This window comes from Crocodylus siamensis, chromosome 11, assembly GCF_052110815.1.
Source record: "Crocodylus siamensis isolate JL-2025a chromosome 11, ASM5211081v1, whole genome shotgun sequence".
In the NCBI taxonomy this organism is placed as follows: Eukaryota; Metazoa; Chordata; order Crocodylia; family Crocodylidae; genus Crocodylus; species Crocodylus siamensis.
The window spans coordinates 47,694,639-47,943,548 of record NC_143405.1 but is presented as its reverse complement, the minus strand read 5'-3'; the positions used below and the strand labels follow the sequence as shown (position 1 = coordinate 47,943,548).

Here is a 248,910-nt window from a genome sequence, read left to right as displayed (position 1 = left end):
GTGCTTGAAGAGCTGGCCATGAGAGTGATTCTGTCACCATATGCCAACAACATGATCCTCACTGTCCAGGATGTGGGTGACCTGGTGCATCTGGAGACCTGCAGATCCATATACTCAGCTGCCTCCTCTGCCCGGGTCAACTGGGTCAAGAGCTCTGGTCTGACAGTGAGTGACAGGTGGCAGGTGAGCTTGCTCCCACCTGCGCTCCAATACATCCAATGGAGTGTGGCCTCACTCCTCCATCTGGAGAACTGACACAAGCTGGAGGTCAGGGTGTTTGAGCAGCTGCAGGCATGGGCAGGACTGTTACAGTGTCTCTCCCTTCATGGGAGAACACTAATCATCAACCAGCTAATCCTGTTCATGCTCTGGCATCATTTCAACACCCTGGCCATGCCCCCAGATCTCCTGGCCAGTCTCCAGAGATGGGCACTGGGTTTCTTCTGGCTGGGACATCACTGGTTCTTTGCAGGTGTCCTGAGACTCCCCATGCAGGAGGACATGAATGGCCTGGTCTGCCTCTGCAACCAGGTCCACACCTTCTGCCTTCAGGCCTTGCAGAGGCTCCTATACAGTGCAAGTAGTCAGGCAATGTAGTGCCTGATCGGCTGTGCTTTCCTCCACTGTCTCTGAGGGTACTGGTGTGACTGACAGCTCTTCTCCCTGTGAGATCTCCCCAAGCAGGATCTGGAGGAGCTGCCAGACTTCTACTAGTACCTTCTTAGGGCCTGGAGGTTGTTGTTCTGGGTCCCCAGACACAGTAACCCAGGGCGTTGACCTCCTCACCAAGACCCTGCTGAAAAACCTTCAGCTGATGGTGCTGGTGACAGAGGTGCCCTAGGTGCACTGGAGGGTGGTTCTGGCCAACATCACTCTTATTGGAGACCTTGGGTGGGGCTGGGTTTGCTCAGTTGGGCCCAGTTCTGTTCAATGTCTTCCTCAATGACCTGGAAGATGGCATAGAGTGCACCCTCAGCAAATATGCAGATGACATCGAGCTCTGGGGAGTAGTAGGTATGCTGGAGGGTAGGGCTAGGATTCAGAGTGAAATAGACAAATTGGAGGATTGAGCCAAAAGGAATCTCATGAGGTTCAGCAAGGACAAGTGCAAAATCCTGCACTTAGGACAGAACAATCCCGTGCACTAGTATAGGCTGGGGGCTGACTGGATGGGCAGCAGCTCTGCAGAAAAGGATCTGCAGGTTACAGTGAACAATAAGCTGAATATGAGTCAGCAATGTGCCCTAGCTGCCAAGAAGGCTAATAGCATACTGGTCTGCATTGGTAGGTGTATTGCCAGTAGGTCAAGGGAAATGATTATTCCCCTCTATTCAGCACTGGTGAGGCCACATCTGGAGTACTGTGTTCAGTTTTGAGCTCCCCACCACAGAAAGGATTCACAGATGTTTGGGTCGGAAGGGACGTCAGCAGATCATCGAGTCTGACCCTCTGCCCTGGGCAGGAAAGAGTGCTGGGTTCAGATGACCCTAGCCAGGTGCATGTCTAGCCTCCTCTTAAAGACCCCCAAAGTATAGGAGAGCACCATCTCCCTTGGAAGCCCATTCCAGATCCTGGCAACCCTTACTGTAAAGTTTTTCCTGATGTCTAACCTAAATCTGCTGTCCTGCATGTAGATAAATTGGAGAGAGTCTAGTGGAGGGTGACAAAAAATGGTGAGAGGGCTGGGGGACATGATTTATGAGGAAAGACTGGGGGAACTAGGCTTATTTAATCTAGAGAAGGGGAGACTGAGAGAAGACTTAATAGCAGTCTTCAACTACCTGAAGCGGGGTTTGAAAGAGGATGGACCTAAGCTATTCTCAGTGATGGCAGAAGACAGAACAAGAAGCAACAGTCTCAAGTTGCAGCAAGGGAAGTTTAGGTTAGATATTAGGAAGAATTTTCTCACTAGGAGGGTGATAAAACACTGGAATGGGTTACCCAGTGAGGTGGTGGAAGCTCCATCTTTGGGGGTTCTCATACCCCAGCTAGACAAAGCTTTGGCTGGAATGATTTAGTTGGGGCTGGTCCTGCTTGAGCAGGGGGTTGGACTAGATGACCTGAGGTCCCTTCCAACCCTAACTTTCTATGATTCTACCTCTTCCACTGTGTCAGGCAGGGGAGGGCAGATCCTTCTGCGCTGGCCCGGTGCATAGAGCGGCCCACACTGTGCGCTCCCTTTTGCTTATTCCAGGAGGTAAAGGCTGCACTACCACCCGCTGCCTTCACCTGTATTGACAGATCCTGTATGAGGACAGTCCCCATCCACCAGTATCCCCCAGCACTCTGGAGCTAGTTTTGGGACACTGCCTCAGCAGACTCCATGACACTCCCCACCCAACCATTGTAGCAGTCTGGGGCATATCAAGCCAGTCCACCTCCAAACAACTCACTGCTGCCAGCTCTACATGGTCATGCTGTGCTCAATCCATCATCCTGTCCTCACGTCCTGCCCTGACAAGTGGTGGGACACCCTAGGTGATGGCACGAACAGAGCTGAGGGTCCTCAGTGGACAAGTCTGTATTCTATCTTGATTCCACAAATCACCAGGGATCTCAGCTGGCAGCTTCTCTATGGAGCCATCACTATGGGCATGTATTTGGTGCGCTTTACAGACACCCCTGACACCTGCCCCTTTTGCCTGCAGAGGGAGACCGGGGCGCATGCCTACCTCAAGTGTGCCAGGTTGCAGCCCCTCCTCCGCCTCCTTTAGAACCTCCTGCTGAGGTTCTGGCTGCACTTCTCCCTGCACATTTTTTGTTACGTACTCTGTGCCCACGGGCCCACTAAGCTCTGGGATATCTTGGTCAACTTCCTCCTGGCTCTGGCCAAGCTGGCCATATACAAGACCAAGAAGGAGGCTCTGGCTGGGGGAAACCTGAGTGAGTGTAGGGCTGTCTTCCTGTCACTCCTCTGCTTACATCTCTTGGCAGTTTCACTGGTTGGCATCCACAGGCTTCCTTGACTAATTCAGGGGGCAGTGGGCACTGGTAGGGCTGCTCTGCTTGGTGTCCCCTTCCGGATCCCTTGTTATTAACCTATAAACTCACTCCCCTTCTTGTTGTTTTTATTTGCCCCAAGAAATTAGTTTATCAGTGGCCTCCCTCATTAAGGGATCCTTATAATTTCATAGTTGTTAGGGGCTGAAAGGGACCTTGCAGATCATCGGGTCCACCCCCCACTGCACATGGACAGGAAGGTGGGCGTCAAGACATTTTTTGAAGGTTGCCAGGATGGATGACTACTACTTCTGGGGGAAGCCTGTTCCAAACCCTGGACGCTTGACTTGTAAAGAAGCTTTTCCTTATGTTGAGCCTGCAGCGCTCTTCAATCAGTTTATGCCCATTATTTCTTGTCCTCCCCTGGGAAGCGTTGGTGAATAGATGCTCCGCCAAACCTTGATGTATGCCCCTGATATACTTACAGGCTGCAACCAAGTCCCCTCTGAGTCTTCTGTTCTCCAGGCTGAACAATCCCAAGTCCCTCAGCTTCTCCTCATATGTCTTGTTCTCCAGGCCTCTAATCATGCATGTGGCCTTCCTCTGGACTCTCTTGAGCTTCTCCGCATCCTTCTTGAAGTGTGGCATCCAGAACTGGACACAGTACTCCAGTTGTGGTGTTGCCACGGCCAAGTAGAGTGGGAGATTAACATCCTTTGCCTTGCTCGAGATGCCTTGGTGGATGCATGCCAGTGTTTGGTTAGCTCTGCCAGCTACGGCATCGCACTGATGGCCATGAACGCTGTGGGCCCCTGGAAGCTAGTGGAACATGGTGAGCTCTTGCAGGCGGTGGCAGTGTGTTGGTGGCTCATGCTCTTTTTGTTGTCAGTCATGACACCCAGGTTTTATCAGTTATGCACTGCAGAGCCTGTAAGTGTGTTGTGGGTTATTTCTCCCCAGATGGAGCACTTTACATTTCTCTGTATTAAGTGACATCAGGTTGAGGTCTGCCCACTTCATAAGCCTGTGCATGTTGGCCTATATTGTCAGCCTGTCTTTGAGTGTGAAAATGCTCCCCCCATAGCTTGGTGTCATCAGCGAACTTTGCCAGATTGCTTGTAATACCTGAATCCAAATGGTTAATGAACATATTGAAGAGCCCTGGTCCAACTACTGACCTGTGAGGGATGCCATTAGTTACCCTCCACCAAGATGACTCAGTTCTGTCAATCAATAACCTTTGGGTCCTACCACAGAACCAGTTACCTAGCCACAAGGCTGTGAAGTAGTCGAGCCTCAAGGCCACATTTTCTCAATTTGACCATGAGGACATTGTGGGAGGCCAGGTCAAAGGCCTTTTTGAAGTCCAAGTATATTACATCAATCTCATTTCCCTTATCCAGGAGGCGAGTAACCTGATTGTAGAAGGAAATGAGACTGGTCTGGCACAACCTGCCTGTAATGAAGCCATGTTGTCTATCCTTCAGAATACTACCTTTAGTTAGCCTGTGTGTGATGGCCTGTGTGTGATGGTTTCTTTGATGATTATCTCTAGGATTTACCTGGGATTGAGGTCAAAGTGGTTGGCCTGTAGTTTCCTGGGTCCTCCCTTTTCCCTTTCTTAAAGATAGGTAGCAAACTAGCTTTTTTCCAGTCTGCTGGACCCCCTCCTGAGCTCCAGGAGTCTTCAAATAACATCTCCATTGGTCATGTGATGATGTTGACCAGTTCTTTTAGCAATCTTAGGTGTAGTTCATCCAGTCCTGTTGACTTACAGATATTTAGCCTTTGTAGGTGCTCCCCGAGAAGATCTATGTCAACTATGGGAGAGTAGTCACCCCCACCCTGGTCACCCTGTATCCTGTCAAGCAGACTAATACTCTTGGACTGGTGGAATACTGATGTGAAGTATTCAGAAGTTTGGTTTTGTCCTGAGTGTTGGTTAACAGCCATCCCATTTCATTTATCAGGGGCACTATGCTTCCCTTGTTCCTTGTGTGACTTCCTACATATCTAAAGTCTTACAGTTTTTCATGATGGGTTAGCCCATGACCCTATGGCACATCAAATAGGCCTTTGTCACACAGTGGCAGAGAGTGGATGCTGAAAGAGAGAGTCAATTGAGGATGACCAGGTTTCCCCCTTCCCCTTGATTCAGAGGCTGTATCCCTAACTCCTGTTCCCAATAGCTAGAGATGCTCCTTTCCTCCAAGAATTTGTCCAGTCCCTGTTCAAATCCCCAGTTCATTCTCCTTTTCAGCATCCACTCTCTACCGCTGTGGGCGCATCTACACAAGATGCCACGTCACCGTAGCTTGTCATCGTGTTGGCAGGTGTGAACCATAACGTTGACGCTACTGTGCAGTAGGGTTGGAAAAGACCTGTGTGCTACCAGGACTGCTCAGTAATGGTGGTTACTGAGCAGTCATTTACTGAGCAGTCATTTAGTACTTGCTAAAGTACTAACTTGCTAAAGCAAGTACTAAATGACTGTGCAGTAACAACTGTGCAGTGGGGTGCACATGTAGATGCGCCATGTGTGACACAGACCAATTTACTTGTCATATACTTGTGCCATAAGCCTTCTCTATTCTGGCTGTAGCTAGCAGGTAATATGGGTCACTGATTTTTCTTTTCTCCCCCAGTAATTACCCTACATCTTTAGTGGGGTATTTAAAGACTTGATCTGGGGATGGCTAACAAAATCCTGGGTTCTTATGCAGGTTCTAGAACTTACTTTTTAAAAAAAGAAAACATTTTGCAGGTGTTTAATGCAGTCATTAAGTGTTTGGGTTACTACTCAGATTATGTTTAAAATGCTAGAAAGTGGAAACCTTTAAACTATAGAGTGCTTTGTTTGTTTAAGATATTATCACATTGGCAAAGGTAATGTTTTACATAAATAGTTAGCTGTGTTAGTCTGAAGAGGGGCATAGATTTCATTAGTCCATGAGGTGCAAATCTATGCTGCTTTTGCTTTACGTAAAAAAATCAGTATGACAGGTTGGAAGATCCTACCTGGTAACTATAGCAGTAATTCCATTGCAGTTTTTCCCGCTCTTTCCAAATATACTTGTAAAACTATAGAAATGATTTTTTAGGCGAGGGAAGACAGAGATGTGCCCACATTTATGGGAAAGGTGAGTAAAATGTTTAATTTACAGTACTATGGAGCCTCCAGTTGGGTAATTTCTGATCTCTTTCTGCTTATAGTAATATTTTTGGGTATAAATGCCATCCAATAAGGAACAGACCTGGTTTGTGACTATTTCTGTTGAGTCATTCTACCTGTTTATTTTTACATAATCCAGTTAAAAACTATAAGCATCTGCCTATGAAATGTATTAAATATATCATTTATGCATATTCTAAGGCTCTCTTTGTATATGTAGATTTACACTTAACTAAGAATTACTACTGAATCTATCTAAAGGTAAGGTATCCTTTAAGTAATAAGAAAAAGCATGCATACTCTCAAATTCTGTGTAAGCCTGAAAGAACATATCTGTCATATAATAGAGGCTGCTAATCTCTATGAAACAGGAGAAACTGAGCAGTTTTACATAAGATATGAAGCTTTCACTATGCAACAAACAAATATACAACTTTGATTTATTTCTCCAGTGCATTGGAACTGACGCAAAGGTTGTGAGCAGCTCTGCTCCTGTTTCAAGGATCTTCCAGTTCTGAAAAGGCAATTATCAAGGTTTGAATGTTGAAGACTATATAAATAGCACAAGGTCAAGGCAATGGGTGGTTTTCATCTTAGTGAGTGGGACAACAGAAAGAACCAAGGGATGAGCTGTATGGCCTTTGTCAACTTTAACAAAAATCTGCCCTGCCAGGTTTTGCAGGTTTGGCATCCCTTCTGAAACTGCAGCAAGGGGTAGCTAAATTCATCCACACCTGTCAATCTTTACATATTTATTTGTGGTGGACCACAAGGGCAGGGAAGCTGGGAGTGATCATCCTTAATCATTTTAATATGACCAGAGGGTGGATAGCAATGTTCCACATCTCAAGATCTGCAAGTGAAGGCCTTTACAGATGTTTTGTAAACATTAACTGAGAGCTCACGGAGGAACTTTAGGTTGGAGATTAGGAAGACCTTCCTTAACATGAAGATAGTTAAGCACTGGGACAGGCCACCTAGGAGAGGTTGTGGAATCTCCGCGCCTGGAATTGTCAAGAGCAGGTTAGACTGGGATGGTTTAGTCGGGGATAATTCTGCAGGGGGATGGACTAGATGCCCTCATGAGGGCCCTTCCAGCCCTACTTTCTTATGTTCCTAATTCAGCTTCCCAAATCTCTAACAAAGTAGGAATTGTCCCTCTTTCAGACCATGGGGAAATTGTGGCAAAGACAGACTAAATGTTTCAACTAGGGTGGAAGTAGAACACAAGAATTTTGGCTACCAGGACTCTCCTCTGTTTGGTAGGTAAAAGCTTCACGCTGTGATGAGAATGTTTTCAGTGATCCACTGTAGTAAGTTTATTACGTAAAAGAAACGCTTCGTGGCTTTCCTAGATATAGTAGCATTTGGCCTGAGGAAATTGTACAAAGATTTGGTTAAGCACACAGTAGTTACTTCACCCTTTGCCCAGGTGAGTGTGACATCATTCCAGAGGTCTGCTTGTCCATAAATTGAAAATGGTTTGACTTGTTTCATTGTGTTGGTTATTTTGTTCAACATTGCATGTTACTTGTTTTGAGTGTTTTTGTCCTGAGTTTGCTCTTTTTCAAAATGGAAGCCATTTATTAAGGGTGGGAGAGACCCCCTTGCCCTGTCAGACCACACAGGATTATCTTGTATGTTTCCCAGATGCAGCAGAGCAGAAGTGGAACCATATTCAAGTTATAAGACTGAACTTAAGCAACTTAAGGGATCTACTATAATTGAAGTCTGATGTGAATTAGCATGTGGCATTAGGAGACATCAGCATAATACTGAACTTGAACTTAACATGATTCTCTTGACCTTGGTTGGCCAAAGCATTTATTCTGAGAGAATACATCCACCCTGGATGGTAAGTATGAGTTGCTGACCTCCTTCTTCTGCACCAGTATTGTTTCTTAAAAGAACTTGAGTTGTCCTTGAGACCTTAACTGGTCCTCTCACATTTTAGATGCTTTGAGCATAATCCAATATTTCACTAGCCATTTAACCAGAAAAATAATACCTGCTGTTAACATAGTCTGAGCTGTTATTCCCCAGGTTTAATCAACTCGTTTTACCAACGTTTCTCTTGCCCCCCTCCTCGAGGTCTCCTCTTTGGCACAGACGTCATGTGATACCTGAAGTGGGAGCTAGAGATTTGCAAGCTGTTTTCCTAGACTAAACGTTTGAGGTTACAGGACATGGCCTAGTTTCACATAAGCTTTCAAATTTCAGTGGGACATGCTGAATCCTGAAACTGTCAAACAGTGTATTATTTTTGGAGAGAGCGTGAGTGTGTGTGTGTGTGAGTGTGTGAATGACCTTTACATTTTTACCTTACCCCAGAAGTCTGACTTCCTGCCCTCAGTCCCAGGAGTCTTTGAGAGCTTTAGCAATTAAAACGATTTTTTTCTGAAGCAAGAATTGAGTACAAAAGAAAAATGAAAATGGAAGGAGAATAGTAGATTCAGGTAAAGGGGACAAAAAGAGTTTATACTATTTTATTGGGGGTTTTATGATGTGTGTAAATGAATCTGGGAAATCCTAGCTGCCAAATTTGGAAATATCAGGAGCACAGAGTCATTTTTTTTCTCCATCAAGGAACTGATAGAGGTGACCCTTGGAGTACCCAGATAGGTGGACTGGAACTTGCCTCAGTCCTTCATCAAAGGAAGTGATTTGCAACCTTCTTAGACTTGAGGCACCCCTCAGAAAATGCCAGCTCTTAGTTTTCACTCTTTTTTGACTACAGAAAAATAATAGAGCGGTTTTTCTTGTTGTAATGAACTCAGAAACTACTTGAAATCTCCGGGCTTATCTTATGAATCAGGTCTGCATACCTAACAGTGATAACATTGTGTGGTACCTTGTAGCATCCTTGAAAGGATTTCAAGGCACCCCAATCATCCTTCTCACAGTTCACCAGGTTTCATGTCTTTAGGGTCTGTGAGATCAGAAAGATGCTCATTTTTCAAACATAAAAGCAGTGCACTGTTTAAATCATAATCCTTCTGTCTACATGGAGGGCCTCATAGCACTGGAACCTAGTGGACAGATTCTTTGGATGAGTCCCCATGAGAGGGAACATGTTTCCCTGGGGACAAAGAGCAGCGGCACAATATGTACTTCTGCTACTTTTCCTTTACTAGCCTGTGTGAAGTGGCTAGTATTTGCTTCGGATTCGGATTCAGATTCGGCCGATTTGGGGAACAGTGATTCGATTCGGCCGGATCAGTCAGGCCAGGCCCATCCCTCGCCTCTCTCCCAGCCCAGCAATGGCTGCCCCAGGTCCCAGCACTTGTTTTAAAAAAAAACCCTGACTCAGCGGGTGCTGCCGGTTGGGGGGCAACTCTCACTGCCCCACGCTGCATGGGGGCTCTGCACAATCCCACTGACTCCTCCTCGCACCCCCAACCCCCCCACGGGTGCCCTGACTGGGCCAGCTCCAGCCCTTTAAGAAAAAGAAAAAAAATGAGAAAACCCCTAGACTCACCGCTCCTGCCAGCGGGGGGCGATCTCTGCTGCCCCCCATTGCCCCACGCCACGGCCCATATGAGCCTCTGAAGCCCTGAGGCTGCTGCAGGAGCATTGAGTCCCAGGAATTTTCTTCCTTTTTTTTTCTTAAAGAGCCAGAACTGGCCTGGGTAGGGCACCCGTGGGGGGCTGGGGGAGGGAGGGGGAGAGTCAGGGGGCTCATGCAGAGCCCCCCCATGCAGTGTGGGGCAGTGAGGGGCAGCAGAGATTGCCTTGAAGCACCCAGTGAGCACTGGGGCTTTTTTTTAAAGTACCGAGCTGGGATGGGGGGGAGTTGGGGGGGCTGGTAGGTGTCCCCCTGTGGTCCCCTCTCCCCTCCACCAGCCCCCCCTCCCCCGCCTCTAGTACTTACCAGTTCGGAGTCAGTTGTAGCTCCCTGTTGCAGCCACTGGGGACTATCTGAATCATCGAAGCTCTCTGAATCTATTCCAAAGATTTGGAGAGCTTTGAATCGATTCGTACTTTTAAACTGGTCCCCTGATTCAATTTATATTTGGAGATTTGGTCACCGAACTGGGCTGAATCTCCTCTGAATTGAATCACCACCCGAAGCTTTGCACAGCCCTATTACGCAGTGTACCTGTGTGCTCTGATGCATGGCACATTGCTGGGGTGGGGGGGGAAGGGGAGGCTTACCTGGGCTTCTGGAGGCCTTGGGGGCTGCAACTGCAGTGATCCGGCAGGGAGGAGCCTGGCTGGCAGCCGGAGTGTGGTTTCAGCTGGCCAGGCTCAGATTTCAGGCAGCATGTGCTACTGCCACATGCACTGCCCTGTTTTTTTTAGGTGAGGGTTTTTTTGACACTGGGATCTCCTGCACCATGTCAAAAAATCCCCTGCACTGCAAATTAGCAGCTCAGGGAATGCCTGCATGTGCGGTGCCACAGATGGGTTTGCAGCACGGCATACTACACGTTCCTACTTGTCTGGATGCACCCTTTGAGGCTGGACCTTGTGTTCATGTGCTCTGAGGAGCTTAGCATCACTGTGGTCATTCTAATGTCATGCCTGTTAAGACAACCTACATTGCTGATATGAGAAACAAAGCAAGAGAGAGAGAAACGTTAACCCTTCCCCCCTCTCCTTCCCAAATATAGAGAATTTCAAGCCACTGTCATACATGTCAGGGGAGTAAAAAAAGAGCTCAAATTTCTGTTTTACAGGCCAACTTTAAGAACCATGGAAAAAAGGCATATTTGTTGCCTATTAAATTAGACATTAACTTCACAGAACTCTTACCATTAATGCAGAAATGAATAATACAGTATATTTATTCTTGGAATGGTAGACTTAAAGGATCCCATCATCCAAACCTTTGCACAGATGTGGAATTAATTGTTCTTAAACCACCCTGGGCAGATGTCTATCTGGTCTCTTGTGTATTACTGCACATGGACTTGGAATACAATTGATATTATGTCTCTTACAGAAAATCTACAGGGGGAAAAACCCTTAAAACATAGAGAATAGTACTTTATTGTATAAAGCCAATTTACAGAAGTATGGATTGTCCTTGACAAGTAGTCCTAAAGTTGACTGATTTATTCAGTCTGTTGCTGGCTTTCATCATGTGAAATATTAGCATACTTCTGGTTTCTAGTGATTCACTTATACTGAATCTGCAGACACATTTGTGTACCTTTTGTTATCTTAAATATATAGGTCCTGTACGCCTTCTTACACCAGTGATAAATGCATCCCTTTCCTTTGGTAGACTGTATTTCAGATGCTCATCCACCCTTTTTCTTTTGACTGTAGAACTTTGTTTTAATTTGTGAAGTTCTCCACAGAGTACTTCTAACCATTGCTTAGTTCTTGACTGTTTACAGACATTTAACCAGTTAAGTAAGATGCACTTTTTGCGGCACAGTGCCCTTCCCTTTTGCCCTTTTGCCAGTGACCTTTTTCAAGAATTTCACAAGTCAGACCAAAAGGAATCTTGCAATTATGGAACCCCAAACCTGACCAACTTCTTTGTACCTAGATACAAAGCCTGTGTAAAGGTTTTTTTTCTTTTTAAAACACATTTGTTCCATATACTTTTCTCTAAATAAAATGAAATGGTATTAGCCCCATTTCTCATATACTTTTTTCAGTTAGAGGTTCCTTATACATACATGCTGTTGATGGATATGGAAAATCCTAGAAGCACAAATGTGTGCAGTTCAGAATGCAGGAGCAGCCCTAGAATAACAAATTAACATGGATGTGATGAAAGAAAACAATTTCAACTAGGAAAAAACTTCAGCAGCCCAGGGATTATTATAAATCATTCACTGGAGGCTTTTGTAATTGATACTCTTGACTTCCCTTCTGTGCCTTTATGTGTTTTTTTTTCTTTTTTTTCTGATGAGTTTGCACTGTCATAGCCTTCCTCCTGGTTTTGTGGTTTCTAAAACACAATAGACCTTTCTTCACACTTCATTCACAAGGGTATTTCAGGTTAGAGCACATATGCACAGTTAGATGGAAGCTAATGGTGCAGGCAAGATCTTAGTTTGGAGTAATCTAGTAGAGTTGCCTAAAAAAGTTGTTCTCCCTTCCCTGGTAATAAGATGATGTTATTAAACATATAAATTCAGAGAAGTGTTCCAAGAACTCAAATAGACATGGTGCTATGTGTTGGACACACATAGATTCATAGATTATAAGGCCAAAATGGACCGTGGAAGATCATTGGGTCCAGCCCCCTGAACCAAGCAAGAAAGACAACTGGGGTTAGGTGACCCAAGCAAGGTGACCATCCAGTCTCCTCTTGAAGATTTCCAGGGTAGGTGATTGCACCACCTCTGGAGGAAGCTTATTCCACAGTCTGGACACCCTAACTGTGAAGAAATGTTTCCTAATGTTGAGTTTGTAGTCATTACTCCTGGTTTTCCCCTCAGGTGCCCTGGTGAACAGTTGTTCACTGAGCATTTGATGTAGTGGTAAGCTGCTACCAGGTCCCCTCTCAGCCTTCTTTTCCTCAGGCTGAAGAGTACCAGATCTCTCAGCCTTTCCTCATATAGCTTGCTTTTTAAGACTCTGATCATATAGGTCATGAACGCCTGGTGCCTCCTGAGGCTGCGGGGCATGGTAACTGCCCACAGACGGCGATGGTGGCAGTGGTAGTGTGATGGCAGTGAGTGGGGACTGCCTGCAGGTGGTTGCAGTGATGTTGGCGGTGAGGGCAGGCCAAGTGGGCACTACCCTGGCAGCGTCAGGGGAGTTGCGAGCACGAAGTGGCGATTGGCGACTGCCCACAGATGTGGCTGGCAGCGTTGGGGCGGGGGGTGACCGACAACCACCCACATATGCCGCTGGCAGCGTCAGCCAATCTCGGGGTGCATGGCCAAGCTCAGGGCCAATCTCCCTATGCATCACCAATGATATGGGTGGGTCTTCTTTGTATTCTCTCAAGCATGTCCACATCCTTGTTTAAGTGCGGTGCCCAGACCTGGACGCAGTACTCCAGCTGCAGTCTCAGCAGTGCTGAGTACAGCGGAAGAATCACCTCTTTGGTTTTGCTGGAGATGCATCCATTGATGAATGCCAGAGTATTATTTGCCCTCCTGGCTACAGCATTGCACTGTTGGTTCACATTTATACTGTGGTCTATTGTTACCCCCAGGACCGTTTCATTTGTGGTCCTAGTCAGTTTGATGCTGCCAAGCCTGTAGGTGTGTTGGGGGTTGTTCCTCCTGAGGTGAAGCACTTCACGTTTCTTGATGTGTTGAATGTCAACAGGTTCTGATCCACCCAACTTGCCAGCCTGTCTAGGTCCACCTGTCTGTAGCCTATCTTCAAGCATGACCACACTTCCCCATAACTTGGTGTCATCCACGAACTTGGCCAGTGAGCTCTTCACCCCCATATCCAAATTGTTAATAAAGATGTTGAAAAGTACTGGACTGAGCACCAACTCCAGATCGAGTTCCTCCTCCTGGTTTGGTGGTCTGTAGTGTAGTATACACCTACAGTAAAGGGACAGTCTTTGTCCTAAAGGGCTAATATTCCAAAGCCAGAACAGATGAAGAGCTGGGCGGGGTCAGCTGAACATGTAAGTAAATAAACATAGTGAATATAGATGAATCCTGAATCTTTTGTTTGGGTTGGTTTCTTCACCATACACATGTACCGTTTGCTGATCTTAAATCCATTGTTTTTCCTGGCATACCCATAATGTCCCCTTATATGTGTATGGTGTTATGGGCACGTAAATGAATGTGTGCTTTTGTACGTTACTGAGCATACGTGTGTGTCAACGTAGTACAAGTTTTGTATGGATTGTGGGTAGTGTATATGGAGAGAGGCAAAGATTTCCTAGGGTGAATATCTTTTATTGGACCAACTGCATAGTTGGGAAAGAGTTAGACAAGCTTTCAAATTCAGCACATTCATCTTCAGGTCTTGATGAAAACTGTCTTGCTTGCAAAAGCTCATTTAACTCTATCCCAAACCAGGCATTTGGTCAACTCAAAGGCATCACCCACAGAAATCCTTGCCTTTCGTAATTCCTGGACTGTCCTGGCTAGGCCCTCACTGGAACGCTACAAGGTACAGGGAGAGAGCCTGCAGTTATCTGCAGCACGAGCCCTCCCGTCCACACATGGCCCAGAGCAGTCTCCCGGTGAGCTACTCCCAGGCCCTTAGCTGTGCGCGACTGTGTTCTCCCTGGGGCCGGGCCTTCTGTTGTCCTCTGCACGGCTGAGCCTGCTGCTGGCTGCTCCGGGTGCGGCTCTGGCCAGGGCTTTGCTGCCTGGGGAGCCTGCCTGTGCGTTTCCCCCCTCCCAGGTGTGTGTCCCCTCCCCTGCCCCCGCTAGATGTGTATGTGTGTGTTTTCTGCTTCCCAGGTGTGTTTGCATGTTTTCTACTTCTCTGGTGTGTCCCCCCCCCTTTGTGTGTGCTCCCCCCTTCCTTGTGTGTATATTTCCCCCCTAGGTGTGTATGTGTGTGTTTTCTGGTTCCCAGGTGTATATGCGTGTTTTCTACTTCTCTGGTGTGTCCCTCCCTCCCAAGTGTGTGCGTGTTCTGCCCTCCCTGTGTGTTTCCCTCCCAAGTGTGCGCGCGTGTGTGCGCGTTTCCCCCTCCCACGTCTGTCTGTGTGTTTTGTGCTTCTCCGGTGTGTGCGTGTGTCTCCCGCACACCCGTTGCTGGGCGTGTGCGTTTCCCTCCCAGGTGTGTGGGGGGCCCCGCCGGCGCGGGCCGCAGGGAGGCCGGAACGGCGGTGCGGGACGCGCGTTGCAGCCGGGCGCGGCGGCGCACGGACCGGGCGGACCGGGGGCGGGGCGCCGATGGCGGTGGCCGAGGAGCCGGGGCCGGGGCCGAGGCGGCTGAACGTGAATGTGGGCGTCCTGGGCCACATCGACAGCGGCAAGACGGCGCTGGCCCGAGCGCTCAGCACCGCCGGCTCCACCGCCGCCTTCGACCGTGCGCCGCAGAGCCGCGCCCGCGGCATCACCCTGGACCTGGGCTTCTCGTGCCTCTGCACCGCGCTGCCGCCGCGCCTCGGCCCCGGGCAGCTGCAGTTCACGCTGGTGGACTGCCCGGGCCACGCCTCCCTCATCCGGACCATCATCGGCGGTGAGGGCCCGTCCCTGTCACCGCGGGGGTGCGGGGCGCGGGGGGCGCGAGCGACACGAGCCCCCCCCCGGAGCCGGGACAGTGGCACGGGCGGACACAGGTGCAGTAGGCACGATGCAGAGACAAACGGGCAGACACGGGCGTGGACACACAGGCATAGACACGGATGCGGAGGCACAGACAGACATACAGGCATAGATGTGGATGCAGAGACAGAGGGACAGACACACAGGGGTAGACATGCAGAGACAGGTGGACACACAGGCATAGACAAATGCAGAGGTGTAGACACGGATGCAGAGATGCAGACAGACAAACACACTGATGCAGACACAGACGTGGACACGGCAGCAGCACAGGCACGTGAGACAGACAGACGCGCACACAGACATGCCTGGTGCCGGATGAAGCTCCAGTGTAGATCCAGCCTCCTTGGAGTCAGGAGCGCTAGTTCTCCTGCGGTGGGTTGGGAAAAGACCTGTGTAACTGCAGGGGGCAGGTGGATGTGCACCTTGTAGACTAACTGAATGGGAGATGGATGGCACGAGCGTTTGAGAGCCTGAGCTCTTTTCCCCTGGTGCTGAAAGACGTGCACAGAGCAACGTAGAAAGCAGAGTGGACTCCATGTAACAGCAGCCAGGAATGGGCCCACATTGGGGATGCCTTTACTGGTACCAGAATAAGTACAGTGGGGACTGGACCAAAAAAAGGGACTATGCCTTTGCTGGTCAATGAGAGGAACAACCTCCCTAAGCTTTTCACACCTTGTTAAGGCTTACCTTGCTTCTGAGAGCCCCTTACTCTTCTAATTGCAACTTTGACATTGACAGGGCTCTGTCAGCCTGGGCTGCTTTAGAAGCCTTGAAGTCATTTCCCACTTGACTCAGGTACAGGGAGAATGGCTGGGTTACAGTGTAGACATTGGAGCTGAAGAGTTCCTAGGGGCTGAAGTGGTTTAGGCAAGTAACTGACCTGAGTTTGTTACAATGTAAGTAAATAGGGGAAAGATTTGGACTAGCATCTTGCTGTTCAGCTGAGCAAATCATACCCTTTACCTGTATAAGTATAAATGCAGTACATTATGCCAGTAATATTTGACCTGTAAAATGCTCCTCATGCAGATGAGGCTCTATTGGCAAAGCTGTGCTTTAGTTTGTGCCTGTGGTTGATGGTTGTATTTTACTGGTACAGTCTATTTTAGAAAAAGTGCAATTTTGCCTGTATGCCTGTGGACAGTAGGAGCTTCTGATGACAAAGTCACATTGCTGAAGGTTCACATGTCTTCCCTTCAACAGGCTAGCTCAGTTAGGAGAGCTCTACAGAGTAGACTTGGCATAAGACTTGTACTGGTGTCAAAAAATCGCACCCTAACTAATATAGTAATGCTAATACACAAGTTGCTTGTAGACCGTATCTGTCCCTCCAGGGTAGGTTCAGAGTTAGTGGCTGGAGAGGTAGGTTTGCTAATTTTTAAAGCATGTATATATATATTTAAAAAAATCTTTGTTGCTAAAAGGGGCAGTGGGTTCCTTCTTTGTATATTTCACAGCTCTACATTTTTAATCAGATTTCTCAGATTTAATCAGATTTTCTTAGAATTTCCTTAATTTAAAAGGCTACAGGTTGGTTGTCCTGATAAGGAGCTCAAATGTACACTTGTTAGAAATTCAGATGCACAATTCCTTTCCTACTGAGACCCATGTCAAACTATAGATTTGGAAGCACTGTATATATTTCAGTGACACTTCATTTTGTTACCTCTTTGTGTAAGAAGATGGTTGAAGGTGAATCTGACTTATTTCTGCTGCATGTTTTAAATCAATTCACATTGGCCTGGGGGGAAAAATAACTTCCACTTCCTGAAAGGCACTTCAATCTGCTTGTAGAATAAGGCTCTTTCTTGCTGTAAAACAGGTGATTGAATCTTGCTCCATTGAAATCTTTCTTGGCAAACCTAACAGCTTCTGTATTTGCACATTTTTATGTCCAAAACAAAATGTTTTGTATTACTTAATACAGGTGGTAACATCAGAAAACTTCATGGTAACTTTTCCATGTACAGTTTTTCGGGGAACGAGCTTCAGGATAGAAGCTGAGCAAAGGCTGGGAAAGCCTGTTGGAAGGAAATTTGATTTAGGGAAGTTGAGTTTTTGACTTCTCTTTGGGTATGAACTCTCAATAAAAGGACTTTGAGATCATCTCCTTGGTAGGGTGAAAGCATGATGAAGACTGCTTTGTTTGGGGTCATGTGTTTGAAATTCCTCAGTGTCCAGGTTGCTTTAAATAGTCTTCAGTATGTGCTGGAGAGAGGGCTTTTTTTGAGTTTAGATGGTACTAATTTTCACAAATATTGTTTAGAAGTTATAGCATTTTTTATAACCATGTTGCTCCTTTGTTAATATTTATAAGTACTAGTATAAATAAACCTTCCCTGTTTTGTGTTCTCTAGAGAGAGAGTTACATGCAGCTAAAGTTGGAGACTTAGCTAAAGTTAATCTGGTGTTTTGTGAGAGACAATACTTCTGACAGTAACTGGCACAAGAGACGTGTTCAGGATTGAGAAGTTATGCAAGTGAGTGGCAATGGTAACATAAGAAAGGACTCTTTTAAATGCAAAAAATGCTTATATTTCTGGGCCATACATCACCAAAAAGTGTACTGTTTCTTGACTAGGAGTTTCAAAATAAGCAGCAGCAGGTCTAACTTCCTTCAGAACAACGGGGTTGGTGCTCGTTAGTGCTTATACACAGAGACCTTCTTTAGAATTGGTTCATTCCCTGTGCCTTTTCTTTCCTGAGGCTGACTTTGGAGATTACCCACCAGCTCGTTTCATATATTCATGAGAAAAGTACCTTTTGTGTAGATAGCTTTACTACTTGCTGGTGATGCCTCTGATGTCTATGGCTTTGAGTCCTCCTTTGTAGAATAACAAATGCTTCTTGCTTTAGTTCCCTGGCAATTTGGAGCAACTGTTCTGTTGCTCAGCAATTACAGGGAGAGGATGACCATGTGCTGCATTTCAGAAATCTGTGGGTTGCAGTTAGCCTTCAAACTGTGCTTTGTTTCACAGCAGATGTGATTGGTCATTTATACAGACACCCGTGTAAGTTATTTTTCAAGACCAATATTTATTCTGGTAGATGGGATGCTTTTCTTGGAGATGTCTGTGTAGAAGACTGCATTTGGATTTAAGTCTGTAAGAAACCACCAAGATCTGGCAGGGCCAAACTTTCCATTGAGCTGTTCACTCATAAGCAAGACCTAGGTGGGTGCTAGGGGAAAATCTGGCTTTCATCCACTCTGTGGTGTTGAGTAGATAACGGGTGGAACATGATTTATCATCAGTACCAGAGAGTTCTCATTTGCTGCTTTTCTTTTAGCTTTACAAAGGAATTTGGATTGTTTGGTCCCAGCTGTCAATATTATCTGAATATAACAATTAAACTTTCATTGCTCACTGAACATGAAGTATAAAAAAAATCTGAAGAGTAAGAGAGGATGAGGGTTGTGGACAGTGGATTAAACAGCACAGTGGAGATTGTTTCCTGTAAAAATAATGCTTTATTTATAATTGTTCAGACACATGTATAAAGTGAGCTCGATCAATTCAGTTCTGATTGTAATTCTACCCAAAGACTGGTTCTTGTTTTAGTAGAACACTGAGACCAGATTAGCATGACCTTCTACAGCATTTTCATATCAGGAAACGTACAGAATGGAAAAGGCAAAATTACAGAAATAGAATACTGCGGTAATAGAATATTGCAATTAAAGAAATACAAAGTAATGAAAAGTGAAGGAGGAGAGTACTTTTCAATTGTCTCTGACACTGCACTAAAAATTCTTGATTTGGGTTGCAGAGTAAAGCTTTGATACTACAGTCTGATCTGTGGATGTCCCTTAGTCTCATTTGCGTTCAACATGATTGGAGCTTAAGTGAAATATAATCTAATTAGTTCTCTGTATTAGAAATGGTTCAGTTCTTGGATACTGGTATTGCTTACTCTTCTGCCTTTCCAAAACCATAAGTCTGACCTCCAAATCAGAAGCTTAAAAAAAAAAGAAGATTATTTTGATCCTGTTTCTACATTTTGAACCTCTAGATTTCAAATTTTCAGGATTTTCTTTGCAACCACGAAGGCTAGTAACATCTGCCTGTTTTTCTTTTTTAAGTGAAGCCTGTGATTCTCTTGTAATCACAGCACTCCAGGAGCCAGGATTTCCAATACAGTGTCAAGTATTATGAAACTTAGCATCTCCTATTCAGGATTCCATGGCAAAAAGTACTTTGGGTGCTGTATGAGATGGCATAGACTTTAAAAATGAACTCTTTCCTTAGAATCAGGAAGGAAGAGATATGTCAAATTTAAAAACAAATATTCTTTTATGTACATCAAACAGAACAGGTAAAATCTGTGATCTGTAAAATAGGTATGATTAATGGTAAATCACTTAGTGATCCCCAGAAAACCTTAGTGGTTTTATATATACATGCACGGTGTTATTTGTGGTAGTATTTAAACCTCTATTTGAAGGCTTTTCCAGGGTGGTGGTTACTTTTTAAAGAGCTAAATGAAACAGTGTCCCCCTTCATATCAGACTGGTACTAGCTAACTGTCCTTAAGGGATTTCCCATAGCTGTGTCTTGTTGTTATGCTGGACAGCATGTGACCTTGCAATACTTTTCCTGGCAACACCAAAGAAGCCTCACCGGAGAGGAAAGTTTCAAGTCTAAATGAACGCAGAATGTTTGAGCAGTAACCAAATGGAATGGAAAATGGAAGTCATATTTCATTTTGTGTGGTTGCATTTTTCTTCTTATAAAGCTTGCCCTTGAGAAGAGAACATATCAAGTGTTAAATCAAAATAATTTTTTTACCTACATGCTAGGAATAGAGAATGTTACAGGCAGCTCTACCTATGATGTTGTCTTAAGGTTTTAGCCCAGAAGGTTATATTCAAGGTTGGAATGAGAATGACTGACAGTAGACTTGTTAATATATTACTTTTTAGGTCTTAGTTGCATTTTACACCGCATCACTTTCAGTTTGTTCTTGGACTCTCAAACCCAGTGGTTTGACCTAGCAGTGAAGTATCGAAACAGACTGGGAATCTCTATGCTTCCATGCATTTCCCTGGCTTTTACTAGTGCAGCACTGCTTCAACTTGCTAATTTTGTGGGGAGGGTAACTGAGGAAGGCCATAAAACAATAGTCTGAGGATGTGAGGAAGAGGGGTCAGTTGTAGTAATAAGGTTATACTGTAACATTACACTGTAATGCATGTACTTCATTGTGGGATGATATACATGTATATACAACATCAGCGTCTTTGACATGCTGTTTATGGGTGCCATCATTAAGTGTGCAATGCTTCCCCTGTGTTTCATCACATGGCCTTATAAAATAGAGAAGGGACATAAGTGATGTGCTGGTCAGGATTCTCTCAGGCAGGACCATCGGGGGGGGCGTGAATCGGGGTGACTGCCCTGGGTGCCATGCTTTGGGGGGCCCCGCAGAGCTGGGTGGAGCGGCTGCAGTGACTCTGTGCTGCCGCTGGCTTCATGTCCGGCTGCTTGGCACCCCCTGCTGCTGAATCCACTGCTGGGTTTCTCACATCCAGGGGCAGGGCCCCACACAGGCTGATTTGCCCTGGGCCCTGCACCTTGCTTGAGTCATCTCTGCCCACGGGCTCCAGTATTTCAGGTTCCCTTTAAATTGTTGCTCAGCATAGGATGGCTGCTACAGTTACCTCTACAGCCAGTGTACAGCTCTTACTTTTGTGAATAGTACAAGAACATTGTTCAAGTTCTTTTCTGGTTATGAGAGACTATGATATGTAATTCCATATTTTTCCTTGTGGCAAGGTGGCCAATCATATAACCAAGGCCGTTAGTTGCTGTTTGGCTTGATAATGGTAAAGATGCTTGAAAATGGTCTCCCAGTTATGTAGGGCTGTAAGCATAGATGTAATTTGCTGAAAAAAGAATTTCGTTTGGAGGATGTATTCTTAAGTTTTGTCACAAACAGCAAGATGGTCATCAGCAGATTGCATAAGTGAATTGCCATCTCATGTGGCTGAATAATTTTCTGTAATCTAAAATGTTGCTTGTTTCTGTTTGCAGTTGCAACTTCTCTTTCCCTGCTAGCATCACAAAGAGCCAAAGGCCCTATCTGGGATTGAAGCAGAAATGGTAATTCTAGGAGTAATACATTCCCCCTTGCCCAACTGTGTACTGAAGTGCAATATCACTTGATAGACATGAGTGGTGGTGTCAGAAATGTTCTTTGGATATTGGTACAAGTTTAGGCTAGTGTTTTGGTTGAGGGATTTTAATCCATCTGGGCTAGTCTGTGTGCTGCTGCTTGTTTTGAGCTTCTCTTTAGGTACTGAGCCTTATGAATTTCAGTGAAGGTGGAATTATCCTTGTCTAAGGAATAGGGCATTTGTTCTTCATAGGCCTAGACATCCAGTAGGGTCCTGAATGGTTTCTTGACTGAGTTCAGCAGTAGGGGAAGCCTGCAGAGAGGTTTTACAAGTTAATCTTCCAGGAGAAACTCAATCCTCATATTTCATGTTAAGCCCACTCTGCGTAGCAAAGTAGTTTAACCAGTAGCAGATTTCTGACTTGCTGATGGTTAATTTCATGCCCTCCAAAGGGTCAGTGCACGAGTACAGAGGTACATGATTACCTCATCCTGGTCACCCGCCCTCCCCACACACGCAGTAAGGGATATTGTACTGTTTGTTTTAGGTAAGCTGTTTTCAGATGCCCTTTATGTGCTTGACTTTGAGTGAGCTGAGCTGGGTTCTCAAAGAATATTTGAAAAAATGGATTTTGCCTATAAAGTTCAAAGGACAGGGTAGTCTTATCAAGCTTTAATTGGAAAGCTACTGCTTGACCCTGGTTGTCTAAACCTGTGGGGAACTTTCAACAAACTTGTTGAGTTGTAATCCTTATGCCTGTCTGAACCTTTGACCTTTTTACTTCATAACCAGAGCTTCATTGTCACCTTTTGTCCCTACAGTTCCTTTAAAAGAAAGCTGCCTGGCCAGTGTCTGTTTCCACTTTGCTGCTATGTTCACTTAAGGAAGGGTAATTCATACCTGATACATTGAAAGGGCCAAGACTTCTGAACTTGCACAAGGACTCGGGGAAGGGAAATGAGCAGAGGGAAAGCATGTCTTGCTGATGCATATGACTAGTGAACACGTGGTTGGGAGATCAAGGGAAATGCGAGCTCAGTACCAAAGTTCACATTTGGTCGGAGATAGATCATTTGTAAGACTCTGGTGGCAGCACTTTGTCGGTAGAAAATATTTGCTGCATTTGTTCAAAAACATAATGGATATTTTTGGACTCAGGTATGTAGAATCTGTTAGCCTAGCACAATTGATATGAGCATTTACCAGCTTTTGTACAAAACCTACTTGTCTTCCCTTTTTATGAAGATGATAATGTTGATATTTTTATTTACCCTTGATGAGTGAACACATAGGGTTTTACAAGGCTGCTCTTCCCCAAGATTTGACCTTCAGCCCTGCTAATGCCTTCATTTGGTCACCTAACTGGAAGGATGCAGTGGGACTGCAGATATAGTCCAAGTAGGGTGACCATATTATTATGAAGGAAATCTGGGATGGGAGTACCATCTCTTCCCCTCCCCCCCATCTCCATCTGTTCCCCGTCCCCTGCCCCCTGACCCCATGGCTTCCAGGAGCCCTGATGTTGGGGCAGGGCAGAACAGCATGGAGACCCATGGCTGGGTTTCAACCCCTGTGCACAGAGGCTGGACCTGGTTGGGAGCAGCCGCCATCCTACCCTCTACTAGCTTGTGATGCGTGGCCACACAGCACTCCCTCACACCCCCCGCCACTGGTAGCTGCTTGGGGCCACCACACATAGCCTGGACCTTGGCAGTAGCTGCAGTGGCAGGGCATGAGGCTTTTGGTGGTGGGCTCACCCCCATGCAGGCCTGAACCCTGGCTTCCGCTCCCGCCCCTGGCCTGCCTCCTGGCCAGTCCGTGCCACAAGCAGGAGGAGTAGGGCCCAGCCCACCTCCAGTCTCCAGCTGCTGCTCAGGAGGAACTGGGCTGGGCATGGCACATGTGGCTGGGATGGCACCACTAATCCAGGGTTTCATAGTTTCATAGTTTGTAGTTTGGCCTATACATCCAGTAGGGTCCTGAATGATTTCTTGACTGAGTTCAGCAGTAGGAGAAGCCTGCAGAGAGGTTTTACAAGTTAATCTTCCAGGAGAAACTCAATCTTCATATTTCATGTTAAGCCCACTCTGCGTAGCAAAGTAGTTTAACCAGTAGCAGATTTTTGCCTTGATTTTAGGTAACTGGCACAGATGGCCTATGAGATCCAGGACTGTCCTGGCCAGACCGGGGCATATGTTCATCCTGCCAGGAAGGGTGTAGATAATGCCAATGAAGCATCCTAGGAGAACTTTATCCAGTTGCATGTCCTTAAGATGATGGTGTCTGGAACAACTGGGCTTCAGTGTGAGTCCTGTTGGGTGTGGGGAATGGATGGGAGTGGGTATCCTTTTGGGAGCCCTACAGCCTGGTTATTAATGCAAAAAGGATCCTCAATTTTTTTTTTAATACAGCCCAAATGTATATGTGTTAGACTTATACCTATAAAGTATGTTGGATTGTCATCTGTCTCCTTGCATACATTGTTATCCATTCACCATGGGTTTTTTAAACTTTAACCCATTGGGGAGCGATCCTTAGTTGTAACCCTCTGTTGATTGTATTGTATTGGGATGAGATATTTGAATACTGGCTCATTAAGATCCAGATGCTGGACAGGGAGACTGGATCTGAGTAGCTCTTGTAAAAGTTGCTTCTAAAGAACATCTCAAACGTCATTTGAATTTATAATACAATCTTCTGGATGCAGGTCAGTTGGCCCAATGGTAGAGTTCTCACACTGCCACATAGGGAGGCTTACACTTTTTTCTAGACCTCTTGTCCTGGCCGGAGTGAAAAATGTGAGAGGAGTGTGTTTTTCTTCAGGGAAAGAGTACCTACCTTTGCTTAATAGTTATCATTCTCATCAGTTGTGTTGGGGAGCTCAGGAAGGACCCCTGGCCACCAGCAGGAGTTGAGGAAGCCTGCTGTAATAAGGAAGGCTTGGATGCCATTAGCAGATGTTAAAATGCAGAAGAGCTAGGACTCCTGGTCTCAGGAGAGAGAACTTACGTGTTCTGAACTGATTGATACTTTGGAACTACTTTGTTACATCAGGGGTGGCCAACCTGTAGCATGAGTGTCAAAATTGGCACAGGCAGCTTCTGTGGCAGATCAGAGCAGGGGCAGGCAGCACAGCAGCAGATGGGGCAGAAAGCAGAGAAGATTAGGCAGGGAGTGCAGGGCAGGAAGGAGAAAGTGGAGGGGGAAATTGGGCATGGAGTAAGAATAGGGACCCGAAAGCAGATTGAGCAAAGAAGATTGGAGTGGCGCTTGGGGAGGTTGTAGGCTATTTTATGGCACGCCTGTCAGAAAGGTTTGTACCCTGTGTTAAATGAAGAGGTTTCAGCATTTCTTCATTGAAGATATTGTCTAAAGCACCTGTTGAAGTTCTTATATTTGCCGTGCTTATAAATGGCTTACATGGGCAGTATAGTTGTACTCCAATTATTCTCTGTCTAGTAAACACTTCTAATATTATTGCCTTAAAGTTTTTAAACTAAATTACTTCCCGCCCCTTCAAACTGAAATTTACAGTTTTAAAAAATGATTTCAACATGTTCTACTAGTATGTAATATTTGCACAAGAAAGTGTAGGAACAACTGTATTGACTTTTCAAGTGAAACAGCTAAATGTTTGCTTGTTGAGAGTACATGTTGCTGCAGGTCAAGAGAAGACAGTTGGTATAAAAAGTTCCTGCTGTTAAAAAAAAAAGCAACCTTTTCTACTGGACTTTATGGTGCACAAGAGGGCAGTGTTTGCTTACTATGTAGGATCTTTATGATAAATGTATAGGGTAGAAGGTCAGCCTGGAGGGAGTGACCTCAGTTTGAAACAAAACAAAATGAAGTGTAGACCCAGAATTCAAACTGGGCCCCCTATCCCACTCCAAAGCAAATTCATTTGTGCTTTGCTTTTAAGGAAGAACTGTTTCTGTTTTGATGTCCTCAACTTTGTGGTGTTTGTAATTTAGGCAAAAATAAAAGATTTTCAGTTGAAAGCCACATGTGAGTAGGAGGACTCTCCCCAACCCTTGTGGAAGGGGTCAAATGTTGTATAGGTTTTTTTTCCATTTATGTAAGGATTATCCGATTTAGCTTGTAAAGCAATTAGAGATGTGGGAACCATGGTACACAATATTAATACACACACCTGTGTATTTTACCTTAAGGTCATCTAACAAATGAGCAAAAGCAAGGAAATTGCATGGTGTTAGTCTTAAGTCTGTTCAAACTCCTTCTGTATTGCCTAAGGATTGTATTGTGAGGCCTTTGTTAGAGGGGGATAGTGGAAAACTTGAAGGCAATTCATCTAGTTTCTAATATGGAGTTTTCCTTTTTTTCATTTGTGTCATAACTGGAGTGTTTGAGAATAAATATTATTGTCTTTTTATTTCAGGTTAATGTAGTTTGTTAACGAACTGGCCAATTTGGTGTGCAGTCTGGTATGAGGAAGTCTTTGTGCTTTTCCCCCTCCGTTTCTTGGTTTAGAGCTGACAGGTTTTCCTACTAGGAGCTACAGATTCAACAAGGCCATTGACTTCGTCAGTTAAGTTGAAAGTAGTTGTAAGAACATATAGAGAAGATTTTTTTCCTTACCTTTTATGGGATAGAAGAAGAGATGTGAAAAAGCAAGATTTTTGGAGCTATGCTGAGTAATTGCTAGCTTTTCTAGTTTTTGTTGAAAACTGAGAAGTCTGACTTCCTTTGTAGTGCTCATTTATTTATACTGTTCATCTTGGTTTTGAGAGCATCATTAACATTATGCTTTAATTCTCCCTTCATCTCTATGTGTAAATTATAAAAAAAAGTGTGGGTTTGCTCCACTATTGTCCTTTGGCTTACATTCAGCTTTGCTTCTACTAATTCAAGGCAACATGTGCACAAAGTTTGGGAGGACATGTTGCCTATATGCAACAAACTATGTTAGTTCATACTTCATTACTTTACACACATGTACAACGGCTTCTCAGGAGACATTTAATAACCAGACACTGCAGACTTGCTAATTCTGGTGTTTGATCATTCTTGCTATTGATCTAAAAACAAAATTTCTTTTGTTCCAGCATGCTGTGTATTAGCATTCACTGAATAATGACATAACCTCTCACCCTTTCTTCTTGCTGCTTATTATCTGAAAGTAGTTTATGAACTGTTTGGGGGTAGTGATCAAATCTTCTATCTGTCTTTTGGTGCTTTTTACCTAAGGCCTCATTACATTAGTAATTGTCTTATTAAAAGCTTGTTACTATCCTGAAATCTATTAATAAAATCTCAGTTCATTGTACAGTCTGAAGGATTTTTATAACTAAAACAATTGTAGTCAAAACAAAGTGATTTTTTAACACATGATTTTTGGTCATGATGGATGTGGCCTCACCTGCTAAGTGGCACAATTTAGCACAGAGGTAGTTAGCTGTGTTAGCATCTGATGATGTAGGCTGTTACTTACAACAGCTCATGCCTCTGAATTGATTAGTCTCTAAGGTACCACTTTGCCCTACCTTCTGCCTGACAGTTCATAGAGGTTTCCTACTCATTGCTGCAGATTACATACAAGTTCCACTGCATTCATAAATACAAAACCTATAGCTTGGTTTAGAAAGTACCTTCTGAATAGTAGCTGCTTGATACAGTCAAATGTTATATGATGTAGAACTTTACATAAAACTAGAGCTTTGCAAAGCTTTGGGTGCCGATTTGATTTGGAGGAGATTTGGCCCAATTGAGTGGCCAAATCTCTGAATCGAATCAGGAGACTAATTAAAAAGCCTGAATCGATTAGGAGAGCTTCAGAGATTCGGGCAGTCCCTGCTTGCTGCTTCAGAGATTCGGGCAGTCCCTGCTTGCTGCCGCAGGGAGCTGGACCCGGACTCCATGCTGGTAAGTAGGGGGCAGGAGGAGTGGGGAGGGGACCATGGGCAGACCCCTGCCCACTCCCCCAGTCCCTCCTATGGCTGCCTCACCTGGCCCAGCTCTTGGTTGTTTAAAAAAAGCCCCCACTCACCGGGTGCTGCCCTGTGGGAGGGTGGGGAGTGATCCCCACTGCCCCACGCTGCATGCGGGGCTCTGCCATGAACCCCCAGCCCCCTTATTGCTGCTTTAATAAATATTCTTTATTAAAAAAAAACCAGACAAACTCTGACTCGCCAGCTGCTGCAGCAGTCTTGGGGCTTCTGGGGGCTCATGGAAGAGCCCCCCATGCAGCATGGGAAAGTGGGAGGCAGCAGGGATCACCCCTCTGCCTGGCAAGGAGCCGGTGAGTTGGGACTTTTTTAAAAGATCCGGGAGCTAGGGCAGGCGGGGCAGCCATGGTGGGGCTGGGAGAGTGGGTGGGGGTTGGGGGACTTGTGGCAGAGCTCCCCACGCAGGGGGGCAGTGCAGATTGCCCTCTTCCCCCCACCCCCCGGCCTGGCAAGAGCTGGTGAGTTCAGAGCTTTTTTTTTTTTTTTTTAAATAAGAGCTGGGGCTGGGAGAGCGGGCAGCGGATGAGGCCTGTCCAATTTGGAGATTTGGACAATTCGGCAGCAGCCAAATCTCCTAATTAGATTTGGCCTAATCGATTCGGAACAGTGATTTGAATCACTGGATTGAATTACTGTTCCCCGAATCGGCCAAATCTGAATCCAAAACAAATACTAGCCACTTTGCACAGGCCTACATAACCCCCCCCCATTTTTTAATTAAAGAGTATGACTTGTTTAATTTGGTGAATATGTGGGCTTAGTTTCCTAAAAGTATTTCTTCTTTCCACCTGTTTTCTATGTGCGTTACACTTACATATGTTCTTGGATGACATGTCTGCTTGACAAAAATTACAGGTGGCAAAAGACTGGAGCATCATGTTACATAAGATGTGCAGCATGTCTTCCAAAACATTATCCAACAAAGAAAACAAACTCAAACGCCAAATTTCCATTGGGTTGAAGCCTGTAAGTAGAATAAAAAGTTGTTTCTGTGTGTGGCAGCTAGTTGTTTTCTATCTGGGAACCCTAAGGCAGGCCTGGCAAGCTGAAGAGTAAGGACAGATGTTCCCCAGCAGTAATTTCCAGCTGGATTCTTGAATGCATTGTGTACTGTGGGTCACAGCTCATAATGGAACAAAATTGAGTGAGAATTCCTGCAAAGAAAGGCTTGAACAGCCCATAGGATAGATATGATGGCAAAGATACTGTGCATTCTGTGAGGAAAATATTTTCAGCGCTATCTGTAAAATTCAGATTAAATAGTCATTCTGAAGTGCTCCTTTTAAACAGTTTGCTTCCATAAGCATTGCAGGCAGAGTAAATACCAATAATTCTTATTTCCCATCTTCTTATCAGTTCTTCTACCAAAATGTTCTTGTGCAGTCTATCTAATCTCTTCAAGCGAACATCAAATGATTAGTGTCGGCTCCCAATTTGAATTATGATCTGTTTCAAACCTAAGCTGATTATTTCTGCATTCGATTGTAATTATCAGTATTACCAGCACTCGGGATGGTTGTGACCAGACAGAGAAATATATATGTATGAATAAGACAATAAGAAGAATGGGTAAATTGTGGAGGAAAACCGACAGAAGGAAAATTTCAAAACAGTGCTCTTGAGACTACCAGTCATGTTTTGGGGTGGAGAGTGGTTGGAAGCTGGGGGTGCAGGGGGAGGGAAGGGTGGAATAGGCATCAGATATGGGATGCCTAGGTTTTATTCTTCGTTAGTGCAATGTGTCCCTCAATTGTCTTGTTCTGAGAGATGAGTTTCATTATGTTTCCTGAGGTTCACATCTCGACATGATGAAAGAAATGTCTTGTAACCTTCCTAAAGACTCACTTCTTCCAGTTTCTTAAATGACAGGCATTACAGATCAAAGACCACTTCTATTTTATAACTTACATGGTGCCCAGCATATGGTTGGGAGTTAGAGTCATAATACTTGGTACATTGCCTGCTTGGTGTCCTGCTGGCACTCCTCAGAAAATGAGGAATTTACCTCCAGTTGCTTGCTCAAAATTTCACCTGCTCTGATTACTTTGAAATGTGGTGTGTACCAGCTGGTCCTATTTCAATAATGAAATTATTCTTGCAATTATAAGATGTGAACAGCACTTGCAGAACTTTGGGGCTGAGAAGCTGTAGAAATGTAGACGATTAGTGTTGGTAAAACAATCCAATTTAAATAAAAGATGGGTGGGTGGGGGGAATGACTTTTTGTCCCGGACACTTATTCATGCGTCAAATCTACTTTTGTTAAGTCAAGTCCTCCCCTTCTTCCCTTCCTTCTTCTGCAGGCAGCATTATTGCACTGAAGAAGAAAGTTTCTAAAGTATGCAAAAGCTGCATTTCAAAGAAAGAAACAAAATTATTGTGTTTTTTTTTCCCCTTTTTTTTGCAATCAAGACGAGAAGGGGAGGAGGGAAAATAGATTCCTTGTATTTGGCCGTGCTGCTCAATGGAAGACAAAGCCCAGTCTCTCTTGCTGACTAATGTCATCATCGAGATTTTTTTTTTTCCCACAGAGCAATTTTGTCTTCATTGAGAGCCCCACAGCCATTGGCAAGTCCATGGCCCTAGATTAAATCTCATGCTTGGGTGAAATTCTAATGACTGTAATTGTTTCCTCTTTTCAAGTCTGTGGACCCTTCATCAAAGACTGGTGCGGAAATTATGCATTTATGTTGTAAAAAGGGAGGTCAAGATTACCTGAACCTGTGGCTGACTTGGGGGGATTCTCTGTGGTGTTCTGGCAGTGGTTATCCATCCTGACATTCTAGTACGCGAAATGATTTAAAGTGTGGCTTTGGAAAAAAATGAAATATATAAAAGGATAGTGGCATGCCTCAGTCGGCTATGGGGTTTATATCCGACTGCTGTGCTGTGTAACCCACTACTGGGTTATTAAGATCACTCAGTAGGGGAGGGCAGTGGTAGAGGTGCTGACAGTCGCAGGCTGAGCAGGATTGAAGGAAGACGCAAATGGATGTGGAATGGGACAGGTTTACTCGCAGAAATCTCCATGCTTGCTGGAGGTACTCAGTGTCATCAAGGATTGTGCTAGAGGAGCAGTCGAAGGAGAGGATATAAAACTTTGCATGTTTGCTGTTTTGAATAGATATATTAATAATCCAGCATAACTGATACAGAAACCTCTGATGTAGAGCATAATATTTAAACAATAGTCAGAAATCTATCATTTGGGTTCCCACAGCAGCAATTTTTATTCCCTATGGTAACAGAGCACTATTTTAAAGTACTAATTAGCCCAGACCTTAGAGTCTATAGGAATTGGGCCTACTTAATATCTTACAGGGAGCATCCTCAGCGTTGCTGCATTTCGTCTTTAACGTATGAGTATAGTTGGTTCAAGTTACAGTTGTTGTAGGTACTGTATATTTTGGCAATTTCTGACTTTTGGGTATTTAGAAGACATAAAGTAGGATCAACTTTTTGTATTGAATTTCTTGGGTTTCTTTTGTCCTGGTGAGGTTAAAATATCTATTCCATATTAAAATAAATAGATGATTCACATTTATTTTATACTGTGATATGAGAGTCAGTCAGTTTGCATTTTCCAGCCTTATTACATGTTCGGTTTGCTGAAATCATCTGCATGTAAGTGTACAAGTCTTGATATACTCACTTAGCTACATTGAAAATGTCCTGAAAAAATGACACAGTATGCTGTATACATTTTTTTTTTCAAGTTTTATTATTTGCAAAGTATTTCTTAAACACAGAAGGGGATTTTGCTTCAGATTCACGTTGATGAGTGAAGGCAAAAACAGCTAACTGTTGATGTCTAACATTTTGTATTTAAATTGGTATATAGACTTGAATAAGAGACCTGATTTTTTCAGTGATACTGAGCCACCAGCTTCTTGCATTGACGTAACCAGGGGTGGCGAGTGCTCAACACTGCTAAACGTAACTTGACTTATTTAGCTGACTATCATTAGGTCCACAAGTTGGAAAACCGTGTGTCTTAAAGGACATGTTTCTGATTTCCTCAGCATGACCCCTTCCCCATGGTCAAAAATATCTGAAAACAATTCTTAAAGCACGTGAAATGCATCTCTCCCAAATGTAATCTCAGTCAGTGTTTATACTAGGAGGCAAAAAGCCTTCTAAAGCAGTAATGGTGCATGTGTGCATATATATAACCTGAGTATCTGTGTAACTGAATTATTGCTAATGCTAAACATTCAATAATAATGACTTGGGCATTTTTTAAATGCAATTTAGGCTCTTACTTGCCTTCTAACTTATGCAACAGTCTGGTATACTGGGGTCACACTTTCATGTTCTTATTTGCAACTGTGAAGTCCAGAAACTTGCTTTTATATATTTTTCAAATGAATGCTGGTTCTCATCTACTCACACAATTCCAAAAGTAAACACTAATAATTAGCATCCTTATGATATGATGGTTGTAGTTGGCAACACTTTAACCTTCTCTCTATCTGCTATATATTGTAATATCTTTGCTGTCTTTCCAAATTATCATTTAATTAGAGTCTTTCTTGGAGAAGAACTTACTATCTCATGTTTCTGCAAAGTGTACAAGTGGGCATTATAAAATAATAAATAATCTTAGCCAAATAAAATTGTACTAGATTCTACAAACCAGGGAGGAGGGAGAAAAGTTTTGGCTGAGAATAATAGAGACTTCAGCCCAAAGAACAACTTATTCCAAAAAAGCTGTCAGCATTGGGAAACCCAGTTGTATATTGAAGCTGCCATCTCTGGCTCTAAGTGGCTTATTACAACACAATAGTCATCTTATCAGAGTGAGATGAAGACTATAATAATACACAGGGTCAAATGAGTTTTTTTCTTTTACTGAATGTACCATCACCCTACATCAAGATTGTGAACCCTCAGGAGGTATATTTCCAGCATGGAACATTTTATTATTCTAAAGATACAACCACCAGTGTGTGTATGTGTGTGCGTGTGTGTGGAGGAAAGATGGGATGTTAATGTTTCTTTTTACAATTGCCTATTTTCAGAAGTGTAGTTCTTGACCATAAAAAAAACAAACAAGCAATTTTGGCAAGTAATATATGTGAAGTGTGATTTCCCCCCCGCCCCCACCTCCTAAAATATAACCCCTCATGTCTACCTGTTCCCCATCCCTGCTCAGTAAAGCAAACTAGCTCTTGCTTGCTTTTCAAGAATCACTGTTTTCTTGAAATTTAGGCAATTTCCAGTGAAAAGTTACTTTGACTACTAACAAGCCCCCACCCTTTACCTTTGGACCCTCAAAAACTGGGAAAACCATAAAGGTTGTAAAAAAAACAGTGTGACATTCTTTTTTCCAAATAAGACCATCCCTTGAAAAATTACTGATTATAATTTTTGGTACACTGCTTTTTAGATTTATATGGTGACCTTAAAGAAAGGAAAAGAGTTGTAGTGAAGGGTTGGCATTTGTCCATAATATGGTGTTGTTGTTTTTGAATTATTGAAAAAGAGAAGAAGAAAATGTAGAACTGCTATAAAGCAGCTGTTACATGTACCCTAGATCTTTATTTAATAACAGCATCTCAGTATCTGCTGATCTGCTGTCAGTGGGTGTCCACGCAGTAAGTTAACAACTTTTAGGGCTCCTAAGCGCATAGAGCCTCAGTTTCAACTCCCTTTGTCTTGGTGCTTTTCTTTTTGAGGGTGACTATGCTATTTCTGCTAGTTCTGTTTAGAGTGAGGAAACTGCTTTTGATCTAGTCCCTACAAAGCGTCCCATGTGCGCACTTGCTGCTTCCAAAAACAGACAAAACGCGTTCTGTGAATGAGAAACATGAGATGCTGTGTTGGGTAGGAGGTGAGGGTGGTGGCTGGTGTTTGCAAAACTACTTGAAGTAAATTCTAGGGGTCAAATGCAGAGCATGGTACCCGCCTGCTAGAAAAAAAGCGGCCAGGGTCAGTTCAGCTGAAACAGCACAATGATAAGGGTGTGTCATGTAAATATGGAGTGTTGTACGTTCACCAGTCTGGTGAAATCCCTTAAGCTGTTCAAGTAGAATTTAGATGGCTAATGTTGCTTTACCCCAGATCAGAAAAATAACCAAGGGGGTAGTTGTCCAAAAGTAAATAAATTGGGGAAAGCATCTGTTTTGCTGCTGTATGGAGATGGTTTGTTTATTTTGAAATATTTTAAATGTCTGAGCTGTAACCTCTCTCTCCCTCTCTCATGCACTCCCCTAATTCTCAGCTACAAAAAACTAAGCTTAAACAACTCTCTTTTTCTGTGAGATTATATGCTCGTTACTTTTAAAATGTGATCAGTGCTTTTCAGCGTATCTTAATGAAGCATTTGAAGCTAGGGGAAGTTGTTGGATTTTTGAATTTGGCTCATGCTTAGCAATGTCAGCAGATCTTCTTGTCTGAAATCTGTTATTTTCCAAGAACATTGAAATAAGTGGGAGCAGAGAGGTAATTGCTTCAGCAGTAGGTTTTTAAAATCAGTCTCCCTTGTTGTTTGGAGGGAACTGTAACCAGAGCGGACTCATTCTAGACGTTCTTGAAAATCTATCGTTCTACGATCTATGTCTGAACTTTTGGCTTTCGTCAACTGAATGCTCTGGGTACCACTACATGTTTCATACCTAGTGCTAGGAAACTATATGGCAAGTGGATCCTGAAGGTTGTTGTCACAGGATATATTTCTATTTCCATGATGCTGGCAATTACATGTATTAATTATTTTTATTTTTTGGAGGAGAAGGCATTGAGGAAGAAAGAACAGTATCTATTTAATGGGTGTGGGCGTGTAAAAGCATGCAAGATGCAGTGACAGCATTCAGTGTTGCGTGGAGCAAGGGGCTGTCTATGGCGGAGAGTGGAGTAGACACTTGCAGGTTGTGAGATACAGTGTGCCTGTGGGGTTATATGCTTGTGGGGTTAGCTAAAATCCCACCATAAGCTTGTTTGTACTTTCTCACATTTTAAATAGCCAAGTTGCTTATCCATGTTGGAGTTTGTGTGGTTGATTTCATTTTGCTTTTTATTAATATGTTCTTTGCCTGCCTGATGTGAGCATGGAGGAGGTGGCTTTCTGTTACTATCTTTTCTCAGAAGTGGAAATTCCAAAGCTTTCATTTTGCTAATAAAAGTTTTCTACAATCTCTCTTCTCAGACGTCCTAGGGGAGGGCTGTGATTTAGTTTCACATGGGCCAGCAGAACCTCTAATGTGGGCCACTGAAGAGAAAAAATGATTCTTCACATCCTGTGTCTGCCTTTTTGTGAGGCTCTTTTTGCCAAGCTTCCAAGAATATTATTTTTTAAAAACAAGTCTATTACCAAACTGGCTTATGGAAGGGTTTGTTTTTTAATCTTTTCTGAAAAAAATGCATTTTGTTTAGCAGGAGCCTGGCAGGATAAAAGTAATACAAACAAACAAAAACCTTTCGACCTTTTACTAACTCCACTGGAAAATTTGAAATTTAGTTAATTTATGTGATTCTTGCCTAATTTGTTTACTTCCATTTGCCTTGGACCTTTTCACTAGGCTGGTCAGTGAAGGTAGTTTCACTTTCTGTGTCTAGACTGCTTCATTTTTGGTTTCTCCCTAAGCTATCAACAGGCATTTGTTTCTATCGGTGGAAACTTCAGAGACGTTTGCACTAGTAGAAATCTTTCCGGGAGATGGAGCATACCAGCATTCAGCTTGCAGCCACCCCCTCTCCCTTGCTCTCTGCACCTTTCTGAGGTGAGTGATCTCAGGATGGGAAGGTGCGGGGAGCAGTGGCTGCCCCATTTCTCCCAGTCCATTGAAAGAGTGGAGCAGCTGAGAGAAACTTCCCATACCTTCCTTAGACTGGGGTCTGGGGAATGGGTAGGGAGCAGCTTCCTGCAGTCTAGGAGGAAGAGCGGGAGCAATAGTGCTCAGTTTGGGGAAGACACAGGCAGCAGTGGTAGCTGCTCTCCTCCTGGACCCTGTGCAGGGGAAAGGAAAGGAGGAGAGGAGTAGGCCAAAGCCCTCACACATTTCCCAGACTGGGTATCCTGATCTGGGGAGTGGGCAGAGAGGAGCGAGTAACTGTTCCTCCGCTCTGCTTCCAGTCTCAGAGTAGGGGGAATAGAGATGCAAAGCCTCCACACCGGGTACTCTTGTGTGAGGAGCTGGCAGGGAGCAGATGGCAGCTGCTCCTCTCTTCCTCTCCTGGTCTGTAGCAGGGGTGGGGGCAGTAGCCTCCTACAGCTCCTCCTTACCGGGGTGAACCTGGTCTTGGGAAGGCATGGAAGTCTTTCACTGCAGCTCTACTCTGCCTAGTCCTGGGAAGGGGTTAAGCCAGGGAAAGTGTAAAAATGATCATTCACCTGGGAGTTATCTCTCTTGTTGAAGTTAGGTTATTTTTCTTCTGAAATTGCCATTTTTGTGCCCGGAGAAAAAACTGTACACTTGTGGTTTCTCCCAGGAGAGTGGTGATTCTAGTAGAACAGGAATGGCTACTTGTGGCCCTTATCCGGTCTGTACTTCCTTGTTCTGTGTATAACACTCCTGAGAAACCTCTCCCGACTCGTGGACTGATGAAGAGTGCGGTGCCAGTCCATGGGCTGGATCCCATGTGTGAAGTCAGGATACCAGCATGACCCCACATGCTGGATCTGGTCACAAAGTAACCATGTAATGATGGGATTTGGCACATGGTGTCATGTAATCCATCCTATGGTGCTCCTTATGGGTGTGGAAACTTGGTGACAGGGGAGCAGTGGTGGTGTTAATTGCTTCCAGAGCCATAGCAATTAATGCCGCTACCACTCTCTGGGTGCCAAATTTCCAGGCCCATGGGGCACCTCGTAGACCAGACTTGGCCTGCAGACCAGAGACTGAACACCACTGTTGTATCATTTCTTCAGACCTAAAGAACCTGCCTTAACTTAATGTTTCAACTTTCCGTTTGTGGAAACATTTTGGGTTTTGCAAAAGTTTTTTTTTTTTTTTTTTTACCTCCTTTTAAGTTTGGGGTCCATGCTAAGCTGTCAGCATCCCTCTAACATATCCCTGGTATAGCTCTATTGCTTTTTGATTGTCACATGGTTATTCTCCAACTCATTGCTCATTGACTCCATCGCTTGGTGGTATGATCATTAGACATTTCAGCCTTTTTCCTGTACTCACTGGAGGTGAAATTCATATTCCATGACAGTTCTCCTCTCTGTTGTCCTATAATTTTAGATTTTCAGGCCACAAAACTTGTTTCATTTAGAATCTCAGTTCTCTACGGACTTTCCTGTCTTTTCAAAACAGGAGAATATGAACCAAAATATGATTAAATAAGGAAAAAAAGGACTGTTAAGCAAGGAAATATGAAACTTACTGCCAGGAGAAACTGTCTGAAAGGTGTTTTTTAAATGAAGTATGTAACTTCTAGAAGTTTCTAGTTTAATTCTGACCCTTGTTCATGTCTATACACCACATAGTAAACCTTTCCCCTTCATATTCACCTGAGGAATTGTGGTTGGAGTTATTTTGAGGTTTTTTTGCTCAATTGCTAGAGGCTTCACTTCCAATTCTGATATTTAACCTTCCCAGACAGATGCTAGTGTCTGAATACATGCACACTTGCTGCATTCTTCATGGCTGGCTGTGACTAAATGTTTTGAAACTTCCTGATGCTTTTTTTTAATATTATCCAGTTTTAAATATTGTAGCTCTACATTTAAAATACAGGACGGAACAAGTGCTATTTGTTTGTACTCGTTATTTTCCCACTCATCTAGGACTTAGTTTGTCTACTTACTGTGTTTTCCCATCAAACGACTTGAGCAAAATTCCTGCATTCCTGCGAGCCAATCACATGTGCTTGGCACAACAACGTGTGCTGTGAGCAGACTTTGTTTTCTGTCATTTTTTTCCAACTCCCTGGGGATGTTGCCAGCCTCTGTTTTAGTGCCCAAATTTAGATTTGGGGGAGGAGAAGCAGCCCTTGATAATAAAATGAAAGTACAACTTGGAGGAGACAGTGGTGGGGGGGAGAGATGAAAGTGCTGAAGTAATTTCTTCTCTCAAAGATCTTTCTTTGTCAAAGTCACAATTCTGACCTTGCTGAGGGTTTTGATCTTGATTGATATAATTCATGGCCAATAGGCAACGCTGCTCACCAAAAGAGTGGACTTCCACAAACTGCAACTTTTTCATGTCAAACATTGTTTCTCATACAGACACTTCAATATGGCCTTGAAGTAACTCTCTCTGATTTTGTTTAAAGTTGCTCAGCCATATGCTGTAGAACTGAAATGGGAGAAAACCCAGTAGAGTTTCCTAGAAATTACTCTCAAAACTTACAGAATTTGTCAAAAGCTTTTTAACTGTACAATAAGATTATGGAGTCTGGGTATGATCAGCTACTAACTTTTATAGGAGGGCTCAAATTGCTGTATAGAAACATTGTTTTCCTTCAGTCTCTGGGATTTTTCCATAAAGGATGCGTATAGAGAGTTGCCCTCCCTTTTTTTTTTCTTGCTGATGGACTTTCCTACATTCACCCTTCAAGGTTTGTACTTCCTAGCATGTAAAGCTGGAAGCAAAAGGTTAGGCTGACAATGTCTGTGATCAAAATGTTTTCATCCTCCTAGGAGGAAATTAGTATAAAAGTCGCCTGTGAGCTCTTTAGAGCTGGGGCCACCTTATTTTTCCATTTATCTGTCAAGTGCTCTGCCTGTTTACTGCTCTGTTATATACGTATGTATTTTTAAGGCCCTTTCTTGTCCCCTCCCTTCCCCTTATCCAGTCATGTTTCACAGAAACTCATGTAGGTATGAGCTACAGGGATAAGGCATTAAGCAGTAAGTACCTTGTGCCAGGGCTTTTATTTTCTGCGAAGTTATCCATGAAGCTAGTTTCATCGGTGATGTTGCATAAATAGTAATAAGATGTCCTGGGTGATTGTGGCTCTGTGCATTGAGCAGGGATTGCCTAGGAATCTTTCTGAGAACTTCTGGAAGTTCAGTTATTTTCTTTGATTTTTTTTTTTTTTTTATCCCATAGCCAAACTGCCATACCATTAAGACCTTATTTTTTTAACACTTTAATTCTTAGAAACGTATGCTTGTTTTAGTCCCCTTGGGTACAGAAAGCTATTTATCCCTTCTTCGTATGAATAACATTTAAATATTGATTTTTATGCAGTGTTGCACTCCGCATTGTCACCTTTGTCAAGCTACCACATATAGTGTTAAATATAAATCCTAAACCCTCTTAATACAGCATCAGTTATAATATTAACAATTGTTGCAATACAGTTTTATTCAGCAATTAAACTCTGCCTTAATTTCCTTCATTGCAGTGAACCTTGCCTTTTTCATTGCAGTGGGTTTTTATTAATTATATGGACACTGTGTTAATGCGAAATGTAAATATTGTACAATCTGTGTTATCGGGATTGCTTGGGGAGGTCAATAATTTAGATAGCGTGTCCTGCATGATATGGGTTGACTTGTCCTAAAGCCCTGGGATCTGAGAGCTAAATGACTTTTGACCCTTTTGGACTGGTCTGAAGTAAGACATGTTCCTCATGAGGCAGTCCTCATCAGCAAAAGTTTTAAATAAAAATAAATACAGTGTCAAAACTCCTTATATTCCCCTTGCAGAAAGATGAAATAGTGCCACGTGTTTTATAATAGTTTCCTTGTATAATGTTTTCTGGCACAATATTATGCATCTTAAGTGACAAAATATGTAGAATGATGATTAATGTTATGATTTCATAAATGGTTTGAACAGGATCTTGTGAATGCCACAGTCATAGAATTAAAGAACTCAGTTTGGGTCATGAATATACTAATTCAATATACTAACAATTATTATTATTGTTAGTATATTGAATGAGATTTCTAGCCTTTTGAGCTTGTGAAGAAAACTTAACAAAAATGGACGGAGTTTAAACCACAGTTTTGGTGTCCTGCTCAGTTTATACATGGGCAACCTGAAACAATGGCTGAGAGCGTGCAAAACCACTCTTGGTAGCGGTGTGTAGCTTAACTCTGTAAAACTTAACCAAAGCAATTTAAACAGCAACAAGAACTGTTTTGTTCCTAATTATTTTAGCAGAAGTTTTTAGCTAATGTGCTCTTCCAGTGGTTAATACTGTTGGGGGCAGGAAAATATGTAGGCAGGTTGCTTGATAGGTCAAAGCAAAAGAAATTCAAGCCCTAAAGAAAAATTCTCCATTGTCTTGGTTTAGTGACAGAGTGCTAGAAAGTACATCTTCTTAAGGCTAGTAGTCTCAGTCTCCATGACTTGAGATCAGTTGATTGGTTTATCTGAGATAACTGCATCTCTTCTCATTGCAAAATACTACAGCTGTATGACAGCAGTGATACCTGAACTGGAGTTTGGTGTGAAAGAAACGGGGTACTTGAAGGGTACCCCTTGATAGTCTGATGCCAGCTGTATTTATTGGTGCTTATTAGGCCTGTGGAAAGCGGCAAGTATTCACTTCAGATTTGGATTCAGCCAATTCAGAGGGATAGTGATTCGATTCAGTGATTTGAATTGCTGTCCTGATTCGATTCAGCTGAATTGGATTAGAAGATTTGGTGCCCTTTCGGAGATTCAGCCATAGACTAAACAGGCAGCAGTCCTTAAGAATGCTGGACACTGCTGCCTCCAGCTGGTAAGTCTGTTGTGGGTGGAGGGGAGATCAACACCCCCACAGTGAGGGAGGGGCTAGGACAAGCTACCCAGCAGGGGTGGGAAGGCACAGGCAGAGCTGTCTCTAGGGGTGTGCGGGGCCTAGGGAATATCAGCTTGTGCAGGGCCCGGGATGGGGGGGGTTGGCGAGAAGATGGAGCCGGCAGCATGTGACGGCCATGGCAGGGGCCTGTGTGCGACGGTCCGTGGGGCCCCCCGAAGCATGGACCCTGAAGCAGTTGCCCCAATTTGGCCTCCCGAAGGACGGCCCTGTGTGTGGGACGCGGGGGGGGGGGGGGGGGTTCCTGCCACTGCACGCTGCCGGTGGTCCGGGAGGACATGGGAGCAGGCATGTGCCCCTGAATCTGCATAGGGCAGGCTGGGCTGGGCTGCACTCCGGACGGGTAGTGGAAGGCTCTGGGAGCTATGCTGTCTTGCTGCTTGTCCACACTCCCCTTGCCTCCCAGACAAGCTGCAGCTTTCACCCCAGCTGGGCAGCCAGTGGCAGGGTATGGTGGTGGGCACATGTACCTGGATCAGGCCTGGCCCAGTAGTAAGGGCTATGGGAAATTTTAGGATGGCTGCAGCCCCCCCTATAGCCCCCAATCTACTTCACTCTGGGGGGCAGGAGGAGCCAGGGCTGTGCAGGAGTGGCTGTGGGTGGGGCTAACCACCCTGAGCACAGCCCTGGCTCCACCCGCCCTGCAGAGCGCAGCCCGGTGGTGGGAGGCTGGGGCTAACCTTCCAGAGTGCAGCGTGGCCCAGCCTGCCCCACACAGATCTGGGGGCACATGCCTGTTTCTATGCCTTCCTAGACCAGCAGTGCCCAGTGGCGGGAGCCCCCATCCCTGAGTCCTGTGCTCCCCCACCCCAGCTGCGCAGCTTGTCCCAGCCCCAATCCCTCCCTCACTGTGGGAGCATTAATCTGTCCCTCCCACCCATGCTCCTTCCCTTCCCCTTGCACCCACCACCAGAGACTTACTAGCTGGAGGCAGCTGTGTCCAGTATCCCTGAGGACTTTTGCCTGTTTAGTCTATTGCCGAATCTCCAAATTGGGCTGAATCTTTTCGGAATGGATTTGGAGACTTCTGATTCAATTCGGAGCTTTTAATTTGGTCTCCTGATTTGATTTGGATTCGGAGATTCGGCTGCTGAATTGAGCCAAATCTCCTTGGAATCAAATTGGATAGCAACGCTTCGCACAGCCCTAGTGCTTATATGCAACTCATACAGGCCAGGTACAGATAGTCAAAGCCCAAGGTTGAATCAGTTCAGTCTTTGCAGATTAGTCTATGATGCACAGATTAAATTGAAACAGAAGTGAACAGACATTTACCTTTGATTCAGGAAATGCAGTCACATGCCTACAGTGGATCAGGCCAGAAGCCAGGGGGTGCTAGAGCACGACTCTCTGGCTGTGTGTTCACTTTCTCTTTCTGTTGCCCGGGAGGTCAGCAGAGGTCTCAGTCAGCCAGCCCTCACTGTTCCAGCCCAGCCCAGCGCAGGGCTGCAAAGCATGCTGGGATGCTGGGGGACTGTGATTTAACTTGAACCAGGAAGTGGCCTGGGACAGAAGTTTCATGAACTGGTTTGACCCAAGCCAGTTAAGTCTGATACTGCATTCAGCCAGGGTTATCTTAAACCAGTTTCAGCCATTTTGAAACTGGTTTATGTGCACTGAGCTTATCTTCAGTTGCAGGTTTAAATCAGTGTCTGATTACTTAAACCAGTTTATGTGTAACTTCTGTCCCTAGCCACAAAGTTCTGTGGCATGATGACTGACTGAAGGTTTCATGAAACTGAAAACAATTCCAAATTGATGTTTCACCTGAATTGAACACCAAAGCAAACGATACAAAATACCACACAACTAATTGCTTTAGTTTTCATATTGAATTAAGTGTATAAAACTGTTGCTATATTTGAGGTTACAGGAATGAGTGAATTTGAGGTTTTTTTGGTGGTAATTGTGTCAAAATTCGGGTTTTTTATATTGCAGAGTACGCAAGGTGCTGAGTGCTGTATAGATCCTCCTTTAAAGAACTTGCTGTAATATTTTGGTTTTTATCTTTCTTATTTTTATTTATTTATTTTTGCCCTGACCTAGCTGCTTGCAAACTGATAGTGGTTGTTTATGCTAGAATCTTCTGGCGAAGAATAGATGTGGAGTGATAAGTAAATATATAAGTTAAAATTATCCTGCTCTTGCAGAGTTGCCTTCACCAGCCTTCTCCTTTTTGTCTCTTCCACTTGTTTTATTTTTCCAACTCAGTTAGGTTTGGTCTTCCCTTGGCTGAGATAAATTTGATTTAGTACCTTCTCTAGTCTTAACATTACATCCACATGGTTCAAGATTGAGCATATACTTAGATCTGCAGGCTTCACATAGTATCTTTCCATAAGGAACGTGTGGGTGGCTCAGTCCGCAGATTAAGCTGCTGTTGTGGCTCTTGAGCAAAGACCAAGTGTTCCTGCAGTGGAAGCTGTTGACCCTTTGTACTGGAGCCTGACAGTATCTGCCTTGCAGACTAACTCCTGCAGCCATTACTTGGAATGCGTGTCTAATATGTTCCACTTGGACCTTCAGTCTTGTTCCGTAATGTTACATTTAATTGGCTGTTTCTAAACTTTTATGTCCAATTTGGTTGTACAAGGTAAATTACCACCCTCTTCATATTCTCTTAAGAGAAAGAAGTAAGAATCCCCACTCCCAATCTTCTATTACGTTGTTCTTGAACTTTTTTATATATAGGAGTGCTAGGTATGATATTGAGTTTAGGAACTGACCTCTCCTCCAGGATTTTTTTTTTAACCTCTTGTGGATTGTCTGTTTTGACCTTTTCATTATTTTGGAACATCAAACCAACCTCTGAATTTCAGATTTGTTTGAGAAAGAATTACTTTTTTGGCCTGTGAAATTTCCCTGAATCTATCTAATTGTCACCCATGTCCGTTGTGTGTGTTTTGGATCTCCCCACACTTCCTTCAAACATGCTTTATTTCATACTTGCATAATTTAGTTTCACAGGGCTATTACACTGTCACTAGCGTCTTTGTGATGCTTGAAGTTTTATCCCCAGGCCTTTTGAAATTTAATTTTTGTATTAATATTACTCTGGCTTTAGCTTAAGAGTGTAAATATTATTTAATTATATTTAGCATGGGAGTAAGCAATGTTTCCATTTTCTTATTGCACACACATGACCTTCTGGATAGAGACCATAGTATCAGTCCGATTCATTTTTATTACTCAAGAACATCTTCATGTTTGCTTTTGAGGTGGCTAATTGATAATTAGGAAAGTGTACTCATTGCTGAAATGGCTAATCTTGGGCTAGGATAAAATGATAGCCTTTGTCATTATACGGACATCACTAGAGGCTGCATTTTTGTGCTGGGGCCATAGTATAGTTTTGGCTTGGGCGTTCAACTGCAGTACAGTGATGAGTCTCTTGTTCATACTTGGTTTGCATAAAATAAAACAAAGCCTGCGTTTATCCTGTATACCAGGCTCGTGGGCTCACGTTGCGGGTTTTCCTTCCTTGTCCCTTTCTGACATGGACTGTTTTTTCTTCACCCAACACATAGTAACTCTACAGAGGATTTTTAATCTAAACAAGACTCCAGTGGCTGATGGTCCACCAGGGTTGCTCCAACAAAGGAAGGGCGATAGGCTTTCTCATAGCCGGCGGATTCCAGATCTGACACTCCTGGCCAGACTGCCACGTATTGTGGCCACTGAACCTGCCCCTGCACAGCATGCCTGCCTCGAGCAGATGACTACGTTCCATAGACTCCGGGAGCGTGCTCTCCCTCCCCTGTGTTTCAGGCATCCCCAAAAAGTTAAGACTGAGAGTCTTATGGTTTTGGATGAAAGGGCTTGTTGTCTCATTAAATTATTGCCTTCCCTACTGTATGAAAAGTGACACTGGCAGGTTAATAAAAGTAATATATTTAAAAACAACTCACTCCATTTTATTAAATCTTAAATTGATCAGGTGGGGGGAATTTTTAGAATCCAATTTATTTGATGATATGTGCTTGCTTGTTTTTTGTGCCACAATTGGACCATGGAAGTCGACTGGCCAGTTGCTGGACACCAGGAAACTAAATTAAACCCACCAAAATATTTTCTTTGAGATAAATCGTGAACATATATCTATTTTTGGATATTTCACAACTTCTTTACAAAAAAATGTTTTGGACCTTTAAAAGAATTTTATGTAATATGACTGGATTTTAAATGGACAGGAAGATGGTTCTGCATTTAAATTATGTGAGAACAAGATTTATGAAGCCTAGACCAAGATAAATGTTTCTCCAAGCTTTCTTTATATTCTGCTGAAATGTTTTGAAAACCAACTGTTTGTGCTCTCCCTGCAGTTCTTGAAACCCACACATGCCATGCCTGTGAAGTTGGAAGAGGAAGTGATTGTAAGCAGAAGTAATATTAATTTAATTACATATCAGTACCTAAGATAAGGGAAATGCAAATAATAAGCAGGGCATAAATATTGGCAAGCAAAAGAAGATTAAAAACAATTCTTTCACTTTTTAAAAAAAGTTTAATGTGTCATTAATAGTTTACATGTAGAAATGTATTTACAGCACATTTAATTTGATGGCATTCTTTTTAATAGACTGGTGCTGTGTTCAGACTGAAATGACATTGCATTTAACCGTATTGTTTAGTATGCATTTGTCACAATTTTAAGAAATCAGTAATAGGTTAATAAGTGTATGTATTCATGAGTAAATTCAATAAGTGTTATAATACACACAAATATCTGCACCTTTATGTATAAATACATTATATGTTTCATCTAAAGGGAGCCTTCAGAGCTGTCTTCATTTGTGTGTGTGTTGGGGGGTTGTTAAAATCAGGATTTAGCCCTTCTTTAAGAGGTTTTCCAACTTAATGATGGTGGGGGTAATTTTGTTGATTTCTACCTGACTGCATCATTAAACATTACAAGAGGGGAAATTAGGGCATTGGGTTGGTGTCTTTTTTTTTTGTAAATCTTATTTTTTGATGGAGAGGCAGTTCTGTCGCCAGCCAGTCCAGCATGCGTAGACTCTCCCCCCCACCATAAAACAATGAGCACATTCAGGCACAACTCGTGTTTTCAGTTATTAAAAAACGGAGCCGTCTGTCTCTGCCTGTGACTTTAATCTTTAAGCCTTTATTCCCTGTACCCCACCCCCTCTTTCTTCCCCCAACCTTTTGTTTGTGAAGTGCAGAGCTATAGGATACGTGGGCCCGGAGTTTCTGAATGTATCATACATTCCCCTGGCAATTACAGATGTTTATAACCCTGACTGATGTTATTTCAGTGTTGTGGATGGTGGGGAGAAATGAAGAGAACACTTTTTTTCTCTTTGCCTCTAGCAGTCACTTTGGCTTTTTAAAATTCTTCTTTTTTACATAAACTCTTAATTATTTTTCGTCTTTTAAAATCCAGTTCTATTGCCCTCTGATCAGAAAGATCTGAGCGCTATGTGTGGATCCTTCAATGGTCTCTCCCAACTGTTCCTTGGGGACAACATATTTCATGTGGTTTTAAAAAGATGTGTAGTAGTGGGCTTTAATACAAAGCAGGGCTTCCCAATCTGGGGACTGTGACCTGGGGCTGGTCTGTTCCAAAGACGTATTGGGCAGGCTGTGATTTCTGTGTTAGCACTTAAGAGTTGAGTTGAATGAAACTTCATATTTCCAACTTTCAGATGGGAACTAGGTCCTCTCTATAGAGAAAAGTTTGGAAATCTTTTGTATACAAGAGTTTTGCCCTGGTGATTAGCTTATAAAATATTCTTAAGAGAATTCATATTTGACAGGCCAGGGCAAATACTCCTTGTAGCTTTGTGTGAGATCTGAATTCACTTTCTGGTTCCTGTTTTCTGAACGCTGAACTCATGCAAGTTGCAAATGCTGCAGGGTTAATGTTTTTGAAACCACGTCTGGGTGGAGAAGACGATCCCCAACAGCAGATCCTTTAACTTAATAGATTACATGGATGTGTTTCCCTGGGATCTCCATCCACTTCACAGGGGGAAGGGATCATTGGTCTTGAAAGGGTTCACGGTGTATAGAAGGGAGCAAAAATAAGACTCCAAGAGAGACCTGGAGCCAACTTTTAGCGTTCTTGTAAACTTACTCTTCCAGGTACGTTTTGCAACATGTACCACTTGCTTTGGTAGTTAAGTAAGGAGTAACACACCTTCATGTGGTATTCTTTCCTTTGTTGTAGCTGATGCAATGACACAAGTTATAATTCCGTAGGTTGAACTTTTGAGGAGGCAGGGGCAGAGTGAATGCAAAGTGACATATTTCTACTGCAGCTGCTCATTTGCTTGTTCATCTTTTTGGTCATGCAGCACTTTGCGCCATTCAGCATATATTGAGGACTTGAGAAGTAGCTAATACCAAAGCTGTAAGGAGAGTGTTTTTGTCATTTAATATACAAGTCCCTTGAAAACTTAGGTTTTAAAAAGATTTTTGCTTTATAATGTTTAATCACGTAGTTCTCTTAAGCACCCAGAGGGAGGCAATAGATACTGTGTAATACTGCAGGTCACCTAAACAGGTTCATCAGTTTTTAGGCATCATATGTTTCTCTTCATCTTAAGATATTTTGGAGCTTATGTTCTGAAATATTTAATATGGTCAAGTCTTCTGGGAGGTGCGTACTGTGTTGTGTGTTGAAGTCAATTGCTCAGGTACTGACCTGATGATACTGTGACGAAACAACTTAAAATCTGCTTGAAAACTTCACAAAAGTTTGTGCAAAAATTAACAGAAAATGCATGAAATTTGGTTGCGAATGGTGCTGTGTCCTACATTTGTTCCTAAGTGTAAAACAGGTGTTTGTGCTTTCCTCTCCCAGAGTTTAGATAGAAGAACTGCAGAGATAAATAACAGGAGGCTTGAATGTACATGTATGTACACAAACAGATCTTGGATTGAGGAAGGCCTCTCTTGTATTTCCATTGTTCATGAAAAATATGATGTTAAGTAGAAACAGCCAGAATTACACCTGGCTGGCAGAAACATCTAACTGTTGGTTTGAGAGACTATGTGCAAACATCCTAGCTTTTCAGCCCATATCCTGCTTTGTAGTTTCTAGAAAATGACTAGAAGCTATATTAAGATTGATGGGCCAACTTTTTCACTTAGCTTAAGTGTCTCCCCATTCCTTCTCTGTTTCTTTTAATTATCAATCATACAGAGCTTCAAGTTAATTTTACTTTGGGTTGAAGCCTTAAAACCCTGTCTCGTTAGCATGGTAAACTTTTGACAGCCAAACGGATACTTTAGAGGTTTTTATGGTTGTAAATGTATGCTGGTGTCTTATCACTTCCCGTCGTATGCTGTTGTGTGGTATCCACGACATTAGTACCAGAGCACTTCAGAAACTTTAAGTTACCTTAACAACATCTCTGTGACATAGGGAGGTATTATCCCCACTTTACATGGAGTTAGCTAAGTCTAGAAATTAGGCAGCTGAACCAAGGTTATACAGAAAATCTGTAGCACTGCTAGGAATTAAAGCATAATCTCAGGTACTCCAGTCTAATATCTTAACAGCAAAATGAACCATTCTTTCCCAGGTATGTCCTGACACTAGTCAAATAATAATTTACTCTTTTTCTCTCTCTGTGCCCAGAGAAAGAAGGCATAACTCTGATATCAATCAAGACCATAAAGTTTCTTAAATGTAGTCTTTTCCAATCTGTTTGCATTTGAGAAATAATTTATTTTTGGTTAGCTGTTTAAGGCCCAAGCTAAAATGCTTGGTGTGCCTACTTTTTTTTGAAGCAGTGTACAGAAACATTTGGCTTTGATACCAAAACCAAATACCTCCTAACTTGAAAACTAAAGTTTGAACTAATCAGTTATCTTTCTGACTATTCAAGAAGCCATTCAGAGTGTCATAGGAGAATTTTGGGACCCAGGTTTTGGAGAGAAGGGGCAAGACAAAGATGGAGAGTGCCTGTGTGTGGTTGTGTTTTTTGTTTTGTTTGTTTGTTTTTTTAATTCATTGTAACCTTGATTCAACATCATTGTGACTATAAAACTCTTCAATGCCTTGTGCAGCTGATCACTTTGTTCATAAGGCAGGCTTCTGGATTAGAAAAAAATTCCCTTCAAGTGAGGAGGAAAAGGTGCATTTATTGTCATTCCCACCCCTCTTTGAGTAGCAATTCACCTTCCCAGAGAATCTGGCAACCATGTCCATGTGTTTAATGGAAACCTAGAAATTGTAGATAGATACGAGTTGGTTTGTTTTTATCAGTCTGGTACCTAAAATCCCTAGTTAGTTACTGGCCACGACCTTGGTGTGCTAGGCACCGTACAAGCATAAAACGAGGAACTATTCCCTGCTCCATTGAGCTATCAGTGTAAGTAGCTGTTACAATTAATCTTACCTTAAAGAATGTGGAATTGATCGTTTTGCTTGGGCTTTGGTTGTTATAGGTACAAATGTCTTGATTTCCACCCCCCGCTTCCTAGAGCATCTTGCATCCCAATTGTCACACATTCTTTCCTGACATTCTATTCAAAATTTGCTTTCCTTAATTTCATTCATAGTCGTATGTCCCTATGTAACACTTTGCACAACTTACCTCCTGCTTTCCTTAATGTCTACACTTCAGAGTATATATGAGGAGATTGAAAAAGTTAGTGTTTGCCATTCATGTCTGCTTGCATATTTTTTTTTGGCTCTGAGCCTAGAGAAAAACGATGGAATCTCAAAGATCACTGTGTAGGTTCTTACTGATCTTTATATACCTCACTATGATGATCGTTGCTTAATTAAGTTATGTGAAGTGAAGTTTTCCTTGTAAGTGAAACTTTTATACCTAAAATCAGTTCTGTGCTTTTGCTTTAATTCTGTCCAATTTGTCTCTCTCTGGTGGTATTGAGGTGCCCATAACCATAAACATAAGTGTAGACAAGGCCGCTTTACCCTGAAAAATAGATTGTCCTCTTTTTGTCATATGACCTGAAGCCTCTGCTTTTCACATACCATGATCTCAGTGACAGCTTTTGCTGCTGGATTCCATTGCAAGATCTCATCTACTTTGCCATCCAATAATATACATAGGATTTTTCAGTCATTACAGGACAGACTAGCAATTCATTCATTCTGTCTCTGGTAATGACCAGTGGTAGATGCTTCAAAGGATGGTAGGCACAAGAAACCTCTTAGAACAAACAGCTGAATAAATACATAAATAAAATGCAGCTGGAAAATAACCAATCATATTAATTTCTTTCTAACACCCATCAGTTTATGTTTGGCTAATGTGCTGAAGTATGAGTGTGATTGCAGAACTTCATCCATTCAAATGAACATAACTGTGGATATCTAATCTGAGAATCCTTCTAAGCTAGTGCCCTTGATAAAGGCTACCACCGGTGAATTCCATTGGTTAATTGTGTTGCATAAAAAATATTGCCTTAAATGCTTTAAATTTGTTTCTTTTCAGTTTCATTGATTGCCTCATGTTTTGCTAACAGGAATGCTTTATTGACCTTCTCTCTACCACGCACTGTTTTATATGCCTATGCCTTTAGCATTGTCCCTCTCATTATCTCCCTCTGTAAATTAAACACTCTGATTCTTTTCCTATAAAAACATTCTGGACTTTCTAGTCATCTTTGTTTCCTGTTTCTTAAACCATTTTTATTGCTATCCTAGCTCTTCATCAGAATGACCAGGTCTGAGCACCATATTCTAATATTCCATTGGTTATAGAGTCCAATGGTATAAAAGTGGTGCATTCAAAATTTTCTAACCTGACTGTCACATAACCTAGTATTTTCTTCACTTTTTTGACTGTTACTAAAACCGTGAGTGGACATTTTCATTGGACTTTACATAAAGACAGCTAAGTCTTTTAACAAAGACACTAAACTTAGAAATCAGAAAGATGCAGATAGTTCAGACTACCTCTTCCGTCACTTCTTGACAGTGCTGACCTTCTTCCATCGTCACCTTACCCATTTTTTTAGCTTTGTTAGGGTCTGCTGAAGTTCCTCAAAGCTTCTCTGATGACTAATTTTTTCCTTCGCAAGGTATGCCACCTCATTATTTACTACATTTTCCAGATAACTACATAAAAATTATATAACAGCAAAAAATAGCGCATAAGTCTACCCTGACCTAAAATTATATTGGTGGAAATAAATGTCTTTTTAAATCACTCCCTCATAATATGTCACTCGACAACTGGAGCAGAGGAGAAAAGAAGCTATTAGAGAGCGACAAGTTAAAAAACATCCCATTAGCTAAGAAGTGCTTCTTTCATAGCTGTGCATATTACTGTTTACTTTGTCATCTGTACAAGAACCGATAAGCAAAAAGCAATTGTCTTTGATTTCTATTCTGTTTAGGTCAAAATTGTGGTTTGCACTGTTAGCAGAATTCACGGGTGTTACCAGGTATTGCCTGACAAAGGTTGCGATGAGAGTGCTTCTGCTATGGCCCCATTCCATTAGAAAACAAGATGTAGGAAGAAATTCTTTGTTAACTAAATAGGGAAGAGCAGACCCAAGCAAAAGAGATTTTCAGTTGTTTAAGAAAGTATTGTAAACACTGGGATATAAGCAAATTAAGATGAACAGATAGTTTAAGATAATTTGTTGGTTCCTGACTTAACTTCTGTGCAAAATAACATTTAATTTTCAAGTTGTTTTATGTCAAAACCCTTTCCAAGTTAGTCACATAGGGTCAGGGCCTGAGCATACAGTCCATAGGTTGGAGTGTTTTGTTTGATAAGGACTGTAAGATTTGGCCCAAAGAACAGAATTCCCATGGAAATGAATAATATTTTGCTATGCCTTATTTTTGACAGTGTTGAGAGAGAAGCATTGGATTGTTTATCATTTTTGATAAAGCTGCACAGACAGCAGACATAACTTGAAAAATATTGAGTTTTCTTTGCTTTTGACAAGCATGCAAGGTTGTTCTCAAGGACTCTTGAATCTGAGCATTTGTACAAATATCCCATTTCCTTTTATTCAGAGTATTTGGTTTGTGTTACTAGAAAATTAGTGCCTCCTGTTCTTTGAGTCCTATTGATTAGAATGTCTTGTGTAATTTTAGGATTTTTGTGGTGTTCTGTTTTTCCTTTTAATTCACTGTTATAATTCTATTTTTGTGGGGACCACCACTTATTCTCTTCTTTGCTCTGAGAAAACTAAGACAGGATTCCTATACAACTTGCAATGCACCAGCCAAGGCACTAAAACTATGAACAAAACTGGGGAGAAAACTGGAGAATTGTTATGGGACTAGGGAATGAAATGTGCTACAGACAGTCTATATAGATCTGCCTTGATTTATCTTATCCAGCCTCACCTCCCTGCTCTTTCAAAACAGAATTTGAACTGCTTGCTGCTTCCACATATATTAAGTTTGTTCGGAGGTTTTTGGCATGCTGGTTTGGGGGCAGCTGTTGGCGGTGCCTCCTATATGGTGGAATTTTTTCCTGTTGCTTTTAAATTGAACTGTGACCCGCTCTGAATCCTTCAACCTCTCTTTTTATCCAGAAAAAAAGTCTAATTGTATCCTGAGCTCATTTATATGACTTGCCTCTATGTCCATACTTGGCAGCTTATTCCATATGCTAATTCCACCCTTTCCATGAAAGAATTCCAGTGAGCGTATGCTTAGATTTCATTCATTTTTTAGATGGCGACTTCTTTTCAAGAGCCCTTACTGAGCTGAACAGTTTCTCTGGTTTTCCTTCATCAGACTCCATAATTTTTCAACATCTGTTTGTGACTCATTAATTTCTTCAAATGAACATAATGGCAGCTGCCCGAGTCTTGCCATTTAGCTTTGCAATTGGCACTTCTTTTCTCTAGCATAAATTGCATCCTTTTTACAGAAAGACTCCTATCCCTGTGATAGGGAGGTGAAATAACAATAGAGTAGCATTACAATAAAAAGGGAAAGAAACCACTAGCTTGCAGAATGTAAACAGAAGAGATGGTAACTTCTGTGATTTAAATAACATTTTCTCTTTCTCTTTGCATTTTTGTTGGACCTTGAGAATGCTCATATTTCTTCCTTTTACTCTTCCCTCTGTGCTGGCACCTAGACTTTGAAACTGAGCCCTCTAGGAGATAAGGGTTTTTTTAAAATATAAAATAAATGTAATCCTTGGAAGATCCTTGGATATCAGGATGATGGAAGTCATGTAAGTACTTAGGCAGGCCTCTGTGCATGGTGCTTCTTCTCGTTAGGAGAGATCAGTTCCAGGAATTCTTGCTAATCACCATGGCTGGGATAACAGTCTGGGTCTGAATGCTCCTCTGAGTGACAGTAGTCACTGGGGCTTCAACGGTGATGTCCAGAGAGAAGTCAAGCATTTGGTTTAACTTTAGTCCTTTGTTACAGGGCTAACTGCACTTTTTCCCCTCCTGGTTTCTCTGGGTTCATCCCCCTCTGTTGTCGGATCTGCTTTTCTTCCTCGCTTTAACTTGGGCCAAGTTCAGACACGAGCAATTCTTCCATTTTGAAATCTGACCAGTGGCATGCTGTGATGACACGGTTTTTCTTAACCAGAGTTCTGGATGTGTCATGGAAGGAAGAAAGAATTTAGAGAAAAAGGGTTTTAAAAAATCTGAAGATCTGTGTGTGAAGGCTTACCATCCGTCATGGTAATTTAGGAAGGCCAGACCTCTTCAGACATCCCTAGAGAATTGCCTGCGTCTCAGTCTGGTTACTCTGAACCACAGCCTCCTGTCGTCAGAATCAGGGACCCTTTTTAAACTCCATCCAAGTTCTTTTGGTCTCTTGTATCCCTAGGCCTTTTCCTGTTTTAGTATTGTCCTTTAAAAGTCCTAGATTGTTGGTGGAATAGTGATGTAACTTGAGCCAGTCTTTCCTTTCCTGCTTGTTTTTCTTGCTGCCTATTAAGCTAAACTAAATAAATATGTATTTAGATTTAACATCATAGTAACCAGATCAATACCCATTTCCAAATCTATCCCACCCAGACCATCATGGACTGATCATCAGAGCTACTTCCAACTGGTCAGCCATTGTCACTGAGAGCCATGTGCAGTTAATCCTCCTCTGTGGACTTCACCATATGGCCTAGTTAATGCAGACACTTCAGGCTTAGACAGTGAGACTCCAGTTCTGAGCTTCAAACCTGTAACTAGGCTCCAAATTAGTAACAGGGTTTGTGTGCCCCTTAATTACCTTTTGGGCCTGAATTCTTTCAAAGGCAAGCTGTCTGCGTCTCAAAGTTGCTTACTGTGACAAGACCATTCTAGGTTTGAAGTTACCTATCAAAACTGTAAAATGATCATACACAGACTGTATTCAACTACTTCTCAAATCTTGCAAGCGATTTTGCAAAAGCAGTACCAGCCGCTCTTGAGATGTACTCCCAACCTTGTAGGCATCTGCTCCTTCCAGAAAACAGCCCCCACCTACCCAGCTTGCTCACATTTATGGTGTGCACAGTTAAATTATGATTGATAACTGTAGAGTGAGAGAGATGGGGCAAGAGCAAAGCCTTTTTAGAGCAGCACTATACACTGTAAAACATGTGACATCCTAAACTATCCACAGGTTGGTACCTCTTGTGTGATGTGTGAAACCTTTTGTGAAATAATACATGTACAACCCTGAGGAGCACTCTCACTGCTGGTGAGTAGATCATCTCTTCACTAGCCATCAGCCGATTGCTTGTAGTTCTTCTAGGCAGAAGCATAAACACCTCTTCCTCTGCCTATTTCTCATGTGTTTTGGCTACTAGGAAGCTTTTGACATGGAGTAAAGCAGCAGAAATAGGTCTCAGAATAAATCTGGATTGTGGGGCTTGGTACTTTACTTTGGAGGGTGGGTTTAAGTCTCTATATTAGAAGTCAGCTCTTGTACCAAGCAGTTTCTCTCTGTTGACCAGGAACAGTTGGGTGTATTTATGTTTTTATAAGCTGTGTATGCCTGTGTAGAGAAATATGGTGCATCCTTTGGCTTTCTGGTCCATTGCCAACATGACCATCAGTCTTGCAACACTGGTGCTTTTGGCAGTCTAGAAACATTATGTAAATCAAATTTGGAGTATAAGGCTGTCATGCAGTTCCCTGCATGTACTTCCAACTGCTGAAACCATCCATCTGGAGCAGCATGCCTGGAAACGACTGGCGGGATACTTGAACTTTGGTGAGAGTTCCTGTCCTTTTCAAAGTGTTGTCTAATCAAAGCTCTGGCATCCGTTTTGATAAATGATTTGCATTGCTTTACAGAGGGTTTCTTCATGTGTAATTTATGCACACCAGCGCCCCCTCCCCCTCCTGTTAGTGTTGGATTTTGAAAGAGCCCATATCCTGTAGAACATCTCTCTCACCCACCCTCCCAGCTCCCTCAAGGTACCTACCAAAATCCTGTATAGCTTGTAGCATCTCCCAAGGTGTTACTGTATAGGAAAGCAGAGAATAATTTAGTTGTTTCTGAATATGAATTCTTACCAAAAAAAAGGGGGTGGGGGGAGTGGGGAGAGGTATGGTAGGGAGAAGTTTAATACTCACTGCATGAAATAGACAATATTTCCTGAAACAGGAGACACTAACCTCAAAGAATTTAAAATAAAACATCCATTTTATTATTTTTTTAAAGGGGGACTAGGAAAGAAAAAAAAAGTCTTTTTATCCAAAGTGCAGATGAAATTGATTAAACCTTAAAAACTCGCCTCAGTCCACCCGGTTTATTAATTGAAGAATTTCCTCTTCCCCAGAATGGGAAGTGCACATTAAAACAGAGCTTTGCCCCTGAGTAGCAATGATAACTTGAGAACGGTACATTTTCTACAATCCTATTTTCTCTTCTGCGCTAGAGGAAATCCTAACATGGTAAAAAGCATAATAAAAAAAAAAGTATGTTTAAGGAAGTCCTCTTTCATTTCCTTGTAAAGCATGAAATCAAATTATAGCCCATGGCCCACAATTATTTTATTTCTACATTTCAAATTCCATTTTCTGCTTCCTTTCACTGCCTGTGAACAGGACTTGTACTGTTTGTGCAAAGTCAGCTAAAAAGATTACCACAAACAGAAACAGGACACAGTAGCATAAAGAAGCAAGGAGTCAGAATCCCATGCTTATGTTCAGTGCTCGGGTGGCATGCAAAACCTCTTCACTAATTCACACTGGAACCCAACCCTATTTCCCTTTTCCTTCACTAGTGCAGATTTTACTGTATTTAGAGCCAAGACAACCTCACTTTTACATTGATAATGATTGGGTGGGGGGGCGGGGAATCTCTTGATCTGATGCAATTCTAAGCCCTGGTTGCCCAAAAAATGCCCTTTAATTTTCTTGTTCTGTATTTGATAGGAAAGAAATAGCATATTTTCTTCAAAAGAAAATGGAATTTGGTTTTGCCTTCCAGCCCTGCTAAAACTGCAAGTCAGATTAGTGTCTATAAAAGTGGTTCTCAACCTGTTTAGACTCGAAGCACTCCTCATCTGACTTGGATAGGCACCCCCTAGGTGCCCCTCTTATTTTTCACTCCTTTTTTACTACAGAAAAATAATAGAGCAATTTCTATGATGCAAAGAATTCAGAAAGACCACAACAGGGCAGGATTATATTAACACTGTAGTTTCCTATTTGAAATCCTGGGTTTATCTTGTGAACCTGGTTTTCACACCTAACAGTGCTAACATTGGGTGGCACCCCATGGCATCCTTGAAAGGATCGCAGTGCACCTCAGGGTGATGCGACACCCTGGTTGAGAATCACTAGTTTAGAGTTTATAATTTAATTGTTCTGAAGATGTGTACTCTGTACTTAAGACAATGACAGCAGGCTCTTGGAACTGACTTAGGAAGATGAGAGAGATTTCTGGACTTACCCCTGCCCTTTCTTGCCTCTTGTAAGTTACAGTACAACTGAAATGTACTTTCTTTAGTTCCTGTTTCTGCAGTTAGCTATGAATGGGTGAAAAACTATACTTGTACAAAGCCCCCTTGACTTCTTTGGAGGCTCCTTAGTTTACCAACATGCAACAGGTTGCCTGGTCAGGGCCCTAATTGCTGAATTTGTTTATACGTAGCTCTGTAATAACCTTGGATGAGCCAGGATTGGAATTGGCTCATAGGAGATGGGGATTCCCTCCTTGTTGTGATAGGATATGTTTTCTGCACATTAAAGAATGCACACCTATATTAGATTGGGCCACGTCTTCACAAAACATTCTACCCAAAGTCGTGCACAAGAAACTTGGGATGACTTCTACTGTAGCACCTTAATTTAGGAGTGCAAAGCAATACTATCCAGAAATTGTAGGGACTGGACTTCAGCCTTGTGCTTTGTTGTGGTGCATAAAATCAGCTATTTATTGCCTTGTTATAGAAGTGTTGAACTCACAATCCTGTGTATCAATTATTTAAAATCTTATTAGCTTTCAGTGTGTTTTTGTGGGGTTGAGTTCTGCTGGTATCAAGGGGAAGCAACAATTATTTCTCTTTCTACTTTTGTTACTTGGAGCATACAGAATTTTGGATAAGGCCTCCTTTTCATTATAGGGGAAAAATCCAAAGACACAAGTTGGTAGAAATGCAGGAAGAGTGGAAGTCAGTTGTTTTTAAGATTCCTTATTGCTCTAAAAAATAATAAAACTCAATGCAGATATTTTGGGAACATCAATATCCTTTTCAAGGTACATTGCATTTTTGGCTTTCTAACCTTGATGCTGTGTCTCAAGAGCCAGACTGGGTATCAGCAGAGAGTAGTCACTGTCTGATATAGGCTTAAGCACATCTTCCAACAGCTCAGCTAGTGGAAACTTTATTTTGGCTTGCTTAGTAATGCTGCTCTCTTCAGATCATAAAATGCTTGGTTAAGTTGCTGACATGGTATAAAACCTTAAATAAGAATCCTAGGTTGGATAGTAGATAAACTGCGTAAATAAGTGACATGATCAGATGATGGAGGAAGCTCACTGGTGAAGTTGATTTTTGGCACCAGCTAAACAAATGCATGTTCCTAACATTAGGGCTTTGTTAGGCTAGTCTTCAATTGTGCTATCCATGCCAATTAGATTGACCAGGACTTAGCCTACAGCAGCTTGGCAGGGTGCATTCTTGAAATTAATTACTAAAGAAGCTCAGTTGTGGTTAGATGGAGTATCCCAAGTCACACAAGCGCGATGACATACTTTTAGTAATAAGGCCAAGTAAACAAAGCATCTGTAATCATACAGAGGCTAGAAAATTAAAACAAGAACAACCAGCAGTCTTATTGAAGTAGGCAAGAGAGGTCACTGTTTCTTGATTTAATAGATGGTCACCATCCTGATTTTTTCCTCCCCAAAGGCAAGATTTCATAGATTTCATAGACATTAGGGCTGGAATGGACCTTGGAAGATCATTGAGTTCAGCCCCCTGCCATAGGGGCAGGAAGTCCCCTGGGGTCACAGGATCCCAGCAAGATAAACGTTCAATTGACTCTTAAAGGAATTCAGAGTAAGTGCTTGCACCACCTCTGGTGGCAGTCTGTTCCAGGTCTTGGGGGCTCAGACTGTAAAGAAGTTCTTTCTTATTGTTACAGGATCTTTCAATAGTCGGGCTTACAGCAGATCATGCTCTGCAATGTTATAGGTGGTCAGGCTCAACTTTATTAACGAGGTGCAAAACAAAACAGAATCAATGGTGTTGTGTCCACCAGTGAGCACACACTCACCACGTCTCACGCGCCCTAGCGACACGTGAGACTGCTGTTGTGTTCTGGCGAGATGTTTCCGGGGTTGGTCGCCGGGATCAGGCGGGTCTGGTGTCCTCCCCTCCGGCTGGCTGGGCCGAAGGTTGCTCCGAGTTCGAACCGATCCATGAGTACGTTCCGTCGGGCGCGCAAAGACCCCAAAGTTCGTAGTGCAATGTCTTTTATACCCTCAGTGATGCAGGGCGGTCTAATCGCGTGTGGCACTTCTTCATTGGCTCGGAGCGGTGACTGTCACATTACTGACAGACCCTGGACTTTCCCTTGAGCAACCCGGTGTGGAAAATCCCAACCGCATGTTTCTTCTATACTGCAGCCCTAGAGTCTCTTATTCACTTAGCACCTGTTACATAAACACTATGCAAACCTCTAGCTGGCGTATGCGAACATGACCACCTATTACAAAAGGTTATAACACATAACAAATGCAAAATGATTACAACACTTATGTCCAGCCTGAAATGGTCTTGGAGAAGTTTGTGACTGTTTGACCTTGTCATCCCATGGGGTACTCTGGTGAACAGGCATTCACTGAGCTCCCGATGTACACCCCTTATATACTTGTAGGCAGCCACCAGGTCCCCCCGAGCCTGCGCTTTTCCAGACTGAAGGGTCCAGTAGCTCTCAGCCTCTCATCATAAGGCCTATTCTCTTGCCCTCTGATCATGCTCATGGCTCTCCTCTGGACTCTCTCAAGCTTCTCCACATCCCTTTTAAACTGTGAAGCCCAGAACTGGATACAGTACTCCAGCTGTGTCCTCACCAAGGCTGAGTACAGCAGGAGGTTGACATCCTGGGATTTGCTAGAGAAGCATCTATGGATGCAAGCCAGAGTTTTGCTTGCTTTGCTGGCTGCACCATCACATTCGTGGCTCATATTCATCTTGTGGTCAATCATGACCCCCAAGTTCGTTTTGGCTGTGGTACTAGCAAGTGTAGCACTGCTGAGCCTATAAGCATGCTGCGGGTTTTTCTTCCCAAGGTGGAGTACCTTACATTTTTTGGAGTTGAAGGCCATCAGGTTTTCATCTGCCCATTTTTTAAGCCTGTCAAGGTTGGCCTGGATCACCATACTGTCCTTGCTTGTGGATGCTTTACCCCAAAGTTTGGTGTCATCAGCGAACTTGGCCAGTCCACTTCTGACACCAATGTCCACATCATTAATGAAGATGTTGAAAAGGCTACGCCCAAGGATGGACCCTTGGGGGATCCCACACCACAGTGATTGACTTCTGTCCGACCTTGAAGCCAATTCTCCAGCCGGTGGACTGTGGTGTAGCCGAGTCCGCGTTTGGCCAGTTTTTCAATAAGACGATCGTGGGATACCAGATTGAAAGCTTTTTTAAAGTTGAGATATATGATGTCAATCTCTTCTCCCTTGTCCCAGTGATATGTCTCCTGGTTGTAGAAGGAGATGAGATTGGTCGGGCAAGTTCTACCCACAACAAACCTGTGCTGGCTATCCCTCAAGAAGTTGCCTTCAGCCAGTTCATTAAGAATGGTCTCTTTGATGATTTTCTCGAAGATCTTCCCAGAGGTGGAGGTCAGGCTGATGGGCCTGTAGTTCCCCGGGTCTACTTTTCTCCCTTTCTTGAAGGTAGGCACTACATTGGTTTCTTCCAATCCTCAGGCACTTCACCTGAGTGCCATGAGTTCTTGAAGATCTGTGCCAGTGGCCGAGCTATGATGCTTGCCAGCTCCTTAAGTACCCTGGGATGTAAGCTGTCTGGGCCAGCTGACTTGATGTCCAGCCTCTCAAGGTGTTCCTTCACATGGTCAACATTGATGATGAGTAACAGTTCTCCCTCGCCCTGGCCGTCCCATACCGTATTGAGCCGTGAGGGCTGGTGAAAAACCGATGCAAAGTACCTGTTGAGCAGGTCAGCTTTTTCCTGGGTGTCAGTTGTCAGTTAACCCATACGGTTTAGCAGGGGTCCAGTGTTACCCTTGCTTTTCCTCCGGCTCCCCACATATGTAAAAAAAGGACTTTTTATTGTCCTTGATATGTGTATCCAGTTGGAGTTCAGTCGCAGCCTTGGCTTTCCTGGTTCACTCCCCACAGGTCCGGACCAGTGCAGAGTACTCCTCCTTTAGTGTGGATCCAGCCTTCCATCCTTTATAAACGTTTCTTTTTAGATGCAGGAGGTCCACTAGTTCCCTGCAGAGCCAAGGGGGCTGCTCTGCCCTTTTGCTGCCTTTCCTCCAAGGTAGGATAGACGCTGCTTGTGCTTTCAGGATCACTCCCTTGAGGAGCAACCACTCTTCCTGAACTCCCCTCCCCTTTGGGTCATGGTCCCTTGGGGCCTTGCCAGCAAGTCTCCTGAGCGTGTCAAAGTCAGCTTTCCTGAAGTCAAGGACTTCTGCTTTGCTGACTGACTTGCCTGCTTTACAGCTCATGGTCACTGTCTCCCAGCTTCCCTTCTATTGTTCGGTCACTGATTAAGTCATACCCTGTTGCCAGTACCAGGTTCAGCAGTGCTTTGCCTCTCATCAGTCCATAGACTTCTTGAGTCAGAGCTCATCCATGCACATGAGGAAGCTTTGCGAACATTTGGATGTGGCCGAGTATGCTCACTGGAATGCATTATTTATACTGTTACTCTATTGCCCACTTCTTGAGAGGATCTCTTCCTTGCCCTCCCCACTTCCCCATTTGGATATCCACTTTCCTTATGGTTCCTGCTTGCAACAGGGTTATCTTCCCAGGCAAGTCTCTGCCTCTGGCCTTCCCCTGTCTTTGGGCAGTCTGCCCACTCCACTTTCCTGCCATGTCTTGATGAAAATAAAGTTCAGCTGTTATTTGAACAGGAGACTACCTTTTGTATGCCCTGATGACTAGGGCCGTAAGTGCACACTCCGACCATCCCTGCGTGTGCCCCATGCCTCACAGATGTTCCACTGTGTGTTCCCTCTCTGGCCTAGCAAACTGGGCACATGGTTGTAGCTCTACCACACTATCCAGGAGGCGTGCCATCCCTCTCTCACTGGGGTCCCATTCACTTCATCGACTCTCACCCGGCCTCTTGCGTGCTGCCTTCTCTCCTGGGCCACATTCATAACACCTGGCTTCTCTGGCTTCAGGCTTGTCTCAATGCCTCGGTCAGCCCCAGCTCAGTTTGCCAGGTATCTCCCACTGCCCTCATCTGAATGTTTGTTGAGTGACTGTATCTGATAGCCTACTTCGCTCCTGGCCCCTCGCTGGGCCTCCATGCCCCCACTGGACCTCTTCCCTCTTCACTATGCCCCTATCTCTCAGGGCCTCTCTGTCTGTTGCCCCTCTATCTCAGGGCCTCTCCTTGTGCCCCCAGGTTTTACTCTGCTGCCTGGGCATGGCTCCAGGTCCATCTTCTGGTCTGGACTCTGCCCCAGGGCTCCTAACTAGCCTGGGCTCCCCCTGCTCTGCTGGAACCACCAGGGATATGGGGCTGGGGTTTAAGGTGCCCCTTCCTGCCTTTCACCGGGGCATTTCCTGAGGGCTTCCATACCACTAGGAGTCCCATCAGGCCACCCTTCCCCAGCAGGGTGCAGTTTCATGTCTCACCCAAGACAACGGGAGCCTCTACCTCCTCATAGCCCCTTCCCTTACCTCCAGGTCCCTGAACAGAAGCTCAGTTGGCTGATGTTGCTGCTAGGGCTGTGCAAAGCTTCAGTAGCTGATTCAGTTTGGAGGAGATTTGGTCCAATTCACGGACCGAATCTCCAAATCAAATCAGGGGTTTAAGTAAAAGCTCTGAATTCATTTGAAGAATCCGAGTCTATTTGGAAAGCTTTGGAAAAGATTTGGAGATGCGGCAATAGACTAAACAGGCAGCTGACAACTGCCTCCAGCTGGTAAGTCTGTTGGGGTTGGGGTTGGGGGAGGGAGGAGGGAAGAGGCATGAGGGAGGGAGGAATTGGGGCTGGGACTGGGACTGGTGGGGGGGCGTGGCAGTGCTGGGATTGGCAGCTCTGCCTTGCCCGGGAGGGGCGGGATGCGGGTGTAGCTTGCTCCAGGCGAAAGGGGCAGCAGGGCATAGCCCCTGCTCCCAGCTCTGCCACACTCGCATCCTGTGCCCTGCACACTGGCTGGCAAGAGGCAACAGGGCAGAGCTCCTGCTCCCAGCACTGATGCAGGCATGGCAGTGACCTGTTTTGCTTGTTCATTACTCTAGTTTCTGTATGACCTAAGGCTACATGTCCATCATTTATATGTGTCAAGCTGCCTTTGACCTTTTCACTCAAGCTAAATTTACTTTGACTGCAGATCCTTCTAGTTGCTGGTTCTCTACTTATGTCACAGCAGAAACTACATCTTTAGGCACTGCCTAAAATGTTACATGTAAGCCTCAACCCTCTGGCCTAGACCTCTGCTAAGCATGTGTACTACAGACTCCAGACAATGGCAGTTATAAATTATCAACTCTCTGCCAGCTATTCACTGTACAGCACTTTTCAAAGTTTTAAAGCAACTTTACATTGCCAAGGATGCTTTGGACTTGAGTATTTTAAAGTAAGGGGTGAGTTGATGTTATTATATTCACGTAAGGGATGGTTTAGATCATTTCTCACTTAAAGAACATCTCTAAATTTTCATTCTCCTGTCAATTTCCTGATAATGATAAATTCTGCTGCCTTCCAGTTTGGCCGGCTGTTTGCTATTTTTCTGTCTTGTACTTTGTTGCTAGTCTTGTTCCTTTTCCCATCTCTGGCTGTCATCCGGAGACTTTGTTCACCTTTTATCATCTTTTATTGTCATTTTTTGACTTAGTAGGTTTCTATTGCTTTACTTTGTTCCCCTTGGTTTGGTTTGTTATCTTGCAATTTAATTCCCATCTCTCTCCACCTCTTCCACTTCTTCAAATGAAACTAGTTTCTGTTTCATTTTCTTGTTGCAGACCCATGTCTCTGGGCTGTATGTCATCCCCAGAAGGGTACTGGTAGTTGACCTTCCATTTTCAGGCTAAGTGGGAAATTATATTTCAGGAATCCCTTTTTTTTTCTTTATATCTTTCTGAATAAGCTCCAACACCTCTCTTTCATGCATGAAATAGCAGATAGAAGGCTGCAGCGTAGTTGTTTTTCTAGAATGCGTCTTTTTGATTGCTTATTCTTTAATTTTAAACTAGTTCAGCCTGACCCCTGAAACTGTCCCTAAGAGAGATGTTATATACCATAGTTCTTTGAATCTAATACAAGGATCCCCTCCTGCCCCTTTCAGTATGGGGGGAGGGGGAGGCATGTATCTTGGATTTTAGTACCAGCCTGGAGAAGGCATTGGCTGTGGCTCTGGCCCCAACCCAGGCCCAGGGCCTTTGTGTTCACTGTGCTTCCTTATATGTGGATCTGTCCTCTGCATGTATCTCTGCTTCCTTTGGATTCATCTGCTTGCCTTTGTGGTTTGGAGGAACTCTCTCATCTCTCTAAGATCGCTTCTCTTATGTGTATTGGACAATATCCTTTGATAAGCTGAAGCAGCTCAGCAACTATTTATTCTCTTTTTTCCACAGAGTCACTGTGGAAGATGTTTTCTGAATAAATTGTGCAGGTTCTCTTGTGAAATATCATCACCTTGTTTTACTTTTTGTTTCTGATCTCCCTGCTGCTATGGCAATGATGTTTTCATACTTGAATTACACGTCTACTCCAAGTAAGGTTTTATTCTTAGTATACTTATTTGACTTCATCCAAACTTTATTTACCTTATTACTTAAATCCTGGGATATGGTAGAAAAGTCCATGTAAATAATATTCTTGTTGACAGAAATTCAGCCTTGTGGAGAGTTGGTTGTTTTGTACCTTGGAGGCTAATTGGTTCTCAGGTTTTTATTACTTGTATGGTATACTAGAGAAGGACATCTCAGTTTTTATATATGATTTGGAGTTCTACTTATTTTTGCTATAAATTAACTGAGAAATCTTACTGGTCATCTTGTCCTGTGTTTCCCATATTACTGTTTTGCTAAATATCTCACTATGATGAAGGACCACAAGGAGTGAATGGAACCCTCTGCAGAATGAAACCAAACTGAGAAGTAGGCAGAGGAGTAATATGGGTTTGGAAAGGATGCTAGGATGTATTGAGAAGAACTTTTGCAGAGTGGTCTAGAGGTGGGAAAGTTGAAGATCTACTATATTTCATTATTTACACTACAACAGTGCTCATGGGTACCCTCTGCTTTAGGAATCAGTGTTATGGGCTGTGCAAACTCACGAGACATGCAGAAGGTAGGGTAGCACTTAGAGACTAACTGGTTCAGAGAGGCATGAGATTTCGTAGGCAACAGCTGCCTCATCAGCTGCTACAAAAACATAGCTCATATCAAGAAGAGATTGCTTTGTAAGAAAGGATGCTGCAATTGCTTCATCCTCCCCTTTATGTTGTAATTGCAGCAAAACTTTCTGCTTGCCATTCAGTTTAGATACTCTGCTAGGATGTGTTCACTGTCTTCCGATTACTGCATGCAATGAATATGTCATTCATTATTAGCTGAGACCAGTTAGCATGCAGAGCAGGGAAAAAGTAAGAAGTACTGCATAGATCATGAAGAAAATCCACACCAAAGAACTCTCTTCCTTTATGTCTAAGGTATGTCTGTTCTCAGTTCTCCTAGATATTGCAGCCTATGGTATGTCAAACTAGCTGCTGTTCTAAGGAGGCCAGACTCCTGTCTTGGTTACTCTATATGGTGTAACTGAGGTTAGAACTTGGGTGATGTGCGCCTTGTTGAAAACTGCTTGCCATACCATGGCAGTCACAATAGGTGACATAAATCATACACCACAACCATTATTTTGATAGTTATATGACTTAACAGTCTCATTATTAGCTGTCATTATATTTCACTTAATGAATTCCCATTCATTTTAACAGGCATCAGCTGTGTAGCAAGAGTTACTATGCAATAAAGCTTAGTAGAAAACATTAGTGTCATATTACTGTTATATAAAAACCCCCTGCTTCACAAACTTACAAATGTAATATTATAATTCTTTCAACTAGAATATTTCCCTCCACTTAAAGTATGGAGTTACTCAGGTCTAACAACCCATAGACTTCTTGTATTTATTTTTTTAACTAAACCATTTTTATATAAGGTTCATTATCATCAAGCCCAATTCTTTTTCCTGAACAAAACATTTTTTTCCCATTGTATTTAAAAAAAAAAAAAAAAAGGAAAAATTTAAAAAATTGCTGCCATAAACATAGAATATGTGTTTGGAGGAACAGTACAAGTTTGTCTTGCGCAGTTTTTGAAGTGATTGGTAAAATTCCTGCAGGAGCTTCACTACTGTAATAAAGCCCCAGCTGTAGCTTTAAAGGATTCTGCATTCCCTCTTCCAAAATAAAAAGCATTGATAGATTGAAAATAGTAATTTATAACTGTTAATTTTCCTGCTCCGGTTCCCACCCACTCACTCACCCAGGCACTCCATCTCAGAATGATTTTCTATCTGGGGTTCATGGGAATTCTTAACAGGGCTGGCTGTTTCCATGTGATGCTATTGTAAAGATTAAACAAAAAAAAGGGGCACAGGGAGGAAAAGAACAATCACATTAATTTCTTCTCATCAGAAGTTTTGGTCAAGTGTTAGCAGCATTGAAAACAGAAGTTCTGGTTTTGGTAAATAATGACCCTGGTTTGGTCACTTAAGTTTCTTTTAGAATTTTTTTTATTTTATTCCCTCTTCCCCCAAGATATTTTTTTAAAGGCATTGCAGCTGTCTGCTAATTCAGTTTTAGACCTTTTAATGTTTCCAGTTAATCTTGACAATATTAAGGTCTGTTGCACATGGCATTCTAACATTTCATTTCAAAGATTTCTTTGGACGCTGTTTTAGAGTAGTGTAACTGATGCTCATCTTCGGTTTGCTCATCAGCTGTGTCAGTAGTCTAGCCAGAATGAGATAGAAAGGGCCTGAATATGGGCAGTGCAATGCCCAGAGCTCTCTAGTCATCAGAAGATCTGTTTAAATAAAAACAGTTCTGAAAGCTTCACTTTAAAATATTCAGGACTTGTAGAACCCAATAGAAACTGAAGAAAAAAAGCAAGGCCCTGTGCTCTTTAGATGCAGTTAAATTAAATGTGAGTGACATCCCTCATTGAAGGAAAGGGGATGTGGGAAACTGCCTGTATTTGTTCAGCTGTTACTGAAATCTACTGTACAGGTTTTAATTAGAGATAAATGACAACACATTATGGTATTAAACCAATCTTTGGAAAGTGTATGCATTGGGAGATTTTAAAACTTGTTTTAAGATACTTAGATTTGATGGAAGTGTCTAACTTCTATGCCTAGACTTAAAATCTGGTAGAAGAGGAGAAAGGTCTCTCTTCAGTTGAAAAAGCTTTAGATATTTCTTTTCTTAGTCATTTTGTCCTGTCATTGTCCTGTTGGCTTTACCCTGGTTCAAGTTGAGACTAGTTCAGCAAGACTTAATTTTCTTCTTTATTTAGTAGCATCCTTTTAAATAAGTCCCGTTCTGCAAAGTGTTTCTGTTATTTTGATTCTGTCTTCAAACCAACCAAGAGCCATAGATTCCAACCCATTGAAGATACTGAAAGTAACCCATGCAGGGATTAAATGTAGTTTCAGTATTATGCTCTTGCATTGTATAAAGGGAATTCAGGTTCTGAAAGCTGGCCCATTCTGTGTGTGTCAGTTCAATTATACTGTATTGGTTTGTCTCTACAGCAGCATGAAATGCCTACCCTGGTTGTCCTTTGTGGTATAGGACCAGGGGGTAATCAGTAGGCCTGTGTGAAGCGGCTAGCATTTGCTTTGGGTTCGGCCAGTTTGGGAGACCGTGATTTGATTTGGTGATTTCAAATCATAGTCCCAAATCGATTCAGCTGAATTTGATTCGGACATTCAGCCACAGCCGAATCAGCTGAATTTCCCCGTCAGTGGCAGCCCTGCCTGGACCCAGCTCCCAGCTATTTGGAAAAAAAAAGCCTGGCACTTACCGGCAATCCCTGCTGCCCCATGCTGTGTGGGGGGCTCTGTCATGAGCCCCCTTCTCCTGGCCCAAACTCCCAACTCTTAAAAAAAAAAAAAAAAAAAAAAAAGCCTCCATAAGTCCCAATGACCACTGCAGCAGCTAGTGAGTGTGGGGCTTTTTTTTTTCTTTCTTCTTAAAGAGCTGGGAGCTGGGGCAGGGCAGCCATGGAGAGAGCTGGAAGAGTGGTTGGGGGCCAGGGGGGCACTCATGGGAGCTGGGGGAGCAGGCAGGGGATGGGGCCTGGCAGGGGTCCCCCCATGGTTCCCTCTCCCACCCCCTACTTAGCGGCACAGAGTTCGGGTTCAGCTCTCTGTGGCAGCAATCGGGGACTGCCCGAATCTCTGAAGCTCTCCGAATCTTTTCCGAATCTATTCGGACCTTTTAATTGGTCTCCTGATTTGATTTGGATTCAGAGAGTCAGCCGCCGAATCAGGCTGAATATCCTCAAAATCAAATCAGCACCCCCTGCAGAGCATGGGACAGTGGGGGGCAGCAGGGATCACCCCCTCCTGCCTGGCACCCGTGTGGCAGGTGTCCCATGGCACAGGTGCAGCAGGGATTGGCAGGGCATTTGTGCATTGTGTGCTGTCTGGGAGCTGGGGCCGGTGGGGCTGAGTGGTGCCAGGCTCTGGCTGAGTGCTGGAGTCACCCCAGCTCCCAGACAGCGTGTGGTGTCCTGCCAAGCTGCGCTGTACCTGTGCGATGTGACTGCTGTTGTGCAGGTGCCAAGTGGAAGGGAGGGGCATCCCCAGTGTCCCCACTGCTGCGTGGTGTGTGGGGGGGCTCTGCCACAAGCCCTTAGAGGCCCTGATCCCTGCTGCTGCAGCCGGTGAGTACAGGGCTTTTTTTAAGTGCCTAGAGACTGGGAATGGCTTTTTCCATGGCTCCTTCAGCTGTGCCTACCTCTGCCCCAGTGTGGGGAGCCACAGGAGAAGCCCTCATGGCTGCCCTGCCTTGCCCCATCCCACACCAGGCCTCAGCCTCCCAGCACTTTAAAAGGAGGGCTGCTCTTCCCGGGGGCGCTTCTGAAACATCCGAAACATTTACAAAAAGTTTTGGATGGTTCGTTTTCATTTCAGAGATGTTTCTGAACCTTCCGTTTCATTTTGGATTCGGTGTTTGGGGTGCTGAAATGGGCCGAAACACCTCCAAAACAAAATGACTGCCAAAATTTCGCACAGCCCTAGTAATCAGCATACATTTCACTGTAGCCTATTCATCTGGTTGTGTTGTGTTACCAAACTAGTTGAGACCCATATGCCTTAGGTTTATGCTGTGGTGAAGATCACTTATGCTTTTTCCAAGTTCTTAATGTGAAGCTCTCAATACAGAGCATTAGCTAAACTTTAATAATACCATCAGATTTCTTCGTATAGGCTCAGTTTTGTTCCATGGCAACTTAAATTTCCCTAAGTCTTCAAGTGACACTGAACAAAGCCATGTGTTAGATTTTCACGTTGCCCATGCATTTTTATTTATACATACAACATCTATTTATAATGTATACAAATAAGGTTTAGATATATAAAATATGCAAAGTTGTTTTTGTTTTTATTTTTAGAAAAATATTCTGGAAAGGTAGTCTCTAGTCCTATAATGCTGACCTAATGCTGATTCTGAATTCTCCAGGTGCCCAGATTATTGATTTGATGATGCTTGTAATAGATGTGACAAAAGGGATGCAGACTCAGTCAGCAGAGTGCTTGGTGATTGGACAAATTGCTTGCCAGAAGATGGTAGTAGTTCTGAACAAAATAGATCTCCTTCCAGAGGGGAAGAGACAGGCTGCCATTGAGAAGATGACCAAGAAAATGCAAAAGACCTTGGAAAATACAAAGTAAGTTACCAGATATGTACTTTCATTGTAACAGTTGTTACGCTATGCTTCCCCACCCCTTAACAAACACTCCCAAAGTCTTCAGGGCTGGTCTTTATTAGACTGGACACAGGCACAAAGAGATCATTCACATGAATGACTAGAAAGAGGTAGAGATATTACAAAAATACAAATACAGCCTTAAATTTTGACCCAAGTCAGATTTGCTTGAGTGATTTTTTTTTTTTTTTTTTTTTTTTGATGCCTAACTTAAGATGCCTCCGTAGATGCATGTTTTTTAAGGAGTGGGCACGTGGCCGCCCAGCACTGACCACAGCCAGTTAACAAGTTTTAAATATTCCAATCTTTGTCTACATTAGGTGCTAACTGATGTTAAAAATATTATTGTGTGGTAGCCCAGGGGTGGACAAGTGCTATGGGCAGCCTCTAAGTGTGGCAAGCAGCAGATTTGAGGAAGGGACAGACAGCACAGTGGGTAGATCGGGCAGGGAGCAGAAAACAGAGCAGCACTCAGAGGGTAAGGGGCTAATTTGTGGTGTGCCTGCCAGAAAGGTTAGCCACCACTGTGTTAGCTAATGCATTTAGTAAATGCAGCTCACTTACTTAGTATATGTGAGGCCTTTTGCATTCTACGCTGGATGATGTTGTTACATTTTCCAGCTTTCATTGTAGCCGTTAAGGAACTCAAGGTAGCTGCTTTTTTTCTTTTTTAAGTGTAATGTTATATGATATGAATGACTAAAAAATAAGTTTAGTTAATTGTTTTATTAATTCAGCTCGTATCAAATAAATTCATGGTCCACTGTAAGAGGAGACTTTTTCTTTAGCTTATGGGTTTATCACTGACTGCCATATGGAAGCCTTGTCAGGTGCAAAGAATGGGAAAAGAATAAAACGATGGACATCATATAAGGGAGAATATGGAATTTCTGTTTGGAAATTGTATTTGGAATTGGGGTGGTCCATCTGGTACAATAAAAATAATCTGTTGAATTAAGTAATGCCTGTAAGTGGAAAGAGACCCTTAAATATGAATGCGGTTCTTGTGTAAGGCCAAAAGATATTTTATCGGGACAGAAACTGAAGCACAAATGGGTGAAGCATTTTGCCCAAGGTCATGCTGCAGAAGGAATTCTGATTCATAGTTATCCAACTGGTAAATCAAGCCTTGTTCGCAAGAGTGCCATGTAGGATCACAAGTAGATTGGACATATGAAAGTGAGGTTTTTCATAGTGCAAGAGGAGCATAAAGCACCTCATGTTTAACTTATTTTGATGGCAGGATGGTGTCCTTGTTCAGCTAAACAATCTAGAAATCTTACTGTGTTTTATCAGCTTCTCTATTTGTCTGTGGCTTGTTTCCTTTTGATCAGTACAGCACAGAGGTCACTGCCAGAGGAGGCAAACTTCTTACTATGTATTTAGTGGAGAGACAAAATTCTACAACTTTCAACTCTCCTTCATGGTTGTTGATTGAAGGCAAACAAATATAAAGCCACTCTTTTTCCCCTGTCATGTAGGGTTATAAACTCCTGCCCCACTTCTTTTAACAGACACCTGCAGCTTGATCTGAGAACACTTAAATGCTTTAAATTCCTGTGTCCCTGCCTGAGAGGGTTTTTTTCATAGTTCTACCTTTGCTCGCTTCCATTTGCAGTTAACACAGTGAGACTGCGAAAACTGAGGAACAACCTTAACGTGAAGTTAAAATTTTTACCTCATGGTTTTCCTATCATTATATTTTATTACTTACTGCTAAGGTTGTACATATGTTATCCTTAAACAGAAATGAAAATTATATTTCAGTTTTTGCTTATTTCACTCATTTCTGAAAATAAATTTATACTCAGTGCAGATCAGTAAAATTTGAGAAATTAATGGTTTTTATTAATTTGGCTTTTATCTTCACAAGCTAATGAAATGCTAGCAAAGTGACATAATAAACCTTTATTTTATTCAATCTGAACTAAGGTTGTTACTGCTGTCTTAGTGGTTGCAGATTAAGTCCAAGAGTTTAAGGCAAATACAGGGAACATAACCTTTCTTGTGACATATTATAAAACAAGGGTGTCAAACTCCATCTGGCTCCAGAGGCTGGGTGAGTGTTACTGGGCTGGTTTGTGGCCTGGACTGAAATGATACCCCATGCAGCATCCGCAGTGTTGGGTTCAGAACTGCACTGCACGCACAGCACGTGCTGGCCTAAGGGTTTGCTGTGCGTGTGGCATGCAGGGCCAACCTGGGGCATATGTTGCTCACTGTGTAGGCTGGACCTGGCGCTGCAGGCAGAACCAGGGGTCGGTCCAGGACACTGCATGCAGCCCACACCTTGAACACCCTGTGCCATGTGCAGCACTCTGTCTAGTAGGGGTGTGCAAAGCGGGCCTTATTCAATTCAGATTTGGCCCGAATCAGGGACAGTGATTCAATTAGTTGATTCAGATCACTGTCCCTCATTCGATTCAGCCAAATCTGAATCTGAATATTCGATGCTGATTTGGACATAGACACAGCTTAAAAGCTTTTTCTACATACATTGAGGCATGGCTCATGATTGCTGCGATGCTGAGGTGCATGGGGCATCCCACAGGAGTGCAGGGGGGCCCTCCACATACTCTTAGCGGTGAGCCCGGAAGTGGAAAGGACATACTTTCAGGTCTGCTGGGGAGTGTTCTGGGGGGCCATGGAAGGATCCTGCCCCCCACTGACCCAGGATGCACAAGTCACCGAGCCGGAGGGCCATGGTGGGGCCCCCCAGCATGCTCCCTGGTGGACTCGGGAGCCCTTTGCGCTTCTGTGGGATGCTCTGTGCACCCCAGCATCATAGCATTCACAAGCTTCTGCTACCTAGAGGTATGTAGCAAAAACATTTAAAGCTGCACCTCCATCCGAATTGCCAAATCTCTCCAAATCAATTTGGAGTGTTCGGATTTGATTTGGAGAGATTAAAGGGTTCTCTGATTCGATTCGGATTCAGAGATTCGGCCACCAAATCAGGCTGAATCTCCATCGAAGCTCTGCACAGTCTTACTGTCTTGCCCGTGTGTGCCTCATGCTGGCTGTACATGCACAGTGAGCCCTGGAGCCAGTGTGTGGTTCTGGACTAGCTGCATTTGCTGCACACAATACAGGAGATCAGTCTGGGGTACATGCTTCATGTTGTGTCCTGCTGGATCTGCACTGCAGTTCAGGTACGGTCCCAGAGCTAGCACATACAGGCTAAGTATAGACAGTCAAAAAGCGAGAGGCTGAATTGATTCAGTCATTGCAGGTTAGTCTAAGAAGAGATTGAACTGATTAGCAAATGAATGCACATTCACTTTTGCTTCAGAAGTTGAGCGGGCAGTAACATGCTGGTGCCCTGCCCACTCTGTTGCCCGTCATTGACAAGTCACATCCCACCTCCAGCCCTGCTGCTGCCCCTCACTCTGGACCCACTGACTCCAGCCCTGCCAGTGCCCCTCATTCCCTGCCCTGCCAGTGTCCCTCATTCCCAACCTGCTACCCAGGCCAAGCAGCTCTTGCATTGTGCACTTGCTCTCTTTCTCTATCTCTTGCATGCGTGCCAGAGCCAATACAGGCAGCAGATGATCCCCAACAGCCAATCGGCTTGCCTGCTGCTCTCATCCTGGAGCAGCCAGACCTGGACAGAAGAAAGCCTGGACACTTCCTCTTATTTTAAAAACCCACCCAGATGCAACACAGGGGTCCAAAAAAGAGGACATGTCCAGGAAAATCCAGACATATGGTAACCCTGACCTATAGTGAGTGGCTTGAGTTAGAAGCATGCTTGCCAGCCACTGCCAAAGGGGAGGGAAGAGGGAAAGCCCTCCAAGACTTTCCTCCCCTCCCTGCTGGCATGGAGGGGGGCATGGCCAGGTTCTGTTGGGGTGGGGGGGAGTGGCATCAAATTCATAAAACTTGAACAAGAATGGTTCTTTCTCTGTAAAACTGTAAGTAACTGTAAACACAGCATGGGCTGTGTGTTCACTTCCTCTTCCAGCTGCCCCTGAGGTCTCTGGGATTTGCAGTTCAGAATCAGAACAAGGAAGACTGTGCAGGGTTGCTCATCACTACTTCTACCTGCTTCCAGGTGCCTCTGGGATTTGTAGTCCCAGGGTTGCCTAGGGTGGTGTGGGGAGACAGTGAGCCGTCCCTCACTGCTCCAGCTAGGGAGCAGAGGGGCAGAGCCAGCCCTGCTCTCTGAAGCAGACAGCACAGCCCAGCCCAGCCCAGCCCAGCCCAAGGCTGAAAAGCATGCTGGGGGACTCTGATTTAACTTAAACCAGGAAGGGGTTTGGGACAGAAGTTTAATAAACCAGTTTGACCTAAATCAGTTAAGTCTGATACTACATTCAACCAGGTTTATCTTAAATCAGTTTCAGCCATTTTGAAACTGGTTTATGTGCACTGAGCTTCTGTTCTGTTACAGGTTTAAACCAGTTTCTGATCACTTAAACTGATTTATGTGTAATTTCTGTCCCTAGCTACAGTGTGTGTCTAGGGGAAAAGCGGGGAGGCACGACTTGTGTCTGAGGTCAGTCCAGTGACCTAGGGACTGATTCATATGGCTCCATAGGTCCTATGTTTGACACTCCTGTTATAAAACATTCAACCACCTAACCATGAAAACGTTGGTTATGGGCAGATCTGTATTCATAAATCTGAATTTATAAATTTGGAAGGAAACTAGAATCTTTTCACAGGTGCTTCCTCACCCTAAATTCACATGCTGTTTTAACTCACTCTTCCCTTGATAGCCTAGGAACACACATAACCCTTTTAAACCCTTTTAGTGTACTGTGGGAGTCAGCTGACTATGTCAAACTGAGAGAGCAGTGAGTTCTAGTTATGATGATATCCTCACTGCAAATGTCCAGATTGCAGCCCCCTGCTGTTTTAAAGCAGCATCCTCTCAGTTCTAATGCGCCAGCTGATTTCAACGGCTGTGGTTCCACCTGCCGAGAGGTGGTTTGTCTTAATATTTCTAAAGGAAGCTGTTTGAACTGTGAATTCCAGAATGGCCATTTACCAGATGTCTGTATTGCCTACCTGCAGAAAAAATGTATATTTGGATGTTTGTGCCGTGCTTTTTGAAGTTTTTAAAATGATCACTGTCCTGGGGTTGACCTAAAGTGCCAGCCCCACTGTAACGCAGACATGCTTTCTGTCTTGACAGCTGCTTTCCTACTCTCAACTCTGAATGATGAAGCAGAGGCGATTGAAGCTGGTTTTGCATTTCAAAGTTACTTTTATATATGAGGAACCTGCTAAAACCATTTGGCAGTTTGCCTTAAGCCTCACATGCTTGTGCATGGTCGTGGGGGAAAGCGAAGGATTTTGGGCCCTTTCCATGCTAGGGGTGGAAACCTTTTACAGCAACCAAATTAAAAATGCATTTGCTAGCATGGTTACATCTGCAGTTGCAGAGTGGACAGAGCTTTAGACCTGGGCAGCATATTACAGCTACTGTCAGGTAACTTAACAGCAATCCAGGTTCCTTGGTCAACTAGCCTTTATTTTTGTCTGGCAGAGATTGATGTAGTTTGTAGTAAGTCGTATGTGTTAGAGAAGCAGCTGGCAACCTTTCAGAACCACAGGCTGGAACAAGCGGGCTCGGCTCTGAGGTGGGTCAGCGTTCTGATCCGCCTGTGGTTTCTCTCCACTCCTCAGCAGCCTCTAGCCCTGGTGCAGCTCCTTGCCATCTGGCCCTAGCACAGGCACAGGTGAAGCGCCCCACTGCCAGAAGACTGCTGAAGTCCCCCCTGCTCCCCTTTGGCAGTCTGCATTTGGCCATATGTTGCTGACCACTGTATTAGAGGAAGGCAGTTACATCTGGGCCTCATTATACTCAAATACTTCCAAAAGTAGCACGTGTCACCTCTAGCTTGTCAGTTATATGGGAGACCTGGGAAGGGGACGTGACACCTGTTTCAGTATTGTTTATTTGTTAAAATATGTTGCCCCAAAATGTTGGGAAATTCAGTTATTTTTATGCAAAAGCTAGAATTCTTACTGCATGTTTTTCTCATTTGTGTCTATGGAAGACTCCACTTTATGGCACATGAGCAAAAAAAATGCTATTTATATTGGATTACTGTTTGATCATTACATAAGTTCCCTCTACAGAAGTTATCATTCTGTCTTTATCAATGCACTATTTTCTCTAGTTCTTGCCCTATTGTGATTGAAAATCTAAAAATTAGTTAGAAGACAGTAGGGAGAGGGGTGAAAATCACTGACTTTGGCCCATGTATGTTATATAGTAAATTGAATACTTACGAAAACTGAGCACCTAAATGTTTTTTCTCTCTCCTGCTTTTATTGTCATGTTTTGCTAACCCTTGTAATGCTGGAGGTGTGGGTTGTTTGTTTTAGAGACTCTAGTTTCTTTTTAAAAGTTTGAAAGAGTAGTCATAACTGAGTTGTTAGCTCAGAAAGCCAGTTGTTTGTATCTCACAAAGCATAGCGTTCAAAATTAGGTAATGATTGAAAGACTTCTCTACAATAGAGGACTGAAGAACATAATTGGTCCAAAGGAAGCATTACACTGAGGGGGTGAATTGGGAAGTAAACTCAAAATTTTGCCTACTTCAGTTAGCAAAAGATGTTCATTAGACAGATATTATCAACATTTGGAGTCAGAGTTCATATTCCCTGATATAAGATGAAGCAGAGTTCACTTAAGATTTCAGGCTCTCTGCGCATTCAGATGGGCATTGCTTCACTTCACTGTCTTAACTTTGCTTCACATTTTGAAGCTTCTTGCAACCATGTCATTGAGGAGGGTTGTTTTTTTTAATGAAAATTTAGAACCCAGAGCACAATATGCCAGTCTCCAGGAAGAAAAGGGGCTAACTCGCATAGCCATCACAGAGCAGCCCAATTTGTCTCCTGCTTAAAACTGGTCTAACAGAAATCTTATTTTTTTACTGCCTAACCAAATAAGACAGTTGGACAATAAGTTTTAAAGCTTTAGTAAATTCAAAGGCACTAGTAATACAGTCCCAGAAGAAAATGCCCATAATTAACTATCGCTGAGCTAGATAAATCAATAGCCAGGGCAATTTCCTCATCTCTTTTGACAGATGAAGCTTTTGTTATTTTCCCTTTCTTGCATGTGCAAGGGACTTGAAGTCTCATGATGGGATTATTTTTCTCTTTCAGGTTCCATGGGTGTCCTATTGTTGCGGTGGCAGCTAAACCAGGTGGACCAGAAGCCCCAGAGACTGTGAATCCACTAGGTGTTTCTGAATTAATTGAGGTACATGCCATAAAAAAGAAGGGCATTGTAGTATACTTCTTGAAGTCTGTTAGTGTTTTCTGTAATACCATTTAATTCTAATGTACTCATGTATTCATGTGGGAGTTTGAAGGAATCCTATTCTGTGCCTCACATTCTCTTGGAATCCATTCTAATTAAATGGACAAGTCAGGGCTCTGAGGCCTCAGAATTGACTTGTACCATCCTCTGTCTTAGTGCTTATGAACAACCACTTGCTAACAAGCAGCCACTGAACAAGTGCCTGGATTATTATAATAAATTAAATTAAAACATTTGCTAGATCTGTGGAAACTGTCTTTTTATAATTTCCTGAAAAGTGAAATTTGGAAGATCATGAGGTTGTCAAGTCAAGCATTTAAAAATCAGAAAGTCTGGGCAGCGTAGTTTAGCCTCTGCTAGCACATGTATTATGAAGCAGTTTTCAGTTGTACAATCACATGCTGTTTTTTCCAAAAGTCTCTTCCTCACTAGGTGCAGAGGATGCATGGTACCTAGTTAATGAGAAGCTAGTCAATGTTTGTTTTAGTCTCATTATTCATTTGGGTCCCCTTGCTTTATTTACCTCATGCTATTTAAAGTCGGTTCAGAGAATGATTTGTGTCTGACTCCTTTATGGAACTAATCATTATTGCATCTTGAAGGTTCTCTGTTGTTGGAAGCCCATTTCAAGCTGCTTGGGATCTGATTTTTCAATAGGAAAGCAGGGTAGATTTACACCTTATAGACTAACCATAGTAGATAGTGACATACAGGAAAAGCTATGTTAACCGGCACTTTATTAGCTGGAAAACTCTATTAACCGGCATCCAAGAGACGCAGCAAAAGCAAAACCAGAAGTACCACTTTCGGGTTTCGCTGCCGCGAGCAGAGTTTTTCTTTGCCATTTCTTCAACACATGGCCCAGGGCAAAGCAGCCTGCTCAGGGCCCCCCTCCTCGTCCCCCAGCACACTGACGCCAGGGGGTGCACCAGATGGTGCACATTTGATTAACTGGAATATTTGATTAAGCGGCATCCCCCATTCCCAGGGGATGCTGAATAACAGAGCTTTTACTGTATATAGCTCAAGCTTTTGTGAACTGAAGCTCCACTGGGGTTATGCAATTCTTCCAGTTGAAACTGAATGCTCACCACCTCCGCTAATCACACCACAGGGTATCCATCTGGGCACTCTGAAAGTTGGGAATAATCAGGGATTGTCTGAAAAGTTTGCCTTAGGTGACTTGTCTATGCAAAACAGGCCATATTCAATTCAGATTTGGCCCGAACTGGGGGCAGTGATTCAATCTATTGATTCAGATCACTGTCCCTGATTTGATTCAGCAGAATCTGAAGATTCAATGCTGATTCAGAGAATCAGCAATTCAGCCATAGACACAGCTTTAAATGTTTTCTCTACATACCTTGAGGTACCAGGTGTGGCTCATGAATGTTGTGATGCTGGGGTAGATGGAGCATCCCACAGGAGTGCAGGGGGAGGCCCCCCCACATGTTCAGCGGTAGACCCAAAGTAGTCCGGATTTACTTCTGGTCCACTTCTGGGTCTGCCGGGGAGCGCTGGGGGCCCCTCCACACCCCCTCCGGCTCGGCGATTTGGCTGTGGGGGGACCTCCGAGACCCAGGAGGCATCAGTCACCAAGCTGGGGGCGGGCCCCTAGCGTGCTCCCCAGTGGACCCAGAAGTGGACCGGAAGTACTTCTGGTCCACTTCCTGGTCTGCTGCTGAGCGTGCTGGGGACCCCTCCTTGTTCCTATGGGATGCTTCATCTGCCCCAGCATCACAGTGTTCACGAGCCACCTGGTACCTGGAGGTATGTAACAAAACTAAACTAAACTAAACTAAACAAACATTTAAAGCTGTGTTTATGTCCAAATTGCCAAACGTTTCTGAATTGGAGGGTTTTGATTTGATTCAGAGAGAGTAAAAGGTCTCCTGATTGCGATTTGGATTTGGAGATTCAGCCACTGAATTGGGTCGAATCTCCACCAAACTGAATCAGGTCTTCACACAGCCCTGTTGTGTAGCAGCACTTAGTTACGCTGTGGCAAAAACCGGGATAGACTCAGGTTTCTTTTGGGGGAGCGTTTAACTGATTTAACCATGTTCTTTTGTGTAATCATCTACCTTGTTCATTACACAACTTCCACTCCCTGCATAAAATGAAGAAGACTTCTGCAGACAATTCTGCTTTGCTGCACAGCTGTGATTTATTCCCAGGACAGACCCTTCCTGGCAAGAATTGTGCAAAAGAGCAAAAGGTGTACTCCTGACAGACAAGCCACTTCCATAGTATTAAAAAGATTGTTGGTAAAGGACACACCATGTTACAAACCAAACTGCATTATTTGGGCATAATTGCTGCTCAGGGAAGTCCTACTAGTATTGGAAAAGCAGGCAAATGCTATTCCAGCTATTGGCCTATCCTCCATTCTTTCACTTGAGCAACTCAGTCATGACCGGCCATCCCTGTCTTCGTAACCGTTTATAAGCAGGTACTAACAGCAGCTCCTGTGATGGGGACAAAGATCAAAGAATTCTTTTCTCTTTGGACTTGAGACAACATTTGAACCAGTTCACCTGAACTAATACTAGCTAGGTGGCCACAGGCAACAGTAATTAATGTCTTCTCTCCTTTCTGATAGATATATGTTTTAACTACTTCGCTTGTTTGCAATGCAGTGAAATTTTAGTCATGGTAAAATCTTAACCGGATCTGGATGACGATGTTACTTTTGAGAGACAGCTATTTTTATCCTTTAAAAAAATGTTAATGTAAATCTTAAAGTCTGATTTGAAATCTTGCCTATTGGCAGTTTGATATTTCTTCCTGGATAGAAACAGGGATGGGTTTTCTTGAGCATTTAAAAATCTTTCAAGAAGTCACTGTTCTTGAAATCAGAGAAGCGAGAATAGTAAAGTGCAGCATAAAATTGCACTGTTTTGTTTTTTTAGTGTATGAGAGCAAGATTTTTTTTATTCATCCTCTCTTGCTTCACTGTTTATACTGAGTTTGCAGCAACTTTATCTCAACCCAGTTTTGCTAACCAAGCTGAACGTGCAGCTCAAAATCTTTCTAAGGCAGAAAATCAAACCCATCCTGCTGCAAAGTGTACCTCCTCTCTATAATGTGCCCAGTTAATTTGACACTGGTCTGTTCCAAGCTTGTCCGGGGACTCCTTAAATCAGTAAAACTGCAAGCTACTTGAATCTATCCTTGGTTTTCCACTCCTTCATTCCTGTCATGACATTTCACCCATACATGGTGCTGCTTTTGTCTGTCTTTCAGGTCCTGAAGTCTCAGGCTTACCTGCCATCAAGAGATCCCTCTGGACCCTTCCTTATGGCAGTTGATCACTGTTTCTCTATCAAGGGTCAAGGCACAGTGATGACAGGGACTATTCTTACTGGCTCTGTTAGCCTAGGTGATAATGTGGAGATTCCTGCCCTGAAGGTGAGTGTCTCATTTCCACCCTTCCCCATCCCCCAGCTCCACAACAGAGAGGGGGACGAATGGACAACTCTCAGTAAGGGAAAAGTAGCTGACCATTAGCCAGAAGTCAATGCTGGACAGTATATTTTCAGAAGATTTATTCTTTTTACAGTAGTGAAAGAACAGTGTACAATTCAGATTTCACAACTGAATATGAACTGCTATATCTGAAAGAAATTGCATTTGGATTAGAGATCATCCAAAAAATTTACTGGTGCCAGAAAATTGAGAATAATTCTGGATAAATACATTTGAGAATTCCATCATGTGATTTTGGACAATATGTAAAATACCCAAAATACAAAATGCATTGAATAACTTGAACATTATTTTATCAGCTTTATTTGGAGAGGTAGGTAATAGGGAAGTTTGTTATGAGATTTTGGGGTCACAGGCAGAAAGAGGGTGTCAGAGGGACTAGAGGAGAGTGGCTCTTGAACCAACAGGGTGAGATATTGGGGAGAAATGAAATGGGCTAAGCTCTGGATAAGCAGTGCAGGGAGGCAGAAGACAAACCACTTTGCATTTAGCAATGTCTCTCTCTGGGTTCTGAAGCAGCTGACTAGGGTTAATTAATCTTTTTACTAGCTTGCATCAGTAACGCTCCATGGAGGCAAAGCATGACTTTTCTCTGTCTTGTCTGGTGATGGTCACAGTTACTACTCTGCTGATACTACCCTCAGGAGGTGCTGGTGCTAAGTGTTGGTATTCATTCCCATTTTACAGGTAAGGGAGCTGAGGCACAGAGAAAGGAAATCTGTGTGTATTGCACTTATTCACTCTTGCTTGCCCCATGTCAGACTAGGCTAGGATACCTATAAAAGGTCAAACCTTTCTCAGGCCTACAAGGTAATAGAGGAAGCACATTTCACAACACACTGAGGTTTGTGACTCTTACTGACCTTTATTTGCCCTGACCCTATGGTAACTGAGATTGACAGCCGGTGCCCACTGGGCATATAGGGACATTGCAAACCAGCTGCTTTTTAAATTTAAGGAACCCTCTCACCAAATAAAGTGGCATCACTTTCCAGTTCTACTAATGGACTTCGACATCTCTGACCGCTTGAACCTGCACAAAGGAGGGACACAGCAATTAAAAATAAACAGTGACATTCTCAAACGCCCAAGCTTGCTCTGATTGAGGCCAAGCGCACCAGCAGTGCATGGATTCCTTTACGCTCTTGCCTATGTAAATTGCCATCTGGGGTTGATTATCTGTACGGCAAAGAGAAAAATTGTGTGCGTGCGTGTGTGTGTGTGTTTGGCAAAAAGCTTTGACACAGCAAACAGTTCTCTAGCCAGGCAATTTAGTACCATTTGTTCGATAACACTCGCAATCTACCTTGAAGAGCATGAATTTAGGATTTCTGCCATGAAAACACAACATAGGCAGAATTCTCATGATCCCTTGGGATGACTCCACTGGTGGTTAGATCACCACCCTCTTGTGGTTTCTTAACTAGAGCAGTTTACCGGATGTGACATTTCTACTCCTATCCTAACAAGAAAAAACCCCTCCAAGTTTCAGGGGCTGAGGTTTTTATTTGCAATATCCATTCACTTCAGGAGGATGATTATGTAGTAAAATAAAATGTTGGACATATTGTTTAAGTATACTTTACTATAAGGATTTGCCTGAAGCCAAAAAGGGCCATTAAAAATCCCTGTATCACTTTGTAAAAGCACTTTACAATTTATTAATTGACGAGAACATGGTTATCATGGACTTCATTACCTATCTAGGACAACTGAGGGATGGTTTAGTGTTCTTTGGGGTCAAAGTAAGTAGTGGACCCAACAAAGAATCCAGGTCTCCTGATTCTCATTTGTGGATTTCGGACCAATGCTGTTTCCAGCACCATTAGTACTTACGTTATGCATTTATTTGTACCATCTCTTCCACTTTGCCCTCCTCAGTAGGAAGAGCTGAATAATATATATTTCATTACAACCTTTTCAATACTGGCACCAATAACTGAATATGTCACTTTAATGGTATCCATTCAGTCTCTTCCCCTATGGACTCTCATGCTGTTTCTCTCTTTATCTGGTTCTGGTGCCTTCACTGGTTATATCAGTATGAAGGTCTTGTCTCACTAGAGGAAACTCCTCAGTGGCTTCAGCCTCTCCTTTGACACTCACTCATTCCATATTGTAGGAACTGAAAATATTGCCCACAGCAGTAAAATGTTAACAACCTGAGGGACAACCAGGTTACGGTCCCTCCCTGATGTCTGCATAGGTGAGATAGGGCAATCCCTGCATAGAAGAATGAATGGATGTTGATTCAGCACAAATTTCAGAAATGGACACAGTCCTGGGCAGAACACTTTAGTCTCCTTGGATGTTCCTTCACTGAACTTGGAGCAGCTGTCCTTAAATGACAAGAACTTTAAAAACCCACCTGAAGGCAAAATTGCAAAGCAAGACATCCTCTACAGGCTGGATTGCATTAATCATAGTCTCAACAGGTACTGTACTTATCCATTACCATTTGCTAACTCCAGTGTCCCTCAAGGTGTTAACTGTTTTGTTCTTCTCAGTTCTTCTCTTCCTGTCAACTCACTCTTTACCTCTTTTAGCAGCATCCACTCCCCCTGTCCTTTCCCCTTCTGTATAACACCCTCTCTTTCTGCCAGCCCTTTTATAGTGTCTGACAAAGTAGGTTGTTGCCTATGAGAGCTCATGCGTCTCCAAGTTAATATCTAAGGCCCTTTCCCTTTGGCAGGAAGGTCATTCTCAGGATGAAGCTTGCAGATGAGGACTTTGCATTTAACAGGCACTGGTAGCAAATTTTGATATACAGACTGCTGCAACTGTGCAAAGCTTTATCAATAAGGTGCCAGTGCAGTACAGAGACTAAATTGAACTATGTTGGCTAAAGGCAAGTTGTTTTCCAAAGCTTTCTTAGGAAGCTCTGAGTGCTACTGAAACCATTTCCAGGGTCATCACCATTTACCACTGCAGTAACTGATGTTTTTCAGGGTGTTTAAGGCTGTGTACACACTTAATGACCCATCCTCCATTCTTGCTGCTGTGGAACTCCAGTATCATGAGCTCTTTGGTAGGCAAAGGAATTGGCTGGACCCAGAGAGTGACAGTCGATGGAACTGAGTCAACATGGCACATGGTGACCTGTGGTGTCCCCCAGGGTTCAGTACTTGGACCAGTATTCTTTAATATATTCATAAATGATCTGGATTCAGGTGTCAGAAGCAGACTGGCTAAGTTTGCAGATGACACCAAATTATGGGGAAGTGTGGCCACGCTGAAGGATAGGGTGGCAATTCAGGCCAACCTGGACAGGCTTGCAAGGTGGGTGGATCAAAACCTGATGACTTTCAACACATGACATTCATGCTCCTGCTTTACTCAGTTTTGGTGAGGCTGCAGCTGGAGTTACTACATCCAATTCTGGGCTCTGCAATTTAGAAAGGATGTGGAGAAGCTTGATAGAGTCTAGAGGAGAGCCACGTGCATGATTAGTGGTCAAGAGAACAGGTCTTATGAGGAGAGTCTGAGAGGCATGGGACTTTTCAGCTTGGAGAAGTGAAGGCTTAGGGGTGACTTGGAAGCAGCTTATAAATATATAAGGGGTGTGTATCAGGAACTGGAAGAATGTCTGTTCACCAGGGCACCCCAAGGGAAGACAAGGTCTAATGGTCACAAACTGCTAGAAGACCATTTTACACTGGACATAAGGAAAAGCTTCTTTACCAGCCAAGCCTCCAGAGTCTGGAATAGACTCCCCACAGAAGTGGTGCAAGCACCTACTCTGGATAGCTTTAAGAAATGCTTGAAAGCTTATCTTGTTGGGGTGATCTGACTACACCTGACTTCTAGCCCCTTGGACAGGGGACTGGACTTGATGATCTCACAAGGTCCCTTCCAGCCACAATGTCTATGAAATCTGTGAAATCTATGGTATACAGCTCAGACACACTTATGCTATTGGTTCTCTGCATGAGATCATGGAAGTAGCATGTTGTCTCTCCCTAATGGAGACTACTGCCTCTAAAGACCTTCCAGCTGACCACATTAATTGTGCAGCTCCCACACTCTCACTAAATCCTTCAAAGAAATATGGTTACTGTAAAGGTGTGTTACTTGAAGCAGTACAAGGAAACTTGAAACATAAAGAAAGGCAACCAAAAGTTAAGGGCACAATGGGGTGGGAGAGTTGTGTTAAATAACTCCTTCTAGATATAAATAGTGAGAACTGCTTTAGCTAAAAATGCTGGGGAAGGGAAATACACCTAGCCTCCTCTTGTAATAAATGCCAGCACTCACCAAAGTACTGCATGGGGTGGGGCAGGCAGAGAGAATTTGGAGGTAGCTGATATATGATCATATATGTATATGATCATGCAAGTACATTCCATAACATAAAATGTATGCACAAGGAGACATAACTAAGCTTGTAAAGGAAGCCTTAAGTCTTGCGCCGCTTTCTGTATTTTGAGTGTTTGGCTTTGCAACCTTAATATTGTTGCTTTAATCTCTCCCCCTAATTGCTTACAGCCCTAAGAGAATCTTTGTTTTCTTTCATTTTGAAAATGAAAATTTTAATAGAAAATAATTATTTGTATAAAAAGAAACATTAAATGCATTAATGAAAAAATTAGTTCCACCATTCGTATTTAAAGGGCAGGTAAAGCTTTCTTAAACGTGTATTGGGTATAGAATCTGCTTGGTTGTTTTTAAGGAGCATAAGGCTGGAAAGGATCTCCTGCATCAGATTCCTGTCCTCTGCCAGCCTGGGCAACTATGCAATACAATTCCATTTGTAATCTTATCAACCTCCATTTTAAACTAATTAGTTTATTTGCACCGGCTCATTCTTTGGGAAGGCTGCTGTAACAGCCTCACTCTGATGCTTAGAAACCATCTGAGTTCCAGTCTGAATTTTTGTTTGCTTCCCTGTAACTTATCATTATAATGATTTCTTGTTTTGATATAAATTTCAGTCAACCTTATGTTTTTAAATTGAGATGCTATGGACAGGAAGAGGTTAATTTAGGAAATGCGAAGAAAACATTTTAGTGAAGCAAACGCAGTAGATGAATAAAATTACTTTCTGATGAGCAACATATAGGTTATTTAATTAAAAAAAATTAAATCTCAAATCATCAACTCATAATATTGCAAACACATTTAGAATTAAATATTTGTATTTCATATTCTTTAATTACCTGCTGCTGTATGTGTTAGGGTTTTATTTCTCTCTTTTCTCGGCCCTTTGACTCTCCACAGGAAAAATTTGTTCACATCAGCCTATGCGTTTCTTCCATTACACGTGCTGGTGGGATTACTTACAAAAGTCAAACGTACTACATTTGGTCTATGATGGAGAAGAATTACTTTTAATGCTTTGGATGCCTTTGATTGTTTGAGGTGAAAAGGAGTCAAGAATGCTAGCTTTTGTGGTTAGGTAATGGATTAAGGGCCTTCTCCAAAGCCTGTGAAATGGAATTTGGATCTGGCACTAGACTTTTCAAATCTCTTTGGCCTGATCTTTCAAAAAGGTTGAGGACCCACAAATCCTGTTCAAGTCCATAGGAACAGCAGACATTGAGCTCTTTTAAAAATCTATTCCCTTTTGTTTTCAAACGTATTTGTAATATTTTTGTAACTGATTTTGAATCTTAATCTCAGTATTTCAGTTCATTTTTTAAGCTTTGAAATGTTTGCCATTCCTATCGTATCCCTTGTAACTTTTGAAAGAATTATTTCAAGTTAATGCTTTGGACTTGGAAACAGACACAGGAAAACATGTCTGTTTTAGCCTGTTCTGTGTGCGATCTATTGATAAAACACTTCACATCACTTGCGGAACCAGTTAGGTTGGGAGAAGGATCAGGGCTGTGAATTTTAGGGTTAGTTTATTCAGGACCAGGGATAAGACACAGAAGTAGGGGAGCTGCATATGTATAAATATGTTTTTTATTTTTTCCTTTTGGTTAGAAAAGACGGGAAGCAAGCCAGTGGGAGAGCAGCCAAGTTGAGCACTGCTAATACAAACCATACATTACATCTCTGGAGTTTGTATGTCTAATGTGATCTTTGGAGGAGGAAAGGTGGCCTGGTCAGTGCTTCTTAATTAACTCTTCAGATACTAAATCAGTAAACTGATTTGCAGGTTTCTTAACAGATAAATGTTTTTGCACCCCATATCAAGCCATAAGCTCCTCCTCTAACCCTTGGCTAGACAAAATTAGTGAGGAGGCATGTGATTTTTTTTTTTTTTCTTACTTTTCTGTTCCTGATCACATCATGAAGATCAGTGCCTCATTTCTGCCATATTTTTTCTACTTGGAATATCTTTAGCTAAGTATTCAAGAATTATGGATATGTGTGTAGGTATAACCAACCTGAAAAGAGGAGCCTAAGATTGGTTTACATGCTACTTCTGTTTTGTTTTGGATTATCTGCATATCAGTCGGCTGAAGTTGCTTCTTTAGTCCATTTAACACACAGTAAAGATAGTCTTTGCAGTTAAGGAGTACAGGGAATTATAGTTGCCTCTGGCATTCGAAGAACTGGAATCATATTCCAATTGAAAGTGAAGTATGAGTCATTTCTATGTAATTTTTAATTGGTAAAGGTAGATTGTGCCAGACTAGGTTGACAGTTTTTTGTAAGGGAACCATTTCTTAAGGAGGGGATAACCAGTTGGTTGTGCTGAAAGGGTACTAGTTGGGCTGGAGAAAGGCTACTGGTAGAGTTCAAAGATTGGTTTGATCAATGCTTAATATTTTTCTTTATATTGAATATTAAAATACTAATATTTTTCTTTATTGACCTAGGCATAAAAAATAGGTGTGTGCTGATGACCCAAATTTGAAAGCAGCACCACAGAGGATAATTGGAATATCATACAGAAGGAGGAAAATGACCTTGAAGACTAGAGTAATAGAAACAGAATGGAATATAATAGTACATTAAATTAGAGAGCCTAATAACAGGAGTTAACTGACCAGAGGATGGCTATGAGCTATTAGCATCCCAAGATGTAGAATCCCTGGTAAGATATTTCCAGCAGCAGTAGGGAAGTCTCAGTTCTGTTGGTACAAGGCACTTGTGTGAACTTACCTGGAATATTGCATGCAATTTTGATTAGTTATGTTCAAGAAAGATGCATTCAGCACAGCTCAGAGAAGGACTGGTAGGATGATCAGAGAAATGGAGAGTCTGTCTTATGAGAGGAGAGTAAAGTTGATTGGCAAGTGAAAGCTCCAAGGGGATTGCTGTCTGTAAATACATCAAGGGGTTAACACCAGGAAGAAGGAAATATCTAATGCTGAATCAAGATTCAATGGGTATAAGCTGGCCATTGTCAAATATCATCTAGAAAACAAAAATAGTTTTCTAACCATTAGTGTAGTGATGCTCTGGACTAGCCTTTCAAGGAAGACAAAATCCACACTAGGTTTCTGATGGAACTTGGTTGGTTTGTGAAAGAAACTACATGGTGTGGTTATCTTTGATTGCAAGAAACAGGGATCCAGGAGGGCCCTTCCAGACTAATGTTCCTGCTTTTCTGTGCAAATGAACCCAGCAAACAAATAAAAACAATTTGACAGTTTGTTGTGCTAGGCTAGGGAGAAGTTAAGTAGGTGCATAGACAGTATGATGAGCCTGAATTAAAAACCCGGTGTAAATAATGTTTCATATTAATACTGAGGTGCCAAGGTAAGTGTGTGTGAGCAAGGTGGCCCTAGGGACATGAAAAGTGACACAGTGTCATCTGAAATATACCTGGCTCTGCTAATGTTGCCTGGTTGTGGAATCTGCAGCTACGTTGGTAGGTGAGTAACATACAGAACTTTCTGTTGAGGTTGAAATGGACCTTCCATCTCCAATTGCTTAGGATCTGTCATCAAAGATTTCAAATGGCTATTTTTTTTGAAGTGTCAGTATCATCTCTGTGTCAGATATCACTGGTTAACACCATCCAGCATGCTTCTTACCCCTTGGCAAAAGTATATATTGAGTCCCTTAGTTGCTCCAAGGAACCCAAATTAATCTATTTGTTTTTCCCCCCATTTGTGAGAGGAGGTGAACCTGTCATTTTGGGATATGACCAAGTGGTATTTTCTCTTGACTGAAGAATCTAGAATCCAATGTTTGATTGCAGCCATGTTAATTATCAATTCTTGGGCAGTGTTAAAATAGCAGCAGGCTTTCTATTGCTATGCTTTCTATTTACGGTAACTTTTTGCAGGAAAGAATGGCTGTTTCCTGTTTGCAGAACATGTTTGCTTAAGCATTGCTCCTGCCAGTTCAGTTCATTAGCCTTTTTTATATTATAAAAAAAAATATATATATATATATATATATTTGCTTTCCAGAGGTTGTTTTTGATCTGTTTTTTATTTATCAGGTAGAATTGTTCCCAATACAATCCAATTGAAAGCAGACCCACATGCACATAAACACATCATTTGAGCAGGAATCCTACTGGAATGGTTGAATGGTTATTGGAAAGGTAACCTCATATATGGTGAATGTATCTTTCACAGTACATTCTTTCTGTAGATGTAACATTAATACAAATGGGCTTAGTAGGGCAATGAGCGACTATCATGTTTTTAATATTAAAAGCTAAAAGGCTGGGAGGCATTGGCAAAATTTCAGTAACCAAAATGAGAGAAGGGAATGTCACTTTTTGTTCTTCTTTGGTCATCCATGTACAGTAAAATCCTTCATTTGATTAGGGTTTTAAAAAGCAAAGCAATTCAAAAAGCATTGTGCTGACTAAGCTGTGACCAGCATAAGATAAAGTTCCTCTCGGATCTGGGTGTTAATTAAAGGGAAAAAAGGATCTAGTTTCTAAATATTGAAGCTGCTACTCAACTCAGCCAAATTCTTCAAGATTAACTTCTGAATTTCACTGTAAGAGTGGACAGTACAGATTTGTGAATTTTGAACGAATCCAAAATGATTGTTACCAGAATACTTGCTTCATAAGTATCTTTTAAACAGTGTATGAAGTTTTTGGTAAAATGTTGAACCGTGTGCCACTAATACATATTTTCTTCTGTGCCATGTATCTTTTGTTATTTTATGCTCACATTTTATTACTATGCAAATTTGCATGAGGAGTGACTTTGCTTGTTAAGAGTTTGTATGCTTGTCGTATGCCTGTTAGAGCCCAATGTATTACTGACGAGTATTGTCAGAACAAAATGCAAGATTCATCTCTTCACCAGAGCGTTCCCATGATACTCTATTCATAATTATTAATTCCCTTGTTTGGTGAAGGAAAGGAAGAAACTGTACTAGACAAAGGTTATGTTTAGAGTACCTGTTGAAATAATGTAATTACGTGAGCTACCCAGGAGCATTGTGATGAGCCTAGGTTTTTCAACTGACTTACTGAAATGAAAACTACAAAATCCCAAGCACTTCACAATCACAAAACTTGGCACAAAAATGTGAGTCATGAAATACAGTTGATTTTTTTTTTTTCTTTACTCCTTTAAGAAACTGTTGCCACATGGTAAAAAGTTTTCTGCCTTAGGTGGTCCAATAGCTGTCACAAAGGGAAGACCATTTAAACTACTTTCTTTTGTTATATAGGTGCACGTGTAAATTGGAAGACTTGAAATTAGGCAGGCCTTTGATTTTAAGTTAGACTTACTGATGGACCTATACAGGCTCCTTTCAAAATACAGGGCACCAGAATTTTGCTATCTTCTGAATACATTCTCTGCAAAAGAATAGTGTAATAAACCTCTCAGATGTCTGAGCTCAGAATGGTGAAAGTCAGCAATGGGGGCAGATTAATAATTTGTAAAACAAGTTCTTGTTTGCAAGTATGTATCAAGATAATTTTCTAATGGGGATGACTGATGTAGGAAATGATATAGAAGTAGGGTTGTCCCAAAACAAACTTTCCATGAGGCACTAGAACCCCTTACATTCTTTTGCTTTGATGCCTGATATTCCTTTAACCACTTCACTGCTACCTCTTCACTCCAGTGGCCGTGTTGCTGTTACCATATATTTTATTCGTTCAATTTTGATATTCCATAGAGATTGAATGTGTGACATACCTAGTACACTGAGCAATCCTGGATGTGGTTCTTTGCCAAATGTTCATTACGGTCAATGCCTCTTTACACCAGCACTTGGGTAAGAGAAATAGCTGCCTACCAACAACATTTCTTTCAGAGTTTTTTTCCCTGTTGGTAGTCAGGTGACGTTCCCTGTAACAGCAGCAGCCAGTTTGGAACGTCATAACACGAGGGCATTGACATGTTACTGCTAATTGGCACTGCCATATTCATACACGAGAGGAATTACCATAGGTAACTGATAGCTTGGGAAAAGAGAATCTACTCTTACAAGCCCATCAGACTTTATTTTAAAGAGAAGGTTGAAGGAGTGGTTTTATTTCAATTGATGAAATTGGTTCTTTTTGTAGAGAATAATAGACAATAAATATGCATCTTCAGGGCACAAGGAATTTGCATATGTTCCACAAGGTGAAACCTTGGGAATGAGGAAAAAGAAATGCTATTCTATGTTGTCAAGACAAAAATAAATCACAGTTGGCTTCATGAAACCACAATCCTGTCCATGTAAGGCAGGAGCATTTAACTTAATCTAAATACATAGGAGGGTCAAGTCTTCATAGCATAATATAATAAATATAACCCCTTACTTTGGTGACTGTCCTGTAGTGTGGCATAGGACAGGATCCCTGGGAGGTAGCACCTAAATTAGATCCATTTGCATTTGTATATACCCGTGTCTAATGCCAGCTTTCTCGCTGAGGTGGTGCCAAATATATTATAAAAATGTTAAAAATTTAGCTTAGCTTGAGCCTTCAAACTAGCATGCCACTCCAGGGTTAGCAGAAACTGCTTAGACCAAAAGAAACATTATTGACTGGACTCCAGATGTCCAATTAGTATTCCATTCTATTTTAGTTAAGTTCCTGCTAGAATGAAATTAATTTGCCCTGGAGATGAGGACTTCTGATTGTATTGTTGGTAGCAGCAGATAAATATGGACAAATATATTGGATATAACAATACTTTCCTGGTGCCAGACTAGTGGCTTGTTAGTAACATGCTGAGCTAAATCTTAAGGTACTGGATGGCAGTAAAACCACCTATAATAAAATCCTAACTCCATTGAAGTCACTAGGTTTGTCATGGATTTTACCCAAATGTATGTAATATTGCTTCGCATTAGAAATGCCTAAGATATTGGTATTTTGGAATCATTTTTTGTCTATCTTTTGCAGAGCTTTTATTACAGGAAACCTCTTTTTTATCCCTTATTTAGAAGGATTTTTCTTTTTGACTAAATATGGACATAAGATGCTGCACAAACCATACTAAAGTTCAGCATAATTTATTGCTGTTTGTTTATGAAATAAACAATGCCAAAATGACTTTTATGGCCTTAAACAATTGTTCCTCTATTGTATTTGGTAGGGACTGAGAATATCCAAGTCTATAAATTATGAAGTCCTATGTGACTTGCCTGTTTCCTCAATGAAGCTGGCACTTAAAAATCTCAGTGATATTTTAGAATAACAGATCAGTAACTCAAATTCTAATTTTTTAAAAGTTTAAAAATTGATTCCGATCTTAATATTTTTTCAAATTTGTTTTAGAGGTTTGTTTTTTTTTACTTCCAAAACTGTCCCCTTCCCCCTTTTGTTTTCTACCCTCCCTCTTTCAGATTATTGGATCTGAGCGATGTTTGGAAAGAACTTCTACAGATACAGCTCCACTTGACATGGTTATTTTGAAGCAGGCAGTTATATGCAATTATAACTTTTGACCTACCCAGATGTTTTGAGCATGTTGCACCACGAACTTAAAATCCTTTCTCCAGATGTGATGACAAACTGCATAAAAGCAATCCAGTATGAGATCACAAGAGCTCTTTGCCCATTTTAAGAAAGACTTTGGAAAACAAAGCTCCATTAAAAAAGTCTTTGTATAAAGGTAGTATTTACAATGTTATAAGCCACTTAGAGCTCAAGGTGCCAGGTACAGGCATTACACTTTTACTAGTGTAAGTGATTGCAAACCAGTCTATACCCTTAACAGAACAGAAGTTTGGCATGTGTACACTGGTTTAAAAATGGTGAAACCCAGTCTAAGATTTGCCCCCTATCCCCTCTCGCACCAAAAGGCAAATGTGTGTTCTGCTTGCTACCAATCTAAACTATGCTGCTTACAGAAAACCATGCAGCTTAGATTGATTCTGCCTCAGGCCTCTTGAAAGGCTGTACCTAGCCCAAATGAGAATATGGGAATGTCTTTGTGATAGGCTTTGTGATAACCATTCTTGAGTTCCATTTATTCTTCATGTGCCATAATAATAACCTGCAGAGGACCACACTTTCTATTTGATGTGTTTTAAAAAAATGAGAATAATCCTATCAAAATTCAGTCATATGGTCTCCTGTGACATTTTATGTTTTAAAATAGGGATGCCAGTGTCTCATTTGCAGAGAAAACATAAAGGAAGATGGTGGCTTTATGATTAAACACACAAGTGAAAATACAGATGGGTTCTATTCATGTTCCTGCCATGAGCTTCATATTTGAGCGCAGCTAATGCACTTGATCTTCCTGTGCTTCCATTCCTCGCACTAGAATGAGGATGATCCTAATCCCGTGGGACAAGGTGGCGTGTAGTTAAGTTCTTCCGTTTCAGTAAGATGTTTCAGATTTGTAGGCGACAAGTGCTATGAAAGACCCAAATACTTGTTGGTTTTTAATTTTTTTTTAAAGAGGAGAGAGATGCTAGTTAGAACCGACTAAAAAGGAAAGAAGATGAAAAAGAAAAATGAGCTTGAGGCGGGGAAGGGGTTGTAGTTGTACTACTCAAAAGAGGAAGTCTTGGGTCATTGAACATGCACATTTACTTAGTCCATAGATTTGTGCCCAGAAATATTGTATAAAATCTACCATGAATATCTAGAACATGTAATAGCTAATTTAATACCACTTTTGGACCCCCAATTTTAAAATTCTCTGACATTTTAACTATCTGCATTTATTATTGCGTTGTTGCTTTTAATGTTGCGTTCGGAAATCAGTCTCCCTTACAGCTATGATTCTTTCCTATTTGTTCTGCAATGAAGTTTTAATCCTCTGTTTGTCATTTGGTTGGTGTCAAAACAGCTATAATGTCATAAACCTTTGATTTTTTTTCTTTTACTTTGGTGCAGGATTAGGCAGACTTTGACGGAGATGCTGCAGTGATGCTATAGAAATAATTTTTGTAATTGTACATGAAGCTTTCAAACATACGTTTGGTTTTTTAATGCATTTTCTTACCTAAAAAAAATTGCATTAAAAATTATTTGATTTATGTTCCAGAGTGATTTATCTTGTAAAATTTTCCCAAGTGTCAAAATCCCATTAGATCCAGAAAGAAATTATGTTGGAAATTTTTTCCAGCTGAATTTTTTCATAAATGTTTTTCTGAACCCATTTGATCTCAAAGCATTTATGCCCATAGATACTGGAGGTGTGTCCCATTAAAGAAAAATAAGATTGTTATAATTTCTTCCCATTGCTTCCTTAAATGACCATAGGAATCTCTGTGCAGATTCACACCCGCCTCTTCTATTGCATGTTTTATTTTAATTTTTTCAACTATAAATTCCCAATCTTCAGGTTCCTATATTTGAAAGGCAGACCATAGACTCTTGCAAGTTTTTGGAGGGATTTTTAGAAAATTAGTATCCAATATTTTTGTATTTGTTCCAGAAACTAAAATATACACCTCTACTAATTTTTCTTATTAGAAGTTTTACAAATTTTTAGTTCCTCAAAGCTCTAACCACTTTTACATATGGCTAAAAAAAATGAGTGAACTTTAACGGTGAGATTAGATGCTGTTTAATTTTGGCCTGAAAATAAAGGCTCTATTCAGCAACAAATCAACTTCACTAACCAAAAAAGCAAAAAAAGAAAAAGGAAAACAAAAACAAAACCCCCCAAATTCCCCTAACAGAACAAAAACAAACTTTCAAAAACTGTTTCCTGTACCGTGGTGTCCATTATTTAGGACTTCAGCAACTTGATGCAGAAAAGATTCATGATGTTTGTTGAATAATCTTTTTTTCTTAGCAATTTCAGCATAAGAAAATGTTGTTTGTATGCATATCCTGCATTTATTATCAACAAAGATGAGAATGGGGATGTGCTCTTCAGAGTGTGCAGACTTATGGCACAGAAAGCATTACAATCTGTGGTCAGAATTTTGTATACATAAATTTAGCCTTCAGAATGGAAGTGGCCTGATTTTTCGGAGTTGCTAGTAGCTTCCCACTTCTGTTTATGTCACCAGGGCCGTTAGTGCTTAGTAATTAGGTACCTGAGGCCACTGTTATTTCATAATGGTTTTGGTTGTCACATTTTACAGCTCCCAAGTTAAAAAATCTTGGTCTGTAATTTACTTAAGTTCCGTTTTTTGTATTAACTGTAAAAACTCTTCACAAACCTTCCATTTCAAATTTGTGAAAGCGCCTAAAAATAGAGTTTGGGTAAAAGCTTCTCCCTTGTTACCTTTAAAGGGCACATTAAATCTTTTTCTCATGTGTAATTTTTCCGTGGAAATACTATCTAGTTTGAGTTCATAACACTCTGATAATGATCAGAATTCTGTGGTAATGAAAAATATATTGCAGTGCTGGAACAGACAAATATTAGGGCTTTTCAAACCCCAAAGCAATTTTTACTACTCCTTTCTTCATAAATATGGTAAATTTTAGTTTTCAAGAAGCAGGGGGGTTAAGAAAAAAGGATAAAGCGGAAACCAGCATAGGCAAATATCTCTGTTGAGCCTTCAGAATCTGTGGCTGTCTTTATTATGCCACTCACTAGCTCACTACTGATAATTTGTCTTGACTTGTGAAGTGAGTCTGTGAAATGGAACCAGTCAAACACCAGTTACATAAACCAGCCTTCGATAGCCTTCGAAGTGTGGCTCATTAACCCGCTGTTCATTGCTAAGCTCCCTCCCTCCCTCGCAGAACACTTTTGTTATTGCTTTAAACCATTTTTCTTGACATGATTATTAGACCGCATGCTTGGCATGTTGTTTAACTTTTCAAACCTCACTTATAAAAATGTGGAAGATTTAAAAAAAAAAAAAAAGTTGGTGTTCCAAAAGCTATGTAGGCTTTCAGCCCTCGTCAATTATTTCTTAATATTAAAAGTCAGCAGATGGAGCCAAAGACTTGTAGAAAAAGTGCTTGTGCTGAATATATATTAAACCACAAAACCCACTAAGTTGAACTAAGAGTGTTAGCACTGAAATGAATAAGAGCAAGGATATTCAAATGGGATGCTAAACCCTATTCTGGCACCCTCAAATCCACACTACTGGTCCCATGCGGATCACACACAGGATCAGTAGTGTGGATTTAACACCCACTAATTTCTTAGAGATCCCTAGAAAAATGTTGGGAAAAGGTAAATGGAAGAGAAAAGAAAAGAAGTTGGAATGGGAATCCTGAATTTTTGTACTGTTATTTGTTCAAAATAGAACATGACAAAATGAAATACCGGCATTGGATTTAAATCTGTGTTTTTTGCTATAACTGCAATTCCCGTTGTATCAGAAACTGGAGATTTTGGAACAATCATATTTGTGCACGCGCCAAACAGAGTTGTCAGAATCTGTGCTTCGTGGGTTCCCTTCAAATCCCTACTGCTCTGTTTACATTGTTCTTAGCAGACTTGTTATGGTGCTTTAGTGGGGTGCTCCATCTTCCTGTGAAGAAAGAGACCCTGGCTATTGCTGTAGTCAGCACATCAGAGTGAATGGTCTAAGTGAGCTTTTTACCAACTCTGCTGTGATTAAAAGTTAACCCCTCTGGGTTTTAGAAGAGGAAAATTGGTTCATTTTAAAAACAGGAGAAAATAGAAAAAGGTGATTATTTTTCCAACCATGCATAGTTTACACTAGTTTTAATCAAATTAAAAAATGTTTAGTAATATCTTCCTTTTGCAGGAAGAAGACTGGTGTCGCAGTGGTTATTCTCCCCCCTCCCCTTTTGGATAGAATAGTTTATGTCTATATGGACAGAAGAGGGAAGATTCCATAGCTGTCTTGCCTATCAGTAAGAGTAGAAAATGAGAACTTGTGACTAATGGCAGCTCTTTAAGTTAATTAAACTGCTGGCCAAGTTTTGTTTTATTTTTTTTTTAAGTTTCCCCCCCTCCTTTAAATCCTGCAAGGAATTCAGTATGCACAATAATTCTTTTTTTCTTCCCACGTCTTGTAACCCTGGCAGTGCTTGATGTTAGATCTCTGAGCGCTTTGGGTTTTTTGGGAGGGGTTTCTCTTTGTTTTGTTTTTTTAAGCATCTGACTACTTGCAGTGGCTTTGAAGACTTGAGTTGCTGGCCAGGTGGGAGCCATTGTTGTTGCTTAGAATCGATTTAAAATGATTTTGGAGGTTTAATGCACAGATGAGAAGATACCGAGATTTGTTTATGCAGAGTTCTAGGGGGAAAAGGGGGTGAAGTTATTGTATAGAGATGGAAACATTTGAGGAACTTGAGGCAGGAGAAGAACGGAACACAAAACTTGTATGGACATTTATTTGGGCTGTGGTAGCACTGTGGATAGAAGATGAATGTCTGTCTTTATGTACATTTTGGGGGACTGGATATGGTTTTGAATGTTAAATCTGTTTATAGGTTGGATTCATTAATACATACAGTTTAAAAAAGTTTTGATGGTAGAAGTACAATAATAAAACACTCTTAGGTTACAAGCATCTTGTCACAATGGAAGACATCTTTTTGATTATATAGTTTTTAAATTGTTTCAGCCAATAAAATAAGCTATATCAGCAAAAATATTTCTATGTTAATGTACTTGTATCGACACTAGAGAATTCATATGTTGCAGTAGCAGCATCAGCAACAAAAGTGTCATGCTTTTATCCATGTCAAAGAGATCCTGATGCAAACCTGGATCACAGCTTAATATTTTTTCGACAATTTAATGATTTTCTAGCTGCACACTCATTCCTGAATTTTCTCGTGCATCTCCAATCATTTACATGATTCTTAGTGACGCTAACAAGTCAGTAAAATTGTTTTTTATTTCAAGCCATTTGAGATGCATCTAGACATACAAGGACATAGAACTGGAACGGGTATTCTGTTCTGTGCTGTTGCAGGCAACAGTGTCATGCCAGCCATCGCAATGGCATTGTGATGCCATTGCCACACTTTAATTGCAAATAGCAGTAGTAATAATGTTTCCCAAAATCTAGACAATGTAATTTCGTGCAACCCTGAGACCCAGTCATTTTGTTGCTGCATAAGAAAGCTACTTTTGGATGTAAAACTTGACTTTAACTTTGGCTTGCACTGACATGAACACCAGCATTCATTATGGAAACCACCCTCAAAGGATAGAACAAATGCTGTTTTGGTTGTTGAGGAGGGGAATGCTTCAGTTAATAAGGAACAGTTGAGAGATATGATGGCCACTGCAGCAGGGTCTGTTATGTGTAGCTACTACAAGATGTGTACCAATACACATAGTATATGTGTCCTATAATGTTAAAAATTTCAATTGCTTACTGTTGCCTTTGCCCTTTTAAATGTCAGTTTTAATGTTTTGTTTCTTTTCCTTCCCTATTATTCACCATGATCAAATCTAGTTGGTGATTTTTAGTTTTGTTTGGCATTTTTGGTAGGTTATCTACCCTTGTAGCCAGATTTTGTTTTGTCAGACATTTTCTTAATTTTTAAATAAAAATCCACATAGAATTACAGGATATGTAATGTACCAGATGATATCAAGAGAGTGATCAATTTTGCATCATTGTTTAAAATGTATACTCTAATCCATATATCCAGGAAGGGAGAGGAACTATTTAGGGCTGCAAAAGCTTGTTACAATGGGATAACAGTGAAAAACTTTCTGACACCGAGTTTTTCTTACCATGGGGTAGTATCTTAAAAGATATAATGAGAACTCCATCACTTGGGTTTTTAAATTACACTGAATAAAAGTCCTACAAAAATGTAGCAGGGTTTTTGGTTGTAGCTGTGTTGGTCTAAGACCATAGGCAAGCAAGGTCCTTTGGATAGATGTGTTATCTTTGATTAGACCAATTGTGTAGTTGGAACAAAGCTCTTTGCAGGCTTTTGGCCACAAGTACCCTTCTTCAGGCATAGAGAGACTGGTGTTGTTCCTTGGAGATATCAAAACAGCAGCAGAGTCTCCCTATGCCTGAAGAAGGGTACTTGTGCCCGAAAGCTTGCAAAGAATTTTGTTCCAACTACTCAGTTGGTCTAATAAAAGACATCACATCTACCCAAAGAACTGTGCCTGCCTACAAAGATGTATGTACTTTGTAAGGAACCTTTGCGTAAGGAACCTTTCTGTGGGCTGTATCAGAAGTCTCCTTTGGGCACATGATGTATTTCTGTGGTCTGTTTGGATTTTGCATATTCTCTGTTTTCATTTGAAAAGGAAAAGTTTCTAGCTCTCAAGGTTGTGAGGGTGTAACTGATGCAGTGTTATACTGTGACTTTGCAGACAGCCCAAGACCGTGTTTCTGGGAGATGAGAATTTTCCCACCAACAGTCTCTTTGGAATGTTAACTCAAAAACCTCATTACAGCACTTTAAATATCGCCATTGTCTGTTTGAATACACATGTTTTTATTAGATGGAATGGGGAAGGGAAGGGATGTGAATAGGAAGTGGGAAGGAAAGATGTGCAGAGGGAAGAACAGAAGAGGTTTAAAGAGATAAGAAAGAGGGAGAGAAATAACAAGAATCGATTTGTCTGTCTTATGATGAGGCACTGAACAGATAACTCAGATATTTTAGTTACTGCATAAACTGCCATTAAAGCTCTGCATAATGCTGGCTTACATAACAAGCTCCATTTTGTAGGCTCCCCTCTGCTGACGCTTCCAATCTTTTCCATCTGTGATCTTTGCACAATGACTATTATGCCTCTTTCTCGGTAGTCATGTATGTATGATGTGACCTCCCTGAAACCATTTGCAAGGCTGCCGCCCTGACCACAATTGAAGTCCCTCTTAAAAATCCTCATTTTGTATATGTACAGATTGGTTTGTTTATACAGTACAGCTACATTGTTCACCATTTCTCCCCCCTCTCCTAACCTCTGTCTACTTATTTATCCTTAGAATGTGAGCTTGGCAGAGTAGAGACTATCCGTGAGGTCCTGGAAAGCACCTAGCAGGTAGTAGGTGCAATTGTAAATGACAAAACCAATTTCACTCCATGTTAAGGTCCTATAATACCCTACACATTTCTGTAAACCTTGCATTAACATCACCGGGAGTTCCATTGTGAAGTTAGGAATCCTGAACGTATACAAAGGGTCCACAGACCCTTTTCAGAATGGGATCAGGCCTCTTTTGCAGAAAGAAATTCACTCTGCCTGTACTCAAAGGCTTAGTAGGTATTTTCCTATCCTGATTTCTGCTATACAATCAGATATCTCTTATAGTTTAATCCTGAATACTCCCTGTCCACATCATGGTAAAAATAAAATGCAGCAATAGCTAAAAAGGTAAAAGAAGGATTTCTGTTGTAATTTAAAGTGTTTAGCCTGTATTGGAAAATAGAGTTGATTTGTCTATTAAATAAGAAGACAACTTGCTTTCTTGTAAAGGTACAAAAAGTACTGAAGCAGGTCAGTGAAAGTTCTGACCTGTTTGTCTCTTCGTTAGATGGAGGCTTAAAAAATTAAATCAGCAGTATTACAACAAAAGAGAGGGTGAGAATAGGGAAGTTCATTTGATGGCATTTTTGAGGGGTAAGCACATAAAGGATACATAAAAGTGAATACTTTGGAGCTGCACTTCTAGCATTTGAATGTTGTTCCTGGAATGCACAGAATGTAACACAAGTGCCATGTAGGAGACTGCTTTGATTTATAAAACAAATGATATATGTTAGTTTTTAAAACCAGACAGGTCTTCCTCAGCTAATTAACAGATTTTCCATCTTGTGTACACACAAAAGTTGCAGTGTTGCTTTGAGTTAGTGTAAATGCTTTTTTTTTTTGGGGAGGGGGCTCACAAGTTAATCAAAAAGACCTATGCAAACAACTCAGAGAATTTTTTTTCCAAGCAAGTCACTACAGTTACAGAGTCTGACATTGTTAGGTGAACCTTTATGATCTCATAGACTACTGCATGTTCCTGTGCGCTAGACCCTTCTTAATAAAAGTGTGGGGCATGGGATACACAAATTCAGAGCAGCTGTCACAGCTGAGCTGCAGTGCAGTTTTGTCAAGACCCTCTGAACTTTTTATTTTGGGCTAATCCCATTTAGTGTGATCAATATATGGACCTCCAGCTCCTAGGTCTGTTAATTAGGTGTCAGGTGTTGGGTCCGTTGGTGTCAAGCTGTAAAATACAAACACAGAAGAGACAATAACTGATGAAGTGAAGGATTTATTGTCTGATGTAGAGAAGCCATCATTGTGAAAAGTTCCTTTCCTATCCTGAGAAGTCCCTAGCGAATTCTAGTAGCTCGTGTTTATCTCAGTGACGTACACATGCGGCAAAATGAAAATGTCTTGCAAAAATGTAATTTAAAACATCCGTGTGTCTGACTTGCTGCATTGTGTAAAAGAGCTAACTCTACCAATATAATCTGTGCTCGAGTATCCACTTGTCCAACTTCTAGAATATAATTAAAATTACGTTTATGGCAAGAGCAGTAACTAGTCTCTGAGCTTTTCCAGAAGAAAAGAGATGGTACCTAACTTTCTAATCTTTCTTGTTAGATTTTTTTTAAGCTACCTTTATTCTGATTTGTGTTTAATACTGTTGCATATTGAGAAATCTGTTATGGGGGATTAAAAAAAACATAGAAACCTTTGAGGTAGGGAAGAAGGCTTGGAAGCATAGGAACCACTCCCTCCTCCCCTCCCCCTCACCGTTAGTTCTTCATCATCAATGGGAAGAGTAAATATGTAGAGCGATATTTCAGCTTTTTGTACATTTTTGGTGCCTTTATTTCAGTTCTCCAGTGACAGAAAGTGCTGGGGAGTGGTGAATAGTTTGTTTCATCCCCTTTGAAGAAAAAGTTAAATTTATAATCCCAGATCAGACCTTACCTATAACTCATGCAACTCATCCTGTTAACTGTTTTAATATATGGCACCACTATTTCATTAAACAACATCCAGGAATAATTAGTTCAGCAACAATGCCTCGGAACAAAAGCCCTTGATTTCGTTTAACTTTATAAGTTGTTCTCTTTTGATCTGCAAGAACACATCTGGGGCCTTTAGGAAAGCAGAAAGAAAAATATTAAATGTTTAGTGAGGGTTTTGAAGCACAAGTAACCCTTTGGTACCAGGATGTAACTTTTAGGCAAAAAAGTGTGAATTTTGTATTTTTGAAGCTGTTGCCTGCTGCCCTCTCTATAGCGTATGTCATTTTTGGTAGCAGAAGAATGTTATATTTTGGATTCCAGCAATTCACAACATTTATAAAATGTTGTTTTTTCCCCCCACCCTTTTCTTTTCATCCAGTGGCTCTTTCCTTCCCCTACCAACTCCCCTCCCTCCCTTCTTCCCTCTCCCAGTTGAGAGCATTAATGCAAAATCACTACTGTAAACCTGGCTCCCTTTTTTCACCAGGTGTGAGCGCATGGCAAATTATTTTTGTTGCTGTGTCAAACTTTGCTCCATACTTCTGTGTGCATTTAACAGTTTATGATTTGCTGAGATGGTAAGGGATAAATCTATTTGTTCTTTATTCTAGACTTTGCTGCCCAGATTTTCAGTGGCAAATTTACATCCCTCTGCCTTGTATGATCTTCTCATTGTAAACAGGGCTGCTGACTCAGATTAGAAATTTGCTTTCCTATCCAATTCTTTAAAATTTGCCTCTTTAAAAAAATACATAGAAATGAAGAGCTGTAAAATGAGATTTTGTATACCACTTGTTCCGACTTCCGTAAACCATAAAGGTTTATTGCAAAGAGCAAACAAGCCCATGAATAGCTGTAGATGCCTTTCTCCTCCACCTTCTCTGTACATGAAGTCAGTTAAGAGGTAGCATTTGTTGTAGTTAGAATTAGTACAAACAACACGGCAGACAGAACCATATCATTTGATTTGTACTGTTGCCTTGCGTACATGGTTATGTACATTTGGTTATGTGCTCTGTGCTGTTTATATTTTAAGTATTATATTTGACTGCATACAAATCACCACAGGTAAATATTGGCAGTTGTAGTAACTGATGAAGTCGACATGATGTCTAATTATTCAGCACATTTATTTCTTGATATTATTTAAAAAAAATAAATGATGGCTTTCACAAGCAAGTTTATTTTAATGAAAGAACAGAGGGATTTTGCCTATGAAAAGAAATGAACTCAGGCACTTTGTACCTTTTTTCCCTCCTTTGACCTGTCAAAATAGAAGTGAAAAGACCTAAAAATATTATTTTTCATTACAGGTTTTATTTTTAAATGCAGCTTTATGTTCACTCTGTGTTTATTTTCCTTAGTGAGCCTTTAACTCCAAGGTTATGACCTAATAATGACCTCCTCTCTCCACTCTCAATTGCTTCTGATCTGATCCATTAAGTAAAAAGAAATAACCTAACAGAAGGGTAACCAGATCACTGCTTACCACACCAAGGAAACAGGCAGACTTTGGGATGCTCTTCTTTAATCTCTCTATCCACACAGCCCTCATTTTAATTTGCAAAATTGAACCCAGATCGAGAGCAGTAAAGCCTGAATACGGTAAATATTCATGCCTCAGTGATCTAGAGTGGCTCCATTACATTTCAGAGATTGGGAGAATTACCTTTTGGATTATGTATATTCATGGGCTGATTTTTATTTGAGATATAATATTACTCACATTGGGCTACATGTCACACATTCTACCAAAACCAGCTTTCTTACAAAGCTCCAAATGTTGCTTACACATAAAAGTTTAACTTTTTTAGCCTATGGTTTCTCCTCTTTTATGCTTTTTTAAAGATTTATAGTAAACAAATATCCCCCTTAAATAAGGGGGAAAAAATCTCAGTGGTAGTTCTATAAACCCTTCAACCCTGAGTTTACTATGATGTTTTCTTTTGCTTGTGACTTTGAAGTCCTCAGATAAAAGTTTTATTATTGTTCTAAAACTAAATCTATCTGGAAAAAAAAAAATTTTTGTTTGTCATTGGGGGAACAAAATTCCAGGTAGTCTTCTTCCACCCTCTCCCTCCGACACACATTTTTTACCTCTGTCTCTCCTGGTGTTGTGTTGGTTTTCTTTTATTGGTGGGGAGGACCTGCTTTTTTTTTTTTACTTAATTCCTTGAAAACCTGCTTTGATAAGTCAAGGTTGTTTAATTGCTTGTCTGTAATGCCTCTAATAGGTATGGCACATGGCGGGCGCTGCTTATTTCACTGATTTAAGTACAATGATGTTATATACATTCCTTTAAAATGTGTCTTACTTTTGTAACAATGGACTATAGGTACTACAAAGAGTGCTGCCTATAACAGAGATTATGCTACATTTCCTATAATAATACTCTGTTTTCAGGTGCTTATACATTTGCCAAACTTAATCCATTCAGGCTGAAATTCTCTACTCTGGCTCTTTTCCTTTGTCTGTTATATAAAGAAATATGAAATAATTTTTTTCACTGCCATTTCAGCTGCAGTAGTTTAAACATTTTTTTCAAACATATTAAGGAAAGGTGGTTTTGTTTTTCTTATGCTAAAATTACTCTTGCAGCTCTCATTGAGGAATTTTAGGACCTCCATGCTGTGGGACAGTGATTTGGAACATGCCTTTTGCCATCCATGTGAAAATCTGGCCAGATTTGACTGGCTTATAAGACGGAAAATGTCTCAACATATACATGAGCAGCACCTGGGTTGGACCAGTAATTTTTCTTGCAAGTTTTTGTCTGTGCTGAATGTGTTCCAGCTCTTCCCAGCCCTTGCCCACTGGCTAGAAGGTGCATGTGCTGCCCCCATAGAGCAATGAAACTGGTTTTTCCGTGGGGCTGAACAGGATGTTCTGCACTTTCACTCCAGCCTCTCTTTCAGTGGTTCCAGTTCTCTTAGTGCTCATCCTGCTGGTTTTGAGGCAGCTGGGAGGAGGAAGAAACAGGCTGTGAGGGTTTGAATGTAGGGAGTGAAGAGGAGTGGAAGTGTGGAGCAGAAGCAGGAGTTTACACTGTGGGGACGGGAGTATTGGAGCAAGGTACAAATTAGGGGCAGAAGATAGGTGGGGAGATGTGTCAGGGACAGGTGTCAGCTGGGGGAACACCAGCAGGTTTGGGCCTGGGGAAGAAGGCATGAGTTGAAAAGGAAAGGGGAAGAAGTGACCATTAGGAAAAACTCTGCTACAGCATTTGAAGTGGAACCCACTCCTACATATCAACACTTCTCTTGCTATAACAAATAAATGTGAAACCTGCTGACAAAGTATGTTCCCATCTCCTTTTGTGGAAAGTCTGCAAGCTATTAAAATAAGAGCCTACTACTAGTTTCTCAGTTGGCTCAAGTGACAGTATACTGTACTGTGGATTTAAAAACTACAACCCCCCCTTAACCCATGTAGGAGGCTAGGGGAATTTAGGATGGCAATGGTCTCTGCTTATTTTGAGCAACTCTGTGCCCTTTTGCAATGGTTCAGCAGGCTAATACTTTAGGCTTGGTTTCCCCCACAAAGAGATTACATTTAAATGACATTGCAATCTTTTAATGTTAATCACTTGTTCTTAGGAAATGGCTGAATTAAGATTTTCAGGGCAGCCTTTATTTTCTATATGTATGCATGACACAGCCATTGATTGCATAAGCATATACATTTTTTAGAACAGGATTCCTGTATTATTCAGGGTGCATAATGGACTGTGCTCCAAGGAAATAATTAAGGTCATGTTGTGTTCAGGATTCCTGCCTTGTTTGTTATGGAAATTGGAAGGTTATGTAGTAGGTGACGTAGGGGACCTTGGGAAGAGAGAACAATACAGCATGTTTAAAGTAATTAAATGCCTCCCTGAAAAAAGTGGCATCTGTCGCTGTTTTTGCGACACAGTTTGTAAGTGGGGTTCAGAAAGTTGTATGAATCAGACTTTTCACAGGTGACCATTATTGTGTGCTCCTCCCCAGCGTGAGGTATCTGTGGTCTAGATTGCAGAAGTGCTGAGCTGGAAGCCTGTTGTGACTATGCAAAACCCTAGAAAGCAGTACGTACTCTGTAAAATCAGGCTTTGGAAACTGAGCATCCAAAATAATTTGACACTTCTGACAACCTGGTTTTAACTTGTGCCTCAGTTCCTTATGTGTTAGAACAGGAAAATGATGTCACCTCTCATCACAAAGGTGTTCTGAAGTTTTGTTCATTAACATTAATAGAGAATTAAGGTTATAGAGAATTAAAAATAGAAAACCTTGTGAAGAAATGTAATTTGGTGTTCAGTGCAGAGAATGGATAGCATACAATAAATGATATAAGGAATCTCATCTTGAACCATGAGAATAAGAAGAAATAAGGGACAGCTATTCATGTATTAAGCAATGTCCACATTGGGCCCTGAATAAGAGAAGGATTTTGTTTTAAAAATAGTACAAGGACCAGGTATGTTAAGGTTGTGTCATGATGTCTCTGCAGAAAAGGTGATTTGAGGTTATGTGGACAGTCTTAATTCTGATGTTTTCAGTTTTTAGATGCTTGTCTTTGCAATCTTTATGTTCTTTTAATGCAGCATTCATGTAATGAAAGAATTATACTTGTGTAATGATAGGAATGTAGTATTGTGATTGCAGGTGTGAATACCTAATTTAAATAAAACATGTGCATAATATATACATTAGCATATACATAAGTGTACATAATACACACACACATTAATTAACATTACAGCATGAAAGTAGAGTAGCCTGAGGGTAGAGTCAGGGTCCCACCTTCACATACTGTGTGCCTAGCAGATTCAGGATGTGGTGAGAGTAATCAGGGAGTTTAGCTGACTCCCATCCTGTGCTGGGGGGTGGTCTATCAAGTGTACAGGTGGCTGTTAGTCTTTGAAACTCCTAATCAAAGGAGGAGAGTTCTCTAAAAGATATAGCACTATAGGCATGCAATTACATTGGCAGCACCATGATCATGTGGTGACACTTCTGTACAGGTATCTATTTGCGTAAAAGCCAGGAGGGGTTGGGGGGGAATTAGCGACAAATTAATTCTCCATCCTACTCCATGTACCCTGGGCATCTGCAACACAGTAAGTGTTATCAAACCACATAATCCTACTCCCATTAGTACAGTCAGAATGGCTTCAAGATATTTGAGACCTTTCTCTTTTGCAGCAGACCCAAACTTTGACATTGTTTTGACATTGTCTATTGGAGTTTTGACATTGTCTATTGGAAAAGACATTACTCTGTGATTTAAGTAGTGGGCAAGAGGTTATTATCACATGGTTGCTGTACTAAGAACAGAGCTGCCAACTGGCAGTTCCATCACAAGTAGCATGCTTCTCTTCAATCATTCATCATACAATCTGTTAGGTTTTTGATTTTGTTTGTTTCTCGCTCTGAAAAAGGAAAACTTCTAGCCCTCACTGTCATGGAGTGAAAACTCAAATGTGAACTGCCAGAGGTTTAAAGACTAATAGAAAAGAAAGGAAAAAAGAATTTGTGGTTTTTATTCAGATGTGTTTTTGGGGAGGCCTGGGTCATGATTTTGGAGTGACTGGTGTTGGCTATGCTGTGGACACCTGGTTTAATCATAATTTGGGCATCTGCGGAAATCTCCTTTGCTATTCATAAATTTATCATCCCCGACTCATAAGAGAAGAAACTTGCATACTTAGAGAAAAGGATGTTGAGAATGAACTGGTAAAATGTAGGTGCAATCTCAGATTTGGATTAGAGATTAAATTATTTTGGAGTACTGGGGATTAGACAGGGTTTCACAGGAAAATAGAATTGCCAAAGCAGATAAGTCAGCATTGTGTGGGGCGTTGCATGTCCACCAGTGACCCGTACCTGATACTACAAAGGACAGGGCTGGAATTCCTGCAATTTATTGTTACGGCACACCTTGCCCATAAAAGAAATGTCCTAATTTCTGTCAGTTGGTGGTTGGTTCATGCTCTAAAACAGGAACATTTTTATTTATTACAAAATGCTAATGTGTGCTCAGCTAATGTGATGGTGGATGTTCTCCATTTTTGTTTTTAATCAGCCTTTTCAGGTTGTGGTCTCTAACCACTTGGGTTAGAGGCAGGCCAAGTAGATACTAAGACTCAGCTGCCACCACTTCATCCCACAGTAGCAAGCGGAGACCAACCGCCACCAAATCCCCATTTCTTTGGGCTGAATCAAATGGCGCCATGGACCAGATCCAGCCTGCGGGCTTGTTCTGAATAACCGCTGCTCTTTTAATCTTTGGAACCTTTAGCATTTGGGGTCACATAGTCCCATGGTATAATTATCTATTTATTTTTTTAAAAGCATTTTCTTTTTCAGCCATTCACCATTTTCACCCCATTGAATACAGCATGTATATTCAGTTCATGGAACCTAGACTAAGTTTGTGAAAGCTGCTGCTCATGGGGTCCAACATCAGTTTTATTTAAGAAGAATTTCATGGTTTGCTACTGGGGGAAGGTGCGGGGGGGCTGCATCCCATTCCTTCTGAAAGAGGCAGGGAAAGCGTGTTTTGATAGAGGAAGGCGAGCCTTGCTGCAGTCCTTTCCTTCAGCCACACTCAGACTCCTGTGCTGGGGGGTGTCAGGCTCCTTCAGAGGCTCGAGTTTTGAACTTAACACCCAATGGAGAAATATAGTGCAGATTAGGCCTCCCAAAATTGTGAGTTTGGGTTGTCTACAAACTCAAGTAGATAATTTAATTTCAGATGCCTCTACTTTTCTTTGAAACAGTGAGGGCTAGACTCTCTCTCTCTCTCTCTCTCTCTGTCTTTTTAATGAAAACTCAGATTTCAACATAATCACATGGCTCCGGGAGTTGATGCCCAAGGCATAGCCTGAAATCCTGGACTGCTATATTTCTTAGGGGTTTTTTTAACTCTTGTGTTTCAGGTATGCTTCCCCCTTCTGCGTTATTACAAGTATGTATGATTTCACTACCTTCTGTGATTCTGTCCTGTGTTTCTGGAGGATGGTGGGAGCTATCTCTCTTGCATCAGAAAGATGCACTCTAAACACTGGAAAGCAGCAGGGCACTTAGGTTTGTATCGAAAGAAGCTAAGAGCTGGGGCATGTGAAACACTGATAGCTTAATGAAAATTGGATAAATAAAGGAAAAGAAGCTCTACATATCAGGGGAAAAAGTCATTAGTGGATTTTTTTTGTATCCTGTTTCTTATTAGTCTCTGTAGTTAAACTGCTTTGAAAATCTTAGTGGGTTTTTCCTTTGGTCTTCAAATAACAGGTTCTTTTCTTATATTGAATACATTTGTTTATCTTAAGGGCTGAACAGTTTGGTTGCTTTTAATTTTTCTTTGACTTGCATTTTTTTATCTGCATGTGAACACATGCGCCTTCCCCCAGTGTCCTCTTCCTTCTCACCCCTCTACAAACCTCTATATAATGCCTTAGGAACGTTAATGCAATCATCCAAATAAAAAAATAATGAAAATTCCTGTTTTGTAAGGCACATATAATTTCAGTGCATAACTGCTGATTTACAAAGTGAGAGATGCAGTCAGTCCCTCTGTGCCACTATTTAGAAGCCGAATGTGCGTGACCTTATGAGCTGGGTTGGTAGTAACAATTTTATAATGATATCCATGCTGATGTATATTGTTTGTATGCAGTGAAGGTGATCCATAAAGTTACATCCAATATTGTTCACAATCTCCATGTTTCTAAACATCTAGAATCTAGAGGAAAGATTAAAGTAACTTCCAGTTATTAGAGTTATTGCACACTGTCCTTGCCTCCATGCATCTTCTTTTCTCTACTGCAGTGAACAAGGTGCGGCTGAAATTATTTAATACTAAAACCTGCTTTTCTACAGAGGTTCACAATTGGGACTAAAAAAAAAACCCTAACCCAGCAACAAATGCAATCCCAAACAAGCCCCAGTGATATAGCCATAAATGCATTGCTGTTCCACGTACAGACATCCATTGTTCAGGGGAAAATGGTCTAAATGCAAGGTACAGTTACATTGATAGAAGGAGAGGCTAGGTGATCTAATTAATAGATCTTTCCTATTATATTTAGTGTGACCATGAAGCCCAAGAAAAATATGCCAAAGTTTAAACTTGTATTATAACTTTTGGAAATCCCCAACATGTAGAAATTGGGTTGGGTATGTGTAAGGGAAACAAAATCCCACACTTAGTGCCAGATTTATCCTTTTCAGTGTTTTCCAGGTTTGTATTTTAAGGCCCAGACAAAACAGAGAGATGAATTTTATCCATGCATTAAACTGTCTGAACAGAACTGTTTAGGGTATTTCAAACCATGGAAGAATGTCTCTGTCAGTCCTGGTCAGAGTAAAATGGAACAAAATACTGTACTGATATTCATGGTCTGCCCAGAAAACAGGAAAGTAATGATTTAAAGCTCCTTTGACTCCTGTTATTTGAGCCAGTGGATGCAGATCAGCTCACTGATTCACTTTTCTGCCAGGTTCCCTGTCTGACCTTTTGAATGAGATGTAATTCTAGTTTAGTTTTCCCTGTGACCTCATCCGCACAACCAACTGGCGCCATTTTCTTTTTGTCAGACTTTAATCCCCATGTGGTTTGTCATTGCACTCTTGGAGCAGAACTGACAAGGAGAATGCTTTGTTCAGTTAAGGTACTGTGCTCTGTAGTCCATTTGTAATTAGCCCCCCTTCCAAGAGAAATTTTTAAGAGGTACTAGGAGGAACATGGTTTTAGGCATTCAGTTACTTACCATTGTCTTAGCTGTTGCACTTAGACACACAAGCAGTAACCTTATGCATGGGAGTTGATACCAAATGTTCAGAAAGAAAATGTACAGGTAAGAATCAGATACATTGAGAAGTGGAGTGGCTTAAACCAGCTGCAGATTTGCTCCATGTCCCAGTCTCTCTGCATGAAATACTAATTTTTAGGCCTGTGCAAAGCAGCAAATATTTGCTTCAGATTTGCCAATTCGGAGGGACAGTGATTCAATTCAGTGATTTGAATCACTGTCCCGTTCAATTTGACCAGTTCAGATTTGGTGATTTGGCGCCAGTTCAGAGATTCGGCCATAGACTATGCAGGCAGTCCTCGACGACACTGGACACAGCTGCCTCTAGCTGGTAAATCTGTCGTGGGCAGAGGGGGAAGGGAAGGGGCATGGGGGGCAGATCAACACCCCCAGAGCGAGGGAGGGATTGGGGCTGGGGCTGGGACAACCTGCCCAGCCAGGGCAGGGCAGGGGGGTGGCTCCCGCTGCTGTGCAACACAAGTCCAGGAGCTGCTCGTCTGATGGCTCCTCTGGCAGCTACGGGCAGGTGGTGGAAAGTGCTGGGAGCAAGGGCTATACCCTCCTGCTGCTCCCCCAGCCAGGGTGGGAGGGTGCAGGATGGAGCCACTGTGCCGCCTCCAGACAAGTGACACACAGCGGCGGGAGCCAGCCCAGCCTCCCTGTGCCTCCTAGATGAGCCATGACAGGGCCTGGGGTGGGGGAAAACGTATGCTCCCGGATTGGAGCGTGCTGGGCGGTGGGGGCTGTGGGGAATTTTAGGGGGGCTTAGCCTCCATAGCCTCCACTCTGCCACCTGCCCTGGCCCGGTCTGGGAGCACATTCTCCCCTCTGCCCCCTCCCGCCATGCCATGTTGTGGCTTGTATGGGAGGCTAGGCCGACTCCTGCCACTGCACGCTGCTTGTCTCTGTCCTGCACCCCTTGCCCTGGCTGGGTGAGCGGTGGAAGGGCATAACCCCCGCTCCCAGTGCCTTCTGCCACCTGCCCAGAGTGCAGCCTGGCCCAGTCCACCCTGCACAAATCCAGGGGCACACGCCTGCTCCCATGTCCTCTCAGACTGGCAGTGGGAGCCTCCAGATGAGCAAGCTCCTGGACCAGCAGCATGTAGTGGTGGGAACCCCCCCCTGCTTCCTGAGTCCTGTGCCTCCCCACCCTGGCTGGGCATTTTGTGCCAGCCCTAGCCTCTATCCCTCCCTCACTGTGGGGGTGTTGATCTGCTCCCCATGCCCCTTCCCTCCCCACTCCGCCCACCACAACAGACTTACCAGCTCGAGGCAGCAGTGTCCAGCATAATCAAGGACTACTTGTATAGTCTATGGCTGAATCTCTCCGAATTGATTTGGAGGCTTGCGATTCCATTTGGACCTTTTAATGTGTCTCCCAATTTCATTCGGATTTGAAGATTTGGCTGCCAAATCGGCCAGAATCTCCTCCAAATTGCATCGGCTACTAAAGCTTCACACAGCCCTACTAATATTCTAGTAGGTCATCAGTGTTACAGGGTGGTGTTCTGATCTCCTGGCCAGCCAGCTGTATTCAGATATCAGCCTCAGCTGGGAAGGAATCAGGTAGTTTCTATAAGGGGTTGCAGGAGTACAGCTGGGGGAGCTCCAAAAGGGAGGTTGTGTCCTGTAGCAGATCCTGGAGCAAATTCAGGTGCAAAAGAAAAGCCCTCTGTGCCCCTGCAGCCTGTTTTAGTTAAGGGGATAGTTTTGTTTTGTGTTGCTCTGAGTTTTGTGTTTGAGTTGATCAGCTGCCCTGAGGGAAGGGCTAGAAAGAAACTTTGGCAGGGAAATGGATTTTCCTGGGCTGGTAAGGAAGCCCACTAGCCTACAATCAGTACTTCCATTATAGCACAGAAACCAGAGAAGAGGAGCAACACCAAGTGAATTCCTGGGAGTCGGACTGTTAAAACTTCATGCAACACTTTGAAAAAATACCCCTTTGTGTGCAATCTAATGCAGGGTTTCTCAGCAATTGCAGTGACTGGTTACAGTGAAAAAGTAACATGTATTTGTAGCTTCTTTTTAACAGAAGGTAGCATTTGGAAACATGGAGGAGTCAGTATCATGTTACCGTATATCTCACAACAGATCGCAGTTTGAGAAATGCTGATCTAATGGAAAATATTTTGAAAGTGTTAAGTCACATAAAATAGCAATTTAAAAAACACCCTCCTCATGTCATTTTTCTGAATGTGCCAGGCATTTTAATTTTAATGTTGAATTGAAGAGTGAAATATGTGTACTTTGCATATATTGAGTGTGTTATATGTTTTAAATGAAGCATTTTGCATGAGATTCCAGATACATGAGAAAAGTGAAGAATAGCATCATGAAAAAAATTGCTATTTGCATGTATAAATGCATATTTTATAAACCTCAGATTAGGAGACTTGCATATAAAATGAGTGTGTTTGCTATATGTAATATGTTTTATATAATACATAAAAGAAGTTTTAATCTATGTTTGATATGATTATATGTGTATATGCATATGTGTATATATGTATAAAATTCACACATACATATATTTAATACACACATACATAAGATCTACACAGATGCACCACATACCAATTTTCTTTTCAAATCATGATGATTTTATTCTTCATTTTTCATAAATATCTGGAATCTTATGCAAAATGCTTTTAGTGATGAATTTGTAAGTGAATATTACAAAGAATGACAAGGACTTTTTATATAACATTTTTTCAATGCCCTTTTTAAATACTTAAGTTTTTTTACAAGGAAAGTAGGATATAAGAGCCTGAATATTCATCATAAAACAAAGAAGAAAATTCCTTTGTATTGTTGCCCTATTCAGGGCTGAAATTGTGTAGTTATGTGATATGATTCTTTTACAAGCTTCAATTGCCATTTTGTATTGAGGAACATAGGAATGATAGGAATAGGAGAATATCAAGTTGACTCACTTCAGTCCATTTGCTCAGCTAAGGTTCTAAAACATGATATAGGCTTATTGGCAGTACTACCACCTCTTAGAAAATGCAGATTTTTTTCTTGTAGGTGGTATGGTGTGGTAACCTGAGGCACCATTTTTTAAATTCTGCTCATTGTTCTGAAGCACCTACATCTTCAAACCTTTTTCTTTTAATACATGCAGTAAGTATATTCATTGTTGCCTCCCTTCACACCATAGCCTGTCCTCTGCAACTATGCTGCAAATGTACCTTTGATGAGAAGCAGTGGGGGTCAGGGGGGCTCGAGGGGTGTAAGGTAAGAGGTGAGAATTAGGGCACAGACACTGTAGGGCCCCTGTTCGACTCAAATGGTAATCTTGTGGCTACGCCAGATGAGAGCGCCAAAATTTTTAACAAGTTCTTTGCCTCTGTTTTCTTGGGCAAGGACCAGGACAGTTCTCCCACCACAGTTAGGAGCAGTCTTGGGGATAGCACTGCCAGGCCTCAGGTCTGTGCAGAAGTAGTTAGGGATCTTCTGGAAGGACTGGATGTTTTTAAATCTGTGGGCCCTGATGCCCTCCACCCATGGGTGTTGAGAGAGCTGGCAGGGGTCATTGCTGTGCCCTTGGCCCGGCTGTATGAGTGATTGTGGTCCACAGGCCAGGTGCCTGGAGTTTGGAAGCTAGCTAATGTGGTCTCCATTTATAAGAAAGGGAGAAAGGAGGACCCAGGAAACTATAGGCCCATAAGCTTCACATCAGTCTTGGGGAAAATCCTTGAAAAAATTATCAAGGATCACATCTGCGAGGGGCCAGCAGGGGAGATCATCCCGAGGGGAAATCAGCATGGATTCATCAAAGGAACATCCTGCCAGACCAACCTGATGGCCTTTTATGACCAGGTAACTAAATCCCTGGATGATGGTATCACTGTGGACATAGTCTTTCTGGACTTTAAGAAGGTCTTTGATACTGTCTGTCACCCCATTCTTATTAATACATTGAGCAACTGTGGCATTGATGCCTACACAGTTGGATGGGTCAAAAATTGGCTGATGGGGCGCACCCAGAGAGTGGTGGTGGATGGGTTGTACTCGACCTGGCGGGATGTGAATAGTGGGGTCCCCCAGGGCTCAGTCCTGGGGCCTACAGTGTTCAACATCTTCATCAGCGATGAGGGGGTGGAAAACATGTTGTCCAAGTTTGCCGATGACACCAAGATGTGGGAAGAGGTAGGCACACTCGAAGAGAGAGAGAGGCTGCAATTAGATTTAGACAGACTACAGAAGTGGGCAGATGGTAATAGGATGAGCTTCAACATAGACAAATGCAGGGTGCTGCACCTGGGGTGAAGGAACCCACAGCATACATACGAGCTGGGGAGCTCCCCCGTTGAGAGCCCAGAAGCGGAACGGGATCTTGGAGTCATTATTGATCATTATTGGAGTCATTATTGACTCCAAGATGAACATGAGCTGCCAATGCCAGACTGCAGCCAGCAAAGCCAACCGCACCTTGTTGTGCATCCAAAGTTGCATCTCAAGCCGGTCCAGAGAGGTGATATTCCCCCTCTACGTGACATTGGTTCGGCCTCAATTGGAGTACTGCATCCAGTTCTGGGCACCGCACTTTAGGAAGGATGTGGCCTGCCTTGAGAGGGTTCAGAGGAGGGCCACCCACTTGGTTGGAGGGCAACAGGGCAGGCCCTATGAGGAGAGGCTGAGGGACCTGAACATGTTCAGCCTGAGCAAATGGAGGCTGAGGGGGGATTTGGTGGCTGCCTGCAAACTTGCTAGGGAGATCAGCAGCAAATAGGAAGGGTCCTATTCCCCCCAGCAGCACCTGGGGTGACAAGGAACAATGGCCAGAAGATGCTGGAGAATAGGTTCAGGTTAGAGATTAGGAGGCACTATTTCACTGTTCGGGTGGCTAGGATCTGGAACCAACTTCCTAGGGAAGTGGTCCTCGCTCCTACCTTGGGTAAATTCAGAGAGGTTGGATGAACACCTGTCTGGGATCATGTGATCCCAGCGTGTGCTCCAGCCAGTGGCAGGGGGTTAGACTAGATGATCTATTTAGGTCCCTTCTGACCCTTAACTACTATGAAACTATGACATAAACCGGGAGTTAGGGGTAAGTTGGGTGAAATGTCTGTTTGCTAGATCATTGCAACCCAGCTGGGTACATAACACTTTCTGAGCTTCTTGGTTAAAAGGAAGCTGTACAACTTGTGTCTGAAAATGTTTGAAACCAAAAGCCTAGGTACAATATAATGTGGATTCTGACATCATTGCTGACAGCAGTTAAGGTCACACCAAACTTCTATTTTCAGCTTCACTTTGCTGCTTAATGATTCTTTCTTATACTTATAGCCCTGGTGTCCTTTCCTCTTCATATCCTGTGGTGTATAGTGAAATAAACAGGTATCGCTGTGACATTTGATTTTGAAAGGGTTGCAACAATAACTTGTCCTACTCTGGGGGGGAAAAGAGACTGTTTATTTTGTTTTTTGGTAAGAAGCCAGAGATCCAGTGCACGCAGCAACTTTAATCACGGTGAAGTTAACGCTTGGCTTTTTCTGGTATGTGTAGAAATAGGGTTGGAGTATGAGTATTTTCAAATAGCTTGGGTAGCCACTAGCTTCCCCCCCCCCCTTTTTCTTCCTTGTTTAAAAAGGCAGAGCAATCAGAATGATTCTCTTTACCCACTCTTCATTGACCTGTACAAAAAGGGTCCTTATTTCCCAGCAGCTGAAGATTTTAGTCCAGATGAAACGAAGGTCAGATGACTTTGTTTTTTTCCCCTTTATTCTGATCTGAGATTCTGTGGTCGTCTTTTCTCTTTCTCTCTCTCTTCTTCATGAGTTGTTTTTCCATCTTCTCTGCAGTGCACTCCATACCCTCTACTTCATACAGCACTTTCCAATAGCAGTAATGAATTACAAAGATCACCAGACAAGATTAGCTTCAGGTCTGAAGTTGAACTTTAAACACTGCCTATGGAGTAGGACTTGACAGAACTGAGCAGTTCACTTCCCTGCATGGACTGATGAGGTTTGAAGCTGGGGGTGTTTCTGTTCTCTCTTTACTTTTATACTTCCCTTCAGTCTGCGAGCATTGGCAGTTTACTCACTTGGAAAAAGAAAGACCTATTTATATAGAGCATGGGAAAACCTTTATCAATTCTAGTAGTGGCATGACAAACACTTTGTGCCTTAGTTTCTAGGTGTTGGAATAGTTTTGCTTGTGTCTGTGCACTAATAGGAGCTCTGGAAGATTTTTGCTCTTGGAAGGTTTACAAGTTTTATTTAGTATACTCTTACAATAAGATGGTTGGTCACATTGTTAGAATGTGGGCCCTCGCAAAGTGATTTTAGGCAGCAACATAATGTTCTACTTTTCTGCACCCTGGTAGGGTGCCATCAGCATGACATGTTTGCATGTAAAGAAATTTAAGTGTGTGATATTTGGCAGTAGAAGGAAAGAAGACATGTTGTAAGACCCTTGCAAATGTAATTATTCATTTAAAAATGCAGCATGTACAAATCCTTAAGTAAGCATCTTGCTTTTGTACCAGAGAGGGAATATGGACATCTAAACTGCTTAGGCTAGTACAATACGAATATATTGCTCAGCTTTGGAATTATTGCCTTATATAACTAAGACAGATGTGTTGTGTCAGGCACTGTATCTGTAGTAGCTATATATACATATATAAAAGAGGAATCAGTCCCTAGCCCAAGGAACTTGTCTGAGCAGGCCAGACAAAAGGGGTATTGTTCTCATTGAACAGACAGAAGCCAAGGCAGAAATGACAGGGATTTTCGGATGTCCAGCAAATTCAACCATCCCATCATTTAGAATGAATATAAATGATTTCCCATTTGCTCTGAAAATTTCAACATAATTGATTTGCCCAAGGTAATATGGCAAATCTGAGACAAAAGAAGGAATAGAACCCAAATCTGCTCAGTTCCATTCTTACAGTTTCATCACAAATCTGTCCTTCGTCACTATTAGTATGCATCAATTTCTTAGTCCCAGGAGCAGAGAGAAGATAATGAAGTAGGCAGATGGAAGAAAGTATTTGTTGAAGTGCTGCAACAGTTGAGCCCTGATTCAGGAACGCAACTGTAACTATGATAAAGAAGTGATAATTACATGTATATCAAGAATAGCGTAGCAGCATTTGGCTCAAAACAGGTGAATGCTGGCATCTCTGTTAGTAGCACTATGAAAGAGAGGAAAGTGGGGAGAGAGAAGCAATAGATCCTGAGAAAGGAGACCTTCTTTACCAGCTTAGATGTTCACATTAATTATACAGTCTATTATATATTGAAGGTAGAAGCTCCTGGCTAAACACCTTCAAGTCAGAGTACCCTTCAGCTTTGGAAGAGTTCATATTGTCATCCAAACTTCTGAAGCTTTAGCCCTTCTCTAACATGCCCAGGATAAAATATCTGATAGCTTTTAAGTATGTTGAGATGCAGGATAGAGGGTATTATCTAAGAAATAAATGCTCTTTATACATTATTGTACTGCCTGAGTAAACCCTTTGTGCCAAGCTTGGAGGGCTTCTTTGCAAAGAATAGATTGATTTTTTTCCCCCCCCCATATATACTGGAGGGAAGTTTGAGAGAGACAAATATAGACATACAGACGCACACACATACACCCACGTGCTCCCTTAGTTAATGCCTACTCTAGAGAAAATATCTTCTTAAAGGATGGTTTTGAAGAACAAAAAGAAAAGCCAAAATGAAACCTTATTAAGCTAAACTGGTTTCGTCTGATCAAGCTGAACCAAGACTGATCTTTAAAAGCTTATTTCATTCTTTTCGCCCTTTTTAGAACTTTTTGAATTGAAATAACTGATGCATTTGTAAGCTTATTAATGTCAAACTTCAGATAGGGTGTTTTTCTACCCCCTCCTATTTACATTTTCTTAAGCAGCTGAGAAAATGCCAGATAAATTGTACCTGTAATTTGCTGAGCATTGCCCATCACTGAAGAGTAATAACAACATGCTAGATACCTTTTACAACATGCTATATATGGGAACACTGTGGACACAAAATTACTTGTAAATAAGCACAAAAATCTTGTAAGGGTGATTATGTGGATTGCGCCCCCCTCCCCCCAGCATAATATTTGGAATTTCTTAGGTTATGGAGTGTTTGCTCTTCCAGACATCTTCATTGAGCTTGAGTGGCTAATGGTGCCCTTGTTTATATGATCCATTAATGATTTGGAGTTATGGCTAATGACTAGACTTTAAATGAAATCTGCCAAATTACTTCAGGACGTTCATTGCTGCCAATCAAAGATCATTAGAACCAGAAAAAATGCTCCCCTAAGATGGAGGTGGCAGTGGTTAAATTGTTCTTGTCATGTCAGTAAAAGATACTGTAACTGATACCCAAGGCTAAATGACATATGAATGGATGGGGCATCTTTTCAGTTCCAGGGCAAATCTTCAGTTAGCATGGAAGCTAAAAGTTATATGATATCATCAGTTAAATAAAGGATATGGCAGATCACCTGGAACACATTGTTGATAAAACTAGTTTTACCCCTTTATTTTTTCCAAAGGCTTCCAGTGAGTCTTCACTTGCGAGCACTAAATCCTACTATCCTTGCAGGGCTAACTTGAAGAACACAAACAAACGTTGTGTTTGCCCTGGGATGAACCATTTCATCTTGGAACAAAGGGCAGTTGTTCAGACATCCATGTGTGTTATCCCTGGGATAAATCCTAAAAGAGGTTCACAGGATAAGAAGTACTAACAGTTTATCCCAGGACATGGCAAAGTGCATTTGAACAGTTATCCTGGGATTGCGTCATTGAATTAAAACCTTGATTAAAAAACTAGTGTATGTGTATGTGCTAATCTCTGGATATTTCGCTTCTAGTACAAACACAGGGAAAACTTGTCTAGAGACAAATGCAATGTCTGGTCATAGCTTAAATGACTCTTACCTATACATATATTTATGGAAGAGGCTCTTCTCTGTAGGTACAGCAAATCATTCAGTCTTTGCTGTATGCAACAAAATATTTTACTGCAGTCTTTTCCTGTAATATTTCAGACAGGACTTTTGCAAAAAAGTGTGAACAATTTAAAAGTATCAACATATTTATTTATAAGTGTACTAATGCTTGTGTAAATGCATATACAAGTAAAATGCAGTATAATAAAGTATGGACTTGATGGTTTTTGAGCAATAGTTGCTTGAATGCTTGGTATATGAGAGAAAGTCAGCACAAAGACTAGCAGTAAAAAATCCTAGAAGGTCAGCCAGGGCTTTTTTCCCATTTCTGGCTTATTATGAACTTGAGTCAAACTACTTAACTTCTCTGCTTCTTCAGTCTTTTCCATCTTTCAGTGGGTATCATAAAACTTACCTCACACAGGGCTGTGAAAACTGAAGAATCTGGAATAAAGCACACTGATAGACTTGGACAAAAGTTGCTGCAATGGCCTCTGTTACTCCTATTTATGTGCTGACCAGCTTGCTTTGAAAGTGAGGTTGTGGATATGTTATAATTCAGACATGAAAGAGATTCCATTCAAACTACAGTGTTTGTTTAAAGAGGCCTATCTTGAAGTGCTGTCCATACATGTTGTTAAGAGTTCTCAAGCAAATTGAGAACTCCTTACCTGTACTAACACAAGTATACAGATTAATTCATAAAGTAAATATAGATATCATATTTACTTGAATATAAGACAAGGTTCCCCTCCCCGCGACATTGGCATAGGGAAGGAAAAAACCCTAGTCTTATAATCACATACAACACAATCTCACTAAATACGTTGCCTATCTTTAAACTGCCGCCAAAAGCAGCATATACTCAGTGATAAAAACCAACTCTGAAGTTGATTAAATGCAGCCAGCACTGAGGACAACTATAAAACACACGGACCAAAAATGCAAGTAGGGGTGCATCAATAATTTATTGGCCCAATACTGATGGCCAATGATTAACCAGCCATATCAGCTCCTACTGATCCAATTGCTGATATGCAGTCTGGCAGCATGGAGAGCAGCATCCAGCTAGTAAGTCTGTTGGTGGGGGAGGGGCATGGTTGAAGCAGATGGAGGAGGGAGTGGGGAGGGACAGATGCTGCCCAGCCGGGGTGGAGTGTGGGATGGTCTGTGGCTCATCTGGGGGATGGGGGGAAGGTTCCCACTGCTGCATACACCCCTGGGGAGGCACAGGGGGCATGTGCCCCCCCCAATTTGTGTGGGGCAAGGGTGCGCTCCATGCTTGGGTCTGGGGCTGCTGCAGCCTCTTCCTGGAGGCGGCACTCAGGCCGGGCGGGGTAGGGTGAATGGTGGTGGTGCTGGGAGGGGGGGCTACAGTGAATTATGGGGTGTCTCTAGCCCCCCCATAACCCCTCCTGCCATGACCTGCCCCTCCTCGCCCAAGTGCAGCTGCCAGGAAGAGGCTCCGGAACCCCCAGCCCACAGCGGCAGTCCTTCCTTGCCCTGCACACAGATCGGGGGGGCAGATGCCCCCCATGCCTTCCCCAGGGGTGCATGGCAAGAGCCACCCCCCTTGATGCCACCAGTTCCATCCTATTCCCTTCCCCAGCTGGGCTGCCCCTTACTCAGCCCCAGCCCCACTCCCACCCCCTCCTTCACCATGGGGGCCTCAATCTACCACATACCTATTTCCCCCCAAGAGACTTACCAGCCAGATTGTGCTTTCCAAGCTGTCAGGCTGCATTCCTGGCCATGTGCATGCTGCAGCTGCACACAAACGTGTGGCATTTATCAGCAACATTTATTGGCTGCATCAGCCAGATAAAGCCGATTGCCGATAATGTCAATTTTCCTTTTATTAGTGCCGTTATGATACGGACCGTTGTATCAGTGCACCTCTACATTCAAGGGTAGGTTAGTGCGGCCCACCTGAATGAGACATATGGTAGTGTCCATTAAGCACAGTCCCCCTCACTGCCAACTCTCTTCCAAGTCATGGTGAGCCACGATGGTTCACCAGGAATCCCTTTGTCAGCCCCTCTCTCAACCTGGTATATACAATTAGGTGAAGGTGAAGCTGGACCAGGTTGCCCTGCACCACTAATGCATATAAATTTTTGGAACATCCCAGGACTTGACAAGATCACTCTGTTGCGGTCATGAGTCATCTAATTAGCACATAGATCCTTTGTGGGGGGGTGTCTGGATTACACATGCATAGTGAGCGCTCCTGAGATACGGGGTGATGGTGGCTTGAAATACTTTTGACTGTGGGGGGACCCAGCCCAAAGAATTATGTGGTAAATGCCAAGCCTTTGGCTTTGGACTAATATCATGCATAGTTTGTACTCTATATAAGTAGGTGCCAAAGTGCTGCTCAAAAGTGTGTTTATGGAGTACCTGTGCTAAAAATTGCAGCAGTTTAAAAAAAAGATAATGTGCATCAAGTCTGGGTAAAATAAATGAATGGGTGTTATATGCAAATTGCTACAGCCATGTTTAATTTCAAGCTTATTGTTTCCAAATTTGCTCCTTAGTTCCATTTGCTTAGGGAGAGTAGGATCTGACAGTAAAGAGAGAGGGAAGAGGCTGTCAGGGGAAAAAGTTGGGGGGGAGGCAGAGAGTAAAGGGCTAACCAATCTATTTTCCCTGCTGTGGCGGTGGGGGGGGACAAATTCAAGGCAAACCTCCAATAATTGTAACAAATTCATAAATTTGCCATATATAGACTCTAATTATTGGGGGGTTGTCTTATAATCAGGGTAGTCTTCTATTCAAGTAAATATGGTAATATGCTCCAATTATTTGTATCGTAGCGCTTAGCAAGATCTTTTTGTGGTCAGCACTTCTAAAATTACAGAGTAAGAGAAGGTAATATAAGCTCAATTATTCCAGGGCTGTAAAAGATCATTGCAAAGAAGAGTTGGGAGGGAAAGGCAGGAAAATGAAATGAGCATTAGGGCATGCAGTTACTCTCTAGTGTGCTGTTACACAACTCGGCCATTTGAATGGTACCACTTTTTAAAATAAAAAATAGGCATATTGGTAAGGTGACCATTTGTTCCAGTTTGGCCAGGACACTGCAAGATTCCATAGCCCAGTCCTGGCCAGTTGGTCAGAAGTCCTGAGCTGGAGTCTGGTGGGGAGGTGAAGTGGCATGGTGCACCAGGCAGGTGGCTGGGCAGGTATCACTGCTTCTGTGTGGGAGCAAGGACATATCATGTGCTGGTGGGGTGGTGCCTGTTCCAGCCTTACCGGTGCACCATGCTTCTCCGCCTCCTCGCCAGACTTCAGCCAAGGTCTTTTGACCAGTTGGCCAGGACCAGGCTACAGAATCCTGGAGTGTCCCACCCAAACTGGGGTATATGGTCAGCTTACATGCAGGTTATGTACCTACTTATAAGTTATACGTAGGTGTACAACCAAACTTTAATCTATTTGCTGATTTTTCTCATTAAATATCACAGAAGTGATGCAATTAAGACCTGGTAATATTAGTTTAGAAGACAAGTAAAATTCACTGAGGGGTTCACACTAGAATGGCTTATATACCATGTTAGGAATATATTCTTATTAGGGCTCTTGTACACGAGATGGGGGTTTAGTCCCCTAAATTAAATGGTGAATTTTTAATTGTGGTGATCAAAACTCCCCCATTTCAATTTAGAGCAGTAGTCACCAAGATCTCAGAGCCTCTTGTGGTAGATTTTGGAGTCGATCCGAGGCTGGGGAGGGGGACTGAGTGCCCGCATGTATGCATGCATGTGCCCCAGCCCATCAGGTCAGTCCATGGAGGAGGTAAAGGGTGGGGGTTAGATCAAGGTCCCCATGGTGAGGGACAGTGCCACAGAGGCAGAAGCAGGGGTAAGTTGAATGGGGCCCTGGCTGGATGGGACTTACCTCCTGGGGATGTGCATCCCCACACAATTTTTTCTCCCTCTGCATCCACGTGTCCACCCCTTCCCCCCCCCCCCATAGACTTACCTGATGGGTGGGGGGGAAGGGAGTGGTGGCAGCGCATGGTAAATCTTGGGTTGCTTTTAAATGCCGAAGGAGATCTCCTACTGAAAAAGGTTGGAGACCACTGATTTAGAGGCTTCCATCACTGTTACGGCAAGGGGCCCGATCTTTTTTTCTGGTGGAGTCTGCCCGCATTTCCTGTGGCTGGTGGGCAAGCTTCTGGAGGGCTGAGGAGCCCCTAAGTTGCCCAGGTAGGCAGGTAGGAGACAGTTTCTGCCCCAGCTTGGGCTTGGGGAACAGTTGAATTAGGCTGGGTGATGCCTCCAAGCTGGGCCAGCACCTGCCAACTAGCTGCCTGCCCAGGTGACTGCAGAGGGCACCGCCACTGTGGAGGGAAGGACCCAGGTCCTCCCGCATCTCGGGGCCTGCCAGCAGATCGCTCCCTGGCTGCGGAAGAGGCAGGCAGGCTCCATGGGGGAAAAAAAAAGGATTGGGCCCCTCGCTGCTTTTTTGGGTTTTCTTTTTCTGGCGGAGCCTGCCTCTACAAGCTGCCGGTGGGCTGAGTACCCCAAATCCAAGCTAGGGCAGCAGCTGCCCCTTAGCAGCCTACCTGAATGGCCCCAGGAGGTGGCACCATCACAGGAGAAATGACTGGAGCCTCCCTCAGCTCTGGGGCTGCTGAGCCTGTTGGCAGTTCACCCCCTGGCGATGGGAGATGTGGGCAGGGTCCAGGGGAAACAAAAAAAAAGATTGGGCTTCTCCCTGCTTCTGCCTTCAGCCCACTTCTCCTGTGGGGGTTGGGGGTGAGCTGTTAAAAGGCTGAAACGTTACAAATAGCTACTTTGCAAACTAAATGCTATGCAGGTATGGTTTAGTTTGCAATGTTGCAAACATTTAAATTGCAAAAAAAAACCCCCTTATATGTGTACAGTGTGAAGCAATTAAACTGCAAAAATGGGCAATTTTCATCACGTGTACAGGTGCCCAATGTGTTTATTTCCCACTTTTCAAAACTTTGGGTCATCTTTAGCATGTGAATCTTTGGGAGAGCATGATAATGGAGCATAATACAGGATGTGTTGATGCTTTTTCCATTTATCTAAATAAGATAATTCATTGCTTATATTTATTTCTTTTGCTTCTTTCCAAACAGGTGTCAAAGAAAGTCAAGTCTATGCAGATGTTCCATACTCCCGTGACTTATGCCATGCAGGGGGACAGGGTAGGCATCTGTGTGACCCAGTTTGATCCCAAGCTGCTAGAACGGGGCCTCATCTGTACTCCAGAATCTCTCCAGACCATACATGCTGCCATTATCTCCCTGAAGAAAATTCAGTATTTTCGAGGTGCGCTGCAGACCAAAGCCAAGTTTCATATCACAGTTGGTCATGAAACAGTTATGGGACGAGTAATGTTCTTCAGCCCAGCCCCTGCTGACTTCAACAAAGAGCCCCTGGACAATGCTTTTGATTTTGAAAAAGATTACCTTTATCAAGAAGAATATTTGACCAAGGATTCAAAGGCTTCTGATGAAAACAAGGATAATGACCAGACAGGAGAGCAGCTCCCGAAGCAACAGTGGGCCTTAGTGGAGTTTGAAAAACCAGTCACTTGTCCTCGACTCTGTCTTGTAATTGGGTCAAAACTGGATACTGATATTCATGCAAACACCTGCAGGCTGGCATTCCATGGGGTACTGCTTCAAGGCCTAGAAGATAAAAACTATACAGAGATTTTCCTTCCAAAGCTGAAAGTGTATAAACTGAAGCACAAAGAAGGTCAAGTGGAAAGGGTAAGCTCTATTTCTTACCACTTTAGTGGCAAAAAGAAACACTTCTCTTTGTGATTCTTGCTTTAGGTCACAACAGTGCTGAAGAATTTGCACCTAAATTGTGCTCCTTTCTGATTTCCATTTAAAAAATGTTTTTGCCCTTTAAAAGCTTGAATGTAGTGATGTGATGTTTCCCACCTGAGTTTGTAGACAGCTGGACAGCTTTCATTTGAGATGTCTCAGTGGGAGGTTTAGTTAGATATGTAACTGTATTAACAATTTCACCACAGAGTGTTTTAACATCTAGTTAATATATTTCTTCTACAAGCTCAAACTACTTCTCACATGTTCCCCAGTGCCCTGGCTGTCTTCTGCCGGGCTGACCAAAACTCTGGTTTCCTTCTGGCTTGTATGCTACAGCTATTCTGTAGTTTCAGTGCAAAGTTCTGGAGCAGTTTACAAATGGAATAAATAAAGGCTGAGAGACTATTAGGCATTAATTACAGGTCACGCACATGACGTGTTAAAGCACTTCAGAGTACATATAAAACCAGTCCATCTTGGAAGACCATATGGTGTCTTCTGCAGGAGTAATGATATGCTCTGGCTAGATTTAGGCGTGGTAATTAGGTTCTGCCTATTTTTACTGTCCCTTCAGCAGTGTCTGTTTTGTTATATTTCTGCTATTTGTTTACTTATCTCTTACTGTCCTATCTCACTGGTGGCTGCATTTCCATAATGGGTGGACATTCATCTGCATATACATAGTACACTTTGGAGTGTTTCATAATGAAAAATATTTCAGAAAAGTAATTATATATATTTTAATTTGTTAAACTTAAATGAGAACAATGTTGATGTAAATTATTAATGCATGCATGCAGAGTACTGGAAAACATGTAAAAGTGATATATAATTGTTCAGCATTATTATATTATTAATTTATACTCCAGTAAAGAGTTATTAATTTTTGTTCTAATCCACAAAGCTGATCATTCCAACAAAATCTGCAACAGTTTGTTTCACTTCTCTCAATAACTTGGTAGTATTGGGGGGGTGTTGAACATGAATACACTTCCTCATTTTTGTATAAAGAACTAAATGCTTTTCAAAATACAGAGTCAAAGTACATTTTGTGGTGCAAATTTCTTTACAGTTTATTGTTTGAAGATTTCAGAGTAAACAAGTAATGGGTCTGGCAGGCATAGGTATGAATTTGTGAGGTTCTTTTCTAAAGTACTGACTGTCAATTACATCTAAAAAAGTAACGAACGTTCCTAATCTGTACCTGCCCTTCCCCTTTCTCTGTAATGTATCCAGTACTTCTCTTCATCTTGTAGAGTTTGTTCCTCTTGCTTTCCCAGTGCAGGCTACTTCTCCCCCCATGCCTTCACTGCTACGTCTGGAGGGCCAAACCAGTGCCTGTAGGTGATTCAGGGGTGTAGGTTGTAGCCATGTTGGTCTAAGGACATAGGCAGACAAGGTTCTTTGGGTGAAGCCGATATCTTTTATTAGACCAACTTAAATAGTTGGAAAACAATTTTTAAGCACGTTTTTGGGTTCAAAAACCCTTTGTCAGGCTAAGGAAAAATTTCAGCAGTTGGTGTGTGCTCTTCCTGGATGGAACGAAGAATAAAGAAGCCAGAGTCCGGGCTGGTCTGCATGCAGTCAGTCAGTCAGGGCAGTCAGTGAAGATGGAGATTGAGGAGTCAATGGGTGAGAGACAGGCTGGGTGGGAGGAGAGAAGGGGGATGAATAGTGAAGTGGTACCTGGGGAGTCAGATGTCAGGCAGGTTATAATGTGTCATAAATCCAATGTCTATATTTAGTCCATGATTTTTAGCATCCAGCAGGTTGATGAAGTGGAGTTCATAGGCTCATCTTTGGGAGGTGTTGTGTAAGTTTCCTTTGAGGATCAGGACTGAGAGACTGGGGAGAGAGTGGTTTTCTTCTGAGAAATGTGCCTCTACAGGTAATTGGGTATTCCTGTCTCTGATAGATTTCCAGTTTGCATTCATTCTGGTGTGCAGTTGTTGTTCGGTCTCTCCTACGTATGTTCCATCAGGGCATTTGGTGCATTGGATGAGAGATACTACATTTCTGGAGGTGCAGCTGTAAGATCCGGGAATGCTGATGGCTCTGTTGTGGGGTGTAGCAATTGTGGGGGTGGTGGAGATGTGTTGGCAGGTTTTGCATTTCTTGTCATGGCATGCTCTGGATCCATTTGGTGTGTTCTGGGCTTGAGGAATTTTGCTTCTGGTGATGAGGTTAGTGAGGTTCGGTGCTTGTTTGAAGGCTAGGATGGGTGGCTCTGGGAAGATCTCTTTAAGAACAGGGTCTCTTTCTAGTACGGGTTGCAACTGTTTGAAGATTTTCTGTACAGGTTCAAGGGAGGAGTGGTATGTTGTAACCAGCGGTATGCAATTTGTAGGGGGGTTTCTTCTGTACTGCAGCAGTTCTTCACGTGGTATCCAAGTTGATCATTCAGACGTGCAATCTATCTCTCTGGAGAAGTGCCCTTGTTGGGTAAAAGCCTTTTTAAGATTGGTGAGGTGGCAATCCCGGGTATTCTCTTCAGTGCAAATTCGGTGGTATCTGAGGGCTTGGCTGTATGTCAGAGCTTTTTTGGTGTGTTTAGGGTGATTGCTGGTTCTGTACAGATATGTATGTTGATCTGTGGGTTTCTTGTATAACGTGGTCCGTATTTTATCATTCTGAATACTGATCATCGTGTCTAAAAAGGAGATGCTGGTGCTGGAGTACTCTAGAGAAAGTCAGGTGGAGGGATGGTGATTGTTGAATTTCTGATGGAACTCAATCAGAGATTGCAGGTTTTCAGTCCAAACGATGAAGATGTCATCGGTGACATCCTAAGTATAGCAAGGGTTTGATGGTGTAGTTCTTGAGGAAGTCTTCTTCCAGGTGGCTTATAAAAAGGTTGGCGTGCTGTGGGGCCATTTTGGTGCCCATAGCTGTTCCCATAGTCTAGAGGAAGTGTTGGTTATTAAAAGTGAAATTGTTGTGTGTGAGGATGAAGTGTATAAGGTCAGTAATATCTTTGGGTCTGTATTTTGAGTTGTAATCTTGTTCCTGTAGATATGTGAGGCAGGCTTGAATGCCGTCCTGGTGTGGGATATAGGTATAAAGGCTGGTAACATCCATGGTGGCTAGGACGGTGTTGCTGGGAGGGTGGTCTATGTTTTTAAGTTTCCGTAGAAAGTCTGTAGTGCCTTGGACAAAACTTGCTCTGGGGGGCCCAGCGGTTTTAGGATTGATTCAATGAAACCTCATATTTCTTCAGTTAGGGTCCCATAGTTGGATATGATAGGTCTGCCAGGGTTCCCTTGTTTGTGGATTTTAGGGAGCATGTAAAAAGTCTCTGTGTTAGGTAGTTGGGGGATCAAGGTCTGTAGTTTTTCTTGTAGTCCCGATGGAATGTGATGGTATTGTTGAGTTTCTTGGTGAAAAGGGGAGTAGGATCTTTTTGTAGTTCTTTGTAGTAGGTGGTGTCAGAGAGCTGTCTGTTGGCTTCCTTTAAGGAGTCTTCATGGTTTAGGATGACTATGGCTCCTTCTTTATCTGGTGGGTTTATTACTATCTGGTGGTTAGATCTTAGAGATCCTATGGCCTTTTTCTCTGGTAGCGAGAGGTTGTTATGGTGACGTGTGTTGTTGATTATTTCATTATTTCATTGTTCTCCTTCTCCTGGATACTAAAAATCGTGGACTAAATATAGATTAGATTTATGATGCATTATAACCTGCCTGACATCTGACTTCCCAGGTACTTCTCCACTATTCATCCCGCTTCTCTCCCCATCACCTGTCTCTCACCCATTGACTCCTCAGTCTACATCTTCACTGACTGCCTATCCTGCATGCAGACCAGCCCGGCCTCTGGCTTCTTTACTCTTCATTCCATCCAAGAAGAGCACACACCAACTGCAGAGACTTCCTCAGCCTGACGAAGGGTTTTTGAACCCAAAAGCTTGCTTAAAAATTGTTTTCCAACTATTTAAGTTGGTCTAATAAAAGATACCAGATTCACCCAAAGAACCTTGTCTGTAGGTGATTCAAGTTTTTACATGTCAAATTGAAGGCCCTGTCAAAGGGCCTGGTTTTCAGAGGAGGGTTACTCAGCAGTTTCTGCATATCAAGCCTTTTTAAGGTTGATGCAGAAGCCCTAGTGGCTTTTTAAGTGTAGCTAAAAGGTTTACGTGTATTTTTCTTCCTTGAAATAGTTGATCTGTCTTGCCTTTAGTTAATGGTGGTGCTGAATCAAAGCAGTGTGTGCAGGGCATCCCACCCTTCAGGCTTTGGGGAAGCTTGAATCTGGATACATTTCAGTATGAGCTGTACACTTTAATACAAGTTTTCCTGCTTTGCTGTGTTCCATTTACCCTATTGAGCCTCAGGATTGCCCCGTCTCAATCCTGTCACACTTTATAGAGCTTCAGTTGAGATACAGCTCTTCTACCTAATCCAGGTATTCACCTCTAGAGAAACCTGGCTTGGCTGTTTGTTAGCTTTCTTCTTAACTGTGGGCATTAGGTGGGCTACTGTGAATGAAAGTTGCTGTGACATCGGTGAGGCCCACATAGCCTTTTTTTTGTTTTGTGTGGGTTTATTTCTAAACTACAATGATGTGGCTTCATATTAATGTTCTCTGGTCAGCTTATTAATGTTTTCCCTTGTATTAAATTGGGAACTCTGAGCACTTTGGTAAATAGGTTGAAAGGTTTTGTTATGTTCACTTTATCTCCTGTGAGCTTGTTTTGCAGTTTCTAACAGTGGTCTTAAAATATTTGTGTTTATATTTATTATTTTTCCCCCATCAGTTGTCAGATTGTAGCCTGTTATTATCCAGCTGACTCTGCGCATGCTTGAGTAATACCAGTCCGTTACTCTGATGCTTTTTTCCTCGTCTGGAAATTTAAAAAAAATATTTGGCCAGTATTGCAATATTTTTATCCTAATGTCTTTAGAGTAAATCTTTAGCAGAGTTGCTTGTACCTTTTAAACACTTATGGTAGGAAGAAGTATCATTTATTTCTTTCTCCGACTGTCACAAAAACCGTTCTAACCACGGGCTTCTCCTTACTGCCACTGACCGGTGCTTTGAGTGTCACTCTCAAATCCTCACTCTGCGGTGGTGAGTCAGCCCTTTCCTGCTAACTTCTGGTGCATTCAGGAGCATTCAGAGTTAGTGTTTTCTGCTCCAGTCATGCTAAGAACGATACAACAGACAGTATTAGGAGAACACAGACTCATAATTTAAATTGAGAGAGGTACATGGGGGTGTAGCAAGGTCGGTGGGAAGGTGCCAGATATGATGAGTCTTCTGGGAAAGTACCATAAGCTTTATTGAGGGAGCTACAATAAAAGGCTTGCTTTCAGTAAGTGGAGAGCAGCAGGAACAATTGGGTGGTACAGTGACTTTTTTTAGTACACAAAGTCTCTAATAGAAATTTTGAATCAGATGGTCCCACCCTGCTATTGATGGATGGCTAGAGATTAGGATCGTTGAATTTAGGGTGTCTATTCTTGGCACCAATACAGGAAAATTAAAATCTCTCTGCTAATCAAGGAAAGTTGTGGCTTCCCCCCACCAACCCCTTCACTCCCCTGGGGAGGCACTAAGAATAATAATTAAAAGAACGCATTTTACCTTTATGAAGTGAACTTTTTCTCCAGAGAATACTGTCAGGGAAAATCTGTTTCATAACTTCCTGAAGGGCTGGGAATGAGAGCGGGTGGCTGGGGGTGTGTAATGTTTGCCTTCCCAGTTTCAGTAGGGGGTGGGCACACACTCCCTCTGACTAGACCGTCATGGGACTCTGTAGTAGCCGTTTATAAACCTTTGCACTCGTCTGATCTGATGTGGGCTCTTCCAGGCCCCTGCTTTCTGCTGCAATTAAAGTAAATTCCCCTGCAGTTTAGCAGCTGGTTCACCCTGGAGAAATCAGACGTTTATGGACTGGCTTTTTGTTTCTGGTCTGATTAATTTCCAAGCACTTATGAAACGGGCAGAATTGTAAGTTCCATTAAGTCTCCAGCAGAATAATAAAAAGCCTTTGGATGAAAGAATGGTGTCTTCTCGGAGCTCTTAAGCTCCCAGATCAGGTGTGGTGACCCAGCTGCTTCACAAGGGAGCCAGATCATCAAACTGGAGGAATACCACAAAGCACACAGCCCCAGCCCCCCAGAAAGGGTCTGTTACAGTTAACATCTGTATGCATCTCCTCCTTGAAATGCTGAAATAATCTTTTCCCTGGCTCTTCCTATCTGCTTGGGTAATGATGAATGCTGCACGTAAACTCAGTTACTACACAACTTGTGCCATCCTGCTTATCGTAGCTTAAGGAGTGTGTGAACCATAATAAGCTATTTTCTATCTGAGCTGAGTGAACCCACACGGAGTTTTGTACCTGTTTGAGTTTAATAGTTTAGAAATGACTCAAATACAAGAGTGCAGCTTTCTCCTGCCAGAAAGTCCAAGAGATGGGAGACCTGTTGTGAAGGAAGTTTTCTCAGTTGCTGTCAGCAGTGTCCTTTTCCTTCAGGATCATTTGCAAGGATGGCTGATGACCAGGGATCTTGGTTTTCTCTCTTTAAAAGTCCCAAATCCTCTGATAAAAACCTCAAAATCTGTGTTTTTCCACAGTTAAAATGAAACACAACTACCTAGGTGTCAATTGAACACAATGTTTTATTGATATGTTTACAATTTTAAAGCAGTTTGGGAGCCTACCAATGCCTCGATCATTTATAATGAAATCATTTTAAACACCTATATCTTTTGGCATTTGGTTTTGGATTTTTTTAATCATAGAAAATCAGAGCTCCCTCTGCCCCCTTTGTTCACCAGGATACGGTTCCAGCTGCGGCTGTGTTCCCTCCTGCTTTGTAGTGCTGAGCAGCCTTGATATGCCTGGTTCCTGCCCATGCATTGCCCCTCACTCTCAAGCCACCCCAGCCCTGCCCCTCACTCCCAACCTGCAGCCCCTTAGCCCTATCAATGCCCCTCACTCCCACCCAACCCACAGCCCTCCACACCCCGGGCCCTGCTTGTGCCCCTCACTCCTGACCTGCAGCCCCTTGGCCCTGCCAGTGCCCCTCACTCCCAACCTGCAGCCCCATGGCAAACAGAAAACCCAGATCCCTGATGATGACTCTTCTGCTGGAGGGTTTTCTGTTGGCACATGATTTTTAGCTCCCAGGCGGTACTTTCAGACAGAGACAACTCCAGCAGGGAAAGGAGCTGGGCTGACAACCGCAGCAGCAAAAGTGAGTTATGGTAATAAATACTGCATCTCATACCAATGGCACTGGTGTAGGAGGAGATGCAGGAACTGTAATGAAGAAGCAGGGGATGAAACATTGCTTTCAGTGCTATCTTGAGAAGGGATTTTTACCTTTGTATCTGATTCTATACTTTTCACAACCCAGTGGTAACCAGAAGCAAATAGAATATTATGCACGAGCAAGGATTTACTTGGTAGGATCAAACAACCAGTCCCCTGAGCCAGATATCATTGAAGCGTCAAAACAGGCAGTGACTAGGGCTGTGCAAAGATTCGGTCGCTGATTTGATTCGGCAGCCAACTCTCTGAATTGAATCAGGAGACCCTTTAATCTCTCCAAATCAAATCTGAATGCTCCGAATTGATTCGGAGAGATTCAGAAAGTTTTGGTGATTCGGACATAGACACAGCTTTAAATGGAGCATCTATGAATCCCACAGGAGCACAGCGGGATTTCTGGTCCACTTCTGGTTCTGCCAGGGAGTGCGCAGGGGGGACCCCCGCATCTCCCCTGGCTCGGTGACTGGTGCCTCCTGGGTCTGGGGAGGCACCAGGGGTTCCCCTGCAGCCAATCGCTGAGCCGGGTGGGGAACCGGGGGGCCCCCCAGCCACGCAGTGGCGGACCCTGAAATGGACCAGAAGTACTTCTAGTCCACTTCTGGGTTCACTGCTGAGCACACGGGGGGTCCCCCCACACTCCTGTGAGACGCTTCATCCACCTCACCATCGTTCATGAGCCGTGCCTGGTACCTCGAGGTGCCCATTTGAATCAATGAATCGAATCACTGTCCCCAATTCAGGCCGAATCCGAATCGAATACATCCTGTTTCGCACACCCCTGGCAGCGACCATTTTCAGAGACTTGATACTTGTGGTGCCAGCCCCTTTTCTCGTAGCCATCTGCATGGCTTTCAACATGAGGAAGAAGGCTTGCATTCATCCTTGCAACCCTTTTGCAAGTTAGGGAGGTAGTAAACTTGTTTTGCATATGAGGAAATGGAGGGATAGTCAGATAACATGTTTTGCTCTGCCTCACCCAGTGTGTCAATGACAGAACCAAGACGAGAACCCAACAGATTCCCATTTGACTACTGAGATTATAGCAAGGCAGTTTGACTAGTGGTTTGTCAGTTTTGCTGACAGCTTTTGGCTTGCTGTGATAACCATGACATGGCGAGACTGACAAGCTGTGCAATGAGCCCCTGTGCTGGAATACTTTTCTATTAAGATTTTGCCCTCTAAATGGCATTCTGGTCTAATTCCAGTCTGATGCATGAAAGCAGTTCCTCACTCTTGGGATAAAGCTCTTACAGTTGTTGCTGTACTTGTCCTTTGGCTTTTGTGGATGCAGGAGCCCACTGCAGAGTTTCAAGTGAAAGGTGAACAGTAGAGGCGCATTGTGGTTTCCTGCAGAACTCAGATATGCCGCCTGTTCTGAAAATGTGTGCCCAAGCAGGATGTATCCTGGGGTGGCTGCTGCGCCCATTGTTGGAGGATGCTCATAAATCAGTAATTCTGTGTTGGAAATAGAAGGTAGAGGATTTTTTCCCCCCTCACTTGCAAAGGAGAACTACACCTCTTCCTGTTTCAGACTTGTTTAGACAGAATAAACATGTACCTCACCGGAGATTTGTTGCCTAGAGTAGCCATAATATCACGCGCTATAGGATGAGAGTGGACTTGCCTTCCTTAAACAGACTCTCAATCTGCTGAATGGTTATACAGATGTAGCTAAACAAGCAAGATGCCATGAGGTAAACTAGGTTGCAAATTTATAGCAAATTGGTTATTCCCAAGTGCGCACTCTTACATCAAGGTGAACGCAGTGTGGTTGAGAGGATGAGCTACCTTGCATTTACTGCAGGGTGAAAACAAGCAGATGCTGGCTGTAGATTTCTACCCTATCTTACTTCATGGTAGCTTTGTAGGTAAAAATTCAGAAGAAGAGTTCATTTTCTTTAGTGTTCATTTCCTATACTCTCTGAGCTTGATCTTGACTGTGCATGTCCTTTAGACTTGCTGCATTGACTTCTTGCAGCCCTGCCTTCAACATTTGTAGTAGTGGAAGATCCCAGGGTTATCTGAGTCTGTGCCAGGCTTGCACTGGACTGATTTACAGCTAGTGGCCTTCATTAGCATGTTCATGTTGCTGGGGGCCTAGGGCATCATCTAGGTAGCATAGTCAGCCTCCGGAAGCCCCTGGTTGCTTCACAGCTTTTTCTGGATGTTTGAGTGTGGATGTGTTGAAAAACATTCCCAACTCAAGCATTGTGCCTGTGGGCCTTAAGAATGAAAGTGGAGCAGAAGATAAAAGTATTGTCAGAACTCCACCAAAAATGCGGAGTCTCTTGTTGGGGGTCTGGTTGGAAGAGAAGCATGCCATTTCCTAACAGCTCCCCCCTGCAAAGCAGTAGTGATACAAAGCAGCCACACCGGAGCCCACACAACATATTCTAATTTTCTGAGTAGACAAAAAGGATGCAGACATGTCCTTAAAATGAGACGTGAGTTTCTGAAAGGTTCCTTCATTCATCCCTCATTTAGCATCTCCTCCTGGCTTTTCCAAGGAGAGACTGTCAGATGTTGTAGAGATGGGTAACTAGTACAAAGCCTGGGAAAAGGTCAAAAGATGTATGCACCCACCGTTCACTGATCACTGACATGGTATAATATATGAGATGACAAAGTGTCTTCTATAAGGAATTTGTGTCCTTGACCTGATGTTTTAAAACTAAAACATCAAGCAAATAGCAGCGTTCTAATTTAAACTTTGTGATTATTGTTTCATACAAAGTGCCTCATGTAATGTAATTGCCAGTGGCTATTTCAAGTTTTACAGTACTTTAGCTACTTGTTTCTACAGGCAGCCTGCTGATGTACAAAGAAATGAATGTAAAGGAAGAAGAATGAACTTATGTGCGAGTGAATAGGGGAAACAGTTACTGCTGCTCACTCAGACCTGATGTTCAGGGTACTGGAATATTTGACTTTGTTTGGAGATGCCATTGGGTAGTATGGAAAGCAGGTACTGGAGTATTTTGGTTTAGGATGAATGGAATATGGTAAGAGAGTACACTCACATGATACCATTTTCAGTGATATCTGTTCTGGATCTCTTCTCCTCACCACCAGAACGAGCAATTCCTGGAGTCCTGTCAATGCATTGGACATAGAGGATTGTTGTCCTGGTGACTTGCTAGTGACCAGAAGCGAATGATAAATCCGTGATCATCCACAGTATTCTATATGGGATCAGAGCACTAATCCCCATCAAGGATTTTCTTCTTTTAGAATTATGAATTATCTGCTGAATTATTTGAATTACCTTATGAATTATCTTTTGCTTGCAAGCAGTGGTGCTGCCAGGATGGATAAAAAGCAAAATCTTTGGGGATACCTGCTTTCAAGCAAGTTATATTTGTAATTAAGAATCTATCATGCAGCTAATTCCCATCATGCAGTATTTTTCTATTGCAGTGTAGTTGACCAATTGGTTCATAGGCCAATGAGCGCATCAGTCTAGCAGTGACGCTTTCAGGAGACTAAATCTAGGTGACTAATATGGCATGAAGGTTGGGTACAAACAGAGCGAGTTACAAGAACAAACTGTATAGTGATCACTGTGGGTGGGTGATATCTGCAGGCTTTGGCAATGACCTGAGCCATCTGCAGAACCTTGTGTGACTCTTCTTGGAGAAACTGGTGGATGTCACTCCATCCAGTGTAAACATGTAGACGCCACAATTAATGTTTCAGCTGCTTTGAAGTCTGAACATGAGTTTGTTTGGTTCTGCTTGGTTGCTAGTGGTATGCTAAATACAGTAATAATGCAGAGGTAAAGCCAATCAAGTGAATAAAAGTGCAGGGTTTGTTCTTTGAGTGAAATGTACAGGAAAGTAGACATAGACATCTAAAAGGCGCTCTTACTTATTGGCTTTTTTTCTGGTTTTGGACAGGAGAGTAGAGGTAACGTACATTGAAAGTCCATGTCTGATCAATGCCAAGGAAGAAAACGATGGCAGTGATCCCGAGTGACACATACAGAACATGGATTCACACAGTCTTGCCAAAATTGTCATAAAATGTTTAGCAGTCCAGGCACAACATCTGCTCACATTCTTTTAGGAAAACTGATATTGTATGCGCTTAATAGAGATGACAGAAATTACTGACTCCAGATGACTGGGCAATAGAATTACTCAAGGTTTGAGTAACACCTACAGTTGGCTTTTATATTATTAAATTTTAAATACGGGCATACTTTTGCATCTTCCAAGTGTATAGGCAGCTGGTTTTGATTTTTCTGAGGTTGTGTAAGAGTCATCTACGAGGCTAATTGGTTTGTCAGCAAAACAACCATTGCACCATTTTATTTGTGTGAAAGAAAAACAATTATTTAGGTTGCAAAATCAAGCACTTGAAATGCCAGATTTACAGTTGTCGGTGCAACATTTAACTCCACTTGTCTGGGCCTCCATCACGTTCACTTAATACAACAGGGGTTCTGTGATCTTGTGAGCACTGTCACGGGGCATGTTCAGTGAACTAGAATTAAGGTTGTGTTGGTGATCTGAAAGAACAAGGCTTATTTATTCTGGAGAACAGAAGAGTGAAGTGAGTATTTGATTTCAGTCTTCACATACCCAAAGGGAGATTCATAAAGAGGATGGAGATAGACTTTCCTCTGTGGCTGTAGGGGACAGGACTGGGAACAATGGCCTCACGCTGCAACAGAGGTATGTTGGGTTGGAGATTAGAAAGGACTTTCTGAGGGTGGCCAGGCTTTGGAGCAGGCTACTAGAGAAGGTGCAGAATCTCCATCCTCAGACATTTTTAATAGCAGGTTAGACGGATGCTTGACTTGAGATGGTTGAGTCAGGGATGATCCTGCCTTGAGCAGGGGGCTGGACTAGACCTCATGAGGTCCAACCCTGCTTTCCCAGGATGTCACGTTTCTTAGTGTCTGAACACACAATCCTTTCTTCCCTAAAATCATGACAGGGTACAAGGGCACTGCAAGGGGTAACTATATCCTAAGTTTCCCCTCTTGACCAAGTGCACAAAGGAAGAAATATTAAGTTTCTGTTTGGAAGGCAGTGGTCTATGAAGACTGGGCTCCAAACTAAAAGCTTTTGGCATGAGGTGAATCCCAAGCTGAGAGCTTTATTTCCTTTTTTGCTTCGGTAAACTTATTTTTGTGTCCTTTTTCAAAATGTTCACTTCTGAGGAAAAGACCTTGCTGAGTCATTGCCCCTTTTTACTGAGTCTTTCCAGTTCATAATAACAAATCAAAAATCAGAACCGTTGTCTTGAGGCAAAAACATAGGCCCCGGAGCTGGCAAAATGGAAGGATGTATTTCACCCACCCCATCCTATGACCAGTGCAGGAATGATTTCCTGCAGTTTCTGTGTGTGTTGATGTTTTAAAAGGGAAAAGGATGGGGATCTGGAGCATCATTTCCATCCCCTCTGAGACAGAGGCTTGGGAAGATGCTCTGAATTTTTTTTCTAGACAAACCTGACTTACTAAACGAGATTAAATGGTGTATAAAGCAAGCTTCCTATAAAATAGCAAATGTACTGTAATGAGAACTCTGTCTGCTTTTAGTGTCCCTTACGTACTGTTTTGTTTCTCCTTTCTCTTTTCACCTGTCATGATCCATTCTCTTAATATCTCAGTAGTCTGTCTTCAGTCTTGCTCTGTAACTCTCAGACTCATTTTCTGTTTCTTCATGTTTAACCTTTATTTTCCCCCCATTTATTTCTACTTTAAAGCTTCATTATCTCAGGCTAAATCAGAAAAGAAAATACCTTTCTCCTTCTCTGTGTTTAACCTCAGTGTTTTCACTTTCTCGTTCCCATCTTTTCCTCCCATTATCCTCATTTCTCCTTCCAGTTCCCTTTGTTCTTTCTGCAGTTCTTTCTGTCCAGCACCCCACATTTCTTTGGGTGGAGTAACAGCATGGCTTGTTTCTGTCCTCCAAGCGTGCCTAAAGAGAGTTCTTGAGGTTTGTGGTTTTAAGGTTTAATGTTTTAAGGTTACAGTGAATTTGTTCGTGTCACCCTAAAATAGAGGGTGATTCGACAGGCTTGACAGTATAGTTGCTAATGTAATTCCCCTCTTGAGAGGAGTCCTGCAATTATTTTTCCTTGGAGTTACGCGATAGGTTTGCAGTGAATGCCAGCACACACATTAGTCCCACTGTTGCAAACATAATACCGTAATGTAAGTGTTATTCAAATCAAGGGGATTTCGGGTTTTTGGTTTACTGTTGATGTCTCAGTATTAGAGAAAGCGTGTGTGTGTGTGTGTGTTTGTGAGGCACGCATACTTCACCTATGGCAATAAAGTATGTTTACTTTTTTCCTGCAAACACAAAAGCCAGATGGGAGGGGATATTTCATAAAACCGAAGCTATTGTGTCCTCTTGGTCTAAGCCATAAAACAAGAGTAACACAGACATTCCCTTTGAACTCAAAATCCCTTTCTAAGCTGCTGCTCTAACCTAAGTGAGAGAGGCAGAATACACCAGCCAGAAACGTTTCTGTTCTGGTTCCCCCCACCTTTTTTTTTTTTTTTTCCTTTTCTTTTCCTTTTTTTAAAGTCCTTAAGTGAGTTTGATGCTGCACTTCTGCCCATAAATTTAAAAAAATATTATCGTAATGTAGGTCAGTGAACTGAAACGCCACTGTACACCATGGGGGATTAAAGTTGGAGGGGCACCCCTCTCCAACTCCCACTAGGTCATATGACAATATAAACAAGAAATGCAAGGAGCCTTCAGCTTTTTCGTACCCTAATCCTTTGTTTATGCAGCACTTAAACTGACTTTTGGGGTCGTCTCTGTCTGGCATTAAAGCCCTAAAGCTTTTTGAAGTTTCCCTGAAGTTAATAAAATTAGTCTGCCCTCATTGGTAGGCCCCTTGCTGCTGCTTCAGAACAGGCTACATATCTCTTACTGTCTTTGTGTCATTTGGCTTTTTAAGTTAATAATATTTTTTAACAAAAAAAGAGAGAAGTAGCAAGATCTCCCAAAAGGCTATTCAGCTAATAGGCAAAGTGATTGCCATAGTAGATGTTCTGAGAACTCGAAGGGGATTAACGTGAAGTCCAGTGATTGGAGCTAAATTGCTGGTAAAGTAATTGGAAGTGTTGAGTTTCAGTGGGAGAGAACATGCACTTCTGTAGTTTCTTAAACGGAAAAGCAAGCTAAAGTGAAGACTTAATTTTTTTTTATTGTTTACAAAAAATATTCAAGTTTAGAAAAAAGACTGCTCCTTTCTCCAAATGCACATATTTTACTGCACAGACCGATCAGCTGTCTTTTCACGCTCTCTCTCGAGGGCATCTTCTTTTAAGTCCGTCTTCTTCAAGGATAAATGGATAGAAGGTTGGTTTCTCGTGATCTCAGTCTAATGGTTAGTGTGACGGACTAAACTGGGGCATTAGGGTTCTAGTCCAAACTCTGCCACTTGATCCCAGCTATACCTAAATTACCATGTTTGTAAAATGAGGATATGACTTCCCTGTTGTGCAGACATGTTGTGGTACTCACTTTTATAAAGTGCTTTTGGGAACATCTGATGAAAGATTGGCTGTCTGCCAAGTTTTCTGCCAAGTTTTATTGATAACCAGAAGAGTGGCAGTTTTATTACAAAATATTGCTCAGCTCTTTAAAGGGCATACCGATAGAGTCCTTTCCCTACAATGCTTTTGGTCTCACAATCCAAACTTGCAAACTTATCTTTTCTCAAATGCTAGCAAGAAGTCTAGATTTACTTTTAAAGGATAAGTATATTTCATGAAAATTGCCTTTAAATGAGTGCTGAGCACTGAAAATGGTGAGTGATTCTTTCTGGTATACATATATAGGTTATCACTGAGTTCACTCAAACAGAACCTGTACGTGGTGCATCTAACACTTGTTCCGAGACCGACATTACTCGGAGTTGCTCTGACAGCCTTGCCAGTGAGGCAAAACTGAACCAAGCTAACATAATGTTCACATGATAATTCAGTTAATTAAATTAAAGATATCTTTGAACCACTCAGCACAATTCAGTCATCAAGTGTTTAAAAGCAGTCTTTCCTTTCTCTTTGAAGGCAACTACAGGTGGTATATGGAGGCCTCCATATCTGGGCATGAGACAGATTTTCTGTATTCAAAATCCAAGACTGTGAAGCAACTAGAGACCTTAATTATGATCACCAGGGTGGATAAAAATCAATGATTTTTGAATATATATATATATATATATATATATATATATATATATAAGAAATCAGACATTTTTATTTAAAGCAGATTTTTTTTTATTTAATTGTATCTCTTATTTTTTAAGATGCTTTAAAAAATAAACCCATATAGATTTCATAGACGTTAGGGCTCGGGAGATCATCGAGTCCAGCCCCCTGCCCAAAGGGCAGGAAGTCAGCTGGGGTCATAGGATCCCAGCAAGATAAGCATCCAATTTACTCTTGAAGGTGTTCAATGTAGGTGCTTGAACCACCTCCGACGGCAGGCTGTTCCAGACCTTGGGGGCTTGGACAGTAAAGAAATTCTTCCTTATGTCCAGCCTGAAACGGTCTTGCAGGAGTTTGTGACCGTTCGACCTCGTCATCCCTTGATGCGCTCTGGTGAACAGACGTTCCCCCAGATCCTGGTGGTCACCCCTGATAAACTTATAGGTGGCCATCAGATCACCCCTGAGCCTGTGCTTTGCCAGGCTAAAGAGTCCCATGGCTCTCAGCCTGTCATCGTAAGATCTGTTTTCCTGACCTCTGATCATGCGCGTGGCTCTCCTCTGGACTCTCTCCAGCTTCTCCACATCCTTTTTGAATTGTGGAGCCCAAAACTGGACGCAGTACTCCAGCTGCAGCCTCACCAAGGCTGAGTACAAGGGGAGAATGACGTCCCGGGATTTGCTCGAGAAGCATCTATGGATGCACGCCAGCATTTTGGTTGCTTTACTAGCCGCAGTATCGCATTACAGGCTCATGTTCATCTTGTGGTCAATGATGACCCCCAAGTCTCTTTCTTCAGTAGTGCTAACCAACGTATATAAAGATAGTTTTAATTTAAGATATGTTAAAGCTCAAAGGATATCATCATGGAATAGGGATTATAACTTCTAATTATATACTACTTGAGACAATACAGTCATGTAACCTTTTTAGAAAAGTTGTATAAATAGGTCACAACAGGCCATGGACTGTATTAGGGCCTCAATCTTATGGAGTTCCCAGAGGCTTCTCTATAGATTAGTAGATTAAAGAAAACCACGATACCCAATGGGACTTAGTGCTCAGTCTAGAAGAGCCCTTTAAGCATCTCTGTGATGCTTAGTTTCAGTTCTCAAACTGTAGGTTTGTGTCTCCAGAGATCACATCCTTTTTAACAGCAGTATATGGAGATGAGATAACAGATCTGATTACGTACCCATTAGCCTTATTGTCTGTGCAAGTTTGTGTACACAAAATCAAGCCTTTACCTCTGTTTAAAGTACAACGTTTCAAGAAGTTAAATGTATAGAGGATTGGTGGGGATGGAGTAGATCTGGGCAAGGAGTCGTCTGGAGATAGATGCAAGGAGGGAGGGGCAGTAGAAACAAAAAAGAAACATTTTGAGCACAATATTCCAGAAGTCTTGAGGGATACATTTCTGAGTATAACTTCTCCATTGATTTGAAATCTAGTGAGGGAATGAAATTGTAGAAGGGAAAACCTATAAAGGCAGCAGGTTTGCAAGCCGTAAGAGAGATCAAAGATGAGAAGAAATATAGAAGAAAGTGAAAAAGCCCCAAGCTAATAACATATGGTTGCAACATTCATTTGATGTCCTCCTAATACAACGTGGCAAAAATAGCCCCCAAATATTCATGATTAATCTACTGAATTGGAGGTAGTTTACCTCCCAATGACTTCACAAGTATCTGCTTCAATTAGCTTTGGTGAATGAAATAACCAAATCATAATTCAATTTTCTGATATAGCTGAAAAATTAACTTGAAAAAATATCAAAATAAATCACTCCTTTAAAATGTATAGTGTGTAACTTCTAAAAATGAAACCTACAGCTATCTCTGAGTTGTGAAAAATATGTATTAAGGTTATATTAAACAACAAGAATGCATTCTTTGTAGAAAACAATGATTAAATCGAGGCTTACTGACCAGTGATTTAAATCATGATTAAGTCATGCTTTAAATCTATTTGATTTAAATAAAATCCACCCTGATGATCACCTTTGAATGAACCTTTTTAACTAATATTTTACTACACTACTGTGATCCAGTGCTTTTATATTCCATTTCAGACTGAGGGTTACAGTAGTGAAGAATTGTGGATTTTTTCCCTGGGGCTGGAAATTATTTTGATCTTGCTGAGGTTTGAACAATTGCAGACTTAGTTTGTGGAGTATTAAGAAACATTAAGAATTAAAATAGAGAGATGCGTATTAACCTCTGCCCCCCATTGGAAAAAAAAACAAGAAAAAGAACATGGAAGCTTATGATCTCTCAGTAGTCTCTGAGTATGTCCATGTCCATGGAAGAGAAGTCTCTAGGAAACAATCAGTTTGCAAATAATGGGCCATCAAGAAGACGGGGCGCCTAAGGTGGGGGTACGTCGAGTGCCTTACCATCCATCTTACGTGGGGCCCCTCCCCTCAACTCGCCTGCTACGATTTGGTGTTAATGAATGAAAGGAGGGGTTCAGTGGAGATCCTCTTCCTGGGGACCCCAGGGACAGTGGTACTCACAGTCTTGATGCGCTGTTCCGTGGGGCTCTGCCTCCCCTACACCCTGCCCACTCACCAACTGATGGTGCAGCCTGTGTGGTTCTGCTGCATCCTGTAGACCCCTCTCTCCAGGGGACGAACATTGGCCTGGGTACTGGTGCACTAGCTCGGCTGTCATGACAGCGCTTTAGCTTTGAGTGCTGGTGAGTGAGATACTCGCTTGCTGGCATCTTCCTTGCCGCCTCTGGGTGGGATGCCTCTAATGGTCTGCCGTAATGTAGGCAGCTAGACAGAGAGAAAGCAAGGGGGTGAACTGGCTTCTCTCTGTCTGCCTTGCCCAGAGACTTTGCTCCGCCAGCTCTAGATGCCGGCATTGAGCCGGCTGCAACTCTCCTGTTTCTGCACTGGAGCCTCACCACACCTGGTGTGCTCCACGCCAGCATGCTCCCTCTCTCTCCCCCTGCTGGGTTCCAGTGGGGCTTTTAAATCTTCCCGCGGCAGCGGCTCTGGCCGCCATGATTGGTTTAGCTCTTCCCCGCCCTGGGAACAGCTGATTAAACAGCCGGCATAACACCAGCTTGTGCAGTCGTGGCCGTGGCTCCTGCCCCGGCTGTGCTCCCAGAGGTAAGTTTCCACGGTGGGGGGTCTGTTTGTGGGGCTTGGGTCTGTGGGGTCTGTCCCATCCCCTTTAAAAGCCTGTGGAGGCTTCTTGCCACCACAACCATAATGCAGGGGATCATTAAATTATGAACAGAGAGAGCATCCAGAATAAGTTGAGTCCTTCAAGCTATGTTTTTTATGTAGATCTGATCTCTCTCTGAAACACCCAGTTGGAATGAAATTACTTTTAAGGTTCAGTGAAGAAATAGTTGCTGAATCTAGTTGAGTTTCTGTAGCAATGAAGAAACAAAGCAGTACTCTCTTTATTTCTTCCCACAACCAAAGGCACTTGTTAATGCAGCGAGGTACAGTAACACAAGGGGTTAGCAGCATACAAAGATATTCACACCTTGGGGATTAGGCTCACTTGGCTGCACCTTGTGCTTTGTAATGCCTTAGGGAGGGTTGTTTATCTTACCTTGCCCACCAAGCTTGCTGCCTCTCGTGCCTGATCGCTTAATTAAGAATCCAGCCTTCGAATGGTTCTTCCCACTGTGTTATAGACCTTGAAATTAAAAATTCTGTACAGCAGTTCTGAGAGTTTTGGTTTAACAAATCTGTGTGCATGTTGAGAAGAATTTTTAACGGGTAACTGAGTAATTCTATCCACCTGTTTGATTGAAACCCCAGTGGGGTGAGTGCAGAATTGATGCTGAGAAAGTAGAGTCTCTGTCTAAGTGATAATGTTTTCTGGTGCGTAGGGTAAGTGATGGAATAAATGCTTTTATTTCTGGGTTCTCTTTCACCTTTCATGGAGAGATTTCAATGCTTTTAACAGTTTATAAGTAATTAATCCTCAGAGTACGTTTCTGAGGGGCATGTGGGTATTCTCCCTGTTTTATAACAGGGAGTCTGAAGCACAGATATATTAAATGATTTACTCAAATTCCTTTGCACTTTTAGGTTAAAACTAGGATTAGAACTCAGCAGGTCCTGGTAACGAGTCCTCAGCTTGCTTGGAATATGTAGTAATACATAGTGTTATAGATGAGAATATGCAACTTGTAAGCCAAATGGCCTTCCCAGATTCATGCTGATGTAAGTTTTTTGTAGTGCACCAAACCACAGCATGTTTTATCTATGTTCTTTTTCCTTGTCAAACAAGCTAGACTCACATGTGTGCCTTTCTTTTGCAGGTGATAGATGATTACAGTGTGATCGGTCGTTCGCTGTTTAAAAAGGAAACCAACATCCAGATTTTTGTGGGACTGAAAGTCAAGCTATCTACAGGAGAGGATGGCATAATAGAGGGTGGCTTTGGGCAGAGTGGTAAATTTAAAATCCGAATCCCAGGTAAGCACTCATCTTTTTAGTCCGTCCTGGTGTATGTAAAGCATAGAGGATCTCTCAGTAATGCAGAGGCAAACTTTACCTGTAGTTTTCACAAATACAACCAATTACTAGGGGTGCACGAACAGAGTTTTTGGGGGCCGATACTGATAGCCAATATTTAAGGAGGCATATTGGCTGATACTGATCTGATACAGCTACCATCAGGTGGTAAGTCCAGTATGGTGGGAGAGGCATGGCGGGGCAGATCAATTCTCCCCATGGTGAGGGAGGGGACAGGGGCAGGTGCTGGCGCTACCCAGCTGGGGAGGGGAGTGGGATGGGGGGAGGGGGTGGGCGTGAGCCAATGGATCTTCACGACGCAGGGTGGGCGGCAGCTGCAGTATGGAGCTGGAGCTGGAGCTGGTGCTGCGCCGGGGCTGTTCTCAGTGGGGGCTGGGCTCGGAGTGGGCTCCAGCAGTGCAGGGAGGAGGCTGCAGCCATCCCAGATTTTGCCACTGCTCTGTTCTCAGCCCTGCGCTGCCACCCGGCACAGCCCCAGCTGAACACCCCACCTCCACCAAAGTGCTGGGAAAAGCCAGGGCTGCACCAGGCAGCAGCACAAGGCTGGGTGTGGAGCTGCAGCAAACTTTTAGGGTGGCTGCAGCCTCCTCCCAGCACCACTGGAGTGCTCTCTGAGCCCAGCCCTCAGCAAGAAAAGCCCCACTCATCACCGGCTCTGGCTTTGGCTCCACCCCATAGCTGCAGCCTGCCTCACACCACGCAGATCTTGGGGTTGACGCCCCCTTGCCCCTGTCCTCCTGGGGTGCAAGCAGCCCCCACCCCACCAGCCGTGGTTCCGGCCTGTGCCTCCCCACCCTGCCCTGGCTGGGCAGAGCCTACCCCTCCCTCACGGCAGGGGGCATTGATCTACCCCCCGCACCTGTTCCCTTCCCTCTCCAACTTACCAGTTCGAGGTAGCTCTCCATGCTGCTGGTTCTACTCTGTGCTGCGCTGCGGCTGCATGCAGCATGGGCATTTATCAGCCAAGTTATTGGCCCCATCGGGCCAATATCCGATATAGACTATTTTCTTTATAACGGTACCGATTTGATATTGGACCAATCCATCAGTGCACCACTACCAGCTATTGCATACTGGGTTTGTTAATTGATTAGAGTTTTTTCACCCCAGTGGATTGTACCTCCTGTAATTAAGTGTGGGTGGCTATTACATAATAGACCCCTATGGGGTACAATAACGAAATGCATGTTTTAAAATCCCTTCCACTATGTTGTCCATGGAAGGCCTGCTATATTTTGGGTGGGTTTTTTGGAGACCTCTTCTTGCTATAGCTATGCAGTTTTCAAGGTCAGTGAAATGGAATTAAAACAAAGATGCATTCATTTTTACTTATAGCTATGCATACCTTTCTTTCACTTCGCTCCACACGCTATTGTTGTGTTGTAGTACTACTGCTGTAATTCCTACCCTTATGACCCTCTACGTTGAAACAGGAACTGCAAGCATTTTGATGACTTGATTGTACGGATCTTGAATTTCACTGGATCATCTGTAACTGCTGTTGTATCTTCTGGTTTTGTTGCATTATATGGCTCAATAGTTTTTGTCTTTGGTGAATCATAGCAAAAATTTCCCTGCCTTCTTAATTAGTAGGACTTTGGCTAGTGGGAAGTATGCTTTATTACTGTTTATTTAACATTAGCATTGTTCTTTTTCTCCTTTCATTGGGTAATACTAGATTCTTAGCACAATGACAGACATTGTTATGGGTCAGAATGACAATAATAAATTTTGCATTTAAAATAAAAACAAGAATAGTACTTTACATTTCTATTACCTTCAACTGAAAGATCAAATTGAAGGTGAAGACATTACCAGTAATACTTCTCCCAGTGAAGTAGGTATTCTTACCTCTGTAATACAAATGGGGAAACTCAGGCAGGAAATGAAGTAATTTTGCACCAAGACATTGCAAGTGATTGACAGTTGTTGCAGGAGAAAAAAAAGTAGTCTCTTGACTCCCGAGTCCCTTACTCAAAATTATTCAGCATCCTATTCTACATATGGTAAGACAGGGGTGGGCAATTATTTTGGCTGGAGGGCAGATTAATGAGTTTCAGTAAGCTGTTAAGGGCTGCAAGGGTAGCCCCGCCCCTTGACAGGTAGGTACCCTGCTTCCTAGTTGCCATATTGGGCTTGGAAGTCCCGCCCCTAACCCCTGAACTTTGCCACCAGAAATCCTTCCCCTTGTCCTCAGCAGTACTCCTTTTGTGAGGGGAGAGGGTTTGCCATCTTGGGACAGGAAAAAATCCAGTCATATACTAGAAGTCAAACATCTGCTATAACATATTCTAATTTTATTTCAAAAAATATTTTTATCTTGATTTGTGTTTGTGTAGTGTGTATAGAGGTAAATTCATAATAGGTTAAATAGTCCTACTCTTGTATATTGTGTATGGGTGGGGGTTGGGGGGGCGAGGGTGTGTTTATGGTGGGGTGTGAGAAAGTGTGGCTGTGTGGGGGGGTGTAGGGTATGTTGAGGGTGTGGGTGTGTGTACATGTGGGAGGGTTGGGGGGAGGTGGACGGTGTCAGTGTGTGTGGGGTTTGTGGGGTGTGAGGCAGGGTGGGGGGTGTAGGGACCCCCCCACATGCCCTGCCCAGCTGATGGTAGCTGTAGCAGGCAGTGGGCCCTTGGGGTGCTCATAGCTCACGCAGGCACAGCCACTCTGTGACGCACAGCTCCAGCCAGTTCCAGGACCTGCATGTGGTGGCAAGGAGGGGAGCCAGGCTGGCGCGCCAATGTTACACAGGGCTCATGTGCAACATGCCACTGTTGGGGAAGCCCCGCACGATGGAGCCGGCTGTCTTTCCCGCTTCGTGCCACCAGAGCTCACGGGACTCTGCTGGAAGTGACACTGCTTCCCAGCAGAGCCCCATGAGCTGCATGTGGAGGCAGGGAGCAGGGAAGGCAGGTGGCTCCATTGTGCAGGCCTTTCCCTGGGTGGGGCATGAGTTCCCAGAGCTGCATGCAAGTCCCATGCAATAGAGGTGGTCTGGTCTGACTCTGCTCTTTGCTGCCCAGCTGCAGCTTCCCTATCTGGTGCCCAGAGCAAGCGCTGCAGCAGGCACAAAGAGGAGCTGTTGGAGGCCAGGGAAGCCAAGAAGTTCCCCCGGCAGCTGCAGCAATGGCAGCAGAGGCCTCTCCTGGAAGCTGTGCATGCTGGCTGAGGCCAGAGCCGGGACCCTCCCACGCAGGAGGGTGGGAATGAAGAGTGCGGGCTGGGTTGGGTACAATTAATTGTTGGGCACCTATTGGCCAGATGAAGCTGCCTGGTGGGCCGAATCCAGCCGGTGGGCCATATTTTGCCTGCCCCTGTACTAAGGCCTTGTTCAGTGTAGCTGCTGTTAGTTTAGCTCATGAGGGGCTCTTTCCTTTGGCTCCCCTGATAAAGTGGGTGATTAGACAAAAAAGGTTCCCAATTTGTTCTAGCTGTGGAAATATATTGAACGTGGACACCATTTATGTTTAGCCAGCAGATGGCCTATTATACGGATGAGGCTGGGACTACAGGTGGCAGGCACAGTAGACTTTAAAAACTTATTGACCATGGGGGCCAATGCATTTATTTTTCCCTTTTCTGGATCTGAAACACTACTTGAAGCAAATAATCTCAGTGCTGACAAAAATAGTTCACTCTTCATAGGAGATGAAAGAACATGTGAAGGGATTTTGTGGTTAAGAGCTCTGGATGAAAAGCAGAGTAAAATATTCTTGAAAAATACTTCTCCTATGCCTGGCTCAGACAACCTGCTTTTGGATGAGAAGAATGAGTCCAGTACTTGACCTCCTTGGTGAAAAGGCTGATGGTGTTGGGAACTTGGTGACTGTTTATCATGGAACAAGTGTTGATTATTTATATTAATGTTGTGCTTCCCAACACTCAGTGTGGACTGGAGATCACTGACAGGCTGTGTGGGAACAGAAGACTGTCCCTGCCCCAAAGTATTTATGATCTAAAAAAGGCAATCGAACAATGGTGGTTACTTTTTTGGTCAAATTCGTATGAAAGAACTGGGTCCCCTGTGGAACAGGATGAGAGCCTAGATGTCCCCTCTGCCCTCTTTTAGGAGATTAGCAACTGGACCTCTGATGGGCTAGCCTTTTCTCCCCGCTTCTGTAGCCAGATTGGAAGGGTAGGAATTTTATGGTGTATTAACAAAGTTCTCAGTTCTGAACATAGGAAGAAATAATCTCTACTCCAAGGTGCTCACAGTCTAATCTTGCTGACATCATCTGATCAGTCTACAGTGTAGAGAAACCTCTCTGTTACTTCCATTGTGGCTGTGTGGGCAGATCACATTAGGCTTTAGTATCTTTGTAAAAGAACACAGAATAGTTACTTGCTTTTTCTTCAGCTTTGTGACCCAAAAGAGCAAGGCAAACTTTTAAGATCTGGAAAAAAAAAACCATGTTTATTAGAAAATAAATGCAAGATTTGATGCTTTTACATAACTCTGGTCCTTTAAGAGTTACTAAGATTTCTGCATGGGGGGAGGGCTAATGGATATGATGCTGTTTAAGTCAACTACAGTTCACATTCCATTGTTAGGTCAGTGTTTCTTTTTTAATGTGTCTGCATCCTGTTTGTGGGTTTTTTTAAGGGTTTTTTTTAATTTTTATTAAATTTAACAGGTCAGAGTCTTCTTTCCTCTCCCCCACAACTTCTAGCCTTGTTTCCCTTGTATATATTCTTACATATATTCTATCCCCTGTAGATGCCTTCCATGAAGATATAGTTTTAACCTTTTTGAACTACTTTAGTTTTTTGAGGATTCTTTAACAATGACATCTGGAGAGACAAATCAGCAAATTGAAAACTGCTTCAACATGATGTGTATAACAGATTATTTCAAGCCAATTTGAACTTCAAGAACGTATATATTAGTTAGGTAGTTAATTGTATGACAGTTTGGGGGTAGTTTTTGTTGTTTTCAAGGATACATTTTTAAACAGCTCTACTGTAGGGTTAAAGATTGAGAGAGGTGGGGTAGTTAGGGTTTACTAGATTGACTCTATACGTAAGATGTGGGACATCTTGGAACTGGGAGAAGTAGGGTGCATCTTCTATTTCTGAGTCTGCCACTGCATGTGTGAAATGGTGGCCCAGACACTGCCCTTCTTTGTGCCTCAGTTTCCCCCCCCCTCTGTAAAATGGAAATAATAATCACCTACTAGGATCTATGGATTAATATTGTTATACAAGTACAGAGGATTGATTTTTCTTCCTCTAGGTAAGACTCCACTTAGAGTACGATATGTAATTTTGAGTTTCTCTGTCCCAGAAAGATGTGAGCAAACTGGAAGGCATTCAGAAAAGTGCATCAAAAAATGATTAAGAAGTTGGAAGGATTGATTTACAAGGCAAAGAAGATTAAAAGAGATGCATGTAACTTGGCTAAACAATATTTAAGTGGGAGGCACAATTACCTACAAGTATTTGAAGAGCATAATGGCGAAGATTCATTTCTAGTGGTGCAAGGAACCAGGGCTAAATGTAATTGTTTGAAATGGAGCAAGGGAAAATGTAGTTAGACTCTCAGGGAAGGTACTTTGCAAGGATTTATTAGACTGTGGAATCACCTCTGCAGATGAAGACATTCTATTTCTGGTTTACTCCTATGTTTCATAGTTTCATAGTTTGTAGGGCTGAAAGGGACCTGAGCAGATCATCAAGTTGGACCCCCTGCCATGGCAAGACAGAGCACTGGGTCAAACGACCTGAGCAAGGTGTTGTCTAGCCTTGTCCTAAAGATCCCCAGGGTGGGAGCCAGCACCACTTCGCTTGTAAGTTGGTTCCAGATCCTGGCCACCCTGATGTGAAATAGTACCTCCTGATGTCTAATCTGAATTTACCCTCTGCCAGCTTGTGACTGTTATTTCTAGTCACTCCTGGCAGTGCTCAGGGGAACAAGGACTTCCCCAATGCCTGCTGGTCCCCCCCTGACTAGTTTGTAATAGGCCATTAGATGCCCCCTCAGCCTTCTCTTGTGGAGGCTGAACAGGTTCAGGTCCCATAGCCTCTCCTCGTAGGGCCTGCCCTGCTGTCCCCTGATCATGTGGGTGGTCCTCCTCTGGACCTTCTCCATGTTGTCCACATCCCTCTTGAAGTGCGGCGCCCAGAACTGGATGCAGTACTCCAGCTGCGGCCTCACCATAGTCGCTTAGAGGGGGAGGATCACCTCCCTGGACCTGCTTGAGATGCGTCTGTGAATGCATGACAAGGTGTGGTTGGCTTTTCTGACTGCATCCCCACACTGCTGGCCCATGTTCATCATGGCATCGATGATGACTCCAAGATCCTTTTCTTCCCCTGCACTGATGAGAAGGGAGTTCCCCAGCCTGTAGGTATGGTGCTGGTCTTCCTCCCCAGGTGCAGCACCTTGCACTTGTCAGTGTTGAATCCCATCCTATTCTTGTCTGCCCACCCCTGTAACCTGTTTAGGTCCTATTGCAGCCTATTCCTTCCTTCTAATGTGCCCACGTCCCCCCACATCTTAGTGTCATCAGCAAATTGGAACAGGGTGCTTTTTACCCCCTTGTCCAAGTCACTGATGAAGATGTTGAACAGTGCAGGCCCGAGGACCAAGCCCTGGGGGACCCCACTGCCCACGTCCCTCCAGGTCGAAAGTGACCCGTCCACCACCACTCTCTGGGTATGGCCCTCCAGCCAGTTGGCGACTCATTTGACTGTGTAGGTGTCGACACCACAGTCTCCCAGTTTTTTAATGAGAATGGGGTGAGAGACAGTGTAGAAGGCCTTCCTAAACTCCAGAAAGACTATGTCCACTGCTACCCCTGCATCTAAGGATTTGGTGACCTGGTCATAGAAGGCTACCAGTTTGGTCTGACAGGACCTGCCACTAATGAACCTGTGTTGGTTGCCCCTAAGCATAATCTCCCCTGCTGGCCCCTCGTGGATATGTGCCAGGATAATTCTCTCAAACAATTTACCCAGGATCGAGCTAAGACTAACTGGCTTATAGTTCCCCGGGTCCTCCTCCTTCCCTTTTTTGAATATGGGAACCACGTTGGCCCTCTTCCAGTCCTCTGGCAGAACAGACCAAATAGTTGCACGTGCCTCTGAAAGGGAAAAAAAACCCAACAGTGTTGTGGGACATAGGGAAAAGATCTTTCTTTTTTTCTCGCTGATTTTGCTTATTATATCAAAGCAATTTTTCCTCCCAGTTGACAAACTAACCCTCCCTCCACCTGTAGACTATATGTGAAGGCATCTTGAGGGGAAAAAAAAGATGCACTTGCTGACGGATTTGTTATTTTGCAGGATGGATTGTGCAGGAAGTAAATATGGTTCTTTAACAGTAGGTGATGTTGTGGAGCTTGTTAGTGAACAGTCATGTTTCCAGACTGTTGTCCTGTATGTCATGCAAGTATTTAAAAGCTGTGGCAGATATGGTGCTTTTCTGTAAGATACACTCTGTAAGGTTCTCAAGAGTAAACCAAAAACTGAAATTTTCCCCAAAGTATTTTGTAGGACAGGAAGTGTGTGTGAATTTGTACTGAAGAGTGTTTTCTTAAGAAGGTGACACATGGCAGCTGTTCTGACAGGGGACAGAAATGCTACACTATATTTAGGGAAAGGTAATAAAGAAAGTAAAAAAAAAATACTATATCCTTTTTAAACCCAAGATCAAATGTAGGGAAGTTCCAAATATATAGTAGAGTGTCTTAGTCTAACAAAATGCCCTCAAATCTTTAATGGCCTTGTGGTCCTTTTCTCTGGTGATTTCAACAGTGCGCATAGCACCAATAAGCAACTTGAAGGAAAGTTCCTGTGAACCACTTCATTAACTCTTTTCAGCATTGTGACTTTTCCTTGGAGGTCTCTCATCTAAGTAGATAGTTTGAGAACTCCTGACCTGAGTTGGCATGGCTCAGCTCATGCATCAATAGATTTGCTGTCAATGTGTGCATGCTATCAGTTCTGGAAATGATTGTAGTGCATTTAACAGTCGTAAAATTGGTGGCTCTTTTAATCTAATTTGCACACTCTTACTATCTCAGTCATGTTCATTCTTGTTTCTCTGACTCAGCCTTAATCAGCTGGTTGTTAGGCAAGGATTTGTCTTTTCTGTTGCACTGAGGCATGTTTGACTGCAGTTTTTTTCCTTCTTTTTTTGAGCTCACTACAGTAGAAATTGCTCTACATGAGCATAGTTGAAAAGCTACGTTCTTTTTCACTATGAAAGAAGCAGTGCATGTCCAACAAATTCATGACAGTTCAACACGCTCCTCCGAGTCAGGTGCATTTGAATATATGAAATGCCTACTTTTCATAGGAAGACACAAATGAGCAAATGGAAATCCAGTCCTTTCCCATTTGTATTGTACCAATCCAGGGTGTTGTGTTACCCTTTTCTAAGCTGGAGACAGAAACAGAGTAGCTTGGGAGTATGCCCTGTTTCACAGGTGCACCTTTCTTTTATCTTTTCTTTTCTAAGAGATAGTACTACCACATTTCAAGCAGGGTTTAACCATCACAGGTGATGATGAAATTATAGGTTTAACTTGCATCCACTTTGTGGTGTGCTGGCCTGTGCACACCCTTTAACTGAGAGGACAAAACTTGCTCATAGAAGAAATTGATAAACTAAACAGTAGCAAATCACCAGGACCTGATGGCATTATCTTAGGTTCCTGAAGAAGCCAAGTTAAAGATGGCTGAATTCCTATTGCAGATGGTCAATTTCTGGTTTAGAAATTGGCTTAAAAAGACTGAGTATAAATGGCCAGTTTTTGGGATGGAAAGAATTAAACAGACTGGTGCTGTTTAACATACTCACAAATTATCTGTAAAAGGGGGTGAGCAGCAAGGTGGCCAGATTTGAAAATGACACCATTATTCAAAGTGGTAAAGACCAGGGTGGACTGTGAGAACTTCAGCAGGATCTGGCACGACTGAGCAAATAGGCAACTAAATGGTAGATGAAATTCCACGTAGATAAGTATAAAGTGATGCATATGGGCAAAAATAGACCAAACTATACCCACACTATGATGGGCTCTACGTTAGTTGTTACCACACAGGGAAAATATGTGGGCGTCATTGTGGACAGTTAGCTAAAAACATCAGCTCAGTTCTCAGCAGCCATCAAAAAGATAAAGAAAATGTTAGGAATGATTAAGAAGGGAACTGTAAACAAAACAAAGTATCATTATGCCCCTTATGTAAATTCATGGCACATCCACATCTTAAATAATGTTTCTAGTTTTGGTCTCCACATCTCAAAAAGGATATAGAAGAACTAGAGAAAGTACAGAGAAGAGCAACAAGGATAATTAATGGTATGGAGAGGCTGTCATATGAGGAGAGACTAAGTAGGCTAGGCCTATTCAGTTTAGAAAAGAGATACTTGAGGAAAAACATAAGGGTTTACAAAATACTAAATGGCGATGAGAAAGTGAATAGGGATTTAGTATTTACTACCTTTCTGAATACAAGAACTTGGGGTCACAAAATTAAACTAATAGGTAGTAATTTTAAAACTAACAAAAGGAAGTTCTTTTTCATGCCGGGTGTTATTGAAGTGTGGCACTCATTGCCACAAGGTGCTGTGGAAGCCGACAGTTTAGCCAGATTCAAAAAAAGGAATGGACGCATTCTTACAGGAAAGGTGCATCAGTAGCTATTGAGCATGGGAGTCAGAGGTACAGCCTCTAAATCAGAATTTCATAGATCCCAAGTCCTGGAGGCTGCAAATGGGAGAGCAACAATGGAAAAAACCCTGGTCATACCCTTTTCATGATCCCTTTTTTAGCACCCACTCTGCCACTTTGTCCCGGGAAGATGGTCTGACCCAGTAAATGGCAGTTCTTATGTTTTTAGAGTGTTGTATGGGAAACTGCTGTATTAGGCTGTGGAAGAATGGTAAGGCCTAGCTGTTGCTCTTTGTCTAGACATCAGAGACCTTATGTCTGTAAAACTAGATGTTGCAGGAGTCTTAATACCGATTTGTCCTTGTCTCTTGTACCAGAAGAATTCCATCTTCCCACTATGGAACTTCTGCTCCCATCTCTGACACCAAATGTACCATATATCTCATTCATTTCATGGACCTCATGTTGAGTTAGAAAATACCCTCTAATGGAGTAAGTCACTGATGCGAGTGAGAACTATGGCTGAGCAACCCTGTTCTATGTAATTTCATTTCCACTTAAATAATGTGGGTTTGAAAATTGGACTCAGATCAGTTGTTTGGCATTCTGCCTTAGGAGACGAGGGGAAGGGAGCGAGCAGTTGTAGAATCCTAGATGGACTGGAGTTATGCAAAGGTAGAAAAATACTAATGGAAAAATAGGCTATGAACCGTACACATTGTTCCAAGATCCCAAGAGTAAACCTAGCTCTGCTTACTTGAACAATCCTGAACTGCCTTTCAGAAATCTCCCCACTCCTGCACACCATTATATAGCTGGCACCTGTGGACTGTTTGCAATCCGTTGTATTGGTGATTAGGTAATTTTTAAACAACTAGCTTTGAAATATTAGCTTTTGATAATAGATGGCAAGGGTGTCATTATAATCCACAGGGCAGAAAGATCAGCCTCTGACGACATTAGCAGGAGTGGAGTTTCCTACATCAGGCTAAGAACATATACAGTGTGTAAAGAGTCACTTACCAGTCCACACTCAGTTTTCATGGGGATCCTGCCACTTAAAATCCTGTAGTTGTGTTGTAGTAAAATAGGATAATCTTCCCCTCTTAGGCCAAATGGTATTATAGGCACTCTTTATGTCCATGCCTTCCCATTCTGGCTGCCCTTTATTAATAGAAAATAAAAAAGTGCTGGCTGTGAGGGCCCAGTGAATTGCCATCCCTGTCAGTATCAGGTGAGGCTGAGTAGGATTTTAGTTGAAAGGAGAACACAAAAGCCCAAGGGCAAAGAAAATGTGTGTAGTTGCATTTTACTTAAAAGCTGGAGATTAGCTCTGCTTATTCTTTCACAGTTTCTCTTCCCTAACCCTCTAAAACAAACAAAACCTAAAATCCTTAAGGGGTACTTCAAGCATAAATCTCCTTCTTTCCTCTTTGTGGAAGTTGGCTAATGTAGTATGGACAGAGGCTGGGAGAGGATTGTTGCCAGGGAAGCATCACTTCCCTTTATGATCCTCTCTTGAGCGGATTAGACTGTGTAGCAATATAAAAGTCATGTTGACCATGTAGGAGCTGGAAGTCTGGATTGCATTTATATGGAGAAGTTGCCCACAAGGATTCTAGCCTACCTTGTAATAGTTGGTACCTCTTAAGCCTAAACTGACCTTTGCACAGCCAAATATCTCCGGATATTGGAGACCTGTTCTTACCTGAGCCAAAGCCAAGATTTATGCACATTTCTCTTGATTGAACACAGAAGTTGATTAACTGTTAATTTATTAACTGATGCTCCTTCCTTTGGGGGAGGATGTCGGATGATCTTGCCTCTCGAAAGTGATGGCTGAAGTGCAGTAGCCTCTTTCTGAACTTAGAGCAGTGATTCTCAAGTCTGTGGTGCTATGAGATCTTTTAAGAGTGCCCCGCAGTGCTGTGCAATATTAGCACTATTCACTTTGTAAGCACCTAAAGGATTCACAAGATAAACCCAAAGATTGCAAATAGGAATCCAGAGCATCAGAAACAGTCTGACCTGTTGTGGTTTTTCTGCTTCCTCTGCGACAGAGGAATTGTTCTATTATTTTTTCATAGTCAAAAAGCAACTGCTAGCAAAGACCTGGCATTTTTTAAGGGTACCTCGAGTCTAAGAAGGAGTGCCTTGAGTCTAAAAAGTTTGAGAACTGCTGACCTAGAGCCTGGAAGAGAAATGCATTGATTTTTTTTGTTAAAGAACTTGATAGGCAGCCAGGTGATCAGTGCAAGCTGAAGTGCATAGCCAGGCTTTGGGAGACACCAGGTCTACTATTCCAGTATCAGATTGTCATTAGAACATGCATTTAAAACCCTGCTGTTATATGAATGACTCAAAACTGAGAGTGGAAATGTATGGTACCTGGTGACATATATGATTTACTGAATGCTTGTCTGTGCTTCTGAACAAAGGGCTAACACCTGAGCTCCTTTTTAGACTCTCTGACAAGGTCACAGGTAAACTATTGGGGTATGAGTTCTGCCAGGCTGGCTGCTCTTCCTTCAAATGGAGATGCATGTTTTTGAATATGTATAAGGAATCAAATGAAACCAGCCCCTTTTTATTTCTGCATGAAAGGAATTCCTGACAACCTTGTGTCATCCACTCCCAAGAAAAGCATTTGACAAGATTGCCTTCTCACAAGGCAGAGTTAACCAGTCTGGAGATTTCCTCCCACTGGTGGTCCTAGGTCACCTTGTGTAAATCTAGTCTCTTTTCTCTACTCACCCTGAATACCAGTTGCAGTCATTGCACTCGGTTTGGAGTTAGCAAGATGGGTGGTCTGCGGTAAACATGTCGTTGCTCCAGGACCAACCGTTAGGTGGTGCTGAAGAGCAGCACACGCTGAACCCTTCTCCCCAGGTGAACAAAAGTCTGTTAATTCCTCCCAGTGCAGACACACATGTCCTCAGCCTCAAACCCAGTTTTAATTATGGGCTTTGTTGGTGTTAGTGTCCGTGCTCATACTGTTTATATTGCTTCTACTTTGTATGCATTTCTTTGGGAGCAGGGAATGTGTTTCTTCTGCATTTGGAAAGGAATGAGTATATTTTAGGCATTGCCTCAATCTAAATAATATTAGGTTAAAAAAAACCCTGCATTAAAAGAATGCAAGGATTGCCAAGTCAGGCACTCAGAAGTTAAGAAAACCCAGAATCAAGAATTTGCCAAAGCAAAGTTAATTAACCCCTGTTTTGCATGTGCATTATGACACAGCCTTCAATAACATCACACCTTTTCGGTAAAGAAAAAAAAATCAATGCAGAGGTTGGATAGTGCTAGTTGTTCATCATTTTTGTTTTATCCCCATTATTCCACGTGGGTACAGCTATATTGCCAAAGTAGCAAAAGCCTGAAACATGTCATGCTGACCCAGGAATTGCAACATTGCCACATTATTGTGCTTCTGTGTGTTGACCACGAAGCTTTCTTGAAAAGCAGAACCTATTAGCCTGCGTGCAGCACTGTGGTAATACAGGTGTACTGCATCCAGCTCAGCAGCTTGTATTCACAGAGCCAGGATGGCTGATCTCTGCTTGATGCCTTCTACCATAGAGACTTGCATGGCTCCAGGTCCTACTGACTGCACCCTATTCAAATAGCTGAGAATGCAGAATCATTTAGTTTGTGGAGCTTGCTGTGCCATTCACTGCTGTAGTGACGAGGTGCTTCACAAATACTTATTTTTATACCATTCCTAAGAGTTGGTGGCTTTGCATACCCAAAAAGGATGGGATGCACCTGAGGGTGCTGAGGGAGTTGGCCAATGTGATTGCAGAGCACATGGATGCTCTGTGGATTCAGGGAGGCCAGTGGATGTGGTATACTTTGACTTTAGCAAGGCTTTTCATATGGTCTCCCACAACATTCTTGCAGGCAAGCTGAGGAAGTACAGGTTGGATGAAGGGACTGTAAGGTGGATAGGAAATGGGCTGGATCATTGGGCTCAGAGGAGAGTAGGCAATGGCTTGATGTCTAGTTGGCAGCTAGTATCAAGTGGAGTGCCCCAGGGGTCGTTCCTTGGACCAGTTTTGTTCAATATCTTCATCAGTGACCTGGAAGATGGTATAGAGTGCACCCTCAGTAAGTCTGCAGATGACACCAAGCTGGGGGGAGTAGTTAATACTCTGGAGGGTAGGGGTAAGGTTAGGGTTCAGAGAGACCTGGACAAATTGAAGGATTGGACCAAAAGAAATCTCATGAGTTTCAGTAAGGGTAAGTGCAAAGTCCTGCACTTAGGGCAGAACAATCCCATGCACCAGTACAGGCTAGGAGCTGACTGGCTGGGCAGCAGCTCTGCAGAAAAGGACCTGGGGGTTACAGCGAACAATAAGCTGAATATGAGCCAGCAGTGGGCCCTTGTTGCCAAGAAGGCTAACGGCATCCTGAGCTGCAGTGATAGGTGTGTTGTCAACAGATTTGAGGGAAGTGATTATTCCCCTCTATTCAGCACTGGTGAGGCCACATCTGGAGTGCTGTGTTCAGTTTTGGGGCCCCCACTACAGAAAGGATGTGGACAAATCGGAGAGAGTCCGGTGGAAGGCAACAAAAATGGTTTGGGGCTGGGGAACATGACTTGTGAGAAGAGGCTGAGGGAACTGGGTGTACTTAGTCTGCAGAAGGGAAGACTGAGAGGGGATTTAATAGCAGCCTTCAACTACCTGAAGGGTTATTTCAAAGAGGATGGAACTGGACTGTTCTCAGTGGTGACAGATGACAGAACAAGGAGCAATGGTCTCAAGTTGCAGCAAGGGAAGTTTAGGTTAGATACTAGGAAAAACCTTCTCACTGCAAGGGTAGTGAAACACTGGAACAGGTTACCCGGAGAGTGCATGTACAGGTGTGGATTCTCCATCCTTGGAGGTTTTTAAGATCCAACCAGACAAAGGCTTGGCTGGGGTAATCTATTTGGGAGTGGTCCTGTTTTGAGCAGGGGGTTGGACTAGATGACCTTCTGAGGTCCCTTCCAACCCTAATTTTCTACGTCTGTGAATGCAGATAATGGCTAATTGGTGTAAGTGACTTGCCGTGTTTCATATAGGAGTTTTGTGGTAGAGGCAGGCAGAGAATCCAGTTCCCCAGGGTGGCTTTCAGCTGCTTCAGCCAGGAAATCATTCTTTTTCTTCCTATACTTCTGTGCCTCATTCCCCGTATACCTAAAGGCAGAAGCCAGGGCAGGGTGGCATCTTTGAGACAAACTGCTTCCAAGAGGCATAAGCTTTCTTAGGCGACAGCCTGCTTTGTCAGACAAAGTAGATGAGGTACTGTTGTGTATGCTTATGCCTCTCTGAACCAGTTAATCTCTAAGGTGCTGCCCTGCCCTGCCCTGTGTTCTTGCCTGATTTCAGACTAACATGGGTAATTACCTCTCTGTGTACCTAAATGAATCCTATGCACAACAGGTTCCTTCAATACATAACCCAGGTTCATTCCCAGAGGAAGTCCCATTCCAAGCACTCAATGAGGCAGGGATTTCATGGAAAAAATAGTGTGCATTAATGACATGCAGCACTGTCAGCTGTGCCTTCAGTCATTTATTTGAGCCCCAGTCAAAGTAGTGCCTGATGGTGCACAACCTGCAAGCCCTGGACAAGATTGATGCACAGGTGTAATCCCACATGCCAGCCAGACCATGTTCACTAGATCCAGTCATCTGCCAGCTGAGCCCTGCATGTCGCATCGAGCCATGGAGGACCCCACATGCCAGCCCCAGTGTAGGACTCGAATGATCTAGTGCACAGGACCACACCATCCTGCCTGCAGGGTTCCCCACAGGTCTGGAAATTCGGCATCTGGGGAGCAGCAACTAACGCTGCCACCGCTCCCTTGCCACTGCAAGACTGTGAGAAGCCCCATGGGCCAAATGACATTGCTCCACAGGCTGGAGGTAGAGCACCACTGGAATAGCCTGTCAACTATTTACTGTCCTCTGGAAAAAAAATGAGAGAGCAACTGGAGGAGCTATTTCACTGGCCCCTAAATTCTTGCTCTGCATTGAGGTGAGAAGAGAATCACAGGAATGAGCTACTTGTGCACAGTCCCCTTGCGCCTTTCCTCCTCACTAGTTCTGTTGCAAGAGGTGCTTTGGTGCCTGTAGGAGATCAGAATGATCTTCATGGGACTATAACGAATACATTTTCCCACTCTTTTTTTGTCTTTATCTAAAAGCAAAATCTTCATGTACAAATGCCAAAAAATAAAGCAGAGTAATTTTTCTTATTCAGTGGTTTTAGTCATCATATAGACATGCATATACAACATGCAGTGTGGTTGGGTTAAGGCTAGCAAGCAGAGAATGAAACAGTTAAGACAGTAAAGATTGAGTAAATTCTAAATAGGAAACAAGACATCAGCCTCTTCAGGGTGTTTAAAGTTTTTGTCTGACTCTGAGTGTCTGATAAACTACATAAATGTGCTTCCCAATGGTTAAAGCAGAAGTCTTTGTTAAGGACTCATCAAGGGTTTTTCCTCTCACTCACCATCCAGTTGTTTACAGCCCCCTTCATTGCAGATATCCTAGCTCCTGTGGAGAGCAAAATGACATCAGTGAATCCTTTCCCTCTCCCCTGCAGGGAAGAAGGCAGGGATGTTTGTAGGTGTGTTTACATGACTGTAGTAGTAAAAGCAAGGTCCTGTTGAGGAAAAGCCTGTCAGTAGTGAGTCTTGCACTTAGCTCAGAAACTAGTGAAGTTACTGGTCATTGTTATTTCTGTTGGTGATGGTTCCTGTATTCATTGTTCCTGATCCTTAGCATTCAAAAATCATGAACTGAACTCCCAAAATCATGAGATTTAAAACAAAAGAAGTCTGCCTGAGTCCCATCTGAGCCTTTAAGGTGAACTCAGGTCATGTCAAGAGAGATTCTCATCTAATTGCATGGTTCCAAGAGCTGGGGTTTTAGCAAGAATGCATGCTGCATTGCAACTTGCAATACAGTTAGCAGAGATGGAACCACTGAACATCTTAGGCCTGCTTTTATGCAGGGTCTCCTGTGGTCCTGGGCCTGCTCATTTAGTTAACAGTTTAATTGTTGCAGTGGAATGCATTGTGGGAAGCTGTGCTTATAGGAGTGGTTTTTGACAATCAGAACAGCAGCCTGTGGGGAATCAGTAGCTTATTCACATGGTAAGCACTGTTGCTGGAGTATGCAGCTGTGTTCTGATCTTGTGTTCACCATCCCACTGCCACTGGCTCAGAGGGGGCTTTTCCCAATCATCTAATATCTCTGCACTTAAAGTTGAGTAAAGCTACCTTCTCAGGAAGTCATGAGTCTTAATTGATTTGCTTATGAAAGTCTTGAGTGAAAGGGCCTCTGATAGTATAAACTGTTATTGTATGCAAAAAAAAAAAAAAAGCCACAGTAATAGTTTGCACAATGGAGTGCTCAGAAATCAGGAAATGATAACGTTAGTTTCATATATAAACTTAACCCTGCCCTGGTATGCACTTGTAATAGTTACACAGTTTCACGTTATTGTAACTGCAGGACAAAATGATCAATGTCCAAATAAAGTTTACCGTGGTTTAAATGGATTATTTTGAAATATATCATTCCAAATGTTCTTGCTGTTACTCTTTAAGTGAGAACACCCCTGCCACACTCGGTAAAACCCCCCTGAGTGCTGTAGACCAAATTCTGCACTTAATTATGGCTATGCTGCTGTAATTACAAACAGAGTTTGGAGTAAAATGCAGCAGGGAACCACAGAATCACTCTCTCATTCACCACACTATTACTGGTAGTAGCAGTAACAGAAATAATAGCATGGCATCGTAACCGACGTGCACAAGGGAGCAGAAAGAAAGACACAGATGCTACCTTACTTGCTCAGTTATTTCACTCTGCAGATTTGACATTTCTCCACTGGAATTTCTTGGGTCAAATTTCATATCTTTTTAAAGAAGGGTGGGGAAAGGGAAAAAGTTAGCAGCATCTATATAATAGGGCCAGCTGGTAGGAGATCCCCATAAAGGAAATGTGAAAGGATGGGACTTCTCATTTTCTATGACAGCTGTGTAATTCAGTATGAAACACCATGTACTTCACATTATATTTAACTCCGTCCGGTGTGCTCCTTAAATCATCATATGAGGTAATTAAGGTTTTGCAGACATTGATCAAAACCATTTTTTCTTCACTAAAATGATGTTTCTGATTAAATTTAGGAGTTCCATTAAACAAAGAGGGTGTAGATTTACTTTTACGGGAGGTTTTAAATGCCATAGTTCAGAGAAGGTAGGACCATTATGTGCATTCAGGGCCTCACTGGCTTGGATGAGGCTGCATGTGATATGTGTGGTGACTCCCCATGTGGATCCAATAGTTGGGTACCAGGGCCAAACTCCAAAGACTGTCAAGGAGGCCCTTTTATTCCTTTAATAAAGTTTAATAATTACTTTAAGAAATTTACTGATGACTTACCCATTTGTACCAATAGGATGGTGACTATACAGTGGTTAAATAAGTTCTTGCCTTGTAATTTTTTCTTTGATAGAGTCAACAATGATCATCAGTAAACTACAGAAAAGTAGAAGGCTGGAATCTGTATCTGTTCATTCTGCAACCACTCCTACCTCACTTCCCAGAGTAGTTGTACAGTTTCTCCAACAAGCTTTACCAGCAAAATGTCTCCTAACCTGCCTCTATAAAGCATGCAACTGGGAGTTAGGAGATATAGACATTAATTACTCCCACCTCTGCTGCTACTCCGTGGTTGACCTCATGTAAATCATTTTCCCTCACTTGCATCAATGTTAGTTTGTAAAATGGGTATACTACCAATCTCTTGGGATCTGAGGGCATAATTCTTTATAAGGGCATATCTTTAAAATGTAATAACTAGCAGTTTTGGAGGGAAGCTAGAAGATGTTCCCTAACAACACCTGAAAAGTTCCAAACCTAAAAGGAAATAAACTGCTTTAAAAAAAATCTCATAAATTTTAAGACAGTCTTGTGATTGTGAGATGTTTGAGATTTATCAATAACAATATTACATTTAGATTTTTTCTGTAACTTATTTTGGCCCCACGCCCCAGCCAGGGTTTGCCTGGGGGTGGGGGGCAGTGCACCCCCTCCCCCACTGTAGACTGGACTGCATCCCCAGCCCAGCTTATGGCCTCCCCCGCTCCATCCCTGTCAGCCAGCCCTCACTGCTTCAGCTAGGGAGCAGAGGGGCGGGGGCCAACCCTGCTCTCTGGAGCAGACAGCACAGACCAGACCAGGGCTGGAAAGCATGCTGGGATGCTGGGGGACTGCGATTTAACTTGAACCAGGAAGGGATCTGGACAAGTTCCATAAACCGATTTGATCCAAATCAGTTAAGTCTGATATTATATTCAACCAGGTTTAGCTTAAACCAGTTTCAACCATTTTGAAACTGGTTTATGTGCACTGAACTTTATTTTGTTACAGGTTTAAACCAATTTCTGATGACTTAAAGTGGTTTATTTGTAACTTCTGTCCCTAGCTTTAAACCTACTGAAAATTCAGTTTTCCTCCCCTTCTGTAAAGCAGTTCTGCATGTTCACTACATTTTGATGCTTTCCACTAACATTTCTTTTGGTATAGTTTTGAATTCTGAGTAGTTGTAAAGGGGCATTTAACTAGGACTTTCTTGAAGTGTATTTATTTATAGCTTGTCGATTTATAATCTCTTAAAATCATTAACAGTAACAATAGTCATTGCTAGTGGTTATCAAAACCTGTCACACAAAAGAAATTCTAGCCATTGGTACCTGGCCCTGGTCCTGCGTGTGGGGCCAGAAATATTTTTTCCAAACAATACTTTTTAGCATCAGACCCATATTACATAAAATGTGGGTTCATATTGTGTCTTAGGAGTACTTCATCAGGATTCATTCAAGGATTGAGTCAAGAATTAACAAGGAATAGTTAATAAATCTAACTTCAGTAAGTGTCTTGTGTTGGTTCCCAGAGTATATCCTCTGGGACAGCATTGTGCCAAAGCAACCCACGTTCCCTGGGCATACCTGTTTTATTGTCAGAAACGAGAAAATTGCCCACTTTGACTTAAAATATCTTTCTTAGGAGAATTTAGATTATAATGTTGATCAAAAGAGTTTTGGGGAATGTTTACAAGGCATGTTAAGAGGCTGCAGTTTCTAACACAGTGTTTTTGCCTCACTTGAGCCTGTAATTTGCTCTGTTCCAGATTACGTAGTCAAGAAGCTGTTCTGAACAGTAGCAAGTTAGGTTTAAGAGCCTTCTTTTCTCACTCTGAAACCCTTCAGCTTTACAACTTCACTCCTCCTTCTATTACACTTCTCTCCCTTCTACGCTTGTTTAACCACTATCCTACTTGTTCCTTCTGCCTTTAGCCATTGACCTTTCTTACTCCCACCATCCTTTTCTCTGCCAGTCATTCTTGCTGCTTGGACTGATTGCCATCAGTACCAAACACCCATGGGTTTATAAGTAAAGAAAAAGTAAAAAGACGCAATACTGAACTGACAAAAATGCATGCTGGACATACACTTGGGTGCATCCTGGATGCTGGAAAGAGGGCTCCAGGAGCTGTATGCCCACTCCCAGCCTCCTTCCCCACTGGGATGCATGAAGGGCCACCCGTCTTTCACCCCTGCTGTTCTAGCCACTACTGCCAAGTTTCAGCCGGAGCTGTGAAGAGCACCTGTGCAGGGAGCTGGGCTTGGGTGCAGACGGGGGATGACCATAGATGTTTTTCCCCTCCTTGCTCCTGCTGGTGGGGACCAGGCTGGGAGGGGAAACCCTCATGGGCTAGGGACAGACATTACATATAAACCAGTTTAAGTGATCAGAAAATGGTTTAAACTTGTAAGAGAACAGATGTTCAGTGCACATAAACCAGTTTGAAAATGGCTGAGGTCAGTATGAGATGAACCTGGTTGAATGTAGTAACAGATTTAACTGATTTGGGTTAAACAGTTTTATGCAAAGTCTGTCCCAGACCCCCTCCTGGTTTAAGCTAAATCAGAATCCTTCAGCGTCCCAGATGCTTCACAGTTCTGGGTGGGGCTCTGGTCTCTGCTCCAGCCCAGCAGGGCTGCCCCCTCCCCCCCCGCTTCCTGTCTCTGGCAGAGACTGCAGGTACAGGGCATCTGGCTGGCTTCCTCCTGCTCCCTTCTTCCATCTGCCTTACACAGACACCTATCAGCATTAGCTAGCATACCACGTGCTGCCTATAGTCCATGCTGTGGGAGATGGGACAAAGGCGGACAGGACGGTGTCGGCTTAGGGCTTTTTGGAGCTAATCAACAGGTAGCTGGTAATGTCCTTCCATTCCTTCCTCAGAAAAAGTTGTTGAAAAAGAAGAGCTTGAACTAATGAGAGAGCCTTATGTTTTTTTTATGGACTGATAAACACTGTGTTATCAACTCCCTGCTGGGCAGGTCAGGGATGTGGGGAGGAACTCCTCCCTAATTAGTGTCCTGCCCAGCCTGGCCACAACGCCCCTCCCCCCTGCTTAGCATTGTAAAAGGGAAAGAAGGGCTGCTCTAGCACCCCCACCCCCTCTGCTTCTAGCCTAAGTTTCTGGAGTGAAAAGGGAATGTCTATCTACCTCCAAATAGGTTCAAGCTTTGCAGGTTAGACTAACCTGCAAAGACTGAATCAATTCAGGCTCAGCTTTTTGAATGTCTGTCCCTGGCCAAGCTCAGCTCCCTGCACAGATAACAATCTTATGGGTGGGGCAGTTCATTGGGCACTCTGACTCTGCCAGAGACTGTTTATATACCCCAAGTAACCCACTTAATCTTTTAATGTCCTGTTTTCACCTCTGTAAAATAAAGACACTTCTTTTTGATTTTTCTTCCTTGACTTTTTAGTGTGTGAATTCTGTCCTGGGACTGTCTCCCTTTGTATTTGTGCGGCACCCAGCACATGAAGATCACTACTATCCTATGAATATATTTGTGGGGAAGGGAAGGGGTTGTTGCAAAACTTTGATATATTCTTCCATTCATAATCTTTAAAAATGGAATTGATGAATTCTGTCCTAGCCCTAGCATAATGGTTGATGTAAACTATGCAAGGAGGAATTATATACATGCCTAAATTAAGATGGAGACATGCTAACACTATTAGCACAGAGGAGAGGACATTGTAATAAAATGAAAATTTGCTAGCCAGTTTTTGCTAGCTAGAAATTTCCCTTTTTTTTCTCTTGACAGAAGGGATTTGGGTATTATGAGGTGGTTTTTCTTTTCATGGCTCATTGCTGGTAAGTGTTCCCATCAGCACGTACTCTGTTGATCACAGTTCCTAAGGTGTTGAAATGGAAGCTGACTCCTGTTTATGCAGATTGGTAATTCTTCAATTTTTGGTTTTTCCCCCCACTTTGTTTGCTTTCTTTATGTTTAAATCTCCCTTGGATTTAAACACTGTGTGTAGAATTCAGTTCTGCATTTGTAGAAATACTATACTTACCTTGACAGACAAGGTTTTTTGGGTACTTACCTTGAATTGCTTGTTTTTGTTTTGCTGCCATGTATTTCCCACACTGAATTTTTTAAAATTTCAGTCAAGATTTGAAAGGTTTGATAATGGGGAGATGGCATGGTTACTGCAGTGTTGCTAAGGGGAAGGAAAAAAGATACCTGAGGGCAAATGACTACTAATATTAGAACCCTTTGAAGAGAAATTAATCAATCATCTATTTCTTTCACCAAAACCAGATGCATTGAATAAGATATATTTCTAACAGGATGCAGTGGTACTGCTTGTACCTGTTTCAGACTCGAACCATGGCTATGCTAGGCAATGCTCTCTGCCTCCTCTTCAGTTTTGCGTACTTCAACCTGTAGTAGAGCTCCAACTGCTTGCACTCCCAAGCTAGAGATTTGGAGAGGTTTGAACAATACTGGGGGGCTAGAAGATGTTGCATCTTTGCCTGTGTTGTGGGCAACACTTGGCACCAAAGCAGTGTCTTATCAACAGAAACACTGGAAATCTTATGGCCTGGACTATCTCCCTAGTACTGAGTGGCTATATTGGGAAAATTTGTGGGATATTTTAAACACTAAAATATTGTGGAAACACTAGAATTATTTAGCAAATCAGTTATATGTTTATTGTGTTGCCTTAAATTTTGTTTATTTCATCTGGTCTTTTTTTTTGGGGGGGGGGGAGGGGTTTGTTGGTTGTTGTTTTTTTTTAGCTCCTGGGATCTATTACCTCTCTCTCCCATTTCCTTAAGATTTTGAGAAATAGGCTTTAATTAGCCAAGTGTAATGCTGGACTAACTACCGCTTCTGGTTCCAGAGAGGGTGTGCTGCATGGCTGTGTTAGGTATTTCTGCCTGGCACCATGTAACTTCTGGTACACAAGCTAACATATTCACAGCTATGAGAATACAGTAACCTGAGTAGTTAGGTCTCATCCAGCCATCTGTGTCTAGCTCATTTTTGACCTTTTAAATGTAATTCATTAGATTTCACAATAAACACAACTGAGAGGAAATGGAAGTAGTTCACATTTAGATCTATGCCACGGCATTGTGTTAGAGGCTCAGAAAGGCATCATTGCATCATTTTACATTCAGAAGGAGATCGTGTCAGTAGAAGGTTAGCGAGCCTTTATGAATGTAAGCTCAACATCTTCCAAAAATTCAGTGATCCTTGGGGAGACTTGTGCTACAGGGAGTTTTTTGGTCAGCAGAGTGAATTCTGTGGAATAACTTAGAGTTGCTTTAATACCTTCCTGTAGAGCAGGAGGAATTTAATATTATAAAGTGATGGGTAACTAATGAATGCAAAAAGACAGAATGATCCATGAAGTAGAAAGGTCGGGGGTCTATATTATTCACCAAGCCTGAAGCTCTGCTGTTTGTTTGCTTGCTTTGTGGTTGTTAACCTCACTGCTTTAACTCCTGCTGACTGAGCCTGTCTGTATTTAAAGCTCCACACTCATATAGTCTGCAGGTATGGTTCTGGTTTCAGGATACGGCTTTGCTGTATTTATATTGTTGATGGAAGCATGTTATGGGTTTCCTGAGACTTTCACTTTACCAGGTTGTTAGAGCTGACTTGGAATGAAAAAGGGAAAAATCCTACTGTGAGCGAGCTGGTATAGGGCACTTAAGCCCCCCTCCCCCTCCCTTCAGCAGGGGCTTCTAATTGAAGCTGTCTGAGCCAGTCTTAATACAATTTAGTTATCGCCAGCCAGAAGGATTTTATTTATGGGACAGGACCCGTCAGAACTTCCTCCGACCTCTGAGAAGCTGTGAATATGAGAGAGCTGTTCAAGCCGGCATGCCAGGCTAGTATATGCATTTCTTTAATAAGGCAGGGATTGATGTCTTTTGGAGTTCAGGGGTTAGGTAAACAGCAGTCCCTCGGTTCAAGGCTCTCCGTGTTCAGTTGTTTGTTTATATGGATCTCAAAAGGTTAGGTTAGCCTTCTTGACATCTCAAGGGAGCTTTCCTGACCACGGTATAACCTCATCTGTACTAACGTCTACTGGAGACGTAGCATCCCTTTCCAGGAAAGGTACCACCAGCGCATGAGAGTGCCTGGAACTCTCTGACCAGCATTCAGTCTTTGAGAGAGAGAGAGATGTAGCTACCACGGACATTGGTGATTTCTTGAAGGGGCTCACTTATACAAGGAGCAGGTCACTTGTGCACCTAGTTTCTGTAAGGAACCACTGTGATTGAGTGAGCAATTGGGTATTTGCACCCAAAGAGAACTATTTACATGATCTATGGGCTGCTTCTGTACATGAACCTCTCAAACTGCATGTACAATTGTTCAGTTCTATACGTCCTACCAGAGTTTTAAACTGCTTCAGTGCCTGACTTGATTTTCACATTTCTAATGAAATGTCCAAAACTCATAAAGGAGACCTGTGGGATTGAACCCCTTATATTGATTAGGTGAAAATGTTGCAGAACATATCAAACTGGCTCTGTTTGTTAACGTCTGTGATTGTCAACCAGTGGAATTCGTCACCACAACTTTTGGGATAAATCTGATTCACTTGTGCTCCCTCTGCTGACTTGGCAGTGGTGTAGCACTGAGCCGAGCGTGGTGGGTCCTACACATATAGATGACAGTGTTAAGAATTTAGTTAAACATTGATGACAGTCATGGATTGAAATAAACCACATTGCAGTCCAAATAATGCATCCAATTGGATAATATTTCAAAATATGTCTCATTTGGCATCCACTTGTTCAGAGTTTTTACATAATAACTGAGTAAAAAGAATGGAGCAGTCAGAAGCAGTAGCAGGATGTGAGCAGTGGGAATCTTTAAGCATTACCTGTTTACTGCTGCAGCTGCCCATTTGGTTGCTGATGTTCAGGGAGACCTGTTAATTTGAGGAGTATGTTAATTTAGCTTATCTTTGGAGTAGTTAATTCCATCTACGACTATCCTCCCCGAATCTACCCTCTCCAGCTAAGTAGTAGACTGTCAACTGACTGTGACATACTAACTTATTTAAAATCTTTTGAAAATTTCTGATTTTCACTATGTGGAACATATCATTATTCTTAGGAATTTGGGGATGATTTTTTCAGTATTGTGATAAACCTAACTTTTATACTACTTAGGATATCATGAAAGTGCGCTTGAATACCACCTGTTGAGTTAGGGTTTTTTAAAATTATTTGTTACTTAGTGGTGACATTACTTCTCTACAGCACCCCCTATCAGCAGATAGCATGCACCTTACAGATATTATTGAATTTGCTTCGTATGTTCACTGTAACACACATTATGTCTTTCCCATACAGATGGGAAATTGAGGCTAGGAAAGAAATTGTGATTTGTACAAGCCTGAAATGCCTTAGAGCCAGGAATATTGCCTGCCCTGTGCTTTAATCATAAGGCCATAGTACTTGAACCACAGTGGTATGGCAAGAGGACTACTTTCCCAATATAGGTTTGTATCAACCCAACAAGCAAATTCAGCGAACTACTGATATCCACTGATTTCATGTGGGATGGCTCTTTTAAAGCATTGCTGTCCAGTCAGACTCAGTGTGGGTGGCATCTGTACCTGAAGATGAGACCCTCCAGAGGGACCACTTTCACGGGTTAGTACATTCAAACTCCAGAATATGAGCTTTTGTCCCTTTTAAATTATGTGTGGGGTCTGTCTTAACTGTTGGGTTTCATATTTAATCAGTATTAATATGATAACAGGAAAGTGACAACTGAAGCGAACAAAAAAGAGATTATCTCTTCTTAGCCAAATGCATCCATTAGCAAGGAAATATAGGTTTCTATTAAATGAAGCAGACAGATGGGCCTTTAGAGGTGACTGGGAATGGGAGGGGGGAGGGGGGCGAGGGGTGAAAGTTGAGGTTTAGAAAATCTCTATAAAAATAAAAACAAACCATCCGTCTTGATGGTTGGCGTTTTACCCTCCCGTTGCACTTTAGGGATGCTGCTCTGATTCCTATCGAGAACATTATGCTGAAACATAATCCAACAGAGCACTTACTCCTGCCAAAGTCTGGCTCAGAGGTTGCTGTTCTCCCCCAGAAATAAATGGCCGACAGGCCTTCTCATGCTAGACGGAGCTATGCCATCTTCTGGAAATTGCTTCTTTGATATCCCCAGTGGAAAGCAGATTTGATTTGCTACGTGTTAACTTATTTTTTCCCTTTGGGAGGGGCATGCGTGAGGAAAATAAATCCTGTTGCAGCCTTTCATATCAGCTGCAAAAAAATATATGTGAACCCTTATTCAGGCTTTGTTGTAACAATGTTTATAAGCAGTGTTTGAAACCAAGATAATAATACTATAAATAATTGTCGATGATGAAGATAATGGAGAAAAAATAACATAATTAAAAGAATTTTACAAGATGGGCAATTCAGTAAGATGGATGGAGTAACACAATATGTTAAAAATATCTGTAATTTAACGTAAACATGACATCGCTGACGGGAAACATCTGTCTTGCCAGCCGTCCAGTGGAATGGCCTCTGCAGTACTTCTATACTGGAGGGCAAAGGAGAAGTCATCTGTATACTCTGTTGCATAATGGTATGTCAGATGCTCAGCCCTGAATAGGGCGGTACAGCATGAAAGGAGTTGTTTAAGGTAGCCATACCTAGAAGCAGTGGGATGAATTTGAATCAGTTACAGTTTGGATTGGCTTCTTGTAAGTGCTTCCTGCAGGTCAAACCTAATAATCCATGGAAAAGCTTCCCAAGGGGAGAGATGGAAGTTTGGCTGGTTGTCCATTTGAAAAGTGGAATGATTTAGTAGAGCAGAAATAAAATTTAAAAAAAAGAAAGCCTCTTACATTGGTGATGGCACATAGATTGGTAGAGAGCGGTAATTCACTGTGTTGGTCTGAAGTTGGGCAGAAGGAGGGTAGATTTTGCACCTTTGCTAACTAAAGTCAGAGCTAGACCAGGAATTCTGAAGTCAGCTCATGGAGGTAGTTAGGTCAAAGGACGTGGTCATCATGGGTGACCTGAACTTTCCAGACATCTGCTGGGAAGAGCAGTCAGCCAGGTCTGACCACTCACATAGGTTTCTAGCTGAGATACAGGACCTCCATCTAACCCAGGGGGTGCACAGCCCCACGAGGGGAGATGCCTTGTTGGACCTGGTCCTGGCCACGGGCAACAACCTGTTGAGGGGACTGCAGGTGCTCGACCACCTGGGCAACAGTGTTCATCGCCTGCTGGAATTCACCATCCAGTGCAAAGTGACAAAGGCCGCAGCAAGCCAGCAGCCCTAGACTTCAGGAGGGTAGACTTCAATGAGTTAAGGCGAATTGTTGGGGAGGCACTGAGGTCCCGGAGGGGAGGGGAGCCAGGTGTCCAAGAAGAGTGGTCATTCCTTAAGGAGACAATCTTCCAAGCCCAAAGGGAGGTAATCCCAACATGGACCCAGAAAACTAAAGGCCAGTCAGTCTTACCTTGATTCTGGGTAAGCTTTTTGAGAGAATTATCCTGGCACATGTCCACAAGGGGCCAGCGAGGGAGATTATGCTTAGGAGCAACCAACACAGGTTCATTAGAGGCAGGTCCTGTCAAACCAACCTGGTGGCCTTCTATGACCAGGTCACAAAATCCTTGGAAGCAGGTGTCGTGGTGGACATAGTCTTTCTGGACTTTAGGAAGGCCTTTGACACTGTCTCTCACCCCATTCTCGTTAAAAAATTGTGGTGTCGACACCCACACAGTCAAATGGGCCACCAACTGGCTGGAGGGCTGCACCCAGAGAGTGGTGGTGGATGGGTCACTTTCGACCTGGAGGGATGTGGGCAGTGGGGTCCCCCAGGGCTCGGTCCTCGGGCCTGCACTGTTCAACATCTTCATCAGTGACTTGGATGAGGGGGTAAAAAGCACCCTGTTCAAATTTGCTGATGACACTAAGATGTGGAGGGATGTGGGGACGCTAGAAGGGAGGAATAGGCTACAATTGGACCTAGACAGGTTACAAGGGTGGGCGGATCAGAACAGGATGGGTTCAACACTGACAAGTGCAGGGTGATGCACCTTGGGAGGAAGAACCAGCACCATACCTACAGGCTGGGGAACTCCCTTCTCATCAGTGCAGAAGCAGAAAAGGATCTTGGAGTCATCATTGATGCCAAAATGAACATGTTCCGGCAGCGTGGGGATGCAGTCAGGAAGGCCAACCACACTTTGTCATGCATCCACAGATGCGTCTTAAGCAGGTCCAAGGAGGTGATCCTCCCCCTCTGTGCAGCACTGATCAGGCTGCAGTTGGAGTACTGCGTCCAGTTCTGGGCGCCGCACTTCAGGAGGGATGTAGACAACATGGAGAGGGTCCAGAGGAGGCCACTCGCATGATCAGGGGGAGCAGGGCAGGCCCTATGAGGAGAGGCTACAGGACCTGAACCTGTTCAGCCTCCACAAGAGAAGGCTGAGGGGGGATCTAGTGGCCTGTTACGAACTAGTCAAAGGGGACCAGCAGGCATTGGGGGAGTCCCTGTTCCCCCCCGAGCACTACTAGGAGTGACCAGGAATAACGGTCACAAGCTGGCAGAGGGTAGATTCAGGCTAGACATCAGGAGGGTGCTACTTCTCTGTCTGTGTGGCTAGGATCTGGAACCAACTTCCAAGTGAAGTGGTGTTGGCTCCTACCGTGGGGATCTTTAAGACAAGGCTAGACAATCATCCTGCTGGAGTCGTTTGACCCCAGTACTCCTTCCTGCCATGGCAGGGGGTCAGACTTGATGATCTGCTGAGGTCCCTTCTGACCCTACTAACTATGAAACTATGTCAAGCATAAGCTTTCATAACTAGAGGGATTGTTTCATCACATCATTTCCATCTCTGTGTTGTTATCATTAGGTTTTGATGATTCCCCATTCATATCTGAGGCAGGTGCCATGCTTCCCTTTGTCCCTGTGACAGGGTGGAATTTAAGAGTGGGAGGGGGGGAGATTGGTGAGAGAGCCACAATAACATGAAGGGAGGGTGAAGGAGCATCAAGTCTTGTCTTCTGAATATCCAGACTTAGAATAAAATACCCTGCTGATGTAAGTGAAAGGTACAGTGTTTATCTGCATTGCTTTGCCATGAATTTCTTAAAGCATCAAGCCTCAAATGCTTTACAAGATATCAAATTCATGGAATTTAGAAGTGGAGAGTTGTAACTCCTCGCACTTGGATCACATTGTCTGCTTTTAGCCAGTGTCAGATTATTTGGGGCAGGTTTGTCTTTAGAATACATAAAGTTGCGGTAATATCCCTTATCTTGATGGGAGTGTGAAGCACTCCGCCTTCCTGCCCAGGGGGTCTCACTTTCAGAGCTCCGGAGTTCACGGGGCGAGTTCTGCGAAGTTAATTTTTCATGATGTTCTACACTCGTATGTAAATTTTTACTCAAAATATTAGGAAGATCTTAATGAGCAGGAGAAAGAGCCCCCAACATGAAAAACAGTTGAGGCAGGTGCTGCCTGATAGAGATTCACATTTCCTATTTCAGTGGTAAGTAAGAGCTGTGGCCATGGCCCTCGCTCCTTGCCCATGCATAACACACAGTGGGAGTAGGAACTGTTAGCTTTTTATGAGAGGGTGAAGGAGGTGTAGTTCCATTTTTCAAACAGTCTTGTCATTCCCACTTTGGAACCTGACACACGGGCCAGGGTTTTTGCATGTGTTGTTTTTTCGAAGGGAGGGAGGTGACTGAGTGGCCAGCCCCTTGACAGGGCAGTCTTAAAACATTCATAAAAGTTTTATTGGGCTGCCACCCTTCCAGATAAATATTTTCTGACTTCACAGGCTTATTTTAAAGTTTGGAGCTTAATAGCAGCTTTGTAGCCCCCACCTTTCTCTGAAACAGCCTTTTGGCAAAATCTATTCCTGGAGGCTTCCATGCTTTTCTAGTCCTTGGACTTTCTTCATCACTAAACTCTGTTCCCCTTTCATCCTCCTCCACTCTCATAAGAATAATGGAACTGACTGTTAAATAATTCTGCCCCCTCCCCAGCTCTTGGTCTGGGTTGTAAGTTGATCCAATGTACCATACTTGGTCATAGTGATGGGGAAAAAATTACAATAAGCATAATTTTAGTTCAGTTGCCATTATCACATTGGACATGTTAGGCTCATTTATTAGCTTCTTAATTATGAATGTTTTATAATCATTAAAATATCTAGTTAACAACCCTGGTATAGGTCAGTGCCATTTCAGGCATGTCCTGGCAGTTTCCATGCTATTTCTCAATGTGTTCTTGCAAATATAAAAGCATTACAGTGAGTCTCAGCAGTCAGTGGTGAAACCAGTGGGCTCGCAGCCAAGTTTACACAAAGAAATGCTGTATGGAAAACTCAGAGAGGAAGACAGAACAACAGTTTAAGCGTCCACGCTTTTTCACTTAATCATTTTGCAGCTGACAGAGCTTCATGAATCCCGGCATGGGCACTCTCTACCCTTGCTAGACCCTAGCCCAGATGAGTGTGTGCATTTCAGCTTCTCTCGCAGAGCATCCTTGGATAGTCTTCTGGTTGGAGAGTTAATTGTTCTTTGCCCAGTCAACAGTATCATGTGCCAGCTACTCCTTGTAACCCTCCCCCACCCTTTTTTCTTTTTTTTACACCAGCTGCTTGCTATTTGCTATTCTGTCCCTCCTTTTTTGTCTAGGGTCTTTGTAAGGACTAAGAGGAACATGGAGCGTTTCTTCACATGCAAACTCAACTATGATCATGGCACTGGATTTTGACCATGCATTTCAAAAAAAGCATCCAGGAATGTCTCAAAGCTAAGAAGGAAGCGTACACCCAATGGAAGGGAGGGGCCATCACCAGGGAGGACTGTCCTGCAGTTGCTTGGGGATGCAGGGGGGCAGTCAGGAAGGCCAAGGCGGAGATGGGACTGGGACTAGCTTCCCGGATCAAGGACAACAAGAAGTCCTTTTTTAAATACACAGGGGGTAAAAAGAAGGTTCTGGGTAATGCGGGGCTTCTGTGGAACATGCTTGGAAATCTGGTGGTCTTACCAGATGACAAAGCTAACCTATTTAACAATTTTTTTGCCTCCATTTTTCTGAGCAGGGACCAGGTCATCCCCCACACCAGGATCCCCGATGGTCCCAGGGGAGGTGCAGCCAGGCCCAGGGTCAGATAGGACCTAGTCAGGGAACTTCTGGTAGGACTCGACGTGTTGAAATCAGCTGGTCCTGATGATCTCCACCCCCGAGTGCTGAGGGAATTAGCAGAGGTCATTGCGGGACCCCTGGCACAGCTTTACGAGCACTCGTGGTGCTCTGGCGAGGTGCCTGACGACTGGAAAAGGGCCAACATGGTCCCCATTTTCAAAAAAGGGAGGAAGGAGGACCCAGGAAATTATAGGCCTGTTAGCCTTACCTCGGTCCTGGGGAAGCTCTTTGGAAAAAATTATCCAGGTCCACATTTGCAAGGGGCAAGCAGGGGAGTGTATGCTTATGGGCAACCAATACAGGTTCATTAGAGGCAGGTCCTGTCAGACCATCCTGGTGGCCTTCTATAACGAGGTCACAAAACCCTTGGATGCAGGTGTCGCGGTGGACATAGTCTTTCTGGACTTTAGGAAGGCCTTTGACACTGTCTTTCACCCCATTCTTGTTAAAAAAATTGTGGTGTCAATGCCTACACAGTCAGATGGGTCGTCAATTGGCTGGAGGGCCCACCCAGAGAGTGGGGGGGGATGGGTCATTTTCGACCTGGAGGGATGTGGGCAGTGGGGTGTCCCAGTGCTCGGTCCTCGGGCCTGCACTGTTCAACATCTTCATCAGTGACTTGGACAAGGGGGTGAAAAGCACCTTGTTCAAATTTGCAGATGACACTAAGATGTGGGGGGATGTGGGGACGCTAGAAGGGAGGAATAGGCTACAATCGGACTGAGACAGGTTACAGGGGTGGGCGAATGAGAATAACATAGGATTCAATACTGACAAGTGCAAGGTGATGCACCTTGGGAGGAAGAACCAGCACCATACCTACAGGCTGGGGAACTCCCCTCTTGTCAGCACAGAGGCAGAAAAAGATCTTGGAGTCATTATAGACTCCAAAATGAACATGGGCCGCTAACGTGGGGACGTAGTCAGGAAAGCTAATCGTACCTTGTGATGCATCCACGGATACAGCTATTTCCACAATAGCTTTCTGCTGTCACACTGTACATAGACTCTGTCACCTTGTCTTAATTTTACTTGGGAAGGGGAGGCTTTTTCTGCCCAGTGAATAGAGCAGCTCTTTCAAAGGAGAAAGTGAAATTGCTAATGGCTGGAGCTGAATCAGCAGCTGAACTTCTAAGGTATCTTGTGGACTGGGAATGGAGAGAGGCAAAATACTGGACACTTGTCTTGCTCCTGACTTTTCTAGCCGAGTAGCATGGGGTCTTCCTGGAACCCCTTTTGGCAGATGGAGGATGTTCTTGTGAAGACCTGTGTCAAACAGGGATCACTCTTGCAGGCACATGTTAGGGCTTGTCAGAATCAGATACTATGTAAAGTTAATGAGTTAACTTTTATAGTGGGCTAGTTAAACCACATTAAACCTCTGAGTGGACACTTGTATTCTCAATTAAAGCAGCCTGAATATTCTTTAGCTTCCTTCACTTTGGAATTTGATTTAAACTAAATCCAAGGAAGGCCATTTTGATTATGTCCACACAGGGGTTTTATGTGGTTTAATTAATCCACTTTAAATTGATCCGGATTAATTTTTGGAAGTGTTTCCATTAAGAAAATCTGCAGAATTTACCCTGTCCGAAAAGGCAATTAGTGAGCACTGCTTTCGTGCAGTCAGCAGTGGGACAAAGCATACCATTCTGCTACCCTTTTATTAAAACATGGGTAAATACAACTAATCTGAACCTGCCTACCCCATTGCTCCAAGTTTCATGTGGCTGTAATTTTAGTGTAGATACAACCTTGGAGTGACAACGTATAGTCTCTCAGGTGACTTGGTTCCTGCTTTCTTTCCTCAGATCACCCACAATGTGCCCATTTTGCTTGTAATTGTAATTATATATGTGGGTATCCAGTGATGTGGCTCCTGCCAGGAGTTGGTTTATGAGGCTTGACTTCCTTCTCATAGACAGTTGAACTGGAACTTTGGCCAGATGACAGGTTTACCACCGGTTTGGCTTAAGCTTAGCCAATGACTTAGGCTTTAGTTTCTGAATTAGTGGAAGTGGAGACTGAAAGTTTCTTTATCAGTAGAATAGCAATGATACAAGCATCCTGAAACTAGGTGTCAAAGACAGATTTTTTTTGCGATTATCATTAGGCATGTGTAAAGCAGAAAGTATTTGCTTTGGATTTGGATTTGGTGGGACAATGATTTGATCTGGTGATTTGAATCACTGTCCCGATTTGATTTGGCCAAATCCAAAGACATTTGGCCATAGACTGTACAGGCAGGCAGTGCCGGCGGGAGCAGCTGGGGGAGCCCCGGCTTGAGCCAGGAGAAATCCCAGGAGAAACTGCAGCTCCCTCGGCTACCCCCCACTGGGGCAAGGCAGGCAGTGATGACAGCCCTGGGAGAACCTGGAGCTTGGGAGAAGCTCTTGTTCATTGCCCCAGCTTCCCAGTCATTCCCCCCAGCCCCCATGGCTTCTCCCGGGACAGCTGGCTCAAGCTGCGGCTCGTCCGGCTGCTCCCCTGGCTGTCCCCCATCCCCCCTCACCCTGGCGAGGGAGACAGTGCTGGTGGCCCTGGGAGAAGCCATGGGGGCTAGGGGGAATGATCAGGGAGCTGGGGAATTGAACTGGGGGGAAGCCCCTGTTTCCTCCCCCAGCTCCCCATCATTCCTCCCAGCTCCCGGTTTGATTCCCCAGTTCCCAATTCGATCCCTCAGCTCCCAGTCATTCCCCTCCAGCTCCCAGTCTTCCCCCCCAGCCCTCATGGCTTCTCTCAGGGCCACCAGCACTGCCCCCCTCGCCCCAGTGAGAGAGGATAGGGAACAGCCAGGGAAGCAGCCGGACGAGCTGCAGCTTGAGCTATCAGTCCCGGGAGAAACCACGGGGGCCGGGGGGGGAATGATTGGGGAGCTGGGGGAATGGACAAGAACTTCCTGTGAGCTCCAAGTTCAATTCCCCAGCTCCCCAATCATTCCCCCCAGCCACCGTGGCTTCTCTGGTGGGGGGGGGGGCAGCCAGGGGACCAGCCGGACAAGCCACGGCCTCTCCCAGGGCTGCTGACTCAAGCTGGGGCTCTCCCAGCTGCTCCTGCTGGCACTGCCTTGTGCCTGCCTGCACAATCTGTGGCCGAATCTCTCTGAATTCATAGTTTCATAGTTTCATAGTAGCTAGAGTCGGAAGGGACCTAGGTAGATCATCTAGTCCGACCCCCTGCCTTGGCAGGAAAGAGCACCGGGGTCAGATGACCCCGGCAAGGTGCTCATCTAACTTTGAATCTAATTGATTCAGAGGCTTCCAGTTCAATTCATAGAAATTAATGGGTCTCCTGATTCGATTTGGATTTGGAGATTCGGCTGCCAAATCAGGCTTGCAACCCTTTAAAATTGCGCTGTGGAGCTAATTTCATGGTATTCACACAGTCCACAAAATTGTGGTTTACTCAGGGCCCTGTATATAAGAGCTCTTACTAAGCTCTTTGATTCCCTAAAGCAGCATCCTATGGTACCACCACCATGTTTTTAATGCAAAACAAAAACCAATAATCTTTTTTGGGTGAGGTTGACAAGTTAGTTGTTGTTTTGGGAACTTCCTTGTTCCAAACAACATACTGTTCAACAGTTCATACACTGTTCTTGTTTTTGCTAAAAATAGAAAAATGATGGCTATTTTAGGTACAAAACAGTGCATGGGACTTTTGTTTTCTGTATTTCCATGACTTCTACCCTTTGTTCCAACACCTCTGGGACTTGTCCTAAAAATGACTAACGTCATCATAGTATAAGCCATTCCCAATACCCAGAGCAACCTAATTCCCTTAGTAATTGTGTTATTCCATTGCAGTTTAGAAGCAAAGGTTATTTGCTTTTGGACAAGCTATTTTTCTATAAATGGGGTAGTGCTGATAAAATCATAGTGGAGCCACAGCTGACACACCTGATACAGTGCATGAATTAGAAGTATGTTTATTATTGGTTTGTTTATTTATTTATTTATTTTAAAAACTTTGAATAATTTAGGCTAGTCTTTGACCATCTCGCTGTAGAGGTCAGAGCATATGAAAGGCAGGGCTTTTTTCATTGGAGGGCCTGTGACTCTGGAATTTTATGTATCCTGTGACAAGTTTGTCTGGCATAATTCTGGAAAAAAATTGTGCCAGACTTTGAATGCTTTGTTTTTCTCATTTAGGCATCTACTCTGATATTCATTTAATCTGATCATGGTAATCCTCCTTTTTTGTTCCTGAGTTCTTCATGAGCATTCAAGACTTTATCTTCCTCCACTGAGAGTACCATCTCCATGTCAGAGTTGGGAAGCAGAGAAGTTAAATGACATATCCAGTGTCACAAGTACATTTGTGTTAGTACTAGGAATAGGACTCTTGCCAGCTGTCTTAAGAGTGGCTTTCCTGGGGCTTTTTGTTGCCTGTTATAATTAGGTTTAGTCATCTGACCACCCAAAAAGTTCTTGGTCATTGTCAAGTAAATTAAAAAGTAATTAAGTTGAAAATTCATCATGCCATTATACTGACTTACCATGTTTATTATTAATCTGTGCATTACTCTTCACAGTCAATTTATGGTAACTTGCTGCCTAAAACTTGTAAAGCTAGTTTGGAAATATTAGAAAAACTGGGCTAAAAGACGGATCTAGTATTAACCTAGCTAAGAATCCTCTGATAGGTACCCTTCATCTATTGCAGTTTGAGATTATCATGATATAGCAACTAAGTGAAGTTTTTCATAAGTATTTATATACATTTTAGTGTTTTGCCTTCCATTGTTTTGATAACTTATGCAACAGTACTTTCCCTTTCAAAGCACTTGATATGTATCAAAATGTCCCTACCGCAAGATGATTGTATTGTAAAGTTACATGAGTCATGCTCTATTGATATTAAACAAACCAATTCTGTATGTGCTGATAGTGTGTCCTAGGCATGATTGTCTGTATTTATATTGGCTATGATAATGAAGAAGCTATGCTGTGTATCTCTGCTAATGAGGCCCTACAGCATTTGTCTTTGTTGACAATTACACCTGTTCGTAGGGGGAGTAGCACTGGACTATTGTCACCTCATGTTGTGCCTGAAATCTTGCATATATTATTTTATTGTTGCCTGATTCCCACTCTCTTTGTTTCCATTGGCTCTTTGTTCAGTGTCTCACAAAATGAGGCAACTCCTCTTCCTCCAGCTGTAGTTTTTGTTCATCATTTTCTTGTTCCATTTGATAGAATCCGTTCTTGGGTATCTGCCATCACTCTCACAGACTACTGTGCAATTGTTTTCCATCTCCTGTAAATTGAGCTGATTTTTCTGATTGGCAACATTTTATGTTCATTTGAGAATTATGTGTGATGTAGAACAAAGTGGAAGCAGTGGATTCTTCAGGATACTAGCAGCTTGCCAAGGCAAGTTTTGGTGGTGCCTGCCATACAATTCACTTGGACGCCACCTACTGACCCAAAGATCCAAGATCAAGCTCAGTGAAAATTTTCCTCTGTTTCTGGGAATTTATTATTTTTTGCAGCATGAAGTTGTCAGTCTTATGCCTGAAAGCCACCCCCCAGCCTCAAGGGACTGGGGGACTAGTTTTTGTCCTGCCTTTACACTTTGACCTGCCTGGCATAGGTTTCCCTACCAAAAGTAGAACTTCTACTAACATGGCTCATCTGGTCATAGAGGCCTTCAAGCAGACCCATCATAGTAGGCTGCTAGTTTCAGTAAGAGTTACCTTGTAGAAGCAGCCCTGCTTAATAACTTCAGTATTGCTGCACTACAGCACTGTGAGATTATGGGAACACAATCATTTTTTATTGTTTTAAAGTAGAATATGTTTTCCATCAATATGTAACATAAAAGTGTCAGTTGACAGCTTATACCATATGATGGTTTATGTCAGTATATTTTTCAGTTGAGCATTTAACAAGAAAAGTAAAGCCGGTTGGAGGATTTTATCCTCCTCCTAAACATCTTGGGAGAAATGTACTAAAGTTTGCAGTGGTTTGTGTGTACATACTAGAGGTCTTTGCAACACCTTACTTGAAGAGCAGAAGTGAGGGAAGTTAGCACATTTCTCTCCAAAGCTAAATTGAGAGAAACTAAGGCATTAGGAAGTTGAATAACTTAGTTCAGGGTGCAGATCAAAAGTTGGAAGTAATTAGATCAAAAGTTGGAAGTAGAATTTTCTTTTTGCTGGATAAGATCACAAATTTAGAGAGATGATAAGCTGGGAAGGAGTTGTGAACTGATTTTTTAGACAGCCTTGGAAGACATGGAGTGAAGGTAAATGAAGGAAACTGCAGAATGAACTAATGAACTCAATTGACTTTTGAACTCGGTATCTAAATTTCCTCTTGTAGCTTAAATTTAGTCTTGACCCAAAGCTAAAGCTTCTGAAGGCTGTAATATGCCTTTTGACATTATTCTCCTTGGTGGCTGGGTTCCTGTTTGAGCACCATGTTTCTGGTGGGAACATGGGAAATCCAGACATGAATTCACACTCAGGAAGTATAATCAGAAGTAAAACAATGAACAAATATGGCTCTAGGGGAGAGAATGTACTTCTCACATTTTGTTTGAAAATAATTGGCCTTCTGTGGTAAGCATGGAGGCCATAGAAAAAGGACAGGAGCTGTTCAGTTGCCTGTGATTTGACTTTAAAGTTAATGACCTTAAGCAATGTTCCTGGTCAAGAACACTTAACAAAAGCATATTTGAAACATTAAACTCCCAAATAACCCCTCTCCTCCAAGAAAATGCTTGCTCTTTCTTTTTTTTCTTTTTTTTAGCTACATCCAAAATAAACCCAGATCAGCAGCAAACCCCAGTGGAGTTATGCATATAAATATAAAAATTAAAAATCAGTGCACTATGGGGAGACAGCATCCTGCATCAACCAGGACATTTTCAAATTTAAAAATGTATTTGTAGTGATATCAAGCATATATGTATTTCCTTTTATTGTATGCAACACTTGATCCTGGCCCTGACTCCCTCTGCAGCTGTTGAGCAAGTTATTCAGCTTCTCTATGCCTCAGTTTCTCTCAAAGGTTAGAGTTGGAGAGAAATGTACCAGCCTGCCTCACTTTTGCTATTTAAAGTATTTTGGATAGTGACTGAGCCAGAAACTATCAGTTTAGGACTCCCAAGTCTTTTAATTCTCAGTCCAGTTACCCTATTCATTACCTCACATTTAGTAGCCAGAACAAACAGTACCACAGATTCAAGGAATTGTACAAGATAGCTTCCAATTTCTCTTTCACATTGGAATGCTGCAGCGTTAGCTAGAAACCTATAGGTAATGGTCAAATTATGTTCTCATTTGTATCACTGAAAATCTGAAGTTACTCTAGTGGGATTATTTCATATTTACATAGGTTAAAATGTGAGCAGAATCCAGGTTCCTGTTGAAAGAATAAATGTGTTGTTCCTGCATCTTTCTACAGAAAGTGGTGGGATTATCTGCACCGTATGTTCAATTTAGTGGCTTCCCTGAAGTTATAAGGACCCAACGTTAAATTCTTGTCCAGGTACCACTCAAAAACAGCTTGATTTTCTGTTTTCCTCTATTTTAAGACATCATCATCTTTGTTTTTTAGTGAAGAGCTAAAATTGCTGTTCCCTAGTAGCTGGCTTGTATTATACTATTAGTTTTAGAAATGTTTCTTCCGACTATGATGTTGCACATTGCAGTTGCCACTAAGTAGAATCATTTTAGTTTTCTGAGGGTTAAAAAACAAAACAAAACAACTCTATACTTTGTAACTTTTTTGAGGATTCAGACAGGAAGTTAATATCAAATGTAAAACATTTCCGTTGGTATCTTTGTAGGTAATATGTTAGATCATAGGAAGGTTTTAAATATACAAAGGCTGTGATCGTGAACATTTCATTTTTTATCCCTGGAACTTTTGAAGACTGAGACTCGCATATTTTTGGCATCAGTCAAGTAGTCTGGTCTTCTTGGATTTGCCTTCTGTAACGTCTTTGTGCTGAATGTTCCCCCTGAGGCATCAACTTGTGTTTTAATTCCCGTTTTCAGTTGCTGATGTATGGGCTGCTCTGTTAAATAACTTTTCTTTTCTGTGCCATTATGTCTACAAATTTTATTTGGTTTATCTTATATATGCAAATCATTTTCCCTTTTTTGTTATATTTGACAAAGTCATATAGTACAGGCTCAAGTAATAACATACTGTTGTGTAACTCTGAGTGAAATATTACAAATTTAGCAATAAAACAAAGTTCCTGTTCATTTGCAAAGTTTACTTCTACCCAGCAGAAAAAAGTGTGTATCCTATTTCAGTGTCTCTATTATCTACCTATCATTGACTCCTCTATTTTATCAACTGGACATTTTTTTTTTTTTAGGGTTTTTTGTTTTCTGGGGGTGGTTCTTGCTCTGACAGTTTCAGGCATACTTCCAGCTGCAAACTATTAAAGATATTAAGTATATAAAATACTTAATATTAGGGGTGCACTGATAAAGATTTTCTTGGCTGATATCGACAGCTGATGATTAACCAGCCGTAGTGGCCAATACTGATCTGATAACTGATATTTGGTAATAGTGAAAGGCATTTTAAACTACTGACATAAATAAACCTTTTGTTGTTTGTTTTGCATTTATAACACATACGCACATGCAAGTGGTTCTTGCCTGCTCTGCCCCTTGATGAAGAAGGCGGTGACCAAATTATTCCCACGTATGTCACTCCCTCACCCCCAACTCCTACCCACATTCCTGCACCCCACACAGCCTGTGCTGCTGTCCGGGGCAGGTGGGGTGGACCCTTGTGTGGACAGTGGCGCTGGACACTTTTGGAGCCCCAAAGTACACTGTTGCTTCATCAGGTCCCGTGTAGCTGAGCTCTCGTGGCCACCAGGGAGGAACCGCTATTGCAAAGGCATCTGGTGCCGGGTGGATCAGAATGTCCCTCACGTGGCACCTTACCCTGCCCATTTGCAGCCCAGTGTCTCCCTGGCAGCCCCAGTGTCAGGTTCCTGCTGCATGTGGCATTGTCATGGCAGTAGTGGCAGCAGGAGCTGGTAACAGTCCCTTTGTTGCTGAGTGTGGCACCCCATGACTGCTCTCAGGTGCCCTCTCCCCTTCTCGCTGCTCACTGGGACCTATAGTCTGCCCCGGGCTCAGGCTGATGGGACAGAGACTAAAATACACTCACCAGAGGGTTTTGGACATGCAGTTGTAATTATTGGCTGCAACAACCAAAACAAGCTGATAGTCAATAATGTCATTTCTCCTTTTAACGGTGCCAATCTGATACGCAACCAATATATTGGTGCACCCCTACTTCTTGTCACAAATGCAAACTGTGGAAAGCTTTTCAGTGCAAATGGTGTAAGTTTCCAGAAGTCTAACACAATTTCTCTGCAAGTTATAAAAATTACTAATAACTTAAAAGCCAACTAATTGAAAATTGGTTCCTCATTGGCATATTTGCCAAGACCTGAATTCAAGATGGCAGCTTTCTTGTCTGAAAGCTAAGGCATCACTAAAGCCCTAGAGCAATGAAACAAAAAAAAAAATTGTTAGTGGGTGATGGCAGCAGTAAGAATACTTGTAAAGAAATTGCAAGAAATGATTTGACTTAGGCTTGTGGCTACTTATTCTCTGTCTAATAGAACTAACACCAGCATCTCCCAGATTTCCTGTGCTCCCTAGTCCTCCCAGGTACTTCACTTCATCCCAGCCCTGGTACATTTACAGATGCAGTTTCTATCAAGTTGCATTGCTATAATACTTAATCTGCATCTTTCTTGATCTGCCGAAGGTACTGTAGTACCAATACTATTTACAAATACTCTAGTAAAAAACATAATATCAAGACAGCCTATTTGCAAATGGACCCATCATTATGATGTATAGATAGTAGGCATAAATATCATGCTACCTTAGCTGTGGGATTTATGTTGTCATATTTCCACGTCCTATACCTGCATTTATGCTGTTATAAATGAGCCACTTCTGTGATTATTCAGCAGGGTGGGGAGGAGACATGTTAATAAATACATTCCAGTGAGGTACCAAATTCTAAAATGCACCCAACCTTTCCTTAGCTGCATTGTGTAGGCTGACTGACCACACGATGTGCAGTGCGTCTGATGCATGTTGGATAATATATGCATGTTAAAGCATTTGAAAATGCACGGTGCGACCTGCATTCAAAAAACACATGTGCTGTATATGTCGTGGCTGCACATCCTCCACTTGTGTGGCATGATGTATATACTCATGTGCACACCCACACACTAAACCTTTGCAGGTCAAAAAGTGAGGATAAACTTTTGAACTCAGCCGCTTCCAAATTAAGTGCATGTGCAGGGACCACCAGAGCTGGGGTTACCAGACTCCAGAAAAGAGCCAGACACTGACACCCACATATTGTACTGCAGGAGATTTTCTTGTTCCTCCTCTGCTGCCTGAAGGATGATGCCTTGAAAACACTCTGTCCTCTTTGCCCTTTCCTTGTCACCAGAAAGGACAGGCAGCAGTTCGGTGACTTCTCCCTTCGTTATGGAAATGGGACTGATACAGTAATCAGGATGCTACATATGGAGCTTTTTAAATTACTGCTCTTCAGTCTTTTGTTAGCCTTCATTATTCTTGAAGATTTTTTTCAAGTCATAAAAATGACATTTTTAATATGCAGAATTAAAAAAGGCAATATGAAGAATACATTTTTGTCAATAAGCTTTTACCTTTTAAACCAGTTATCTTAGTTTCTGCTCTAGGTATTTTAATTGAAGATTAACTACTGTTAAAGAGTATACAAATTTAGGTAGTATATATTTGGAGTATTAAAATAGGACTCAATAAAAGGTGGGAATAGAGCAGCCTGTCCATTATAATTTTAGATTGCAGAACACTGAGCACAAACTAACTTTCATTAGAAGTCAGCACAGCCAACCAAGCGCTGCTTCTCGCTCTCTCTTTTTTGTTCAGTTAAAATGAAGTAAAAGTGTATTTTGGGACTAGAAAGTTTAGCATCTCTCATATGAAGGATTTGTCTTACACTCTTGTTCCTATTTTTAAAGAACATGTTCATTGATTCAAAGATTATTGATTATGAACATGAAACATAGTTGGATACGAGAATACTAATGTTTGCTACATGGCTGACTTGACTTACTTTTTACAAAATCTAACACTGGTATTAATGTTGTGCCAATTGCTCTGGTATTTGTGTTGAATATAGTCATTAAAAGAAGGCATTCATTTCTGTCTCTTAAGCCAGCTGCTACTTTTGCATCTGTTGAGGGGTGAAATTATCTTTACTTTAAGGTATATGCATTTGAGATGGGGTCTAATGGCCTCTCTGCTTTACTTGAGAGGCAGGGAATTCAAAACAGTTTCTCTTCATTCCCCATTTTAACTAGTAAACTTCACACCCAGTTTCATTCCAAAATCCCAATACAACTGTTCCTCCCCTGCTCATAGTCTTCCTTCAAGAAAAAGTTTTTCAGACAACATCTTGTAGGCCACAATTTGCAATTGTTTTCAAATTATTGAGGACAGAATGTACTTTGTAGTTTCCTATATTGTAAAAAACCCAGGCTTTCATTTTTTTTTCAGTGTTGTATTTATCTAGAAATTAACATTTTCCCAATGTAGAATTTAACAAAATCACTTGATATAGCTTGTTGTGGACCAGTAGCTTTGCAAAAGAATGCCACTCACCCAGGGCGAGTAGCACATTTGTTTATGGACAAATAACTCATATGTGTATTTTTTGATGATGGTGGTATGGAGTGGTATGTAAGAGTGCTACTCTTAAAGGCTGAAATAAGACCACACTGAGCTGTGTGCTGCCATGATTAGACTTTCTCCAGTACTCAAACAACTCCTTTACAGCCAGCTCTGTGCTGCCTTGCAGCGTACTATGTAGACACAGCTTTAAAGACCAGAGCAAGGCCTAATGGGGGGCTTTAGGGGTGGGGGGGAATATTCCACATTAGTCTCCTACAGGATTCTTACACCTCCCTCTGAAGCATCTGGTACTGGTGCGCTCAGGCAGGATGCTGGATTTAGTATGATCTGATTTAGTATGTCAATTCCTATTTTGTTATACCTGCTGGACGAAGAGCTCTTATTAGTTGGAACTGCTCTGTTATTCCTTCTGCTCCTTTTTGCTTATGCTATGATGAAAAAGGGAGGGGGGAGGGACTGCAGAGAGACAAAATTCCCATGGTTCTGCTGCAAAATCAGCAACAGCTGCTGGAATTAAAGTGGCTCCTTGGTTGAGTTCGGAAGCAGCGGAGCCTGCAGTTGATCAGCTCTACCCTCCACTATAAGTGGAGACATCAGGACAACTAAGCTAAACCACCAGGGGGTGAGGGAGGATACAATTAAAACCCTAAGGCAGGGGTCTAAACAGAGGGCACAGCCACAGACTGATATTTGAAGGGACACAGTGTTTCCTTTTACTGAATATTGTTTAAGGCATTTTGTGGAGTGCAGAGTTGGCCAAAGCACTCTTACTCTGTGAGCAAGAGGAAATATAGAGTGGCTTTAGGAACCAGCAGATGTTACTGAAGCCAGAGATTTACTTTCTGTCCTTCATTCCTGTCCCCTCCCTCCCTCACCCCCTTTTTTTTTTCAAAAGACTTATCTTGGCAAAGCTCAGCCAAGGACAGGGGTACGTGGAGGTACACCCAGCTCTTCCCTGGGTCCGATGAAGGCAGATAGTTTCATACGATGCGAGTCACTCCTCTTCATCCTGCCGCTGAGTTTTTGCTCGTGCAGCACTTGTACTGCCTGGCAGACGCTTCAGCGGGAAACATTTTTCTGGTACTTTGCTGAAGTACCAATTCAGAGACTTGTTCCATCCTGTTGATTCTTTTCTTTTCCAGAAAGTACAAGACTTTGCTTCCCCCCTCCCCGCCCCCCCCCCCACCCCCCTCACTCAGTTGCTGATAAAAGGTTTCTGGATGCTCTTGTTCAGAACTTCCTTTTCTTTGCTAAGGGCAGATGCTCAGCCATTGCCAGAGTGTTCTCTTCAGTTAGTGGCAGGAGCTAACTGTCAGCTGAGGACTGTGTGGTGTGAGATATGACTGACAGGTTGGCTTGGTGTTTCTGGGTGATAGGTTGGACTATGTTCATCTGTTGTCTCTGAATAAGCTAGGGTGTCACAAATATTGAAGTGCTAGCACAAGACAAAAGCTTAGCAATTATCCAGCCGGAAAATAAATCTTGACGTTGGAGCCCCTGCTCATGAAATGGACCATTCTAGGACCCAAACCTAATCAAATAAACAAAGACTTAAATGATTTGAGTGAGAGCAATGTGAGATGCTGCCCTTATGGTTTTGGAACTGGGGCTAATTTATTTTTAACTTGTTTCTATGTTTTAGCTGGACATATTATATCCCCCCCCCCCCCCAGTTTGACCCAAATCAGTTAAGTCTGATATTACATTCAATTTATCTTAAATCAGTTTCAGCCATTTTGAAACTGGTTTATGTGCACTGAACTTATGTTCTGTTACAGGTTTAAACCAGTTTCTGCTCACTTAAACCAGAATCCCCCAACACCCCGGATCCTTTGTAACCCTGGGCTGTGCTGTCTGCTCCAGAGAGCAGAGCTGGCCCCACCCCTCTGCTCTCTAGCCAGAGCTCTGGCAGAGACTGCAGGCACAGTAGGGTCTGTCTGGCTTTCCCCTGCCCCCTTCCCTCTTGCTACTTCACTACTCAAACAAGGATCCCCCCTTCCCTCCTTCCCATCTCCCACAGCATAGACCCCAGCCCCACAGACCTTAGGCATGTGGTATGCTAACTAATGCTGAAAGGTGTCAGCATGTGTGTGTGTCCAATTTCACTGGCACAGACAGACAGAACAGTGTCCGCTTAGGGCTTTTTGGAGCTAATCAACAGGTCAGTCAGCTAGTAATGTACCTCTGTTCCTTCCTTTAAAAAGCTGTTTAAGAGGAGCTTGAACTAATGAGAGAGGCTTTTGTTTTCTTGATGGGCTGATAAACACTGTGTTATCAGCTCCCTTCTGGCTCCCTCACCTGTCAGGTTTGCTGACAGTATGAAGAAGCAGGAAGATGGAGATTGAAAAGCTCAGTATCATCAACAGATGCATGCACTGCACACCCTGCCTTACCTCAGAGTACTAGCCTGGGGCTGGGAGCTGGCAACTGGTTTATGTGCACTGAACTTATGTTCTGTTACAGGTTTAAACCAGTTTCTGCTCACTTAAACTGGTTTATATATAATGTCTGTCCCTAGCCACAGTGGTATAGCCATATCCACACAGTTGTGCAGTAGAGCTGTCTTTTAGCAGTACAAATTAGGCCTGATAACACAGTGCACAAATATGACCATGCTCTTTCTGGGTAAAAAGAAGCCTAACCCAGACCCAGAGCATTGTAGCATGCTTCAGGATGCTTTTCTTGAGTACAGGAAGTCTGCCTTGTAGACAAGACCAAAGAGAATCGCCTATCAAAGGGTGGGTAGCTGACATGTGCTGAACGGATAGAGCAGCGACCATCTTTTAAAAAATACAGCTCAGGAAGTAGCTGTTTCAAACTATTTTTATGCAGCTAAGGAGAATTCATGGGTCACCTAGATGCTTGTAGACTTCTGGCCTTTTCCATCTTTGAGGTGGAGTTGGAGCAGATTTCTTACTCTTTCACTAATTGTTGAATCAGTTCACTTGGATGGGATTTTTAATGGAATCCATGCATCATTTCTGCTTAAAGGGCCAAACTTGCATAATTACATGAGACCAGTAAAGATTTCTAGCAAGTTGATCAGTTGTGCAATTACTGGGCATGTGCAGGCAAATTAGGCATTCACTTAGTAATGAAATTGTGGTCCAAAGCTTTTAAACAGATCTATAACATAGGCTTCAGTGGTTAAAAGGCAGTTGCTGTGCTTGAATAGCTTTCAGCTTTAATAGTGCTCTGTCCTCCTCTCTCTCCTTCTCTACTGTGTCTTGCTAATAGCTTTAGGACAGACATGGAGCAGACTGGGTACCAGGGTAGGAGCTGGCCTTTGGCATCAGCCTAGGTTCTGTTCTGTCCCTTCTCATTAAGCCCTCTGATTTCACTGGTACTGCTTGAGCAAGGCTGTAAGTTCTGCTGTGATGCCCATACAGAGTCCTAGGCTGTGGGTTTTTAAGCTTCAGGAAAAGAGAGATGTTTCATTTAATCTCAGACAGCATTGATATTGCATGTCAAAATCCTGCTTTGATTGGATTCATGTTAGCACTTGTTGCACTTTGAAACTTAGAAAAAATCTTCTGTGTATGATTTTTTTAAAATTGTTTGTAATCATTATGGTGGTTTGACAGTAATTTGACAATTATAGCCATTCAGTTAGCTTTTCCACAAACACTCAGTACATGGGGGGGCTTTGTCATAAGGTTTCATTTTGAGCTTTCCTGGACCCCAGCAAAAATGTGTAACTGAAGCAAGGAAGGTGAGCAGTCAGAGGATGTCGCCAGTAAGTAACAATGATATCATATGAAAATCTGTGCTCCTTTACAAACATGCTTTTCCCCCAGGAGTTTCTAGAGTGAATTTGATGTACTTCAGGGATGGAGAGTAACTAGGAAGTTTCTGTTTCTCCTACTGTGTTTGTAATGCACCATATCACTGTAGCCACAACACTGAAGCATTGTGGTGGCTTTATAATAAGTGAGCAAACAATTTATGGTGCTGTCCTGTTTTTCTTGGGCTTTTTTTGTGGAGGAAGGAAAGGGGTGGGAGGAGGAAGGGGAGGAGTGAGCGAGTCTGTGCGTGTGTGTGTAAGTGTGCTTTTTACACACAACTTCTCAAACTAGTTCTCAGGAACACTAAGTATAAAGCAGTAGACATACTAGAAAAGCGTGGAACCAAGATTATGGCAACATAGTAGTTCCTTGTTAGAATCATATGGACTCTGATGGGTTTTTCTTTTCGCAAATAGGTTTTCTATTACTAAATGAAATGATTGTAAATTATGCACACGCACATGAATATATGTGTCAGCATGTATGTATTAATTTATATATTTAAATATTGAACTCTGTGAGTACAATTTGACACAAGACAGATGATCAGTGTTTTAAGCCTAACCACACTGACAGTATCCATTTAACTATAATTGGAAAACAAATAGTACAAGCAAAAACAAACCCATCCAGTCTTGTTCCTTGGGTGGCCTCTAAGTACTCTGTTTATTATGTGACCTTTTCTTTTCTCATAAAGCCTACCTCTGATCTGACAAAGATCCACCTGGCAGCTCAATCTGGAAACTTCATGCAGATAGACAGGTGTCCTGTGAAACTTTGAGATTTGTGGGTGTTTCAGTGCACCATTAAGAAGCTCCTCAATTAAATGTGCATTGTTGTTTTCGGCACTCTGCAAAAGATAGAAGTAGATAAAATATACTGTGGAACCTTAAGCTTTAAGGCCCATTTTTGGAAAGGAGACTGAATAATAATAATAGAGGAAGAAAAACTGGCCAACATTCAGATTTGTTCCAAATAGAACAAAACTCGTATGAATTTCCAGAGTGCTTTTTTGCAGAAAGAGTTAGAGAAGGAATTTATAGGATATTAAGACAGAAAACTTTATAGTCACAAAACATTCTCTTACAGTTTCCTTCCCTCTGCCTCCCCCACCATTTTCTTTTCCATGTAATAATTAGTTTGAACTTTCATCTAGTCCTATGGATCAAGTCATTTTCATACAACTTTAGGATATTTTTTGTGCTTTAAATCTTTCTTCTAAATAATGTTTTTTCAATAACTAAAAAAAAAAAGCCATGAATACATTATAATTTCAATTTTCATGGTGTGTGAAAGATTTCTGCACTAGGTCTTTATTGTTTTTGAAGAATTCATAACCCTAGTTAAGAAGCTTAATATAAATTAAAGAAGGTATTAAGGAACATTAAGACATCAAAATGTGGAGCGTTCTTTTCCGTTCGATTGCTCCAAATGCAAACAAGTTGAATAAAATGCAATCAAAGGGCCTGTTTGGAGAACATTGAGTGGCTTTACAGCTGTGCTGTGGAGAACCTCTGGTAAGAGCATAATTCAAATAAAAAGGCCTTTCTTTCCTCCTCCTAATTCTCTTTGTTGTGGTGACAACAGAGTACAAGCCCGATAAAAATTTAATCACCTTATCTTTTTAAAGCAAATTGCATATTTGTTTACACACAATATACATAACATAAAAAAGAAAAAGCTGCTATCCACCTCCCCCTCCTCCTTCTAATCGCATTAAAGGCCCTTGCCTAGAAGTTTAAAAAAATATTCAGTGTTTTATTCTTTATTCTGAAGTCCCATTGTTCAGGATTGCTTTTAAAAAGGCAGCCCAGGGGAAGATGAATATCGCCAAACTTAAACTCTGGACCAGCAATGAGCAGCAGATGCCTGGGATAAGTCAGCAGAGTTGGGCCAGCTTAACTGGCTTCTGTGGTGCCTACTCCACATCAAGAGTCACAAGCAAGATGGGAGGATTACAGGCCTGCGGATCCAGAACTGTGATTTGAAAGTGCTTTGTAATGAATTGCCTTTGATTCTGTGTCAGATTGGCTAACCTGAACTTTTCCCACATTGTGTTCCCTTCTGAAAGGCTGATGTAAGGGAAATTGGGTATTTGTACTTTTTGGCTTCTCATTAGGCTTCCCAGATGCAATTTTTAGTCCCTTGCGGTGAATTCAAAACAGATTTCCTGTTTGTCCCTGCTCACCTTAGTGCTGAGACAGCCACTAGTTTCTTTGGGTTTTATGGTACTGGGTTTGACCTTAAATCCATTGTGGGATTTGCTGACCCATTCTTGCATGTTCTCTAACTTCAAAACTCCCACTGAGGAAATGGAGAGAGCCCCAACTTGATGGCACTTGGAGCTTTAGAATGACAAATTCACACAGGTAAATATTTTTTAATTTATACAGAAATTAAAGTTGCATGATTTGGATTGTGGGAGATTACTTCCTCTACAGACAGGAAGGTTTAAACAGTAAGAACCCTGCTATAGTAAAACCTTTCCAGAAGGCTAGCTTCCTGTCTTGAGATCATAGACTCATAGGAAACTGTGGCTGGAAGGGAACTTCTGAAGTCATATAGTCCAGCCCCTTGCACAAGGCAGGATCGTCTCTGCCTGTAGTAAAACCTTTCCAGGAGCATAGCCTGACTATCTTGGGTGACAGTCCCAAAACCTTCTGTCACGCAAAGTTTTCCTGATGCTCTTTAGACAGGTTTTACTTTTAGAAGAACAATTTCTTTTGTGGTCCACTAACAAGGTTGTGCCAGGTTTCAGCACTGGGAATAGCAGGAATTAAGAAGTAAGAATGCAGGATGTAAGCAGGACTGTGTGCATAAAACAGAGCTCAGTGCTGTGGCAGGAGTGGCCAACTGTGGTACAGGTGCCATAAGTGGCATGGGCAGCCTCTGCTTGTGACACATTAGGGAGGAGAGAGGCAATGCAGTGGCAGATAGGGCAGAAAGCAGAGCAGCAAATCAGACAGGGAGCACTTAGTAGGAAACAGAAAGCAGAGCAACAGCTAGGCCAGGGAGCAAAAACCAGAGCAGCAGATCAGATGAAGGAAAAGGGTCAAAGTGGCACTCGGGGAGGGTGTGGAACTAATGTGTGGCACGCCTGCCAAGACGGTTGGCCCCCACAGCGCTGAGGCATGCTGTAAGTCAGGGATGCCGCATATTCGCAGAGATGGACATATGAGGTAAGCAGATGCTTGGCTGTCTTTGTCGGCTTCATAAATGTCAATTCTACCCAAAGAACCTTTAAGGGTTCTTGCCCCCTTTTCATTTTCTTAATGAGTATTTGGCCTGTGGAAACCATCAGTGGCAAAACCTGTTGAGGATGAATGTTAAGCTCCTTGACTGACTTGTTGCACAAAACCAATCTGGACTTTCATGTTTGCTCAAAGCTGGTTGTAGCACCAGAACCATGGCAAGAGTTCACAAAGTTGCTAACTTACAGAAATATAGTGCACTGAACTGTAAGCGAACAGCAGAGTTCAAGTTATGGCACTCTGTCATTGTTTTACTGTCAATATTTATCTTATTAATTAAATCCTGTGGGGCAGAGATATATAAGAAACAGCAGCGATCTTTGATAAAGGGGAAACCTACACAAGGTCGGCTTTACTTTAGCAGGAGAGCCCTGATAAGCTGGGGTGGGGTGGCGGGGTAGACAAATGCTCGTCAGTGGCTGAGATAATAGCGGGCAATTGCTTCTGAAAAACTTAATTACCATATTCAAACACAAATTATTCTCTGTGCAGCTGTTTTGAATACCACAGGCTATTTCATAGTGCTATGGTGAGCTTTAAGCTGGTCAGCCTACAGCTAAAGTCTAATGAGTCTTTCTAGATTCCCAGACTCCAAACTGCAGTTGAACTATTTGCATTAATATTAGCCTCCTCCTCGTATTTTATTTACAGTTGTGCCCACTGTATGCTAAGAATTTTCCAAACACTTGAGAAGGACTGTTCTTGCTCTGAGAAGTTTGTGATCCAAGGATAAACAAATAAAGATACAGGGTCAGTGAGCCAGACAGAAACCCGCTCTTTTCTTTGCCTCTCCATATTCCAAGAGAGTTAATTCCCCCCGCCCTACTAACACACTAGGGATGTAGTAGGGAGTTAATCCCCCCCACCCCCCCAACACACTAGTAATCCTTCAACTACCCCAGGCTAATGGCCAGTAGCTGAATTTACAGTTGAAAAGATTGTCCCCGTTGTGTAGCCAGGAGTTCTGCAGGTTAATACATCGCATTGAGTGCACAGTGGATTGTGTAGCTGATGTCATAATGGCCTGAGATGGTTACAACACTGTCTAGTCTAGTGTGTGTGTCTTGCGCAGCCTACAGAAAGGTGGAGTCAAAGATTTAGAAACAGCAATGTATATATTGCTTATTAGCACAAGAGCTTATGCCAATGGTAGGGGTCTGTTTTTGATGATAGACGTGATGACTTCTTTTCCTGCTGTCAACACATGGCTTTAATGTAAGGCATAGTGAGCTGTGCAATATTAGATGGTCAGAGATTTCTTAGTCAGTGAAAACTTGTGCAATATTGGATGGTCATACTTGTCTTAGTAAGTGAAAACTTTACCTTGTTTTGTTCTCCAGGACTCTGTGCTTCCCTGTGTGATTGTCTAGCCAAGAAATACATACAGCATCTTTATGCTGATGTAGGCCAGAGCTTGTGACCCAACTGTTGCTGTGAGTCAGAAGTCTCCACCTCTACCTGTCCTACCCCACCTCTGGCTCTGGGTGGCCAGCTGCCAGGTTCCTGCCACCCTGCAGCAAGGATAATCTCAGATGCTTAAAAGAAGAGCACTGCAGAGCACATGGGCAGCACAATGCAGTACCGTAACACTGATACCCTGTGGTGGATCGGACCTCTGCAGACCATAGGTTACTGATCCCTGGTCTTGGTTACAAATTTAGGTTTCTCCTGTTGGGAAGGAGGACTTGGCAGATGTAGAAGCCAGAAACCAACCATTCAGCATATAGTAAATATCAAACAACACTGGAACCTGAGCTCGAGTTAACAATATGAAAAATATTGGACTAAGAAAAGCAAATTGCTGACTTCATGCAAAGGGTATGGTAGACTAATTAAAGGGGGAAAATGTACTAGTCAAGCCTGTAAAACTCTTCCTGACCTTGAGAAGGCTCCCAGCAAGCTGTGGGAACCTCCAGGCTGCCCTCTCTAAACTTAGTTTGTGTAGTTATTTAAATATAGTAACTGCTTTTTAATTAAAAAGAAAAATTAGATGGCATTTCAAATTGTGTCCATGGTGCCTTGGGGACCTATTACAGTACAAATTACCCTCTGCTATTTAGTGAGGCCTTGTTTACCATTGTGTGAAGTAAGGGTTACCAGTGTAAGGATGTAGGACAAGAAGGGGCCTTCTTGAAAGTCTGGCTCAGCACATGAAAGTGACGCCAGCAATTGGAAGCAATTTGTGGAATTGTTTGATTATATTAATTATGGCACCAGCAAACAGTGCTTGGGAAACAGTTTTGTTTTCTTGCATTCTTTCTTGATTGCTAGCAGCAAAAGCCAAGATACAAAATGTGCCTTTAAGGACCGCCAGAGAGTGCAGTTCAAGCCATTGTGTAGAATTGGCACTGTGCATGAAAGGGTTGTGTCCGGCTTGATGTGAGAGTTTTCCAAATACAGCTTTGGCCTGAACTTCACCTAGGTCAGCCTTCAGAACTGAAACAGCTTCTGTCTTCCTCATCAGAAAAGAATAGCACTTTCCCTAATAACCAGAGGGCCAAAATGAAATCCACTTTGGTAAGTTCAGCTTCAGTAAGAACAGCTCTCTGATTCCAGAAGCCTGAACCCATTTTAACAAGCTGAGACGCTGCAGGGTTTAATGTGCTCACCACTGAAATACAGCATGCTCTGGTATGGAAGTAGCAGTAGTTCAGCAGCTTACAGCAAGACTGCACAGTAGTTGGGGATATCTAAAAGTGCTGCATGTACCTGAAACTGCCGTTGTTTAGCTGCTGTAGGCAAACTGTGATTATCTGAGTCAGAATTTCCTGAGGCGACAAAGGCAGCCTACTTGAGATGTATTGCAAGCTTTTTCATGGCTGCAAGTGGTCATGACCTTAATTTTGTGGTTCCAAGAGATGCATATCCTTCCTTATTCCATAGTGCTTGTAAATCCTAGAACCATGCAGAGGCATTCAAAATAGGTTTTGAGCAAAGGTTGCTGCTCACTAAATCACCAAGATGTTGTTTTTTAACTTCCTTGTTTCCACTGAAGGTCTTCCTACCTAGTCTTGCTTCATTTGTGAGCTCTACTGGGACTACAAAAAAAGGTGGAAATAAAATAGCAGATCTCACACTAACTAATAGAGAAAAATAACATTTGCTTTAGGGTTTGCAACTGGGAGGCTGGCAGGAAAGCACTTAAAGATAGTATGAAGTTTTACTGTATGCTGTGGGGAGAGAGGGCCTGAATTTGGAGTAGAAAAGAATTAAAGGGGATTTGCATGAATGAAATCCCTCTGCAGCAAGCTGTTAAAAGAACTGGACTTCAAATCATGAGTTTCTGAGGCTGCAAAGGCTGGGATAACCACCCGTTCTTGGTCTGAATCTGTCTGGCCAGCAGTTGCATCAAAGCTAGCTAGGTAAACAGGGTGATGAATACTTGGAAGTGGAGTTGATGGGTGTCTATCAGAGTGCCCTGCCCAAATCTTTTGGCCAGAAGTGCTTACGTAGTCACTGACATGGGGTAAGGAAGTCCTGCCCAATCTGGCACAGCATTGCACAGTTCGTTAGGTGGACCAGTCACTTCCCTTGACCTGCTGGCCACACTTCTACTGATGCTGCCCAGTATGTCGTTAGCCTTCTTGGCAACAAGGGCACACTGTTGGCTCATATTCAGTTTATTGTCCATTGTAAGCCCCAGGTCCTTTTCTGCAGATCTCCTGCCCAGCCAGTCAACCCCTAGGTTGAACTGGTGAATGGGATTGTTCCGCCCTAAGTGTAGGACTTTGCACTTGTCCTCACTGAACCTCATGACATTTCTTTTGGCCCAATCCTCCAGTTTGTCTAGGTCACACTGAATCCTAGCCCTACCCTCCAGCACAGCAGCAGGCAATTATTTTGGGCAGAGGGCCACTTACTGAGTTTTGGTAAGTTGTCGAGGGCCGCATAGGTAGCCCAGCCCCTTGACAGGTGCCCTGCCCCCTAGTTGCCATCTTGGGACTGGAAATCCCACCCCCAGCTCCTGACCTTTGCCACCCGAAGTCCCTCCCTTTGTCCTTGGATATACTCCTTTCAGCAAGGCGTTTTGCCATCTCGGAACCAGAAAAATACAAAATTATATTAAAAAAAGCAAACATCTACAGCATTCATTAATTTGATTTCAAAAAATATTTTTGTCCTGATTTACATGCATTTGTGTAGTGTATACAGAGGTGATTGCACAATAGCTTAAAATGAAGTCTTACTCTTGCATATCGTGGCGGGTGCATATAGGTTTGCGGGGGGCTGTAGGTGGGCAAGAGGGTGTGGGTGGGTATGGGGTTTGTGGAGGTTGTGTGGCTTTATGTGGTTTTGTGGGGGAGAGGGTGGCTGGGGTGTGTGAGGGAGTGTGGGGGTCTGCGTGTATGGCAGTGTGGGTGAATGCGTATGGTGGGGTGTGTGTGTGGGGCTCACCCTGTGAACGCACACACATACACACACCAGCCTGGCTTCATGCTCCCCGGTCCAGCAATGCAGCCTTGAGCCACATGGTGCTGGAATAAGGCAAGGGCAGGAAGAGAGTGAAATGGCTGGGGGTGGTGTAGGGCTGGGCTGCTCAGTTTTGCTGAGGAATCCCCCTGGGTCTTACTGCCCCTGGCTCCTTTCAGCTTTGACAGGCAGCCAGGAGCAAATAAACATTAATTTACTAATTTCTTAGGGGCCACATGGGCAGGGTAAAATGACCTGGCAGGCCAGATTTGGCCCACAGAACAGATTTTGCCCGCCCCTGCTCCAGCGTATCTACTACTCCCTCCAGCTTGGTGTCATCTGCAGACGTGCTGAGGGTGCACTCTATGCCATCTTCCAGGTTGTTGGAAGATAGCATAGAGTGCACCTTCAGCAAGTTTACAGATGGTCTCTTTGATGCTTCAAAAGCAACATAAATTGATCACAGGCAGATGGGAAGCCAGACCAGTGGTCTTACCAGGTGTGGTAAGCTCATGTTTCCATTGATAGTAATACCATAGTCTGTTATGGCTGGAAGAGGTAGCAAGGTTGTAGAATCATAGATCACGGAAACTTCTTTACCCATGTCAGTGACTATAAAAACCCTGTTGTTCAAAAGATTCGTGCAGGGCACTCTGATAGGCACCCATCAACTCCACTTCCAGGTATTCATCAGGATGGGCTTCTTCTGGCCAGCCCCAATTTTTTAGTAGTATAATACAGACAGTAAATAAGAACAGAAGCAATCCTGCAGAAAAACTGAAAGAGGAGTATAATCTCTGTCTTTTTGTGTGGTGATATTTACAATCATGGCAAGGTGAGTAGGGAACTCACTTTCTGGGGTGAGCTGGCAAAACAAAGATGAGAACTCTAGAGCATTATTTCAGGGGTTATAAGATGAGTTTTTAAGGTGCTTAATGCAGAGACTGACTGCAGTGTTTTGTGCAGCTCCTAGCACATGGTTAATACTAAAGAATACACTTACTAGTGTATAGGTGGGGGTCCAGGAACAACCAAGTTATCAGTGGGATGTGGTTAATGTTGCTTAACCAGAATCTGTCAAAAGAGCTCTATCTGAAGTTCCATACCCCTTTCCTGGGAATGGAGGTAATATCTGAGTTAAGTCCACATTCATTGATAATGAAGTGAGTATCAAGCTCAGATACAGTGTCTGGATCCCTAATGTAGCATTAAATATAATAAAATAACATGGTGTCCAGATGGTTCCATGAAAAGGCTCATCTTTCCCTCTGTTGATCAGTCACTGCCATAACCCAGGGAGGTGGGGGGCGGGGAAGAGGAGGATGGGACATGCTGCTGCTTTCTCAGTCTCTGAAACCCAGACATCTCTCTCTGTCAGGCTTTGAAATGGAAACTACCAACTGGGCTGTAATTCTTTTGAATTCTCAGGTCACCCAGGTTTTGCCGTCTCTCTTTGCAGGACAATTGGTGCCAGCCATGTGATCATTTGTAGTGTGTGGATTTTTCAATTTAAGGAAATCCTGAAATTGTGAAAGCCAGCTGTTGTGAACAGTCCATTGTGAATAAGGATTATCCCTAACCTGTTCCTTCCTTGAGGGTTTGCTCTCCCCGCCTCCTCCCCTCTCCCCCCCGTCACCCCATGAGGAGGAAGGTGGAAGGCAAGATCCACTTTTATGCATCAAAGGGTTGGCTTCAATTTAGAAGTTGCTTCCAACATCATGTTGGTTTCATTAACTGGTTTTGTGCCTTTGATCAGCATCCTTCCATATTTGAATATCAGTAGACATCAGTGGGGTCTGCAGTAGGCTGAGCCTTTCAGCGACAAGATACAGAGGACACTAATTGGACATTCCAACGTAGAGCTGTGGAGCCAAGTTGCTTCATTTTTAGGATTGCCAACCGGTGATCACCATGAATTCCAGAGCAGTCTGAAGTTGTGCTCGCAGATGCTGACAAAACATCCAAGATAGGCTCTAGAGTTACTTAACAGTGAGCTAGCAATAATGCTGAGCTTCACTGGCAGTAATCCTCTAACATAGGAAGAAACTGTCATGACAAAGTAGTAAAAAGCTTGAGCCTTATATATGCTAACACTTGGACAACTGCCCTCCTTGGTGCGGCTGTAGCATTGCAATACGGTAACTAATTTTTCTAGTATAGACAATGCCAGTAAGGGTGGCTGCTTCAGATTAGATCTTAAAAGCTGAGTTCCCACGAAACATAAACGTAAAGGCTTTGGCCCATTGTCTTCGGCTCAAATTTCTTGTGCTTTAATTCCACACCATGAAAGCTTGCTGGTTGCCCTTCTCCCCAGAGGTGGCTTTGCTGCTCTGCTTAAGTGATTGCTGTTACTGCGATGATATTTCAAGGACACTGATAACTGTAATATTAAGGTAGTATTCAGTATATAAAACACTTCTTTTAGTATGATCCTTGATTGGGGGTCTTATGGTATGAACAAAGCTGTTGAAATTTGCCATATTAGATCTATATGTCATTGCAGTTTTGATCACAGTAAAGAATTTTCACTTTTTGTAATCATCCCTGCTACTTAATGTACTTGGCACCCAGCCTGTCTTGGGAAGGGGTCAAGTTCAGCTATGCCAATTCTTCTGTTGTTGACTTGTTTTGAAGAGCATTCATATGGCAGAGTACCTGTCTGCAAGGTGAGTGAGTGGTTTAGCTGTCAGGCTTTCTTCTGTCTGGGCACAAATGGGTTATTGGATGGTTACTTCTCTCCACCGATGAACGTAACATTCAGCCTTTGCAGTTCATTTCACCCAGTGTCTTATTGGTTTGTCAAATGAGTACAGACCATTACTGGAGGTAGAGAAGACCTTTGGGTTGGGAATGGGGCTGACGGGAAAGAGGAAACCTGGAATGAAGGTAAACCTGGACCAGGTAAAGGGGTACAGAAAACTGGAGAGGTGCCAAGAGGTGTTGGAGACAGGGAAGCAATGGAGGGGGGAGGAAAAAAACAATGCCACCTTAGGAGACCTTTTTAGAGCCCGAAAAAATGTGGAACAAAAGACAACAAAAAAGACAACTGACTGGATAGGAGGAGAGGAGCAAAACAAGGTAAAGGAGAATTTGAAGCATGAGACAAGGAGTGAAAGAAAGGAAAAAAGGAGTGGTGAGGGGCCCAGGTTTCTACTTTGTTCTCAATTCCAATTACCCGTGGCAGGTCAAAAAAGTAAGTGAAGCATCTGCTTTTCACGTAGTGGAGCAAGATGGAGAAAGGGGCTGACGGTGCAGGAGACTTAGCACCTACCTGAGGAACTGCAGTCCCTTGGCATTCTTCTCAGCACCTCAGCTCTGAAAGGAGTTTGTCCCCTCTTTGATCAATATTAGTCAGCATCATGTACATCATAGATGAACACATAGGCCAGGTACAGACATTACACTTTTACCAGTATAAGTGATCGTTAACTGCTCCATACCCGTAACAGAACAGAAGTTTGGCACACAAAACCAGGTTATACTCATAAGAGAACAGAAGTTTGGCATTTGGTTTAAAAATGACAGAACCTGGTCTAAGATGTGATGGGCGATGTTCACTACTGATCTAAATTACACCGCTTACAGAAAACCACATAATTTAGATTGATTCTTCCTTGAACTTTTTGAATGTCTGTACATAGTTATAAAGTAGCCTCATGAACTCTTCTGCCAAGCACAGGGTTATTTTTGTCTCTTCTCCTTAATGGTATTTCTTTTTGAGGTTAGAGGAAGAGGGGATTTAATGGAGAGTCTGCTCCTCTAGCACCTTGCAACTGATCTGTTTGCAGAGCAACACTGGAAAAAAAATCATCTGCAGTACAGGTATAGGATAAGGAAGCAATGTGTGGTTTCGTTTCCATATGGGCTTGCTGCAAAGACCACTGAAGTCAATGGGAAAATGTCCATTGACATTAAGTTTTGCATCAGACCTGATTAAAAGGAAATTTGATCAGATGAGTATAAAGGGTGAAATTAAATAAATATAAGGGAACCTTAAAACTCCATTATGGACCGATCAGACTGGGTAGATGCTAAGCATCAGATACTTGACAGGAAAAAGGAAGAATTGAGTGAATAATGCATTTTTCTCATTGAAGAAATGAGCTCAGATTGATATTGTGTATAATTTGCATGCCAAATTACTGGGATTGCATATTTGTCTGAAAAGTCTACAAAACTTTTTGCATGAACAGTTGCAAAAATCTTGTCTACTATGCTAAGATTAAAATAAGGGTAACCACAATTAGTATAAAGTTCGATTCAGTTTTTGAAAATAATATAAAATTATTGCAAGTGTTCTTTTTTTATACATGACAGCCATCTGAGGGGTTGAAAATAATTTTTTTTCCTAATAAGATATTATTTGCATTTAAGTTTGTGAAATTCACAGTTTTAGGAATTATGAAAGACTCAATTTGGGTTGAGTCCTTTAGTCCATGCAAAGACAAAGAAGCCTTCAATAAACATTTAGGTCCCAACATTGTTTTCTACTTGTAGTCAGTGAAACCTAACATAATGCAGTGGCTTAAGAGCTGTTGTATCCTTACATTTCTGTCTATAGCCAAGATTGCTCTCAGTATAAGTACATTTCAAATACAGTCTGGCTGGGATGTGCACGTTATACACATGGTAGCAAATAGCAGGTGATGGGTGGGAATGAATTTGCTAAGCTTTCAGATATCTCTTATGCCTTTGAGGATTGCCCATTAATAATATTAATATGTAGGTATTTCCCAGTGATGTGGGCAAGGCGCTTGTTAGAACTTTGAAGCTAAAGTCTTTTTTAACACAGAGACCTTTTTGAATTTTAATCCATTAGCAACTTGGCAAAATAAAGTAATTGTCCAACAGAGGAAGGAAAAAAAAAATCTATTAACGTTTGCTACAAATCCGAGTAGTACAGGCAGCACTTAATTAATGGAACAGATTTCTCACTATGTATTCAAGCTAACATAGTCATTGTTCAAGAGAGATTAGACCCTTAATGTAAGTAAGTTAAACTAGACCTCCATCTAAAAATATCCGTCATTTCAGCTATTAAAGGGCTGATGTCTTCTTCGGTGACAGATATATTTCCCTTCATTTCCTTGGTTTTGTAAAATGTAAAGTATGCATTGTGTGTAACGCGAGAAATCCACGGAGGTAGATGAAACCTAGATTGCGCCTCTCCGCCTGTCTCCCTCTGCTTGCTCCTTTGTGCAGCTCTATATCACAGAGCCTCTTCAGCCCATAGACCTCCTGGCACCAGAGTGAAAAAAAACAGCAAATGCCATTTGTCAGGGTACGATGCCAGCCACCTAATCTGTTTGCAGAATGAGGGCCGTGGGATCTGATTAAGTAATTTAGATACCTTGCGAATTTAATAATACCTGAGCTGCATTTGGCTGGCAGCCCATGATTTCACTTGTAGGAACTACCACATTCTTCCATTTCTCCTGCTAACTCTTCTCGCACATAATACCTTATTTGAATCCAAATAGGTGGGGAAGGCTGCAGGTGAGGTATGCTTTTGCTTCCCTCATTTTGGATTTTTCTGGATGGATTGGAAAGAGAATTACTTTTTTCATTTTCCTGTTTCTTTTTTTAAAAAAACTTTTTCCCACCTTATGGAGTTATTTTACAACTTATATGAAGCTTTTTTTTTTCTTTTTTCATCGTGTTCACTTGAAACTAAAATTTTTTAATTGTAGTGCCTAAACATGGGCGCCTACATATATGGCCTGACTTTGACAGGGACTGAGGCCACACGATCCCCCGTGACTTCAATGGTAGTTGTGGAAGTGCACAACTTGTAACTGTTGCTGCACTGCACCTTGGAAGTCAACCCCTTCTCTGTTGCCATCATTTAATATATTTATTGTCATGGCCAATTGGAGATATAGTACTAAACTTGGTACAAACCAAGCAGAAGAGTTAGTGGGCATAGATTTAGGAGTGTAACTGGTGAAAACTGTAGTCACTGTATGACGTGTTATCCCCTCTGCCAACCCCCATTACAAAACTTAGTAATAAAAATGGGTTGTGGTTGTTTTTAATTAAAATGAGCCTTTCTGAGAGGATTGGAAGCTCATATCATTTTAACAATAGCAGTATGTCAGCGGCATCAATACAGCACCAGTAATAAGGACAAGAAGGGAAAACTGACTAGAAACCAAAGTGAAACACCACAATGTCCTTGTCTAAACTGAGGGAAGTCCAAACAGTAAATGCTCTTCCTCGGGAAGTGGAGGAAGCCCTGTTGCAGAGGGACAGCTCTAACTAGACTGATCACAACAGTAGAAAGGGGACAATAGGGTATAAATCCTGCAAAGGCAGGGAACTGGACAGGATGAGCTAATGGGTAGTTTTTCCATCCCTAATTATTATTGCTGTTGTTTCCAGCATCAATGTAATTGGCCAGTGCTGTGACTGTGCAGAGGCAGTAGGGAAGGCAGAGCAGCATCAGTGGCAAAAAAAGGAGGTGATGTTTCCCCCAGCAGCTGTTCCTTCCTGCATGCTGCCACCAGTTGTCAACCTCCCCCGCTGCTGGAGCTGGTGTTGGTGCAGGAGAAAAGCAGGGACAGGAGAGTGAGGTGTCCCTCTAGGTCTTTTCTGGCAGCTCCCCTTAGGTATGGGGTGTAACACCTGGGACTCCTATCCCACTTGCCCATCCATCCTTACTCTCCTGGTTTCCAGTTGCATTTACAATGTGCTTGGTGTTTTCCAAACAAAAATAAAGCACTTTCTATGAAACAATTAAATTCTGTCATTTTAATATTGTAAGGGGGTGGCTGAAATATAAGCAGACAATTTTTAAATGAGTTGATAAGCACAGCACAATTAAAAAAACCAAACAAAAATCACCTCCATGCAGTAAAGGCATAAAACAACACTGCATGGTCAGGCCTTGTTATCTAGCTCGATTAATTGCACCTCACGCATGCAAGGATAATCATCATCAAACTTCTGAGCCACCAAGAAGAAACCAGCCCTTTCATTTTCTTATGAAATAATTACTGTGTTTTATGTATTCCAGCATCCAGTGATAGAAGGTAGTTGGTTGGGGGGGCGGGGCGGAGATACACCCAAAATGTTTTACTTATTAAACATATTCATTTCAGGAGGCTTTGTAGCTTGTATGCAAGGTAGTGTGGTCTGACATCTGACTGCCATAATTGAGAGCAGGTGTTTGTTTATTTTACATATATGAAATACCCCTGCCCCCACCTCCCTGCACACACACATGCACACACAATCTTTGTCTGGAAGGAGCAGTGCCCACTTGACTTTCTTCTCTGTTTTCAAAATACAGAGCATTTTAGGACCCCTCTTCATGGTGGGGAGTTGACAGCTTCCTGGTTTTGCTCCCCATTTACTTCCTCTTCTTCCTCCCTCCCCCTTTGCTGCATGCTGTCTATGCCACTTGGAACAATTTGCTATCTGACAGAGCAAGGAGAGAAGGTGGCCCTCGGTGCTGAGTCCCCACAATGCCCTCTAGATGTGTCTGTAATGGAGCAAATCACCGGTGCTTGTAGACCTCCTGTCTCCAGTAAATCATAAGCATCTCAATCTTTTTGTCAGGCCATGATATGAGAATCCGCATCTGAGTTTCAGTATGAGGGGAGAGAAGCTGATTAAGTGTTTGAGATAAGGTTATGTGACACCACAGGTTAAAAATACCTGAACTGAAATTGGCCAAATGCCTGAGAACCACATTTCGGAGTATTCAGCTAGGTGGCACCGAATATGCTTGTAAGGGATCCTCTCTCATTCACTGTATAAAAAAAAAAAAAAAAAAGGCTGTAAGAGTCATCAGGAAGCAGCAGGATCTCCCTTGTTTTACAGTGTTTATTTGGATTTGGCTAACTCGCGTCTCATCTGAAATGTTACCAATGTGACATGGTAAAATATAATAAAAATTGTAAATAAATCTCTGAGAAAGCTTAGGAAGAAAAGGTTGGGTATTCATATTTCCAGAGCCAGCCTTAGGGGAAATGGCGCCTTGAGCGAACCTGTATTTTGCTCCACCGTCACCCCCCAAGTCAGTGGTGCTTTCATTCTTGCTGATTCCTGTGTAAAGGTTGGTCACCCGCTTCCCCACTTTCTGTTACCCTGGTGCTAAGCCTGGCAGCAGTGGCACTGGGCACCCCAGCGCAAGGGATGGGACAGAGTGAGCAGGCCACTGCAGCCCCCAGTACCCAGCTAGCCCTGGGCTGTGCTCTAAATATCCCTGTGGACCCCCCCCAGCGCTGCAGCAACCAGCACCATGGGCACCCCTTAGCAAGCACGGCAGACAGCCCAGTCTCAGCCCTGGGCAGCAGCGCTGCCCTTCTCAGGGTGGGAACCTGCTCTGGACAGGAAATTGCCTCGCTCTGGGCCCTGCAGAGGTAGGGACTGCCGGGGCAGCCTTGTTTTGGGCATGGGAGGGGCAAGGCAACACCCTGGTCATGTGCGGGGTGGTGGTCAGTCAGGCCCAGCCAGATTGCCCGCCACCGTGTGGGTCTGGTAGGGCCAGGCAGTGCCAAGGTGACAGCTTCAGCTGCCCCGTGGAAGTGCTCACCTCTCTGAGCCCACTGGTCTTGGCAGTTCTCCCCTGTTCTGGCCTCTGCCTGCACTGCTGGCCATCCAGCCCCAGCCTCCTCTCCCAAGACACTCCATGGGCCGGCCACACTGCAGGGGTCATGCCCTCCTTGTGAGGGACCATGCATGGGCTCCCTCCCACCCTGGCGAATCATCTGCCCAGGTTCACAGAGCTGGCCTTAGGGAAAATGGCACTCTGGGCATTCGCCCACATCATCCACCCCTAGGGCCAGCTCTGGGTAAACCATTTCAGTCCTTCCCCAGTGTTGTACTTCCAGAGTCAGGTTCTCCCCATTTCTCTCAATGTTAAAAGACAGTTGTAACCCATTTTAGCCAGAAGCAGCACTTTTGTAGCTCTGAGCATATTGAACAGCACAGTTTTGGTGAGGCTTATGTGATGCACCAAAAATGTTCAAGATGCTCTGGTCATTATGCATGTGTGTGCTTCCTCTGCCCCACTCCTTAGAATATAACCATTGGTTAATTTTTGGTTTGTGGCTTACATGCGTGTAGTTTATCTGTACAAACTTGCTGGCCTCAACTCCTCCCAGCAAGAAAAGCAGCTGCTGGAAAGCATCTGCACAGGGCAAAGAGGAAGGTCTGCAGATCAGGCCTATCTCAGACAGTCTGGTGTGTTTTGATGTGTTGGGGCCCGCAGTAACCAAGAACAAGGGTGAAGAGGTTGATACTGGGTTGTTCGTGTTACCATTCTGAACGGCATGTTCGAACAATTTTGGGTTTCGTTGTTGCCAGGGAACTCTAAATGGAGGCAGTAGAAGCCACCATCTGGCTTGCTTGAGATGCAGGGGTGGTCTCACATCTTCATTGTTTTTAGCTGTAATGTTGACATCCTGACTGAGAAGTTTGTTTTTTTTGTCATGCATGTTCTTGTTCCTTTTAGATGGGCTCAAGCCAGACACAAAGGCGCTTCTGACTGTTGCCTCTAAGAAGAAATCCAGAGCAGGGAAGGGGGATGCAGCCAAAGAGGATGACAGCACCAAAACTGAGTCAGCCCAGCCTGTTGCCATCAGCCTTCTCTTTAAAAGATATGTCTTTGACACGCAGAAGAAAATGATTCAGTCTTGAGAAGGCAGAAGAGGCCCTCTGGGTGATGTCTGAAGTACCCTGAAAAGGCTAGACTCCAAAATGAGCTTGGCTGGAAAATATTTGTTGTCTGAACACACATTAAACTCTAATAAAAGGTTTTGATCTTAGAAACATTGTAGGTGGATTCCTTCCTTATGAATTAAGGCTAGAAGCTGTTCCTTTCCCTACAGCTTAGCTTGGTCCCCAGAATCCATTTGTTCAGATACTGCTCTTTGAATCTGTCTGTTGTGCTTCATGGCCCCTTGGACAATGTCAGCTGCTAATTCTATGCTTACTGTTTGTAACCAAAAGAAATAGGTTTTTTTATGGAGCATTTGAAGTCTCTTTTATTTTAAACACTCCCCAACACTATAGAAATCTAAACCTGATGTCATTTGGGGAATTTTATTTGTAAATGAAATCACCAGTCTAGTTTCACTGCCCCAAGTTGAATTGGAGGCAAAAAAATATATACTGTGAATGGGTGAAAACAAAAAATAGATATTTCCAATTCTTTCAGATCTACGTATATGAGGGGCTGTTTGTAAGACAGGTATGGAATTGTTTTATATGTATGATTTGTACCTTGGCTGTCTGCCATGTTATGACATCTGTAAAGCCACAAATAATTTGATGGTCTATAGTGTTATGTTTGCTATCCTGGAGGTTCAAGACTGCTTTTCTACAATATTTCACACCGCTTTTCTCGAGTCTGCTGGCTATTTCTTTGAATCTGGAGGGAATCAGGAGAGTACGCCATTCTGAGCCACTACTGAGAACAGTTTTCATTTTTTGTAAGGAATATGGCTGTTTTGTGAAAACCAAAAAAAAAGTTATCTCTGGAAATAGTCAGTGGCTTTAGTTCATTAAAGTAATGATAGTAGCTTGTGATATAAGGCCTTGTAAACTGAATATCTCCAAGATGCTTTAGAAACCATTAGTTGTTGAAAGGGGGTCTCAAGGGTACTTTAGTATTTCTCTTGATTTAATGTCCTAACCTCATAAAAGCTTGGAGAATTATGGGTCTCCAGTGGTCCCTGTTTGTTTCTTGTAGAGCATAAGCCACCGTAACATTGATAACAAACAATGATTATACACATTCAGAAGCTGCTGTTTTTAGCAGGGATGAACTTGGGATTTGCCACGCAAAAAGCATTAGTACCTGCTACTTGAGCAAAAGGAGAAAATCATTTGCTGTCGGCGAGTGTTAGGCTGTTGTAATTTCTGGGAGCAGCCGTGAGAGTAAGATTACCACCTGCACCAAGCCAGGGCATTACTTGAGGTGACTCTAGGTCATTATCTTCCCTGCTTATGAAATCATTATTAAGTAGTAATTCAGTGATGGAAGTAACAGTGGCCAGTTAACTTGTGCCCATCCTGCTGGCTTAGATGGCAGAGCAAAATATTGTACTGTCCTTCTTGTGTATTTTATTTTTAATTTCCAGGTGACAGAAACAGACTAAAGGGCAAAAAACGAACTGGCCCCAAGGCAGGGTAAGGTTGAGTGCCTACACTAGCTTGACAGTGCCACTTTAAATGAGCACAAAAATAGTGCTTTGTGGACTAATCCCAAACGGTTTTTGCTGAGTGAGTGAGTCCCAGGCAAAGCTTTAGCACATCCCTTAAGATTATGGGGTGTGCTTTCAGTTTGATCCACGAGGAATTAGGCAGGCAACTTCAGCTAGGGCTTAATGTGACTTGCACCGCCAGCCCTGCTGGAAATGTATTCCTCTGCAAGGGAAAAATGCGTCTCCCTTCCCCCACAACTCTGCAGACTCTCTCCTGCCCTCCCATGTTTCCAAGAATATTTATTACATTCTCTATTTTCTCTGTCTTAATCAAATCCCATTTTGCACCTTTAGTTCAGACACTAGAACTTTGCTCAGCGGTTAGATGCTACAGCTATGGGTGCTATAGAAAACTGTTATCTTGATGACATAGAGGGAAACTCCTTTATATTGCATCAGCTTATTCTGAGAATTATTTTATAAATACCTCTTTCAGAGGAAATTCAGAAAGGATGAGTTGATCTCTTGCAATTATTTAAGAACCTGCAGCAGTATTTATCTGTGTTAACGTTGGTGCTGTTCCCACATTTTAAACGGGAGAATTTAATACTGCCAACCTGACATTCACCTTGAGTTACAGTGGGGAATGATGGTCTCTGTGACTTGCCATAAACTCTGCTGTGTGATATTGCTGGCTGCTGTGTTCCAGACCAAAGTTGGCAGCATTTCACTGCTGGTTTAGTGATTGTTGTCTGGATGGTTTGTAAGACTATTTCTGGGTGGAAGGGACTATATGAATGCAAGGTATTGTATGCTGTTATGCAATATTATCTATTTAATATTTTATCAGTTTTCCTTGTTTTTTCAACCTGTTCTCTCCCGTTACTCGAGGCAGCCTCTCTGAGCCAATTGCTTGTTATGGAATTCGATCCGTCTGACACCATGCGGGTTAGCAATACTCACTGAGCCAGTACAGCCCTCTGTCTGCCTGAACAGCTGCCTAATGCTTTATAATTCTGTACAGAAACCCCTGTTGAAAAGTACACTATCCCTTTGCTTTAGTCACCTCACAGAGTGTGATATTTTATAGGACAGAGGGTTGGTGGTATCTGCTAAGAACCATTTGGGGGCTTCCCCCTCCCTTTTTAATTCCAAAAGGAAGACTTAAAATGTGCCCGAGAACTTTGATTACAATGTGCTATTACTGCAGATCTCTGGCTGCTGTCCTGAGGCTGTTGGATACACATTCAAAAAAAGGGTGAAATGGTGGAACAAAATGATTATGGGAAAATCAAAGCTTTTAAAGACATTTGTAGGATGAACAGATGTTCAAACATTCTTTTATTTGGTTTCCAGACAGACACAGAGACTTTCCTTTCATCCTGGTAATCAGTGCATTATGCTGTAATTTGTAAAAATGACATTAAAAAAATATTAACAGGGTCATATTGTGATCTACTGACTCTGATTCATTAAGCCATGAAGCTAAAGACTGGCAACTGGGAAAAGGGGTTAAATATTGAAGACTGTGCTGTAGTCACACACATCATCGATGCATTAACATGAATGCAAACATCAGAATTGTTTAGAAATGACTAAGGTTTCAAAAGCGTCTGTCAAAAGCTAGAAAATGTTAAGTTCGTGCTGATGATATTTAATGCTTAATTCACCCAGGTTGAGCTGTGGGAGATAAGGGGCTGCATAAAACTCTGTTCAGGTGAGAACTGCTCAATTTTTTATAAATGCGTTTATTTTACCTTTTCTTTTTTATTTATGGATTTTATTTTCATGTTCTGTTGCATCCTGCTTCAGTCTGTGGTCCCGCTACAGCTCCTCAGCTGACAAGGTGAAAGAACTGCAGGACCTGGTTGCAGTGATTAAGCAGATGCCATCTTTCACTGTTCCTGCCTCGGGGTAGGGTGCATGGTGATGCTGAAGGTCCTGATTTCTGTGCGAGGTAAAACCGAAGTCCTGCAAAATTGTTGGCATGAAAAATCACTTGGTGTCCCTCAGTCGCATTAAGGTACTAACTGGCAAAATACCAACCTGGAGAATCGTGTTCTGCTTACCTAAATTCCTGGTAAAGTCTTGCTTGGCTACAGTTTTCTTCTCTAACTGCTGCATCTGTCTGATCTAGGTAAATGACTGCAAAAAAGAATGAGCCACCCACACCGTTGTGGTTCTTGCAGCCTTTATTTGTTTACTAGCACTAAGCATGTTATATGCACATTAGTATTATGTCATCGAGCAGCCAGAGGGTGGTAAAATAATAATGAAAGCCTAGCACTGTTGGAGTATGTGATGACTCTGTCTTATCCTACAGCAGCCGTGTCCTACTGCAGGGTTGGCTTTATCTTACTGAATTCACCATGTTTACATTTTGTGATGCATTCTGGGATCTTATAGTGCCAAGGATGCAGATAATAGAGAAACTGGTCATTATTAGTAATATTTTCTCTTTTTTTGGTTTACTATCAGCAGTGAACCAAATCACTTTTATTTATACACAATTTAAATGAATTTATGATTTCATGTCATTTAACAGTGCATGTAATTAGATTCAACGTTTTGCAATAAATTCTGAGCTGTTGAATGTAGGAGAGGAAAATCTTCATGCTGTGTGGAGCTACTTAGATGATTGACATCCTTAAAAAATGGACAAGGATACTGCTGTGAAGGAGACTTGAGGACACATGTCTCATTTCTGAGGGCCTGATAAAGCAAACTAAAATTCCCATCGGGTACATGCTCAGGTTTTTTGAATTCTGGGAGACGGTTCAAGGCCCAGACCGGGTTCTGTTGATGCTTTAGCAGTGTTTGCTTGTTGGGCAACCCCAGCACTGAGGAACCTGTCTATACCTCTGCTCATACCAGTACCGTGGTAGTGCAACACTCAGAACCATCATCCACAGTTCCTACCACTCTAATGTGATCTGGTGAAGACTTACTGGCTCTGACCTACTCCAGGCCAAAAAAGGATTGCACTAGCATGTGACTAAATGATAACAAGAGCTGTTCTCTTACTGAAAGAAGTTCTAGATCTGGCCCAATTATGACTTCAGTAGAGAATGTTTTGAGCCAGTAGGACCAGTTCAACTAATGGATCAAAGACTCCTTTTCTTCTGCCTCTGACAAAGCAGGGAGGCATTACCTATCTGCTCACTGTGCTTCTGTCCATATAAGCCAGGTTAGTCCAACTGGGAGTCTAAGGGACATTTATGTACATGAAGACATAGGCAGCCCAAGACAAATGTTCTTCCTAGTTAGTTCCTTCTTGGTTTGCAGCCCCATATCAATATACCATGCAGCCATGAGCAATCCTGAGTTACCTGGGCCATACAACCCAAGAGGAAGTCTTCCTGCCCTGTCTTCATATTCAAGTTTTTTCTTGCAGAAATATCAAGAGGGTCAGCTGATGGAATATACTTTATAACAGTAGGAGTAAGATTTTCAGAAGGAGTGTCTGTAAGAAATACAGGAACATTATGTCCCCAGGACAGTATCCTCCACTTCACCCTAAGAGGAACTGTCATCTCAATGCTGCTTCAGCCCAACCAGATGATTACCATGGCAGGTGATTGCTATCCTTGCAATCCCAGCTGAGAGAACATGGTAAACGTCATGCAAACTTTTAGATATTGTTTGTTATTCTATTCTTGGAAGATTGCTGCTTTCATACTCCAGCTTCTGTGGTATCCACATAAAATAATAATAATAAAAAAAGAAGCAGCAACAGAGGAGCCATGTTGACTTTCAAACAAGCCAATAAGGAAGAAGCAGAGGTTCCAGGAAAATAAAATCTCTTCTCCCTCCTCTCCTACAAACTGAACACCAACCTCATTTAGCGAGTTTTACCTGGTTGCTAGGTAGCTAGAATTGCTGAATTTGACCTTTCCTGGGTGTCTTTGCTTTTGGGAAGCCTGGATCAAGACAAGGGTCAGGAGGGCCTAGAGATTGTAGACAAAGGATATTCTTTCCAGTTCCTGTGCCTTCTTAGTTCCCCTTCCCCATTCCTGTCATAAGATTGGAAGAGATGTCCATGGAGTTCAAGAGCAGGAAGGTTTTATTTTCATTAATCCTGTTTCCAAAGGAGGCATCTGACATCTTAACAAATTCATTTATTGTTGCCTCAGGATGGTGATTTTTAGCCTTTGCAGCCTCCACATTAGATCCCCAAGCGCATCACTCTCAAATTATAAGATTTGTATTTCCAAGTAGCATTTAATCCAGGCTCCTGATGTCAAAGCAAATGCAGAGCATTTCCTTCTGTCTCTCCACAACTGCAAGGGTATTCACTAAGTGCCTGGCAGTCATGGCAGCTCACCTAAAGAGATAAAGATATACATACATACCTGTCCCTCTGTGATTGACTGACTGATTTGGGGGCCGCCACTTTTAACAGATCCTATTAACTCCTCAACTCTTTTGTGTTCTGGGTCTCAGAGTTAGCCAGGAAGAATCTGTTGTCTCACCTCAAGCCTAGAATTTATAGAAACAGCATTGGAAAGCACAGCAAGTGCTTACCGAAGATCAAAGAAGTTCTATGCTGAATCTCAGAACTCCACTCTAGGATCACCCCGGATCTTTTTTTATAGCCAGCCAATGACTCCTGAGACGCATGGCCTCATGGACTTACTGGCAGCTGTATGTAGGCAACTGGCCGCAGTGAGAGTGGTTATCACAATGGTTCTCAATCTTTTTAGACTCGATACTCCTCAGAATATGCCAGCTTTTAGTTTTCACTCTTTTTTTTTTGACCACAGAAAAATAACAGAGCAATTCTCTTGTTGCAAAGGACTCTGAAAGATGACAGCAGGTCAGATTGTTTTTAACACTGGGATTCCTATTAAAAATGTCTTGGTTTATCTTGGAATTCATGTTTGCACAGCTAACAACAGTGCCAACCTTGTGTGCTCCCCATGGCACACTTGAAAGGCTCTCAAGGCACCCTGGTTGAGAATCACTGGGCTATCACATCCCATGGCAGCTTCTTTTGAGGGAATGTAACAAACTGAAAGGACTGTCTTACTATATTTCTAGTATTGTAACAATAAGTGGTTGACTTGACAAGCAGTGCTGCCTTGAGGTCTGCATTTTGTCTAGCACTAAAGGTAGGCATAGCACCTCAGAACAAGTTATAAGCACTAGTCTCTCAAAAGCCTATGGGAATTGAGTTGCTTGGTAATTCACAGAAGTGGGATGCAAATTAATGAAGGGAAAGTGAGGAACGGTAAGCACAAAGGCTGTCTGCAGAAGGAAGGAGGAAAGAATGGTAGAGCACGAGAAGCATCTTGTTGGCTTGTCCCATGTTGGCTTGTCCCATGTGCATCTTGTTGGCTCCTTAGAAAATATAGTTTTTGTTTGAATTCAGATCTGTTTAATCTGTTGATAAATGTACAGGGAGAAACACAAGGCAAGGAAAAGCCAGCATCACATTAGAAGATGCAAGACGCAGAGGTTAGTGCTGGAAGGTTGAGCAAAAGAATTAAGTATTAAGGGTGGATTTGAAGGGTGTTTATTTTAGAAAGCTCCAGTTTGTTTCGTGTGTTTGTTATTAAGTTCAAGAGAAATATTCTGTTAACAAATGTTTGCTCTCTTCAAAGACATTTTTCTAAGTGGTTTTGAACTGCTATTTCAATTTTGCATCTTTTTCCTTATCTAAAATATTGAAGTCCAGGAGCTCTGAGATAGGAAACAGACATTGCTTGAAGGGGGACATCCAAGGTGTTGAGTACCTCAAGGAGTTGTTCCACAAAGCTTTATAAACGGAGGAGATCTTACATCCCTGACCATCTTGCACAACTAGTGCCACCTCCCAAAACTATCCCGCTGTTTGGCACAGCACAATATGACTGGCTCTCTGTGGGAGATGTCAAGAGCTAGTAGGCTTGCTGGACTGGGATGAGCAGGGGTGAGGGAAGAAGAACTGAACTAGCAGATGAGCACGTCTGTTGGGCTTGAGAGGCATTTGGGGCACAAAACTGAAATAGCAGAGGTTGTTGCAGGTTAGGATTGATGTCTATTGGCAGAGCTGTGTAGAGGAATCCCAGTTACCATGTGACTATTTTGTGCTTGGTTTTAGCCAGTGCTATGAAGCCTTCAGTTTTATGAGCATCAAGAATTGTGAGATTTCAAGAAAAGTGCTCATGTACAAATTACAAGTGTATCTAATGAATTCTATTTGTTATAAAGGCGTAATGCATAATGTTAGATATAAACATGTAAGCCACAGGAAGGGTTCTTTAATGTGAAAAATTAAATGCTAAACTTGTGTGATTCAGCTTGACCAAAACATTCAACTCTCTAAATATTTTTAAGGTAACTGCCACCATACCATCTATTTTCTTATTACATTTTACTATCCTATAGCACATTCTGTTTTTAAGAAACTTAAAGTACTTTGAAAGCGTAGGTCCATCTTCCCAACACCTCTCTTCTGCGGGTATGTGTATTCCCATTTTACAAGTCGGGAAGTAGAGGCCCAAAGATGGGCCTCTAGTTAAGTGAGTTGTCCCAGCTTACAGAGTAGGGTGGGTATAAAGTTCAGGGTAGTGTCTTTCAGGATCAGTTTCCATCCTGCTTGCTCTGTGCTTCACTTAGCAGCCATGCTTATCCTTGCTCTTACCTAACTTTGAGGGCTGTTGCTCCAGTATATCACAATGGCCACCAACAGATGTACAGGGAAGGGCGGAAATGGCACTTTACTTTCAGCTTGGCGTAGCCCTGCGCCAAGTGCAGTGCATGCCCAGAAGAGAAACTGGTTCACCCAACATCTGTATAGATCGCGTGCTTCAGTGAGGGCTTGTGGTACTTTAATAGCTGAAGTGCACAATCTATACAGACGCTGGGGAGCCAGGTCAAACAAACACATTTCCTCGTCCGGTGAAGTGTTGTTTTTGGGGGTTTTTTCATGTCTGTCAGCAGCCATATATTCCTTTGATTTTTTTCTAGGACAAAGGTAAAGCAAGCAAGTTCAAGCAATGTCACTTTTCTTGGGAGGGTCATAAAGAATCTGTCCATTTATGCCCTGGTGCTGTTTAGTTGGATGATCTGTACTCTAAAGATGGACAATTAGATGAGTTCTTTATTGCTTGCCTTGCACTCTGACAAAGGAGATTTGTTTGGAGACTGTTGCTGGTATTACATTACTAAAATGGGTACAAGGCTTCTCACAATAGCTTTGTCCAGAATCATTTACTTCAAATGCTAGTATAACATGATCTGCAAAAGAGCAACAAAACCCTTCTTCAGTTTGTACATAAAGCTTGCTAATTTACAACCTTAGTTTTGCTGGTTAGATTTTTTTCCCCTTGCTTTCTTAATTAGAAATTTTAATTACTCCATGCTGTGTATTAAGATGTTGAAGCTGTGACTGACAGTTCAGAATTGCAGAAGGATCAGCTGCCTCTGCAGGGCTGCAGCGCAACAGGGATTAGCTCGTACCCTTCTGCCTGCAGGTATCTTTTTGCTTACTGTGTCAGATCATCCAAAAAAGTCTTCCAAATAATAGACATCTTCCTGATCAACCCTTGTTGCTTTTAGGAAGCCTGGGTTTCTGTCTGCAAAGAAGTCTACAGCTGCAGTGGTTAGGCAGAGATTGGAAAGATCTGGGTTCAAAACCAAATGACAAACGGAAATTGTTGATTTTCATTCTGGCTCTGGCTTAGCTTTGCCCTGTAGTCTGCTTTGTGTTGCTGCATCACTGCCTGACTGGAGAGGATTCCACTCTCATCTCTCGTGTTCAGTTACTACATCTGCAATTTCCTGCACTTCCAGCTTTCAGTTCTGCCTGCATAGTGAGGTCTCCTAGTCTCTGATCTGTATTGCACATGCTGGGCATGTTGGATGTGGACTGGCCTTGGAAGCAGATGTGTTTTACTTGTTTCTCAGATTTCCTTCCTTCCTTTTCCTCCTGCCTAAAATCAAGCTCATAGAACTGGAAGTGTCAGACCAGATCACACTAGGGGCTGTCTAGTCCAGTGGCCGTTGCCAAATTTGTCAATGAAAAGCATGAGACGTTTTATAGTGGAGAAGTATGGAATAAACCTGCTGATAGAAGTGTCTGCCATTCATCTATCGGATAATGGTTGGTTCATGTCCTTAAGCTTGAGGATTCTCATCCGTTATAGTTCAACCTACGTAATATAATTATGGATGTCCTCATTATGCAAATATATATGCAGTCCTTTTTAAAACTCTGCTGAACACATGGCCTCAAAGATACCTTGTGACATGGAGTTCCACAGATTAATTATGGAGATCTGGCATATGCATCTGTTGAGTTGCTGCCTTTACTCTCATTCCTTAGTTTCTGTAGCTCTGTCATCCCTTCTTGCTCATGTCATCCAAGTGGTGAATACTGTTTCACACTCTTGATATGCAGGCTTTTTACATGCTTCTGGTTGCTTTCAGATGGACCCTTTTGAAATAGGATAATCAGAACAAACAAAAAAAACAACTTCCATCTGAGAGGATGAACTATTATAATAATTTCAGGATTATTTATCCCATTCTTTATGCATCTAAATATTCTGTTTACTGTTTCAACTCCTGCTACATAAGTATCCTGTGCTTAATTGAGTTGTCCGCAGTGATTCCCAGATCTTTTCTTCTGAAGGGGTTACAATTCATTTAGAACTCAGTGCTTAGAACAGTTGAAGTGATCCTTTCTGTGATAACCTTTCATTGGTCAATGATGCGTTTCATTTACCTGTGCTAGGCCTCTTTGAAGATGATCACCTGCTCAGACCTGATTAAGTTAATTTTGTGCACACTGCAAATGTTGCCAACTCTGAACTAGTTTGGGTCCAGCTCATTAATAAAATCAACAACCCTGGTGCTAGTATGAACTCTCAAGTAACAAATTGTGTTAACCCTTAGCCATGCTGAAACCTGACCATTTATTCCTACACTTTGTTTTCAGTCTCTTAGCCCATTTCTAATTGTGACTGTCTCTTACCCTCTCTGTACCTGATTCCATACTACTCACTGTACCTAGCGATGCCATACTGAAACACGCTGAGCTGTTCTGTACGTTGCCTCCTGAACTGGAAGCCATGTAACCATGTTTGCACAGAACTGCAATCAGCTCTCCCTGTCAGTAGAACTAATTAGCCCACCCATAGCCTCTCACCAAGGCAGCTCTACTGTTGTTGTTTGGGAGTTAAGAGGCAAAGCATGTTTGAGCATAATGCCACCTGGCACAATGAGTTAGCAGTATAAATATGCCCTGAGTTTCCTCCTTAACAGCAAGAGCTTTGTCAAATGCTTCTTGAAAGCCCAAAGAAATTGTCAGCTGGTCCTTTTAGCCATTACTTTGTAGATATATTGGAAGAGTTCCAGTAGTTTGGATAAGCAGGATTTTCCTTTGCAGAAGCTCGGCGTGTTGGGCACACATCACATCATGTTTATCTAGGGGTTTAATCATCCTGCTTTTTTCATTACTACTTCGCCCATTTACCTAGCCCTACAATAAGATTCATTGGCCTGTAATTCCCAGGATCACTCTAATGTTGTTTTTTTTAAAGACAGGCACAGCACTTGCTAGCCTGGAAGACGATTTTGATGAGGTTACGTATTGTGGTTAGCTTATTTACTAAGTCCTTGCATTTCTTTAGAAATCTTAGACATACGCTTACCAGTCCTGATGGCTTGTTACCTTTGATATCAGAGCTTCTCAACCAGGGTGCTTTGTGATCTTTTCACAAGTGCCTGGGAGTGCCGTACAAGCTAGCATTCTTAGGTGCACAGACATGATTCACAAGATAAACCCAGAGATTTCAAGTAGGAATCTAGTGTTTTAGCAATATTTTGACCTGCAGTGGTCTTTTTGAGTTCTTTTCAACAGCAGAATTGCTCCATTCTTTTCTGTAGTCAAAAAAACAAGTGAAAACTAAGAGCTGGCATTTTTACGGGGTTCGTTGAGTCTAACAAAGTTGAGAACCACTCCTCCATATTTTTCAGTTTGCTTCAGTACCCCTCCTCCATGTTCATGAGTTTATTTTCTTCATTACCTGAAAATAGTAAAGCCTCCCTAGCATCCTCTGTGGCAAGACTGCAGCAAAGAAATCATTTGGCTGCTCTGTAATTTCCTTAACCTCCTTAATTGTTCCCTCGTGATCCAGCTGATTGACCAGTTACTTTGCATGCTTCCTGCTTCTGCCCAACCTAAACATATTTTTGCTATTTGTTATGTTTTCAACTTTTTGCTTCTCAAACACACCCTTAACCCTCCTTAATTTCCATTTTACGTGTTATTTTGACCTACTTTATGATTCCTTCTATTAGCTTTAGTAGCATTGCATTTCCATTTCTGAAGGATACTTGTTTGGCTTGAGTAACGCTTTCCAATTTGCTGCTGTTTGATTTCTAACCCCAACCCCCCCCCCCCAATTTTCCCTTTGCTTTCCTACTTCCTTGTTTGCTTAGGGGAATGCATATTTTCTGGGACTCAGTATGACTTGCATAACTGGACTTCCTGCTGAGTCTAAGGATTTTAATTTCCTTCTTTTTGACTTTAGGATCTTTTTATATAAATTGCTCGTGTTTTCCTCCTTGAACTCCTGCTCTGTCTAAAGTTTAGTGTCATGATGCTAGTTCCTGGTCCAATACTTCCCCTGAGGTTTTATTTAATTATACTCAAGTTGATCACCTAATTATACTTTTGTCACTTATCCAAGAATGTAACCTCTCACTGAGTGACTAGGGATCTCTTGGCTCTTGACAAGGTTAAGGAAGATAAAGAGACTAAGTAGACTCTTGATGCACTCCTAAGAGCCTTATTTGCTTTGTAAGGGTGGGTGGATGTTGAAGCAACAGCTGGCACTATCTGATGATGTTTGGGCTGTTGCCTTCTTCTTCAGTGAGCAACACTAGTCCATATTTATAAGGCGACCCTGCTAGAGGTACCAGTGAAGACTATCATACTTCCCATAACTTCCTGAGACTGGTCTCCAGCTTCAATTCTGCTTCCTTCAAGGGACCTTTAAGAACTCCTGGAGATCATGGTGTTCATTTGTGCCTTGACTGAACCAACTGAGAACATGAAAGTCCAAGCACATCATGGAAATACGGCTCAGGTGAGAAGCATCAAATTGTGCAGTGTCACCAAGCCTTAGCAAGGCCAACCCTGAACAGCAAGTGACCAAATCCAAGCTATCCTTCTCCAAGCAAGGAGTGTGCCCTATTGCTCTCTGCGTAGTAATAACACCTGAATCCAGGAGCACCAGGAGACAACTTTTGCAAGAAATGAAAAAAAAGATTTGTGGTGTAGAAAATATACCACTGTTGAAAAGAACTGATCAGTTCACACTTGGGGTGCTCTACTGTTAGAAGTTCCTGCTTGTAGATGCTGTACCTGTCTCTCTAATGCAGGGTGTTCATGGTGTTGGAGTGCCTTGTCATTCTGAACTTCTAAAACTCAAATCCAGGGAATCAGCTCTGACCGACGGAATGAGGAATTCCATTTCTTAACACTGAAGTGCAAACCCCTCAGGCTTGGAAATTGCATTATATGGTCCTAAGAAATAGTACACAGCTGTAATGTCACATTTGGCTGAAACTGCAGAGGGAATTTAGGTATGTAGCCTGCAATGTACCTGAACTGGAATTGTATCTGTCAAGGTATTTATGGCTCTCATCATAGACATATCCAAGCACTGCATTAGTGGATTTCATGCTTACAGCACCCCTTGAGGTGGGGAAGTATTTTCCTCTTTTTTTTTTCAAGTTGGCAACAGTCTGAGGCAGGATATACGACTTGGGTAAATTCACAGAGGATGTTGTTGAACTGTTTGCCTGAATCCATGCCCACCCAGAGTTTTTTATCTTGGGAAAGGACTTCTGGATGGTGCCCTGAGATTTTCAATGTTCACAAGTGGCGCTCTCTTTTGTGCTTTATCTAGAACAGTGGTCTCCAAACTTTTTTGATCGCGCACCCCTATCAGTAAAAAAAATGTTGAGCATGCACCCCCAATATATGTATATTTATATAAATATAAATAGAAGTTCTAATATTTTCTTCCCGTACCCCAGTGGATTGTCTTGTGCACCCCCTGGGGTGCACGCACCCCACTTTGGAGACCACTAATCTAGAAGACCACACAGCATGCTCCACCATGAATATGCTTGTGATTGCTGAATCAGATGGAAGAGTACCACCTACAGAATACCCAGCATAATGTTTTCCATGAGCTTGCCATCCAAGTGCTCTCTAGACCTCATCTTGCTCTGATCAGCGGGACTCAAAAGATGCAAAGTGTATATCCATATGTATAAATGATATAGATTGTATCTTACAGACCCACATGCAGTGTAAAGACAAGTGATATTCCAATTAGAAGTCTTGTTTTCTCCTGTTGACGTCCTGTTTCTAGTTTTTGGAGTGGTGGTGAACAGAACTCTGAATCTGCAACTCCCTCAGTTATGGCTGTGGTCAGTGATTTCCAGTCAGAGCCCGAAGCAAGCTGTCAGTGGTGCTGAGAACCCCTCTATCGCCTTTCAATAGGAAGCTGTCTTCTTTGAGCTTCCTGCTGTAAAAACAAGGTATGGTGATGACTGAGGTGTAACTAAGTTCTGACTGTCCTGTTTCAGTCCTGTTTCTTTTTCCTTCAGCTGTCAGTTGGGCAGTCATGGATCTTGGTGTCCTAAAAGGAATGTGACAGTTTTGTCCATTTGTTTCCATTTCTGAGTGAGAGAAGTCAAAGGTTTTGTGTGAGATGGTGCTCAGAAATGTCTACCATTTTGGTGCCAGACGTGCTGTGGAGGTAGCTAACACACAGGTTTTCTTGGTTCTGAACCTGCACCTCGTTCTTGCCATCCAGGACTCCTCATTGTTCTGGGCATAACCCTCCTGTATGTCTGGGATGAATCTCAGGCCTGAATCCAAACAGCCCCCAAGCTTGAGTATGCACAGAGTCTGAATCCCGATCTGAGTCTGAGTTTCATTATTGTGGTGTTTCTCTATTGTAGGCCAAGACCAGATCAAGCAACCATGAACTCTGTTTCTGGGGTGGGGAGGCTTATAATTGAGATGTCGGTCTCAATTTTGTCACTGAACTCCATGATAAGTTTGGTGATTTGGGCAAAAACTTCCTTAGGAAAAAGATCCTCAGGCTCTTTTTCATGTGTGATCTAAGCTGGGGTTGAAGCCAAGAGAAATGATGCTTTTCAGTGACATAATGCTTCCAGGTCTAACTTAAGTATCTTTGTTAATATTTAATAAGCAAATCCTGTTCAGCAATGCCACTTCATACTCTCCTTCTTTCCTGTCGTGTTATTAAGCATATAATAAATTCACCAGCTGATGCCACAAGAAGCAGCTGGATTTAAGCCCATCTGAATGTGTAGATATTAAGACACCTTCTGCACCTTTGGTTCCTAGTTATTATAACCACTTCACTGCATGTTATGCAGAGAATCCCCTGTGGAAAGCTTTTGCTATTGCCTGAGCCCTGGGAAATGCTCTTTTACTGCATTAGTCCCGTTGCACTTGTTCATTTTTTCCCTAGTCAACCCAAAGAGCAGGAAAATGTATCTTTCCAGCCACGCAAGCAGGAATTAGCTTGACTGTACTTTACACGTAAACTAACAAATGAGGGGAGAATCTGAGCAGCCCCCAGGGACCTGAATTTGTTTGCCGCTGGGCCGTTCTATCTGCAGCTGGCATCAGCGGAAACCTGAGTGCTCCATTAAAACTCAGCAACCTCTATTTACTGGGGCACGGGGCAAACAGAGCCGGCCTGTTCTGCAGACAGACTGACGGCCTTTATCTCCCCCCACCCAGCTCGCGATGGGAAATGATGAGACTCTGAAACAAAAAGCTTGAAACTAGGACTCCTGGCTCATACCCTGCAGCTGTCGTACCGGTGAGGAACGGAGACACAAGGTTATTTTTCAGGGGCCAAGTGGTGGGAAACTCATTGAGAGCAATGCATTAAGCCAGGGTCAGGGCTAACTGTGGGTGCTGATAGGAATGGGGTGTGTATTGCACTTTCCCCAGTTCTGGCTGGGGATCAGAAATTTGTGACGTACCTTTTGTCTTTGTTCTAAAACCTAGGAATTATGTAGGCTCGTTACAAATGTGGAATATGTGGGGATAGCGGGCAGTGTAAGCCCCACTCCCTTGGCTCTATTTGTGGATGAGGGCCTTATGGTAACCTTTACAAAAACACCCTACATGCTCCTGGTTGTGCTCTGGCAGGTAGGATAGTCATTAAAACATACAGGCCTGTTCTTTTAGGTAATCAGGTGAGGCTTCACTGCTTCAGCTGATGACTTAACCCTTTATCTGCCAAAGAGAATGGCACTAATGGAAAACTAATATAAATGTTTGAATTTTGGAAGAGCAGAGATAATCTAGGTCAACATTTTTAATTTTAGAAATGAATAAATGGCTTTAAGTTTTTCTTTGTACAGGTAACATTCAAGCCACTGCATGGTGCCCTGCTTATGGGCCTGTGTGATAGATGAAATCTATGAAGACTTTGTGATGTCCAAGTCATAAGGTAAATCCAAGACACCACTATTTATTTCTTATCTAAAGTAAATGGACTTCCAAGTGACCTTCAGCTACTACAAGTGGAGGGGGAGTTGGCTATCCAGATTATAGAGATGCTGGTTCTGATGGACAACAGATGTATCTCGCTAGAAGAGCAGGAAGGAGCTTCTGAGTTTAAAATGCCAATCTTGAGTGAGTGAATGGTGGGGCAGGAAGGGGAGGAGTGGAATTAAATGAGAAGCTGAAGAAGACCCTGTCCTAGCTAGGATTTAGGAGCAATTAAACCTGTCATCTTCTGCCTGCTAGCCTATCCCTTTCTTCCACACGCTAGATATATAATCAGGAATTCAGTGTATGGTACATCTAACAGCTTTCCCATTTCTGAAGCACTTTGAGGCTGTGCTAAGTGGTATCTTGTTAATAGCCACTTTCCATGAAAGTGGAGTTTGTACATGAGCTATTTTGAAACAACCCTAAAGCTTTGTGGATGTTTTTTGGAGGCTTCCACATAACCATTTTTTTTTATTTCTCAATAGTCAGTCCTGATTACTGAGGTATTTCATGTGTAAATAGAAACAGTTTCCTTCCTAAACAGCCACCCCTTGCTTTTTTTTCTTTTTAATTTCTTTTTTTTTTTTTGGTTCCTTCAGTGGGGTTTCTGTTTAGTGTGAGTAGCCTCCTAAAACGTCATCAGAATAGTTGTCTGTTAGGAGCCAAAGTCTTGTAAGTAATGCTGAGCAATACAAATACCTCATAATATTTTTTTTTGCACTTCACATTAAGTGCCAATCAGCCTATGGTTTATATCATGTCCTCATTGCAAAACCCAGATGTTTCCTTGACCGTGCTCTTTACATTCCCCACCCAGCCTGCTACGCGCAACAGATACTTTGGCTGATGGAGCCCGTGTTTGACCTGGTGAAGCTGAAAGCTGAGCAATCCTTATGATACTTGGTCCCAAAACTTTGCCTCATTGAAAATGATGCGAGTTGACTTCAGTGGAAGCAGAGTTAAGGCAACTGCTGAATGTTTTTAGACATCTCACCTTTAATCTGTAGGGCACCTACATCCAAGGATCACTATAGAGACACCTCTAAAACCTGAATAACTGTTGTCCGTGTGGAGTGAGCAAGCAGCAAAGAAAGCTGGCTGAAGAGAGTGATAAATGGTGTCTGATCCTTTCACAAATATCCACCCTGTTTAGATGTGGATATTTCTACCATCTTCTAATTATACTAGTATGTGAAATGAAGGTGACCAATCATGGAATTGGAGAGTTGGAAGGGACCTCAATGGTCATTGAGTCTAAACCCCTGCACACATGCCGGTTGTTCACTTCCTGAGCCTTCCCAGACAAATGCTTTAAACCATGGGCATCTAAACGTCCAACCCCACAGGCCGGATGAATAGTGTGGGATCGATTCATGGGTACAATCTTGCGCTGCCTGCCTGCAGGTTCTGGCTACATACTCCCCAGTTCAGCCCTTCTCCCCCCACTTACCCCACCCAGCTATGTATTGCTTTCCTACCAAATCTGGCCCGTAATGCCCTGACCCAGCCCCATACTGGATCAGCTGTGTGCTAGCTCAATCGAGTGTGCAGGGCAGTGTTATCCAGCCCACAGGGCTATTCATGGATCTGGAAAACTGGCAATAGGACGTGGCTTTTAACACAACCACCATGCCCCCACTGCCAAATTTCAGGATCCTTGAGGAGCCCTATGGGCCCAGTGATGCAGCTGTGTGTGCCAGATATGGCCTGTCGGCCAGGGTTTGGGCACCCCTGCTCTAGATGTTTAGAAAAAGGGTCCAAAACATTCTGTACATTCCCAGATTTCAAGTCTGCATCTTCCCAGTGTCCTATAGGTTCCCTAAAATGGGACTTCTTGCCCAGATTGGAAGAGTCAGACCTGATTTGACTGATGCCTCCTGAAGTTCCCTCAAATTGTGCCAGGAAGTGCCCAGCTGAAGGACTGCAACATGATACTGCCTGGCACCTTGTGAACACAGCTATACGCTGAGAAGCAGAGTTCATTAGCTTGCCCAGGTGGCAAGGTCTGCTCAGGTGGCTACATTATCTGGAGTGGAAATATGGTGAGGACTGCCATGAGCAGGTCCAGGATTGTGGAAGGAGAGAGTGCAGATGATGTGGTGCATCATCAAAAATATAACACAATATATTTTTCCCCAGTTAAAAAGAAACTAGAAACTTTACTAATACACTAGGAGCCTAGGGCTATATTCTTCAGTTTAAGATTCAAGTAAAAACAAATGTAACTTTATTGGATTGCACATTATATTATAATCCAATATATACTATAATACCATATAGTATGTATTAAAAACCACAAGAAGCTAGGCAAAAATAAGCAAAAGATGTTGTTTCAATATTCTTGTAGTCATTGAATTAAATGTACATCTCTCTTCCAGCTTCATAAATTAAAATCTAGCTTTCTTGAACATCTTGACAATGCATTTAATACTTCACTGAAAGTTATTTTTCCACACCAGAGTTAATGTTCTTAGCTAGAGTTAAAAACAGCCTGCAGGTCTGTGAAATAGGCGCTACATTATCAGGAACAGCATCTTTGCAAAAGGAAGGAGAGCTTGATTAGTGGAACATCAAGAGCATTAAAAAAGAGAGAGGTTTGAATGAAGACTTAAGAAGGAATCAGGTAGATTCTAATGAACCATGAAATCAGTTGACTCCCTCACTGCTGCTTCCTGACTAGAAGTGCTATTGCTGCTGTTGTGCAGTCGGTTTTAAACTTCGGGTGTGATTGCAGTACTGTATCCTCCCTTGATCTGCACCTGAAGACTACATCTGGTTCTAGAAGTTTGGAATGGTTGGATTTTTCTCACAAAAAATCACTCATTTTATGTGAAATAGACATTTCCACCCCAGAAATGAAATAGATATTTCTACCACAAAACCAGAAGTGGGTGGATCCACAAGCATTACCACTGGACTGTGGGGCTATGCCAACTTTGCCATCATGTTATGCCATGTCTCAAGTTGCCAGATGATGCACAGGGTGAGGTTATTGTGCAGAGGAGTGGGCATCTCTAGATGACCTGTGGTTTTATGGATTAGCATTACTGAGTCAGGCAATCCAACGTGAAAAGCTTGGTGATCCCTGGTCCCTGTCCTGACCTGTGCTGGGCTCTGTGTAAAAGGGAATGGATGCTTAAAAATGCATTGTTTGGGGACTGACCTTTTCTTTAATGTTTGTAGAGTTCTGCTTGTGACTCTAAGTGAGAGCTTATGTCCAGGGGGGAGAGAGAGACATTATTCACCCTTTTTGGGCAATGTATGATTGACCGTGGAATGTTTGTTTCTGCCGCATCAGTCTCTTTGCTTTTAAGCTCCCTCTGCCTGCCTTGTGCCCAGGCCTGTAACCACTGTTTCACGCTCTGGCTTCACAGTCCTCAGAGGTGTCGGTATGGTGAAGAAGCTCAATGATGTGAACATTAGGAAGGATTTGGCAGCCCTGCAATCCCCTCAGCAAGGATTTTCTGGCCTGTGCACGGCATGGTGCCTGCCAGGTAAGTGGATCATCTGCCCCTTTTTTGGCCTGAGCCGCTTCAGTGACTTTGTGTGCCTGTCATTTTCAGTCTGCGAAAAATTGCCTTTACTCTCCCGTTGTCTTAAGAGTGTCTGTCTCCAAGTATCATGGGCTGCTTCTGAATTGCTTTTTTCTGGTTGAGTCTCCTCTCTTCCCTGATGTTGTGTTCACTGGGGTTTGTGTCTTAAGACATCAGTGACAGAAGTGGAGGTGGTGGAAGCGATGTCAAATTCTGATACCTCCCCATCTCCTTTCGATCTATTTGTCTTCCGCTGATGCCTGATAGTGAATGACATTAATATAAGCAGCCAGTAAAGACCTGATGTGCACAGTTCAAACATCCTGTCATTATCTGGAAACATGCACTTGACTGAAAAATAAACACCCAACATACACAAACATTGACAGTGTTTTACTGGTTAATTTCACATCCCAGTGGTATATTTTTTCAAGTGCTGTAGTTTATTTCCATGTTATCTGCACCCCCTCCCCTTCATATTCCTCCCTCCAAACGTTTAGCAGCCTCTTTTCAATTGTGCTTCCAGTCAGTGGCTGTGCCTTGTCTGCATTCTCAGCTAAAAACAGAGTTACCACAAACAGAGGTTGTGTGACATCTAAACAGCTTGATGATCCTCCCTATCACTTCCTACTGAAGTCCCATTTTGCAGGCTTCAGTGAATTAAGCTGCCTGGTGTAGCTTGAGGAGAAGGTGAGTGTTAACCCTGTTTTACAATTGGTTCTGATCTTGTCCAGTTCTAAATGCTGAGGATCTTGCCTCCATCAGAGACCATCTCTCTCCCTAGGCCTCACCACCACTGTTGAAAACGAAGGTGCCAAAGCTCCACACATGAGAACGGTTTGGGGAGCCCATTAGCTTTGGAATTCATTCTGTACTAGTCCGAAATAGGACCTTCAAGGTACATTGCAAAGCCCTTTCCCGCGGTGCTTGGAAGCTGAGCAGAGTATGGAAGGAGACAAAGAGCTTTGGGTTTTCTTTCTAATGATGGGTTACTTCAGTTTAGTTTGCTTGGATACTAAGTGTGTTTTTCATATTGTATCAGTATGGTGCCCTTTTGCATATAGAGTATGAGTTGCATGGGGGCTGTATGACTTGCTCTTCTCTTCTGCTGGCTCCACAGTGGATGCCAAGTAAAGTGTTCTCATGCTGCAGAACAGACATGAGGTTGGAAGCCTCATTTCTTTGGATGTTACAATTAGACTTTATTGTACAGTGGGAAATAAGCTTGTATCGAGCACACGGGTAGGTGAAAAAGATGGTTTAGACTCATGTCCATGTCTCACCTCCTGTGACAGGCTGTCTGCATTAAGGTTGTGATGTGAAGGATAGAACTTCTCAGGAAGCTAGGGAAGAACAAGGAGGAAGAGCAGTGTGAAGTAGTTCCATCCTCTAGCTGTAATTCAAAATGTTGGAAAGTTTACTGTTAAGTAAAGATGGGCCTCATGCTGAATTTCCCTTCTAGTCGAACTTGAACTATCCCTAATGCTCCCAGTGGCTATACTGTGCAACTTAGTGGCCTAGGTGGCCTCCATAATTGAGAAGAAAGCATGTTGTGGTATGAGGTGAGGCACATCTGGCTGCATCATGTGCTGTGAAGCTGTCCTTATCTTGTCTTGGTGGAGTATTGCGAAATGGCGTTGCAATGCAAAGCTGTCCCTTCAAAATGTAGTTTCATCACTTAATTGCATATACTGGCCCAAATTAATTAATTCTGCGGTCCTTATGCTTTCCCACAGATGTCAAACCACTGTACCTGTGTTAGGGACAGACATTACACATAAACTGGTTTAAGTGATCAGAAACAAGTTTAAACCTGTAACAGAACAGATGTTCAGTGCACATAAATTGGTTTGAAAATGTCTGAAACTGGTTTGAGATAAACCTGGTTGAATGTAGTATCAGACTTAACTGATGTAGGTCAAAATGGTTTATGCAATGTCTGTCCCAGACCCCTTGCTGGTTTAAGATAACCCAGACTCCCCCAGCATCCTGGCATGCTCTCTGGGCTGGGCAGGACAGGGCTCTGTGTTCCACAGCAGGGCTGGCCCTACCCCTCTGCTCCCTGGCTGCAGCTCCAGCAGAGACTGCAGGGTCTGCCTGGCTTCCCCTTGCTCCCTCCCCACTTCCCTCCCCGCTCCCTGCTAAGAAAAGATCCCTTGTCCCCTCTGCCTTACACAGACACCTCTGCATTAGCTACCACACCACATGCTGGCTATGGTCCGTGCTGTGGGAGACTGGACAAAGGGAGATGGGACAGGCTTAGGGCTCTTTGGAGCTAATCAATAGATGGTAGTGTCCCTCCTTCCTTGGAACACGTTGTTTAAGAAGAGCTTGAACTAATGAGAGATCTTTTTGTTTTGGTGATGGCCTGATAAATGCTGTGTAAACCCCTGCTGGCTCCCTCCCTGACCAGCAAGGGGGAGAGCCCCACCCTAATCAGAGCATGCTGCCAGGGCCTGTTCTGGCCATTTCCCCCTGAGCTCAGCACTGTAGAAGGGAAGGGAGAACGGCTGTAGTGCCCCCTAGCTTCTAGCCTAAGGCACTGCAGGCATGTGCGTGCATTTTCTCAGTCCAGAGGGGATGTCTGTGTGCTTACAAACTGATTCAGCATAGGCTCGTTAGCCTAACCTGCGAAGATTGAATCAATTCAAGCTCAGGCTTTTTTAATGTCTGTCCCTATTCCAAGAGAGTAGGTCAGCAGCCAGGCCTTGAGGTCCTTGATAGCCCATCTCACAGTTTGTTGGCAGAGGTACCCAGTAATGCCTCTAGCAGAAACCTCTGGCTGGATCTATGCAAAGTGGTTTGTTTGTTTTTTAAGTACCGGCTACATTGTGCCTCTTCTCTCTCTCTCTTGACTCTTTGCACTCCCCCTATGCTCAGCTCCTTTTAGAAACCCTTAGATTTATTGCTGTTGGATCGGCTGTTTGCTCTGGGTATTTTTGTTTTGTTTTATTTTTAAAATAAAAGCTTTTCAAAGGACCTTTAGAACTGGCTGTGTTGTTTTTGGCTCTTGTACCTAGTGATGCTCCTTGCAGAATGAAAACAACTAATTATAAAGCAAAAAAAAAAGTTGCTTAGTTAAGGCAGAGATTTTAATTGCTCGGGAAACAGGGAATTCAGATTTAAGGATTCCCACCATAGTTATTGCTCTACACAAGCTTTGCAAGCAAGGCTTTTTCCTTCCATGATGTAGAATCTTTTAAAATTTTTAACACATTTTTAATGACTTTAAATAAATGAACTGAGTACACCTCTGCTAAGGTACTCAAGTGCCACATACATTGGTACAAACATTTTGACCCAAATTATTTAGGATTTGAGGAGACCTAGAGGAGGTTAAATACAAGGGGGAAAAGTGCAATAAAGATGGTGAAAAGAAAGTTAGAAGAGAAAATAGAAGTGGTAGAAACAAGTGAGGGACTCTACTACTCTACCTTACAGCTGTGGTTGGGCCATTTACATTTCCAGTGGCAGCTGCTTTATCCTGACCATTTGAAAAGTGCTTGGAGATCATCTTCTAAAAGTCCCTTCCCTTTAGTAGTGTCTGATATCCTTAGGGCATGCGTACATAGGAATTCCCATGAACTCCCAGTTGCAAGTGTGTGCCCACTACTGCCATAGCCCCTGCAAGCTCCTAGGTGTGTCCTCAGTGCCTTTATGGGACTGCATTCATACCAGAGCCGGAACCTCCCTGAGGTTTCCATTGCTTCCTCTGTTCCTGTTGGGTTGGGGGATGTTTTGTCTGTGCCCAGTGCTACTTGAATGCCTGTGAGGTCCCAGCCATGTTCTCTGCAAAGCTGCTTGTGAGAAATAAAAAAGAGAGCAAAGCAGATGATTGGCAGTAGCCTTTTAGATTTCTGTTGTTAATGCACCAGTAATAAGATAAGGCTTATCTTTAAATGTTCGTGGAATGGAGACTTTGATGGAAACAGGCTTTTGGGTTAATATATTTTTGATAGATAAAGCAGAATAAAATGGAGAGACCACGGGAACCTATGGTATCTGAGGAAAGACACATTTTTCTTCCTTTTAAATCTCTCTCCTTGCACGCTGTGTCTGTGTGTGTGGGTACATGTGTGCACATGCGCATGGGATGCAGTGTATATGCATATATAAATTGTGTGTTTGTAAACATGCATGCAGTGTGTGTAGCCTGGGTAAGAGGCAGCTGGTGAAGATGAAATCTGCTGCTCCCTGCCAGTTAAGATGAAAAATCTCTCCCCACCCGCCACCCCTCCACTTCCGCTCAACTCCAGTCATTGTCAGGGGTGGTAAATGTGAACGGATAAGAGGTTGCGATGCAGCATAGATTGCACTTTCCCTCCCCAATCAGAGAGGAGTTGCGTGCCAGGCTGCTAAAGGAGTTTGGGCAGCAAAGTCCTGCTGTTCATGTTGCCACGGAAAAGGGGGCTTGGCACGTTGTTTTAATGAGCGTGCTGTGGCTTGAGCCCCTGAGGCCAGCTGCTCTGCATATCGACACGTTGGCTAAGATTCTCTCACAAATGCATGTAGTGCAGTCTGCACAAGCCAAGCCAATGGGGACATATCTCCTGCTGCCTCTGAGCTACAACAGTGCTTTCTGGGATCCCCAGGAGTCTTTTATTGTAGCATAACCTCTTAAATTACAGCCATCAGGTTTTATGCTCCCATTCATCTTTCATCTTGCTTATTTCCCTGGTTCTACTTCCTTCTCCATGGCTAGGGACAGAAGTGGCACACAAACCAGTTTAAGTCATTAAAAACTGGTTTAAACCTATAACAGAACATAAGCTCTGTTTCATAAACCAGTTTCAAAATGGCTGAAGCTGGTTTGAGATAAACCTGGCTGAATATAGTATCAGACTTAGCAGATTTGTGTCCAGCTGGTTTATGAAACTTCTGTCCCAGACTCATGAGTCTGTGCCACGGCTCCTACTGTATAGGCTGCAGAATGGATCCTGCCAGGGAGGGGCAAGAAGGGGGTATCTTGTAAGGCAAATCTAGGAATGAAAGAGCCTCTTCCACTACACTGCTTGGTTCTGGGATGGGGCATGGGGTGCTCCTGACTTTGCAGGTTGGAAAGTCTGGGCTGTAACATAGGGAGTATAAGGAGAAAAGAGAAAAGCCACCAGGCTGCTGCAGAGTTACAAAGCAGTGGCATGAGGTGAAGGAGGAAGCTTTGCTAGAGCAAAGTAGCAGAAGGTGAGCAGTGTGATAGGACAAAAAGCTGGCCTGGTTATCCTCATGCAGGGGCCTTCTGGAGTGCTGCCAGCCCTCGTTCCCTCAGCTTGTTTCTTCCTTCACCTTTTTCTTCCACTTCTGGTGCCAAACATTGCCTAACATTATTTTTGGGTGGGGCTCTCGGCCCATTTTGTGGCAGGAGAGATGGGCTCAGATCCAACCTTCCAACAACAGCATGGAGTCATTCAGATCAGGCATTTCCATAACAAAGGAGGAGTAGGTCTGGAAAACCAGGTTGTTGCCCACCTGGTCAGGTGTATTGAACCTAGGAAAGCCATCTCTTTCCAGGCACCCAGCTACTTACGCTGTTGTTGCAACCCATTCTTTTAAGTGACTTCTTGTGACATGTGGCACAGGTACCTCTGCAGAATCATTGCCTGATTTTACCTGTATACTTTGGTGCTAGGTACCAAGCTGCTGTTACTTTAATATTTTTCATGTCATCCTGGAAGTCACAGGTCAGTTTTAGGGAAGCCTCCTGTTTCTCTGAGGGTTTGTGGTTTTGAGAGAGCCTAGTTCAAACCAATCCAGGAATGTGAGAGAGCCTTTACAAAGCTCATGTGAGCCTCAGCCTGGCAGTGCTGACCCAACTTGCCAACATCTTGGTTTATTGCTCTCTTGAGCTTGACTTCCAGAAGAGCTTGCCTGAAGTCACCTCTGAAAATGTGATTCTTGAGGTGAAATCTTGCCTCCTCGTGAAGTCTGTGGCCAGGCTCCTGTTGACCATCAGTGGGACCTGACTTTCACCTTTGGTATACATTTAATGCCACATGAATAATTTTGCAAAAAACAATTATCTTTCTGTTCTGCTCACATCTATATGTAAGTAAGTGGGAGTTTTCCTCTAATATATTTATTGTGTATATGTGTTCAGTGAACCTTTTTGTTGAAATTTCGGAGCCCTGGATTAGAGCTGAATGTTCTTAGTCGCAATTAGCCAAGGAAATCACGGCTTCCTTTCTTTTCAAAACAAATTCAGTTTTGGCTAGTGCTCTTGCACACCCCTGTGAAACGTGCTTTCCTTGAACATTTTCACCAGTGCACCTCACTTGCTAGAAGGTTTGCAGAAAGTGAGCTCCAAGAAGCTAAGATAAAATCCAGGCTAAACCCTGAATGTATATTGGTGAAATTTTTACTTGTGCAATTCACAGACCTCAATATTTAATTAACATAAAAGCAGCCATCTTAAATCTAAAAAGCCATCTAGTTGCAATTAGTTTTTGTTTGCTAATTAATTGCCAATGAACGATTAAGGATATTTTTGCTGAGGTTTAGTGACTATCATAGACGCACATCTCGTAGTCAGGGGAGTTGCCATGTAGTAACTGCAGTGTTGAATTAAATTCTTATTAGAAACCTCTAAACAGTGACCTAAGAACGCTGCCACGCAACCAGGATGACCCTGGAAAAGGTTGGCCGTGTTCTCCTGACACATGCTGCCCTGATAGCAGGTGTTCATCCTGAAGCGGAGGGATTAAGTGGGGTCTACTGACCCACAGCGGAAGGCAGCTTGTTCGCCATCCAACTATAAGGCTGAGAGGGAGAAGGGCTCTTTGGACTGAGAGGATCCAGGGCAGTGGGGGCCAGCCTTTTTGGAAGACATGCTGCAAGTTAGCCCACCCCACCCTCTGAGTGCCACTCCAATCCCCTTTACTTGCCTGATCTGCTGCCCTGCTTACTGCTTCCCATCCTATCTGCTGGTGTGTTGCCTGCCCCTTCCCTGATCTGCTGCATGCCACACAGAGGCTGCCTATGTTGTAGATTGGCCACCCCTGATCTATGGACCGAGCAGTGTTGTATGATGAACCTAGTTCTCTTCGTACTGCTTTCTTAAATAAAAATAGTTCCTAGAAAAATGTTGTATAGTCTATTGGCAGGCTGTGTGGCTAGTCCAGAGCCACTTACCACCTCTCCCAAATCTGTTCTGTCCACTCGAAGACTATCCTTTCCAGCCTGTGTCTCCTGGCTGATGCGATCACTAGCCACTACTAATATCTGTTAGAACCTGAGCCCCTTTTCTCTGTTGGTGATTTGTTTGAAAGCTGCCCCTGACTACAGCAAACAGATTTGTTCTTCCTTGTGTGTCCCTGGGTAGTTTTGTTGGATCACTCTTAAGCTGGTGGGTTCACGGATTCTTTGGTCCCTCTGGTCGTGGTCTGATTGGTAACCAGAGTCTTTCTGCGCAACGCTTCCTGAACAAGGACAAGATTTATAGAAGTACCAGTTTCTGGGCATCCAACATTCAGGCCTAAGAAAGTGCTGAGTATCCACTCTCTGGAAATTGGGCCGTTTGGGTCAGCAGTTGGTTTTGACAGTCTTTCCTTGAACCTGTTGGAGAGCAACAAGTCTGAAAGGATGAACAGTTGTGGCTATGCATGGAAGGTGCTTTTGGCATTTATGTGTGGGTTTCCCAACAGAATGAGCTGTTCCTTAAACATTTGGGGAGCAAAAGCCATTTGTGCAAATCCTGACAATGGAAATCTGTAACAGTGAATGTGATTTGATTAGAGCAGTGGCTCTGAGTTCAAAGGGGTATTTTCAAACACTTTAGGCCTTAGGTTTTTTGAGGTGGACACTCTACCCTCCCTCCCTTCCTCCCTCCTTTCCCCTGGCTCTACAGGTGGTATTGCTTAAAGGGGATAGCTCAAAGGAGACAGGGAGTGGGGTCAAGGAAATGGGTGGTGTCCTCATTTCTTGCACTTCCACCTTCCTGACAAGAAGAGAAACCAGGGAGAGAAACGAGGTAGTGTTCATTTCATGGAATATTTTCACTCATTCTTTCCCACTCACTTTTTCATTCTCTTCTGTCCTTTCCTTCTTTATAGGCCTGAAGTTTTGATTGCTTTTCCTCCAGCCCCTCATGCTAAGCAGAGCCGGAAGGGGGGGAAAGAAAAAAGAAGGAGAGAGAGGGAATGAGCAACTAAGGCAGAAAAGTGATTAAAAAGAATAATTAGCATTTGCCCCCGATAAATGAGCAAAGCCATTAATTAGACTGATTTACTCCTGGCTTTTTTTTTCCCCACTCCCTTTCCTCTCTCTCTATTTTTTTCCCCTCTCTTTATCAAATGGCAGTGCCTTGACTGCCCCTTTGGTATGTTTTCATCAGCTTTTCACTGGTTGTCAGAGCTAACACCCTCCTTTCCCGGAGCCCAAGCAGCCTCTTGTAGCTAATGGATATGGAACGCAGCCAGAGCTGATAGCTGCTAGATCTCCGCTGGCTTACAGGTGTTTCCATCATTACTGGCGCATTATCTGCAACTGGGTACCCTTCCTCCTCCTCTTTGTCCTCTTTTCTCTCACTTTTTCCCCCCCTTCTTTGCGGTGTTCCAGAAGTAATTACATTTTTTTAAAATTCCTAGCATGTTTTTTTTTTTAATTTTATTTTTTTTATGCAACACGACATCCTGGTGATCAAATCATTTTTTTTTTTTTTTGGCGCAGTGACAAACGGCAGTGCTGCTGCTGTCGCCTGTTTGAATGTAATTACCAGGATGAAAGGGAGAATTTTAATTAAGACAATTTCCCCCACACACCTTCCATCCCTCCCCCTTTTTCAAATCAAGAGCTGTGGGCTGTTTTTTATTGCAAAATGTTAGCAGCATCAGGCAGTTGCATCTAGGGTGTCTTATACTCATGCCCTCCCCCTCGCCCCCATTCTAGAGCTGGCTACAGACAAGGGCCTATGCAGAAAGAGAAAATACTGTTTATATGGTCCCAAATTGAGGTTAGGTAGTTTGCAGCCCAATATAAGCCACCAGGTCTTTATTTCAGATCTAAGTGGTACAAATGTAAATGCTGGCTTATCTATGGGGTCTTTTATTATTAATTACCATGTGCATTACCACCATACCCAAAGGCCATATCCTTTTTGCAGTTTAGGGAACTTCTGGCTGAGATAGGCCCAAACTGTAGTACATGATTCAAACCCCACTGAAATGTCACAGCTCAGGTCCATCTCTTCCATTTTTAATTTTTTTTTAAGGAGTGGTTTGAATGAAGTGTGCCTTTCTGTGGATGAAGTGTGACTGACACAAAATGAGAGAGAAGAAGGTACAGGCTAAAGAGACATCTGAAATTGAGACTGGGAGAGGGATGCAGTAGGGACATTTTAGAAAGTGTCAGGTAGAAACCTGAACAAGAGGTGGGATATAGGTATGAAAACAAGGGTCTTGTATATTATTTAAACTGACCCTTTTTTTTGTTTGACCACCAAATAAGTGACATCTCCCAGTTTTTGCCAAAGCCCTGGTGGGAGGCAAGGCAGAGTTGTGGAGGTGAGGTGGGGGGTACACTAAGTTTGAGATGTGGGGTGAAGGTGTGAGGGATGCAGGGGGTGAGGGGATAGTTAAATGAGCTTTTGTAGTGATCAGGCCCAGGCAGATTCTGATTTTGTCCCAAGGGGTTTACAGGAGAGGACATTTCAACTACTGCTCTTCCTATTTAGGTTGTAAGGATGGAACTCTGTAGCTCTCCTTTGTTGCCATTCTCATTTTGCAAGCAGAGGCCAGGTTTTAATGAGAGCAGCACTAATGACTGCCCTGGGCATATGGGTCCTGCCTACGTAGGTCTACCAGTGCAAAAACAGGCAAAAGGCAATGAATAGGCATCTCTTTTTCCTAAGGAGGATCTCCACAGGCCTTCTAAGATTTGCCCATACCCCTCTGATAACAAGGCAGCTGTGTTTCCAGCTGAGAGTGGGGACCTGCTTGAATTTGGTTTGTTAATGGTCCAAAGTATGTGTGGGGGAAGGGATGCAATGTTGAATTATTGGAGACATTTCTTGCTTCCAGGGTTGAATGTACTATCCATGTAGTGTGCCTTTTGCCTGCAGATACAGGATCATGTGGCCGTTCCTACTGAGACTCAAAGCTGGCTCCTCACTAGGATAGTGGTGGTGGTGGCCAACTGGTGGGAAATTTGAGTCTCAACTGCTTTTGGCAGCTCTGCCTCTTGGTGACAGATGATTACTTAGACCCACCAAGCTGCCACGCTTCCCCCAACAAATATGCTGACATGCAAATAGCCAGTTAACCTGGGAGCAGTCTGGAAGGGGCCTTCTAACTCTTTTCAGCTTAGGTCCACAGTTTTCTGCCATGGCAGATTTCCTAGCAGCAGGCAGAGAAAGCTCCCAGGCTCTCCCACCCTTGTTACCCTGCCTTGCCCTGGAACACCTCAAGTGGGACTTCAGGAATGCAGGACAAACGGAATGGAAAAATTAAGCAGAGCAAGCAAGGCAGCTGCCTAAAATGATTTACTGTAATCCCAGCTGAGGTTTCAGAGGGAGGCTGGGTCAGAGGCAGCATACCTGAATCTCTCTCAGGTTACAGAGAAGTTCTGCAATGTTATTCAGTGGGCCTAAATCTCTGCATTGTATCTGTGTCTTGAATGTGATGTGTTGTAGGTAGGGGTCAGCTGAGACAGGCAAGTCAAGGGACCCAGAGAAGACCCACTGAGCAGCAGCTCTCTATACAGTTGTATAGGTGAGCTCTCTAGGGAGTATGTTGGTTGAAAGGATTTTGTAGGGGGTGCTCTCCAGACCTGTTTTCAGTGACTATATCGATTCTTTCTTGTCAATCCCACACACGTACATTTGCGTAGTCATGTGCAAAGCAAATTCTCTCCACCTTGCCTTCCCAAATCACCCCTGTATGTGAATGCTTGGGAGAACACATGGACCTTATATTTTTATCATATTTTAATTACATTTCTGAGCAGTTGAAAAATATCAGGTGTTCCTTAAAAAAAGAAAATGGATTTTGTCCTTGTTTGAAAAAGTCTATAGTATGTGTGATATAAGTTTAGGCAATGTAGAGCTGGGGAGAAAAAACAAATCAAGCATGTGATAAGGTGGCTGCCTGGTTATGCAGCAAGAGGATGCATGTATGTGGATGGTTCCATTCATTTTTATTACCTACCTTCCAGTGACCTTTTCAGACATCTAATAACAGAAGTGAGATTTTAGGAGGGATTTGAATATGGCGAGAGAAGGAACTCAGAGGAATGGACTCCAAGGGAGGGTTTGCAAATATAAGGGCCAGCATGAGAGGCTGCAGAGAGCCCTTTATGAGTGGAGGCAGTACATAGGTAAGAGGTTGTTTTCATTAGTAGAGTGGGAAGTGTGAGCATGAAACAATGCTGAAAAGGACTGTTTCTGAAGTACAGGCAGCAGCTGCATGAAAAAGGTCCTGGATAACATGAATAAGGTTTTTGATTTGTATTTATTTGGTGTTCATCACAACAGGGAGACAGTGAAGTGGAGAACATGACATAGCTATGTGGTGACCAGAAGAACGAAGTTCACATGTTTAAGTGTTACAGGTGACTAGTGAGGCCACCAAAACCTTGTTTGACAGCTGAGACAAGAAATAAGGAGGAAGACTTCAGAAAAGTGGAGGTCACAGCACTGCTTTGAAGGCCTTGGGCTTTCCTAGACCAATGGGGGAAGCAAATTCCAAATCTGACAGGTTTCACTGAGAGCCTCCCAGCCATTAAATCAAGGGAGTGTTCACTAGATTGTCCTGGCTGACATCAGCCACCACAATGACCAATGGGTTGGAAGAGGTAGCCCCTTGGAACCCAAGATCCATAGCTCTTGGCTGAGTCCAGATAAGGTTTTTATCTGTTTGCTGTCTTTGCACTTTTGCATCTACCAGCAGGACCTATCCAGCTTGCCTGAACCAAAAGACAGATGCAGTTTTCTGCACAAAGTCGTGAGCAACCCCAAATCTGTCAGTTACTCAGTCCCAAGTGGAAATTGTGCCCGAGGCTACTTTGCTGCAAAGAATTTACGGGAAATGTTTCACATTTAAAACAAATAGAAATCAGTGGGTATTTTTTTTAACGCTTGCTGACCAGCTCCTCACATCCTGTTAAGCTAAATATTTGCACAGTAGTAGTAGCACAAGGGGAGGAGGATGGAGGGGCAGCAAGAAGCTAGTATATCTCATTTGGGTGGCTGTATATTGTGATCAGCTGCTCCTTCCTCTTCTGTCTGTTTTTCTTAGCAGGGTCAGGACGAGTTTCGCAGTCCAAATGGTTCACTGCAATTCTCTACAGGATATCCTCGTTTTACTTTAATGGGGAGGAAATTAATGAAACATACAGGCCCTGGGGCTTCGAATACTATACATTAATATTATCCCAACTCATTGTGGTATGCGCGCTCTTTCAGACTAAACTTTACACTGGACAGAGGAAGCTGTGATCAGATTCAGGTGCCTGTGAAATTTAAGTGGTGGGGGGGAGGAGAGGAAAAAAAATAAAGGCAAAGAGAGGCTTGGAGCAGTTTCCTTCCGTTTCAGCCCCTGATCAGTGTGAGAACAGTGTTGGCCAAATAGGATCAGGTCAATATATACCAAAATGAAACATTTCCCCCCCTTCCCTATAACAGGACTGTTAAATATACACAAATTATCCTGCGAGCTTCATCCTGCTGAAAGATCCTAGTTGACAGCCTTGGAGACAGAAGTCTTCTAGCTGGCCACAGGATGGGCACCACACAGTGACTGAACAAGCTGCTGCTTACTGCTTTGCCTCTCTACTTATAACATGGCCAGGGCTCCCTGTTTAAAGGAGAGAAGCCAGTTTGGTCTCTGAGGCTCATGTAGGCTTTGTCCTCGTCTGAGGCATTTAACAATGGGATAAATTAGTGCCAAATGTTGACAGACTTTCTGCTGGGAAAAGGGCCAGAGCCCTCACCAAGGTCATTTCCCACAAACTACCATCCACAGTATGATTCTTCATGCACCTATGAACCTGGGCTGGCTTTGAACCTGTGACTTACAGGTAGAAAACTCTGTAGCCTAGGATGAATCCCCTAAGCCATCATACCCCACAAGCAAAGAAAAAGCATAACTTTTGCTCACAATAGCTTGTACCCCTTCTGCTGGAGGATCTTACAGAGTTTCACCTTCAGTTCTCAGCAGGGGGGTCAACCTGTGGCACCTGTATCGCAAGTGGCATGGACAGCCGCTGTGCGTGGTACATGGCTGATGATTAGGGAGGGGACAACAGCATAGTGGCAGTTAGGACTGGCAGAAGAAAGCACAAGCACCAGATTAGGCAGAGAGAAGAGGGTGGGAAGAAGAAAGGAGAGCGGCAGATTGGGGAGGGGGAGGGGAAGGGGATCAGAGTGGCATTCGGGGAGGGTGCAGGGCTAATGTGTACAGTAATGTAAGAGTGATGTTGTAGCCATGATGGGCCAGAAATGAAGCGAGAGGCAAGGATTTCTTAGGCAGACATCTTCTATTGGAACAACTATACAGTTGGGATAAAATGAGACAAGCCTTTGAATGTAAGACAGTCTTCCTCAGCTTGTCTCACTTTATCCCAGCTGTGTAGTTAGTTCAATAAAAGATATCACGCTAAGAAAGCCTTGCCTCAGGCTAGTCTATGGCACACCTGCCAAAAAGGTTCCCCTCCCCCCCCCCCCACTGATTTTCAACATCCCCCTGAGAGGAAGGGTCAGTATAACCTCTAGTTAACAAAAGGAGCAAGTGCAGTACCGAGAGCAAAAGAGGTCTTTCCCAGGGTCACACTGCAGGTTTGGAAGAAGGTAGATATTGGCAGGTAGGTTTTCTGAATAGGAATCCACTCAGTGACCATCAGAGCGTACTTCCTGTCATGGCAGCTATTCTTATCTAAGCAAGGGCCGGTAATGGAGGATTGTGGCAGGCCGAGTCCTGGCAATGCTGTCTTCAGGAATTCTGTTTTTTTTTCCTTTTGTGTTTTTTTTGGTTCTGTTTTGTTTTCCCTGGTGGTGCAGATTTACTCAAATTACAGCAGTTGGCACCATCTTTGCATCCCTCCATCCTTCACATTTTTGGTGGGAGTGGGGAAGAGGACAGCTTGTTTGGAGAAATCAACTACATCAAGAAAAGAGAAATTAGAAGGTCATCACGGTTTTGTTCTCTCGGGGGTTACTGGGGCATTTTTCTTTCTTTCTTAAAAATAAGTTCAAATACCGGAAATTTTCTATGGGCTGAAGAAGGGAGGGGGGGAAAAAACCCCAAACCCTGAATCACGAGGCTCCATCCATTTGATTTTAAATGTTGCTGAGCTGTTCGCCTGGCGGAAAAAACCACAACTTGAATATTACCACATTTTGCAAACTGAAGGCTCTGCCTTGGGATACGGGGACAATTTATTAGTGGAAATATCTTTAATTAATTTGTGCACAAGTTCGTGTTTTTCTTTAATTCTTCTCCCCAGGCTCTTGACCCATAGTAATGAAATCCGAGAGCCCTTTTCAGAAAATGACTTTCTCAGCATTTTTGTTCCTTTTAAAGTTAAGTGTATCGCATAATGACCATGAAATGTTATCCTTTATTAGGAACACACTTTTCACTGAGAGTCTTCAAATAGGCTTTATTACCAAGAGCTCTGTGGTAAGCTGCCATCCACTGCCTTCCAGTCAGACAGGTCTGGCTTTGAACTCCACGTGATGGTGTTTTGCAGGACATGCCTTTTCCCTGATGGCTCAGGAACAACTATCTCGGTCTGTGAAGGAGGCAGGCCACCTTTGTTTTGAGTTCCATGGGCTAAAGGAGGAAACAAAGGTTTCAGCCACAGTGGCCAAAAGTAGCCTGCCTGGCAGATGTTTGAAGTCCATCTCCTCTTCATTCCAGAGTAAAGAGCAAGGACCAAGCATGCATTTTTGGTCCCTCTGGGTGAGCAGATCTCCTCTCCCCAAGTTTGAACTTCAGGCTCCTCTGTGTGCTGTGTTTGGAAGAGCATTCCTAGCATCTTGTAATCTTTTATACCAAGTTGAATTGGGGACCACAGGCCAGAAAGCTGCCCATGGACTGGGGCTGTACCAGTGATTTAATAGCTTGGGATGGGTAAGGCGTGGAGTCTACCTGTTCTGCAGGGCTAGGGAGAGATGCTTAAAAAGTCTGAGCCTGAATAGATTCAGTCTTTGCCAGTTAATCTAACATGGCTAGGCTGAACCAGTTTGTAATTGCAGATATCCCAGACATGCAGGCACATGCTCAGGCTAGAAACTGGGGGACACTACAGCAGCCCTCCCATCCCTTCCACAGCACTGAGCTGAGCTGATTAGCCCAGCAGGGAATTGATAACAGTATTCATCACTCCCTAACTCAGTATTTATCACCCCATTAAAAAAACAACAGAGGGACATTACCAACTACCTGTTGATTCAGCAGGGACCATAGCCAGCATGTGGTCTGCTAGCTAATACACAGGCATCTCCTCAGCAAGGCAGAGGGAAAAGGGGAATTCCTGCTTAGCAGGGAGTGGTGAGGGGGAGGGGTGAAGCAGCCAGCAATCTCTGGAGTTCTGCCCAGGGAGCAAAGGGGAGTGGGGGGCATCCCTGCTGTGGAGCAGAGCGTCCCACCCAGCCCAGAGAGTATGCTGGGATGCTGGAGGAGTCTGGTTTATCTTAAGCCAACAAGGGGTCTGGGACAGACATTGCATAAACTGGTTTGACCCAAATCAGTTAAGTCTGACACTACATTCAACCAGGTTTATCTCAAATCAGTTTCAGCCATTTGCAAAATGTTTTGTGTGCACTGAACATCTGTTCTGTTACAGGTTTAAACCAGTTTCTGAGTACTTAGACTGGTTTGTGTGTAATGTCTGTACCTAGCTGTAGCTCAGATGAATGCAAGGGAAGGTTCAGAGCTCAAAAAACAGGATTTCCACACTTGTAACAACTTCATCACAGAAGGCTCCCAAGGCGTTCTGTGATCCTCTGGTATACATCAAGAGCGTTCTTTACGCTACCTCTGGGGCCACATGTGGCAACATTAGCAATAGTGCTTCACACACAGTGTTGTCTTTTTCTTTTCCTTTTTTTTAGAGAGATGAATTCTGTGAGGTACTTCTAGGGAGGCAGAATTTTTCACCATGCATTAGAATTAATTGTTATAGCTCTTGAGAACTATAACAAGACCTATGAACACAACAAATGGTCAACAGTTTAGCTGTACTTTTTGTCTGAAACCTGGTTCACTCACCTCCCCAAAAGCCCAGCATCTTCTGCCAATAGACTGTGGAGCACTGGGCTCAAAGTGATCTTGAAGGGGAACTTGTTAACTACTGCATTAGCCAAACCTCGGTTTTCTTTGGAAGCTCCCCATCCAAATAATGATCAGATATGACTCTGATTAGCATACAGGAGCTGAAGAGGGCACAGCTCAAGGTGGCACAGTGCTATGAATGACATGATATTCATAGAGTAGGAATCAGGAATCCTCCAGAGCAGCACATCTGAATCCTTCATACCTCCAACTCCAGATCTAAGTTTCCCAGTTTGGGCCTATTCTGTGAAGGAGGGGAAAAAAAAAAATCCACCCTGCCCCCAACTTCCCTTATTTTTCTTTTGTCTTTGGATACTTTATCCCATTCCAACCTCTGTGCCTCTCTGAGTTCAGTTCATGGCTCACCTAAGCAACATTTCATCTCTCTCAGAAATTCTTCTGGTTTAAAACAGAAAAGAGAACAGACTGCTTCACAAAAAGGCCCATCTCACCATCTTGAGGCTGAACATCTCCCACCTCTAGCTCCCTCTTCACACCCCTGGCCTGGTCTTGTTTGTGTTCTGAATTGGCTAGACTGCGGCCATGAACAATTTGCTTTGTTTCTGTTCTTGTCAAGCAACCACAAGAACATTGGTGGCATGTGCTTTTTGTTTGGTTGCAGTTTAGCAGCTGTTCCCGTCAACATAACCCTGTTTCTGCTCACTCTGTTTCCCTTTAAGTATACTCTTACCCAACTTTTCAGACCAGTAAGTTCCCCCACTGTCCCACCCACCTGGCCATGTTCCCTGTCATCCCCACCACCATCCTCATCACCCTTTTGGTTATTTCAACCTCTGTGATTAAGCTGCCCCCCAGTTGTTATCAAGAAGATTCAGGAAGGAGTATGAAAAAAGGAAACAATCTTATCTGAGAATAGAAAATATGATAAGGGCCCCCTATCTGGAAGCTGCAGTGTCCCTTGTGGTGGGGCCGCTGCAGTTCCTTTGAAAATAATCACTGACACCATCTCTGCTAAATCACCTTTCACACAGCTCAGCCTTTGATACAAAGGCCTTTGGTAAAATTAGGGCAGGATTGTGCAGACCCCAGAGCGAGAGCATTAAAATGCTCAAGCGATCAGAATTAGGGGGCACCCAGCTGTAATTGCACAGGAGGAACTTCTCTATTGTGTCTTGCAGAGGGTCTATGTGAACATTTGTGTGAGTGTCTCCATGTGGGTGGCGGTGGGTCTTGTTTCCTTGTCACTGAGTGGTGCAAGCAGACTGATTCTACAACCTGCTAAAGAAGCTTGCCAGAGGGATACTTGCTGGCCAAGTCTGGCTCCTTGGGTGAAGGATTATTACTGATAGTTCTAGGTAAAGCCCTTGCTGGACAACCTTGTACCAGCCCAGGTAGAAAACCAAGCAGGCTTCTGTTAGTTCTAGCTTTCCTTTCTAACTGTCTGTTTCCACTGTCAGGAGCCCGAGGATCAAATCTTGTTTTGTTTAATTTGAGCTGAAGCTAATTTCACAGTCTTGTATGCTAATGGCCCCCACCGGGCACATCACAAAACCAGTGCACAGCTCAGGAGAGCTTGCTTTTGTAATGAATATACCTGACCTGGAAAAGTGCTTGGCACAGCGATGGGAGTGTCTCGGAGCTGGAAAAGAAGACGGTTGCATAGGAGCAGGACGGTGGAGCATTGACTGAATTGTTTAGAGGCCTGAGAAAGATAACAGGGCTGTGGAAATAGGGGAGGCTTTAATATTCACATCAAATCTATTATGTAAACTCTCTCTCTTTTCCCACCCCGCTTTCTCTCTCGCAACCATGCACATACTGTGTAAACCAGTGATTCTCAACCAGGGTGCCACAGCACCCTGGGATGGCCTGAGATCCTTTCAAGAGTGCCAGGGGATGCAACACAATGTTAACACTGTTAGGTGTGCAAACATGGTTCACAAGATAAACCCAGAGATTTCAAATAGGAATCCATTGTGTCAAAAATATTTTGTCCTGCTGTGGTCTTTCTGAGTAATTTTCAACAAAAGAATTGCTCCATTATTTTTCTGTAGTCAAAAACAAGTGAAAACTAAGAGCTGGCATTTTCCAAGGAGTGCTTGGGGTAATGAGGGGTGTCTTGAATAAAAAAAAAGCTGGTTTAGACTATAATTTTAAACAGCATCTGAAAGCATAACTGATTCTGAGTTAGCTCAGTTTACATGTTCCCAGCTCGGCACACCTTTCATGATCTGAATTTCAAAGGGTGGGTATAAATCAGCAATGTTGTGAAATTTGGCTGCTTTAAGATGTTTCAAGTTGGGCTCTTAGACAAGGAGGTACCCCAAATCACTATTCTCTTCTGAAAATTTTGGCTTGTCTTCCACCTTTGTACTTACGCAGTGACTTTGGGACTGTATCCAAAACTAATTGAAGAAATCTCACAAAAATAGGCCATCTAGCAAATGTTTTAGCTATTACCAGTCAGTGAGATTATCCTTCTATATGATATTTCCACTTCAACTTCCAGACAAAACCAAAAGATACGTTTAAAAAACCCAAACAAACCCTCATCTATTATGAATAGAAGATTTGGGGGTTTGCTTGGGGTATGCAAACTAGAGAAGTGGTTATGGGATAATGAGAGCGCCTTATTTACATTCAGTACAGATCAAAGTGTATTATTATTCCTGTGAGTGGAACTTTCTGAAATGTACCTGTCCCAGATTGCCCCGATCCACCTTCTCTCACATCCTCTCCTAGAGAGAATGGGGCATTATGGCATTATGACCTCCTTTGCTTATATCTACTGATTCTACATCAAGTTGACCTTGTGCCTTTATTCCTAAGGTAAAAAGTTTTCAAAGTGACAAACTTAAGCGCTGGCCTGGAAACCACTACAGTAGAGAGAGATTGGCACAAGAAGCAGTAGATAAGCTTAGAAATCCTTGTTTTCCTGCTGATCTGATTTCCAGGGGCCCCAATATTTGAATGAAGTCCATTGAGAGCTGTGGTGTGTTGGCCTGTAACATACCCATGGTCTGTGTGGGATAAGTTTGCAGGTAAGTGTGACAGAACTTTTCAAATTGCTCATTCTGTCCAAATTTTCCTAAATACTTAAAATATGCCTTTTGGATCTTTTTCTCCAATTCTTCCTCTGCAACAGTGTGAATTATGGATGGAGGTACCGGCCTCATCTTTAAAATACCTGTCACTTGATTTGTGGGATATTTATACCAAGGGAAAAACTCATCAATTTGTGGAACATTCATAGAGGGCTAAACAGTGGAGTTGCACATAAATTGATTTCACTTTTTTCTAGTTTTGGTATTCTTTTCTATGCTTCTGTAGCCAACTTTAAAACAGACTCAAATCAGAACCCCGGTCCATTTCCTTAAACTTTGAGGAAGTGTGGATCTGGGTCCCAAATTCCACTGTGGGCAGAACAAAAATTTGCCTGCATCAAAGCAAAGTACTTTTAGTTTTACTTTGCAATCATTTATAGCTATGTGCAGGTCTGGCCCCAGAAAGCTTACACTGAATTACATAGACAAAGCAAAACATGGCAGGGAACAGTCACTCAGATAAGGGGGAGCAGGAGAGTGGGTAAGTTACTGATCAGACTTTTTAGCAGAAAGGTTAGTTTAAATAGAAGTCCTTAAAAAAACAAAAAGAAAAACAACAAACTTGCTAGAAAGTGAAAGTGTGTGAGACATCCTCTAAAGTGAAGTGACTAAAAATAGGCTAGTTTGGCTCTAGGAAAAGCCTGAAATGCAACAAGAAAAAAAGAAAAGAAAAGGAAAAAAAAGAAGAAACAGGCAGCATGAATGGTGCTAAGCCCATGCGTTTTCAAATCCCCTTTCAGTTCCAATAGGTAATGGCCAAGAGGGAAGGAGCTTTTTAACGTGAGATGTGACCCCAAACACCCTTTTCGCATTGCAGCAAGGGGTTGCACAGAGAGGACATGGAGCACGTGCTGTGTTTCACAGGCATTTTTTCCAGTTGTCCCTTTCTGAGGAGGGGGGTTTGCAGGGTGATTGCTCAGTTCGTAACCTCTGCATGCTTCCTGGGGAGCTTGCTCTTAAATTATTTTTTATCAAAAAGGCCCAGAAATTTGATAGGGGAGATGAGGAGATGGGCACCACCAGGCAGGATAATAAAGAAGAACTGTCACTTCCCTGGCGGTAGCTTTGTTGGCCCTGCTGCTTTCTGAGATAAAGACGCAGTGGCTGATTTGGATTTTATATCAAAAGGCTGATTTGGCTGCTTGATTATATATGAAATATAGATTTAAAGCTTAGCTTATGTTCCCAAAAGCGAATCAATTGCAAGGTAGACCATGGCATATTTGTTATGATCACTAAAGAGCTTTGCTGGGCTTGTTGAAATGCACAGTGGCTGAAGGAACTTTAAAACCCTGCTTGGATCCAGTTAACTGAAATCTTGAATACGTTCTTTATTAATTACTAATAACTGTCAAGGATGGGAAATGTTTTAGTCTCTTCATCATCCTCTACCTTTCCCTTTCCAGGAGCACTTCTGATTAGGAACTGAACAATTCCTCCCCAGGAGGAACAAGTCAGTGGGCCACTGTGAACTCCCAAGCAGCCGTTGGCTACACAGGCCACAATTTAGCAACGTAGTTGAGCATGTGAATGGTCCCACTGATGCCAAGCTGGTAGATAAGCACAATGCTGAATCAGACCCTTTATATTTGTTTCCTCATGAGTGGTGTGTTCTTGGGTCGCATTCGTCCTTCTGGGAACAAGGAGGTTAGGAGCCTCGGATTTAGTGTTTTTAATGGATTCCTTGTCAGGATCCAGACTGGCAGCACTGAAAGCCAGACTGGCAACATGGCTCCTTAGTATGTTGAGCCAATATGTATGTGACTGAAAACCCTGTCTTTAAAGAATATGTGCTGGAGAGGCTACAGTGCTCCAAACAACAGCAATGGCTTCTCGCTCCTATTCACCACTCGCTTTATGGTTTTCCTGTTGAACAGTGATTTAGATTTAAGGCCTACAGTTGTTGTGGCACATTATCTCCTTGCTAGTCTTCAATTCCATGGGCTTTACTGCCTGGACAGCTTACGTTGCAGGGAG

At 42.8% G+C, this 248,910-nt stretch overlaps 1 protein-coding gene, 1 long non-coding RNA gene and 1 pseudogene across 3 annotated transcripts; 1 reads left to right on the top strand and 2 right to left on the bottom strand.

Moving 5' to 3' along the window:
* Nucleotides 1-6,307: 6,307 nt before the first annotated feature.
* Nucleotides 6,308-10,404, bottom strand: LOC149855828 (uncharacterized). The gene is made up of 3 exons (XR_016438427.1): nucleotides 10,268-10,404; nucleotides 9,984-10,054; nucleotides 6,308-6,626 (listed from the first exon to the last, which is right to left on the bottom strand). It is a non-coding gene; the product is annotated as an uncharacterized LOC149855828 (long non-coding RNA).
* A 4,461-nt stretch (nucleotides 10,405-14,865) lies between these two features.
* EEFSEC (eukaryotic elongation factor, selenocysteine-tRNA specific) lies at nucleotides 14,866-211,056 on the top strand. Of its 2 annotated transcripts, none has more exons than XM_090022509.1 (7): nucleotides 14,866-15,190; nucleotides 68,360-68,567; nucleotides 75,735-75,831; nucleotides 79,138-79,302; nucleotides 123,320-123,958; nucleotides 143,776-143,932; nucleotides 207,833-211,051. In XM_090022509.1, exons 1-7 carry the CDS (start codon nucleotides 14,902-14,904, stop codon nucleotides 208,015-208,017), a joined length of 1,740 nt encoding a protein of 579 aa, XP_089878635.1. In that variant the 5' UTR covers nucleotides 14,866-14,901; the 3' UTR covers nucleotides 208,018-211,051. The 2 variants fall into 2 exon arrangements, with proteins under 2 accessions (XP_089878635.1, XP_089878634.1); XM_090022508.1 differs by having other exon boundaries at nucleotides 14,867-15,290; nucleotides 207,833-211,056.
* Nucleotides 125,025-127,614, bottom strand: LOC149855827 (uncharacterized; annotated as a pseudogene).
* Nucleotides 211,057-248,910: the final 37,854 nt, after the last annotated feature.

Coding starts and splice junctions, on each gene's coding strand:
- EEFSEC (XM_090022508.1), top strand. CDS start 14,951: ATGTGGGCGTCCTGGGCCACATCGACAGCGGCAAGACGGCGCTGGCCC. Junction 68,568..75,734: donor AAGACCTTGGAAAATACAAA/GTAAGTTACCAG, acceptor TTTCTCTTTCAG/GTTCCATGGGTGTCCTATTG. Junction 75,832..79,137: donor GTGTTTCTGAATTAATTGAG/GTACATGCCATA, acceptor TCTGTCTTTCAG/GTCCTGAAGTCTCAGGCTTA.